At 43.2% G+C, this 243,793-nt stretch overlaps 2 protein-coding genes across 3 annotated transcripts; one reads left to right on the forward strand and one right to left on the reverse strand.

The window, feature by feature from the left end:
• The first annotated feature begins 45,937 nt into the window (after nt 1-45,937).
• Nucleotides 45,938-80,372, forward strand: SAMD3 (sterile alpha motif domain containing 3). The gene is made up of 10 exons (XM_039914936.1): nt 45,938-46,266; nt 46,934-47,123; nt 53,812-53,925; nt 70,785-70,970; nt 71,363-71,447; nt 73,588-73,755; nt 77,239-77,439; nt 78,237-78,408; nt 78,866-78,948; nt 79,387-80,372. Exons 1-10 carry the CDS (start codon nt 46,188-46,190, stop codon nt 79,675-79,677), a joined length of 1,569 nt encoding a protein of 522 aa, XP_039770870.1. The 5' UTR covers nt 45,938-46,187; the 3' UTR covers nt 79,678-80,372.
• A 2,722-nt stretch (nt 80,373-83,094) lies between these two features.
• Nucleotides 83,095-230,345, reverse strand: L3MBTL3 (L3MBTL histone methyl-lysine binding protein 3). Of its 2 annotated transcripts, none has more exons than XM_029057559.2 (21): nt 230,120-230,345; nt 195,455-195,566; nt 181,049-181,160; nt 176,003-176,162; nt 174,317-174,446; nt 171,113-171,197; nt 170,690-170,784; nt 167,837-167,941; nt 166,155-166,290; nt 159,855-159,946; nt 157,661-157,812; nt 140,208-140,284; nt 135,279-135,364; nt 133,017-133,127; nt 128,106-128,220; nt 121,641-121,743; nt 109,876-110,025; nt 98,650-98,738; nt 87,238-87,407; nt 86,906-86,968; nt 83,095-84,949 (listed from the first exon to the last, which is right to left on the reverse strand). In XM_029057559.2, exons 1-21 carry the CDS (start codon nt 230,284-230,286, stop codon nt 84,806-84,808), a joined length of 2,454 nt encoding a protein of 817 aa, XP_028913392.1. In that variant the 5' UTR covers nt 230,287-230,345; the 3' UTR covers nt 83,095-84,805. The 2 variants fall into 2 exon arrangements, with proteins under 2 accessions (XP_028913392.1, XP_028913394.1); XM_029057561.2 differs by lacking the exon at nt 230,120-230,345 and adding an exon at nt 207,018-207,125.
• Nucleotides 230,346-243,793: the final 13,448 nt, after the last annotated feature.

Genomic DNA, 243,793 nt, shown 5'->3' on the forward strand with positions numbered 1-243,793 from the left:
GATATGCTCCCTTTGCTCTTACCATTCTCTCCCAGCCCCAAAGCACTTATGTATATATCTATAATTTTATTTATTTGTATTGATGTCTGTTTATTTGTATTGATGTCTGTCTCCCCCAACTAGAATGCGAGCTTGTTGTGGGAAGGTATTGTCACTCTTTATTGTTGTATTGTACTTTCCCAAGTGGTTTGTACAGTGGTCTGCACATAGTAAGCACTTAATAAATATGATTGAACAAATGAAGTGACTTGTCCAAGGTCATGCAGCAGGCTGGTGACAGAGCCAAGATTAGAACCCAGGTTCTCGGACTCGCAACAGCACAGTTCCCAGACCTGTGCTCTTTCCACTGGGACATACTGCTTACTGTATGAAGAGCACTGTTCTAAGCACTTAGAAAAGTACAAAACAATAGAGTTAGTAGATATAGTTTCTGTGCACAAGGAGCTCGCAGTCTGGACAACCGTTAATCCATAGATCTGATCTCATTGTTATCAAATTTTTCCCATGTTTTTCTCAAGGAGTTTCAATTGCAATCAGAAGTACTAAACTGTTATCATCAAGAAATTTCTATATTTAATTATGGCTATGAACTATTTTTAAAGTAACAGCCTATAGTTAAGATATCATTTCCCTTGTATTAAACAAGCACTGAGTTTAGAACTATCAGACAAGTAGACTTTTTTTATTTGACACACTCCATATATTTTATCTCCTCATTGTCAAACATCATTCCATTGTCAAAGCTAAAATTATCGTTACCATCTAGAAATACTTTTCACTTAATGAAAATATTTAAATTCTTTTGGTTTAAGAAGCAGAGTAGAATAGATCACATCTCCAATTTTCAGTAAATTTTACATGCAGAGTGTTCTGGTTATGAGTTAGAGAGTGCAATTTCCGTGAACATTATAGCCTTCTTATTCTATTTTTATGCTCTGATTTTTCCTCTCAATAAATATGCTTCTATTGAATTGAGAAAGCAGAAAGCAAGTTTCATGTAGATAATGTAACACCTGTAAATTTCCAACTATGCAATAACAGATTGCATCTCTCATGGGTTTATGCTTCTGTATTATATTACAAAAGTAATGAGTTGAAGATTGATTACAATTGCATATTCATTCAAATTTTCATTAAGTTTTTTTTTTTCCACTGTCTAGAGTTTATGGGCCTTTGGGCCCAGAACTCTCGAGAAATAAAAATGTGCTCACCTTAACTGGAGCGGGAATAGTTATCTGTCAGTCTTTATGAAGAAAAGAAATTGGGCTTGAGACTCCTTTATGTTCTGGGAGGGTTGCAATATGAAGGCATTCTCAGCAGGAAAGACTAAACACCTTTCCTCTGCCCTCTCTCATCAACAGCACAGAGTAAGGATCTATTATGTGCACAGCCCTCTCCTGATCCATCTTTTCTACAGGAAGGAAGTTAAGTAAATGGAATCAGGGTCCTTTACTGCCCTATTTACATGGCATAGAAGACTGCATATGGAATGATGGTTGAGCTTGGAAAGCAGCTTGGCATAGTGGAAAGAACACGTGCCTGGCAGTCAGAAGGCCATGGGTTCTAATCCCAGCTCTACCACTTGTCGGCTGTGTGACCTTGGGCAAGTCACTTCACTTCTCTGTGCCTCAGTTACCTCATCTGTCAAATAGGGATTAAGATTGTGAGCCCATTGTGGGACAGGGAGTGTCTCCAATCTGATTTACTTGTATCCACCCCAGTGCTCAGTACAGAGCCTGACACATAGTAAGCTCTTAACATATCATCAAGTCATCTTTGACCCATAGCGATGCCATGAACACATCTCTCCCAGAACCCTACACTTCCATCTGCAATCATTCTGGTAGTGTATCCATAGAGTTTTCTTGGTAAAAACATGGAAGTGGTCTACCATTTGCCTCCTTCCACACAGTAAAGTTGAGGCTTTGCCCTGATTCTTTTCCATGCTGCTGTTGCCCAGCACAGGTGAGTAGTATTTATTAAGGGCTTCTGTGGGCCAAGCATTGTACTAACGATTTTGAAAGGAGTTGCACAGGTGGGATTTAGACATGGTCCCTGTTTCTCAGGGGACTCACAGTGTAAGAGTATAAGTGGGGAGAAGGGATTGGAGATAGATACATAATAATGATGGTATTTTTTTAAGCATGTACTATTTGTCAAGCACTATTCTAAGCAGTGGACATTAGAGGTCTTCACTCTTATTAGCCAGAGACAAGCAGAACCAGGAAGTGGTATAGCCTAGTGGAATAAGTATGGGTCTGGGAGTCAGAAGACCTAATCAGTGGCTCAATCAGTCAATCGTATTTATTGAGTGCTCACTGTGTGCAAAGCTCTTGGGGAAGAACGATATAGCGAGTTGGTAGACAAGTTCCCTCTTCACAATGAGCTGTCTAGAAGGGGAGACGAACGTTAATATAAATAAATAAATAAATCATGGATGTGTACATAGGTGCTATGGGGCTTAAGGAGGGGTGATTAAAGGGTGCACATCCAACTGCAAGGATGACTCGGAAGGGAGTGAGAGAAGAGGAAATGTGGGCCTAATTGGGGAAGGCCTCTTGGAGGAGATATACCTTCAGTAAAGTGGGGAAAATCTTTGAAGGTGGGTTCTAATCCAGGCTATGCCATTTGCCTTCTGTGTGACTGTGGGCAAAACATTTCACTCTCTGTGCCTCAGTTTCCTCATCTGTAAAATGGAGATTAAATCCTACTCCTTTATACTTAGTCCCTCTCCCACACGGGGTTCAGTCTGTGCCCAACCTAATTATCTAATATCTACTCCAGGACTTAATACAGGGCTTGGCACATAATAAGAGCTTAATAGATAAAACAACAATAATAATAAAAATTAATAAAAATTATTAGCTCCTAGGTCTCTTGATTTCCAGAGCAACACAACTCTCTATAAGTGAGTGAGCAATTAACAGACAGCTAATTCCATTTCTGCTATTCAGACTCATTGTTATTCATTTATTTATTAATATTAATACTTTAGTTCCAGTTGTATGCAGGGCTCTTGGAAGAATACATTCAAAATGAAAGTTATAGTCCCTGCCCTTGAGGATCATCTCACCCAGCATTGTATCTCCAGCAGTGGCAACAGGCCATTTCTAAGAACATTATGATGGCTGCCTCCTGACATCCATCTACCCTCATGACTGGGTTTGGAACACATATTATATCGAACTTTTCCTTTTCTGCCCCAGCTTGAAGGACCTCTTATCCATGAATTTGTCAAATTCCCTTGAAACCCACTGATATTTTCAGCTCCACAACTTCTAGTAACTAATTTCATATACTTATATTCCACTGGATCACCACTATTTTCATTTGTTTACTTCGAGCCACTCACCTTTATGATTAAATGGGGGCTTCTTGGTCCTGTTCTGTGGGATTTGGTTTACAACAATTCTGTATCCTCCTTCAGCATACTCTCCAGGTTAACCAGGGTAGGATTTTAGAGCAAAGCAAAGAGCCTGAGCTTCGGAGTCAGAGGTCATCAGTTTGACTCCCAGCTCTGCCACTTATCAGCTGTGTGACTGTGGGCAAGTCACTTAACTTCTCTGTGCCTCAGTTACCTCATCTCTAAAATGGGGATTAACTGTGAGCCTCACGTGGGACAACCTGATTACCCTGTATCTACCCCAGTGCTTAGAACAGTGCTCTGCACATGTTAAGAGTTAACAAATACCAACATTATTATTAATCAATAAATGGTATTTGAGTGCTTATTATGTTCAAGGCACTGTACTAAGTGCTTGGGAGAGTTCATTTAAAAACCCTGAAAGACATGTTTCCTGCCCACAGCGAGCTTATAGTCTAGAGAGAAAGATAACAGTCTAGAGAGGGAGACAAGCACCCAAGAACCAGTTGATAGATGAGTTCACGCTGTCTTGGAGTCCATTCTTAGAAACTTATTTTTTTTAAAAAAAAAGGGATTTTTTTTTCAAAAAAGAGAATAGCATATGAGACCCAATTTTGTCTGTTGAATTGCTCTTTTAAAGCTGCAAATTATATTTAAACTGATCACCTTTCTCTTTCTAACCTATTTTTTATCTAAACAGATTTGGAACAGAGGCACATTAAGCTCCCACCAATCTTCCCCTACAGTTATACTAATGGATTTGGGAAATGTTTATTATATAATCACTTATGTGGCAGAAGGAAAGCCCAGAGTTAATCAAGTAATGATGGAAACCCAATACCAATTCAAAATTGCCAAAAGCACCCGAGCATTAGCAAATAAGATCACATAGCTAGACGTTATTTTGAGTGATGTGGTTGTTTTAAGAACCTGGGAAATAAACTGTAAATTACATCCCACCCAGATCATCAAAAGCAAACAGCAATTAAAAAAAATAATTGCTTGGAATTAAGAATCTGTCAGTTAGATAATAACCAGAAAACAGTAGACAGTTGAGGCCTTTAATTATAGTATCTGTTAAGCATTTGCAATGTGCCAAGCACTGTGCTAAGTATTAAGGAAGATACATATATAATAGGTCAGACAGAGTCCTTATCTCACTCACAACTGCCTTTTAACTAATAATCTGGTTCCCAGCTAATTAGGTTACAAATTGACTTTATTTCTCTAAGAGTTAAACTTTCTCTCCTTTCTACCTGCTCCATTTTAACCCTTCTCTATCATTCAGTTGCCTTTGATATTGTAGACCACCCCCTTCTCAAGCAAATATGATCTCATCTGTGCATCACTGACACTGTTCTCTCCTGGTACTCGGATTTTTTTTTTAAATGGTATTTGTTAAGCACTCTCTATGTGCCAGTCACTGTATTATGCACTGGGGTAGATAGAAACTAATGAGGTTGGTCACAGTCCATGTCCCACGTGGGGCTCACAGTTTTAATACCCATTTTACAGATGAGGTAATGGAGGCTAAAAGAAGTTAAGTGACTTACCTAAGGTCACGCACAGCAAATGGCCGTTCCTTCTAAATGTCTTTTGCAGGATCCTCCCCTGCCTCCCACCCCATAACAGGGGTAGCCTCTCAAAGTTTATCTACATTCACTCCCCTGGAGAACTCATTCTCGCCCATGGGTTCAACAACCATCTCTACCTGGATGACTCCTTCTCCTTCTCTACAGTCTCACATTTCCTCCTGCCTTCCAGACGTCTCTTCTTGGATGTCCCACTCACACTTTAAATTTAATCCAACCCAAACCCTATCCTCCCACAGGCTTTCCCCTTTCCAGCAGACAATCACCCTCCTCCCTGTAGCACAAGTTCATTACTTTGCATTCATCCTTATCTCTCTCATTCAATCTGCAAATTCACTCTGTCACCAAATCCTGTAAGTTCTACGTTCACAAGATCTCTAACTCCTCCCCTTACTCTCCAACCAAACTGTTACCACAGTGATCCAAGTACTTATCCTATCTCACCTAGATCATTGCATTAGCCTCCTTATTGACCACCATGCCTCCTGTCTCTCCTTTCTTCAATTCATACTTTGCTGCCCGGATCATTCGTCTAAAAACCTGTCCTGGACCATATTTCCCCCTTCAAAAATCTCCAATGGTTGCCCATCCATATCTGTATTAAATTGAAACTCCTCACCATTATCTTTAAGGCCCTCAGGGTAAATTGGAAATCATCGGTGTAGGGTTGGTAGTTGAAGCCATGGGATTGAATGAGTTCTCCAAGGGAGTGAATGTTGATGGAGAATAGCAGGGGACTCAGCTTTGAAGGATTCTCACAGTTAGTAGTTTAGAGGCAAAGGAGGAGCCTGTGAAAGATAATGAGAATGAGTGGCCAGAGAGATGGGAGGAGAACCAAGAGAGAACAGTGTCAGTGAAACCAACGTTGGACAATGTTTCCAAGAGAAAGGATTTGTCATCAATGTCAAAAGCAGCTGAGAGGTCAAGGAGGATTAGGGATAGAGACCATTGGATTTGGCAAGGAGATCATTGGTGGCCTTAAAGAGGGCAGTTTCTGTGGCAGGAAGGAAGTGGAAGACAGACTGCAGGGGTTAAGGGAAGAATTAGAGGAGATGATGTGGAGACAATGGGTGTAAACAACTTTCTTAAAGAGTTTGGAGAAGAATGATAAGAGGGAGATGGGTAGATAACTGGAGGGAGCCTTGAGATCAAGGGAGGGTTGTTTTTAGGATAGAACATGCATGAGCATTTTCTAAAGCAGTGGGGAAGAAGCCACTGGAGAGTGAATACTTGAAGATGGTGATCGGGGAAGGAAGAAGAAGAAGGAAGGGTACAACTGAATTGATAAGATACAAAGGCTTAGAAAGGAAGGCAAAGGTGGAGGGGGTAGATTTTTAGATGAGGAGGGCAATCTCTTGATGTACATTTGAGAAAAATGAGAGAATCAAAGAAGGGAGAGGAGGATGGAAGAACTGGAGAGAAAGGGGAGATTTTAAGGATATAACACCTGATAGCTTCAATTTTATCAACAACGCGTGTGACGAGGTCATTAGGGGCAAGAGATGGGGTTGGGGGGCACAAGAAGAGGCAAGGGTTTGAGGAGGGAGTTAAACATATGAAACAAATGGGGAGGACAATGGACATGAAAGTTAATAAAGATGGAGAAATAGTGTTGGAGGAAGAGAAGGCAAATTTAAAACAGGAGGGGAAAAATTGAGATGGACAAGGTTGGCTCAATATCTGTACTTCCACCATCAGCCTGTGCCCAGTAACAAAGAATGCATACTGTGATCTGCCAGGGCCATATCTTAGTGGTTCAAGACTGATGAAGGGGCAGGCGAGGGAGTAAATTAACTTCAGTTGAGAGAGAGATGTGCTTAAAGCAACAATTTGTGCATCAAGGGAAGATAATTTGGATATGGAGACTAAAAGGGGCATGAGGACTTGAGAAAATCGATGTGGGTCAAAGAATCAGAGAATCCCTGGGAGAACAGCACAGTGATGGGGAGAGGATGTGTGGGAGGGAATGTAGGTGAGGACGTTGCCAAATAGAGGGATTTCAGAGCTTGTGAAGGTAGACTAGACTAGCGATGATGAGATTTCCAACTTGGTCAGAGAGTGAGGTGGGATGGAGCAGGAGGTCTGTGGAGTTGAGAAGTGAGAGGAAATAGGAAGCAGAAGAGTTGTCAGGAATAGCTACATGAATATATCAGTACCAAGGATCAATGTAGGAACATAGAAAGAGAGAAGGAATGTGAGAAAAGAATCAGAATGGTCCAGAAAGTAAGCAAATGGTAAACAAATCTTAAAGTGAAAGATCATCTGGCAAAGAGAAAGAGTAAGATGCGATTAGATACCTGTCTTGGGGTTCATTTTTTTTTAAATTTGGCACTACAAAGTATTGCTCAAGGCTACTTAAAATCAAATAAGTGGAAATAGGTTTGCTAGACGCATCAAAAAATGTCTTGGTTGTAGGGGTCATAAAACACTGGAATGGACTATCATGGATGTTACAGAAACTAGGCATTGCAGGTGAGGGGTTCTAAAGATGATTCTGGGGTATTCAAACTATATGTATGGGGGATACTGAAAGGACTGGAAGAATGGAGATGAGCAGGCAGTAGCACAAAAAAGCAGGAATCAGGACCCACACAATAGTAAATAGGACACAAAAGGATAATGGGATCACGACAATTCCAAGCACTATAGAGAAAGAATGATAGGGGCTATGACAAAGAATGGATCATCTTATTACCCCCAGAGACATTATTGATACTGGCAATATTGAAGGGGTAGGAAAATTTTCCCCAGAAAATTAGTCCAAGGTCATATTAGCTGATCTTACAATGACCCTTTTGCAAGAACAGACCAGACTCCTAAATAGGGGACACCCCAAAAAGTGTGGACATACCCTACAAAACACAGACTGATATCAGAGGTGAGGATGTCCTCTTCAGGGTGGAACTAGGGAAGGTCAAGGAGTGTTTGACGGTACAAGGGCCAAAGGGATAATGGTCTTGGCTCTGCAGGCTGGAGCTCATTGATCCCTAAACTGGTATAAAGGTGAGCCAGTAAACTGCATTGTTGTTGATCCCTTAATGTTTCATCTCATTCATGGACTAGCAGTTCATTCAGTTGTATTTAATGAGCACTTACTGTATGCAGAGCACTGTACTAAACTCTTGAGAAAGTACAAAATAGCAATAAGCAGATATATTCCCTGCTTACAGTTAGCTTAAGGATGATGGGAGGTCCTTTCCTTTTTGAGGGAGGTCCTCATAGGAACCCTGTCGGTGGCTGATGGGAGATGGTTTTCTGCAACAACAGGAAATGGCATCATCCCCATCCCTGCAGGTCTCAAAAAAAAAGGAGCAGCCACCTGTTCTAAATGGGCTCATCATTCTCCTGTCCAGTGGGAAGAGCCTGGACCAGGTGATTTCTTGAGGGTCCTTCCTGCTCTAGAATTCTGTGATTCTGCAATGTGGGAATCACCTTCAAACTAAAGAAGTATCACTGGAGGTACAAGGGACAGTTCTTTCCTTCAGAAAAAACAAATCAGCACATCTGGATTCTGTCATGATTTTCCATTCTTATAAGTAAAATCAAGCAAACCTCTACACTTACCTGTTGTCTGGCAGGTGTTTATCACTGTTCTCCTTCCAGGGGAAGAGAACTGCAACTCAACAAGATATTCTAAATTGAAAACAAAAGCCACTTCCTCTAAGACACTGAATTTAACTGTTGGACCTCTAGGAAACTACCATCTGACTTTCAAATGTTTTAGGGGGCTGCAAGTAAAGCCTGTGTCTCTGTGTCTCAGCAGCACTACAATGCCAACACTAATTATATATCACCAGTGATGCATAACTGATAGCATCATCATTTAAACCAAGGGGAAGATAGAAATTTGTCCAATGAAACCAGTGAGGGAGAACTTTTATTTTCCTCCTTCCAGCGAACCTTAACAAATCCTGCTGTGCTACATTACAAAGAGTACAACATTACTGAGATGAATAATTCCATCTCAATGTATTATTAATACGTGAGACCATAAACAGTATCATGATTATGTCAGATCAGTGGTCCACCCACACCAGCATTCTGTCTCCAACAGTGGCAATAGGATGTTTGGAAGAATGGTGTAATGATTGCCCTCCTGGACACACATCCTAATTACTATGAATGCATCAATCAGTGATATTTATTGAGTCCCTAAGATGTGCAAAGCAGTTATTATAAGTGCCTGGGAAAATATGCCAGCGGTAAAAACAAAGTTATGGTCTTGGCACTGAAGAGGCTTGGTATTATCCTGAACTCTGCTGTCTTTCAATTCCGACTTTCAACCTGCTACCAGATCTTGCTAGTTGAGATAATCTTCCAGGCAAACAAGTCCTCTAGGAACTTGCTGCTTTCCCATCACAGCTCCCAGGGTCACTGCTCCCAACCAGCCCTGTGCACTGCAGGCCATAAGCCCTTAGGACAGTGCTTTGCACACAGCAAGTGCTAAAGAGAAGCAGCGTGGCTCAGTGGAAAGAGCACGGGCTTTGGAGTCAGGGCTCATGAGTTTGAATCTCAGCTCTGCCACTTGTCGGCTGTGTGACTGTGGGCAAGTCACTTAACTTCTCTGTGCCTCAGTTCCCTCATCTGTAAAATGGGGATTAAGACTGTGAGCCCCACGTGGGACAACCTGATTCCCCTATGTCTACCCCAGCGCTTAGAACAGTGCTCGGCACATAGGAAGCACTTAACAAATACCAACATTATTATTATTATTATTAAATGAATACCATTATGAGGACTTAAGATGCTCCAGGGCACTCTCTTGGCCTATCTCTCGACCAGACATGAGAAGCAGCATGGCCTACTGGATAGAACCGGCCCTGGGAGTCAGAAAGACCTGAGGTCTAATCCCGGTTCTTCCACTTGACTTCTGTCGGACCTTGGGCAACTCACTTCACTTCTTTCTGTCTCAGTTACCTCATCTGTTAAATGGGGATAAAGACTGTGAGCTCTATGAGGGACAGAGATGTGTCCAACCTAATTTCCTCGTAACCACCTCAGCTCTTAGTACAGTGCTTGGCACATAGTAAGTGCTTAACCAATACCACACTTTATTATTATTGTTATTATTACTACAAGTGAGCAAATCTACTGTGGCCTCTGCCTTCCCACTGCAATGTCTAGGAGCCTGAGCAACCCCTCTACTGGATCTCCAACTTGTTACCCCAGTATCCTTCACTGGTTCTCCTCCACCTCACTGAGGAACCTCTAACTCAACCTGCCTTGCACCAGCCCAGCAGTAGGAGAAAAGCAGCTACAGCCTGACACTGCCTTCTCAAAACCTCTGGAAAGTTGGGGAGAGGGCTGCTGCTGTGGTGATCACTTTGACTGTGGTTGTGACGGTAGACCCGAAGGCTTGAGGAGTCTGAAATTCTGCTCCTCTAGCCATAGCGTCGTACTGAACTTAGTTATTTGTTTTTATGCTGTCTCGCTGTTTTGCTTCATGTCTCTTTATGTCTCCAAAGCCCGCTTCCTTCACTCCTGTGCACAAGCTGCAAAGTGCTGCTGGTGGAAACCCAGATAGCCCGTCAACCTCATCCATCTCAAGTTCATCCTTCTTTGCTTTAACTCTGCCCGGCAACATTATTTCTTCATTCTTATTGAGTCCCATTCCCATTGCCTCACCAGTTATTTCAGATGTTTAACTCCCTCCTCAAATGTTCCCCTTCCTCCCCCATTTCTTGCCCATAAATGACCTGGCCACATACTTTATTAAGAAAAATGAAACCATCAGGCACAATCTCCCTAAAATCTTCCCTTTCCTCTCCTGCTCCTTCTTCAACTTTTTCTGTGGAATTTGTTAAGCACTTACTTTGTGCCAGGCACTGTCCTAAGAGTTAGGGTAGACACAAGCTAATTGGGTTGGACCCAATCCATGTCCTACATGGGGCTCATAGTTTTAATCCTCATTTTACAGTTGAGGTACAGCAGACAAGTGGCAGAGCCAGAATTAGAACCCAGTCCTTCTCACTCCCAGGCCCATGCTTTATCCCCAGGCCATGATTCTTCTCAAATCTCTCATTTTTTCCCAGGAGTATCTCAAGAGAAAATCCCCTGCCTCCTTTTAAAATCCTCCCACTCCAGTCAGGCCTCTGATTCCATCCCTTCACATTCTATCACTTTATCAAAATGCTTGTCCCCTCTATTCTTCCCTCCCTGACTGCCAGATTCAACTATTCACTCCCCAGTGGCTTCCCCCCCTCCTGTTTTCAAACATGCTTTTGCCTTTCTTATCCTAAAAATCCTTCCCCTAACCACATTCTTTCATTCATTCAATAGTATTTATTGAGCGATTACTATGTGCAGAGCACTGTACTAAGTACTTGGAATGTACAATGGCTCCCTCTCATTATCACCCCATCACCCTCCTATCATTCTTCTCCAAACTCCTTATGCAAGTTGAATAAACCAGAGCATAAGTCATTGACCTCACTAAACTTGACTCCACATTGAAATACTAAAGTCTTCATTTGTGATGTGTAAGAGGAACCACTAAAAAAAGACTTGAAAAATTTGTGCAGCAATAGTTTAGAGGAGTTAGACACCAATCTGGCACAACCTCTATTAGGAGAGAGATTAACTCATTTGGCTGACAAAAATAATAAATCATTAGTATTTATTGAGCACTTACTGTGTGCAGAGCACTATACCAAACTCTTGGGAGAGTACAACAGATGGTAGACACATTCCCTGCACAGAATGAACTTACAGTCTAGAGGGGGAGACAGACTCTGATATAAATTAATGTAATATAATTATGAGAAAATGAGACAGTTATTCCCTGAGCCAGAGACAGTATAATTTGGGGAAACAGTCAATCTCCCAGCTTGGTCAGTCTGGTCCAGGTCTCTTGAGGGGCTGATATTCAATCTTCTTTGTTACCATCCTGTCTTGTGGTAGAGTTTGAAAGGCAGTGTGGATAATTTGGTCACATTGTCTTTGAAGAGCAAACAGCTTGTTAAAAAGTTTATTGAAATAGAATTAGTTGATGAAAAGCTCACATCTGAAAATTAAATCATGGAAGACATTAATTATGAATTTGGGGTCTCTGGCTGAAAAATAGTTGAAATCAAATACAATTAATGACTCTCAATTTCTCCTATGTTTGAATATGCTTGTGCACCTGTTCACATGATGTCATTAGTATGTCTTAGGTATTTCCCATGTGCCAATTTATTTATTTTATTTTATTTTATGGTATTTGTTAAGCACTTACACTTTTCAAGCACTGTTCTAAGTGCTGGGCTAGATATCAGGCATTTAACTCCCATTTTACAATTGAGGAAACTGAGGCACAGAGAAGTTAAGCAACTTGCCCAGGGTCACACAGCAGACAAGTAGCAGAACCAGGATTAGAAAACATCCTCTGACTTCCAGGCCCATGTTCTTTCCACTAGGTCACACTGCTTCTAAATACTGTACTTACCAAGCACTGGGTAGATACAAGATAATCAGATCAGACACAGATCCTGTCCCTCATGGGGCTCATGGTCTATAGGGGAAGGAAGGCAGATAATTACCATTTTTCAGATGAAGAAACTGAGGCACAGGGAAGCTAAGTGATTTGCCCAAGTTCATATAGCAAGCAAGTGGCAGTGCCAGGATTAGAACCCAAGTCCTCTGGCTCCCAAGCCTGTGATCTCTCCAATAGGCTATGCTGCTTCTCTCTTCACATGCATTCAAAAACAGAATGTTGGAGAATGAGGTTAAGCAGAATACATATCAGTAGTTCACCTGAATTTCCACAAAAAAAATCCAGTATGTGTAAATTAAGGGGTTGCATTGAAAAAAAATTCATGATGCAACATTGCTAATATAATTTGGGATAAAGAATGTGGGTGGCTGGAAAATGCTATATAAATGAAAACTAAAGAAGAGGTGCTCTTGTCAGAGCTTGATGCTTGAGACTTAGTGTTCATTTTCTAGGATCAAATGAAACCTGTTTCTGTTTTCTCCAGTGGTTGCCATATTTCTTTCCTAAACCCAAAGTCACTGAAATATGATGAACTAGAAACCAAGAGTCAGAAGGTGCCCTCGCTCCAGGAAAGACTGTATCTAAGCCACCTGAAGTAGAGTTATTTATTCTAAGAAAGTTCAAACAATCATGAGAAAAGACAATAAAAATCAGAACTTTGGTTCATGCAACTTTAGTACTGTGCCTGCCAGTGGGAACAGGGTGCTTAGAGAAAATGTTAGGTGGCTGTTCAGGAGGGCAACCATCTTTACTATATAGGTTGGACTAATATCCTTACTTTTCTCTTTAGTAACCTATTGTGGACTCATGAATTTATCCAACCCCCACTTGATGCTTCAGATAGGTCAAGAAGAGGAGATTCTGTCAACTCAATTATTCTCCTCTTTTATTATGTGATAGACCATATTATCAAGACATAACACCTTGTTTTCTTCAGGTGTTCATTATGAAGCAGTTGATAACTGAATATGTTAGACTGCTTTCCCAATGAAGCTGAGGCAAAGAGGAATTCTTCATTCATTCAATCATAATTCATTCAATCATATTTATTGAGCAATTATAGTGTGCAGAACATTGTACTAAGTACTAAGCACTTGGGAAAGTACAATACAACAAAAAACAGTGACATTCCCTATCCACAATGAGCTCACAGTCTACAGGGGGGAGACAGACATCTATACAAATAAATAAAATTACAGATATGTACATGAGTGCTCTGGGACTGGGAGCAGGGAAGAGCAAGAGGAGCAAGTCAGGGCAATAGAGAATGGATTGGGAGGTAAGGAAAAGTGGTAATTAGTCTGGGAAGGCCTCTTGGAGGAGATGTGCTTTCATCAAGATTTAGAAGCAGTGGGGGGAGAGTAATTGCAATTTCTTGTCTACTTCCAGAGGTCTTGATTGGAGAACTGGAACTCTTTCATCTGGAAATAAAACTGAGAAAGGTTACATATGCTTCTACAGTTGTTTTTCATATTCAAAGACACCACTGAAAATGAAGTTTATCCTTAAGCAGGGATGTGACTGAAAAGTCAAGGAGGGATCCACAGTCCCTGCTACACTGGACACACAAAAAGCCTGCTTTTGTTGTTGTTCATTCATTCATTCATTCAATATTATTTATTGAGTGCTTACTATGTGCAGAGCACTGTACTAAGTGCTTGGAATGTACAATTCGGCAACAGGTAGAGACAATCCCTGCCCAATGACGGGCTCACAGTCTAACCGGGGGAGACAGACGGCAGAGCAAAACAGAACGAAACAAAAACAAGACAACATTATCACGATAAATAGCTTACAATATACGTAGGGTTTGGAACTATTTTCTCTTTAACCTCTTTCTCCTCTTTCCATATGAAGCTTTTGATCAAAAAGAGCAACTCGCTTCTTGATGGTGGTGTGCCATGCAGGTCCATCCTCAGTAAGTGACTGCTAGTGCTCAGCTGAGATCCGGCATGATCTGAGGCTTTGCTTCATCACATCATTAGATTGAAGCTTATGAAAACCAGAGTCTGCACAAGGCAACATGGAATTGGTGTAAACCTAAGGGCCAAATCCATGAAAGCAGTAGAAACTATTACTTCAATGCCCTCTGTACTGTGGGAATGAAACCCTCATTTACAAAGCATCATTATTTATGAAGGTCATGCCTTCTAATACTAGCTCTGTCATTTGTCTGCTGTGCAACCTTGGGCAAGTCACTTCACTTATCTGGGCCTCAATTACCTCATCTGTAAAATGGGATTGAGACTGTGAGCCTCATGTGGGACAGGGACTGTGACCAAGCAGATATGCTTGTATCCACCCTAGTGCTTTGTACAGTGCCTGGTACATAGTAAATGCTTCACAAACACCATAATTATTTTAATTTGCATTCGTAGCTTTTTCTGTATGCAGAACTCCCAGTCACGCTCATTCCAAGTGCCTGACTAGATCCGAACAGGGTTCAAAGCAGGAAAAACACTGAAATCAAATCAATCAGTGGTATTTATTGAGCACTTACTGTGTTCAGTGCACTGTAGGAAGTGCTTGGGAGAGTAAAATATAGCAGAGTTCATAGACGTAATATGCTCACAAGGAACTTACAGTCTAGAGAGAGACAGACAAACATTAAAAGAAATTTTGAATATGTACATAGTTAATCAACTTTATTGAGCACTTAATGTTTGTAGACCACTGTACTAAGCACTTGGGAGAGTACAGTATAACAGATATGCTAGACATGGTTCCTCAACTTAAGGAGATTACAGTCCTGTGGGGAAGACAGACGTTAATATACACAAATTACAGATATGTACATACATGATATGGGGCTGAGGGTGGGGTGAATAAAAGGTGCAAAGGGAGGGGGAAACGAGCAGTGAGAAAATGAGGGTTTAGTTGAAGAAGGCCTCTCAGAAGAGATGCGATTTTAATAAGGTTTTGAAGGCGGAGAGATTGATCATATATTGGACATGAAGAGGGAGGGAATTCCATGCCATAGGCAAGACTAGGTCAAGGTGGTGAGACAGGTGAGATCTAGGTACGGAGAGTAGATTGGCATTAGAGGAATGAAGTTTGTGGTCTGGATTGTAATAAGAAATCAGAAAGGTAAGGTAGCAGGGGGAAAGGTGATGAAGTGCCTAAAAGTCAGTGGAGAGGAGTCTCTGATTTTGAGATGGATGGGCAACCACTGGGAGTTTGGGAGGAATGGGGAAACATTCATGGACTGATCTTTTTTTTTAGAAAATGATCTAGGCAGCATAGTGAGGACTGGACTGGAATGGAAAGAGACAGAAGGCAGGGTGGTCAGCAAGGAGACTGATGGAGGGATAGGATAAGTGCTTGGATCAATGTGATAGCAGTTTAGAAGGAAAGGAAAGGATGATTTTAATGATGTTGTTAAGGTAGAACTAATAGAATCCTTGTCTTGTCTTATGCTGTCATCTCCAAGCCATAGAGATGCCACGGACACATCTCTCCCAGAACACGCCGCTCTCCATCTGCAATCTTTCTGGTAGTGTATCCATAGAATTTTCTTGATAAAAATACGAAGTGGTTTACCATTGCCTCCTTCCATGCAGTAAACTTGAGTCTCCGTCCTCGACTCTCTCCCATGCTGCTGCTGCCCAGCACAGGTGAATTTTGACTTGTAGCAGATTAGTTTACACTTACGAGCCACTGCCCAAGGTAAGAATGGAATGGATATGTCTCTGCGTGACTCTCCCTCCTATAGTCGAGACTGGTCGAGTACTGGAAACTCTCCAGGTGCGACCTTGAGAAGGGAACAGAATCCTCCCTGTCTGTTATTTCAAGCCCCATCCCACAAACATTCTCATCCTTCCATATAAAATAAAGACAAAACGTTGGAATCCATAGTTGTAAACCAAATCTCACTCAACTAATAATAATGTAATAATGTTGGTATTTGTTAAGCGCTTACTATGTGCCAAGCACTGTTCTAAGCGCTGGGGTAGACATAGGGGAATCAGGTTGTCCCACGTGGGGCTCACAGTCTTAATCCCCATTTTACAGATGAGGGAACTGAGGCACAGAGAAGTTAAGTGACTTGCCCACAGTCACACAGCCAACAAGTGGCAGAGCTGGGATTCAAACTCATGAGCCCTGACTCCAAAGCCCGTGCTCTTTCCACTGAGCCACGCTGCTTCAACTAGGATAGGAGACTTCTCCTGAAGCTTTAAGGAAGTAGGTTCCAAACAAAGAGAAAGATTTCACAAAGCAGGTTTAGGTGATAAGACTCACTACTTTTCAGAACCGAGGTTCAACCGAAAGATGTCCTTGACCAATCCAGGAATTCATAGTCTGTGGAACCAAGACAGTGGAGCTGTTTATCTTGTATCTCAGTGTTTGGCAAATAGTAAGTTGCTTAATTCCATCACTACTAAAAGAATATAGGAGATGATAAATCTGGCCAGAATCTGAAAGAAAACTCTGCCTGAGCCCTTTGAAGAACTGTAAAGCTCTGAATACACGTGTCCGCTAATGCATAATATTTTAATCAGAGATACAATTGAAAAGAATGTCCAAAGGAAATTCAAATGGAGATTTAAAATTACAAACTAAGCTTTAAACCAGAAAAACCCCAAAATAGATGTCCTTGGTTCTCTGAGCTAACTTCCCCATCACCTTAATTAGGTGACCATTTTTTTATTATTATTATTGTACAGAGCCTGCTTATAAGAACTGGAGGAAAACAACCTCACTGAAAAAGAGCCAGGAAAAAGAAACAGATTTTGCCTCCCACAGTTTCCTTCCCCAAGAGGACTCTGGAGACATGGCTCCTTCCTGTGGCAAAAAAAGTAGTGAATCAGCCTCTTTGCTTCCTGGGAAATGCAATTTTTTTTTTCCTTCCCTCCTCTGCAATTCCCTTGTCAACTTTCAACAAGACCTCTGAGTGGATGAAATACAATGAAAAGACACGGCTCTGACCAAAGACTAATATTCCACAGTCTAACAAAGATGCATGTGATGTTCTTTATTATGAGCTTTGTTCAAGGAAACAATAAGGTATCTCAAGAAGGGCTTGGAGAAATCCATTGTTTAGAGGATGTAGAGGAAGCAGTACGTAGAGAAGCAGCATAGTGCAGTGGGATAGAGCATGGGCCTGGGAGTCAGAAGATCATAGGTTCTAATCCCTGCTCCTCCTCTTGTCTGCTTTGTGACCTTGGGCAAACCACTTCACTTCTCTGTCTTTCAGTTACCTCATCTGTAAAATGTGAGCCCTATGTGGGACGGGGACTATGTCCAACCCAATTAACTTGCATCCACCCCAACGGCTGGTACATCTTAAGTTTTTAACAAATGCTACAGTTGTTATTGTGTTGTAAAAGTTAGGGATATTAGATGGTAGGAAGTTAATTTTGAGACAAAAACGTCCGAGATGATCACTCTCCCTTCAGTTACCAATAATACTTATTGAGCGTGTACTCTGTGATCAACACTGTTTAAGTACTTGGGAGAGTACATATAGTTAATAGCTTAGATCCCTGCCCTCCAGGTGCTTTCGATCTAGCAAGGGAAATGGATCAATCATATTTATTTAGCACTGTACTAAGTGCTTGGGAAAGTATAACAGCTGCAAGAAACTCATCCTAAGATAAATATCAGGTAATAATAATAATAATGGCATTTCTTAAGTGCTTACTATGTGCCAAGCACTGTTCTAAGCACTGGGGGAGATATAAGGTAATCCGGTTGTCCCACATGGGCTCACAGTCTAAATCCCCATTTTATAGATGAGGTAACTGAGGCACAAAGAAGTTAACTGTCTTGCCTTAGGTCCACACAGCAAACAAGTGGCTGAGGTAGGATTAGAACCCACATCCTCTGACTCTCAAGCCAATGCTCTTTCCACTAAACCATGCCGCTTTTCTAGGCGGGAACAGTAGAATTTTAAGGGTGCTGTAAAGGGGAGTGGTGGGGAGAAGACTAAACAGTTTAGGGAGTGATGCCTGAAGTGCATAGGAAACACAGTATGAAGGGAAAACAGGTGGGGAAATGAAAGATTAGGAGATGTGATTTCAGGGAAGCAGCGTGGCTCAGTGAAAAGAGCACGGGCTTAGGAGTCAGAGGTCATGGGTTCTAATCCTGACTATGCCACTTGTCAGCTGTGTGACTTTGGGCAAGTCACTTAACTTCTCAGTGCCTCAGTTACCTCATCTGTAAAATGGGGATTAAGACTGTGAGCCTCATGTGGGACAACCTGATTGCTCTGTATCTACCCCAGCACTAGAACAGTCCTCAGCACATAGTAAGCGCTTAACAAATGCCAATATTATTATTATTAGTAGGGATTGGAAGATAGGGAGAGCGAAGGTCTGCTAAATGTAAAGGCAGCTCCAGGAAGGAGAGATGATGTGAGCAAGAGGATGACAGTGAATCAGGCAAAAGCAAGGCACAGTGAGTAGTTAGATTTAGAGAAGCACAGTGAGTAGGCTGGGTTGTAAACTGGAAAAGGGCGAGGATACCTCTGTGTGGGGGAGGGGGGAGAATAGCAGCCCATTGCCACTGTTGGGAGATGTTGAGCATATCATTTTTGTGACTTAATAATGGCTTTGCAGTGTTCTTGTGAGAAACATTAAAGTAACTTATTGTCATCAATTAAGGGACAGACAACATTGGCACATTAATTGCTAAATTTCCCCCCACACGCCTCTTGTTACCTCTAATTCTCTCCTACTCTCCACACCCTTTGAAACACACACACACACACACACACACACACAAGACAGGAAACCACAGTTACTAATGATTCAGAGTTTACCAACCAGAAAAATCTGTGTTTGGTTCTAATTTTATCTTATTTCTTAAGTTGGGAAGACCCATTTGAGAATAAACAACTTTTGGGGGTTTAAAATAAAGCAAATATTGAGGTAGGCATGTATCCAGAACACAAAAATTACATAAAGTCTCAATTTTATCACAACAATAATAATGTTGGTATTTGTTAAGTGCTTACTTAACAGAGCACTGTTCTAAGTGCTGGGGTAGATACAGGGTAATCAGGTTGTCCCATGTGAGGCTCACAGTTAATCCCCATTTCACAGATGAGGTAATTGAGGCACAGAGAAGTTAAGTGACCTACCCACAGTCACAAAGCTAACAAGTGGCAAAGCCAGAATTCGAACCCATGACCTCTGACTACCAAGCCAGGGCTCTGTCCACTGAGCTACGCGGTTTCTCTAATGCAGATCATACCTGTAACAAACAGAGCAATATTTCAGACAGAGAGTGTAACACACACAAATTATTTCCCTGAGTGATCAGGTCAGTTCTCAACAATTTTTGACAGTTTCTAGAGGTAAAGGATTTCCAAAGCAGAGATTAGATGTGAAATATTAAGTGGTATAAATAACATATGAAAAGTAAAGAATAAACTGAGCTCAGTAGAATCAAAATGTGTGAACATTTATTATGTTCACTTCCTCTGGCTCCATTAGGACCAAACCTCTTCTAAGTGGGGAGTTTAACAATTATATGTTTTTCCACCCTGATCATTATTGCAATAGCATACAATACCCATCTATTTAATCATTATAAAACTTAATTATTGCAGCATTCAGAACAATAGGTTTCCTTAGCAAATTGAAAACACCCATATAATTTTCCATAAAATTGGTCAACTGGCCCAAAATGGCACACAGTATTTTTCATTAGCTTTGCTCAAAATGAAAACGACCACAATATAAAATACAATAACAAAGGCTGGATAAGTTTTAACCACAGCTTTTCTAAGTTCCATCAGAAATCATTCAAGTTCTCGTAGGCAGGGAAAGTGTCTACCAAATCTGTAATATAGAACTCTCCCAAGCACTTAGTGTAATGCTCTGCATAGAGTAAGTGATCAGTAAGTACCACTGATTGATAGTTTTAAACCACCTCACAGCACTACTGGTAGTCACTGTCAGCCGTAGAGATTCTTGTAAATAATGCTCTCTCTTTTTTCAGTTTCGTCTTCATTTCCTTAATGACTCCTTAAGGGCCACCACAATGAGTCAACATGGTTGAAAATATATCCAACCTTAATGACAATCCACACTGGCATTTATTCAAGGACATAATGAAGCAGTGTGGCCTTGAAGAAACAGCATCCACCTGGAAGTTAGGGGACCTAAGTTCTCAATCTGGCTCCACCATATGCCTGATATGTACCTTTGGGCAAATTGTTTGATTTATATGACTCAGTTTCCTCATCTGTAAAATAGGGATAAAATCCCTGTTCTCCCTTCGCCTTAGACCGTGATACCTGTGTTGGACAGACACTGTCTGGCCTAATTATTTTGTAACTGCCCAAGTGCTGGGGATGTAGTGAGCACCTAATAATAATAATAATAATAATAGTATTTGTTAACCACTTACTATATGCCAGGCACTGTACCAAGTGCTGGGGTAGACACAAGGTAATTGGTTTGGACACAGTCCCCACCCCACATAGGACTCACACTCCTAATTCACATTTTACAGATAAGGTAACTGAGGCCCAGAGAAGTGGAGTGACTTGCCCAAGGACACACAACAGACAAGTGTTAGAGCAGGGCTTTAGAACCCAGGTCCTTCTGACTCCCAGGCCCATGCTTTATCCACTAGGCCATGACACAGTATTTTTTACATTTTTAAATTATTATTCCTATATTCATTATACAGAGAAAATGTGTCTAAGTTATTCAGGAAATAACTCTTTATGCTAAGGTAGTCTTAACTAAACTTTTGCCTTCGATATTTTTCAGTATAAGTGTTTCAAGTTTGCACTTGATTAGATTAAATCCACATGGTTAATTTAAACAGTGTACATGAGATGATCACCCATACCTCTGCCGCTGTATTGTTACACCATGTGGGATTCCCTTCTTCAAACCTCACATACCATATATAAGCTTTGTCATCGCCCCTAACCCCACTTGGACACACAAGCTTCAAGAAATGATCAACTTAAGCAAATAATGTATCTATACTATTCAGCTCCCCCAACTGAAATCTTGTATACAGGCTCCTTACACTGACTAAACTACCCAGATAATTATTAGATTCTTCCTTTTTGGTGATATCATAACTAGGAAAAAAATACAAATCACTATTTCCTACTTTGGAACCAGTTCAGTGTTTCTGACTGATTTTCAAGGTATTTTAGACACATGCTGAAACTCTGGTGTTCAGATTATTCACATCCTTTATAATGGCATATGAGAGAATTATTTATTTCGATTAATGCCTATTTGCCCCTAGACTGTAAGCTCATTGTGGGCAGGGTTGTGGCTCCCACCTTTGTTGTATTGTCTTCTCTCAAGTGCTTAAGACAATGCTCTGCTCAAACTGAGCACTCAGTAAATACCATTGTTGATGATGGTGGTGATGACTTTGGGCCTTGATGGAATAAGACTATTCTTCCAGAAGGTTCAGTTTAGGAATGTCTAGGGCTCACATTACAGTCCCAGAGGAACGAGCTAACCATAGAACCTTGAAATCCCTGTCGTACTTAGTGTGGTGAGTGGCAATGCTGTGGTGAGTGGCAATGCCCATATTTTGCTCTGAGAATGACTGTAGGCAGATAGTGCTACAGATTCACCATTCTACCTGTTTTTCTGCAGCAGTAGTCTCCACCTGGGTGTGAAAATAAGAATTAGAAGCTGCTAGTAAGGAAATGCTTCTTCACACAACAGGAAGTAAACAAAATTTTTATCACAGGAAGTTGTGCAGGTTGAAAACCATCAGTAGGCTCAAGAGAGGTCTGGATAAATTCAAGGAAGCGAAACACGTAATAGATTGCTAGAGGGAAAGTTAGGGATATGAAGGAAAGATAAGAGGTGATGGATGGTCCCACCCTAACCAAAAGATTGGCTATCAAAAGAGGACTAGTCCTTGAGGCACAACTTAAAGCCAAATGGACCACAGGTCTGACCTAGAGTCAACCAATGATTTACTGAATGCTTACTGTATGCAGAGCACTGTACTAAACTTGAGTACACTACAGTTAGCATTGAGGATGATTTAATCTGCTCCATTGTTTTCTATTTGCTTGCTCTATACATGTGGACCCCTTGGCCAAAAATCAACAGAATGTGCAGAGTACTCAGGCTTTAGAAAAGCTATTTTTATTATTTTATAGGACTTTAAGTGCTTACTTAAGTACTATGGCAAGTACTATGCTAAGTGCTGGAGGTAGGTTCAAAATAATCAGATTGGATTTAGTGCCTGTCCCACACGGGGCTCACAGTCTAAGGAGGGAGGAGGATTTACAGATTACAGATTTTACAGATGAGGAAACTGAGCCACCATGAAGGTAAGTGACTTTCCCAAGGTACCAAAGCAGACAGGTGCCTGAGCTGGGATTAGAACCTAAATCTCTCCAGGCCCATGCTGCTTCCTTATTCAGTGTCATACTCTACCAACTGAACTACCAGGGCCAGAATCAATCATATTTATTGAGCGCTCATTGTGTGCAGAGCACTATACTAAGCACTTGGGAGAGTACACTATAGCAGTTAGTAGACAAGTTCCTTGCCCACAGGGAGCATACAGTCCTGAAGCCTATCCACAAGTTTCAGAGACGTTGGGCTGGGCACATTATCACCACTATTTGAATTGCAAAATAGATACTAGGCACAATTGTTTCTTTGATGTTACAGACAGATGGCTAGTGATCTGAGGACAACTGAAGCAATAGTGTTCTAGCTGACAACTCCACACAGGGTAATTTTCTACCCATCAAACACTCAATTTTCCCTCTCATTGGAACCAAAATGAATTTCTCAAAGTCCCAATTAAGCCCATCAGGGTGGAACACAAACAACTTTTTAAGGGCATGGATAGACAGTAACTCATCTCCTTCTTTCTCTTCTGATGGAAAGACTACCTCATAAATTTTCCAAAGGCAACTTAAAAAAAAAATACCCTTTAGTACCTATACCTCAGTCTGTTTATAGCTCCTGGCCCAAATGACATGAATGGAGATATTACTGTGGCACTCAGGAAGAACCTTGTTTGTTGGTACTAGACTTCATGTTTCAAAATCATTTTTATCAGTTTCTCACTTCAAGGCACAGACTATAGTTAGAGTAGCAGTCTACGAATTGAAGTCAACCAAGTAATCATGGTGCCAGCCTAGGCCACAGAAATAGTCATCCCAGATATTTTTTATATTACAAAGTCATCGAAACAGGAATTAGAGAAACTAAATTCAAATTTTTCCAATTCTATAAATCAATGGATAATCTTCAATTTGAGAACTTACAAAGGAGTTATTTGGAGACAAAGGAACACACTGGAAGAAAAGATAGCAGAAGAGAAAACACCTTATCTCTGATTTAAAAGCTCTGCTTTATTTACTGATTAGTTGAGCCCTCTCAAGCTCACAAAGGCCTTTTCCCAGAATGGTCTCATGTGCAGAGTATTCTGGGAAGTGCAGTCCTTGAGTTCCTGCGAACCTCCTGCATCCCTTCAGGATTCTGGGAAATGCTGCACTACTCCCCAACCCCCGCCCCCCCCAAAAAAAAACAGAGAGGATTTTCAGGATCAGACTTCCAGTCCTGTCTTCTTTTGATCACAATTCTATCTGCACTGTGGGCTTGAATATTTATGCAACTTGTCAAACTCTACTAACAGTGAATCTACAATTCCACTCACCATAACAGTAATTCCCCCTACCTGAACAGAGGGCAAAAGAACTCTTAAGAAGGAGCTTCTCGTCTAGTCCATTTACACCCAGGATATTGTTATTAAAAAATGCATTATCAGCAGGGGAGATGAAGCATGTTGCAGTGTTTTTCAAATAAATACTAGTGCTTTCCTGGAAAATTGCCATGAAGCAATTAAGGTTAAAACTGTACTCTGACCTTCCTTAATTTGTGTAAATGTAAGATAGTACTGGGGCTAAGTTGGAAACACAGATGGGTCCTTAACTCCCCTGTAGTCCCAGCTATTAGTTATCTATATAGCAACCTAGAACTGAACACTAATCTCTTTTTGAAATGGAAGTCATGTGGTTCTAACTGCAGGAACAATTAGCTCATATTAGCTTACATTAGAGAGTAATGTTCCATAAAATTAATTTTGAAAATGAATTTGATTTTTACATTGCAAGCCCTAAAAATGATCTTGCTTTCTGGGGGCCGGCTTCTAAGGCTATAGAGGTAGAATAATGATCTGTTAGGGCTTTTTAGACAGGTTGGGGGAAAGAAACAGAAATCATTGTAATTTAAAGCTTTCTGCCTGGAAAGGAAGAATTATCATCCAAGGTTTTGGAGGTGCAAGGTGGCTTTCCACTGATTTTTATCTCTGCCTTGCTAAGTGACCCAAGATTGGATGTTGCTCAACTAATGAAGGTGGTGACTTTTTATGGTATTTACTAAAAGGTTATTATATGTCAAGCCCTGCCTTAAGTGCTTGTGTGGTGAGGAGAGGTGAGAGCCTCTCTACAAACCCCTCTTGGGAAGGGTCCCTTTAGTGCTCCATTTTGGATTATTTTCTAATGATATTTGTTAATTGATTACCATGTATCAGGCACTGTACTAAGCACTGAGGTAGATACAAGTTTTTCAGGTTGAACATAGTCCTTGTCCCACATAAGGCTTCCAGTCTTATTTCTATTTTACAAATGAGGTAACTGAGGCCCAGAGAAGTGAAGTGACTTGCCCAAGGTCATACAACAGACAGGTGGCAGAGCCAGGATTAGAACCCAGGTCCTTCTGACTTCCAGACCCGTGCTCCGTCCCCTAGACCACGCTCCTTCTCAATTTGTAGAAGGGGTGAAGAAAGGGAAGGTCTCTGGGTATCTGCCTTCCTTCCCAAGCTGTCTGAGCCTGAGCTAACTCAGCTTCAATTGTGCAGACTGGTGGTGTTTACTACTACTCCACCTTATGCATTTATTCAACAGTATTTATTGAAGACTTCTTGGCGTAGAAGACGGTATGAGGATAATCACTCAGATAAATTCTCTGGTCGCCAGGAGTGCTCAAAGTTTAAGATTATAGGAGGAGAGAGGTGGTGATGGACACCTGTCTAAAGGTGAAATGGGGTACCCACCATCTCAAGGTCAGACACTATCTCTTAATTGCCCGAGACAACAAAGTAGAACTAGAAAGCTTGGGAGGGACACTGCCACTGCAACTGAAACCACTAGATTGACATCCCAGGCCAGGAGTACAGAAGGTGTCCCTCTCTCCCACACCAATCAAATTAGGAAAGATGTCCTTCTCACACTGAGTCAATACAACTTTCATCATTCAAACACTGGTATTTATTGAGCGCTTGTGTGTGCAGGGAACATGTCTACCAACTCCACCTTCTTGTACCTCCCTAGAGTTTTGCACACAGTAAACTTCAATAAATACCACTGTTTGAATGACAAAAATTGTGTTGATTCAGTGTGAGAAGGACATGTTTCCTGAGGTGGGTGTGTGGCAAAGCTGTGTCGGGGAATTGGGGGAGAGCAAGACCTGAGCAGAAAAGGAGATGGTGACAGGGATCAAAGTGCTTCCTTAGGGATTGAGAAGCCAGGTACTATGGGGATGATGCATGTCAAAACAGGGGAGAAGGAGCAGACATCTGCACAAGAAGTGTTGGACGTAGAGTTGTAGAGGCTAATCCGAATTTTCCTGGATCACTACCTTTAGAGTTCACAGTCCTGATGCCCCTTCCAAAACCCAATCTGCCCTCGGATGTCCTGGAATCAACCCAGTTATCCTCAGGTGTCCCAGAACTGGTTTTTGTCCAGTCAAATAAGGTGTGAGTGTGGAGCTTCACCCTGTAGTGTTGATTAGCACTACATTTTTCTGAAACTGCCAGTTAGAACTCTCCCCTTCCTTCTTGAAAATGATACTGATAATAATTGTCGTATTTAAGTGAATACTATGTGCCAAGCTCTGTGCTAAGCACTTGGGTAGGTACAAAATAATCACAGGAGATGCAGGTCAGATGAGAAGCAGCGTGGCTCAGTGGAAATAGCACGGGCTTTGGAGTCAGAGGTCATGGGTTCGAATCCCGGATCAGCCACTTGTCAGCTGTGTGACTTTGGGCAAGTCACTTCACTTCTCGGTGCCTCAGTTCCCTCATCTGTAAAAATGGGGATTAAGATTGTGAGCCCCACGTGGGACAACCTGATTCCTCTGTGTCTACCCCAGCGCTTAGAACAGTGCTCGGCACATAGTAAGCGCTTAACAAATACCAACATTATTATTATGAGATATAGTACCTGTCCGACATGGAGTTTACAGTGTAAGGGGCAGGTTTGGGGCGGGGGAGGGATGGTGGGTGTGGAGAACAGGTATTTAGTCCCATTTCATAGAGGAGGAGAGAAGGCACAGAGAAGTTAAGTGACTTGCCCGAGGTCACAAAGCAGGCAAGGGGCAGAGCTGAGTTTAGAACCCAGGTCTTTTGACTTCTAACCCTGAACTGTTTTGAAAAGATGCCTAGCCTAATAGATAAAGTACAGGCCTGGGAGTCAGAAGGACCTGAGTTCTGATTCCGACTCTGCCACTTGTCTGCTGCGTGGCCTTGGACAAGTCACCTCACTTCTCTATAAAATGGAGGTTAAGACTATGAGTTCTATGTGGGAGAGGGTCCGTGTCCAACCCAATTTGCATCTATCCAAGGGCTTAGAACAGTGCCTGGCACATAGTAAGTGCTTAACAGAAACTACAATTGTCATTATCATTATTATTATTATTATTATTATTATTAATTGTCCACACTGCTTTGAACAAAAGCTCCAGAACAGATTTTTGGCCATGAATCAATCAATTAATCCATGGAACTTCTTGAGAATTCACTTTACAAAGTACTTGGGAGTGTGTAAAAGAGTTGTTAGACACAAGGCTACCTTCAAGGAGCTAACAGTCTAATGGATCACGAGGAAATGGGCTCTGTGATAGATTCTCTCTGGGTCAGAAAGAGCTGGGACAGTAATCTTTGCAGATTTTTCATGAGGAGCCTCTGGGTCCCTGTGGGCTCTCTGCAGTTCAAATGAAGAGATCATCTGAGCTTTTGAGCTAATTGGATGATGATGATAATGGTATTCATTAAGAGCTTACTATGTGCCCAGCACTATACTAAGCACTGGGGCAGACACAAGATACTCAGGTTGGACACAGGTCCTGTCCCACATAGAGCTCAAAATCTAAGTAGGAGGGAGAAGAGGATTTAAATTTCCATTTGACAGATGAGGAAATAATGGCACCTGAGAAGTTCAGTGACATTCCCAAGGTCACACAGAAGCCAAGTGGTGGAGCCGGGATTAGAACCCAGGTTTTCTGTCCCCCAGGTCCATGCTCTTTCCACTAAGCTATGCTGCCTCTCCACTGAAGGGAGAGTTGGGACAAGAACCCTTCCAAGAGGAGTGGCTAAAACTCCTCAACTTCATCCTTGATTTCAGCCCCGGCCAGCAATAAGAAGGGATGTTAGAGGCCTGTCTTTTGGGAGCTTCCAAAGTCCTGCCCTTAAGGCCAGCCCTTCCCAGACCTCCACTCCAGGGCAGGGACAGGAATCTTCCTGAAGACCACGTTCATTTGGAAGTCACAATTTTTCCACCCTCTTCCACACACACCTAGACACCTAAGCAGTGGAAGTTTCAGGAAGACTGATGAACTGTAGAGGGCCATCCCTGATGAACGAGAAACATAAAACCAACAAAATAAAATACTGCTCCCCAGAGCAGTCCCTTTCTTGGTTATTCAGTGGATTTTATTCTAGATAGATGGGCTGTCCAAATGCAGCATTTTTAAAGATACTGGAATACTGGCAAGAATCAGATGAATGTGATTTTCTGTATTAGGCAGAAGTGAGTGGCTGTGAAAATCCAAGGTAAGAATTAAAACAGCAAAGCAGCATGGCCTAGTGGAAAAAGTACCTGGGCCTGGAATCAGAAGACTCCTCCACCTTCCTGTTGTGTCACCTTGGGCAAGTCACTTAACTTCTCTGTGCCTCAGTTACCTCATTTGTAAAATGGGGATTAAGAGTGTGAGCTTCATGTGGGATAGGGACTATGTACAACCTGATTAACTTGTATTTACCCCAGTGTTTAAAATAGTCTTTGGCACAGGGCAAGTGCTTAATGAGTACCATAATTATTAATAAACAAAGGTTATTTATTGAGTGCTTAATGTGTGCAGACCCCTCTCAGGGTCACACCTAAAGAGTTTCCAGTACTCTAACACTCTCCAGTTTGGGAGAGAGAGTCAAGCAGAGGCATATCCATTCCATTCCTAGCTTGAGAGTGGAAGGCAATCTGCTACAAGTCAAAACTCACCCATGCTGGGCAACAGTGGCATGGGAAAGAAGTCGAGGGCAGAGACTCAAGTTTACTGCACAGAAAGAGGCAGTGGTAAACTACTTCCATATTTTTACCAAGAAAACTCTATGGATACACTTCCTGAATGATTGCAGATGGAGAGCGGGGCGTTCTGGGAGAGATGTGTCAGTGGTGTCTCTATGGGTCAGAAACAGCTCGACGGCATAAGACAAGACAATGTGCACAGAATGATTTACTAATCTCTTGGTGAATATATTAGATTTAGTAAACACGTTTTTTGCTCATTTAACTTCTCTGGGCCTCAGTTTCCTCATCTGTAAAATGGGGATTAAATCCTATGCCTCCTACTTAAACTGTGAGTCCTCTGGGTGGCCTGTGACCAACCTGAGTATCTTGTATCTGCCCCATTTCATAATACAGTGCTTGGCACATTGTAAGCGCTTAACCAATACCATACAAAAGTTGACATCCTTAACTTGGGGGATGATGTAGCATTTGAAATCCACTGAAAGCCTCCCCTCCAAGTCAGAGTTCCTAATTAGAGTGTCTCCTTCCTCTCTGTCATTACCAGAACAGGGAGGGCTGGGAGAGAGATGTGTTCTGCTTCATTCACTCCTGGGACTTGCAGTAAGCACTACTCAAGATCCCAAAGCCAATGTTCCAAACCCTGAAATGGTTGCAGTTATATCTCTGGGCCACTTCTTGGTAATTAAGATCACATTTGGTAGCTTTTGTCATTTCCAGTTTGATCTCTCTCCATTCTTCTTGAAAATGATGATGATGGTGGCATTTTAGATGTCTTATGGTACCTCCTAAGTGTCCCATATGTTGAAAAGACATTTGTGGAGACATCTAAGCAATAGATCCTCTCTCTGCTTTTAGATTTCGATTTCTTCATGAATGTCATCAGGTCTAGCTGCTTTGCTATTTTCATGGCTTTGATTGGTTTGGTTACTTCCTCAGAAGTTGAGGTTGTAACTCCACATTCAGCGAGTTTGCTCCAATTAGAAGAATCTGTTCTTTGATGAGGAATTCACAACTACGTTTATATCTGGGTAAGATTCCCTCTTTGTCCATAATAGGGGTATAAAAAAATTTACAGTTTTATCATCCCATGTATACAGCAAGAGAGCTTCTTTAATGATGAGTAAAAGTCCATCTGGCTCTCTTCAGTTTTTGGCATTATATGTTTTTTAGATTGAACTGCATATCCCACTGTAAGTTTTTGTAGGCTTCTGTTTAGTTACAGTTTTGGAGAACTGTAAGGTGTTGTTGATGTATTTACTGTTTTGCTGCAAATAGTTTTTTTATTTCTGAGTCATTTTCATCAAGCCATCTTTGGTCATGTCTCTGCTTTCTTGTTAGTGTCTCTGAGAAGCACCCATTCACCACTCACCTCTATACCTATACCTGAGATTCCTAGGTCTAGTGCTTTTTTTTTATTGTCACCAAGTACCATGTAGCTTTTTATTTTCCAGGAACATCGTATTTAGCCTTCTTGATGGTTTAGGCACTACTTTTGATGCTTTGATTGTTTGGCACAATGGATGGAGTGGGCCTGGGAGTCCCCAGAAGGATGTGGATTCTAATTCCACCTCTGCCACTTGTCTGTGTGACCTTGGGCAAGTCACTTCACTTCTCTGTGCCTCATTTACCTCATCTGTAAAATGGGTGTTAAAGCTATGATAGTCCAACCTATCTTGAATCTATCCCAGTGTTCAGTGCAGTGCCTGGCACATAGTAAGCATTTAACAAATGCCATTAATGAAAAAGGTTTTGCTCAGAAGAAAGGAGGCCTCTTCAGAAGAACGTGTGTCTAATACCTGTTTCTGTAATCAGTCCATCATCAGGAAGTCTAGTTTCTAACGATTGCTGACCCATGACAAAATGCCCTAGGACCCAATGGTTAATTTCTGTCTAGTCACTGTTTTTTTCACTGTTACAGCACTACAGAATAAATGTTTGTGAGGCATGATCCCCTGTCAATCACACTATCCTGAATAATCACAGCAAGCTTTCAGCTCCAGCAAATGGCAACCTTTTTTTCCTTCATAAAATTAGAGTTTTAGCTGCATAATTTGGATTTGAATTACATGGTCAGGCCCTTAGTTTTTCTTTGGCTTTCAGTCTGAATTTCTTGTTACATGTGTGGAAATTTTGCTCCTAGATCTTACTCCACTGCCAAGTTCTAGTTGTGTGAAACTAATCAGCTTTTAATGTCCAATTTATGTCTGTTACAATCTGGCTTGCTATAAAAATAGCCCATCATTTTTTGTAATTTGGAAGAAATGCAGATAGAAAATGTTAATTACGTCTCTTACACCTTAGCTGGTCTTCTTGATTGCAGTTCTCATTTATGTCTAGCTGGTGCATGCAGTGGCCTCTTGAACTGGGCTGAACCATTTTTAATTCCAATTGAATGTGGACCTGGCACTGCAAACACCTTAATTTTTAGATGCTCTATGAAGCTGTTTTATAACTGTAATAAACTTCGGATCATCCTCTAGACTGTAAACTCACTGCGGGAGGGAAAGTGTCCTGCATACAAGATCAAAATATATGATTGACTATTATATTGTACTTTCCCAACCATTTAGTCCAGTGTTCTGCACACAGTAAGCACTCAGTAAATATGGCTGACTGACTGACAGTCCACATAGATCAAATGACTATGATCCTTTTTAAAAAAAAAGTCAGAATTCATGATGACTTGTCTTATATATGTCTCTCTTTGGGGCCCATAAAATCAGCTCTGGAAGTATTCTTGTGAAACATCTTGTAATAGATCCAGGAGCTGAACTGAATGCTTTCTGCACAAACCAGGACCTAGTGATTTCCCACTCCATTCCCCCTCCATTGTTTCCAGCCTCCTGTTCCAATCTCCCAGGGGCAAACACTTTACAACCACATTTTCTCATTTTACAACTACATTGCTTTACCGATGTGGCTTTTAAGGCTCTCCCACATACAGTCTTCATCATGAATCTGTTACTCAAAAACACAGCCAATAACAAATTGTCCAGTGTTGTCTGTCTTTGCCTAGGTTGTTACTGTACCATAAACCGAGCATTACAGATGGTGAAAACATTCCTACCCAGGTTGCATCTGAAGCAAAAATGGACTTTATAATTAGGAAATGACATCTTTCATCTATTCAAGAATAAAAATCATCATTGTAAATGAAGTGGGAAAAATTTATGAAAATCAGCAGAGAGCTAGAACCCAGGCAAAGAATGTGGCATATGAGGGACAGATTTCTGACATTTGAAATGATGATGGTGAGCCAATCGTAGGATAAGCAGAAATGACAAATACACAGGATGTTCTGACAATGTGGAGGAATTGCATCAGAAATGATAAATGACAAATAAACGAAATAGTGATTTAATAATAATAGTGGCATTTGTTTAGCACTTACGATGTATTAAGCGCTGAACTAAGCAATGGAGTACATACAAGATAATCAGGTCCTACCTGGGGCCCGGATCTAAGTAGGAGGCTGAACAGGTATTGAGAGACGAAATGAGGAAACTGAAGCACAGAGAAGTAAAGTGACTTGTTCAGACATACACAAAGGGCAAGTCAGTCAGGATTAGAACCCAGATCCTCTGACTCCCAAGCCTGTGCTCTTTCAACTAGGCCACGCTGCTTCAAGGACAATGACTAGCAGGATGTGCTTTTACTTAACCCAAAATTCCTCCACCTCTTCAATGATAGGCATTTGCACTGAGTGACTTTTTTTCCTAATGAAAATCCCCATAAAATGCATTTTGACAGTATCTCAGAAGCCCTGACTTTTGTTGATACTTCCTCTCCTTGGTTTCTTTATTTCCGCACAACCCATTTTGAGAAAACTGCTTATGTTTATGTACCTGTAATTTCTATTCGCTTAAGACATTCAGTAGAAGGAGATAATTACCTGGAAACCTAATCAATTTTCTTGATTGATTGTTAAGTTTTGTATTGGGTAAGATGTCTTGATGTTTTCTCATCTTATAAATTTTTCTAGTTGTCATTTTCTTTTCACCTCCCACTTCACACACTTGATTCATTTGTGTTTTGACTGGGAACTTTTATTAAGACCTTTTGATTCTATTGTTTCATCATCGTTATCATCATCGGTATTTATAGAAAGCTCGCTCTGAGAATCAGCATGGTGTAGTGGAAAGAGCACGAGCTTGGGAATCAGAGGTTGTGAGTTCTAATCCACCTCCACCACTTGTCTAGTGTGTGATCCCTCCATTTCCCTTTGCTCCTCCTCCCCTCCCCATTCCCTCTTCTCCCGCCCCCTGCTCTTCCCCCTTCCCCTCCCCACAGCACTTGTGCATATTTGTATATATTATTTATTACTCCATTTATTTTGTTAATGATGTATATATAGCTATGATTCTATTTACCTTGATGATATTGACGTCAGACTATTGTTTTGTTCTGTTTTGTTTTGTTGTCTGTCTCCCCTGTTTAGACTGTGAGCCCATTGTTGGGCAGGGATTGTCTCTATCTGTTGCCGAATTGTACATTCCAAGCGCTTAGTACAGTGCTCTGCACATAGTGAGTGTTCAGTAAATATGATTGAATGAATGAATGATCTTGGGCAAATCACTTAACTTCTCTGTTAACTCATCTGTAAAATGGGGATTAAGACTGTGAGCCCCACATGGGACAACCTGGTTAACTTGTCTGCACCCAGTGCTTAGAACAGTGTTTGGCACATAGTAAGTGCTTAAGAAATACCATAATTATTATTATTATTATCTAACAGAAAACGTTTGACCACTGACTTCAAGGCACCTAATCAGCTCTCTCCCCACTACTTACCCTCGCCCCTTTCCCAATATGCTTCAGATTGCCGGCTTCATTCCTTTCTTGCCAAGCTGCTTTCTGGACCTCATTCTTGTCAATTTCACCACTGACCTCTTGCTCAGTCCACTCACCTCTCTCCTGCTTGGAACTCACTTCTCCGTCACAGTAAGCAAACCACTGCTCTCCCCATCTTCAAGCCCCTTCCAAAATCACATTTAAGAGGTCTTCTCTGATTAATCTCTCATCTCGCCACCCCATTTTCCCTTTATTGCCCCTCCAGTACTTCCATGTCACTTAAGCATTAAGACACTCACCTCCTCCCTTGTTTTAGCACCTATGTACATACTTTAAAGTCTTTTGCATTCCCCTATGTGTAATTTATGCTTTAGCATATATTTACCCCAGTAGATTGTAAACTCCTTGATAGCAGGATGATGTCTACTACCTCTATTGTATTCTTAGTACAGTGCTCTATGCAGATTGAGTACTCAATAAATGCCACTGATTGATTGATATTGCTGCTGTAGTTGGGCAATTTTTTTATATAACTGTCCCCATTTCAAGTTGTATCCTTCATTAATACACTAAAGTGAAACTTTTAAGAATACTCATCTTTTTAGAGGGGTGTGTGAGTGTATTTAGCCAACAATCCTAGAAAAATAGAAATGATGTCATACTACATGACACAATTGTTGTCCCTCATTATTTTAATTTATGGTCCTTGCTGTATATTTCTTCACTTTGGGGTCTGTTTCTTTTGATTAATTATTGTGAGGGAACTCCGACTGCTTTTTTTAGTTTGATTCTAACTCCTCCTGAGAACTCAGATCTGCTGGTATAAACTTCTGTTTTGTTGAGCATAGGCTGACATCTATCAGCCTATAGGCTGTTATATGACATAGAGAAGCACTATCGCTTAGTGGAAAGAGTATGGGCTTTTGGAATCAGAGGACGTAAATTCTAATCCAGTCTCTGCCACTTCTCTGCTGTATGACCCTGGGCAAAATGCTTAACTTCTCTGTGCCTCAGTTATCTCATCTGTAAAATGAGGTAATTCATGAGGCTGCTTCTATGAGAAGCAGCACGGCTTAATGGCAAGAGAACGGTCTTGGGAGTAAGAGATCGTGGGTTCTAATCCCACCTCTGCCACTTGTCAGCTGTGTGACTCTGGGCAAGTCACTTAACTTCTCTGTGCCTCAGTTACCTTATCTGTAAAATGGGGATTAAGACTGTAAGCCCCACATGGGACAATCTGATTACCTTGTATCCACCCCAGCGCTTAGAACAGTGTTTGGCACATAGTAAGCACTTAATAAATATTATGATTATTATTAAAATGGAGATTAAGACTTGTGAGCCCCACATGGGACAACCTGATTATTTTATATCTACCCCAGTGCTTAGAACAGTGCTTGGCACATAGTAAGTGCTTAACAAATATTATTATTATTATTCCCCAGTTTATCCAGGTCAGTTCTGGATTTCTGTAGGCAGTTTGGGCAATTTTTGAAAAATATGCATATTTACTAGACTTGAATTAGCCTGGTTAATTGATCATCCAACTTTGTATTAACCCTCAGCTACTCATGTTCTCTTCAAATATTTGTACTTCCACATCGTGCAGCATGCTCAGATAAGGCCCCACAGAATTGTGGAACTCATGGTACCCACATCTCTGACATTTAGGAGATACTAACTCTCCACCACTTCTCTTGGAAGTGAAGCCGAAATATTGAGAAAAATCACTTGGTCTAATGAATTGGCAGATTCAACAACAATGTCATATTTTTCTGAGTGTCATACCGTGTCACATTTTCCAAGCACTACCTGGGCATCACAAACACCCTTCATCACCTTCCAGATAAAAGAAAAACATGTTGGTTGCAGTCACGATCCAAATAGTAACATCTTAGTGATTACACCACAACGTGGCTCACTGTAGGCAGGGAACACAGATGAAGGAACTAAGGCCTGGAGAAGTTAAGTGACTTGCCCAAGGTCACACAGAAGACAAGTGGCAGAGATGGGATTAGAATTTTTGACCTTCTGACTCTCAGGCGCGTGCTCTAGCCACTATGCCATGTTGTTTCTTCATACCTCACCAGCTACACATGGAGCAGATAGTTGGACAGACTCATCTCATATCACCTCATGTTCCAAGCTCATACTGTCCTTAGAACTACTGCATCCAAAAGAGGGCTCCAACCCATGAGCAAGACTGAAATTAACCTCCTGGAGGTTGAAAACATCCTTAAGAAGCTCTGAAACAATACCACACCAGTTCTCTTAAGAACAGAAAATCTAAACTCAATCTCCAACATACAAAAAGAATGAAGGTTCCTTTATTTTTACGATATTTCATTCATTCATTCAATCATATTTATCGAGTGCTTACTCTTTGCAGAGCACAGTACTAGGTGCTTGGGAAGGTAAAGTGTAATAAAAGTGGTAGACAGGTAGCAAGCGTGTAACAAATACTGTTATTATTATATGCAAAAGATCAGATTATGGAAATTATCACGATATCCCATCTACCTCTATTACTGGCCAGATCCTAGTCAGAGTCCTCTTGGAATGTCTGAATCTCTATGGAAGAAAGATTAACCAGAACCCTTTTAGCTTACTCCACTGCTTCCTTCTTACCTCAACCTTGGGGTTCTATGATGATCATATTCTTTTGAGTAGGTTCTGGTCCCTATCTCAGAGGGAAAAAGATTGTATTGAGCGTAGATAGGGATTCCCAGCAACGTATTTACCAATACATTCTAGTGTAAAGTAGTGAATTTGGAAGTGGAAGGGGTAGGTAGGATGGTAACATTTTTAAAGAAAAAATGATAAATATCAAAAATTAGAAATATATTAATGCACTGCATCTATACATATTTCTAAAAGACACTCCCAAAACATACTACTACATTGCAAAAAAGCAAGAAATACATTGGGATTTCTTTGATAACCTCGCCAACTCAATACTAAGCTCACCTCAGGAGCAGTATGATGGCCACCGTGGATGGCACGACCATCCTTCCCGTCTCTCAGGCCTGCAATCTCGGTGTCATCCTTTACTCGTCTCTCTCGTTCACCCCACACATCCTATCCGTTACCAAGACCTGCCGGTTTCACCTCTACAATATCGCCAAGATCCGCCCTTTCCTCTCCACCCAAACGGCTACCTTACTGCTACGGGCTCTCGTTATATCCCGGCTAGACTACTGTGTCAGCCTTCTCTCTGACCTCCCTTCCTCCTCTCTCGCCCCGCTCCAGTCTATTCTTCACTCCGCTGCCCAGCTCATCTTCCTGCAGAAATGGTCTGGGCATGTCACTCCCCTTCTTAAACAACTCCAGTGGTTGCCTATCAACCTCCGCTCCAGACAAAAACTCCTCACTCTAGGCTTCGAGGCTCTACATCACCTTGCCCCTTCCTACCTCTCCTCCCTTCTCTCTTTCTACCGCCCACCTCGCACACTCCACTTCTCTGCCGCCCACCTCCTCACCGTCCCTCGGTCTCGCCTATCCCGCCGTCGACCCCTGGGCCACGTCCTCCCCCGGTCCTGGAACGCCCTCCCTCCTCACCTCCGCCAAACTGATTCTCTTCCCCTCTTCAAAACCCTACTTAAAACTCACCTCCTCCAAGAGGCCTTCCCAGACTGAGCTCCCCTTCTCCCTCTACTCCCTCCACCACCCCCCCTTCACCTCTCCGCAGCTAAACCCTCTTTTCCCCCTTTCCCTCTGCTCCTCCCCCTCTCCCTTCCCATCCCCTCAGCACTGTACGCATCCGCTCAACTGTATATATTTCCATTACCCTATTTATTTTGTTAATATATTGTACATCACCTTGATTCTATTTAGTTGCCATTGTTTTTACAAGATGTTCTTCCCCTTGACTCTATTTATTGCCATTGTTCTTGTCTGTCCGTCTCCCCCGATTAGTCTGTAAGCCCGTCAAACGGCAGGGACTGTCTCTATCTGTTGGCAACTTGTTCATTCCAAGCGCTTAGTACAGTGCTCTGCACATAGTAAACGCTCAATAAATACTATTGAATGAATGAATGAATGAATGAATGAATGAATGAATGAATGAATGAATATGATCACATAAGGCGAGACAGAACTCTTGGCTTTGTTAAATTAAGTGAAGGAAAAAAGTGTTGAATGGAACACCAGATGGAAAAAAACAGCTGGTGAAAAAAGTAATGGAATAAAAGATGTGCTGTGTTGGAATAATTGGCTTCTATAATGTGACACATTAAATACTTATTATGAGCAAAAGCAATGTGCTAAATGCTAGGAAGATACAAGAGAATCAGAGTAGATAAAACCTGTCTGACATGGAACTCATCAATTAAGATGTTGGAAGAGCAACCATCTCCTCCACATTTTACAGACAAGCCAACTAAAGCTCAGAAAGGTAAAGTGACTTACTCAAGGTCACACACCGCGGGCCATCAGTAAACCTGAAATAGCACTTGGGAAAATATAACAATAAACATTGTCAGTCCGTGCCCACAAAGAGCTCATAGTCTAGGTGGGGGGAAAGGAAAGGGAGCAAGTCAGATTGACACAAAAGGGAGGGGGAGATGAGGAAAAGTGGAGCTTAGTCTGGGAAGGCCTCTTGCTGGAGATGTGTCTTCAATAAAGCTTTGAAGGGGCATAAATGTGTCATTATGGCATCAAGCTTCAAGCCAATCTGAAATGATAGCACTCTGCAGAGAACAGAAGATTCCAGATCCACTTCAATAATTCCCCATTTATTGTGGACCACAGTCACTCCCAGGAATTGTAGTCCTCACTCTCCACACTTCCCTGGTGAGATAAATTAAAGAAACATTAAGGAAGCTATGTTGACAGTAGAATCAAAAGAGCATACACTTACCTTCATTCATTCAATAGTATTTATTGAGCGCATACTATGTGCAGAGCACTGTGTTAAGCACTTGGAATGTACAATTCAGCAACAGATAGAGACAATCCCTGCCCAATGACGGGCTCACAGTCTAATCTGGGGAGACAACAGAGCAAAACAGAACAAAACAAAAACAAGACAACATTATCAAGATAAATAGGGTAATAAAATACATACAAATGAGCCCAGTGCTGAGGGAAGGGGAAGGGAGAGAAGGAGGAGCAGAGGGAAAGGGGGCTCAGCTGAGGAGAGGTGAAGGGGGAAGGGGAGTAGCAGAGGGTGGAGGGGGAGCAGAGGGAAAGGGGGTAGCTCAGTCTGGGAAGGCCTCTTGGAGGGGGTGAGCTCTCAGTAGGGCTTTGAAGAGGGGAAGAAAGTTAGTTTGGCGGAGGTGAGAAGGGAGGGCATTCCAGGACAGCGGGAGAATGTGGGCCAGGGGTTGACGGTGGTTTAGGTGTGAATGGGGGACAGTGAGGAGGTGAGAGGCAGAGGAGTGGAGTGTACGGGGTGGGCAGTAGAAGGAGTGAAGGGAGGTGAGGTAAGAGGGGGGAAGGTGATTTAGAGCCTTGAAGCCAAGGGTGAGGAGTTTTTGTTTCGTGCAGAGGTTGATAGGCAACCACTGGAGGTTTTTAAGGAGGGGAGTGACATGCCCAGAGCGTTTCTGTAGGAAGATGATCCAGGCAGCGGAATGAAGAATAGACTGGAGTGGGGAGAGAAAGGAGGAAGGGAGATCAGAGAGAAGGCTGACATAATAATCCAGTCGGGATATCCAGCTGGGATAGGGAAGGACACATCCTTCTCTACCTCTGCTTACCTGTAAAGTCTCCAATTGGTACTAACTCCCACCTGAGGATGTTCTGAACAAGATGTTCAGTCTATCTTGCCACCGACCCCTCATCCACCTCCTGCCTATGGCCAGGAACTCCCTCTCCCTTCATATCTGTCAGACAATCACGCTCCCCACCTTCAAAGCCTTATTAAAAGCTTATCTTGTCCAAGAGGCTTTCCCTTACTAGGGCCTCATTTCCTCTTCTCCTACTCCCTTCTATATTACCCTTGCACTTGGATTTGCATCATTTATTCACTCTTCCCTCAGGCCCAAGGCACTTATGTAAATATCCATAATTTATTTACTTATATTAATGCCTGTCTTCCCCTCTAGACTGTAAACTCGTGAGCAGGGAACATGACTACCAACTCTGCTATGCTGAACTCTCCCAAGGGCTTAGTACAGTGCTTTCCACACAGTAAGTGCTCAATAAGTTTGACTCATTGATTAATAGATTGATGTTTTTGCTCTCTATACTGGAAATAAAATGCATTCCTTCCCCAGTCCTTCAATCCATTCTTTCTCACCTTAATCCAAATGGATGGATTTAAAACACACTCTTCTCCTCCTTCCCAGAAAACAGAAATCTGGTTCATTATTTTAGCCACATTGTCTTATATGCATCAAAGTAAACTTCCCAAGAGACTTAAGGAAAATCAATAAGCTTTTTAAATTGATTGAACTCATCAGTTCATTTCCACACAAGTTAAAACACATTAAAAAGATGCAGTTAGTTCTATATGGGTCAAATTAACAAAATGGATTTAATGGTGTTGGTATAAAATGGTTATACATCTCTGTCAAATAAGAGTGTATCATAGAGGTCTCCCAGTAGTAGAATTAACTTCTTTTTTCAGATTTCATGTTTAATTGGCTCTGATAGCAATATTAGGATTTATCACTTAGTCTGGGAAGGCCTCTTGGAGGAGATGTGGCTTCACTAAAGTTTTGAAGGAGGAGGACATGTGTCATTTTGGCATCAAGCTTCTAGCCAATATGAAATGACAGCACTCTCCAGAGAACAGAAGACTCCAGATCAGTTTAGCAATTCCCCATTTAATTTGGGCTACAGTCTCTCCCACAGTCATATTTATTATCTTACAGTCATATTTATTATTATTTAACACACAGTCATATTTATTATCTATTCTCATATTGATTTGGATTTGAATTATTTATAAGGCTTAGTAGCTAGAAACTTGGTAAGGATGGATTCAAAATGATCATGCATGTAGCCTTCAGAGAGTACATTATGTTTTACCCTCCTTTGGATACCTCCAAATTCCTTGAGGTCAGAGACTGTGTCTTAAGCTCTTATTGTATGTTCTGAAGTCAATCAATCATATTTACTGAGTGCCTACCATTTGTAGAGCACTGTACTAACCACTTGGGAGAGTACAACACAACAGAGTTGGTAGACACATCCCTGCCTACAACAAGCTCACAAGTCTAGTGGACATAAGTATCGGGCTCCTCACATAGTGCTCTGTCCAAATCAGTCAGTCAGTCAATCATTGGAATTTGTTGAGCACTTACTGTATGCAGAACACTATTCTAAGCACTTGGTAGTACAGTACAGTTGGTAAACACAGTCCCTCTAAGGATATGTACACAAGTGCTGGGAATGGGGTGAATATCAAGTGCTCAAGGGGTACAGATACAAGTTCATAGGCAACACAGAAGGGAGGATGAACTGGAGGAATGAGAGCTTAGTCATGGAAGGCCACTAGCTTTTAGTACACAGGATGACTGAGTGGTGTATTTCATTCCAGTTGCCTATGGACAGAAACATGCTCCATAATGCAATGAATGAGAAATATCTTGGATGAGAGAAAATGGAGAGTGTGGAGAGCTTACAGGAGAGAGGGGCAGATACACATTATTATAAATAAATAAATTATGGATATGTACATAAATGTTGTGGGGTTGAGGAGGGGGTAAATATCATGTACTTAGAGTACAATCCAAATGCGAGGGAAACACAAAATAGAGAGGCACAATTCCTTCAAGAAGGCTTCTCTGTGACTAAGTCCTCCTTTCTTCTTCTCCCACTCCTTTCTGCATCCCCTGACTTGCTCCCTTCATTCATTCCCCAATCCAGCCCCACAGCATTTATGTATCTATCTGTTATTTATTTATGTATCTATTTATTTATGTATATTAATGTCTTTCCCTCTAGACTGTGAGCTCACTGTGGGCAGGGAATGTGTCTGTTTATTGTTATATTGTACTCTCCCAAGCGCTTAATACACAGTGCTTTGCACACAGTAAATGTTCAATATATATGATTAAATGGATGCATGAAAGGGAAAAGATGGTTTATTCAGGGAAGGCTTCTTGATGGAAATGTAACCCTAATAATGCTTTGAAGGTGGAGAGAGTGGTGGTTTGATGACTATGGAGTCGGCAGGTGGTGGTGGTGGGGTGGACGGGGCAGTTCCAGGCCAGAGGGATGATGTAGGAAAATGTTTGGTGGTGAGATAGGTGAGATTGAGGCACAGTCAGCAAACTGGTGTTAAGAGAAGCAAAGTGTCCTGGTTGGACTGTAGTAGAAGATCAGTGAGGTAAAGTTGGAGGTAGGGCAAGGTAATAGAGTGCTTTAAAGCCAATGATAAGGAGTTTCAGTTAGATGTGGAAGTGGATGGGCAACAACTGGAGGCTCCCGAGGAATGGAGAGTGTTTTGGGGGTTGTTTTTTTAGAAAAATCATCTGGGCAGCAGAGTGAAGTATGGACTAGAGTGGTGAGAGACAGGAGGAAGGAAAGGGGCAGATGCAGTAGTCAAAGATAAGTGCCTGGATCAGCATAGTAGCAGTTTGTGTGGAAATAAAATATGGATTTTAATGGTTGTGAAGGCAGAATTGACAGGATTTGGTGATAAACTGAACATGTGCATATGAGAGATGAATCAAGGATAATGCCAAGGTTTTGGGCTTGTGAATTAGGGAGGAGAGTGGTTTAGTCTTCATTGAAGGGAAAGACAGTGGGAGATAGGATTTGGGTGGGAAGATAAGGATTTCTGTTTGTATTACTCTCCACACTCTAATAATAATAATAATAGTAATAATTAAATGGCATTTGTTAAGCCCTTACAATGTGTCAAAAACTATACTAAGCAATGTACTAAGGGGTAGATACAATATAATCAGGTTAGTCACAGTCCCTTGTTTCACATGCGGCTCACTGTAAGCACTCAATAAATATCATTGATTGATTAAGCCCACTGGCCTGGTGGTTGGGAGAAGATTCTGTAAATGTTTCTGCCAAGGGGATCCCAATTTCCCTGAGATTATGAAAACTTCTGCAGACCACAAAGCAGGAGCTGATTGTGGTTTCCACAAAGAACCAACTGAATCTTGTGGTGATTTGAGTGGGGAGCTCCAGCTTTTGACTTTCTATCTAAACTCTATCTTCTTTCTCCTGCCTTTGTGAACCTAGTTTTGGCCCCTTGGACTCTCAGCCTTGCACTTCTCTCCTCTCTCTATACTCCTTCCCTCTTGACCCTTTCCCACAATCTCTGGATCCCCTGTCCTCACTCACTAGGTCCTCTACTGTCAAATCAGTACCTCCCTTCCTGATATTCACCACTTCAGCGCCTCAGTGCCTCAGCACCTTGTACCACCCAAACACCAGTGTACTCAAATAATCAATCAACCAGTTATATTTACTGAGTACTTACTATGTGCAGAACACTATCCTAAAAGCTTTGGAGATTATGTCCCCACAAGGAGTTTACAATCTAGTGGGGGAGACAGACATTAAAATAATTATGGTTAAGTACGCAAGTGCTTTGGGGTTTAAGAGATTAAGTGGGATTAAGAGAGGGTGCAAATTCAAGTGGAAGGGTGCTGTAGAATAAATTAGTGATATATATGGAAATGCTGGTGGCTGAGGGGGAAATATCAAGTGCTTAAAGAGTACAGATCCAAGTGTCAGGGTGCGCAGAAGGGAGAGGGAGTATGAGAGATGAAATTCATTCATTCGTATTTATTGATTGCTTACTGTGTGCAGAGCGCTGTTCTAAGAGCTTGGGAGGGTATACTACAACAATAAACTGACACATTCCCTGCCCATAACAAGTTTACAATCTAGAGGAAGAGAGACAGACATAGGTACAAAGTGATTTCAGTAAGGCTTTGAAAGGGGGAGAGTGGTGGTTGGTCATATATTCATTCATTCATTCAATAGTATTTATTGAGCGCTTACTATGTGCAGAGCACTGTACTAAGCGTTTGGAATGTACAATTCGGCAACAGATAGAGACAATCCCTCCCCTTATGAAAGGGGAGGGAGTTCCAGGCTAGAGGGAAGATATGGGCAAGGAGTTAGCGGTGAGATGAGACAAGATCAAGGTCCAATGAGTAAGTATGGCACCCTGCCATTCCCTATTTGTAATTTATTTTAATGTCTATCTCCCCTTCTAGAATGTAAACTCCTTATGGGTAGGAGATGTCTACCAATTCTGATGTACTGCATTCTCCCCAGCCCTTAGTAAGTGCTCTGCACACCATAAGCACTTAATAAATACAGTCGACCAAATAAGACTGTCTTTTTCATAATTGGCACTCTCATCCAAGATCCAAGCTTCATAGAAGATTTGTGGAAGTGCTGGCAAGAAAGCATTTTGCCATCAGTACATCAAAGTGTTAATTGACATTTAGATCCTATTCAGGTGAGTCATTTTGTCTTCAATCAGATAAAGGTAATTTGTATTAAATATTAAATATTCTATAGGCATAAATGATACCTTCAGAACCTCTGAGATCTTAATCCCCAGAAATATTGCTTCCTCAAGCTTTAAAGCATACAGCAATAACATTCTTTCCTTTCACATATTTAAGCCTTATCCAATTCGCTTTCACAACTCAAAAGCAAAACTGTTGAAGGTTTTGCCTTCAGTCGATGTCTCCCCAAATGCATCAATCAACCAGTCAACACTTTTTAAGAGGAATTTGGAGTTAAAATTCCTAAGCTTTTCCAGAGGATTTTTTTTTCAAACTTTGCAGAAAATTTAACTATGGGGTGATAAAGACACTACTTCTGAATACATAATTGGAGAATTGAACTGACCATGCCTTTTTTTTAAAAAAAAAAAAGAAAATGGACTGCTATTTTACCCTAAAAGAACACAATCTTGAAGCTACCCAGGAATGATCTGAGTAATACAGAACACTACCAAATGCTCATTTAAAACATCTTACATCCAACTTGGTTTCCCTCCCTTTAAACCACTGTAGGGCTAAGAGGGAAGGATCATCTGCTTTGCATACCTTTTTATCTTTCAGCTTTAGAATTTTTTTTTTAGTTCTACTCCTCACAAGGAAGTAAGAAGTGTGACAGGAAGGTGTGATTTTTAATTTACACCAGACCTCTCAGCAAATAATGACTTTTCACACCCTGTTATTGCTGTTTAGCCTAGGGGGAGGCTGTCTGTAGCTACTGTTGTCATATCAAATTAAATCCACTGTTGTAATTCAGAAAGATATTCTTCTTGATTTAACCCTTGCCTTCAATCTCTCTCTTCTTTAATTTACCATTTGTGAAGTTAAAAGGACACACTCATTTGATAGAACATTATTTTCATGCATTTTTATTTATGGAGAGGAGGAGAGAGGAAATACTTTATTTTTAGTAATGTGTGAATTCCTTTCTAAAGAGCAATGCAAATCCGACTCACAAGCAAAAGAATAGACGACCATGTATTTCCAAATCTCTAACGGTGGGAGTTTCAGGGAATTTGAGGAGAACTTTTGCTTTTAGTTTCTTGCAGTGTTTTTCCTACCATAAGACACATTGGAAATGGCTGTAGTGTCAAAACGAACAATCAACAGTGTGATTTGAAATGGAAAATGTGGTTTTCTGATTAAAAAAAAATATAAAAGTGGAATTTTCAAAAACATAAATTCAATAAATTTCTAATCCCATCACACTTCCTTCTTCCATTAAATACTTTATGGAGAGAAATAGCAGACCAATAGCACAAATTACCTCAATGATACTGAGGGAAAGAAACATCACAATTGAACCTAAGACATCAGCATAAAATTTTAGTTTTCCTTGGTGCATTTACAAATTGTGGGGTTTTTTGAGGACCATGGTCTTTGTAAAAACCGATTTTTAAAATATAACTTTAAACTTCTAAGAAATTTTGATTTTCTGCCCTTTTCAAAGCAGGAGCCAAATGTAAAATAGGGACTGTGTTTAATCTGATTGCATTGTATTTCCCCCAGCGCTTAGTACAATGCTTGGCACATAGTAAGTGCTTAACAAATACCAAAGTTTTTTTTGTTTTTATTCATATTATTAATAATAGTGGTAACAATAATAATAAAAATCCCATTCTACATGATTTACATAGCAATAACTAATTAATAGAGGTAGAACAAAAAGGCAGAAAACTAAAATACTCAAACTCTCTTCCCTGAAAGTTGAGGGCTAAAACTGTCTTGGAGAGAAGAGAAAATCCTTCCTAACAAGCTGGGGAATGGGATGAGCAAGGGTTAACCATTCTGGGTTTACTATAAACATATCTTGGGCACTTTTATCTGATCCTTTCTTTCTCCCTTTTTCTGTAAATGTCAACCACTTCCTGATGAGACTGGTAGTGGTGAATTTCACACCTTTCTTTTCTTCGTGAAAAAACCTGGGTGTTAATGGTACAGAATCATGTAGTTGTATGTCTTTGGCTGTCTGTTAGAAGAGCTGAAGGATGCCAAGGGTGGAAGGCAGAGAAGGTGAAGAAGGAATAGAAGATTACTGCTTGAAATAGGTTGGGAAAAAGCTTCATTTTTTTTTGATAGTGTGATTTTTATTACTGATTCTCCTTAGAAATGGCTATCTAAAATTCAATCCGGACAGGAATTTGATTGCTGGTGGAGTTTGAAGGAATAAAGCACAGACAGAAGATGAGTTTGAGGCTTGGGACATTTTAAGCAACCAGCAAACTACTGGATCCTCTTCATTCTACAGGTGTACTGTTTGAATTCAGCTATGGAAACTTGGTCAGTGGAGCAGGTTTGCGACTGGCTTGTGCAGAAACATTTAGGAGAACTGGTTCCTAGATTTCGTGGTGAGTTACTTTTGTTCAAAAACACAAAACGTGTAACATCTTTATATGTGCCCTGGGCTGAATGGTGTGCTGTGTTTAAGCTGCTAAGAAATCATAAGTTGAATGATAAATAATTTGAAGAAGAAAAAAATTAGACCTATAAATGCCAAGAAGAATGAAGCATTTTAGAAGTCTGACGTCAGATCAGCTTCTACAATAAGCTACTGAATATCAGTTTGGATTGGATCACTTTTCTGTTGCTTATTTATTCAGCTGGTATAACGTGATAGACACACACAGGGAATTATAGTGCAAAGCAGGATTGGCACGATCTTAATTTCCCTGGTGTTTTCCTCAATGGCAAAGTGTCTTGTTGAATAAAGATCCAAGTATTTTAGAGGGAAATGGCACGAGTTGGGGGGTGAGGAGAGAGGGTTACAATCCATTTAATGGGACTCTGGCATGAACCTCACTATCAGCTCAAGTCAGGAAATGTTGTCTTAGTTGCCCTGGGCTACCATTTGGCAGGAAAAACTGAACTTCAAATTTCTTGGAAAATTTCACAAAGATGATATATGGAGTATATGCCTGTTGTTTTACAATTCTTGGCTGCACTTTCCACATCTCTTATTTAGAATTTGACCGGAAGTGATGATTTCTTTTCTTTCTTTCATCCCCCCACCCCCAGAGGAAGAGGTGAATGGAACTGCTCTCCTGGCTCTAAACGATCGGATGGTTCAGCAGCTGGTGAAGAAGATTGGCCATCAGGCTGTCCTCATGGATCTGATTAAGAAATACAAACAGATGGGCGAGGAACTTAAGTCACCTGGAAAGTTCAGAGAACCGAGTTTCCCAAAGGAGCCTGGAGCAGCTCAGGAGTAAGTGTACTCAGAAAACATTTCTGCTGTAAATAAATTTTGTTCTCCTGGTTCCATCTTTTTATGCAGAGGTTGGTCACTTTAGTTTGGAAAGTGATATTTGAAGAACCAGATTATTTTCAGCCTTTGGAATATTGCTGAATCTGACTTTAAAAACAACAAAAAATAAATGGGCTATTGTGAATAGGGGACTGACAACAGTGGTATATTGCTTATTGTCTTTGGCTGTGAAGTTTCAAGGCAGTGCAGCATTTCATCTTGCTCAATCAGAACTACACAGAAAATTCTAAATTATAGGGATCCCCTTTGTGTACTGAAACTCAGATACACTTTAATAGTTGGGACTTTGAAATGGGTAGTGTTCAAGGTTCTTTCTTTCTTTCTGAAGAGTTTCCAGTTTCTTCTGAAAACCTTCTTAATATAGACTTAGGTTTAGCTTGGAGGTCTCTGTTTCATTTTTGCTATGTAAGAAAGCTAGTAGGTTTGAAACTAACCTATGGATTCAAGTGCTCTATGAAAAACCAGAAATTTCATAGAAATACCTTCTATAAAAGTGGATGATTTACTTTTGAGTAACTTGATTTTTTTGCACACAAAATTATTCAATGAAAAAACATTTTGGACAGGAAAATTCATCTTTAAGATTGCCATAAGAAATGGCTTTCTAAACACAACATTGACAAGAATTTAGAAAAACTAAAACCCAAATGCTTTTGTTGGTTCTTCAAAATCTAGAATTGGTTTTTTGACCAAATATATGTTGTTTGTCTGATTTGAATCTGAACTGTGCTTCTTTTTATGGTTGGGTTTTTATTTTTCTTCTTCTCCCTGAACTAGAACAGTTGAGGTCTGTTTTACAGAATTTGGATATCCTCTTGGGAGAAAGCACATAAAAGTTTGGAGTCTTGGTTGTAACACACCACAGCTGTTAAACCACTAGGTATCATGTCTACCTATAGGAAGTTCATGTCCTGTCACCAGGATGGGATTTAAGCTATTAAAAAGAAGTCCAGCCTTTCATCCTCTTCTCCGCCCCTATCTCAGCCCCTAATTACCACGTTCTCTTCCTCTCCTTATGCCTCCCCCAGTCTCTGGTGTCACACATTTCTGTGAAGTACTTTCAGCCTTGGTAAGCTCCACCTGCCTCTCCCTCATCATGTATGTAACTTTATACTCCCCTTGCTGTGATTTCTTTTTGCTTATTTTATTTTTGTTTCCCTCTACCTGTAATTTATTTTAATGTCTGCCTACCTTACTAGATGGTAAGGTCCTTGAAGGCAGAGATCATGTCTACATACTCCACTGAACTCTTCCCAGTGTTCAGTAAATTAAGTACTAATAAATTTATTGTTCTGGGCATTCTGTCCCCTCCTGGTTGCCCCATAAAATATTGCCTGTATTTCACTGTGATGATATCAGAATAGTAGGAGTCTTGGGTAAGAGTCGTCTGTGGTTGCTTAGGTGCTTAGAATGGTTGCCTGTCAACGCTCGCATGAAACAAAAACTCCTCACTCTTGGCTTCCAAGCTCTCCATCACCTTGTCCTGTCCTACCTCACTTCCCTTCTCTCTTTCAACTGCCCACCCCCTACACTCCGCTCCTCTGCCACTCACCTCCTCACGGTCCCCCGTTCGCCCCGTCCCACTGTCGTTCCCTAGCCCATGTCTTACCACTGTCCTGGAATGCCCTCCCTCCTCACACCAGCCAAACTAACTCTCTTCCCTTCTTCAAAGCCCTACTGAGAGCTCACCTCCTTCAGGAGACCTTCCCAGACTGAGCCTCCCTTCTCCTCTGCTCTTCCCCCTTCCCTTTCCCTCAGCACTGTGCATATTTGTGTATATTATTTATTACCCTATTTATTTTGTTGATGATGTGTATATCTCTATGATTCTATTTATCTTGATTACGTTTAGTTTTGTTCTGTTTTGCTTTGCTGTCTCCCCCATTTAGACTGTGAGCCCATTATTGGGCAGGGATTGTCTCTAACCTGTTGCCGAATTGAACATTCCAAGAGCTTAGAACAGGGCTCTGCACATAGTAAGTGCTCAATAAATACTACTGAATGAATGAATATCATATAAACCAGTCATACACTTTGATTTGCCCTTGCAACATCATACTTGCTCCCTTTCTCCAACTCATTTGGAGAACACTATTCTTTTTTAAAACATTTTTAACACAGAGCAATATTCTAGATTTTTGCTAATAATTATTATTATGGTTTCTGTAAAGAACTTACTATGTGCCCAACACTCTTCTAAGCACTGGGATAGATACAAGGTAATCAAGTTGGACAAAGTCCGTGCCTCCATGGGGCTCAGAGTTTTAATCCCCATTTTTCAGGTGAAGTAACAAGGCACAGTAAAGTGAACCGCCAAAGGTCACACAGCAAAGTGGCAGAGCTGGGATTAGAACCCATGTCTTCTGACTCCCAAGCCTGTGCTCTTGCTACTAAGCAGGGGGGCTCTGGGCAAACCCTCCCCAGTTGCCCTTCCCAAAAACAGCTCAATCTGGTTAAAGAATGGCTTAGGGAAACACCTGCTTTGTGCAAAAGATTGATTCACGCCTTCTGTAAATAAAATAACTCTTTAGTGAAGGTGCTAGGCTACACCCAGACACCGTTTGTGATGAGCTCTGGAGTGGGACCTAAGACTTCTTAATAATGTTGGTATTTGTTAAGCGCTTACTATGTGCCAAGCACTGTTCTAAGCGCTGGGGTAGACACAGGGGAATCAGGTTGTCCCACGTGGGGCTCACAGTCTTCATCCCCATTTTACAGATGAGGTAACTGAGGCACCGAGAAGTTAAGTGACTTGCCCAAAGTCACACAGCTGACAAGTGGCCGAGCCGGGATTTGAACCCATGACCTCTGACTCCAAAGCCCGGGCTCTTTCCACTGAGCCACATGGAGTCTCCAACTGGGATTGTCGGTATCACAATGCAATTCAAACATCATTTCTGAAGAGTTGTTGTCCTTGCTAAAGGTATTGGGCATCTAAAAATGATACTGATTCTCTGCCACCACAAATGAGTTGGGACTGATCCTTGAAGAAATGAAAGCAGGACTCAAAGCCATGAGATCCAGATGTTACTTCCTGGCCCTGCCACTCACCTGCATGATTTGGGGAGCAGTTGTTGAATCTAGGCATCCCTGTCCCTTCACTTTTGGATGGGGAAATTAGCTCCTCTCTCTATTTTTTGTAAATGATATTTGTTAAGCACTTACTATATGCCAGGCACTGCATTAAAATCTGGGATAAACACAGTCCTTGTTCCACATGGAGCTCACAGTCTTATTCACTATTTTACAGATGATGTAACTGAGGCACAGAATAATAAATATATTTGTTAAACTCTTACTATGTGCCAAGCACTGTGTTAAGCACTGGATGGATGCAAGAAAATCGGGTTGCACACAGTCTCTTGTCCCACTTGGGGCTCACAGTCTCATATCCCATTTTACAGATGAGGTAACTGAGGCACAGAGAAGTTAAGTGACTTGTCCAAGCTCACAGCAGAAAAGTGGTGGAGTCAGGATTAGAACTCATGACCTCATGACTCCCAGGCCCTTGCTCTATCTACTTCGCTATGCTCCTTCTTTAAAAATTTACCCTGAGCCAGCAGGAGATCAACCTGAAAACTTCTGAAGTTAAGTGATTTGCCCAAGATCATACAGCAAACAAGTGTTAGAGCCAGGATTAGAACCTAGGCCCTTTGATTCCCAGACCCATGCTCTTTCCTCTAGGCCATGCTATTTCTTCCTTAACATATGTGTTATAATAATTGTGGTATTTGTTAAGTGCTTTACTGTGTGCCAGGCACTGTACTAAGCACTGTGGAGGAATACAAACAAATCGGGTTGGACACAATTACTGTCCCTCATCGGGCTCATAGTCTTAATCCCCATTTTATAGATGAGGTAACTAGGCCCACTGAAGTGAATTGCCCAACGTCACAGAGCAGACAAGTGGCAGAGCCGGGATCTAAACCATGTCCTCCTGACTCCCAGATTTGTGTTTTATTCCCTAGGACATGTTGGGGTTTCTCTTTGAGCCCATTTACTTGCATCCACCTAAAGCCAGTATGAGATATGGATATTATCATGTCAGAGGATTCTGACTGGTCTGTATATAGGTTAATTCAGTAGGCAATGAATTCCCTGCTTGGTATAGCTGTTTGAGGAATAGGGGATATGAGAGAATGCCTGCTGCTTATGTTTGATGTGCCACTGCATAGCTCCCCGCAGATTGTGAGGCAGCTCTATGCCTTTTTGTAGTTTACGAAGCTTAGGGTTGTAGTACTGCAGCTGTGGCTTTCGGTTCTTTATTTTGACTTTTTCAAAGTCCATTCTGGAACCAAGGAGAGTTGCTTCCTAAAGGCTGAATTAAAAAGGCATTTTATACTATATATTTAAACCTAAAAATTGGCCTAATGAATCAGATACTGTTTTTCCTGCTCTTTTAATTGTTCATTGTCAAATATGATGAGGTCCTATCTTGGTCAGGGCCAACCTGACAATAACCACTGGCCACAGGAGTTCAGTCAATCAGTCGTATTTATTAAGTGCTTCCTGTGTGCATGTGCAGAGCACTGTACCAAAGTGCTTGGGAGAGTACAGTATAACAGGGTTGGTAGACACATTCCCTCCAATGCTTCAAGCTACCCTTTAGGTGGCTTCTACGGTCATTAATGTGATATTGGAATTTCAGTTTCATCCATGAGTGTCTCCCCCACTCTGGACTGTAAATTCATCGTGGGCAGGGAATTTCACTGTTAATTGTTGTATTATAGTTTCCCAAGATCTTAGTAATAATATTAATACTGTTGGTATTCATTAAGTATTTACTCTGTGCCAAGCATTGCTCTGCACACAGTAAGCACTCAAATATGAATGAATGAATGCAGAGCAAAACCTTTTGATGAGTAATATGGTTGCAGTGGGTAAATTGGAGGCCATGATCCTAAACTGTGTAAGGTCATCCTTGTTCTAGGGATTGCTAAAATAGGGGGTATGGGGGCCATTACAGGGCAGTTGTGAGGGTCCTGTACTTCTGTACGGTTCACTGTTCATCTGCAGTCAAAGTTTCTGATGAATTAATAATGGTGCTTGTTAAGCACTTACTATGTTTAAGCACTGTTCTAAGTGCTGAGGTAGCTACAAGTTCAATTATTCAATCATTTATTGAGTGCTTAGTCTACAAAGTACTGTACTAACTGCTTGGGAGAGTATAATATAATAGACGGACACATTCCCTGCCCAGAATGAGTTTACAGTCTAGTTAATTTGGTTGGACACAGTCTCTGTCTCACACAGGGCTCACACTCTTAATCCCCATTTTACAGATGAGGTAACTGAGGCCCAGAGAAGTGAAGTGACTTGCCCAAGGTCATACAGCAGACATGTGGTGGAACTGGGATTAGAACCCAGTTCCTCCAGACTCCCAGGTCCATGCTCTATCCACTAAGCCACCCTGCCTCGCAGCTGTCCGCAACATCAGGCATTTTGTCTCACACTCCTCCAGTTTTGCCTCAAGGTCTTTATTCTTCTGCCACCTCTTCTCAGTATCATACAGTGGCCTGTAGTGCCATTACCAGGAGGCCAACAATGGCAGTGTTTCTCTGTCCCTTGTTTGTCGTGGGAGCTGCCTGACAATCTCAGAGCTCTCTAGTGTTGGTCTCCATAGAAGGCCAACAGCCTCCCCAGCTCTCCATCACCGGTCACCAATCCCATCCCCTCGCCAATTATGTCACCCATTACGAGGAGACAGGTTTGAGGATCGGTGTGGCAGCAGTGAGAGACCTGGGTCAGAAAGGCTGAACCATGTAAGATTTATTCCATGTGGTGAAGTGAACTTCCCTTTAGGGAGGAGTATACTTATTTGGTTTCACACATGTGGTGAAGCACCTTTTTACCGCCCCAAGAATGCTTCCCACTCAGGAGGAATACACTTATGTGGCCAGCAAGGTCTTGTCCTTCCCCTTTCCCTTTTTTCCTTGAGCTGCTATCCATCAGGGGGTGAACTGCTCCACCAAGCCAGCTAAGTCGCTCCAATGTCATTCGACCCAGTTGGTGTCCCACCCATGGTCCTCTGTGAAGGGAGTCAGGTAATCCATTCCCGTTGCCTCCAATCCCACTTCTGACACCAAATTTACATCACCAGGTGGAACCAGCCATCGGGTAACTCACAGATTGGAGGGTTGGAAATGGATTCAAGCCATGGGTAGTAGAAGCATGTTTATTAAGATTATAGTACAGGAAATTGCAAAGAGGTAATCTACAGAGGGCGAAGCTTATTCCTAGTCTATTTAGCCATGAGCACATTAGTCAGCATGGTACCCATCTTCTAGCAGCTGGTAACCTGGGAAGGAGACACCAGTTGTCTCCTTGGGCTACCTCTCATACCACTCCAAATGGGCTTCCTTTCAAGTAACCCTAAACGGGTACCACCCAAACTACCCCAACATGGGCTACCTTTCACAATCACTGGTTGGGAGGTCATTTTCCTAAGAGAGGTTGGGGGATGGCACTCACTTCTCCTAGTTCCAACGAGGAGGTCCGATCAGTCACTTGTCACTATACAGAGTCATACAGAGTGGGCATCCCCAACTCTGTATAGAGGTGACTCGCCACATCGGTGTGACAGATTTCCAACCTACTACCTCTTCAGCGAAAATGTTTCTTTTCTTAGCAGCAGGGATGAGCAGCTGTGTGTGCCTGTCAGTTCCGTGGTGAGGGAATCATCTCTTCTTCCTTCTGAAAGCCCAGATGGTGGACATATTGATCAAAGGGTCCTGAAGCAAAGGTGAGTTGATCAGTCACCTGTTAATTTTCCAACTTTGTTATTCAGAACTCAATGAGATTTATATTAAGATGTTTCTTTTCTGCTCTGAAAAATTTTGTGTTTGAAGGAAAAGATGTTCTTAGGATGAGAGAACTTTGATCGTTGAATATCTTTTCTGGCATTCATAAACCTCTCCTCTTCCCTCTGGAAAGAGGTTTGTAAGCAAGTCATTGCTGTTTTGTAACTGACTAAATACTCCCACCTCCTCTGTACCTTTATTGCTTTTCTACCCAGGCTGTATTTTTTTTCCAGTTTCTCTTTCTAATTTGAGGCATATGTGCAAGAGCAAGCCTCCCACACTCATTTCTCAACCTCTTATGCATATACTCTCTTCTGGTAATAAAGCTCATATAGTACATTTCCTCTCCTGAAATAGTTACCAGAACTCAAGCCCTTGAGTCATTTTTATAAATGGCATTTATTAAGCACTTACTATATGTCAAGCATTGTATTAAGTGCTGGGATGGAAACAAGATAATAAGGTTGGACACAGTCCATGTTCCACATGGCGCTCACAGTCTTAACCCCATTTACAGATGAGGTAACTGAGGCATAGAGAAATAAAGTGACTTGTCCAAGGTCACACACCCAACAAATAGCGGAGCTGGGATTAGAACTCAGGTCTTCTGACTCCTAGACCAGGCCTCTTTCCAACAGGCTATGCTGCTTCTAATGTGTAATATTATTAGAGGTGAGAGAGATCCCAAAAACCAATGGGATTTTTAGTTTCAAGGCATTACTGATTTCCATAGACAACTTCACACGAACAGATATGTTAGTGCAGCTATTCAAGACTAAACAAAAAAAAAGAGATACCGGTTTCTGGAATGCCATTCTATACTGATTCCAGATGTAAGGGAAACAATGATTAATTTAGTTCCTGGGGAAAGAGTTAGATGGGAATTGGGAGAGGTGAGATTGGGAGACTGGGGAGCTTTAAGGAGGAGCTGATGGAACACATGAACCGGAAATGAACAGGAGGATGTGAGGATATCCAAAGTGAATTAAAATAGAATGAATAGAATAAAACTCTTTTCTTCTGACCCTGGAACCTTTATATTGGGAACCACACAGGTACACTTTAATTTCACAAGTTTGGATGTAATGTAACGACGGAATGCAGGAGACGTATGGCAAGAGGTTTTTCCAATGGCCATACTGTTTGCTTTGCTTCAGCCTGTGTGGTACCTTTCTGCAGTGATTCATCTCCAATAGATTTCAGTGTTGAAACGCATCCACATTAGGGTAGAGATGACCCTAGTTATTGCCCTCTAATATCATCTAAGACATATGAAAATGCTTGTGGTTCTATAGCCTTCCATTTCCTGATATTAGGGTTAGGGTTCTGAAAACCCCTGTAGTGGTTGAAGGCAAATGTTCTTGGGACAAACGGAACATTCTCACATTTCTTATTGGTCTTCACAGCATACTCGGTTAAACATAAATGCTACCTCATAGGCACTAGACACTATATGTGCTACTAAATTTTTTTTCTAAGGATATCCCTTTCCTGGCTGATTTTACAAATGGCTTATTAGTTCCCTAGAGACAATGATTAAGGATGGAAAAATCAAGGGAAGAGGGACCAGAAGGGACAATGCGGCTGGATAGTGTGATGCCTGATGTTATGAGGGTAACTGGTGAGAAGGAGAGAGGACAGCTTGAAGTTTTGCATATGGAAACTTGTTAGCAAACCATGGTTGGAGAGGGAAACGTAACCTAACACTGAGGTCCCACATCAGTGATCCCATGGCGTAGCAGGGCCTCACAGTTCCTGTCCTTTAGAGGTTATCATTATTCTCTACTTAAAGGCCCATGTTGAACTACTGGGTTCCAATTTGTCAACTGCTAGTCCAAATGAGGCTGCATGGACTAGTGGATAGAGCAAGTCCTTGGGAGTCAGAAGGACCCTTGTTCTAATGCTAGCTCTGCAACGTGTCTGCTGTGTGACCTTGGGTAAGTCATTTCACTTCTCTATGCCTCAGTTACTTCATCTGTAAAATGGGAATTAAGACTGTGACCTCCATGTGGGACATGGACTGTGTCCAATCTGACAACCTTGTATCTACCCTAGTTTTTAGAACAGTATCTGGCATATCATAAGAACTTAACAAGTGGTATTAAAAAAAATCCAGGACTAATGGGACCAACTTCAGTTAATTTGTAATATGAAAACTTTTTCTCTCACCACAGTTGCTATAATGTGTGGTATTAAGTGCTTTCTATAAGCTAAGCACTGTACTAAGTGCTGGGGTAGATACAAAATAATCATATCGGGTGCAGTCCCTATCCCACATGGAGCTAACAGTTTAAGAGGAAAGAAAACAGGAATTTAATCTTCATTTTATATATGAGGAAAATGAGGAACAGCAGGCAAGTGGTAGAGCTGAGATTAATTAGAAACCAGGACTCTTGACTTTCAGGCCTGTTCTTTTTTCACTAGGCTACATGTAGGCCCTACTTGGGGTAGAGCATAAATTCAAGTCAACAGCAGAGATTTCCTTAAGAATTGAATATATAGATTTAAGATTAAAGATGTATGAATAACAAAATAATTGTGATATTTAGTAGTGCTTACTATGTGCCAGGCACTCTATTAATAATAATAATAGTGATGGTATTTAAGTGCTTACTATGTGCAAAGTACTGTTCTAAGTGCAGGGGGAGATACACGTAGGGCTCACAGTCTTAATCCCCATTTTACAGATGAGGTAACTGAGGCACAGAGAAGTTAGTGACTTGCCCAAAGTCTCACGGCTGACAAGTGGCAGAGCCGAGATTAGAACCCACGCCCTCTGACTCCCAAGCCCGTGCTCTTTCCACTGAGCAGCCTGCTTCTCTGTATCAAGCATTGTGGTAGGTAAAGAATAATCAGCTCAGAAACAGTCTCTGCCACTTTTGGGGCTCAGTTTAAGTAGGAGAGAGAGAAAATAGACTGCAAGCTCCTTATAGGCAGGGATTGCATCTGCCAACTGTTGTACTGTATTTTTACGAACACTCAGAATAGTGCTCTGAACACATTAAGCACTCAATAAATATCATTGATTGATTTAACAGATGAGGAAACTGAAGCACAGGAAGTGAAGTGACTTTCCCAAGGTCAAACAGTAGGTGAGTAGAGCTGGGATTATAACCCAGGTCCTCTGATTTCCAAGTCTATACTCCTTCCACTAAACCGTACTGCTTCCCAAAGAAGGAATGGGAAAAGATGGTTCCAGCTCTATAAATAAGCAGCATGGGCTAGTGGATAGAGCATAGACCTGGGAGTCAGAAAGACCTGGGTTCTAATATGGGCTCTGCACCTGTCTGCTGTGTGACCTCAGGCAAGTCACTTCACTTCTCTGTGCCTCAGTTCCCTCATCTGTAAAATGGGGGTTAAAACTGTGAGCCCCACATGGGATGGTGACTGTGTTTAATCCAATTTGCTTGTATTCACCCCAAGGCTTGGCACAGTGCCTGGGACATAGAAAGCACTTACAATTATACAATTATTATTATTTATTTAAATATACCCAGATGTTTGACTAAAGCTCAGTCATTCTGCATTCATAGCCATCATGTTTTTATTTTTTAAAACAGCTCTAGGTTTAATAATTGCTCCAGAAAATGAATTTAAGAAATAAGTCAAGACGCTTTAGATATCAGTACTTGGAAACTGTTAACCCAAGTGATATATAAGCTTTTAATGCACAGACAGGCATCCCTCTCTCCCCAGACCATAGGCTCTTTGTGGGCAAGGAACATGTCTACCAACTCAGTACAATGCTCTGCACATAGTAAACACTCAAAAATTACCATTGAATAATTGATTGATAGGCTTGTTCAAGGCTATGTTTATTAACCGTTCACCAGCATTTGCCAAAGGAAAGGCCAAAATATACTATCATGATTCCAGTGGCCAAGAATAAAATGGAGAAGCAGCAGAGCCTAGTTGAAACGAATGACCTGGGTTCTAATCCTGGTTTCACCACTCATCTGTTCTGTGAGGCTGGGCAAGTCACTTAATTTCTTTTTGCCTCAGTTTCTTCATCTGCAAAATGAGGAGACATATCTAGTCTCCCTCCTTAGATTGTGTGTTCCACTTGGGTTAGAGATAGAGAGATATGCCTGATCTATATCATAACTACCTCAACACTTCCCACAGTGCTTGGCACATACTAAGCACTTAGCAAATATTATCATCACTATTATGATTATGATTGTGATTATTATTATTCCTGGTAAAAAGTTCAGCTATTTAGATTGAGATGTGATTATTTCCTATTATGTCATACATGAATGCCTTGAGATGATCAAATTTCCTGCAGATCCTTTACAGTTTCAACTAGTTACTTTATCAAGAATTCTATCAATTGAACAGGATCAATCAATCACATTTATTAAGCACTTACTGTGTGCAGAGCACTGTACAAAACACTTGGGAGAGTACAATATAACAGACACATTCCCTTCCCACAACAAGTTTACAGTCTAGGGGGGAAACAGGGGAAAGGAGCTACCGAGATTATGAACTAATTAGAACATTTTAATCTTTCAGAGGTTTTGGTTCTGAATCAACAGTGGAAAGAACTACCTAACCTAACTCAACTCTAACCTGCCTTGCTTTGTCCTCTCCTATTTTCCCATGTTTTATATTCTCAACTGCCAGATTTTAGATCTATATAGAATCTGATCCTTTGACACAGCACTCCAAAGTAGTATGCGAGTCAAAGGCGGGTACCTGATGGTCCCCTGAGAAGGAAGAGGGGACCGTGTTGGTTATGATGAACTTCCCTGTTACGACTCCCTCACGCTATGGCTGCAGAAAGAAAGGTCAGGCCGTCACATCACCAGTATAGGAGAAGATAAAGTTCCTGAGGTTACCAATTAGATGGCTCATTAAGCCACCCAGGATTCCAGGATTGGGCTTGGCAGGGCTCCTACTGTAAGACCATTGATGATGGCGATGGTAATAATACCACTAATACTATTACTACTAATTATTATTATTATTATTATTATCATAGCAATAATATTTGTGAAGCACTTGCTGTGTGCCAAGTACTGAGCTCTGGGGTAGATAAAAATTATTTAGATCAGACACAATCACTGTCCCACATGGGGTTCAAAGACTACAAAGGAGGTACAACAGATATTGTATCCTCATTTTACAGAGGAGGACACTGAGGCACAGAGAATTTAAGTGACTTGCCCAAGGTGAGAGAGCAGATGAGTGACAAGCTGTGATTAGAACCCAGGTCCTCTGACTTCTAGGCTTGTGCTCTTTCTACTAGGCCACAGTCTTTCATTAATTGATGTGTTCATCTCTCCACTGAAGGTGCTGTTCAGGTCCCACTGAACTTGTCTGAAGAGCAGTTAGAAGGAAGAAGGGCAAACTCAAGTCTGACTAAGCATGTGACCTTTCAGACATCTGTGCTTCCAAATACGAAAAGTGATTAGTGACTTCCTCATTCCAAGGAACAATACCTGTTTAAAGAGGTTGACAGAGAGGGAAAACAGCTTTCAGTCCTTTGCTGGCTTTTCTGTACCACATCCAGAAAGATTCCCTACAGCAGCTGGGCTGCTGAGTAATTCCACTTTGTAATTTAGAAGCAAAACCTAGGGGTAGTAGGGTAGCAGAGAGGCTTCTGTTCGGTAGCCGTTAGCCATGTACCTGGTCTCTCTCTATTTGCCTGCCTCCTCTCCTGCTGCCCCCCTTATTCCCTATCCCTTCTGATCTCAGTTTAATGTCCAGGATATTTCAGTGTTTCAGTAGCCAAAGGCTACCAAATGGTAAATGACTGAGAACTATAAAGATTTTATTTTTCCACAAAAATGCATTTTATATTGACACAGTAAAGAGCTTCTACACCTCCAACTGTAAACCAGCTTTCCTTTCTCTGCTTCCCATTCATAAAATCAGTTAGTCAATCATATTAATTGAGCTCTTACTGTGTGCAGAGCACTGTACTAAGTGTTTGGGAGAGTACGATATAACAATGTGACAGACATATTCTTCTCGTTCAGAGAAGGTTGCCTCTGATTCACGTTTTAGACAGGATAAAGGATCACTGCCTGCAAATCTGTATCCTTAGTTTACAAATCTCAAACGGTGTGGACAGGGCAGATATAGAACTGTTGTTTACCAAATCCCACAACAATAGGGCTAGGGGCACTGACTAAAGCTTAAGGGTGTCATGTCCAGAGCAGACAAGATGAAATACTTCTTCACACAGCAGAGTGGCTAAGTGGAAAGAGCTGGGCTTGGGGAGTCAGAGGTCATGGGTTCGAATCCTAGCTCTGCCACTTGGCAGCTGTGTGACTGTGGGCAAGTCACTTAACTTCTCTGTGCCTCAGTTACCTCATCTGTAAAATGGGGATTAAGACTGTGAGCCTCATGTGGGACAACCTGATTACCCTGTATCTACCCCAGCGCTTAGAATAGTGCTCTACACATAATAAGCACTTAACAAATACCAACATTATTATTATTATAGTAAACATATTTGTTACCACAGAAAGTTATACCGACTAAACATTTAAGGAGTCTGAGAGGGTTTTGGATAAACAGGGTTGCTTAGTGGATAGAGCATGGCCCTGAGGGGTCAGGACCTGGCTTCTAATCCTCACTCTGTCACTTGCCTGCTTTGTATCCTTGGGCAAGTCACTTAACTTATCTGTGCTTCAGTTTCTTCATCTGGAAAATGGGGATTTAATATGGTATTTTAAGCACTTACTTTGTGTGAAGCACAGTTCTAAGCGCTGGGGTAGATAAAAGTTAATCAGGTCAGACACAATCTCTGTCCTAAATGGGACTCAGTGATTTGCCCAAGGTCACACAGCAGGCAAATGGCAGATCTGGGGTTAGAACTCAAGTCCTCTGACTACTAGGCCTGTGCTCTTTCCACTAGGCCATGTTCCTTCTCCTATCCTCCTTCCTACTCAGATTGTGAGCCCCATGTGGGACAGGGACTGTATGTTTGACCTGATTATCTTGAATCTAGCCCAGAACTTAACGCAGAGTTTGGCACACAGTAAGGGTTAACAAATCCCATAATAAAAAGCTCTTGATTATGGGATTGAAAGCTGTCCACCAGTTTTTCTTTCATATGTGTCACCTCTCTTAGAACACAACATTCAAGTTCACACTTTTCCTTCCACACTCACCTTCCAAGTTTACTCTCAACTTTTATCTCCACTATATTGCTTTTCTTTCTTTGGTCTGGAACTTCCTCCCTTTACAAGTCCCCCAGACCACAGTTCTACACATCCTCACAGCTCCTCTGAAATACCAACTTCTTCAAGAGTAATTCCACAATCTAATTTCTACCATCCCTGGTCTTGTCATTACAACAGCCACCATTAGCATGCATAAATCTATATATAGATATAGATATATATAGTCTTTCACTGATTGTTCTATATTTCCTCCTGATCCCACTGCAGGTATACAGTTTGTCTGCCTGTCTCCCTCATTATATTACGAGCTCCTTAAGGGCAGCAACTGTATCTTGTAATAATAATAATAACTGTGGTATTTGTTAAGCACTGTATTAAGTACTGGGGTAGATATAAGCAAACCAAGTTGGACAAAGTCCCTGTCCCATATGGGGCTCACAGTCTCAATCCCCTTTTAAAGATGAGGGAACTGAGGCATAGAGATGTGAAGTGACTAGCCCAAGGTCACATAGAAGATGTGGCAGAGCTGGGATTAGTACCCATGACCTTCTGACTCCCAGGCCTATGCTCTATTCATTACACCATGCTGCTTCTTGTATGCTCCCAAAAGCCTAGTACAAAATACCCAGTACACAATAGGTGTGCAATAAACTCATGAAAGAATGAATGAATGAATGAATGAATGAATGGAAAAACGGTGGTGACTCCTGGAAGAAACAGATGAGGATTTTGGATGATCCACTCTAACCATGAAGATGCATGTCAGGGAGAGCACTGCTGCTCTAAACTTACTGGTGGCATTGTTGGAAGCAGAATACCAAGTTGGATGGACTATTGGCATCATGACATTGGTGATAATGGCAAATAATGACATTGGTGATAGACAGCCAGTAGAGAGATTGGTAGAAGGGAAAGGTAGTTCAGGCAATACATGCGAAGAACTCCATAACCAGTTGCAGTCCCCAGTTCTTGAATTCAGCAAACAGTTGTAGAGATGGGTTTCAGTGAGGTTTATGTAAAAGGGGCTTGTGTTTCAGGAAGCTGCAGACTTCGCAGGTCAACTAGCTTCTACACGGCCACAGGTTCCCACACTCTCTCTCACACAGATACAAACACACACACACACACACAAAACACCTCCCCCTACCCCCCAGTGTTTACCCCCAATTTGCCCTTTATCATGATCAGTATTTTAGATGAGTACAAGGAACAGACTTTTTATGGTATCTGTTCAGCACTTTGTGTCAAGTGCTGTTCTAAGCACTGAGTAGATAAAAGTTAATTGAGCCGGATATAGTCCATGGGGCTCCCAGTCTAAGTAGGAAAGAAAACAGCTATTTTTTATGGGTTTTTTATGGTATTTGTTAAGCACTTACTATGTGCCAGGCACTGAACTAAATGCTGAGGTAGATACTAGATAATCTGATTGAACGCAGTCCCTTTACCACATAAGGCTCAGAGTCTTCATCCTCATTTTGCAGTTGAGAAACTGACACACAGAAAAGTTAAGCGACTTGCCCAAGGTTACACAGCAGGCAAAGTGGCAGGGCTGGGATAAGAATCCTGATCCCCTGGATGCCAGGACCATGCTTTATCCACCAGGCCATGCTGCTTCCCCATTTCTACCCCGAATCTCTTATTCCACACATATGGTTCTGAGGATTGGGTCTTGATAATCCACACCCCCTGGTATTCACATAACATGTCTTCACCCATCATGGGGAATCTTGGACCTTTCTTTTGGCAAGTGTAGTTTTAATGAACACAAAGTAAGCCCTTTTTTCCCCTTCTTACACTCTCTTCTGCCCTACTGCATCGCCCTGACTTGCTCCCTTTATTCATCCCCCCTCCAACCCCACAGCACTTAAGTATGTAACTGTAATTTATTTATTTATATTAATGTCTGTTTTCCCCTCTAGGTTCATTGTGGACAGGGAATGTGTCTGTTATATTGTTATATTGTTCTCTCCCAAGCACTTAGTACAGTGCTCTGCACACAGTAAATGGCTCAATAAATATGATTTATTGATTGATATTTCACACCTTGTATTTTATCTTAGGGCAGACTTTCCTGGGCCTTTCTCTGGGCTCCTAGGTCCTAAGGGGAGGGGACTTTCCTCTTTTTCTTCTTGCAATGCCTTTGAGAGATGATTGCATTATCAACCTATTGATGAGCCCCAGATCTTTCTCCATCTTGTTTTTTTATGACTTTCTGCTTCTCCTAGATTCTGAGCTGACCTTCTTTCAGCTTTCCCAAGTTTATCAGGGGCTTGTTTGTGTGGTTGGTGCTTGGTTTGAGAGTCCTTATGTAGCCATCAAAATTTATTTCTTCTGCTTTTTGATTGCTATGCACATACACACCCACACACACCCCCTCCATCCCCTGCCCCCACACATCCTCTATCATCAGCCTACAGCACACGTTATACTGACCTATTCTCCTGCTCCGCCTAAAGTGTCATCAGTTGTAATCCATGGGAAGCTTTATGGAAAGCAGCATGGCTTAGTGGAAAAAGCATGGCATTGGGAGTCCAAGGACCAGGGGTCTAATCCTGACTTCCCCACTTGCCTGCTGACCTTGGGCAAATCATTTGACTTCTCTGTACCTCAGTTTCTTCAATTGTAAAATGGGGATTCAATACTTGTTCTTCCTTCTAGACTGTGAGCCCCATGTGGGACAAGGACTGCATCTGATTAACTTATATCTACCCCAGTGCTTAGAACAGTGCTTGACATATAGTAAGTCCTTAATAAATACCATAATCATCATGATTTAGAGGTTCCTTTCAAAGATTAGAAATTCCCTGTAGATGTCAAAAGTCAACCCTTGGGCAGGTGCTGGTCTTAAAGCAGATTTCTGCTATTTTCCTCCTCTCCTCCACTTCTCTCTTAACCCAAAAGGTCTTAATCTGATAGGTGTTTCTATGGTTACACATCATCACAGTTATTCATGTAAGATTAGGAATCCATCCCATTATAGTTGGCTCAAGGATCCGGGTACTAGTCTGGTTACTGAGTCCGTGAGGGCAGAGGAGCAAGAGTGTGAAAAGTGTGATCTTGGAGAGGGGTTAGCAGAAAATGATACTTCATTGAATTTCTGGGGTGCGCTCTTTGTTTTGGAAGATGATGGGGGGGGGCAGGGATTGTCTATATCTGTTGCCAAATTGTACATTCCAAGTGCTTAGTACAGTGCTCTGCACATAGTAAGCGCTCAATAAATATGATTGAATGAATGAATCGAGGTAGCAGTGATAGAAGCAGTGGAGGTGGTGGCAGTGGTGGTAGTAGGTGTTTTCTTGTCCGCTGTTGGCTTACATTTTATGATGTTTTGAAAATGGAGACGACACTCTGCGGAGAGAGTGACTATTCCAATCCTGCCCTGCTTCCACAAAATGTCAGAGGACAGGGCCATGCCCTGGGGAACCTGCCTTGAGACTGAGAAAGGAATGTGATTCCCATAAAGAGGGAAATTTATTCCTTATGCCCATAAAGCGAGGCAGAGGGCAAGCCCGGGAGTTAGCTGGCTCTTACCCAAGCAGGGGTTCAACTGATGAGTGAATTATCTGCTCTTGACAGTGTAAAGAACCAAGAGAGGAAAACACAATCCACCCTTTCTTCTCCATCCAGATGGCCACCCTGCTAGTCTGGGCACTTTTCATGACTCCTTGTTGTTCATTAATTCATTCATTCAATTGTATTTATTGAGCGGATACTGTGTGCAGAGCACTGTATTAAACGCTTGGGAGAGTACAATACAACAATAAACAATCACATTCTCTGCCCACATTGAGCTCACAGTCTATAGGAGACAGACATTAAAATAAGTAAATTACAGATATAAATAAATAAATTACAGATATGGATTACAGGTTGTTCTCCCTATCCCCCGTCTTTCCCTTCTCCAGTCCTTAATAATAATAATAATAATAATGGTATTTAAGTGCTTACTATATGCAGAGCACTGTTCTAAGCGCTGGGGTAGATACGGGGTAAACCAATTGTACCACATGGGGCTCACATTTTTTAATCCCCATTTTTACAGATGAGGTAACTGAGGCACAGAGAAGTGAAGTGACTTGCCCAAGGTCACACAGCAGACAAGTGGCGGAGCAGGGATTAGAATCCAGGACCTCTGACTTCCAAACCCCTGCTCTTTCCACTAAGCCACTCTTACTTAACTCTGTTTCTGGATATTTTTCTAAAATGTCATACTGCACACATCTCCCCATACTTCATTGCCCATTTCACTCCACATCAAGTGGAAACTCCTGACCGTTGGCTTAAGACCCTCTGTCACCTCTTTGCTCCTACTTGTTCACTCTCTTCTCCCACTACAGTCTATGGTCTTCTCAATTTAACCTATTCACTGTGCCTCAGTCACATCTCTGCCCCCCTCACGCCTAACTCACTTCTTCTCTGCTGTTTGGAACATCCTCTCCCACAGTCAAATCTGCCAGACCATTGTTCTTAATAATAACAATAATAATAATTGTGTACTTGTTAAATGCTTACTATGTGCCAGGCACCGTTCTAAGTATTAGGTGGATACAAGCAAATTGGGTTGGACACAGTTCCTTTCCCACATGAGGCTCACAACCTTAATCCCATCTTTAAATCTTTAAAGCTCTTCCCATCTTTAAAGCCTTTCTAAAATCTTATCTCCTCAAAGGATTTTACTAGCCACTACCAACTCAACATTTCTGCACCAACTATGTGCCTGTTTGCGGTCTACCTGTAGCATCTGTATGCATCATCTTACATATCCTATTTAAGTGCTAAACCATAGTCATATCCACTTTTATTACTTCCTGCCTGTAAATTATTCCAGTGCCTATGTCCTTTGCTAAATTCTAAGCTCCTTGAGGGCAGAAAGTATGTCTACAGACTTTACCACACTCAAACACTTAATGCAGTCCTTTGAACACAGTAGGTGCTTAATAAATGCTAGTGGCTGTTCAGTTGATTGATTTCCCAGTGTGTCAGGCCTCCCTACTCTTTTCAGATTGTAATCACTCTTTAGGCTGGGACTATATCTGATTCAACATCCTTCAGCCTTTTCCCAGGACTTAGTACAGTGCTTGGCCCAGACAAAACCCTTATCAGTGTAATAAATAATAATTGTAATAGGAATTTTTTGCCAAGTTGATTATGTGGAAGGTAAACCCTTTAGTTATTTTTGAGGAAAATACAAATTATTGAAAATAAATGTATTTATCATAGTACATTTTCCTCTCATCAAATTCAGTTAAACAGAGAGTGAAGGAGAGAGGAGTAGAATTTTATAGAAGAAACTACTGACAGAGGTCAGGTGTAGGAACATCTGCTTATAACTTCCAATTCCTTTATTTCGGACACTGCTTCAGGTTTGTAAACTAAATTGAATTTGTGTTTCTCACATCAGATTGTAATCAAACCAAGAAAACTAGGAAACTGATAATGAGACTGAGAAATTGAATGACTAATCTTGGACTGGATTTCTTTCTTACCCTGCTGTTATCTATCTGGGCTCTAGAACCAGCTGAGCAAATACAGTAGTCATTTATTTGAAGCATGTGGAATTTAGGCTAGTTCTGATGATCAGTCACAGAGCTGGGTTTGGCAATCTCGGACCAGGCCCAAACTCAAGATGACATTTTAGGGCTAGATCTGCATAGGACCAATGTAAATCACAAGTAATGGTGATATATTTTAAGTGCTTCCTCCGTAGAGTATTGTACTAATCTCTGGGAGAAAACACACAGGAAGGAATTAGACAAGGTACCCGCGTCTCGGGGAACTGACAATCAGAGTTTAAGTGGGGAGAAAGGACTGGAGACAGAGACATCAGGAAAAAAGAAACATTAAAACACAACACAGAAAAATAAATAAATGAAAATCAAAAATCAGTAGGATACTGTCAATAGAGGAGCAGAATTTCAGGCTTCTGGTGGCTGAGTCCAAGGCGTACCCATAATCATAACAATTGTTACTGCAACCAACAAGAATTCCCGAGGTTCTGTGGCTGCCTAAGATGGAATTGGTAATAGACTTGATAATTGATAACAGATAAGAGAAGCTGTGTGACAGTGGAAAGAGTATGGGCTTGGGAGTCAGAGGATGTGAGTTCTAATCCCACCTCTGCCATTTGTCTGCTGGGTGACCTTGGGCAAACCATTTAACTTCTCTTTGCCTCATTTACCTCATTTATAAAATGGAGATTGAGACTGTGAGCCCCATGTCGGAGAAGCAGCGTGGCTCAGTGGAAAGAGCACGGGCTTAGGACTCAGAAGTTACGAGTTCTATTCCCAACTCTGCTGCTTGTCAACTCTTTGACTTTGGGCAAGTCACTTCACTTCTCTGGGCCTCAGTTACCTCATCTGTAAAATGGGGATGAAGACTGTGAGCCCCACGTGGGACAATGTGATTACCTTGTATTCCCCCCAGCGCTTAGAACAGTGCTTGGCACATAGTAAGCACTTAACAAATGCCATGATTATTATTATTATTATTACCTCAGTGCTTAGAACAGTGATTAGCATATAGTAAGCACTTAATTATCATAATTATTACTACTTATTAGCCAGCTGTTGGTGGGGAGATTTAATGAGCATCACAAGTCTAAAAAACATTTGAGTTGGGGAAAGGTGCCTTTGGGAATTGCCTAAAATCTGCTTGATTGACAGTTGCTGCCAGGTGGCTCTGCATTATTCCACACTCACCTCCGCCCTTTTCATCACTTAAACGAATGGCATATTGCTGGTGGTTCCACGATGGAAGATTGAAGTGTCTGAAGTCAGGCAGATGCCTTTACATCTTTAACGTCATGGTCTAACGGAAAGAGCACAGGCCTCAGTCAGAGAACCTGGGTTCTAATCCCAGTACTGCTAATTGATTGCTGTGTGACCTTGGGCACGTTATTCAACTTCTCTGTGCCTCAGTTACCTCTTCTGTAAAATGGGGATTAAATCCTCCTACTTCCAGCTACAAGTCCCATGTGGGACAGGAACTGTGTTCAACTTGATAAGCTTGTATCTACCCCCAGCTCTTAGAACAGTGCTTGACACAAACTAAGTACTTAACAAATACCATACAAAAACAGCATTCCCAGAATGAGCTCAGAGGTGGATTAGTGTTATATAATTCCCAAGTCTGTTGGTCTGTCTAGGGAAATCCCTTTTGAGTTATATTAAATTGGACCTTGAATTTGTAGAACCCTTTATTTTTTTCCAGATTAAGGCAGTGGTAAATGAGAAAGTGAGGGCTTAGTCAGGGAAGGCCTCTTGGAGGAGAGATGCTTTCAAAAAGGCTTTGAAGATGGGTAGAGTAATTTTCTGTCAGATATGAAGAGGGAGGGCATTCCATGCCAGAGGCAGGATGTGGGCGAGAGGTCTGCAGTGAGATAGATGAGATTGAGGTACAGTGAGTAGGTTGGCATTAGAGAAACTAAGTGTGTGGGATGGGTGGAAGTAGGAGAGCACCAAAGTGAGGTAGGAGGACAAAGGTGATTGAGTGCTTTAAAGCCAGTGGTAGGGAGATTCTGTTTGATGTGGAGGTGAATGAGCAACCACTGGAGGTTCTTGAGGAGTGTAAAAGCATGGACTGAATGTTTTTGTAGAAAAATGATCCGGTAACTATCCTCCCTGTCTCACTAACCTTTAACCTTGGCATTATCCAAGACTCATCTCACTCATTCAACTCACGTATTCAATCTGTCACTAAATCCTGTCAAATAAACCTTCATAACCACTAAAATCTGCCCATTTCTCTCCATCCAAACTGTTACCACATTAATCCAAGCACATATCCTATCCTGCTTTGATTCCTTGCCTACCTTCCTGTCTCCTCTCTCTCCCTACTCCTACCTCACTCTGCTGCCCAAATCATTTTCCTATAAAACTACTGACTCTATATTTCGCCACTCCTCAAGAACCTCCACTAGTTACCCATTCACCTTCACATCAAACAAAAACTCCTTACCCACCACTTAAAAACACTCAATCAGCTCTTCCCCCCCCCACTTAATCTCTCAGATTTCCTACTACAACCAGACCACATACTTTGCTCCTCTAATGCCAACATATTCACTATACCTTGATCTCATCTATCTCACCACTGACTTCTTGCCCACATCCTGCCTCTGGCCGGAACTCCCTCCTCCTTTGCATCCTCACTCTCCCACCTTCAAAGCATGTTTTAAATTTTGTTTTAAAAGGAATGTTTCCTCAAATGGCGTGGCCCAAGATAGGGGTGGAAGCGGCTTTGCATGCATATTTCTGGTTGGTGGGTTCCCCAGGGATTGTGGATACTGAGGGAGCTGTCCCAGGCTCTCCTTTTTAGTTCCATTCCTGGCTGAAGGTATCAAACGACCAATTACCTACTATGTTCAGAGCACTGTACTGGGAGCTGGAAGCACACCAGAGAAGTGTCTGCCCTTGAAGACCTTACTTTGGTTTGTTTCACAGTGAGAGGGTCTTCTAAGGTGGATTAGTTCCCTTAAGATTTGGGTTGCTATTCCACTACTTCAGTCTCTTTTGATTCTCACTGTTCATAAATTCAAACATGGCTTCACCTAGGTAGTCAAATGTCATACTAACCCAGAGCTGATCCCTGAATGTCAAAGCCTAAATTTAATTTTGTTTTAAAAGGAATCAGTTTCCTCAACAGGATTCCCAGACTTCACTGTATAGCTCCCTCAATTTGTCTGTCACTCTCTTACTTATTCAGTTCCCCTCGGTGAGTTACCCTTATCTTAAGCTGTTAGGGGCATGAGGCAGTCGGAGTATACCAGGGCATTCAAATGACACTGAAGTACAATGGCTTAGTGGGAAAAGAACAGGTCAGGCAATCAAGAAACCTGAGTTCTAGTCCCAACTTTGCCACTTGCCTGCTGCGTGACCTTGCACAAATCACTTCTCCTCTCTGTGCCTCAGTTTCCTCATCTGCAAAAATGGGGGTAAAAGACCTGTTTTACCTCCTCCTTACATGAGCCCCATGTGAGACAAGGCCTGGGTCCACTCTGCTTGTATTGTATCAATCAGTAGTATTCACTGAGCATTTAATGGCTGCAGAGCCTTGTATTAAGCGCTTGGAAGAGTACAATCAATATCCTCCTAGTGCTTAGCACAGTCCTTGGCACAAAGCAAGCACTTAACAAACACCACAGTTTTATTTTTAACTTGTGAATGAGATACTTACCTCTGTCAAATTTCCTGTAGAAATTTTGTCAGTTTTGAAGGTGCTGCTGTGTGTTCAAAGCTAGCAGCATGGCCTAGTGGAAAGAACACAGGGTTAGGGGTCTGTGGATTACAATACTAATTGTGGCTTGATCATTTGCCTGTTCTGTGACCTTGGGCAAGTTACTTGACTTCTTTATGCCTCAATTTCATCATCTGTAAATGAGTTTAATTGTCTGATTTTCCTCTCAGACTGTAAGTCCCATGTAGGACAGGGACTGGGTCCGACCTGATAATTTTGGAATTACCCAGTGTTTGACACATAGTAAGTACTTAACAAATACTATTATTATGGTGATATTATTATTACTGTTATTATTATTATTACTCTAACCATTATCCTAGGATTTCCAACTGTCCCCAACCCGGGAGAAGATTCAAATCTTATTTGGGTGGGCAAAGTCTATTTAATTAGGTAAGCATTTTGAATGAAAACTTTTTTTTTTATAGAAAAAATGCGAAGCACATTCTAGCAAGGAACAAGGCTTTACAGTGGACCAGATGCTATATTTTGCCTGAGTTTCCCTATGACGTCAAGTGCATGTTAATGGAGCAAAAGTGTCCAGATCACAGCATGAGGATTAGGATTATTGAATTTTTACAGGCAGATATGACAAAGTACCTAGAAGGATCCTTGTAAGTAAAATCCCTGGATTCACGGTTATAAAGGGAACAGCAGGGGGTCCTGGTTGATAAAGTATTTCAGGGAATCATATTAATTGGGAATTAGATTGCAAATGAGTCACATACTTTAATCACTAATGAAGGGTTTGTTCATTTCTTTATGGACTGGCTGAAAAATTCAGTTTTGAGTAGCAATTTGGGAGAATGTAGCATCCTAATGTTGAAGCGCAGGTGTAAGTTTGGATTCAATCACTAGTATTTATCATCTGTTTATTCATTGACTGGTGTGCAAAGAGCTTGGGGAGAGTTCCAACAGAATTAGTAGATCTGAATTATGCCCTAAAGGGGCTTACAGTCTAGCCATTCAGTGGGAACCATTTCAGCTGCCATCTCATTTGGAACAGGTACCCAACCACCCAACAGTACAATGATGTTGTCAATGCCCTGCTGCAGGCCTATCCATTCCTAGATGAAGAGGGGAATGGCTTTGTAAGTATGCAAACTGGCACAGCTCAAGGTATCCCATCTCCTCTTCTTCAACTAAACAGAAAAATGGAAATCTTTCCTTTACAGTAATTGCTCTTGACTATCAAACAGTAATCAATGAGTCAGATAAGTCTTACTAGTCAGATAAGCCAACAAATTCAGTTGATGATCTGGGGCTCCTAGAAGGGAACTGGCTTAATAGTTTTGTTGGCTGTGTACCTTTTTAAGCACTTTGACATTCACCCAATACTCTACTATTTCCCCTATGCCTAATATACTAGAATGGCTGTCTTCCCCTGTAGGTTATAAGCCACTTGTGGGCAGGGATTGCATTTACTTAACTGTTGTATTGTACTTTCCCGAGTGCTTAGTACAGTGCTCTGTACACAGTAAGTCCTTAAGAAATACCTTTGATTGCTTGATTGCTCAGTGCTATGTGTTTAGATTCATAATAATCAATGCCTCCATTTGTTTTTTCACTTCTGTGTGTTTTACCCAACGCTGCTGTTTTGAGCCTGAAAGAAATGTGCTCTGATGATGATGAAGAGGTACACTGGAGAGTAAGAATTGGTTATCAAACTAGGCCCAATTTATAAACTGGTTTAGAGCTAGCACTACCAAGAAGATGTTCACCAATCAATCAGTGATATTTTTACTGAGCTCTTATTGCATGCAAAGCACTTAACTAAGTGCTTTGGAGAATACAGTGCAATAGAGCTGGTAGACATGTTCCCTGCCCCCAAAGAGCTTGCAGTCTAGAAAATGCTATAGTCAGTAAAGTATTTTCTATTCAATCCCTGCAGCCAGGGGAATTGTACAGGGCCCTCTACAAGTGTTTTTAAGGTATTTATTAAGGTGCTTACTAGGTGTCAAACACTAAGTGCTGAGCAGATACAAATTAATCAGGTTGGACATTGTCCTTGTCCCACATGGGGCTCATTATCTAAATAGGAGGGAAACTGGCAAGGAGTCCCTATTTTACAGCTGAGCAAACTGTGACATAGAGAAGTTAAGTGAATTTCCCAAGGTCACACAGCAAGCAACTGGTAGAGACAAGATTAGAGCCCAGGTCTTCTGATTCCCGGTCCTGTACTCTTTTCACTAGGCCATGCTGCCTCTGGTGGTTATCACTGTGTTTTCGGGGAGACTTCTCTTCAGCCTGACAGGATAAGTTCAGTTTTCCCAAGCACTCTCTGACTACTCTGGGTTGAAGCTTTGGGAAATGTAGAAATGGTCAGTGGGTTGAGGCTTTGGTATGGGTCTTTTCTCCAATGACTTCCTTAGAAGCAGCGTGGCTTAGTGGTTAGAGCACAGGCCTGGGAGACAGAAGGATCTGAGTTCTAATCCCAGATCCACCACTTGCCTGCTGTATGAACTTGGGCAAGTCACACAATTTCTTAGTGCCTAAATTAGAAAAAGAAATGGAGTAATTGCTGGAAGATGACAATGTGAGGCTGGGAATAAGAAGAAAGGAAAGTAGGGGGCAATGAATGGAAAGGGCTAATTTGGGGGAGAAGAAGAGAACCCAAGGTCAAAAAAAGAAGAGAGGGACAGAGATAAAATGAGAAAATGCTAAAAGGGACATCAAGAAAGGGGAATAAAATTGGAAGAACAAGGACATAGCACCGAGTTTCCAAACTCTTGTTTTCTTCTCTAAACTACATCTCCCCTTAGAAGCAAGACAGAAAACATTTTCCCAGGTCGAGTGATAAGCCTGGGTAGCTTGGCAAAGTCATGGTTGTTTCCTGGATATAAATAGCATGTTAGTAATATGCCAATTGGGTAACCCAAAGGGTTTCTAACATTTTTGAGACATATTTTAGAGATCCCCCTCCACCAAGAGGCAAACCCAGAATCTGGTATCGCTCTTCCAGGCTGCAGCAGATGACTCAGTTGATCAATCAGTGGTATGGAGTGCTTTCTCTGTGCAGAGCACTGTACTAAGTGCTTGGGAAAGTTCAATACAATAGAGTTGATAAGCATGATCCCTGCCCTCAAGTAGTTTACAATGAGGGCAGTGCTTTGAATGGGGTGGAAATCTTTCAAAACTCAGAAATATCAATGCATAGAAATTCTTCTTGGTTTATGCAAGTTGCTTCCAAGCCTTTGAAGAATGTTCATTTCTGTTTGTTGTTTGATGTAGTTTCTATGGAAACGAGCCCTGAAAGATCGCTTCAAATATGTTCGGAGGCCGATAGAAGATGATGAACAGGTGATGAGAAACAAGTGTAAATTTGGCCACAGGAGGGGGCAGACAAGGAAGGTTTTGGCGGAAACAAGCTGTGATGAAATCCAGATTGTTCGGATAAAAGTAAGATTTCTGCAGCATGTTATGGTGGGGGTTTTTTCTCTTCATGGCAATTTTTAAGCCCTTACTCTGTGCCAGGCATTGTACTAAGCACTGGGATAGATACAAGCTAATCAGGTTGCACACAGTCCTTGTCCCTCATGGGGCTCACAGTATTAATTTCCATTTTACATATGAGGCAACTAATGCACAGAGAAGTGAAGTGACTTGTCCAAGGCCACACAGCAGACAAGTGGCAGAGCTGGGATTAGAACCCAGGTCCTTCTGACTCCCTGGCCCATGCTCTCTCCACTAAGCCATGCTGCTTGTGGGGAGGGAAGGTATCAGTATCAAATGAACAGTGCTTTCCTTAGTGTCCCTTTTGGAATTTATGCTTTAGAGAGAAGGGTCATTCAGAGATTCTTGCTGACTTTTTCATGCCTGTCAGGGTAAGGCACCCAAGGTATTCACTTATGTGTTGATGGGTGCAAAGGCTGGCTGGCATAAGCTCTGGATATCCTTTAGGCATTTTAGAAAATGATGTTTTACAAAATCAAATCCACACCCACCTTGCCTAGGAGACTTAGTCAATCACTGAGGATAAAATTTCTTAGGATTTTCTCATTTGAGTGTTTAATTGTGAGATAGAAAGCATGCTTGTAACAGCCTATAAGAAACTGGATTCTTCTGTTTTTGTCTTCTCAAACCATAGAGTAAGCCCACCGCCCCAAAACGTGACCCTGGGCCATTGAAGTGTGACCCTTCTTAGTGATGGAACAATCTAATAATAACTCTACAAGCCCCGGAACAGAATCCCAACTTTGAGGTTGACATCAGTAACCCTCCCTTGCCTTTAATTCTAACTGTAGGCTTGCACCATTGGCAGCTGGCTGGAATAATTTCACAGCTCACGCCCTCCACCCAAACGGAGAAGAGTTAAAGCTGCTTTTCATGTCCATGGAGTGACCTTTTTGAAAGGGTAGAACAGAGCAGAAGGCAATCTTCTGTTTGGTGGGCACAGGAGTGCCATTATCAGTGTGACTGACAAGGCATTTTCCTCATCTTTTGATGCATCGAAGACATCTAATCCTTGGTTCTTCAGTTGTCCACACAAGAGAGGGAAAAACAAGAGGCAGGTTTTGCCTGTAAGAAATGAAGATGCCAGGAGTGAAGGAAAAGAAAAAAGGGAATAGTTGAACAAGAGGTGTGAGGGGGAACCGTGAGCGAATGAAAAGAAAACAGCTGGTGAAAAGGCAGGAGAAGCACACCTTATCTATAGGTTAACAAAAACCTGTAGGGACTTATAAAAAAAGTATTTGATTTAGTAAGAAATTCAGTGACAATATTTTTGGCTGATGTGGATGGAAGATGGGTCTATCAGAGGAAGGTCTGGAATAGGAGACTAAAATAAATGGAGGAAAAAGGAAGTAAGCCCCACTTCCTGTTCCGATTAGAGCTTTGGAAAATAGGACAACTTAGCCCATTTAAGCCACTTCAGAAGAAGATTCACCAATGATTTTGTTGCATTTTTCAATCCTCGGCTCAATAGACAACAAGCAGTTGTTGTTTGACAGGCTTGTTTAGATTTGAAAATAAATGAGATGAGCTGTTAACTCCGCAGAAGGCAGTTTAGATCCCAACAAGCACTCAGGATGCCTCTCCTGCTAAAAACGAATTTGATTTTCAACATTCTCGTTCTCTTGCTGTTTTTGCTAATAAGATATCTCATTTGTTTCCCTTAGCACCAAAAGCATAATGATATATTTTGCAAATAGCGATCATTTTTCTGGCCATACTCTTACATATGTATGTTTCACAGGGTGGGGGTGGGGAGTTGAGTAAGATTGGAAGAGTTGGAGAGAATGTGATACACAGATTGTATTCTGTGTGTAAAGTAATTGCTCCAAGCAGCAGGGGGTGAATTTACTAATACTGAAAAGTGTTAAAAATCAGCTGTGCATTTGGAAATAGCTGAGTAAATAGTATGTAAATGAGGCCACACCTCCTGAAAGCATTGATTTGTCTTTGATAATAGACTAAAACACCTGGTAATACAGTCTGCCCAGAAACCACCACAAACAGGCATTGACTTCGAGACCAAATAGTTAAAGATTAAATAAACTAAATGAATTATATTGTCTGTCTCCCCGCCCCCAGATTGTAAACTATCTATGGGCAAGGAACGTGCCTACCAACTCTCCCAAGTGCTTAGTACAGTGCTCTCTGCATACAGTTAGCACTCAATAAATAGATTTCTGTCCTCTGGCTGCAACACTGAAAGCTGGAGTGACTGTAAGCTTGTCCTCTAAACACTTATTGTGAGCAGGGGATGTGTCTACCAGCTCTGTTGTATTGTACTCTCTCCAGCGCTTAGTACAGTGCTCTGTACACACTAAGTGCTTAATAAATATCATTGATGATGATGATGAAGTCACAGACAGGAATGGCTTCTAATAATAATAGCTGTGGTATTTATTAAGCATTTACTATGTGCCAGACACTGTATTAAGAGTTGAGGTGGATACAAAATGATTGAGTTGAACATAGCCTCTGTGCCACGTGGGGCTCTGTCTCAATCCCCATTTTACAGATGAGGTAACTGAGGCACAGAGAAGTGAAATGACTTGCCCACAGTCACACAGCTGACAAGTGGCAGAGCCGGGCTTTGAACCCATGACCCGACTCCCAAGCCCATTGTGTACTAAGCCCCCTTTCCTCTTCTCCCACTCCCATCTGCGCTGCCCTGACTTGCTCCCTTTTTACTCCCCCCAGCCCTGCTCCCGGCCCCCTTTTACACTTATGTATATATCTGTAATTTATTTATATTAATATTGGCCTCCCCCCACCCCCTCTCCTCTTTACACTTTAAGCTCATTGTGGGTGGGGATTTTGTGTTTATTGTGGTATTGAACTCTTCCAAGTGCTTGGTACAGTGCTCTGCACAATGCACTCACTAAATACAATTGAATGGATGGATGAACACCCAATTTGGGATACACTTTGGAAAGGCCTTTCCAGGTCTCTCATTTTGAGGAAAGTAAGGAGTGTTCTTGTAGCCATTCGGATTTGCCTTCTTGTTTGCCCAGAGGTTACAAGGTCTCTGAGATCTTCAGGGGCTTTAGAAGCTGCAGCCCTACTTTCTGTTCAGGTGATGCCTCCTCCACAAGCCGCCTGGCTACATCTTCTCTGGCCCATGAAAAGGAGAGGTTTCATCTGGGGATGCTGGATATGTAGAAATCCTGGGTGCCCCCAAGAGGGAGAGGGGAAGGGAAGCAGACTTGGCTTGGGTTAACTGAAGAGCCATACTAGATGCATGCACTGAGTACTTGTTTCCCCCCATCCAAAGCTGCTTGAGGGTAGGGACCACGTACTCTTCCTGTAGACTTGCAAGCACTTAGTATAGCACTCTGCATACATTAAATGCACAATTAATAGTAGTGATTGATGATGAAATGCCACTTTTGTGGGGGAATTTGAAACACCAGTAACTGAATACATACATTGCAGGAAGAAGAGGTTAATTTAGACCCTGAGGTGGATGACCACATTAACTGGTTTAAGCAAGAATTCGTGAAAACAGAAAGGAATTGGCAAGAAGTGGATGACAGAATGAGCAGGACCCTGGAAATACGAAGAAAGATGATTAACAACAAAACACCTTTGAAGGAAATTCTCAAAATGTTTCCTTTCTTAAAGTGCCCTTATCAGGTATGGGTAGGATGGTTTGTTAGAGACCTTTTCCTCTCCTTTAGGTGAACAATTGGCATGTTACCACACTTCATAAATCAAGAAATCTCTTCCTGATGGGCTCTAGATCAGGTTCAAAGATGGCAGTCCAAGGAGTTAATTGTGGAAGTTCAGTTTCCAGGAAGGGTGACAATAGTACAGTTCTGAGAAGATGCCGGTTTACTATGGTAACTGATATTGTGAAGAGCTGGGGCTCTTTGCATCTGGAATTCTTGAAGTCTCTTTACAGTTGTCCCTACTCTCTGCTGTCATACTTTACGCAGGTTGCATACATTCTCTCAACTGGAAATTGTGAAGAAAATCACTCTTCCACCATCTATTTAAAGGTTGTCCTGAAGCTGAATGTGCTAAAAATTTCCAAGCATTCTGAGATTAGGTGAAAGGTAGAAAGAAGAAACTGTGAATAAAACAAAGTAGTTTCCACATGTTTGAATAAACATTAGAGACTCATTTTTCAAATTATATTTTTAAAGCATTTTCTATGTGCCAGGCACTGTACTAAGTGCTTTGGTAGATACAAGCTAATCAGGTTGGACACAGCCCATGTGGGATACGGTGAGTTGAGATGAATACTGAGGTGGCTCAGGGGACAGCATGATGTACTGGGTGTGGAGAATAAATAAGAAATGCAGAACTTTAGAGTTTTCTATAATTCAGAACACTTTATAATTCAACCAAAAAAAGGTCTCAGTTTTTCAATGTTGGTCATCTGTCCTGTATGTGGCGCTAACATAAAATTCTGTTTTTCTCCTTGCCAGCTCTTCAGGGAGTTCCAGCTCCTCACACATACAGATATTTATAAGAAAACAGTAGAGATTTTGGAGGCCTATTCAGAAAATATATTGACTTTCTTTTCAGTGAGAGATAGTCCAATTAATGTTATGCTGCAGGAAAAACTGAAACAACACACGGATGAAGACATTCTAAAATGTTAGTAAAATCTTTTTGCCTGCTCTCTTGGAAGTTTTGACTTTAAGGTGCAGGAGTGTCGGAGAAATTGGAGCATCTTTTTAGATTGCAAAATTCCTTTCTACTACCATGAAAATGATTTTCATTCCCATAAAATGCATACCATTGAGCTTGGTTCTAATTAGTGCAGTGCCTGGCATACAGTAAGCACTTAACAAATATCGTAATTCTTATTATATGCATGATAGGGGTCCTAGAATTTACCACTGCTCAGTATCTCCTAAGGGCACTCAATGAGTATTTGCTGGGATTGATGATGGTTTAAAGGTCATCAATGTGACTGGATTAAAGGTGATTTGTTTTCTACTATAAAGTGACATGCAGTTGAACACAAATGAAGATAAGGGTTTGCCTATTCACTGTCAATTTTTGGAAAGTTGTTTATGTTCTGGGTCCTAAACACTTTTGCTTTTCTTAGACATGAAGATGACTGCTACATGTTTGCTTCTGCCAGATGTCTTTGGCGATAATCCCAGTCTGTTTGCTGCTGTGAACGAAGAGGTATGTAATGGCAACTCAGCACATTCTAGCATGCCAAGGGGATATGCTGAATGTCCTTTGAGAGGAAGGGATTTCATTTTAATTTCTAAATACAGGGTTGCCTACTAGACTATGTTCTAGAGTTTTGAACCCCGTTAGTGGAGGATTCAGGTACCATTGAATTCAGTATTATCACAAGGCTTTATTATCATGCAGAAAGGCCTGTTAAAAGGTAGCTTTATTTAATGCAGACTGCTTTTAAGTGGTCCAAACTAAAAAAAAAACCACCACAGAACTTTTAATCCCATAGTTTTCAAGGGTCGATGTATTTTCAGGCAAACTAAATTCTATTGGAGAAGAAAACACTCCTGCCCCCATCCAGGAGTGTCATAAATTGGTGCTTTCCCCTTACAGTATTTCTAAGACATCCCTTTAAGTATCTTTTTTGCTTGCTTTCAGGTGCAGGTGTTGACCCCTGTGTTAGCAGTTAAGCACCCCTTCAACATCCACGCCTGTGAATTTGCCTTGTACTTAGAAAAAGAAAAGCTGACCCAGTTGGATGACTGCATTATGGCCCTGGCTGCCTTGACAGCTGCGTTTCACGTGTTTGGGATCCAGTTTCCCAGAGGCTTGCACCATACACTCCACTTCCTGGAGACATTAATCTTCGATAGACGCAGTCCCAGGCCTCCCTCTCCAAAAGAAAAAACGTTCACAGTGTTAACGACTGAGCATTTATGCCCATTCTGAGTAGCCACAGAACAACCTTATTTTGATCAAGGAGGAGCCGCAATGTGGACTAGTGCTTAGAGTATGGGCCTCGAGTCAGAAGGACCTGAGTCCTTATGCCCGCTCTGCCATTTATCTGCTGTTTAACCTGGGGCAAGTCCGTTCACTTCTCTGTGCCTCAGTTACCTCATCTGTACAATGGGGATAGACTGCGCCCCATGTGAGACATGGACTGAGTCCAACCAAATTAGCTTGTATCTACCCCAGAGCCTAGCCTAGCATGGAATGAGCACTTAACAGGTACAATAAAAAAAGGAACTGCATTTAGTTTATAGGAGGGTGCTAGGAATGTTGATTGAGAATAGTTATGGTAAATGTGTTTGGTGTCTGATTCTTAGGTTTGTTTTTTTTCCCTGTTAGGTCCAGTTTTTTTATTCTTTTTCTACGGAAAGTTCAAAAAACCAAGATAAATTGCTCTTGCATTTCTGTGATTTTTTTGTCTTTTTAAAGAGCTTTTTCCTGCATTGTGTTCATGTTCTAACCAAGCCCCATGTCCGTTTTCAATTCAATCCAACGTAAACAAGGCACTTCTTCCTCATATTGCCAGTGTCCACCCCTTATTCTCATGTTTTGTCTGGTTGTTCTTGCTGGAGAGAATAGTCGTGCCAATGCTTTCTAAACATTTTGTATACTAAGATAAAGTCAGTTTCACTGTTTTCCAAGATCCCTGAATGCCACACTCCATGGATGATGCCGATGATTAAGACAAATCTGGCCTGCAACACTAGCTACGGGCTTGTATAAACAGGGGAGGCAGCATGGCCTTTGGAAGGGGCATAGGTCTGGGGGGGCAGAAGACCTGGGTTCTAATTATAGCTCTGCCTCTTGCCTGCTCTGTGACATTGGGCAAGTCACTTCACTTCTCTGCCCCTCAATTTCTAATCTGTTTAATGGAGATTCAATACCTATTCTCTCTCCCCTTCGAGCATGAGCCCCAAATGAACAGAGATTGCATCTACTCTGATTCAGCACTGCTTGGGATATAGTAAGTACTTAACACCTACCACAGTTAAGATAGGGAAGATGAGTTAGGCAGGAAGGGAAAATAATTTTCTGAGCTGAGAGGCTGTTAGTGCGGCTGACATTAAGCCCCTACTGTATGCCAAGCAGCGTGGAGAAGCAGCGTGGCTCAGTGGAAAGAGCACGGGCTTTGGAGTCAGAGGTCATGGGTTTGAATCCTGGCTCTGCCACTTGTCAGCTGTGTGACTGTGGGCAAGTCACTTAACTTCTCTGTGCCTCAGTTCCCTCATCTGTAAAATGGGGATTAAGACTGTGAGCCCCATGTGGGACAACCTGATTCCCCTGTGTCTACCCCAGTGCTTAGAACAGTGCTCTGCACATAGTAAGCGCTTAACAAATACCAACATTATTATGCCAAGCACTGCACATTGGGCTAGGGCAGATACAGTGGGGCTCACAGTCTAAGGGGATGAGAGAATGGGTATTTTATCCCCATTTTACAGATGAGAAAACTGACACTCAGAGAAGTTGAATGCTTTGCCCAAGGCCAAACAGCAGACAGTGGTGCAGAGCCAGGATTAGAACCCAGGTCACCTGACTCCCACCTTTGTGTTTTTTCCACTAGGCCATGCTTTTTCTCATTTTCGTAAAGATTTGATGACACTCTTCCTCACTGAGTCATTAACGGGGGCCTGGGGCTGAGACCATTCTGCAAAATTTGTTGCCAGCTGGTGCCCACTCCCAATCTCCAATTCATTCAAAGTCTGGGCTGCAGCACTTTGCAGCATTTTAAGTGCTTTTTCTGTGTCAACACTGTAATAAGTGCTGGAATAAATACTTACTACATCAGGTCAGACAAAGTCCCTGTCCCTCGAGGGCCTCACGGTGTAAATAGGAGGGAAAACAGATATCGTTCAGTCCATCAGTAGTATTTATTGAGTGCTTATTCTGGGAGAGCACTGTCCTAAGTGCCTGGGGGACACCAAAAGAGTTAGCGGAGTTAGCTGGCAGCCTGCCAGGCTCAGTGAGTCTGTCTTAGCTAGAGTCTCTTTGGGGGTTAACGATAATAACTGTGCTATTCATTACATGCTTATTCTGTGATAGGCATTGTACTAAGCGCTGGGGTAGATACAAGTTAATCAGGTTGGACACAGTCCATGTCCCACATGGGGCTCACAGTTTTAATCCTCACTTAAAGATAAGGTGCCTGAGGCGCGGAGAAGTTAAGTGACTTGCCCAAGGTCACAGAGCAGACAACTGGTGCAGTTGAGATTAGAACCCAGGTCATCTAACTTCTAGGCCTGTGCTCTTTTCACTAGGCCATACTACTGCCCTTCCAAGTTAGCAGCAGTTCCCTCTCTCCATCCCCAGCTCACAGCGACACTGAGAGGGACCATGTTTCCTCTCCCTTACCTCTGAGCACTGCATTCTTGTTTCACCCAAGCAAGCAACTCTAATTGGCATAAAGACTTGTCCTCTTTCAATTTGGTCTGCTGGGTGAGGCCTGTCAGTCCCCATCCTGTAAATAACAATAATAATAATAATAAAGATGTTTAAGTGTTTACTATGGGGCTGGTGCTGTACTAAGTGCTAGGGTAGATATAAGCTAATCAGATTGGACATAGTCCCTGCCCCACATATTCAGATGAGGTAACTGAGGCACAGAGAAGTGAAGTGACTTGCCCAAGGTCATACAGCAGACAAGCAGCAGAGCCAGTATTAGAACCCAAGTCCTTCTGACTCCCAGGCCTGAACTGAATCCACTAGACCACACTGCTTCCTACAGCAGTCGAAGACTGTGGTTCTTCTGTGTGATTTTCTATGGCGACTCATACAGCAACCATTTTAATGGCTGAGACTTTTACATAATCAGGCACCAGTGATAATAGTTTTATGTTAAAGGTGTCTGAGTGAATCACAATCCAAAATAACACACATTCTACTTGAAAATGCCAGTGGTCGTTATCACGTTTGTTGGTGTTAAGACCAAAATTAATGGGTGGCCACACTTGAGAATAACTGCAGCTTTTCATCAGGTAAGTAAAATTTTTAATGCAGTGCTAGGGAGAAAATCTGGCCTTTCATCATTCAATCACTCAATTATGAGTGATATTTACTGAGCACCTACTATGTGCAGAGCACTGTACAAAGTGCTTGGGAGAGTACAACAGAGTTGGTAGACACATTCCCTGACCACATTGAGCTTACACTCAAGAAAGGGAGACAGACATTAACAGAAATAAGGAAAGGAGGAGTTCAACTTCCATTTCCCCTCATGGAAAGGCACTGCTCCTTAGAAGGCAGGGAATGGACCGTGTCCTGAACCCAGCAAGTCATCCACATTCCCTGCCTCTTACTCACGCAGCTCCCTCCCTGCTCCTTTCACCGTCTTCCTTAATACAATCATACCACATGAAGGGCTTCTCCAATGCATCTTTTTATTTCATGTCATAGATACAAGTGCAACTTGAATGTACAAATTCTGAACAAAAAAGTAAAAAATTCATTTCGCATATTCATGCAAGGGGATGAATGGTGCACTGGGAACGGTTTCACTGACCCTGTTTTACCTCGTATTATGGCAGATACAGACCTCCATGGGACACAGCTTGAGAAAACCTGACACTAGAAAAACATGACACCAACCAAGGAGAGGTAGAGGTTGCCCAGAGTTAAGACGGCATGCTAAACTACTTCCTAGTCGAAAAAAGACAACACACCCAGAACCGTTTTTCATTCCCAGGAATGAGTCAGCCTGGAGGAAAAAAAGCTGTTCCTTCACCCGCCTCCTGTGAGGTACAATCTCCCCCAGTGAACACTAAACCAGCTATCAGATTATAGGTAGTTGAGTATTCTCGCTTAAAGTGCATCTGTTCTATACCCACACCTACGGAGTGCAATGTCTTAACACCTGGAAAATATTTCGGTTTAAAAAAAAGCAGTCCTTCCAAAACGAAGGGTGTTTTACCTGAATACCTGCTTTGGGAAAGCATCTTCCTGATGTGAGAAGATGGGAAAAATCTATTCTTCCACCAGTGTTGAGCCACCCGCCGTGCGTTTCCAACTGAAACAGTATACCCCCTCTCCCCAGTCATGGAGAGGGCCACTTACAGTCTTGGGCCTCCCTAGTGATTCCTCTCGCTCAGAGGATTTCTTCAATGATGGAAAAGCAAGGCCGCTGCCAGGGTAGAGAGCACCTGTAACTGCACTGGCTGTTCGAGAAGGGCTTGGAAGAGATTCGATAGGCTTAGGTTCTGGCAGCCGCTGCCCCACCTCAAAAACTAAGAACCCCGAGAGCGATCGGCTTCTCGCGGAACCCTGAAGCTCCACAGTGCAGTAGTAGATGGATGCTGTTTGAAAACACTAGATGAAGGTTTATTTCTTCAAATTCAGTCCTATATACTGGTCTTCTGGTAATTACAGTAAAGACGCTGGTGAGAAGGTAATTGATTGCTTAATATTTTGTAATAAACCGTGCAAAAGTAAAAACAGTTACTTAAAAAAGAAAAGAAAAAAAATATTCTCCCTTCCCCTCCCCACCTCACAACCTAAAGCTTCACAACTGTTCAGCCCTGACAAATCATTACAAGCAAGTAGGCAATTTAATGACTTGCAAAGTTATAGTCAGTGTAAATGTGGCATTTTCAAACTCTGGCACAAAATCAGCACTAGCCATAACAGTGTCACCTGGCCAACTGGAGAGCCAGAGTTCATAAATATTACATTGAATTCTCTTTGCGTGAATGATGAAAATGATGCAGCAGGGTTTATGAAATGTCCAGAATCCTTTCCCCCCTCCCTCTTCACATCATAAGTCATTCACGAACGGTTTGTGCGAAGCCTCAAAAAAAAAAAAGCTTTCAAAGGGAAATTTAGCTCAGTGAATAGAACTAAAAAAATGGCTGTTCTATGGTTCCTCAATAAAAGCCCAAGCACTTCCCACACGGGTTCAGGTGTGTAATGTCTCAATATAAATAATCCACGAGTGTTGACCTTTCGTCACCAGTGTTAACATTCTGTCTTTTGAGGAATATTTTTCTTGGCCATTTCAGAGAGTCCTTGTGCTTTGAGTAAAATGAGCTCTCGTCCAGGAAGCCAATGATGTGGGGGGGTTTCCATTCCGGGCTCCTCAAAGTTCATTGTGGGAGTTCTTCTCTGCAGCCTTGAACATCAGAATGGAATTGAAGATCTTTAGGGCTGGTCCCAGCTTTATGCTCATTATTTTCACGATGTCTGTTTGGGTCATCAGCAGAAATGCTTCTCCATCAATTTGCTAAGATGGCAGAAAAACACAAGAGTACAGATGGAACTGACAGGGGCAAAATTAATGGTGAAATATTCAGCTGTTTCCTCCTCGGGCACCAATAAGAACCTTACGCTTGTCCATTTGCTGTTTAAATAATGACATCTCTTCATGGCCTAAAAAGACCATTTCTTGGCAAATGGCTCCCTGCTGAATGTTCTGAGATAATCTAGGAATGGAATGGACCTCTCTTGGGACAATGAGCACAGATCTACAGGACAGTCCAAAACCTAGCTTGTTTGGGGATATGATGGGCGGTAGCTCCACAATTAAAATACTTACAATGTGATCAACACAACGCAAGAAATTGTATGGGCTAAACTGGTAAATGAAGCAGGAGGGGCCAAAAACATGTTTCATAGAAAGTCTTTAAACAAGGGAGTTCCAAGACTGAAGAACTATCATCCCAACTCCAGAAGCTTTGCCAAAACACCCTCCCCAACAAAAAAAAAAAAGGAAAAAAAAATTAAACTAAAAAAACCCCCTTTTGAACCAGCTACTTCCCTGTAAGAGATACCCAGAGAGAAAAACAGAGTGAGAAGCAGCATGGTCTAGTGGACAAAGCATGGGTTTGAGAGTCAGAAGGACATGGGCTCTAATCCCAGTTCCGCTTCCTGCCTGCTCTGTGATGTTGGGCAAGAGTCATTTAACTTCTCTGTGCCTCAGCTACCTCATCTGTTAGGTTGAGATTAGGACTGTGAGTCCCATGTGGGACACGGACTGTGCCCAATCTGATTAGCTTGTATCTACCCCAGTGCTTAGTACAAAGTGCTTAACAAATACCATTAAAAAATAAAATGTAATTGCCTCAGTCCTACAAGATGAAGCAACCTTGCCTGCCTCAAGCAAGAAGCTGTTCTAGAGGCTGATTTATTTGCTGAAAAAAAGTGTTGTGATGTAAATGTTTCTTGATGGTGAAAGCAGAGGGCTCAGTGTCAGGATGCTGGCTTTATATTCCACTGCAGTGGTGTGACCATTCAGTCAATCAGTGATATTTACTGAGCACTTACTGTATGCTGAGCACTGTACTTGGGAAAGGACAATACAACAAAGTTGGCACTAGGAGTTTACTAGAAGAATCTCCTCCTATGATAATGGAAAAACCATGAGTTTCTCCTTTTGGTGTTTACCACACCAGTGTTTTACAGTGTAGGTGCTAAATAAACACCACCAATTGTAAATAAACACCAATAATGCTTACAAAACCTCCAACCTCTAGAAGAAAGCCACCAAATAAACCCAATATTATTTCTCCATTTAAGCACCCTGAGTCTCAGGGGAGGAGTCTGCTCTGATTGGTTCGGTTCTCCCCTTTCCATCCTAGTGATATAGCCCTTCACTCTCCAGCCCTCTCTCCATTCTATTTGACTGGTTCAGCTCCTCAGTCCCTGGTTATTTGGGCCCCCTGAAACTAATTGGCACAGGGTTTTCCGCCTGGTACTGGGTCAAGAACAGACCACTGTTTTCCTGGGATAGTGTCGGTCTTCCCTCTAGCTCATGAGGAATTTGAAGATGGGGTTATGAAAGCATTATCCTTTAGGCAATGGGATGGACCAAGAATAGGAAGAATGTTGGAAATGAATATGCTTTCATATCTACAAACACCTTGTTAGAGAAAGGAGCTGCTCTCTTTTCCTTCCTGAGTGCTCTCACTGAATCCTACAACTAAAGCTGCACATATAAATTCTGTTAAGCTTCTTACATTACTACTGCTTCAGTTTAGGGGTTATGTCCTTTCCGATTGTATATATGATGCTTTAGGCACTGCATGCTTTATTTCATTACACTCAAATAAGTTAACTTCCTGCTCATCAGGAGACTTAAGCCTCATGCTAGCTTGGCTCTTAGAGGAAAACTGTCAATCGCTTTCCGTGCCTAGCCCAGCGAAGTGATGCTTTGTGATTTTTATTCAGGCTGAGCACTTACCTCATCTTTAAACACCTTTCCATGTTCCTCACACCCAGGCAGGCTCTGAATGAATTCTGACACCTGTTGAAAAATCAGATCCAGATTTCAAGTCAATCACAGGGCTTTCCAAACATCACAGGCTCCAAACATTCAACACAATAGATTAAGTTTCTGTCACTCTGCCCAAGACCAGTCCCTCTCTCTAAGAAAACTGCAGGCAGCTAAGAATCCCAGCCCTTTTCTCCTGAAGGAACAAACATTCTTTACCTCCTCCCCATCCTCTCCCCAACACTGTCTCTTATTCCCCTTTCCCCCTACCACTACCACAATCAGGAGGGGACACTGTTCACCTCATCTGTACTCCACTTGGAAACTTTACTGGCAGGTATTCCGGCAACACTTGGAAGCAGTTTGCTCTGCTGTTCCCAGCGTAGGGGCAAGCAAGGGATCGGAGACTTAAATGACAGAAAGACAGCAGATCGCCGCTGGGCTTGCTGGGAACTCGGTTCTTCTCTGGGACCTGCCAAATGAACAACATTACACTCAAATAACTGCACAGCATCCAAATCACGTTTCTTTTGGTGAGTGGCATCCTTTACACAGTCCTAACCTTCTGTTGGCCAAAAAAAGCCTGTTTTGAGATGGTTGCCAGTGTTTTCATAGCTTCTCATGGCTTTGAATTGGTTTGGATGCTTTTTTGCATGAGTACTCTATTTCTCATTCAATTTCTCAAATCCTTCTTGCCTCTCCATTGGGAAACAACCAACCTTCTTTTTGAGGGCCAGAACAACTTAGCTAAGGTCATCCAGGATGTTGCTTTATTAATAAAATATTTGAGCAACTGTGGATACTAAGTTGGGAGTTTTTAATCAATGTAAGTACCAGACCGAAAGAGGAGGTCCGAGAGATGACCAACTTGGGGTTCTAATGAACCATAACGAGTGGAAATTCTGAAGTAATGTCTCACCTTTCCTGTTTCTTAGTTTCCTCATCTAAAATAGGGGAAATAGAAGCTGACCTCTACTGTTTAATGGGCAGTGGGGTGGGGTGCAGATGAGCAGTCCTGAAATCAGTGAGTGTATTTATGTTGGTTATATTTTTATGGTTTTTGTTACACACTTAATATGTGACAGGCGCTCTGCTAAGCACTGGGGTAGATACAAGCTAATTATGTTGGACACAGTCCCTACCCCACATGGGGCTCACACTTTTCTCATTTTATAGTTGAGGTAACAGAGGCATAGAGAAGTTAACTGACTCACTCAAGGTCCCATAGCAATCAAGTGTCAGAGTTGGGATTAGAACCCAGGTCCAGGCCAATGCTCTTTCCCTTAGGCCAAGCCTTGCTTCACTTACTGTAGAGGTATCTTGAGGGAATGGATTCTGAACTCTAGGTATCTAATATGGTGCTCTGAGCTCTGGGGCAGAGTCAATTAATATTTGCTGTCTGGTTGAGTCTCTGAGAAGAAAGGAATTCCTTAAATACAACACAGTACACAATGAACTTCATGCATCATGTGATGAAAAGAACACATACTAGGATAAATAATTAACCTGATGTCAACAGGGGACCACTTCTGCCCCAGCCACAGAGTCAGGAATAGTTTTACAACAGTACCTCGATTTCAGAGGAGAGGATGTGGATGGGGAACAGGGGTGTATATTTGAACTCTCTGTGAACTAGCTAATGATCTAACTCAGCAAGATGCAAAACAGTAAGATTCTTACCCCACAGTCATGTCCACCTCCACTGACAATAAGCTAGTCCAAAATTCTCCAGGGTTTATACTCTGATCAACTGCCAGTTTCCAGCTTCCTTCTCCATGGCTACTCTGCTCAAAACTGTTGTGTTTTTTTCACACATGCACTCCAACCATCCTTGTAGTTGCATCCTAGTTTCACCTTTTCTTATTCAAAGTCATATTACTCACAATTCATCTTTATCTGGCCTATATTTTGCTTTCAGCAAGATCAGTTACACTATATGAGAAGACCGAGAATTTATGTTTCTAAGCTCCAACTGAGATGGAGGCATTCAGAGTACAATTTTTCCTTACCACTCTTCATGCAGCTCTAGTTCTGGGATGGAACCTAAAGAACTGCATGTGCTTCTAGGAGAAAATGAACCCCATGATTGTCATTTACGATTAAGCCACATTTTCGAGGTATAAGACCTAGCTGAATCGTGAGAAATGCATATGTGAAAAATGTTGACTTCTCATTTATATTCCTTAGATTAACTGTTCCAGATTTTCATTTGAATGTGGGAAGAGGATTACATGCTAAATTTCAATGAATTCTGAATCAAGTTGCAGGCAAAGTGCCAAGTCAAAATTTTCCTGCGGGTACCACAGAATATAGTGTGAATTACATTCCTTCTTAATTTGCCCTAAGACTTCATAATTACTTGGTTCATGGAACTTATGATCTAATCATCAAACAGAAACTAACAGAAACTCCACCACCCATTTATAAGCAATGAAGATGAAGAACAGGTGGAGAGTGTGCTTTTTTTCCTTGTCAGTACATGGGAAATATTTTGGGGTTTATCCTGCCTTTCGTCATCTGCCATCACAAGTGCCACATGGTACATTTTAGCTTTCCACTGAAAGATATTTATTCCTTTGTGATGACGTCTGTGGGCAAATTCCATTTCCAAATCATTTTTTTTTTCCTGGGAGCTATGCTTCTATAAGACATTAGCCACAGGTATCTACAAAGGCTATAAATTCAGGCTCGGGAGCGTGTGCCTTGTTAGTGTTGTACTTGCCCAAATGCTCTGTACAGTGGTCTGCAACCAGTTGATGCTCAATAAATAACTCTAACTTATTGGTCTGCAAAAATTATCAGCATTTTCTGCCCTTGAAAATTTTCCCAACAGCAGTGCATAAGGGATGGAGGGGGTACAGTGCTGATGCCATATTTACTATTCTCATTGAAAATTGTTATCCATTTGTCCCCTGATTCTTTAAGATCCCAGGTAAATTGAGCTCATATAGGCCAGGGTTCCTTTTTCTCAGCCAGAAATCACCATTTGAGAAGCAAAATATTTGAGTAAGCAAAATCTCTGGCAATGAAATTCAAAGGCTCACCACCAAAAAATTATTGAGGAATTCATGAAACTTAGAAAATAATCAACATAAACTGCATTGGTCTTCCCTCAAAGTTTTGATTTCGATGAGCTGTCACTGATCGGGTAGTCACAGTGGCAATCACAATACTATTTATTAATTCATTCATTCAATAGTATTTATTGAGTGCTTACTATGTGCAGAGCACTGTACTAAGCGCTTGGGATGAACAAGTCAGCAACAGATAGAGACAGTCCCTGCCGTTTGACGGGCTTACAGTCTAATCGGGGGAGACGGACAGACAAGAACAATGGCACTAAACAGCGTCAAGGGGAAGAACATCTCGTAAAAACAATGGCAACTAAATAGAATCAAGGCGATGTACAATTCATTAACAAAATAAATAGGGTAACGAAAATATATACAGTTGAGTGGACGAGTACAGTGCTGTGGGGATGGGAAGGGAGAGGTGGAGGAGCAGAGGGAAAAGGGGAAAATGAGGCTTTAGCTGCGGAGAGGTAAAGGGGGGATGGCAGAGGGAGTAGAGGGGGAAGAGGAGCTCAGTCTGGGAACGCCTCTTGGAAGAGGTGATTTTTAAGTAAGGTTTTGAAGAGGGAAAGAGAATCAGTTTGGCGGAGGTGAGGAGGGAGGGCGTTCCAGGACCGGGGGAGGACGTGACCCAGGGGTCGACGGCGGGATAGGCGAGACCGAGGGACGGCGAGGAGGTGGGCGGCAGAGGAGCGGAGCGTGCGGGGTGGGCGGTAGAAAGAGAGAAGGGAGGAGAGGTAGGAAGGGGCAAGGTGATGGAGAGCCTTGAAGCCTAGAGTGAGGAGTTTTTGTTTGGAGCGGAGGTCGATAGGCAACCACTGGAGTTGTTTAAGAAGGGGAGTGACATGCCCAGATCGTTTCTGCAGGAAGATGAGCCGGGCAGCGGAGTGAAGAATAGACCGGAGCGGGGCGAGAGAGGAGGAAGGGAGGTCAGAGAGAAGGCTGACACAGTAGTCTAGCCGGGATATAACGAGAGCCCGTAATAGTAAGGTAGCCGTTTGGGTGGAGAGGAAAGGGCGGATCTTGGTGATATTGTAGAGGTGAAACCGGCAGGTCTTGGTAACGGATAGGATGTGTGGGGTGAACGAGAGGGACGAGTCAAGGATGACACCGAGATTGCGGGCCTGCGGGACGGGAAGGATGGTCGTGCCATCCACGGTGACGGAGAAGTCTGGGAGCGGACCGGGCTTGGGAGGGAAGATGAGGAGCTCAGTCTTGCTCATGTTGAGTTTTAGGTGGCGGGCAGACATCCAGGTGGAGACGTCCCGGAGGCAGGAGGAGATGCGAGCCTGAAGGGAGGGGGAGAGGACAGGGGCGGAGATGTAGATCTGCGTGTCATCTGCGTAGAGATGGTAGTCAAAGCCGTGAGAGCGGATGAGTTCACCGAGGGAGTGAGTGTAAATGGAGAACAGAAGAGGGCCAAGAACTGACCCTTGAGGAACTCCAACAGTTAAAGGATGGGAGGGGGAGGAGGCTCCAGCGTAGGAGACCGAGAATGATCGGCCAGAGAGGTAAGAGGAGAACCGGGAGAGGACAGAGTCCGTGAAGCCAAGGTGAGATAAGGTATGGAGGAGGAGGGGATGGTCGACAGTGTCAAAGGCAGCAGAGAGGTCAAGGAGGATCAGAATGGAGTAGGAGCCATTGGATTTGGCAAGAAGGAGGTCATGGGTGACCTTAGAGAGAGCAGTCTCGGTAGAGTGGAGGGGACGGAAGCCAGATTGGAGGGGGTCTAGGAGAGAATGGGAGTTAAGGAATTCTAGGCATCGATTGTAGACGACTCGTTCTAAGATTTTGGAAAGGAAGGGTAGTAGGGAGATAGGACGATAACTGGAGGGGGAAGTGGGGTCAAGAGCGGGTTTTTTTAGGATGGGGGAGACGTGGGCATGTTTGAAGGCAGAGGGGAAGGAGCCCTTGGAGATTGAGTGGTTAAAAATAGAAGTTAAGGAAGGGAGGAGGGCAGGGGCGATGGTTTTAAGAAGGTGAGAGGGAATGGGGTCCGAGGCGCAGGTGGAGGGGGTGGCACTTGCGAGGAGGGAGGAGATCTCCTCTGAGGATACTGCAGGGAAGGATGGGAAAGTAGGGGAGGGGGTTGTTGGGGGGGAGAGGAGAGGCGGAGGGGTGACTTTGGGGAGCTCAGACCTGATCGTGTTGATTTTCGTGAGGAAATAGGTGGCCAGATCATTAGGGGTGAGAGATGGGGGAGGGGGAGGAACAGGGGGCCTAAGGAGAGAGTTAAAGGTCCGGAACAATCGGCGGGGGTGACGGGCATGGGTGTCGATGAGGGAGGAGAAGAAGCTTTGCCTGGCGGAGGAGAGGGCAGAGTTAAGGCAGGAAAGGATAAATTTGAAGTGTGTGAGGTCGGCTTGGTGCTTGGACTTTCGCCAGCAGCGCTCAGCAGCTCGAGCATAGGAGCGTAGGAGGCGGACGGAGGAGGTGATCCAGGGCTGTGGGTTAGTGGAGCGAGAGCGGCGGAGGGAAAGGGGGGCGAGAGAGTCGAGATGAGTAGAGAGGGTGGAGTTGAGAGCGGAGACCTGATCGTCGAGAGTGGGAAGAGAGGACAGGGCGGCAAGGTGAGGAGAGATGCTATTGGAAAGACGGATGGGATCGAGAGAGCGGAGGTCTCTGTGGGGCAGTAGCAAAGATTTGCAGGGGGAGGGAGTGTGAGAGATGAGGCAGGTGAGAAGGTTATGGTCAGAGAGAGGGATTTCAGAGTCGGTGAGTGAGGAGATAGTGCAGCGGTAGGAGATGACGAGATCGAGGGTGTGACCGAGTCGGTGAGTGGGCGCGGTATGGTGGAGGAGGAGGTCGGCAGAGTCGAGGAGGGATAGCAGGCGGGCGGCAGAGGAGTCGTCGGGTACATCCGTATGGATGTTGAAGTCTCCAAGGATCAGAGTGGGCAGAGAGAAGGAGAGAAGGAAGGTGAGAAAGGGGTCAAGGTGGTTGAAGAAGTCGGAGGTGGGACCGGGAGGGCGGTAGATGACGGCGACAAGTAACTGGAGTGGGTGGTAGAGGCGAATGATATGGGCTTCGAAGGAGGGGAAGGAGAGGGAGGGGGGAGGAGGGATAGTGCAGAAGCGGCATCGGGGCGAGAGGAGGAAGCCGACGCCTCCTCCCTTACCGGTGAGTCTGGGGGAGTGGGAGAAGGAGAGGCCTCCGCTGGAGAGAGCGGCGGCAGAGACCGTGTCTTCGGGAGAGAGCCACGTTTCCGAAAGGGCGAGGAGGAGGAGAGAGCGAAGCACCTACTGTGTGCATAGCACTGTACTAAGCACAGGAAGAGGACACAATTATGTATTGGAGATGGTCCCTGTCCCTGGGGAGGCTCCCAATTGAAGATCGTGATATCCCAAAATGAGCTGTATTTCTACAAAACCAAGAATAGGATCCACTCGCCCACTTTGCTTCTCATTTTTAGGTCTAACAAACCACGAACTAAGTGATTGCAGTTCGCTCTCAATGTAAATGGGGGGCGGGGAGGAGGGGAGGGAGCGCACCATGCAGTTAATCAAAAATCCCAAGAACCACTCAACTACCTTGGTTCTCAAGAGCTTTTGTACAACTTCTCTACCCGCTGTGAGCTTTCTGAGTGCTGGCGAAAAAGTGCCATGGATTTCCCTGGAAGCCAACTGGGAAACGGATTCAGTCTGACTGCTGGGGATATTCATTCTGTGTTTGACGGGCTGCCAAGGTATTCTAAGGGTTTTTAGATCTGACTTTGTCCTTTGACAGAGGAAAGAGCTTTTAGGGTCATTACAGCACTTCATCGCACCTAGCAGGCTTCCAAATCTATCAATTCCCACCAATTTTCAAATCCAGTCTAGTTCTTGATCAGGCCTGGTTACTGTAATCACTATTAAATGTCATACTTAATACAGTCTGCATTTAAGATCAATTTCACTGACTTGGATCTAAGATGCCTGGCTTGGTTTTCTGCAGTGCAGAAAAGTCCTATAAGAAATTATCACCTGGAACTCTAATTTAATTTCATATCTACCACAGCACTTAGTACAATGCTTGCCACAAAGTAAGCATTTTACAAATACCACAATTTTTATTATTTTTACTATGACCTAGGAGCTTCCCAAATTTTCCGACTACCATTTTTTATGTGATTTTTCCAGAAGATGCTACTCTATCTGCCTTTCCTTTGGCTCTACTGTCACCTTTCTGGCTTATAAAATACATAGATCATTCCCCGCATCTACCACTGAGTCTATACCCTGGCTTGGTCACTCTCAGGGACAACTGGATGCATTGTGCCTATCCCTGGGGAATTTTTTTATTTTTATTATAAGACCTTGAACAATATACAGGTTCATCAACCTGGAAAACTGATGGCAAATCTGCCACAGGCCACAGCAGGTTCAGGCCACCCCCTGGAGTACACAGCCTCTAAAATGGTCAACAATTCCAAATTCCTAATTTGTTTCCAAGGCTTGTGGATTATTGAACTTCTACTGCAGCGTAGCTCAGTGGAAAGAGCACGGGCTTTGGAGTCAGGGCTCATGAGTTCGAATCCCAGCTCTGCCACTTGTCGGCTGTGTGACTGTGGGCAAGTCACTTAACTTCTCTGTGCCTCAGTTCCCTCATCTGTAAAATGGGGATTAAGACTGTGAGCCCCACGTGGGACAACCTGATTCCCCTATGTCTACCCCAGCGCTTAGAACAGTGCTCGGCACATAGTAAGCGCTTAACAAAAGCAACATTATTATTATTATTACTGAATTTATACCTTCTTCTGCTGTAATTTTTGGGTTGAAGGCCAGCTAAGAACCCTACTCAATCAATCAAGAGTATTTAAGTATGTATTGTGGCCAGAGTTCAATAGAAGTAAATGAAATGTACTGTAAGCAAAACAATAGTATAAAAATGTGGCAAGGAAAAAAAGGTCCTTGTTAAGCACTTATTATGTGCTAAGCACTGTTCTAAGCACTGGGGTAGATACAAGTTAATCAGGTTGGACACAGTCCCTGTCCCAAATGGGGCTCACAGTCTTAATCCCCATTTTACAGATGAGGTAACTAGGCCCAGAGAAGTTGAGTGATTTAACCAAGGTCATACACACCGACAAGTGGCAGATTTGGGATTAGAACTCAGGTCCTATTGATTCCCAGGCCCATGCTCTATCCATTAGGCCACACTGCTTTTCTGATCAACACATTAACCCAAGGTCCTCAAGGAAATTCAACCAGCCTCACTACCGAACAGAAAACTGGCAATGGAGTACAGCGGGAAAGTCTAAAGATCCAAAAGCATCTGTTCAAATTAGCAACTCCAGATGCTTTGGCAAAAGACCTGAAACATTCTTCTGAAAGGATCTGTTGCCCCTAGAAAATATCTGCAGTGCATAATGGAGGAGCAGATAGGTGCGAAAACCAACCTGGCCATTAAGGGGTCCTCAGAGAGACTTCCAGTCCCCAACTTTTCACCTCTTAGGGGAACAAGCTGTAAATTCAAGCCTGTTAAGCACCTGAGTCCCAAACACAAGACCATCAGTCACACCTGGGTCAATCAGGCCCATGGTCTTTGCAGTCCCAGACCCTATCTCTAAGAGTGGCAGCCAGACACTTAGAGGAACTGTGTGCTTGCTGCCCTCCCGGTCAGCCATCGTGGTTACTGGTGGACCATTTTAGCATTCATAACTTCCCCGCCAGGAACCAACTGTGGACTGGTCACCCATGACATTTCTCCAAACGCTTCTTGAACCTGCCGACAATTTTGGTGAAAGTACAGCCATAGTAGGAGCCTGAAGTTCCCAGCCCTTAAAGCGTAAAGCAGTGTTCTACAGAAAATGATAATGAACAAGCCGAATCCTGCCTGAGTGAGTGGTTAAATTTCCACCTCTTCATTTTCTCCGCATCAGAACATTGCTCGAACAGTCTGAAATGCATTCAAGAGCTGTGCTTTCCCCCGGAATGAATAATTTACATTCTCCCTTCAAAAAGCATCTCTGCCAAAAGAACACGCAGAGCTAAAATGCAGCAAAGTTCAGAAAATGAGACATAATGTACAGTTCCTGTTTAGGTAAACCCCTCTCCCCACCCTAAATCCTTAGGGTGGTATTGATGCTGTTGGCACAATGGCCAGGACATTGGTTTCCTACTGAACTGAAAGGATTACTTCACTGTCCCAACTGTCTCCTTGGCTTCCTTACCTGGAATGTGGCTCACTGAGTCTTGTTTTATTTTCCAGCGCTTAGAACAGTGCTCGGCACATAGTAAGCGCTTAAAAAATACCAACGTTTTTATTATGCTGTCGAGTCGACTCCGACCCACAGCGACTCCATGGACCAATCTCTCCCAGAATGCCCCACCTCCATCTGCAATCATTCTGGTATTGGATGCAGAGTCAGCAGTCCTATTTGGAACCATTCTTGATTCTCATCAAATCGAAAAGTAAAAATATCCATGGTAAGTGAAAGAACTAAGAATCACCAGCATGGCCAGAAGAAGCTTGGCCTAGTGCATGGAGCATGGGCCTGGGAGTCAGAAAGTCATTGGTTCTAATCCTGGCTCCTCCACTTGTCTGATGTGTGACTTTGGGCAAGTCACTTCACTTCTCTGTGCCTCAATTACCTCATTTGTAAAATGGGGATTAAGATTGTGAGCCCAATGTGGGACCGGAACTGTGTCCATCCAGATTTGCTGTATTGCCCTGCCACAGTGCTTAATACAGTGTCAGGCACATAGTAAGCACTTAACAAATACCACCATTATTATAATTATTATTATTGTTATTGACACCAGAGTTCTGTTAGTTTCATAATTAAGTCAAACAACATGTGTTTTAATTATATAATAAATTGCAAGCTGTTTATTGAGCTTAATTTCAAAACCCAATTTTTGAGCTGAAGGATTTGTAAAAAATGCATCCCAAACGAACACACCCGGAGGGAGAGCGACACAGCGGCATGAAGCCGGAGTGCTTGGCCCCCACCCCTCAGCCCCAGCATCTAGTGATGGACAACAGTCAGGCCCTGACACACCCAGAGCTCCTGGCAGCCCATTCTGCAGCGCACTACAGGCAGGACAAGAGGCAGCAGAGTCTTTCCGACTTAGAGAACGTTGGGAAAACTTGGGCTAAACTGTAAACTCGGTGTAGGAAGGGACCGTGCCTGTTATATTGCTATAGTGTACTCTCCCAAGTGCTTAGTACAGTGCTCTGCCCACAGTAAACGCTCAATAAATACAAATGACTGACAAAGCTTATTGTGGACAGGGAATGTGACTGTTTATTGTTGTACTGTACTCTCCTGAGTGCTAATACACTGCTTTGTACATAGTAAGCACTCAATAAATACAACTGACTGACGGGCTGTGGTGGCTCCAGCTCCGGCTTCTGCTAGCATCACTGGACACCACGTCCCGGCAGACCTGCTTCTGTCTGGAATAAACTCCCCCAGCTCTGAGCTGCAGGACACTGAATCAGATGGGGTTCCAGCCCTCTTCAGCAAACCATAATATGCCAGGCTACCTATGTCACCTTTGGAACTGAGAGTCTCTGCAGATGGGAACTAAGGATGTCTACTGGTGGAGTGGGGCATCTAGGACTTTCACTTCCCAGAGACATTGTTTTATTGTCTTGAAGTTGTCCTCTTGGCTTGTTATTATAACCATTATCTCCACTACAGATGATAACCTTGACGTGGGCAAGGAATGTGTCTTTTATATTGTACTTTCCCAAGCACTTAGGACAGTACTTTGCACACAGTAAGTGCTCAATACATATGACTGACTGAATGAATATTTATCCATATAGTCTCGCCGAGATCTGTTAATCCCTCTTTAATTCCCCACCTCAGTGCTTAATATAGTACCTGGCGCATAGTAAGCACTTCACAAAAACCACAATTAATATTATTATCATTAACACTAGAGTACTGTTAGCTTCATAATTAAGCCACAGAACAGCATGTGTTTTAATTATATGACCAATTACAAACTGTGTATTAAACCATCTTGAGTCTAATTTCAAAACCCAGTTTATGAGCTGAAGGACTTGCAAAAAACGTATCCCAAATGAAAAAAGCCACAGGCAGTGCTTGGCACATAGTACATGCTGAACAAATACCAGAGCTAACTAACTTCCACTCTTATACCACACATCATTAGCTTACCAGATGCATTTTTAATTTAGTGGAATAAACGACTGTACTGCTAATCCTAAAAAAAAGACTTAGAATTGAGCTGTCAACAGACAAAGCATGCTGTAAATGATGAACTGATAACAAACTGTTACTGGCTGCTCCACCAAATTACAACACAAACCGATTCTGGCTGCTTCAGAATTAAAAAAAGCTGGGCTCTAAATTGAGGTCACCTCTTTTTATGTCCCCGAGTGGGACCGACCCAGAGCGTGATGGGAAAAATCACAATGGGACTGTGTGGGCTGCACTGGGCTCCACGGGGTTGGCTACCTAGTAGTTTCAGGGCATCAGGCTCTGCCCTTCTGGTTCTGATTGTCTCCTTTCTTACTCTTAATGAACTGCTAGCAGCCAGTTGGGAGAACAACAGAGTGGATGGAGGTAAAAGCATGTTCCCCCCCTCCAAATAAATGACCCCACACTTCTTCCCCGGGTTCTTCCAGGGATTTGCAATCTGTCCCAGGCTGTATATATGTCAGCAACTACTAAAAGAGTGTCATTACCTTTGGTTTCATTCAGCTTTGGCAGTCCACTCCCTCTCTCCTCTTTGCACTCTTCCTTTGGATGGAGGGCCTTCATTTGTTGTTCTCCTCTGGAGAAACAGATTTAATTTCAAGATTTAATAACATTTATGTGCACATTGACAATGGTATCTGACAACAAGCTAATTGATCAATGGTATTTATTGAACACTCACTGATTGTGAAGCACTACACTGAGCACTGGGGAGAGCAGAACATAAACAAGGCACAAGTTCCCTGCCCTCAGGAAATTCACAATCTGATAGAGGAGATGAACAAATGTTATGTCAGAAGAAAAAACAGGGACACTCTATGGAGTTGTTTGACTATCAGAAGCCACCTAGAAAACAAGTCAACCAACACACAAAAGCCACTGAAAAATGTCCTTAGTTGTGTCTCTGGAAGTTCACGATTTACTATATGGGGGCTTTAAGAATGGCATGGAGCTGTCTTTTCAGGTTTGTCTCTGAATGCTGGTTCCTGCATTGTTTTTCAGAATGAAGAGAAGGAATTTTTAAAAAGCAGGAGAAAGGTGCTCTCTCTACTGTCCTCAAAAACAAACCAAAAACCCCAAGGATTTTGATGCCCTCAAGGCACATCAAGTGAGACACTCCACCCTCCACTGGAGTGTCAACATTCTTTGCTGAGATGACAGAGAACAAGTTGCAGGAATACCAGCCTGTATTCACAGAGACTTGTTTCGTAGGATGCCAGAGGCTCAACCTGTCCTCCAACTTGACTCACTGCGTAACTGTGGGCAAGTCACTTAATCTCTCTGTACCTCAGACTCTTCATCTGCAAAACAGAGGTAAACACTACCTTCCAAGAAGCCTTCCCTGATTATACCATCTTTCTCCCTAATTCCCGGGTTGCCTATGCATTTGGATCTTATCCTTTAAGCACTTGATATTTACCTCTCCCTCAGCCCCACAGCTTCTTTTTTTTAATGGTATTTATTAAGTACTTACTCTGTGCCAGGGGTAGATACAAGCTAATCAAGTTGGATCCAGTCCATGTCACACATGGGGCTCACACTCTTAATCTCCATTTTGCAGTTAAGGAGACTGAAGCACAAAAAAGTTAAGTGACTGACTTACAGTCACAAAGCAGACATGAGGTGGAGCTGGGAATGAAAATCAGGTCCTCTGATTCCCAGGCCTCTGCTCTTTCTACTAGGCCATGCTTCTTCTCACTTAAGTACAGATCCATGATTTCTTTTTTAATGCTTGTCTCCCCTTCTAGGTTGTGAACTCCTGTGGGGAGGGATCATGCTGGCCAATTGTATAGTATTGTACTCTCCCTAGCACTTAATACAGAGCTTTGCACACAGAGACCAAGGGTTTGGGAGTCAGAGGTCGTGGGTACTAATCCTGACTTTTCCACTTATCAGCTGTGTGACTTTGGTCAATTCACTTAACTTCTCTGTGCCTCAGTTACCTCATCTGTAAAATGGGGACTACGATTTTGAGCCCCAGGTGGGACAATCTGATTACCTTGTTCATTCATTCATTCAATAGTATTTATTTAGCGCTTACTATGTGCAGAGCACTGTACTAAGCGCTTGGAATGAACAAGTCGGCAACAGATAGAGACAGTCCCTGCCGTTTGACGGGCTTACAGTCTAATTGGGGGAGACGGACAGACAAGAACAATGGCAATAAATAGAGTCAAGGGGAAGAACATCTCGTAAAAACAATGACATCTCGTAAAAACAATACCTTGTAGCTACCTCAGTGCTTAGAACAGTGCTTGGCACATAGTAATTGCTTAACAAATACCATCATTATTATTAATAAATACCACTGATTGATTGATAGCATATCTACCTATCTTCCAGGGTTGCTGCTAGGAAAAAAGCGAGATTAACTAAAGTGAGACTGCTTTGGAAATACAAGTGGTAAATAAAACTAAGGTATTATTAGAGATTTAGGCTTCACTAAATGCTGATTAAAGCTAAAGCTACTTTAGCATTTAAATGTTTGTATTTGTTAACAGTTATGTTATTTAATTGCTCTTTTGTTTTCACCAATTGTCTCTATGCACTTAATTCTTTGACATGCTGCATAGTTTACACTTCACTTCTCTTGTCTGTGTCTTCTGGATCAAGCTCTAAGAACCTCAGTACAGGGACCGTGAACTCGTCTTACTGTACCCTCCTGAGTGCCTAGCTCAACACTTTGTATACAGTACGAGTTCAATAAATACAAAGAGTGATTGTCGAACCAGAGTAGATCCTTTGCCCAACTCTAATTAGATCACCTCCTTATCAGTGGTATTCATTGAGTGCCTACTCTGTGCGTAGCAATCAATGGTATTTATTGAGCATTTACATGCGTGCAAAACACTGTACTGACTGGAAGAATACAGTATAACAGAGTTGGTAGGCATGTTCCCTGGCCACCCTGAGCTTACATCACTGTACTAAGCACTTGGGAGAGCACGGTACAATAGAATTAGTAGGCATGCTCCCTGCCCACAACAAGCTTACAGTCTAGAGGTGTGTAGTTCTCCTTTCATTCATTCAATAGTATTTATTGAGCGCTTACTATGTGCAGAGCACTGTACTAAGCAATTGGAATGAACAAGTCGGCAACAGATAGAAACAGTCCCTGCCGTTTGACAGGCTTACAGTCTCCTACCCCTAAGTTGTGGGAACAGCGCTGGGGGTGAGCAGGGGAAGGCTGGAAAGAAAATTACCTCCGGCCTCATCCTGGAGCTAAGAGAACACAGGCTCCACTTGGGCTGCATGATCTATCCATCAACATCAATACGGTCTTCTAGGTGAGGTGAAATGGGAGAGCGGGAAGAGACGGGAGGAAATGATCCCATCTCCTACTGGATAAAGATTATGGTTGGGACCCAGTGAAAAACAGTGTTCTCAGCGAGGATGGACTTCCGGATCTCTCAGGAACTGTGGCTAGTCCTGGGTGCTGTGGTGTTTTGTCAAGTTAAGATATGTGAGCTTTCATCCTACCCTGTGTCTTATTCAAAATCGAAATTTTCACTCTTTCAAAGCTGCTAAACCAGGCCCATGCTAAATTTTCAAAATACTTGCTAAATGCTCTGAAATGTAAAACACATACCTTCCATATTTCCATTTAACAGTTTCCCTGGTAAACAGGAGCTAAGAAACATTTCTTCCTCCCATTTGAGTTTGCTTAATCTTTGGGTAAGACACTTCGTATTTCTTCCAGAGGAAAAACAAGCATTCCAAAAAGACTTTCTATACAATATCCAAATATTACAACGTACAGCACCAAGGTACGTGTAGATTACTGAAACCGATGAAAATATGCTCCCCTGAGCTTCTGTTTCCTTTATCTGGGTAGGATTTTGTTTTTAATCAAAATTTCCAACACTCACGCTCCCAGAGTAGTGCTTTTCATTATGAAGAACTGCATTAGGAATGTGAAATTTCTTGCTTCTTGCTGGAACTAATGACATTTCCACTCAACTGTTCTAATAGTGTCTCCTGAACTTGGATTAATTCTCAATGGATTTGATAACCTTAACTAGACATTTCAGCTTCGTGTAGTCCCTGCTGGCCTCCTTCATTCAGGATCTCCTGTTCTTTCACCCCTTTTAAATGCCATTTCTTCAAAAGGAGCCAATTCATTTCACATCTCATCAGCTGGATCTGCTCCAGAGGCCACTCCAGAAAGCTCTCCTTGCTAATGAATATTATTTAGCATCTAATTAATAGGCAAGGAAATACAAGCAAGGAACTACAAATTTTCCTTAGTGAGCTAAGTGCTTTCAATGAACTATAATTTTTTTAGTTCTGCAATAACATGTCACGTTTTGGGATGCCTTGCTGCCCATCTGCAATTATGTTCTTGGGAGAATATCAGTAAAATGATCATTTCAGCAGAAGACAAATAGCAGTATTAACAGTATTTGATATGAGATCTTTAATGGGGATATAACTGCAAACCTCTGGCACCAATTATTGTTCATTTGACATCCTATTCTCAACATCCTGGTCTCATCGTGTACTTTATCAGAAATAAAAATACTTTGGAAGGAAGTTTATCTAAATATTAAATGATTTCAAAAAAACAATTCTTTTAGTGGAACCAGGTATATCCTTGTTCTTCCACTTAAGAAGTAGGGCCTACAAAAGAGCTTAGGCCTGGGAGGCAGAGGTCCTGGATTCTAATCCTGACTCCACCGCAGAGGTCCTGGATTCTAATCCTGGCTCCGCCTTCTGTCTGCTGTGTGACTTTGGGCCAGTCACTTATCTGTGCTGCAGTTACCTCATCTGCAAAATGGGGAGTAAGACTGTGGGCTCCATGTGGGACAGCACTTGGCAAATAATAAGCGCTTAACATATACCATAACTATTAATTATTATTATTATTATTACACTGCCTGGCATGAAGTAAACACTTATCAAGTATCCTAAAACAATAACAACATCAACAGCAAAAACTGTCCTCACTACTGAAAACAATTAGAGTATAATCTCTTTCCTGCATTCGACTCTATGATCCCTGAGTGTAAGGAACATATCTTTTCCTTCTTTTGTACTCTTCCAAGCACTTAGTTCATTGCTCTGCTCTTAGTAGGTACCTAATAAATACCACTGATTGTTAGATTTTTTTTAATTGCATTGTTAAGTGCTTACTATGTGCTAGGCACTGTATTAAGCAACGAGGAAGATACAAGTTAATCGGGTTGGACACAGTCCCTGTCCCTCTAGTCTTAATCCCCATTTTACACATGAGATAACTGAAGTACAGAGAAGTTAAGTCACTTGCCTAAGGTCATAGAGCAGACAAGAGGTAGGTCCGGGATCAGAACCCAGGCCCTCCTGACTCCTCAGCCCATGCTCTATCTACTAGAACACACTGCTTTTTTAAGTGATCAACTGGTGTTCTGAATCATACTGATTTTCCCCATCCTTTCAAATCTGTCATGGAAACAGATGCTTGCTTACTCCCAGGCAAATGCCTGTATGGTGGAGGTGGGTGGGGAGATAATCTCCTAACCGGATGGATGGACACACATGGAAAAATCTGCTAGGGTCAGGCGGAAAAAGTCCAAGGCCGAAACTGGCAGTCTACCACTCACTGGACCGGCATGTATGGTTGCCCCAAAACACGTCTCCCTGGGACCAAATCAGGAATGACTGAGACCCTCATGCCTCACTGAGCAGGACAAGGCTGCTTGAAATAATGCTAATCCAAACCCAAAATGGATGCACCACTCAGCTGAACTGTTTACTACACTGCTCCGCTACTGTACTCACCCAAGCACTTAATACATGGTCCGCAGACTGAAGGCACTCAATAAATAGTACTGATTGGGTGACCATCAGCAAAATCATTAACTAGGACAAACCAATGTTCATCCAGTTCACTATTCTAGCTCTGAAAGGAGCGTTAGGGTGGTTGGAGGAAGCACATGGTGGTTGTCCTCCTGCACCACTATCTTGATGGTTATCATTTTCTTGGAGCCTAGAGACCAGCTTTAGAGCCCTATAGATCAGAACTATTACCCTAACACTTAAGTGCTATCTGTGAATAATAATAATAATAATTATGGTTTTTGTAAAGCGCTTACTATATAGACATACTAAGGACTGGGCTGGATACAAGCAAACTGGGTTGGGCAGAGTCCCTGTTCTGGATGGGGCTCACAGTCTTAACCCCCATTTTACAGATGAGGTAACTGAGGTACAGAGAAGTAAAGTGACTTGCGCAAGGCCACATAGCAGGCAAGTGGCAGAGCTAGGATTGGAACCCATAACCTTCTGACTCGCAGGCCTGTGCTGTATCTACTAAACCACACTGCTGTGCCAATCACTGTACTAAACACTAGGGTAGATAAGATAATCAGGTTGGACACAATCCCTATCCCATATGAAGCTGACAATCTAAGTAAGAGGATGAACAGGAATTGAATTCCCATTTCACAGATAAGAAAACTGAAGCACAGATAACAAGTGATTTACCTAAGGTCACACAGCAGGCAAGTGGTAGAACCAGGATTAGAACCCAGATCCCCTGACTCCCATTCCTGTTTCCCTGTTCCTCCGAGACCATTCTCTCCCCTCTCTAGTTTGAACTGTACCGATTTGCTCTCTCCTTTATTTCCGAGAGGGAAACAATAAAGGTAGGGGAGTAGGAAGTGGGGTAAAAAAGTGGGTGTACTTGGAGGCTAAAATATGGGTTTTCAGTTTTATCTCCGTGATTATTCTCCCCAATTTATTAGTAGTGTTTACTGCAGAAAATGATCAGATTTGTATACATAGTACTCCTCGTAATTGGAAATGCTTCATTAATGGGCCATTTGGATGAAATTCATGTATTATCTTCTCTCTTGCGAGCCATCTATTACCTCTACTGCACTAATGTATCATTTTATATTCGTGAAGTTAGAGAATGTGATGAATAAGACTTTAGAGAGTATCAAAACATACAGAGACTCTTGGTGAAAATGCTAATTATTAATTATCACTTTTAATTAACTAAAAGGCTTTGCCATTGTGGTAGGATTTGGGGTCATGTCTCCAACAAGTACAAGAAGGCTAGAACACTGAACGCTTGTTTTGGAGAGATAACGACAGATGTTGTTGTTTTTCTAGTATTTAAAAAAGCCTCTTGAGTGCAGAACTAATGATTTTCAAGGAGATAAATTAGATCCTGCTCTAATATCATTCCAACAAATTTACAGACACCTGGCAGTAAAACAGTCATATCTCCTCTCAAGCTGCCCCAAGCCCCCGGCACCAGAATTGCCATGATTTACTTTCAACTGAGGATTCTGTTCTTGCATGTACCTAACAACTATAAGATTCTCTGCTGCTGAAACTGTAAAACATTTCTACTGCTGGTCACTTTAGACAGGAAAGTCAGTTTATGGTGCAGCAGAGAGCAGGCTGGGGTTTTTAAGGGCCTCATTGCTAAAGACAGCTTCTACAGCAAATCAAGTGTTCAGTACAGTGCTTTGCATAAACACTCAATAAATACCAATGATGGATCTTTAAGAATAAAATGCTTCCAGAAAGGAAAACATATAGACAGTGATCCTAGATATGGCCTCTAAACTGCTAATCATATCTCACCATTGGCTTTAAGGGACTTGAACTGCTCTCAACATAACCTTGCTCATCTCCCACTACAACCCAGCTCGTTCTCTTCACTCCTCTAATACCAACTTACTCACTTTACCTTGATCTCATCTATCTGCAACTGACCCCTTTCCTCACAGGACAACCTCCCTCTGGCCTGAAACTCCTTTCCCCTTCATAATTGGCAAAACAAGACTCTCCTCAACTTCAAACTCCTAAAAAAAAAGAAAAACACATCACTTCAAGAAGTCATCCCTGATTAACTTTTTATTTAATCCACCCCCACTCCCACAGCACTTAATGAACATATCTTTACATTCTGCAGTTTCCCTTATAAGTAATATATTTTAATATCTGTCTCTACTGGATTGCATGCTCCTTGAGGACAAGGAATGTGTCTGCCGACTCTCCTGACTGTACTCTCTCAAGCGCTTGGTACGGTGGGCACACAGTAAGAGCTCAATAGAAACCACTAATTAATTGACTGTAATGCTTCTTTTCAATTAAAGTTGACTGTATAAGAATCAATGAAGACTTTTAAAATAATTACCCTTACACATTTTGATACGCATTTGTACGTATACTCATATTAACGTCATGTATAAAAACTTCATAGTGAGAGAAAAATGTCACTACGGACTAATGGACTTTGTTCTTAGGCTGGTCTGATTATTTAGAGTGACTCTGGCTGCTCTCAGGAGATGCAGGGAGGGGAGGGCCGGACCCCTTCCTTTCTGTAATGGTTTGATGGATGGGAAATACGGTCTGCACCACAGTAATTTGTTTTCAGCCATCCACCGCGGCCACCCCACAACTGCAGCGGGGCATTCCCCTTAAATAGTGGGAGAGGGAGCAGGAGAGTGGGAGAGTCTCAGGTTCACCTACATCGACCACGTGGCTCAGTGGAAAGAGCATGGGCTTTGGAGTCAGGGCTCATGAGTTCGAATCCCAGCTCTGCCACTTGTCGGCTGTGTGACTGTGGGCAAGTCACTTAACTTCTTTGTGCCTCAGTTCCCTCATCTGTAAAATGGGGATTAAGACTGTGAGCCCCACGTGGGACAACCTGATTCCCCTATGTCTACCCCAGCGCTTAGAACAGTGCTCGGCACATAGTAAGCGCTTAACAAATACCAACATTATTATTATTATTACTACCCATACTGCTCCGAAGTTTAATTCTTTGGTTCTGAAACTTCTAGGAAAGAAAATTCTCTCTTTCTCTCTGTCTCAGCAAACCCTTAACTAATCGCTTTATCTACAGCTGCTTCAACAATACCGGCAAGTCAAAGGGAGTAATGCAAGCTTGCATTCTGCTGCCCAGATCATTTTTCTGTAAAACTATTCAGTCCATATCTCCCCACCCCTCAAAAACTTCCAATAGTTGCCCATCTACTCCCACACCAAACAGAAACTCCTTTCCATGTGTATTTTCGTCCCTGAAGATATTTAATTACTTTCTGATTAGTTCTCATTTTTCTTTCAGAATTTAATTAATGAATTAAATTACTGGCAACCTCAAAAATTCTTGGGAATTCATTATTTTTAATTAAGCAATATTCCTCAATAATGCCCATGCTGCCCGAAATTGAAACATAGTTCACCTTCCTTGGTAGAGAACTCAGTTTTCAAAGGGGTTTGGTATATTTGCTGCTTTTGTTCTTTGCATTTGAGAAAAGGGGCAGACATGCAGAACTCTGCCACTAGTAGCCATTTTCATAGTCAATTAATTGTCAATTTCAATTCAACAGAAGCCCCTGCTCCACCTCCATTCAAAAGAAGTATTGAGCCCCATATGGGACAGAGACTGTGCTCAATCTGATTACTCTGTATCTACCCCAGCACTTAGTACAGTACTTGGCATTTAGAAAATGGTTAACAAGAACCACTTTTAAAAAGTCTTAAGAAAATAAGTAAAATTCTATTTTTACATAGGTTAAAACACTGCAGATGTGAATTTGTTTTATTTCCCTTGTTGCCAATCTTCCACACACATTAACTTGTTGGCATTTACAACATAATCAAATGACTGTATAAAAATCAGTGAATGCTTTTAAAATGATTACCCTTAAGGCCTTGTTGCCTGGACCTGCTTTCTCTGAAGGTAACTTTCAGATTCTTGGAATGACTCCTGGTTGGCATTTCTCCTCTGAGGAATTTTGCAAATCCAACTCAACTCTGTGTTTTGAAGAGTGGATTTATGGGTTTGGTAGAGTCCCATTCCCCTTAGGAATTTCACATATGAATATTATGGATTGGTGAGGTTTATTTGTGAAATTCTCAGGTGCCATGGGGCCATGGGTCTTATGGGCAAATGTTGGTTTTATTCAAACCACTGATCTCGCCCCAAGTCTTTCTAAAGTAAATAGATTGCTTCTCCCACTGAGCATCATGAGCAGAGACTTCTTGCAGGAAGGTTTCCTTTCCACGTCATCCTCATTGCATTTTTCTGATCCAGGTTTTCCAGATGATGATTTTAGGATTCAAGATTTAGAGCCAGCAGATCAGTGTACAATACAGCTAGCTAAGGACATGGCCCTATAAATATTTTACACAAACGGGACAGGCCATAAACAGATGGACAATCCTCTGGGGGGACGACTCATCACTGTCACTGTGCCTAAAGATTCATTTTGGGATTTTTTTTTCTGACTCAAAGTTAAAATTATGTTTCCTCATGACGGTAATCACATGTGTGCAACACAGGCAACATAGGCATTATTGAGGAATACTGTGTTAATTAAAAATAATGAATTCCCAAGAATTTTTGAGATTGCCAGTAATTTAATTCATTAATTAAATTCTGAAAGAAAAATGAGAACTAATCAGTAAGTAATTAAATGTCTTCAGGGACAAAAATACACATGGAAAGGAGCTTCCCAGACTGAGCCCTTTTCCTCTGCTTCTCCTCCCCTCCCCATCGCCCCTACTCCCTCCCTCTGCTCTACCCCCTTCTCTGCCCCACAGCACTTGTGTATATTTGTATACATTTCTCTATTTTATTAATGAGATATATATATACGTATATCTGTATATACATATATATATATATATAATTCTATTTATTTTGATGCTATTGATGCCTGTCTACTTGTTATGTTTTGTTGTCTGTCACCCCCTTCTAGACTCTGAGCCTGTTGTGGGGTAGGGATTGTCTCTGTTGCCGATTTTTACTTTCCAAGTGCTTAATACAGTGGTCTGCACACAGTACTCGCTCAATAAATATGCTTGAATGCATTTGTTATTCCATACTTCAAAATACTATCAAATACTACAAAATGGCCAACATTTTAGATTTTTATTGAAGCAGTAACAGCAGGATGGTCTCAACTACCCCAAATCTCAGCATCATGAAAACTTGAATTACTTGCTCCTTTCTCTTCACCCAAAATAAATTTTTGAGCTTGTTTAGACTTGAAAACATTTTTTTTTTAATTTCCAAAAAAATTCAAACCTTCCTAATCCTTCATTTCTTGCAAATCCACTCTTACCTTGTTTATTCCTTTCAACTGATACACTGCTTTGGATCCACTGCTTAAGGATAACAAACATCAAACCTCTGCCTTTTATCTCCCACACTGGTGGGGATTTACAGCCAACTGAACTGAACTGAACTATCCATGCCTTTCCAGCCAAATCTAAAATTGCAATCAAACAAATCCACTAGCCATCGCCTGAACTTAAGTATTTATACCCACAAGCAGCATTTAATATATCTGCCTATTCAACTGTACAATCAATTACTGACTTTGCTTACTTTATTTTTAAATATTTTTAAGTCTCTCACCCTCATAAGCATGTTCCTTGCGGACAGGAACGCATACTTTGACTGTTCCTCCTTCCGAGGTGCTTAGTACGGTGCACTGAACCAAGTGTATGCTCAATAAATACCAACTCCAACAAATGTTCTTACAGGGGCGCTTCAGCCCCCTGAGGGAATACAGAGGCATTAGACTAACTCCTTCTTACAAAATCAAATCATCAACTTGCTTGGTCTGTTCTGCCGATATGTGTCATTTTTAGACAGAATAATCTAGAGCTAATCGTCCATGTGAATGCTTCATCTGAGAAAAAGAGAACTCCCCAATTTACCACGACTAACTTACTCTCACTGTTATTATCATAATCATTATTACTTGATTTCAGGGGACACGGAGCTTTCATTCGCTTCTATCTTCTTATTCCGAGGTAACGACGGACTGGCTGGAGGCATTTCACCACTTAAACGGTCTGGGAAGATGTGCTCTTTGTTCAAATTTATTTCTGAATATGGGCAGCTGACAGCACTGGAAAATTAAAAAGAGGAAAGAAAGATTTCTGTTAGGACAGATATGCTTTTCTCACTTGAAGTGACTTTCCAAACAGATGAAATTAATGCATACAAAAGGATAAGAGCAATTACCTTGAGAAATATTTTAACTCATTTTGCATATTGGTATCACCTAATTATAACAACATTCAGTGATTGGAATTTGGACTAGGCTCTTGAGCACATGGTGTAGTAGATAAAACACAGGCCAGGGAGTCAGAAGGTCATGGGTTCTAATCCTAGTTCCACCACTTGTCTAATGTGTGACCTTGGGCAAGTCATTTAACTTCTCTGGGCCTCAGTTACCTCATTTGTAAAATAAGGTTTGAGCCTGTGAGCCCCACATGGGACAGGGACTGTGTCCAACTCAATTTGCTTGTAACCACCCCAGTGCTTAGTACAATGCCTGGCACATAGTAAGCACTTAACAAATACCATTATTATTATTATTATTATTATCTCTAGCTGATACTCTTCAGACAATTCTCCAGAACCAGACTAATGGTACCCATGTAACAGGGAGGATGTTCCAAGAGGCAATGCTTTAACAAGGTTTGAAATGTCAGTTATGCAAATATCTATAGGTTATATATTATAAACTCTTTATATTACTGTCTGTACCCCATCCCAAACTGTAAACTTGTTGTGAGCAGGGAACATGTCTACCAACCCTGTGGTATTGAACTCTCCCAAGTGCTTAACTCACTGCAGTGCACACAGTAAGTGCTCAATATAAAAATATTAACAAGCTGTGTATTACTTGGCTAAATATTCCCCTTTGCACTGTTCTTTATAGTTTCCAAAAATATTTTCTACCATGGCCTCAAGCTCACGAACAGAATTCTTCTCCATATACAGAAAATTACTTGTTGGGTGAACAACAGATCTTGTACTTTAGTACTTCAGTACAATCTTGTACCTTATCTTGAATTACTGTTTGTATCTATTTCATATAGAGCCAGTTAGTTTTAATCACAGAAGCTTGTATCTATATAACATTTTCTCATGAGTGCTTTCACATTATCTCATTTTAGCCTCACAACACCCTTGTGAGACAGGAAGAGGAAGTTGTTATTATCTGCATTTTACAGATGAAGAAAGAGCAGCACAGAGAGGCTTTGTAACTTGCCCAATGTCACACAGCAATCCAGTGATAGGGCTGGGATTCCAAGCCTGGTAGAATTTCCAGGAGACCATAGTGCCGATGATGTCACAAAAACACGATTCTGGTTTTAGAGGTTGTTGCCATTGTATCAACTGTCTTCCACTTTTTTCTTGACCCCAAATCCCACCCCTGCACACCCCAGTAATCGAACAGGTGTGACTGAATGAAATCATCAGTTGCTGCCTTTTTCTTTCCAAGTTAATCTGGATGCTACCCTCTCCATAAATACTGTTTCTCAAATGAGTCATGAGAAGCAGCAGTGGCCTAGTGGATAAAGCATGGATCTGGGAGTCAGGAAACCTGGGTTCCAATCCCAGCTCCACTCCTTGCCTGCTGTGTGACCCTGGGCAAGTCACTTAGCTTCCCCATGTTGTTGTTGTTGTTAATGATATTTGTTAAGCACTCTGTGCCAGGCACTATACTAAGTGCTGGGGTAGAAACAAATTAATCAGGTTGGACACAATTCATATCTAACATGGAGCTCAGTCTTAATCCGCACTTTACAGATGAGGGAAATGAGGCAGAGAAGTGAAATGATCTGTCCAAGGTCACACAACAGGCAAGTGGTAGAGTGGGGATTAGAACCCAGGCCCTTATGACTTTCAGGCCCACACTCTTTATTCATTCAATTGTATTTTTACTTATTGTGTGCAGAGCACTGTACTAAGTGCTTAGAAAGTACAATTTGGCAACAGAGACAATTCCTTCCCAACAATGGGCTCAAATTCCAGTCTTTAGGCAACCCTGCTTCTCTGCTTCCCTTTGCCTCAGGTTTTTCATCTGTAAAATGGAAATTCAATGCCCATTTTCCCTCCCACTTAGACTATGAGCCCCAAATAAGACAGAAGCTGTGTCCAACCTATTTTGCTCTACTCGAGCTCCTAGTACAGTGCTTACAGCACATACTATTCATTCAATCGTATTTATTGAGCACTTATTGTGTGCAGAGCACTGTACTAAGCACTTGGAAAGTACAAGCCAGCAAAAAGGAGAGATAATCACTGTCCACACTGGTCTTAAATGCTTAACAAATAACACCATTATTATTATAAGCTAAAACCTCTGCTCCCTTTTTCTTTCCACTCTCTTCTATTCTTAGTTCCTCCTACACCCATCCACCATTCCACACTCTAAAATTTCCTGCCTCTCATCCACTGTTCATACCTTTCTCTCTGCCTGGAACATCCTCCCCGTTTAGTCTTCCAAATACCTTCCCTCCTCTCCTTCAAAGCCTATTCATTCATTCATTCATTCATTCATTCATTCATTCAATAGTATTTGCTGAGCACTTACCGTGTGCAGAGCACCATACTAAGTGCTTGGGAAGTACAATTCGGTAACAGATAGAGATAATCCCTACCCAACAATGGGCTCACAGTCTAAAAAAGAAGCAGAGTGGCTAAGTGGAAAGAGCCCGGGCTTGGGAGTCAGAGGTCATGGGTTCAAATCCCAGCTCTGCCACTTGTCGGCTGTGTGATTGTGGGCAAGTCACTTCACTTCTCAGCGTTTCAGTTATCTCATCTGTAAAATGGGGATTAAGACTGTGAGCCTCACGTGGGACAACCTGATTACCTGTATCTACCCCAGCGCTTAGAACAGTGTTCTGCACATAGAAAGCACTTAACAAATACCAACATTATTATTATTATTATTAAAAAGAGGAGACAGACAACAAAGCCAAACAAGTAGACAGGCATCACTATCAAAATAGGTAAACAGAATCATAGATAAATGCACATCATTAATAAGATACCTCAATCCTTATGAGTTCCTGTTTCTAACTTATAAAATTTCTCTCAATTATGGCATATCATAAGTTCCTTATAAGCTCCTTGAGGACAGGAACCATGGATTGGTCCCCGCCAAGCACCTCATAAGACACTATGCACATAGTCAACACTGAATATAACGTATGAAGATGGTGGCAGTGAGGTTTTTGAACTTGGTTCTAAGTGACATGTGCTAGTTCTTGAATGTACAACTCCTCTTTCAAGGCCGCAAATTGTTTTCCACGATAGATCAGCCTGGAAAGGTCAACAAAACTGTAGAGAAATCACTTGTTGGACTGAAATAACCACCTTGTTGGGTCAGTAGCTCAGGCACCAGTCTACATTTCTCCCTGTCTCAGGCTAGAAAAGAAAATTAAAGCACAGAGACCCTTTGGAGCCACACTCTCTGATGTTCATTAATCTTGCAATAACTTAACAACAAGTGCATACCCCTTATCTTACAGTACTACAAAGAAAATCATTCTTAAACCACTTCTGAAACCAACTAAATTTTTGGTGTCATGGATATGTTGAAAATAATCTGATGACTAGAAGTACTTTACCATTCTGTGTGGCAATGTCATTCTTACTTGCAATCCTTTGAATTTTTTCCCTAATATTTTTACAGCTACCCAAAGGAAAGAAATAAAGATAGATGGCCTCCTCTCCTCAATCAGTTACAGGATACCATCATCCTTAAAATCAATGGCATTTATTAGGCACCAACAAGTCAAAAGTGATCAAATTTGTGAGATTCATAAATAAGTGTTTTTCTAAGATCATCAAAAAAAGCCAAAAAGATCCAGGCATTTTTTAGATGTCTTCCAGACCTGTTTAAAGACTTCATAAACATGAGGTGATCATTCTCTTCAAATAAAGCACCTTTTATAAATGTGTACTTTTTCATTTATATTATGAAATTATCACTATCCATAGAATTGTTATAGTGTAACAACAATTTATAGTTATTTTGTGTACTTTCCTCCTTTTCTAAAGTAGCAATTACCTATTCTTGGAGAAGTCCAACATTCCATTTGTGTCATTTGTTAACTGAATACCTGGTTACTCAATTACTGAATCAATGTATCTATTCACCACCACTTCCCACCCCCCTGGCAGTTTATGGCTACCCAAAAATAATGAGCAAGTGAAACAAAAAAAATGAATCATCACTGTTTTGTCTCAAGAGTTACCATCCTCTATGAGAAACAAGATGTTTTGTCTCTTAAAATTCAACATTTCTGCTTCTCAAGTCTGACAAGTCAGAATAGAGGTTATTAGAGCATAGAGTGACCAGATATGTTTAATTAAAAAGCCCCCCTCACCTTCCAAAATGCAATTCTAATTTGGCTCTCTGAGCCTCCTGAATTCTGATTAAAACTAACCAAAAAGTACCAAATGCCTGCACTTCTTGTAGAATGGTGAATGAGATGAAAATACTCAACAACTGCATCACAAAGCTCATTACTGAGGGGCCGAGAAGATAAGCTCTATAGAGCAGAGCAGCATGGCTTAGTGACTAGGGCACAAGGCTGGGAGTCAGAAGGACCTAGGTTCTAATCCCGGCTCTGCCACGTGTGCTATATGACCTTGGACAAGTCATTTCATTTCTCTGAGCCTCAGTTCCCTCATTTGTAAAAAAAAAAAAAAAGGGGGGGGGGATTAAGAGTGTGAGCCCAATATAGGACAGGAACAGTGTCCAACCTGATTAATTTGTATCTACCCCATGGCTTGGAACAGTGCTTGGCACATAGTTCCCTACCTCTTTCCACATTCCCTAGGAGAATTTATCAAAGCAAATTTCCTACCCTTTCTTTACACCACCTAGTTCTCCCCTACCCACAGCATTAGGCAAAGAAGAACATAGGGGGGTATCATTTGCATCTGTAAAGACTCTCTTCTTTTTTTAAAAAAAAAACAAAGATTGCTCACACTTCAGAACATCTCACAGATGCATGCTCCCTCTTTCTGTGCATAGTGTCAGAAGGCATTTGGAGAATAATCCAGTTCCTGCACTACCAAGGATTTTTTTTTGCCATCCTATTTCTGGTACAGGACTTGGGAGCAGGAAGATGGAGGAGGGACAAGGGAGCCTGCTGCCCACTAAGAGCAGCCTCCTCAGTGGCTACGGTCTTTGTGGGGCATCTGCCACATTCCATACATCGCTGCCTCCGCTCCGGCCCTCATCCCCAATGCCTGTGCCTTTCTCTGGCCCAGGGTCCCTGCAGGCAGGGCAGGGACCCACTGATGGGGGAGACCTTGTAGGGTGGCACAGGATGGAAAATGGAACCCAGTGATGGCAGGGTCCAGGCAAAATGACCCAGAATGTTCGTTCTGGCATGACACGCAGGCTCTCAGGAGCTTCCTTCTCTTAACAAGCAAACAGATCTTGAACAGTTCACCTCAGGCTAATGTTACCGAAGAGGCAAATAAAGGGATAAGACTTGTTGCATTATGATTTCCTAGTTTAATTTTGTGATACTGAAAGCATGGGGTGATGTTCAAAGCCATCCAGCCTAAAAATCTGAGCAATGTAGTTCATAAGATAGGAGTAGCAATATGGGACATTTCAAGGCTGGAAACTGGGATCTCTACTCTGGGGTACCAGGTACAGAGTCATCTGGTTAAACAAATGCAAGTTATATTCTCCAGTTTTCAAAGTATTGTTAAAGCAATCCTGGAGCTAGCTCTCCAGTTCTGGCCTAATAATAATGATGATGGTGATAATACTAATAACAGTACTTGTTAAGTGTTTATTATGTGCCAAGCACTGTTCTAAGCTCTGGGGTAGAAACAGGCTAGTAGGGTTGGACATAGTCCCTGTCCCACATAGGGCTCAAAGTCTTAATCTCCATTTTACAGATGAGGTAACTGAGGCACAAAGAAGTGAAGTGACTTGCCCAAGGTTTTAGAACCCAGATCCTTCTGATTCCCAGGCCTGTGCTCTATCCATTACACCATGCTGCTTCTCTTCAGGGGTAGTAGTATAGTAGTCAGAGCATTTATTAAGGGCCTACTCTCACTCAATCGATCAATCAATTAATCATGATTCTCAATTACAGATGCAACGTGGTCTAGTGGAAAGGGCATGTGCCTGAGAGGCGGAGGACCTAGATTCTCATCCCTGCTCCACCAACTGTCTGCTGTGTGACCTTACGCAAGCCATTTAACTTCTCTGTGCCTCAGCAACCTCCTCAGTAATATGGGGATTTAGTCTGTGAGCCCCAGGTGGGACATGAACGATGTCCAACCTGATTAGCTTGTTTCTACCCAGAATTTAGTACACTGCCTGGCACATAGTATGCGCTTAACAAATACCATTAATAAAAATCAGCAGTGCTTATTGAGCACTGTACTAAGTACTTGGGAGACTACTGTACAGCAGAGTTGGTAGACACGATCACTGCCCTCAAGGAGCTTACAGTTTACAGGTGAGAGAGATATTAAAATACATTAGGAATAGGAGAAATAGAGTATAAGAATATTGACATAAGGATTGTGGGGCTGGGATGAATATGAAAGTGCTTAGGTTCATAGTCAATGCAGAGGGGAGGGTGGATAGAGGAAATAAAGGGCCTCTTTATTTAGGGCCTCTTAGTCTGGAAGGCCTCTTGGAGCAGAAGTAATTTTAGGAGGGCTTTGAAGGTGGGGAGAATGGTGCACAGTAAGATAAAAAGGAAGCAGAGAAGCAGCGTGGCTCAGTGGAAAGAGCCCGGGCTTTGGAGTCAGAGGTCATGAGTTCAAATCCCGGCTCTGCCACTTGCCAGCTGTGTGACTGTGGGCAAGTCGCTTCACTTCTCTGTGCCTCAGTTACCTCATCTGTAAAATGGGGATGAAGTCTGTGAGCCCCACGTGGGACAACCTCATTCCCCTGTGTCTACCCCAGCGCTTAGAACAGTGCTCTGCACATAGTAAGCGCTTAACAACTACCAAAAAGGAGGAGGGAGTTCCAGGCCCTAAGGAGAATGTATGTAAAGAATCCGTCGCAGGTTACACAAGAACGAGGTACAGAGAACAGGCTGGTGTTACAGGTACAGAGTGGGAAAGAATACCACTGTGGGAAAAAATACACAGGTGGGTTAGACACGATACCTGGCCCTCAAGGGCACTCAATCTAAGAATATCAAGCAATGGCATTTATTGAGCACTTACTCTGCGCAGGGTACTGGATTTCTTTTGGAAAATATTATACTCTAGAGTCAGTAGGCACATTCCATGCCCACACTGCAAGAATTGTACTTTCCAAGCAATTAATACAGTGCTCTGCACACAGTAAGCACTCAATAAATATGAATGAATGAATGAATGAATGAATGAAGCAGCAGCATGGCCTAGAGGAAAGAGCTCGGGACTGGGAGTCAGAGGGCTTGGGTTCTAATCCTAGCTCTGCCACTTGTTTGCCATGTCACCAAAGGCAAGTCGCTTAACATCTCTGTGCCTCAGTTATCACATCCATAAAATGGGGATTAAGATGGTGAGCACTATGTGGGACAGGGACTATGTCCAATCTGATTACCTAGTATGTATCTACATCAGTCCCTGACACAGAGTGAGTGCTTAACAAATGCAGTTGAATTTGCACCCCTTATTCGCCCCACTCTTAGCCCCACAGCACTTATGTACATAACCGTAATTTATTTATTTATATAAAATGTTTGTCTTCCCCTCTAGATTGTAAGCTCGTTGTGGGCAGGGAACATATGTCTACTAACTGTGCTATACTGTATTCTCCCAAGCACTTAGTACAGTGCTGTGAACATCGTAAGCGCTTAATAAATACAATTGACTGAAATACTATACAAAATAAAGGAGCTTACAGTCTAAAGGGGGTGACAGTCATTTAAATAAATCATATGTGTAAGGGCGAAGAGGAGAACTAGAGAAGACATACAAAGAGTTATATCACACAACATAAAACAATGAAAAACACAAGAAGTACACAAAATAAAAACTGAAATCAGCAGGGTACTGTGGATGGAAAAGTGTAATTTCAGGCTCCTCAGGATTCAGAGTCCAAGACACAACTGTGGCTATAGTAACTGCCAGAGCAGCCACTCATCTTTCCAAGGTTTTGTGGAGTCCTCAAGCTATGGGTGCTTTTCTTTTTCCAGGTTGGCTGGTGGAAAGTAAGATATGATGGAGTCTCCTTGATGGGGCAGAGAAGAACTGGTGCTGGTTTCTGGGGAAGCAGTTTGGGAGGCTGCCCTGTTGTTGGGGGGACATGGAGGTCCCCCAGCTACACTGTACATCCCTGTGACCCTGTATGCACAGAGCACATCGGGAGTAGGGACCCTGGGGGAGTGGGGGTTGGAAGGGAGGCTACTGGTTGTTTCATTCGGTCACAGCAGAGAGGGCTTTTTAAATCTTGGCAGCAGGTCATCTGCCACCTGGATGCCCTGCCATGAACTTACTCATCATTTTTCCTTTCATCTATCTCATTTTTCCTTTCATCTATCTTCCCCATCACTGCCCAAATTAACCCTGTCCTCAACCCCTATAACTCTGAAAACGTCATCTAGAACCCTTGCCCTCGCTAATTTCCTCCCCTGCCCCATCATCCTATCTACCACCTCCTGAATCGGCCTTAGTATTATTTCTCGAAGCCCTATGTCCATAGACCTTGTTCAGGCCTTAATCACCTTGTGCCTGGAGGAATAATGAGTGAACTGTGCCAACAGATTCTACTGCTGCTTGGTGAGATACTTGTTGGAGAAGCCAGAATGAATAAGCAGATGGCAGAGCCTGGAAATCAGTATATTCTCCCGACTTGCTCCTCTTTCAAAGCCCAAAGCTTTAACTAAACAAGCATTTCTTCTGACTTTGTTCTTAACAGAACCAAACACTTCTAATACTTCCTAGGAGAGCAAATCTGTAATTATAATAACCTTCAGAGCTACTCTAATAAACTGACAATCAGACATCTGAAAACCTTAGCTTAAAACATCAATAAGCCAAAAGTTGGCTACACCAATTAGTGGATGCAAACTCATCCCTAACCCTTAACCTTAATATTTAACAACTTGTCAAAAATGAAAAACTGAATGCCAAAGGTTGACAGGAGCATAACCTCAACAAGGCCAAGAAATGTTCAATTATCAACAAAATCAAACCTTGAAAAATACATTAGGTCTACAGTCACATTAGGAAAAGGGGCTAAATTTGGGAATCAAATCTAGAAGGCAGAAATAATTAATCAGCCATGGAAATCTGTTCTTAAAAAGCACAGTCTATAGAATATTCATGATAAATTTCAGCCATGGGCCAGATAATAATAATAATAATAATGTTGGTATTTGTTAAGCGCTTACTATGTGCCGAACACTGTTCTATGCGCTGGGGTAGACACAGGGGAATCAGGTTGTCCCACGTGGGGCTCACAGTCTTAATCCCCATTTTACAGATGAGGGAACTGAGGCACAGAGAAATTAAGTGACTTGCCCACAGTCACACAGCCGACAAGTGGCAGAGCTGGGATTCGAACTCATGAGCCCTGACTCCAAAGCCCATGCTCTTTCCACTGAGCCACGCTGCTACTGGATTTGGCAACTCGACCTCGTCAGTGAGCAGTTTTTGATGATGATATCCTTTCTGTTTATCATTTAGTACTTGCAAGGATCCTGGCAAATTTTTTAGTTCAAAAGACCCATCATCTTTAGGCCACAACATAAAAGCAATTTCATTCCTTTGCAGAGAATACCTTTTCTCATTCACCACTTGATGGCATGTCAGTCAGAATGTGATTTAACCCCAGCCTTCCCTGAGAACACCCCGCAAAAGACACTTCAAACTATTTTCCTGAGACTGGACAAATTTAATATACCCTCCAACCCCAGTCTCACAGCACTTATGTATATATCCAAACTCTAATTTATTTTAACGTCTGTCTCCCTCTCTAGGTCTAAGTTCCTTGTGGGCATGGACTGTGTTCTGAAGACTCCACTGTACTGTGTATCTCCCAAACGCTAGGCACAGTGCTCTGCACACAGTAAGCACTAAATATGTGGATTAATTGACTGATTTCAGCAACTCTAAAGGCCAGGGTGCGAACAGAACAAAAACAGAATTTCTCTCCTCCAAAGGGCAAGGGGCAGGATTGGTTTTAAAGACAACAGCATGATCTAGTGGATAGAGCATGGGCTTGCAAGTAGAAGGAGCTGGGTTCTAAGGTTTTCTGGCCCCGTCACTTGTCTCCTGTGTGATCTTGGATAAGTCACTTCACTCAGTAACCTCATCTACAAAGTGGGGATTAAGACGTTGAGACCCAAGTGGGAAATGGATGTGTCCAACTTGATTAAATTGTATGTACCCCAGCACTCAGTACAGTGCCTGGCACATAGTAAGCACTTAAATGCTCCAAATAAAAAAGGAAAAAAAAGAGATGGGGCACTAGTTGGTTGTTGGAAGATCGTCTGGGTTCACAAGTCCAGGCTCTGAAAGAGGCCCAGTCTGGGTTTGACTAAAGCAGTTTCTAATCTGCGATGAGTGTTTTTTGAAAAATGAATTTAGACTGTAATCCAATTACCAGTCATCAGCTCATGCTTCTGTCTGGTGCCAAAATGAGCTACTAAAATGAAATGACTTTCAGGGATAAACAACCCCTAAAGATAAAAAAGAGGTTTCAGAGAGGAAAACCTCAAAGAACTCTATGGACTGGTGAGGTTAATTATCCACATTTTGCAATGTCTTTGGTAATTCCTAGGAGAAAAAAAAGTAGTATAATCTTCAGAGTTTTAAAATGACCTGGATCTTAAAACCTGTAGGCTCCAGATAAACAAGAAATCTCATCATTTTTCTCGGAACTGTTCAGGCAGCAAGGACTCACTTTGCACAGGACACACCAATTAGTGAACTAGTCAGGATACTGACACTGTGAAATTTGCTATAGCAAAAACAGACTTTGCTTTTATGATTAAAACACCAAGAGGATTACTTTAAACCCACGGTGAAACTGAAAGGCTGTCTAACATTACACCAAATACAAGTTCTAATTTGGCTTCTATAAGGGTCTGAGTCATCTCAATAAACAATATTTCACATTTGCTACTAAAAGCCAATGTGTGCATCGATTTCAAAGGTGAATCACATTTAATTTCAGTGTATTAATGGAGGAAGGAAAAAACATTGATCTGTCTCCATTTTATCTGGCAATAAACACTTTTCTTTAATTAGTGTGCACTAGTTTTCACCACAATTTCTGCTTTAGCCCTCCTGGCTATATTGTGAGGTGCGCCACTAGCTATCAAACAGCACCCCTTTGTGCCGCCATCAAGCCCACTGACAGGGATAACTCCTTCCAATCCCAGAGAGGCAAAGCCCAAGATGGTTATTTGCTTATCCAAGCCGACTAAAAGACAGCCCTATCTCTAGGAAAGAGCCAGGTAGCTGAGCTCAATCTATTTCAGGCAGCACGTTCAGTTACTGTGAATGCATTGTCTGCCAGGATGTCTTGCAACTAGAGCGCTACCCCTCATTTTCACCCGCTCACCATGGCAACTGCATTTAGTATGGATCTGATTTCAAAATTGAACGGTGGGGTCTTTTTCCCCCCTCTGCACGCAAAATGTATTATTTTAGAAGTACATGCAGCACCCACTGAGTAAACTACACAGCTCTGCCGAGGCAGACAGCAAATACACATAGTGTTTCTGCAGCACGTACCTGTGGTTGCCCGACAGCCTGGCTCTTTTTATATGGCCGACACCTTTGCATCCGACTGTGGTGCAGCCTCCTGGTTCTGAGACTTCCACTAGTTCCTGAGGGCCTGGGAGTAAAAATTAAATATAGAGTTCATCGTTGGACCAGACAGGAGTTTGAATGGACGAAAAACTGACAGAGGACGCAGGTGGAGGGGGGACAGTCAAGCAATCCTATTTTACTATGTGTGTCCTGTGTACAGAGTGCTGTACTAAGTATTTGGAAAAGTGAAAAAGAAGTAGAAAACATAGTCTTTGCCTTAGAGGATCTTCCAATTTCATGGAAGAGACAGGCAGACAGACAAGCAGCATGGTGTAGTGGATAGAGCATGGGGCAGGAGTCAGAAGGTGATGTATTCTAATCCCAGCTCTACCAACTGTCTCCTGTGTGACCCTGGGCAAGTTACTTCGCTTCTCTGTGCCTCAGTTCCCTCATCTGTAAAATGGGGATTAATACTGTGGGCTCTATATGGGAAAGGGACTGTGTCCAACCCAACTATCTTGTTTCTACCCCAGCGCTTAGAACAGTGCCTGGCATACAGTAAGTGCTTAACAAATACCATAATTATTATTACTATGAAGAGTGGTGCAGGAGTAGACAAAGGTGCATCGGGGAGTGAGATTATGGAAAGACGCATAAATAAGTGAATAAATAAGTAGAGTTTGTAGACTGATGTATATGTGAGTGGTAAGGATGGTGTAAGGATGCGTGACTGAAATGTGTGACTGACATCTACAAAAAACCTGACACTTATGGACACGGTAAACAGTAATTGTTGTTTACCAAATCCCACAGCACTGGGATGAGGGTGACACACACTGACGCTTGAAAGCCATTCCAAACGAAAGGAAAAACATCTTTATCCAGTGGGTGGCAATTATATGGAATTTGCTACTGAAGAAAGTTTTCGGGCCAAACCTTATCAGGTGGTTTAAGAGGGATTTGGATAAGTGGTGAAACCCAGAATGGGCTCAGTGAGAGCAATTTTAGGAACTTTAGCAGATCCACGCAAAATCTATCTCTAGACTGTGAGCTTATTGGGGGCAGACAATGTATCCCCAAAAGCTTGGTGCAGTGCTTTGCACACAGTAAGCACTCAATAAAAACGATTGAATGAATAGGGCTCAATAAATAAAAAATAAATGTCTCAATAAATGATTGAATGAATGAATGAATAAGACTGCCATGACATCGTTCTTCCTAGCCTTCTGTGACCACTGTCGAAGACAGCATATACTAGACTGGGTAAGCCACTACTTGATTCAGTTTGATTCAAAGCCTGGTCTGGCTAGGAAGGTCATGGGAGGAAAAGTTCAGCATTTTCTGGGGAACACATTTTGGCAAGTTCTGTCTATTCAGAGTAAAAAAAAACTAGCAGTCTTGTTAATTAAGTCATTTCTCAGTTGAGTATATTGATGAACCCTCCAGGTGTTAGGTTGAAAGAGCAGAACATCAAACGGAGACTTCCCGCTGGGCCTTCAGGGAAGACATCTGTTTATCACAGTTATTGACTGGCTTCCTTGATTTCAACTTTCCGATAAAAGAAGAAGAAAAGAAAAACTATGTAGTCATTAATCAGGCTGTTCTTATTTTAATTTTGAGCATCTGGTGTTCTTTAGTAGAAACTGCTGCAAAGACCAGGCATGATCTGACAACCTCACAGATAATATAATGGAACAATAAGCTTATCCTAATGTAAAATTACCAAGTCTCCCAGTTTAGTGACTAACAAAAAACCAACAAACTTCACTCACAAAATGTAATTTTGTACAGACTTTCCTGTTGAGTAAACATTTGACTCTGTTTATTATAAAGCAAGTTCCAGGTCCCAGTAAGTGCCTGAAAATTGAAAGTATAAATCCACTAGTTCTCAGGCATAATTACAATGTGGGTGGAGGACAAGAAATCTGACTACACTTTATTTGGTGAAATCTTGCCCAAGGAAGACAAGGCTCAACCTCTTCACTAGTCTACCTGTCTTCAGCTTCTTCCCATCTCCAATCCATACTACATTCTGCTGCCTGGATCCTTTCTTTAAAATGTCGTTCTGACATCTTTACTCTTCAAAAATCTCCCACCTTCATTCTTCACTGCATCCAGCAGGAGTGCCTGACCATTAGCTTTAAGATACTCCTTCTGCTCCCTCTCCCTTATCCACTCTCTTATCCCTCTCCATCCCAGCTTGCACTTTGGATTCCTCTCCAGCTCACCATATCATTGTGCCTCACTCTCACCTCTTCTACCTCTGACCCCTTGGTTCTGCCCTTGCTTGAAACTCTTGCTCTTTTCCAATGTACCAGGTCATATTCTCCCCATTCTGAAATCCCACCCTCCTCCAGTAGGCTGTTCCCGATTTAATTTTCTTCTCCCCAGATTATTCTCTCTCAGTCATATCAGCATTTTGGCCACACCTCCATACTGTTCGTTTTTTTTAATGGTACTTGTTCAGCTCTTACTACGTACTATGCACTGGGGTAGATACGTAGATACACAGATACAATATAATCAGATAGGACACAGTTGCTGACCCACCTGGGGCTCACTTGGAATCATCTAAGCACATCCATTTTCCCTTTCTCTTTTTCCTGCTGTTTGTAATTATTTAGTGTCTCTCTAGCCCCACTAGATCTACTTATAATTATTCAGTTTCTGTATAGCCCCACTAGACTTTAAGCTCCTGGAGGCCAGGAAGCACATCTTCTAACTGTACTGTACTCTCTCAAGGGCATAGTACATTGGTCTGCACCCAATAGGTACTCTGACTGAGCTGAAAGAGCAAATATGGATTATTTAAATCAATATTTTTCCCATGTTGGGATTTTCTACCGTTTTTAGAAGTTATTCTTCACCCTCAGCATAATCTGCATATAGAAGAACATGCACTGGAACAGTCCCTCTAGACTGTAAGCTAGATTGTGGGCAAGGAACATGTCTACATGTCAACAGAACATGTCTGTTATATTGTACTCTCTCAAGTGCTTAGTACAGTGCTCTGCACACAGAAAGCGCTCATTGAAAGTCAGAAGCAGCATGGCCAAGTGGAAAAATCACAGGCCTGGGAATTGAAGGCCTGGATTCTAATCCTAACTCAGTCACTTGTCTGCTGTGTGACCTTGGGCAAATCACTTAACATCTCTGTGCCTCAGTTCCCTCATTTGCACAATGGGGATCCAATACTTGCTTTCCTCCTCCTTAGTGAGCCCCAAGTGAGACCTGATGATTTTGTATCTATCCCAGTGCTCAGTACAGTGCTTGGCACATAATAAGCACCTACAAATACCACAATTATCAATATTAGTAATGATAATAATGATGGTGATAATGATAATAATAACAAGACTGATTCATGTAATGGAACCAAGAGGACAGAGCAGTAATTCTCCTGGCCAGGGAGCAAAGAGCGCCTAAGCAACTGCTGCTGCCATGATTTTCATAGCCACTAAAGTCGTTTGAAGTACTCTGAGGGGTAGCTATACACTAGGTTGTAAACTCTTGTGGGCAGGAAAGGTATCTACCAGCTCTGATATATTGTATTCAACCAAGTGCTTAATACAGTGCCCTACACATAATAAGCACCCAATAAATAGGACCGATTGATTGACTGATTGATCGGTTGAAAATTTCCAAAACGGATGCTAAAGACCTCTTTTTTCTCACCTCTCCTGCTCACCTCTTCCTTGCCCTTCATGCCTGTGTCTTCATTTCTTACTGGAGGGTTTGGCAAGAGCCAGCTTCTCTGTGCTTGTTTCCTCACCTATAAAATGGGGATTAAATACCTGTTTTCCCTCCCCTTATACAGTGACAAGAACTGATTATCTTGTATGTACTCCAGTCCATACCTCACTCCGCAGCACAGGTTACTTTTCCTACAAAAATGCTCCACTTCTCAACAGTCTTCAATGTTTGCCCATCCACCGCCACATCAAACAGAAATTCCATAAGACCCTCAATTAGCTTTCCCCTTTCCACCTAACTTCACTTAATCTCCCACCCCAACCCAGTCTATACACTTCACTCCTCCAACACCGACTTGGTCACTGTACCTCAATCACATCTGTTTTGCGGACCTCCCCTTGCTTGTGCCCTCTGTCTAGCCTGGAACTCCCTCCTTCATATTCTCCGGACCACCACTCTCCCCAACTTTAAAGCTCCCCTAAAATCACATCTCCAAGAGGTCTTCTCTAATCCTTCATTTCCTCGTGTATTCATCCTGCCCCTGTCACCTATGTACTTGTTGTGTATGTACCTGTACCCCTTAGCAAGTATATTTTCTTCCCACCCCAGTCCCATAACAACCTTGATCACTTTGAATATTCATCTCCACCCCAGCCCCACAGGAATTATGTTCAGACCCTTATATTCTGCCATTTTGTCTATTAATTGACATTAATGTCTGTCTCCTCATTAGACTGTATCCTCCTAAATCTACAGTACAAATACAAATCTATTGTACCACACTCTCCTTAGACTTAATACAGTTCTCTGCACATAGAAAGTACTCAATAAATGCCACTGATTGATTAGTACAGTGCTTGGCATATAGTAAGTATTTAACAAATACCACTACTATTATTTTTTTGCCAACAATCATGGCAGCATTTTCTTCTAGCTGCCTTTTTTGCTTTTCTGCCTCTCCAAGCTTCTGTTTTCCACTCGTTTTCCTGGGAGACATGGGGTGCAGCTCTCCCCACTTGTGCATGGGCCTCTACATAGGCTCAGTCAGACAGAAGCAAGCCTCTGAAGTCCCAGAAGCCAAGTCAGTTCTACTTCTATCTACAAAAAGATTAGAGTATAAGATTGCACACAGTGTCACTCTACCACAATCATTTCTACATCTGTAGCCAAGAAATGACAGATTTTCGCAAAGAAAATAACTCAAGGGAAATTATAGGACTGCTCTTATAAATTTCAGGAGCCTTGTACTATGGTGACACCATATCATTTACTAACAAAAAACAGTTTCAGGAGATGAATAAAACTTTTAAAAACAGACAGGCAAAAATACTATCATTTTTTTTTTCAAAATTCAAAATACTTTGCTAGAAGTCTCCAGCTTAAACTTTGTTGCAGGAAACAGCATGGCCCAATGAAAGAACAAGGAATTGGAATCAGGAGACCTGGGATCTAATCCTAGCTTCACCACTTGCCTGTTGTAGGACCTAGGGCAAGTCACTTAACTTCTTTGTATCATAGTTATCTCATCTGTAAAATGGATATGAAATACCTGTTCTCCCTCCCACTTAAGACCAGGAGTCCCTTGTGGGACAGGGACTGTCAAGCTGATTGCCCTATATATACCCAGTGCAAGCTCAACACTAGGCAATAAGCTCAACTCTAGGTAATAAGCTCATCTCTAGACTGTAAGCTAGCTATGGGCCTGGAATGTTTCTGCTAATTCTGTTGTACTGTATTTTCCAGAGTAGTTAGTACAGTGCTCTTCACATAGTAAGTGCTCAATAAAAAGCATTGATTGATTGATCAACAAATACTTGCAAAATATCCAATGGTACACAACACAGCAAAAAAAGACAGTTCCAAGCTGTTTGCAGGATAAGTAAATGATTAAATAAGCACACAAAATAACAGACTACATAGATGGTTTGAAACTACTGATCGATATACAAACATATACACTATTGGATTGCCAATTACCCTCACTACTGCTCATTCACACTCCAATTTGGGTACTTGACTTCCAGGTTTTATTTTCTTGTGTCTACAGTTCAAATTATATTAACAGGAACCAACTTTGGTGATGATACCATGAAATCTGAATTCATTTCCCCTGCCCAAAAGAATGGTTTTCTATTTAGAGACTGATTTTTAAAATCTGGAGAGGCTCTTTCACCAATTAAAATTTACAATACACTATTAAAATTTGAAACTTTTCCTTAATTTCTAATAAATTCCTTAATTTCAAATTCAGGGTCAGGGGAGACAGAAGCAGAGAGAGGAAAGAGGTAGCTGTACCATTATCCTTCAACCAGCCCTGAAACCCCAAACCACTACTGCAAGATAATTTGATGAGTCTGACCACGTGCGCCCCTCCCACCCACCCACCCCCCAAGACTGTCCACAGCTGGAGACTGAAAGCCAAGGTGCGGTAACAGTCATCAGCTTCTCTATCTTGCGGCTCCTACTTTAGGAGACTAGCTATGGAACACAGCTGGAGAATAGGAAAGGAGGATTCTTCTTGCCTACCCAACACCAAAATGCTTTGAAACATTTAGTACACTGTTCCACACACAGTGAGCATTCAATGAACACCACTGATTTACTTTAGTCATCCATCGCTTCAAGTTGACTTCTGCGACCCACAGAGGGCTGAGACAGGATGATCTGAAATGGAGGAATGGAGTGATGACTGGGCAAAAGGAGGGAAAATCTTTAAATCATTACTGGGTGACCACAATGTCAAGTCTTCCTTACTAAGAGGAGGCTGCAGAGGGTGTCCTGTCTTGGCACACCAGCCCACGGGATGGAGATCCGGGCAATCGGCTTCAATCCAGTAATCGTAGCTATTACTCCAGCCATCAAAGTGGACCTAAGGGCACACAGAGGAAACTGAACAATGCATTTTGGCTTACAAATACGCCCGCCAAGGAAATTCCCCTCCATCCCCTGGCACGCTTCTCACTTTCCCTCTTTTCTGACTTGTTTGGGAGCTGCAGCTGGCCTAGTTAGAAGAAACACTGAAAAGACTTCATTCAAGGGGAATGGAAAAGTTGATCAAACAAGTATTAACTGGGCATTGAGTATCATGCTGTCAGACTACTCATATATAACTTCGATCAATCAGTCAATCGATGGTGTTTAATGGGCGCTTATGGTGAATGCTGTAATAATAATGTTGGTATTTAAGCGCTTACTATGTGCAGAGCACTGTTCTAAGCACTGGGGTAGATACAGGGCAATCAGATTGTCCCACGTGGGGCTCACAGTTAATCCCCATTTTACAGATGAGGTAACTGAGGCACAGAGAAGTGAAGTGACTTGCCCACAGTCACACAGCTGACAAGTAGCACTTCAGAGACTATAAAAGAATCATGATAAGAAAAACAAATGAAACTGACTCTGCCTTTTGTTGGATTGAATAAAGTACATGTTATGAGTTTAGGCCCAGCAGTGTGATATTTTACACCCAACCGGTAGGTGTTTTACACGGCTATTCCTGATAGCTCAAATCTGTGCAATGTGTAAAAAATCAAAAGACTGAGTTTTGTTATGGTTTCTTGGGGCCCACTCTTGGATTCAAACATCGTCTCAGCCAGCAGGTAATGTGCAGAAGGGAAAGACATCTGTGTTTCTCCTTCATAGAAGCTTACACTTTGCTTAGTGGAAGGGATGGGAGGGAGATGACATTCTGGCAGACAGCAGCTCACTGAAGATGAGTATCTAAATGCAAGGGAGGGACCCTAATAATAATAATAATAATAATATGGTATTAGTTAAGCACTTACTATGTACCAGGCACTGTACTATTTACTGGGGAGGATACAAGCAAATTGGATTGGACACAGTTCCTGTCCCACGTGGGGCTCACAATCTCAATCCCCATTTTCCAGATGAGGTAACTAAAGCCCAGAGCAGTGAAGTGACTTGCCCAGATCACACAACAGACAAGTGGTGAAGCTGGAATTAGAACCCTTGACCTTCTGACTCCCATGCCTGCGCTCTGTGGCATTCCAGGCAGTCTCATCTCTAGTCTTGCCCCAGTCATTTTCCCCTTACAGAGTGTATTCTGGGGCTGTGGGTGAGGGAAGGTGCTCCTGCTAGCGAAGGAATTAAGGAAGGGGTGTTGTCCAACACAAGTTTATACTGCCCATCTCCCCATCTCTGGGGTATTGACAAGTTCCTTGGGGGCAGAGATTCTGTCTTCCCCTTCTTCTAAATGTCCCCTAAGCACATACCCAGAACAATGCCCTGCAGAGTAGGTACGCAGTGCAGTGCTCTGCCAACAGCAAGCATCTAGTACATATTCATTCAGTCATAGTTACTGAGCGCTTACTGTTTACAGAGCACTGTACTAAGCACTTGGAAAGTAAAATACAGCAATAAAGAGAGACCATCCCTGCCCACACCAGGCTTACAGTCTAGAAGGGGGAAGACAGATATCAAAACAAGTAAACAGGCATCAATATAAATAGAATTAAATAGGGCTCGTGACGAGGATGATGAGAATGAGATATGTTTGGGGGAGGCAGAGGAAGAAAAAATTGTCCCCCAAAACTTGAGAACATCTACCTTAATCAATCAACCAATCAATCAATGTACTGACTGAGGACTTACTGGGTGCAGAACAATATACAAAGCACTTGGGCAAGTACAACAAGAGTTGGTAAACACGATCCCTGCCCTCAAGGAATTTACAATCTTGGGTTGGTGCGAAAAATATATTAAAATCAATTACACGTCAGGGAAACAACAGACTGTAAGGCTATGTGTATAAGTGGTGAGGGCATAGGGAGAAAAATGACAGTGCTTTAATCTAAAATATGTAGGATTTTAAACCCCTGTGGGAGAATACCTTCATTTTAATCTCAAGAAATGCTGTTCAGGTATTTAGGAATCATTGAGAAACCTCTTTTATTTGAATATGATTAGCTCAAGCTGTATAATATAAGTCAACAAAGTACACTGCTCAAGGATGGATTCCTAGACCATGATGCCAATGTACTCAGTAACTGGGGCAAAACCAAGATGATTCAGTGATCTTCTAGGAATTTATTTGCCAGTCACAAAAATGATTGCCAGAACCAAATCTAGCTCCAAAGGCCTAAACTTGAAAATAGAACCACCCACAAGTTGGAACTGTTTGAGTGAACATGTCCTCTTGGTCCCGAGTTTCTGCTTTGAAAATTCAAATATGTGTGTGTGTGTACATACTTACAAATAAATTGCAAGCTTGTTGTAGAGAGGGAATGTGCCTGTTTATTGTTGTGTTGTACTCTCCCAAGCACTTAGTAAAGTGCTTTGCACACAAAAAGCATTCAATAAATGTGGGTGAATGAATGAATGAACTATGAATACCCCTGCATGTATATATTTACAAAGGGGAAAGCTTAGAGATGGATTTGGATGAAGAGGACTCTGACGAGCTGGACAACAAGGACAATCGGGGGGACTGAGCAACCCTCTGCATATCTTGCATATCCTTAAGAGAACATATCAGAAACAGAGCATGTCCCAAAGGTACTCCCGAAGCTCTTAATTAGGGAGTAAAAGGCTTTGACTAGGGATGTAAGCTCGTTGTGAGCAGGGAACGTGTCTGTTTATTGTTCTGTTGTTCTCTCCCAAGTGCTTAGTACAATGCCCTGCACAAAACAAGCACTCAATAACTATGACTGACTTATGAGCTCCTTTAGAGAAGCACACAGTGTGACTCTAAGCCCCCCCCCCCCCCGGCACCTCACAATCTGTACATATCTCTAATTTGTTTAATATATTTATATTAACGTCTGTCTTCCCCTCTAGTCTGTGAGCCTGTTGTGGTCAGGAATATGACTGTTGTTATACTGTACTCTCTCAAGTGCTTAGTACAGTAATTTGCACAAAGTAAGTGCTCAATAAATTCGACTGAATGAATGAATACGATTGAATGAATGAATGAATGCAGTTGTCCTCAAAAGTATAAGGTAAGTCACATAATTCCCGCCCATACTGCGCACACAAAAATGCTGCCCCTTGTTGTGCTGCCAGGCTTCAGGTCTACAGCACCTGACCTTGCTTTTTTTCCCCTCCCTGTGTCTTTGAGAACCTTTTGTTCAAAAAGACCCTCTCCTTTCCTGATAGCAATAAGCCAGTCTAGTCTCTCCTCAGCAGCTGATTCCCAGTTTTCACCTAGGACGCAGCACTGTCTGAGACTTTGCTTTGCCATGTCCTTAAATTGTTTCTTCTGTCTTTCTTGCTTTCAGTTTCCCAATTTCACCTCTCCATCCAGCAGCTGTTTGGATACCCTGCTGTTGCTCAATCTCCTCATATGTCCCACCGAGCGAAGGAGTGTTTAGATGGCATGGTTTTGCCCAAGTTATGCTACTCTTCCTGCTTCCTATTTCCTTTGCTGAGAATACTTTTCACCTATTACATATTTGTTATTACAAACACCCCCAGCCCATGCCCACCATTTTGTTCCTAGTTCCTCTAGACTGTAAGCTCCGTGTAGGCAATGAACATGTCTACCAAAACTGTTATGCTATATCCTCCCAAGTGCTCATTATACTGCTTTGCATACAGGAAGTACTCAATAAATATGACTGACTGATTGATTCCTTCAGCTACCCAGATAGCAGTTTACACCTAGGCAGTGGGCCACTATACTATTCATTCTCACTTCACTCCCTCTTCTCTTCTCCCTTTTATCTGACCAGGTCTTTAGCGAAAACACTACCTAAAGCTTGGACTACTCTTTTAGATTCCCAACTATTCTGCTAAGAATGCCCATAGGCAACCAGTAAGTAGCCCTAAAGCAAACCAATAATTGAGCATACAAAGTTGCATAACGAACTTAGAGCAATCATTTGGCCAAATTTGGATGAAAACATGCATTTTTGTTCAAGTCACCCTGAAGTCTGTCACCAGTTTACAGAATTTACTGATGATTTACAGAACACTGTACTATGTGAGGCTAAATTGTGATTTTAAAATTAAAGTATTCTTCCATGTCTTAAGTAACATAAAGTTGATTCCATGGTACCAATCAAAAGGTGGAGACACAGGTAAACGTAGTTTTTACCCTTTCAACTTTGCTGTGTTTCTTCAGAGGGAGGGCTGAAAGTACTCAAAGCATTCTAGATGTTTTTATGGTTTAAGGTTTCAGTTAATCTAGGTTTAACAGTGCAACCTCTATGTTTTCACTATGTGTCATGAAGCCAGTTAAGATTAAGAGCAAAACTCAGCCTAACTGAAAAGTTAACATTTGGCACTTCAGGAGATAATCTTTTTCCATGACAAAGGTAGAAATTATTATTTCTGTTCTGCATGCATAAAAACCTGTATCCTAGTTAACTACATTTTTAAAAGAAATATATAAATATAAGCTTAATCCACAATGGACAGAAAGTTCTGATAATTGAAAATCAAGCAAATGGGGCGAGTGAATGCAAAAGAGAGAATAATCAGGATATTCTCCTTGAGAATTACCAATCTTTGGACTATACAGATGGGGAGCTGTTCTCCTGGCATTACGTGAAGGGTCCTTTCTAAAAGGGGACTGAACTCTCATTTTCATAAGGAGCATTTGCAGCTACTCAAACTCAGCTGCCTTACATCACCAGTTAACATGCCAACAGACTTTAAGTCACCCTGGGGCACTGACCAAAATTGCATTACACAGAAACTCACTTTTATTCGGTAGTCATCTGTATCTGCAACAGTAGCTACTCTAATAAATACCGGATTCCTTTTGTCTACAATCTCCAGCTTCATTTTTTTCTGAAAACCATGTGGAGGTTTCTGAAATGAAGGAGGGTGATTTTCAGTGAAACAGAAAAACACACACCACACTGACAAAAAACAGTAATACACTACTGAGTTCAACAACTGATTTCAAACTAGCCTATCTGCAGTTCTAAAGAGTTCCCTTTCATCACCTCCAGACAGAACATTCTGAAGTACATAGATGTTTTAACATCAAAATTTTCCAAAGACAGGGAGAGAGGGAGGGAAGAAGGGACTAAAGGATGGAGAGAGGGAGGCAGAGAGGGAGGAAGGAATAAGGTATTTGTTAAGCACTTACTATGTGCCAAGCACTGTATTAAGTATTGGGGTAACCAATTAAGATAATCAGGCTGGACACAGTCTCTGTCCCACAAGGGGCTCACAGTCTAAGCATCAGTGAGTAGGATCTAATTCCCATTTAACAGCTAAGAAAACAGAGGCCCAGAAAATCAATCAATGGTATTTACTGACCATTTACTGTGAGCAGTGCACTGTATTAAGCCCTTGGGAGAGCACAATATAATTGAGTTGGTAGACACGTTTCCTGCCCACACTCGTTCATGGTCATCCAACACCGCAAGTAGCACACTGGGAATTAGAACCCAGTTCGTCTGAATTCCATACGCATGAATTTACTTCTTGTTTTCCCGGTTTTCAGTGGTAGGTACTGATTAAGCTAAGGAGGAAGGATTGATGAAAAACTCAGACTTTCTGGGTTCTTGTAAGAGAATGGCTAAAGAAGCAGGAATGAACATGTGCAGCACAAGCTACTTCCTGACCTTTAGTTGGCATTGTAATTTCCAGGCACAGGTTGGTACAAATCAAGACTGCACTGAGAAAGACCAGTAGTGGCTGAGCCAGACAAATCCGGGGGCTCAGATCGTCTGAGTCCCAGCCATCTTATAGGTGCAGGATTTTATACATGCCTGTACATGGCAGGAATTTCCAAGATAAGGCTCCCCAAGCCTCTAACAACACTTTTTTATTTAAAATTTGCTAAATGTTTCGGTAATATTTTGGGTAAATGTTATGGTTTATCATACTAGTACATGTAAGTGAGCAGAAGATAAGTAAAAGGTCCCTTTTATCACCCATATACCAGCCAGTCATGTGAAAAGGAAAACAGCTTAAACATTCTTATAATCATCATTTAGGATTTTAGGAAGGAAATATTTTTTTCACAAACTCTATGCAGAAAAAAAATGGTGATATGTTTTCCATGCAAGTTCTGGCACAGAAAAAATCATCAGTTTGAAACATAACTGGAGGTGCAAATGTCTTGAAGTGGTCATACCCCTGGAATGTCATGAAAGATACTTAGAATCTTTAGTTTTAGATGCCACCTCCAAAGAGACGTCTTCCAGGATATTAAAACCAATAAGCCCATTGCTTTCACAGTATTAAATTAAAAAAAGGAGTGCGCCCTGTCTTAAGGTACTTCTGTCTTGGGTAAACTTCCAGAATGTCTACCTGAAGCTCTAAAATGGCAACCCAATTTATTCCACACTGTCTCTAGACCGTAAGCTCATTGTGAGCAGGGAATGTGTCTACCAACTCTGTTATATGTACTCTCCCAAGCGCTTAGTACAGTGCTCCAAAAATAGCCCTCAATAAATACGATTGATTGGTTGTTTCTAATGTCTTTAGGGAAAGCAGTCCAACTGACATTGAACTTTACTTGCACTTAAAACTTAGGTTGGGATAAACAATACTGTGTTGTAAACTGGAATGAAAGTAAAGCTTGAAAGTCATTAGCTGAAAAAGTATTCTTTAGATACCAATCACTGAAAACATCTTGTACGGATTTTCATTCTACTCTTAAGAAAGCAATTTTGCTTAGTCTCGTTTATAAATCTTTAGCTTGCATTTCCAACATTCTTTCAATGACAACCCTGTTTCTTCATTCCACAATTCAAATTTCCCTAAGCCTAAACCAATTATAGATACAGTAGTTTCCAAAATTCATTCCAGTCTGAAGATACTTCACTTAAGTGACTTCTTGTTATGATTAACATTTTTCTGCTAAAATTACTCCTTTGAACCAAAAGCATTCATTCATTCAACTGGGTCTAACAAATAAACTCTTCGTAATTGTCCAAAATAAAATCTGGAAAAATGTGAGAAATCTTCACTAATACAAATAAAGTTTAAAGTGTAGTAGCTCACCACTTTAAAAGCCCTTGCAGGAGCAGGTAGGGAACTAGTTTCTTCTAAATATTTGTCCCAGGAAAAATGCTTGGCATTTGGGTAATCTAAAAGACACAGAGAGAAAAATAAAACAATTAATAATGGTAACAACAATACAATTGGAAAGCAGCATGACACAGTGGAAAGAGCCCAGGTCTGGGAGTCAGAAGACTCTAATACTGGCTCCACCCCTTCTCTGCTGTGAGCCAGTACACTTCTCTATGCCTCACTTCACTCATCTGTAAAGTGGGGATTAATACTGTGAGCCCCATGTGGGACAGGGACTGTGTCCAACCCTATTTGCTTGAATCCACCCCAGCGCCTAGCTTGGCTCATATTAAGTGCTTAACAAATACCACAATTATTATTATTAATAATATTAATTGGTTTCTCCCTGAAATGCTACTGAGCCACTGATAGTGCTGCAGAGTGAGTTTTAGAGTCTGCTTGAACCAAGCCTCTAAAACAAACATTCCTATAAAATGAATCACGATATAACTCACCCATGGCTGTGTTAAGACACTGTCCCCCTTTCTTCCCATGTATTGTATCCATATCAGGCTCTAAAACAGTCATGTTCTGACAGAATATCTGCACTGGAAATTTGGACTCAACTACTTCACATTTCCACAGCCCTTGTGTATATATATATCCATTATTTATTTATATTAACATCTATCTCCCCTTCTAGACTGCAAGCTCCGTGTGGACGGGAAATGTGTCCACCAACTCAGTTGTACTGTATTCTCCCAAGCACTTAACACTGTGCTTTGCATACAGTAAGCACTCAATACATACCATCGATTGATTAATTGATTTCTTAAGCTCCCTGAGGTGGTACGGGAAAGGCAGGGTCACAGATTCCTTCTCTTTTAATGGCACAAACAACATATAGCTAGCTACTTGAGGAATTTGCAAATTTTTTGTTGTGTCAACTTTATCCTATTTTTTGTCATATCTCAGGCTAGGGGAGTTGGACTGGTGCAGTTTGGGGGTTTCACTAGAACTCTAGAGGCTGCTCTGAGCCACATTTAGCAAGCTGAAATGTAATCATCAGATTCCAGGGCAATCTGAGAGCAGAATGCCCAACCTAACACCCTAACTGGATTCCTCTAAAACTTGCTTATCCCTGACCCAATAATCCTGCACTACTCCAGGCCAGGAATTTCCTCCCCACTCAGCTCCACCACACCCTGTGCCTTAGTACTAACAGTATTTATAGAACATTCTACAATTGTGATGCACTATGTGCTTGATAAACAAGAGAAATAGCATATTCCCTGTCCTCAAGGCTCTTACAGCCCTAAAAGCCCAACTTCTCCATGCCTCAGTTCTCCTGTTCTCTCTGCTACTTAGACTGTGAGCCCCATGCAAGATAGGGACTATGTCCAACCTGATTCACTTGTATCTAGCCCAGCGCTTAGAACAGTTTTTGGCACATAGTAAGTGCTTAACAAGTACCACAATTATTATTGTGAATTATTATATGTTCTCAAATACCAAGAATGGTATGTGGCATATAATAGCTGTTCAAATCAATAGAGTTGAGGAAGGCGACGACAATGACCAGGCAAGGTGGCCTCAAAATACATATCTGGTACAACAATCCCCTGTAGCACATGACTGCACTCAGCACTGAGTAGGTCCCTTGCACAGAGTTGGCCCCATCCTGGATTCTTCCACTAAAGCATTTTCTTCAGAAAACACAATGGTCCTAGGCAGTCATGGCTAGTCAGTTAATCAATCGTATTTACTGAATGCTTACTGTGTGCAGAGCAGTGTATTAAGTGCATGGGAGAGTAAACTATAACAATAAACAGACACATTCCCTGCCCACAGGGAGCTTACAGTCCAAACATTACAATTTCAGTTTTGGTCCTAATAAGCCAACATACAGCATTTCCTAGTTTGACTAGCCGAGAAACGAATATTTTCTGATCATTATCATGAAGTGATTCAAGAAAGCTGCCAGTTCTTTCTAAATTTAGTCTGTACTTAAAATTATTATCATCACTGACAGGAAAAAAATATTATCCTACAGGCATCCGACCTTTAAAAAAATAACCTTACTTGGAAAAAGTAACCAGATTTTAGTGTTCGTGTTTCCGAAAGAAACACCACAACCCGGATCTTGAAAACTAAGTAGCAATAATTTAACAGTAAATTGCATCTATCTGATACTTTGTTATATTTGTCAAAAACATAGGCTTGTAATAACCTGCTGTAGATCATGTTTCTAGATAGACCTGTGCTCTATAATTTGGATGGATCCAACATACTCAACGCTTTTCTAGGTTTTCCATTTCTAGGTAACACAATGTGGGTGAATACATGTTTTCAGAACCTTTACTTTTCCATTTCTCAACCTGTGGGTTCAAATCACAGCCAGAACACAATTTTACATTTTATCTTCCTTTGGAATTTTAGTTTTTTTCATTAATGGAGGAGAGCAAAGCTACCAGATGGTCCTTTGGTTCTCTGCCAGTCCTGAATATACTGTTCCCAGGAGGTTGGATGCCATTTTTAACCTTTAAAACCCACTAAATTTTAAGCACCTTGAAGCAGGAACTATGCCTTTTACTTCTATTATATGGCTTCAAAAGCCTATTACAGTATTCTTCTTATAGCAGATGCTCAGTACAGAGTTGGCACCTAGCAGACATCCAATATAGTACAATACCCTACATAGAGTAGGACTCAATAATTTTGAAGAAAATGATGAAACGCTGCAGTACCAAGGGCATGGGTGAATAATCAGTGCAGTCAGCGGTCTTATAATGTGTGTTTACACTACCCATTTTATATTAATGTCTGTCTCCCCCTCTGGACTGTAAGCTGGTTGTGGGCAGGGAACATGTCTACCAACTCTGTTATACTGTACTCTCCCAAGCACTTATTACAGTGCTCTGCACACAGTAAACACTCAATACATATGATTGATTGACTCATGCAAAAGGCCTCTAATTCATGTGTAACTCACATTTTTGTTGACTTGGTACCAAGAATTAATCACATTTTGCCAAAAGATTAATTAGCTTCTCATCATCTATTTTTAGTTTGGATTTCAAAACCATGATAGATGGGTACCAGGAGGAGGACAGTTTAGTAGGATATTGCATTGTACTCTCCCAAGCGCTTAGTACTGTGCTCTGCACATAGTAAGTGCTCAATAAATAACACTGATTGGTGTGAATTTGTTGGCCCCACATGACAGAGGATACCATCTCCACCTAACTGCAATGGAGGGCTGCTCTAACAAGTGCCCAGGGTTTTGCTCTGTGGTCCTATTTGGCTCTTCTACCCGTAAATACTCAACCTTCCAATTTATCCACTCATTCTCCCAGTACATCCCAGTTTGCACACTTTGTTCCTCTCCACCTAGCCAACTCACTGTGCCTCATCATCCCCAGCACTGACCATTGCTCACGTTTTTCCTTATCTTTTAAAATCTGTCAGCTCTTAGTATCTTCAAAGCCCTTCTGAAATCATATCTCCTCCAGGAAGCCTTCCTTGATTAAATTTGTTTTTCTCCAGGTTATATTCCCCCAATTATCACTTCAACACCAACTTTTCACTTATATATTCACACCTCCCCACTGCATGTATTTACATATCTTTACACTCTGCTTCTTCCTCCATATGTAATTTAAGTGTTTATTTCCTCCTCCAGATTGAAAAGTTCTTGAGGGCTTGGACTCCCCCAAGCACTTACAGTGATCTGCATAAAGGTGGCACTCAATAAATGCTACTGACTGACTGAAAAGAAGGGGAACAGCAGTTAGAGGCCTGAGTAGCAGTGTGGTCGAGTGGAGAGAGCCTGAGCCCAGCAGCCAGATGACCTGGGTTCTAATCCCAGCTCTGACACCTGTCTGCTGTGTTACCTTGGGCAAGTCACCTAACTTCTCTGTGCCTCAGTTGCCTCATCTTTAAATTGGGGATTAAGACTGTGAACCCTATGTGGGACACGGACTGTATCCAATCCATTTTCAGGGGTCCACCTCAGCACTTAGTATAGAGCCTGGCATACAGTAAGCTCTTAATAAATACCATAAAAAAGAGTAAGAATAAAAGTCTATTCACTAGGCTTGACTTGATTTCCATTAATGTGACTCTCATTTCTCTCTTTATCCCTCCCAAGATTCCTCTTCTCACCTCTCTTAAATATTCTGCTCTATGGAAAAGATCAAATTTATGCAAATGATGAGAAACTTGTCTTGCTTTTGAGATTTTGTCAAATGTGTATGATTCACGGTATTTCAAAAGCTGTGCGACCCTGCCCCCCGATGATGACAATGATAATGAAGATAGCAATAACGGTATTTGTTAATTGCTTACTATAAGTCAGACACTGTACTGAGTGCTGGGGTACATGCATACATACATAATTAGGACCCACATGGGACTCACAGTTTGTCAGAGGGAGAACAGATACTGAATCCCCATTACTCAGATGAGGAAACTGAGGCACTGAGAAATTAAGTGTCTTGCCCAAAGTCACCCAGCAGACAAGTGGCAGAACTGGGATTAGAATCTAGGTCCTCTGACTCCCTGGGCCAAGCCCACTAGGCTGGACTCGCTTCATTGAAACTCACCATGTCTCAGGTGTCCAATTAAGGATTTGGATAACTCAGTTCTTCAGTCATTCAACCCATTAAAATAAACAGGAATAAGTTTCAGCTAGGATATATGAACAATCTTTGATGCCTATGATGTCAGAGTCTTCTAGACTGTAAACTCGTTGAAGACAGGAAATGTGTCTGTTTATTGCTATCCTATATTCTCCCACGTGCTCTGCACACAGTAAGCACTCAAAAAATATGACTGACTGACTAACCAACTCATCCCAAGGCCACATGGGTATTCCACTTTGAGCAACTCCAAAAGATCTCAAGCTCAAAGAGCACTCACCTGGTGGGGTGATGAGGGTTCTGCGGTGTTCTTTACACCATCCAACTGGGTGAATGTGTGGACTAGCAGCCTCACACCTGAGAAAGGAAAAAGAGATGCCCAATGATTAGGATGAATTTCCAGCCTCATGCAGATTTACAGAACAGTTCAGAGGTCAGTTAATTTATTGCCACAAACTGGGAGAACATTTTAACCTGAAAGACACTGGGTGGAATTTCTGGGTCTTTTAGTCTCCCAGGGGTTCTGACAAATCCTGAATGCCATTCCTCTTTGTGAAATGAATGATTGTTTTTGAATTTCAACATGGTTAAATATCAAGTAGACTTGTAACTACACCAACTCTTGCCCTATTCCTCCTTTCCCCAACCAGACACATTCTTTAGCTAATTCCATTCAAAATAACTGTGCCAGCAAGTAAGCGTATCCGTGAAATGAAATCTATTTCTGACTATCTCTAAGGTTATTTCTGCACCAGACATTCTGAGCAGCAGACTGAGCATATAAAGTAGAATTGAGGGGGGTAAAAAGCCCACTATTAAAAAAAAATTGTCAATACTTTGGGATGCTACACAGCAGGCATCCCTTGTTTCATGTCAATAAATCATGTGCCATCAATGACTCCAGTCCCAGCCCATCCTGTGGCTTCCTGATGAGGGAGAGGAAAGGTTCCCAGGAAATTTCAACTGGTCTCTTCCAGCGTCAACATGGCAAGCATCACCAAGACAGGGAGATGCGGTCCTGGGAGGAACCTACCTGATCATACCCTCCACAGCAGAGAAATGTATCAACACTGTAAAAAATTGTAGTAAGGGGAATTCCAAATTACTTTTCAAGAAATTGAGGGTTAGCAACTCTGGCCATGTTCATGTTGAGATTGGGTAAATCCGATTTTCCCTAAGAAATGAATCAAGTGAAAAATCCCCATTCTTTCCTTTATGCTATCCCTACCTTATTTCTCCAATCTTAGAGATGATGCGATTTTACCATAAGATAACCACAATAACTCAGATCTCATTATCTACCTATAGAAATACATATAGTAAAAATAAAAAGAAACATTTGCTAATCCCAACAACTGACTCTAAAGGACCTTTTCAAGTGACACTATTTTACTATAATAACAGTTCGCCTAGAACACCTGGTAAGCTTAATACTTAAAGACAGATACACACATACACATATCCATATATATACATACACGAGAGAGAGAAACTGCACACAAGAGTGAGCAAGTTCTTTCTCAGCATTTCTGATAGCTTTTTTTTTTTGTTGGTGGTATTTGTTAAGCACTATGTGCCAGGCATTGTATTAAGCCCTGAGGTAGATATAAGGTAATCAAGTTGGACAAAGTCCATGTTCCATGTGGGGCTCACAGTCTTAATTCCCTTTTTCAGATGAGGTAACCAAGGAAAAGAGAAGTTAAGTGACTTTCCCAAGGTCACCCAGAAGATAAGTGGCAGAGCCAGGACCAGAACCCAAGTCTTTCTGACTCCCAGGCCTATCTATCTATCCATTAGAACACGCTGCTTCTCTACCTTGAAATACAAATCAGCATTGTAAGAAAAAGGTCTTCTCTAGAAACATTACCTCTGAACAGATACCTTGAATTTCAAAATGTCAAATACATTGTTCCTACTGAAATGCAAAAAACATTCACTCTATGGAGCATATGACAATTGTCCTGTATGAATTTTTTTCTTCAATAAATAACACTGGAGTACTTTTCTGATAAACAACAACGATTACAAAGTAAAATGTGTTCTATCACAAAAGAATCTTAACCTCTCCTATATATCTGGTTATAAACAGCTTCCTTCCGAACTGTATGCATTTTTGGTGCTGTTTCACAACAAAAATTGGGTTGTTCTATTTTAATGACCCCTTAAGTGGTTCATTTCAGTTGTGTAATGTAATAATAATAATAATGTTGGTATTGTTAAGCACTTACTATATGCAGAGCACCGTTCTAAGTGCTGGGGTAGATACAGGGTAATCAGGTTGTCCCACATGGGGCTCACAGTCTTAATCCCCATTTTACAGATGAGGTTCTGTCTATTTCTTTTCCACACAGTCTAAATTTTAATTAATATGCACAAGTGGAGATTTCTAAATAAGACCTCTGGCTCACAATAACCAAACCCCCATTTGTGTGCCACGTAGTAAATTTACAGGATTTCACCGTGAGCCACCAAAGTGGGAAATGACCAGAGTCACCTAACGGGAATCCACTGCTGCTTTGGGCAGGTTTAAGGCTCCATTTAAACAATGCTGCCAGGCAAGGTGGATTCGGGAGTGCAACAAAAAGACTATGCTATCAGTAAGCTTTAGCAAAGGACCCTCAACTTCTGCCGGTGGAATCAACTCACAGAGCGAGAAAAGCTAAAGAAATTCTTTGAGCCCCATCTAGTGTCCAGGGATGGAAAATACATTAAAGAAATACATCCTATTGATTTCCCAATAGGTTCCCAAAATTGGCTTCCCAGAGTTGGAACTTTTACTAAAACTTTCTGTTACAGCTAGCAACATACCAAATGGGCAATAATGGACTCATAAACACCGGCACCTGTTGAACTCTGGACCTGTAGAGGAGACTATAGACTGAAATGAAGTTCGAGGTTGTTCAACCAATCAATTAATTATATTTACTGTGTGCAGAATACTGAACTAATCACTTTGGAGAGTTTAATATAATAGAGATGGTAGACATGTTCCCTGCCCATATGGGGTTTATAGTTTAGAGGGGGAGACAAACAGTAAAATAAATTACAGATATAATAATAACGTTGGCATTTAAGCGCTTACTATGTGCCGAGCACTGTTCTAAAAGCTGGAGTAGATACAGGGTGATCAGGTTGTCCCAGGTGGGGCTCAGAGTTTTAAGCCCCATTCTACAGATGAGGTAACTGAGGCACAGAGAAGTGACTTGCCCACAGTCACACAGCTGACAAGTGGCAGACCCGAGATTCAAACGCATGACCTCTGACTCCCAAGCCCGTGCTCTTTCCATTGAGCCACACACTTAGGTGATGTGAGGCTGAGAGGGGACTGAATATCAGGTGTTTAAATTGAACAGATCCAGAAATGTGGACAATGCAGAAGGAAGTGGAAGTAAAGGAAAAGAGGCCTTATCCAGGGAAGGCCTTTGGGAAGAGATGTGATTTTAATGAGGCTTTGAAGGTGGGGAGAGTGATGTCTGTTGGATATGAAAGACGAGGGAGTTCCAGGTCAATATGAGGACATGGGCAAGTGGTCAGAGGCGAGATATAAGAGATCGAGGTACAGTGAGTAGTTTGGCATTAGAGGAGCAAAGTGTGAGGGCTGGGTTGTAGTAGGAAATAATAATGTTGGTATTTGTTAAGCGCTTACTATGTGCAGAGCACTGTTCTAAGCGCTGGGGTAGATACAGGATCATCAGGTTGTCCTATGTGAGGCTCACAGTCTTAATCCCCATTTGACATTTGGAGTCACTGAGGCACAGAGAAGTGAAGTGACTTGCCCACAGTCACACAGCTGACAAGTGGCAGAGCCAGGATTCGAACCCAAGACCTTTGACTCCCAAGCCCATGCTCTTGCAACTGAGCCACACTGCTTCTCAACAAGTTAAGTAGGTAAGCAATTTCTGCTGGAAGCAAAGGTAGATGGGCAATTACTAGAGGTTCTTTTTTATGGTATTTTTATGGATTTTTTGAGAAGTACTTACTCTGCGCCAAGCACTAATTTGCTGGGATAGATACACGTCAATCTGGCCTTCGGGAGTTGGGAAACATGGTTTGCATATTCTTTTTTAGAAAAGTGAATCAGGCAGTAGAGTGAAGTAAGGAATGGAGTTGGGGCAGACAGAAGGCAGGGAGGTCAGTGAAGAGACAGATGCAATAGTCCAGAAAGGATATAAGTTTTTAGATCAGTGTAGCAGTAGAAGTAGCAGCAGAAGCAGTTTGGATGAAGAAGAAAGGACAGATGTTAGCGATGCTGTGAAGCCAACAGGATATGGTGGCAGACTGAAATACGGGTTGAATGATAGACATGAACAGTGGATAATACCAAGGGTACGGGCTTACGAATCAGGGAGTATACAGGTGTTGTCTACAGTGCTGGGAAAAATGGGGGAGGACAGGGTTTGGGTGGGAAGATGAGGAATTTTATTTTGCACATGTTAAATTTGAGGTGTCGGCTAAATTTGAGGTGCCGGCGGGATAACCAGGTAAAGATGCCCTTAAGGGAGGAAAACATGCAAGATTGCGGAGAAAGTGAAAGGTCAGGACTGGAAAGGTAGATTTGGGAATCACCCACACAAGAGATGGTAGCTAAAGCTATGGGAGTGGATGAGTTTTCCAAGGGAGGGGGTGTAGATGGAGGGAGCTCAGTTCTGAAGGACTCCCCACTGTTAGAAGGAGGGAGGCAGAGGAGGAGCCTGAAAAAGAGGAGGAGAGACAAGAGGGATAGGAGGAGAACCAGAGGAAGACTGCATCAGTGAAATCGGAGTCAGATAATGTTTCCAGGAGAAGGGGGTGGTCCATAATTTCGAAGATAGCATGAGAGGTTGAGGATGGAGTAGAGGCTGTGGATGCTACTGATGCCTGTTTACTTGTTTTGATGTCTGTCTGCCCCCTTCTAGACTGTGAGCCCATTGTGGGCAGGGATTATCTCTGTTGCTGAACTGTACTTCCCAAGCGCTTAGTACAGTTCTCTGCACAGAGTAAGTGCTCAATAAATATGACTGAATGAATGAATGAATGGATATGGCTAGCAGCAGGTCATTGGTGACCTAAGAGAAGGCAGTTTCCATGGAGTAAAGGGGGCCAGACTGGAGGGGGGTGGGGGTCAAAGGCAGAACCAGAGGAAAGGAAAGAGTGGCAGCAGGTGTAGAAAACTTAAAGAAGGCTTAAAGCAGAACTATGACCTAGTGGAAGGGGCACAGAACTGTGAGCTGGGAGACCTGGGTATTCATTCATTCATTCAATAGTATTTATTGAGCGCTTACTATGTGCAGAGCACTGTACTAAGCGCTTGGAATGTACAAGTCGGCAACAGATAGAGACAGTCCCTGCCCTTTGACAGGCTTACAATCTAATCGGGGGAGAAAGGCAGACAAGAACAATGGCAATAGAGTCAAGGGGAAGAACATCTCATAAAAACAATGGCAACTAAAGAGAATCAGGGTGATGTACATCTCAAACAAAATAAACAAAATAAATAGGGTGATAAAGATATATCACCCTATGGCTCAGTGGAAAGAGCCTGGGCTTCGGAGTCATAGGTCATGGGTTCGACTCCCAGCTCTGCCACTTGTCAGCTGTGTGACTGTGGGCAAGTCACTTCACTTCTCTGTGCCTCAGTTACCTCATCTGTAAAATGGGGATTAAGACCGTGAGCCTCACGTGGGGCAACCTGATTACCCTCTACCTACCCCAGCGCTTAGAACAGTGCTCTGCACATAGTAAGCGCTTAACAAATACCAACATTATTATTATTATTATTATTACCAACTTTATTGTAGTAGATTCTCCCAAACACTTTCTGAGTTCTCCACACAAAGTAAATACTTAATAAATACTATCGACTAACTTGGACTGTGAGTTCCACATGGGACAGGGACTGTGTCTGGTCTGATTGTATCACCTCAGAACTTAGCACACTCCTTGGCACATGATTGACAATTATCAAATGCTATGATTATCATAACTATCATCCTTATTATTTCTTCTCCATTTCTCTTCATCCTCCCCACCCACTCCTCTCCTCAACCCAGGGCTAGATTCACATGAGTGTCCCATTAATGTAACTTCTCACTGAGTTCTGTTGCTATGACTCTCTTGGGGCATTCCAAGGGGATAATTTTTGTTCACTTTCCTCCTTCCTTTCTCCTTTCTTACCTTTATTTCTCTGCCTCCTATACTCATGCATTCACCACTCCAACCATATCCCCTTGCTCCTCCAACCCCTTCCTTCTCTCTTTCCTCTTTACTGTCTTCTTGCTTTTCCTTAATCCAAAATGCCCATCCAATAAATATAGTAAAGTATTTAGGAGAAGCACAAAAGCAGAAAACTTTCAAAAGGCAATTTTCAAATAGTGCATTTGATATTTACTTTATGGGCATCAGTTTCTAGGAGTACCTCCTAGGATTGTACCACAGACTCTAGCAAACATTTTTGGATGATAAATTATAATGACGGAGAATGGCAAATGAGGGAGTAGACAGTGGGGCCTGATTTCCTGTACATTTAATCCACAACTAATATCAAAATAAAGATTTTTATCTATAATCAAATTCTGGAATAAATCATATTCTATTAGGCTGAGTGAAGTTGTGGAAAGACGCTGTAAGTTTTTGTGGGCAAAGACAATGCCTCCCAACTCTATTGTACTGTACTCTCCCAAGCACTTAATAAAATGTTCTGCATACAGTGAACACTCAATAAATAATAATAATAATGGTATTTGTTAAACGCATTCTATGTGTCAAGCACTGTTCTAAGCGCTGGGGTAGATACAGGATAAACAGGTTGTCCCATGTGGGGCTCACACTTTCAATCCCCATTTTAGAGATGAGGTAATGAGGTAACTGAGGAACAGAAGTTAAGTGACTTGCCCAAGGTCACACAGCCGACAAGTGGAGCAGCTGGGATTGGAACCCATGTTCTCTAACTCCCGAGTCTGCGCTCCTTCTAATAAGGAACACTGCTTCTATAAATAAACCAGTCTAAAAATACGACTGACTGATTGATTCTCAGAATGAAGATAAGCATGGAAAGTACCAAGGAGGCTATGTTTAGAAGACAGTGACCAGGAGTCACAAAACGACTGAGAAACCCACAGGTAATGTAGAACCAGATTTTAGGGCTGTCTTCAATACAAGTTCTTAACTAGGGACAGGCATTCATTCATTCATTAAATCATATTTATTAAGCACTTACTGTATGCAAAACACTGTACTAAGCACTTGGGAGAGTACAATACAACAACCAACAAACACATTCCTGCCCACAATAAGCTCATAGGCTAGAAGGGGAGAAAGATATTAATATAAATAGATAAATAAATTACAGGTATATACATGTGTGCTTTGGGGATGGGAGGGAGGATGAATGAAGGATCAAGTAAAAGTGGCACAGAAGGGAGTGGGAGAAGAGGAGAGGAGGGCTTAGTCAGGGAAGGCATTTGGATATTCCTTTACTTCAATATTATGGAAATGGAATAGGGGTTTTTTTAATCTGTCCTTAGAAATTACAAAATATTAAAGATACTGAAGACAGGTGTATATCTGAGGCAGTGGGCTAATAAATTAAAGAGGGGGAAAAAAGGGAAAATTTATGATGGGAAACTACTTCACACAGAGAAATGTTCTATTTCCATAGTTCTTTATTATAAAAGTGAAGGTACATGACGTTCATCTCGATGCCACGCTTGTATGCCAAATAATCTTTGAAGTCTTCTCCTATAAGAACCCAAAATGTCCACGTTTAATAAATACTCTCTTTGCTACTATTGTAGGGTGCACATCTGAATGAAGTGAGAGTGTTCACTTAAACAACTGTCTACTGAAGCAGAGCATCCCCCGGAGTGCAAAAAAGTCTGCTACCTTTTAAGGTTTGGCTTTTTCCCCCTCTAACATGCAATTAAGGTTCTCTGAAAGTAGCTTAAATGGACTGAGGTTTCTACAATCCTATTAGAATTTTCACCTTTGGTCTTCGAATTCTGGAAAGACAGCACTTATTTTTAGCACTGTAAACTTGCTCACTAGGTGTGTAATTGAGGTTACAAATTGGATTGCCTTATGTGACTGAAAGTGGCTTTGTAAACCAGAAGATTAGGCAGTGATCTTATCTCTGTGTTTTGATTTCATTGTGAGTTGCAAAATGCAAAGCAGAGAAGAAATTCACCTTTTATATGTTGAGAGATTATATGGTCCACTGTAGTTTGTGGTATAGAAGACAATTCTTACTGATGGAAAAATCCCTTTAAAATCCAGTGTCTATGTGCCAAGCACACAAAGTTTCAAAAGCTGATTCTCCAGAGTCTGAATGCTAACGAACATTGATCAAGCCATTCTAACAAGCCAAAAAAAAAGATGGGGGGGGGTAGAAAAGTGTGACAAGAAACAGATTAAACCTGCCCCCTTTTCCAAGCATTCATTCTCCTACTCTACCTATGACTGCCTTCCAAAATGATCTTTTTCCCTAGCCTAAAAAAGCTTTCTTGGAAGCCCATTATCTCTTCCAGCTATGGGCTCGTTTAACTCCTTTTTCTGTCGAAACACTTTAAAGAAAAATGGTTATAGGAACCCCTTGCCTTCAACTTCTCTACCAACTCTCCGCTGGACCCACAAGTGTTTTTCACCTCCTTCATTCTTCTGAGACTGTTCTCCCCAAGATCACCACTCATTCAGTCATTCATTCAATCAATTATTGAGCACTTACTGTGGGAAGAGCACTGTACTAAGCGCTTGGGAAAGTACAATACAGCAATAAAGTGAGACAATCCCTGCCCACAACGAACTCACAGTCTAGGGGGGGAAGACGGGCATCAAACAAGTAACAGACATCAATATAAATAAAATTACAGACCAACAACCTCCTCAAAGCCAAATCCAGGTCAAGTTTACTTTGACCTAATCCTCCTTGATCACTCTGCTGCCCTTTAACAATTGACCACCCTCTTCTCCTTCAAATGCTATCAGAGGTTGGTTTTGCTCACCTATTTTTCCTCCTACTTCTTGGTAGGACTTCAGCTATCATCTCTATGCAGATGACACCCAAATCTACATCTCCTCCCCTGTTCTCTCCCCCTCCCTCCAGGCTCGCATCTACTCTTCCTTCAGGACATCTCTACCTGGATGTCCGCCCACCACCTAAAACTCAATGCCCAAGACTGAGCTCCTTATCTTCCCTCCCAAACCCTGCCCCCTTCCTGATTCACTGTCACTGTGGACAGCACTTCCCGTCTCATAGGCCTGCAACCTTGGTGTCATTGGACGGCACTACCATCCTTCCCGTCTCACAGGTGTCTCACATCCTTCCTTCCCATCTCACGGGTGTCATCCTTGACTCTGCTCTCTCATTCACCCCACACATCCAATACATCACCAAAACCTGCCGGTCTCAACTTCATAACATCGCTAAGATCCGCACTTTCCTCTCCATCCAAACTGCTACCTTGCTGGTACAAGCTCTCTTAATACCCCGACTGGATTACTGCATCAGCCTCCTCTCTGAGGTCCCATCCTTCTGTTTCTCCCTGTCCAGTCTATTCTTCATTCTGCTGCCCGGATTATCTTTCTACAGAACCACTCTGGGCATGTCACTCCCATCCTCAAAAACCTCCAGTGGTTGCCTATCAACCTTCACATCAAAAAGAACTTCTCACTCTTGGCTTCAGAGCTCTCCATCACCTTGTCCCCTCCTACCTCACCTCCCTTCTGTCTACTGCCCACCCCATACACTCCGCCCTTCTGCCACTAACCTCCTCACGGTCCCTCATTCTCGCCTGTCCTGCTGCCGACCCCTGGCCCACCTCCTATCTCTGACCTGAAATGACCTCCCTCCTCACATCCGCCAAACTAACTCTCTTCTCCTCTTCAAAGCCCTATTGAGAGTTCACCTCCTCCAGGAAGCCTTCCCAGACTGAGGCCTCCCTTTCCCGCTGTCCATCTTCCCCTCCCCATAATGTTGGTATTTGTTAAGCGCTTACTATGTGCAGAGCACTGTTCTAAGCGCTGGGGTAGACAGAGGGGAATCGGGTTGTCCCACGTGGGGCTCACAGTCTTCATCCCCATTTTACAGATGAGGTAACTGAGGCCCAGAGAAGTGAAGTGACTTGCCCACAGTCACACAGCTGACAAGTGGCCGAGCCAGGATTCGAACCCATGACCTCTGACTCCAAAGCCCGTGCTCTTTCCACTGAGCCACGCTGCTTCTCCATTCCCCCCTCTCCCTCCCTCCCTCTGCTCTTCCCCCTTCCCTTCTCCACAGCACTTGTGCATATTTGTATATATTATTACTCTTTTATTAATGATGTGTATAAATCTATGATTCTATTTATCTTGATGGCACTGATGCCATTGATGCCTGACTACTTGTTTTGTTGTCTGTCTCCCCCATCTAGAGTGTGATCCCACTGTTGGGCAGAGATTGTCTCTGTTGCCAAACAGTACATTACAAGCATTTAGTACAGTACTCTGCACATACTAAGTGCTCTCAATAAATAAGACTGACTGACTGAATGAATGAATAAATGAATGACCCTTTATTTCTTTCACTAATTGTATTACCACCTCCCATCTTCTCCTAACCAAGGGAGATGTGCAAGACTGTTCTGGCTCTCCTTTTCTCCTTTTAAATTCACACTCTTGGGAAATTAGTCTCCTTGACTTCAACTACCACCTCTATGCAGAAAACTCCCAAATGGACCTCTTTAGTCCTGGCCTTTCTCCTCTACCTAATTGCAAGTCTTCTCTAGCCTCCAGGACATCTCCACTTGGGTAGCCCACCAGCACCCCCAACCCATCATTTGGAAAACTTAACGTCTCATCTTCCTTCTCAACTCTCTCATTTCCATGCATTAATACACTGATACATCACCACCCTCCTTGTGACTGCACCTTAATGTCACCCTCAACTTGTCACTGTCTATCAGATCTTGATTCCAATCAACTACTAAATTCTGCTGATTCTTCCAACAAAACATTCTGACGAGCCATCATTTTTAAAAAAATGATATTTGTTAAGCAATTACTATGTGCCAGGGACTGTACTAAGCATTGGAGTAGATACAATACAATCAGGTTGGACACAGCCCTCTCCCACATAGCACTCAGTCTTAATCCCCATTTTACAGATGAGGTACCTGAAGCCCAGAGAAGTTAAGTGACTTGCCCAAGATTATTCAGCAGACAAGTGACAGAGTCAGGATTAGAACCCAGGTCCTCCTACTACCAGGCCTGTGCTAATTCCACCAGGACATGCTGCTTCTTCTCCAAAAAGTCACACAGTACTTGTCATATCATGGCTAGACTATTAGTACAACTAGAGCAGAATAAGAGTTGATGGTACTTCCCTGGGCACTTAATAATAATAATAATAATAATAGTAATTGTGGTATTTGTAAGCACTTACTATGTGCCAGGTACTGTACTAAGCACTGGGGAGGATACAAGGCAAATTAGGTTGGACACAGTTTCGATCCCATGCAGGGCTTACAGTCTCAATCCCCATTTTATGGATGACGTCACTGAGGCCCAGAGAAGTGACCAAGGTCACACAGCAGATACGTGGCAGAGATTAAAACCTTGTGGCTCCTAGGCCCGTGCTTTATTCACTACGCCATGCCGCTTCTTACTGTGTCCAGAACATTACTAAGTGCTTGGGAGAGTATAGTACAACAGAGCTGGTGAACACATTCCCTCCCCACAACAAGCTTATAGACATTAATACACATAAATAATTCATAATATATAATTTACAGATTTGTACATATTTGCTGTGGGTCTGAGGATGGAGTGAATATCGAACGCCTAAAGATCTCAGATCCAAGTGCATAAACAACACAGAAGGGAGAGGGAGCTAGGGAAAAGAGGACTTAATCAGGGAAGGCCTCTTGGAGGAGATATGAAATTAATAAGGCTTTGAAAAGTGGGGAGAGTGATGTAGGCGAGGGAGGACCAGGTTAAGGGGAGGACATGGGAAAGGGATCTGCAGCAAGATAGATGAGATCAAGGCACAGTGAGTAAGCTGGTGGTAGAGAAACAGAGTGTGCAGGCCGGGCTGTAGTTGATCAGTCACGTAGGGGCAAGCTGAGTGACTGCTTTAAAGCTGATGGTAAGAGGTTTCTGTTTGATACATAGGTGGATGGGCAACTACTGGAGGTTCTTGAGGAAGGGAAGACATGGATTAATTTATTTTTTTTTAAATGATGAGCGGGGAGAGACAGGAAGTACAGAAATCAACAAGGAGGCAGATAAAGTAGTAAAGGTGGGTTAGGACAGGTGCTTGGATCAGCAGAATAGCAGTTTGATGGAGAGGAAAGGGCAGATTTTTGTGATATCATGTAGGTAGAAGACAGAACCAACAGGATTTGGTGACAGATTGAATACATGGGTTAAATGAAAAAGATGAGTTGATGAAAATGCCATGGTTATGAGCTTGTGAAATAGAGAGGAAAGTGATATTGTCTACAGTGATGGGAAAGTTGGGGAGGACAGGGTTTGAGTGGAAAAATAAGGACTTCTGTTTTGGACAGGTTTAGTTTGATGTGTCAGTGGGACATCCAGGTAGAGATGTCGTGAAGACCGGAGGAAAATTGAGACTTTTGCAGAAGGTCAGGACTTTTGATGTAGCTTTGGGAATCATCCAAAGAGATGGCAGTTGAAGCCATGGGAGCTAATGGGTTCTCCAAGAGACTGGGTGAAGATGAAGAATAGAAGGGGACTCAGAGCTGAGCCTTGAGGGGTCCCTACTGTCAGAGGGTGGGAGGTAGAAGAGGAGCCAGCAAAAGAGACTAAGGAGTGGTCACTGAGATCAGAGGAGAACCAAGAGAGGTCAGTGTCAGTGAAGCCTAGGCTAGATGAAGCTTCAAGGAGACGGGGTGATTCACAATACTGAAGACAGCTGAATTATAAGCCATCAGAATTGATGAGAAGAAGGTCTTCTGTTACCTTAGAGAGGGCTGTTTCCATGGAGTGAAGGGGATGGAAACCAGACTGAAGGGCATCAAGGAAAGACTTGGAGAGGAAGCACAGACAGTGGGTGTAGACAACTCTCTCATGGCGTTTGGCGAGGAATGGTAAGAGGAAGATGAATGATAACTGAAGGAAGTCATGGGGTCAATGGATTTTTTTTTAGAATAGGGAATAGGTAAACATGTTCAAAAGCAGTGGGGAAGAAGCCATAGGAAAGAGAACTGTTGAAAATGACAAGAGAAGAAGAGAGGGTACAAGTGTTTCAATAAGGTATAAAGTGATGAGAGTAGAAGCAGAGGTCGAGAGGATAGATTTTGAGGGCAGGCAGGAAATCTCTTCTTGAGATACTGCAGGGAATATTGGGAGAGTTGGTGAGGGTGGAGAAGGATTGGAAAGGAGCAGGGAAGACTTGAGGGAGCTCACACTTGACTCTTTCAATTTTGTTAACGAAGTGTGTGACCAGATCATTAGGGGAAAGAGATGGTGGGGGCAAGGGGGACAGGAGGTTTGAGGAGGGAGTTAAATGTCTCAAACTGCTGGAGGGGGAAATGATTAAAAGGGAATGAATTAGGAAGTAATGTTGTCAGGCAGAGGAGAGGGCAAAATTGAAACAGGTAATAATGAATTTAAAGGACAAAGTCAGACAGATGTCTAGATTTCCACAAACTGTACTCTGCAACTCAAGCACAGGAATGGAGAAAGAGTACTATAGGCAGATTAGTGGTACAAGTTTGACGAAGGGACAGGGGAGAGAGGGAGTTGAGTTCAGGGGTGAGGACAGTGTTGGAGGTCTCATTTCTGAGTTGAGAAAGTAGTTTTTGTTTGGTTTTTGAAATAATATTTGTTAAGAGAGGCAGCGTGGCTCAGTAGAAAAAGCACAGTCTTGGGAATCAGAGGTCATGGGTTCAAATCCCGGCTCTGCCACTTATCAGCTGTGTGACTGCGGGCAAGTCACTTCACTTCTCTGTGCCTCAGTTACCTCATCTGTAAAATGGGGATTAAGACTGTGAGCCCCACGTGGGACAACCTGATTATCCTGTATCTCCCCCAGCGCTTAGAACAGTGCTCTGCACATAGTAAGCGCTTAACAGATACCAACATTATTAAGTGCTTCTAGACTGTGAGCCCGCTGTTGGGTAGGGATTGTCTCTATTTGTTGCCGAACTGTACTTTCTAAGTGCTTAGCACAGTGCTCTGCACACAGTAAATGCTCAATAAATACAAATGAATCAATGCCAAGCACCTTTCTAAGCACTGGGCACTGTTCTAAGAGCTGGATTCCAAGTAGGACAAGATCACTTTAGAATGTAGGAGAGAATCAAAAGATTGGAGGTCTCTGTATAGGAAGAGGACAGATTTGCAGCCGGGTGAGTGTATGAGAAAGGCAGCAGGAATTTCCGAGATGGAGAGGGTAGAGATTTTACACCCAAGCTATTTCCACTACAAAGAGTCCCTAGCTGCCAGGGGCTAAAAGTGTTTCTTCTCATACACTTGAAAGATCCTACAATCAATCAGCACAGAAACCCCAGTCTAAAAAGCTGAAACCCTTCACACTTTCTAACCTAACCTTGTCTTCTCAAACCTCTCCTTCTAATCATTCCATCAATTTCCTCCTTTCCCATCACCTCTGAAATCCTTCTCCCTTTGCACCACACCCCTTCAGCTCACTCCCATCCACCTATCCATTCCCTACAGCCCTACACAAATGCAGCCTGTGGGATCTCTGTTCCATCCTGAAACAACTCCTTCATTCTTGACCTGTTCCTAACTAGTCACTCTCTCCTCCTGTCTCTCCCACCATTCTCTCCCAAAAATATCTCATTTTCTTCCACTCACTAACACTCAGTGGGACAGGGGGAAGAGTCAACCTGCATCTTGCCCCACCCACCCCATACCACTTTCACACAATCCCACCAGTTCTATTCCCTTTCATTCTTCTTCAGAGCCCATACTGTCCATTTCTATCATCCATTCTATGTTGAGAAGCCGCATGGCCCAGTGGAAAGAGCACAAGCCTGGGAGTTAGAGGATTCTAACTGATGCTCCACCACTTGCTATGTGACCTGAGCAAGTAACTTCTCTGTGGCTCAGTTCCTTGCAAAATGAGGGTTCAATACTGTTCTCCCTCTTCCAAAACTGTGAGCCCCATGTGGGACCTGATGATCTGGTATTTACCCCATTTATTATTATTGATGATAAAAATAATAATAACATTTGCTAAGCACATACTATGTGCCAGGCACTGTACTGAGTGCTAGGGTGAATACAAGCAAAACAAGTTGGACACATTATATTAATGTCTATCTCCCCTTCCAGACTGTGAGCTCACTGTGGGTAGGCATGTGTCTGTTGTTATACTGTACTCTCCCAAGTGCTTAGTATAGTGCTTTGCACACAGTAAGCACTCAATAAAGATGATTGAATGAACATAGTGCCTGCCCCATGTGGGGCTCACGGTCTCAATCATGACATTACAGATGAGGTAACTGAGGCCCACAGAAGTCAAGTGACTTGGCCCAGGTCACAGAGCAGACAAGTGGAGAAGTTAGGATTTGAACTCATGACCTTCTGACTCCCATGTCTGTGCTACATCCATTATTCCACTCTAGAACAGGGCTTGGCACAGAGTAAGTACTTAACAAATACCATAAGAAAATACAGTGCTCTGCACACTGTAAGCACTCCATAAATATCACTGATAGATTGACTGATTGATCAGCCTCTTTGCTAGCCTCCCTCTCCGTCAGTCCATTCTCCTTACAGCTGCCCAGATCACTGTCCCTAAACATTACTTAGCATTCTCCTTCTCTTTCCTCAAAACCTTCCATAGGTTGGCCATTTCCCTCTGCCTCAAACAAAAAACTTCTTACCCTTGGTTTCCAGGCTCTCAACCAGCTTTCCCCAGCTCTAAACTTCAATCTTCTTATGGGCAGGGATAATGTCTTCCAACTCGTGTTATAGTCTCCCAAAATTTTAGTACAGTGCTCTGCACACAGTAAATGCTCAATAAATGCATTGATGGTTTAATTGATTGACTGATAAATATCAGATCTCCTTTCCCCGCACCTCCCCAGCTCACATTCTTTGCTGCTTCCCAAAAAACCTCCTAACTTTACCCTGCTCTCATCTTGTCGGCCACTCATTCATGCTGTTCTATTGGCCTAGAACACTCCCCACTCCTCAAACCTGCCAGACATCAGGTCTTCCCATCTTCAAAGCCCTTCAGATTTAATGTTTAATTTATTTATCCAGCCAATTTTGGACATCTTTCTGCTCAAGTTAAGCTATCACTCAAGCACAGCCAAAGCCTTCCTTTACCACTTAATACTCCCCCTGGACACCAAAACCAACATTTGCAGGACTTTTCTACAGAGTCCTGTAGAAACCCCCATATCCAAACATCCATTAGCCTATACCCACCCCACAGCGTAGTATAGCACCTGGCACACAGAAAGTGTTTAACAAATACCATTTGAAAACCCCCACAAACATTTAAAAATATAATGGAAAATATGATTCGGATAGCCCTGCTACTTAATGAAACAGACTTTTATAAGAAGGAAAATTCACTTCAGTAAATTCTGAGAGACAAATGGAAATCTTAATATTCTCTAACCAGTTTAACTGGATTTTTGTAGGGTATACTACTTATTTTGGGGAAATTTATTAATAATCAGTTAATAAAAATAATAATGTGGTATTTATTAAGTGCTTACTATGTGCCAAGCACTGTACCAATTCGAGTAGATACCAAATAACCAGAGCCTTCAGAATCCATTCCACACAAGGCTCATAATTTAAATGGGAGGGAGACAAGTACTGCATCTCCCTTTTTCGGATGAGTTAACTAACACAAAGAGAAGTTAAGTGACTTGCCCAGGGTCACCCAGCAGGCAAGAAATGAAGCAGGATTAGAAACCAAGTCCTCTGACTCCCAAGCCTGCATTCTTTCCAGGAAGCCATGCTACTTCATTAATTCCAAAATTCAGGAAAACCTTGGGAAAATCCAACTAGGGTGTGAGGATGCTTGGGAAGAAATGATGGTTGGACAAAAGCAGGTTTTCAGGTAGAAGACTTTCATACTAAGCATGACCATGTTCATAGTATGTATGGGAAAATCAAATTGTAAGTGAAAGGCTCTTTATATATACACACTCCTAATTATAGGAGAGTGCTTTATTTCACATTTTAAACTAGGAAATGATTTCACTTAGGCCTCTTGCTGATGGGTTCTTAGAAGTATAATATGTGAAACCAGAGGGCTATTGAGGGGCCTGTTAAATTTTCAAATCTTTGAAATACTAAAAAAAAGAAACTGAAGCATGTTTTAGAAAACCCAATTCCAGTGTGATATAGTCATAACTTAAAGGTGCCAATACCATTTTCATGTAGTAAATCCATATGGCTTTTTTATTATAACATAAATCCAAATTTTTCACTTAAGAAACTCCCAGACTGGAGTTCAGTGTACACAGAAAATGGTAGAGAGAAATATAGATCTAAAAGGTTTAGAGTTCTCAACATGGAAGAATTTTACCACTGTAAAGAAGTAGACTGCCTTTAAACCAAGCAGTTTGCTTTCATCAAAGGGAAAGAAATTCCTCACCCTCTTTCCTTTAATTCAGCAACTCTTAGATTGAATAGGGAAATACAGACTACATTAAAAAAGAGATTGAGAGTGACTACCAAACACAAAATTATTGATGCTGCTGTGCGGTTCCCTCCCCAACAGAAGTTTTCTGAAAGCATTGGAAGAATGCTCACAAAGAAAGATCTTACCAATAGTCATAGCTCTCATCCCAGTTGTCAAAATGCACCAAGAACCGATTGTCTACCATATCTGTTACCGTAGCAACACAGATGAACGTAGGATTCTTTTTATCTACAGCTTCAAGCTTCATCCCCACTCGAAATCCCGATGGAATCACGGTCTACACAAACACAGAGATTTAATTAAAGATAAATACTCATCATAGAATGAAACCCTCCTCTGGCTCCCCAACTCCCACCTCCACCACCAAACCTCACGCTAGTGCATATGTATAATTTCAAAATGCTCTCCTGGTCCCTCTGCAAAGCAGCAGCCCCAAGAGGTGTTAAAGAAAGATGCCTTGTTGCAAAAATGAACTCAAATATCTAGGTCTCCAATATGAGAAAAGTGCAATACCACATAACTTAAATAATGCTTAATAATGTTTAAGCCATATTATTTGATCTATAACAGCAACACTATCTGGCCAGTCTGAAAAATGAATAGTATGACATTGGTTCTAATCCCAGTGAACTGAACAGGTTACCGAACTATACCCAACTGTGAAACACTTTGAATTGGTACAAAACTTGTATTTCTCCTTTGCAACAGTTATGTTTTACCCATAAATAGTTCTATGAGGTCAAGAGAGAAAGGCATTATCATCCCCATTTTACAGATAAGGAAATTGAGGACAGCAAGTCAAGTCAGTTGGTTTGGGCAATGGCCATCCAGTGGCAGTAACGGAACTAGAACGGAGGCCTCCTGAGTCCCTACCAATATTCTTTCCACTAAACTCACAGAACCTGGGACTTGGGCAGAAAAAAATATAATAGCAGGCAAGCACTTTTAAAGAGAAGTGAACACTTTCTTTCCCTTCAAATGGCATAACTTTCCTTTCAGTGGAGCACTTGCTTATTGCAAATGGCAATCAGGGATCCTATCTCACTTCAGTCAGGGGTACCATATTCCCTTGCAGAAGTAAGGATGTGAGTGGGGAGGCAGCAGAGGAACTAAAGCCCTTGGTGAGACGAGATACACAGTGTCTCGATCTAAGTTGTCCTGGTCAATTGAGGTGGAGGAAGGCAAGATGTTAATTAGGCAGGATGGATATTACCTGACAGAAAAGATCACAGGCTACAGCGGAGACCACTTCCACTGTTACCACTAGCACTTGTCCATGTGGACACCTGTCATTTAAGAGATTCTCTCAGTGAAAGTATCAATTCAGTTTTTCGCCCATGAAAAGACTGCAGGGCTATTTTGCCATTGAACACACTTCAGAGATCCTGGTTTTAAAGCTTGATGATGGCGAACACAAAACTAAAGGAAATATTTTTTCTTGTTGTGGGTAGCAAGTGAATGAAATGTGTTCTTCCCTCTAAATGTTGTGTCAGCTAGGATGACCCATTTATAAACACGTGGTCTTAGTAGAGGGAGTTAAGGATGCAGATGGAAAAGTTAAGAATGTTAAGTGGTACATTCCTAATCACTATGATGGCTATCAAGGAGGGCAAAAGAAAGACTATCAGCCATGCCACCCCAGGACATTCCTTGGAAAGAACTGTTCCTTCAAGCATTCCTTTGCTAGTATTCATTCATTCAATTGTATTTATTGAGCGCTTACTGTGTGCAAAGCACTGTACTAAGCCTACACGAGAGAACGATATAACAACAAACCCTGTCAGAATATGGACGGACCACCATTCTGACCCAATAATTGTACATTTTATGCTCTTATGGGAGTGATGCAAAAGGATAACAAGATATGGTAATGGACAGGTATCACACAGAGTACGGTAACTGCCTGGAAAAGGGAACAAACTGAGAAAGACAGGTAGCTTCCAGCTTTGAATGAGCCATATTGGTACTATTTTTCTGGATTGAAAAGTACTGGAAAGTATGCTTCCAGTAATGGCTGGAACAAATATAACTCACTGGCTCTACGGTGCTCTGTATGTGCCATACTGACAAATGAAAATACCCTTAACTTAGTGAGGAGGTCAAAAGACACTTGGGTGACGAACCAACAGAATATTTAACAAAGCCAACAATGATGCGCTAAATGGGGATTTCAAGTTCTTATTTCCAAGAAGGCAGACATTTAAGCAGTAAGAGTTTTCAGAATCCCCATCACCACTTAGGTTCAGTTCTTCCTACATACAACCCTGCTAGCCTTCTTCAGAAGCAATACATTACCAAGACTTAGGGAGAGGGACTTACTGTGTTTTGGTTTTCAAAGAGTGACTTGGGAGCAGCTTGAGCTTTGCACGTCTTCAGGTAGGCCTGCCAATTAAATTCCTCTTCTTTATAGCCTAAAAACACACATACATATGTACGCGCACACATACACATAAAGATTACACATATACCTTATCCGAATGGCGCTCAAGATGGTCTACAATTGACTACCAATAAAACATCTGCTCCACCTGCCACTTTGATGTTTTCAAATCACCTGACGGGGCGATGAGGAGGGGAATTTCTCTAATGGAGGTTTAAATATACAGCAATTTGATTGGCCAGGGCTTCATAAAAGGCAAGTGACGAGGAGCTACTTCAGCTGGAGGGCTTACTTAGTCACACACACGGAGCTGTCAAGCCTAGACTAACAAATTCCTCCTCCAGCTGTCACGGTGAAGAGCAGGACATTGAGAGAGGGGCTTAAGGCACAAAGTAGCTTAACTTCCTCATGTTAGAGCAGCAGCGTGGCTCAGTGGAAAGAGCACTGGCTTGGGAGTCAGAGGTCATGGGTTTGAATGCCGGCTCTGCCACTTGTCAGCTGTGTGAATGTGGGCAAGTCGCTTCACTTCTCTGTGCCTCAGTTACCTCGTCTGTAAAATGGGGATTAACTGTGAGCCTCATGTGGGACACCCTGATTACCCTGTATCAACCCCAGCGCTTAGAACAATGCTCTGCACATAGTAAGCACTTAACAAATATCAACATTATTATTATGTTCCCCAGTGTTTCCAGGCCTATCACAGGGGCATGCAGGGGGCTGCTGACTGCAACCACATCAGCCTTCAAAGACAATTAGGAGCCACAACAGTCAAAGGGACAGCCACTTCCACAAAATCAATGGAAGGCCTGTAGGCTGTATTTCACTCACTCCCACTGCCAGAAGGAGAGGAAGTGAGCAAACGGACATATATTTTACATGAATTTATTTTGTCTTCGAGACCAAGTCTTGATTAGGTCCCACGATAGGAATATCTTGGAAGGAGCTAGTGCTAGGTTGAATTCAAACAGAAGGATTGTGGGGTAAGAGGGGAAATAATAAAGACAACAGAGTAGGAGGGTGTGGAGAATGGGTAGCAGATCTGATTCAGCACAGGACTTGAACCAGAAAAAAATGTCTGAAGACTCAAGATAAACCTGATTTATGTTGATGAGGCTTTCTCCAGTGCTCTCTGTTTTTTCCTCTTTCTCTCTACCATAATTCTTTTCAAGATTGATCTTGTCCTTCTTTGCCTTCCTTACTTTGTACCTGGAGAGGGCTTAAAAGTTGTTCTCAGAGTTGGGCATTCCAGTAGCCATAGCCACATTTTGCTTGCAAGACAGAAGCAGTGCAGCCTATTGGCAAGAGCATGGACCTAGGATTCAGAGGACCTGGGTTCTAATCCTGATTCTGCCTGTCCTGTGACCTTGGACAAGTCACTCAACTTCTTTGAGCCTCAGTTCCTCATCTGTAAAATCGGGATTACATACCTGTACTCCCTTCTACTTAAACGGTGAGTCCCATGTAGAACAGGGACTGTGACTAATCTGATTAACTTGTATCTATCCTAGTGCTTAAAACAGTGCTTGATCCACAGTAAGCAGTTAATAAATACCATAATTAGTTAGACAGAAGTGATGGCAATTTCCCTTGCTTACTGCCTGCAATAAGAAAAACCAAAGGACCAGAGGGCCACAGTCCTTCGTTCACTGCTCTGCCCACTGTGGGTATTTAATAATTAATACTGATGGGCTTGTCTGACGAAAGTCTTTACCGCCTTCCTCTGGGGCCTTAAAAAAGATTCCTCTCCTCCATCCTGCCCTGGATCCTTTCAGTTAAACCCCATTTTGGGGAGCAGAAAAGATCAAAGCTGCTGCAGCACTTTCTCCACACTCTTCTTGTCTAGGTCCTTGTCGTAGTGACACTAAAGATCTCACTGTGGGCAGGGAATAGGTTTACCAAATCTGTTGTGTTGTATTCTCCAAAGTGTTTAGTACAGTGCTCTGTACACAGTGAACACTCGAATACCACTGATGATGATGAGGCAGATTCTGATCCCAAACTGGCAACGGCAATGCGATAAATCCTCCCCTTCATATCAAAGAAATTTTCTACAGCTAAACTAGCTTCACAGTTCCTGTTAGCCTGGGTGACCTACAGTCTTTAAAAGTGTACCATAAAGATGCAATTTATTCTTTGGAATAAAATCTGATAGTCACAGAGGAAAACCAACCCAGAAGAGTAGTCATGTATTTAGACTGTAAGCCCCTTGTCTTAGACTGTGAGTCTCTTCTGACACAGGGACTGTGTCCAACCTGATTAATTTGTATCTATCCTGGCACTCAGAACAGTGCTCAACAAGTAGTAGGTACTTAAATACCATGATCATTACTATTGCTATGTTTTAAGTCATTGCTTGCAGGTATTATCTTTAAATTTGGCCTTGTACTATAAGAGTTGGAGAACTCAAACCTCCAGAAATTCATCTTGGGTCCACATTTCCTGTGTTCTCCAGGAAAGAGTTCTTTGCTCATTGTAGGCAAGTCGCATGTCTATCAACTCTGTTGTACTGAACTCTTTTAAGAGCTCAGTACAGTGCTCTGCACAAAGAAGTGCTAAATAAATACCTTTGATTAATTAGACTGCTAAGGAGTAGTATTTCCTGAGAGAGGACTTCATCTATTTCCTGAGAGAGGACTTAATCTCTCGTTCATGTTTCAAAAGCTTTGCTGAAAGAAAAACTATATTCATTTCTATTTTTTTCAACATCTGGAAATTAATTTTATATAATGCTCAAACCTTTTCTCGTGATTTTTTATTTCATGCACCTATTTTGACCACTGCCCTTATTTCTCTCATCCTGCGAACTTTCTCTACCCTGCTCACATTGTTCTCAAAGGCTAGAACTTTTTCTTCCCATACCCACTAGACCTCTACCTCCCCTAAAATTCCACCTTCTCCAATAAGATTTTTTTATGGTATTTGTTAAGTGCTTACTATGGGTCAAGCATTGTTCTAAGCACTGGGGTAGTTTGTCGGTTTGGACTCAGTCCTTCTCCCATATGGGGATCACAGTCTAAATAGGAGGGAGTAAGATTTAATCTCCACTTTATGGTTGAGGAAACTGAGGCATAGAAAGTGAAATGACTTGCCCAAGGTCACACAGAAAACAATGGCAGGGCCAGGATTAGAACTCAGGTCCTTTGACTCAGAGGCCCATGTTCTTTCCACTAGGCTATGCTGCTTCCTGTGCATTGATCACATTATTAATCTTATCATCCCTTTAGCTGCCTCGTGTATTTATGTATTTATTTGTGCCCATCCTCAGAACCTTTGTGCATATGCCTATTCAACTGAACATTCAATTTTATTTATTTTGACTCCATTCTTTATAAACACCACGACTGTGTCTCTCTTCTGGGAAGGGTGAGAAAGACCAATAGCATGTGCCCTGGACCGGGCTCACCGATGCCCACCAAGCCTGCAGTCAATGAATCTGTCCACTCCTAATGCCATCGGGACTTCCCATCTGTCCCAGCTCCAGACAGAGAATGGCTAAACACCAAAGGCCTTCTCACCTTTTAGAGCACCAGGAAGGGTTTTTGCCATGGCTGTGGTCACATCTATGACTGTTGTGAATATTGGACTCTGATCTTCAATAGGCTTGAAACTCTGCTCTTTCCGCCGTAATACCCTCCACAGTTTGTTAGAGGAATTGGGATTTTAGACTGATTTGACTGTGCCTACAGCCGTTGTCTGTTTGATGTGAGGAGGATAGGGGTTGCAAGCTAAGAAAACAACCTGAAGAAGTGGAGGGAGGATGGAGGTTGAGAAAAGTACAACTAGGAAGCTGGCTTGGGAGGACTGATGTCAGTAAGCTGGGAAGTTGAGAGTGAACAGAGAGGACAGGTGAGATGGAGCCAGATGGTGGAGACCTACAAATATTTCCCTCATTAAGTGAGTAAGTATGTTGTGGCAAAGAAGGAGTCCTGTTCTTCTGCTGTACTTCCAAAGTGCACTGCGTTCAGTTTGGAGCTGAATATCATTGGAGGAAAATAAATATATTTTCCTCCAGGCTTGATTTTGTGTGTGTGAAGATGACGGGACAGCTAGCCAATAAACCACAGCCTTAGGACACTCTGAAATTGAATTGGTAGCTAGTTCTTTAGGAACCAAAATACAACTCAGTGAATTAAAAACTCTTGGAAACTGTACTGGGGTTACAAGGATAAGATGGTGATTCTAGAACATTTTTATATTGAAAAAATGTGAGATTGCACAATATTTTTCAAACACACATCTAGGTCTTACTCTATTTACAAGGAGAAAATCTAACAATTATGAAAAGGGGTAAAATATACATACAATGAACTTCTTAGTAAAGGATCTACTTAAAATGTCATTCCTTTAAGAGTAAAATTTCATTTGCAGTAGTAGGATTTTCTACCATCTGTTACACCACTCTGGAGAATGGCAAGCTTGAAACAGAAAGTGACAATGCACTCCTGTCATAAAATACTTGGAATAAGAGTACTGGAATTAAACATACAGTCCATTTCTCTCACTGACAGAAGCGGATGTTATGTTTTTGAACTTCTGGTATGTCTGAAGACAACTAACTTTAAGTAGGAGACAAAAAGAACTTCCCCAATCCAACCCTCACCAAAATGGGGCTGTAATAGTACTCAATGCCAAGTATAAGAATGATGGGAATTTTTAAAATATCTGATGGCAAGCAAAAAAAAGGAGAAAACAGTAGGCCACTGTCAGAACCACCCAGATGAGGCATAATTTAGATCTTAGAAAATCAGGTCCTCCTTAAGCAGGGGCTGGCAACTATTTTTTAGTAGGAGTCAAATAAAATGGTACCTTTGAACAAATTTTGGGCAAAGTCACATAATTTATGGCTCCCCCATGTGCCTCATGGGCTCTTTGGGCACATAGTATTCCTCCCACCCTCAGCCCCACAGCACTTATGTACATATGTGTAACCTATTTAACATCTGTTTCCCCCTCTAGACTGTAAACTCACTGGGGGTAGGGAACATTTCTACCAACTGCACTGTATTACAATCTCCCAAGAACTTACTACAGTGCTTTGCTTGCAGTAAATGCTTAAAAAAATACTACTGATTGATTAGGTCATGCTACTCATGGCACAATGTGATGGTGTCACTAGGCTATACACCAGCTTCACAGCAGCAGCAGCTAACAGCAACAACTGTTGCTTCCCAGACAACAGTAACATTGGACCACCTCTAAATCCTGGACCCACACATGGAACACCTTGAAAACTGCTCCCCACTAAATCTAGTACATTTCCATTCGCAGAACTAATACTGGTATAGAAGCCTTGGAGATGTGGAGAATAAGCAACCAGAAAAAAGAAGTTGTACTCAACCTTTAAAGACATGTATGTGTGAACCCAATTTCTTCCATATTTTGAAGAGGCACTAAATAAACTAACGTTGGACAGTGACTGGTAAAAGTGGTATTGTGTAGGCTACAGTGGCAATTTTCATATGTTTAAAATCCCACAGAGTGAGCATACACTTTTCAAATACAGAAGAATCGACTTACTATTGCTTGAAAAATTTAAGTCAGCACAAGTGTAAATAAAAGTCTAACACACTTTACCTGTCCTCTTCCTTCCAGCTATTTACCGGGTCAGCCCAAGTTTCTAGGCCCTTGGGGTTCATGTATTTAACAATTAGGGTGCTTGTCAAGTACTATGTGCCAAGCACTGTTCTAAACACTGGGATAGGTATAGGTTAATCAGATTGGGAACAGCCCCTGCCCCACATGGACTCACAGTCTAAGAAGGAGGGAATAGGATCTAATCCCCATTTTACAGATGAGGTAACTGAGGCATACATGTGGTAGATCTGGATTAGAACCCAAGTCCTCTGACTACCAGGCCCGTGCTCTTTCCACGAGGCCACGCTGCTTGTCTGTGCATCTGAAAGACAGTCTATCAGGGTGCTGGGCTCAGTTTGTAGAAAATAGCTATGTCAACCAGACTTCTGAACTCAGACATGAAATAGCAGACAGAACGCAGAATCAGAACCGGGAGAGACCTGGTACCTTGAAGTTTCTGGAAAGAAAGCAGGTAAATAATGAAGGACAGAGGGTTGTCTGCCTATGTGACAGGTGTTTTCAGTACAATTTACAAAGCAAAAATCGATCTCTTTAATTATCCCCCAAACCTAATCACAATTATCTTGAGAAAAAAAAAATTATTGGGCTTCTCAGGAGTAAAAATGTATTCAAAACCAAGTCTTTTTGCAAAATGGTGAAGATACCTTTTGGAGGATTAAGCTTGTGACCCGTTTTTTCACACCATCCAACTGGATGAATATCTACAGCGTCAGCATTCACCCAGAAGTCATAACACTCAGAATAGCCATCGAAGTGAAGTTTTATCCTGTAGCCACAAACCTGAAACATCAAAAAATTCCACTTGTATAAGATCCAAAATTTAACAGCCGCTCCCCACGCTAGCTAGACCTTACACTGCATATACCTTATATTCAAGTGTCACCTTAAAAAAAAACCAACATCGTTTTCACCCAGTAGGAGATAAGAGAAGTGACAAAAGTCAGTGATGGAGGAGCTGGTAAAACAGAATCCACTTTATGGAAGCCTCCCTAATCCCATAATACCTTTACATTAAGAAAGACAGCAGCTCAAAGTTCCCTGTCAGTTCTTCTTTAAGGTGAGAGTTATGTTTCCGGCACTCATGGTCATTCGCTGCACAGCAAGCATGTTGTGACTGACACCAAGTACTTGTTACAAAGCCATTTATTTCCAAAAATGCATCACCACATTGTATCTAGAGCAATGTGCACTGTGGAATGAATGCTGCCTAACTCTTCAATGTAGTTCTCTCCAAAGTGCAGAAGCCAGGGAGAATAGCACTGGTTCTTTTCCATCACCAATTATCAGAGTATTTATCCTTCCTCAATCTTCAAAGGCCTCACAATGGGAGGGGAGAAAAGGGGGGTGGTGACAAGGTTTGCAAGTCTGCATTGTCATTCAATCAGGTACAATGAGATCAACTGGTCAATGAGGTGGCAACCAGGACATTGAAGCTACTCTGGTTACCCAGACAATGTGACTTCATTGCCCCGTCAATAACTATTTGGATTGAAACCCATTCCAGAGGCAGCTGAAATTATTCAGGGAGCCCAGGACCCTAAAGATGCAGGCACAAAGTACAGTGAGTGAGTCAGCAGGCAGGGGTGCAACAATACTGTCTTCATCCAAGTTAGCCAACAACAGGCACAACCAGGACTAGAACCCAGGTCTCCCAACAGCCAATCAATTTATCATATTTATTGAGTGCTTCCTATCTGCAGAGAACTGCAGAGTTCAACATAAGAGGGTTGGTAGACATGTTTCCTGGCCACAATGAGCTTACAGTCTAGAGGGGAGACAGACATTAATATAAATACATTGTGGATATGTACAAAAGTGCTGTGGGGCTGAGGGAGGGATGAATAAAGGGAGCAAATCCAAGTGCAAGAGTGATGCAGAGGGGAGTGGGAGAAGAGGAAATGAGGGCTTAAAAATAAGGAAGGCTTCTTCTTGGAGGAGATGTGCCTTCAAGACGAGTTTGAAGGTGGGAAGAGTAACTCTGTCAGATATGAAGAGGGATGGCGTTGTTAGTGGTCACAGACAGGGCAGTGTTCTATCCACTGGACAAAACAGCAGGGCAAGAGCCTACAATTGAACTGTTTAAAACCAATTCAACCTTCAGAACCAAAATGATTCCACTTTTGTCAACTAACCAGATGGTGACCTAAGGCCAACACATTTAAAAGAAAGGATCACGCTTAAAGAGCCCCCAGCAGAAGGTGAAAAAAATTCCATCCAGATGCACTATTTCAAGCTTCTTCTGAAGAATCTGACAATTTATACACATTTTCCAGTTCTCTGTTCTAGCACAATATTTTTTTTTCCTTTTAAAGCTACATCAGCTTACCTCAGCCACAGTGAGTACACAGTACATTGACTGGTGTTCAGGGTCCACACCTTCTAATTTCATTCCTACTTTGAATCCGTTTTTATTATACGGGAAGGACTGGTACTAGAACAACAAGGGGACAAGAACTTTAGTAAACTAAAATGAATCCTGGGCTTCAGAAAAACTTTAGAGGATTAAAAGGAAGGGTTGCCTTCAATAGCTGCAAAAAAAGTTATTTGTAAACATTTCGGCACCCAAAATTCACAAACTATACAACTTCAAAAATCAAACAAAATTATCACACTAACTTTAAAAATCCAATCTGGGAGGCTTTTATGCAGAAGAGATGCAAAGGAGTACCCATAGAAATGCTCATTAAGCTCTTGGACAAACTCCAGTCAAAGGTGTTAGCTAAAAACTAATTAAGTGCGCTTCCAAGTTATAGAATTGTTTGTTTCCCTAGTTCACTCCTGTTTTGAAATCAATCAATCAGAAGTATTTATCGAGTATTTACTGTGTGCAGAGCACTGTACTAAGCATTTGGGAGAGTATGGTACAAAAGAGTTGGAAGACATGATCCCTGCCCTCAAGTACCTTCCAAAGTTGAAAGTTGATGTGAAGGATGTGAATATCCAATCCAGCTCTGCACAACGGCACGGGGCAAAGGAGTGAGAAGCACTCAGTAAAAGCACTCAGTAAACATGAAAGCACTAAATAAATATGCCTGACTGACCTGCCAATCACCATGACATCCTATTTAATGCCACTCTTGTCCCACACAACCCCATTCACCTTAACTACTGTAGGATTCCTTACGGGTGAGGGGGAACCCCCAGGGGTAAGAATGGGACACCCAGGTCCTCATTTGAGGGAATGTGGGTAACTGAGGCTGTGTGTACCTGACACCGTGGACAGCCGCCTCTGCACTGTCCATTTAGCAAGAGCATCCCTGAGATTCCTGAGAAGCCACGTGGGTGAATGTGACTGCGGGCGCTGACAGAGAGGACCGTGATCATATGCTCCAACCAGACACAATGACCCTGGTCCAAGCATCACAACACAAAAGAGAACAGTGGGAGAATTATTTCTCCCCCCCCTTCTCCCCATCACCTCTGCTGTGCCCTCTGAAGCTGACAGGGAGAATTCAACTCATTCTTTTTTACGGAAATTCCCATGAATGTCCCAGACACAAGAGTCTCACAGGGAGAGTGGTTTTTTTTGTGTGTGTGTGTGTGTTTGTGTGAGAGAGAGATGGAGAAACAGATGAAGAGAGTCAGTCAATAGTACTGAGCACTTACTGTGTGCAGAGCATTTTATTAAGCAATTAGAAAAGTACAAAATAACAGTAAATGGACACATTCCCTGCCTAAAATGAGCTTACAGCCTGTGTGTGTGTGTGTGTGTGTGTGTGTGTGTAATATAAATTTCCCAAGGGAAGAGTATTATTCCAAACATAGAGAATAACCTTATGACTTTATTCCCAAGTGCATTTTTCCAACTGTGAAGGACATCTTTAAAACTTTAATTAAGAGGCACGAACCATGGAATCCAGGAAGGTTATTTGAGGTTTGAGACAGGGAGAGAGGGCCATGCTATCTAACCTACTTTAGAAAGACTCTGAGGGAAATGGCCCTTCCACTGATATATTTCCCTACATTCATGCTAACAGAACACTATCCCAATGAGAGTTCCTTTTAAATAATAACTGAGAGAGTTAGATAATTAAACGGCACTCTTTTTTTTTGAAGAGCAAAAGAAAGCCAGTGGTGGTTATGAATTTTGCGACAAAAGACTAAGATACAACCTGAGCCAGGGCAAGATCCAGCTAGGAAAAGCAAAGGAGACATAGGAATGGGGAAAGAGAGGTTAGATGCCTCTAAAGGATTCTGGGACTCACAGTCCCAGAAATGCTGTCTGGCTTGTCTGGGAGGCCACTGTCACCAACTTGCACTCTCCAAAAATTCAGGACTCTGGACATTGTGGAGATTACCCTTAAGGAAGGGCACAAAATGATTTAGACAGTTTTCTGGGTCTCCAACACTACTTGGCACATTTTTTATGGTATTTGCTAAGTGCTTACTATGTGCCAGGCACTGTACTAAGTGCTGGGTAAATATATGGTGATCAGGTTGGACAAAGTTGCTGTCCCTCATGGGGCTCACAGCCTCAATCTCCATTTGATAGATGGGCTAACTGAGGCACAGAGAAGTTACTTGCCCAAGGTCACAATCACCATTTATGAAAGTTGGATACACCATCCTTTGGTACATACTATAACCTCTGGCATCCAGAAGATTCTTAAAGCAGGGCAGGTGGAAGACACTGATGGGGCATTCTCCTTCATCGGAGCCCAGTGTGGCCCCATCTGCCATCACCGAAGTGAAGGTCCTTCCCATGAGCTCCTAATGCTCGAAATGTGAAAAAGGATGGAATTGTTGAACTACATCCATCCCTGCTGGGAAACAGCAAAAACAACTCCTCCCTTTTTTTGTAATGTACTGCTGCTTTTGCTGTTACAGATTTATTACTTTTGCCGTATTTACTAAAATTCATTACATTGATTCTTTCCTGTGTCAGTTCCCGCACTTTTCATTTTGCGTGTCACCTGAAGGACAGGGCGCATGTCTGAAACACTAACAGTAAGCACTTAAAGAATGGAATCAATAATAATAATGGTAATAAATTTAAGAGGGTACATTTAGCAGCAATTTAAGTGAATAGAAAATTCAAGGAAACTGGGGAGTTATCAATTAAACAGCATTCAAAACCTGTCACTTTAACCAAGTGAGAAGTGTTGGTGAAGGGACAGAAATTTTAAAGGGTGGAAGGATTTCTTTCCCTTTAAAAACTTCACTCCAAAGGCCTGCTTACCTCTTTGAAAAGCTTAGTAGGCACTGCTATAGCTTTCTCTTCTTCCAAATATGAAGCCCAGCACCAGGCTTTCTTTCCCTTGGAAGGTAAACCAGCTAATTAAAAGAGAGAGGAGATACAATAAAAAAAAATATTTTAGGCAACTGAGGGCACTTGCCAATTCTCATTCTTCAATCCAGTAACTACATGAACTTACTGTGTTCAAGGTTCCCCATAACCTAGTGCTTTAACTTTTATTCTCATGCTAGAACATAATTTATCAATGTCACAGGAAAAAAAACACACAATTTTCTGCACATCAGCGTTAAAACTCATATTGATTGTGCATAGCATTCTGGTGTGTCTAGAATTATAAGTGATTGATATTCTTGCTCCTTTATCTAAAGGTCAAAGAATGAATCGTATCAACTACCATTAATTTACCTTGTTTAAATACAGTTGCATCATTCCGTCTTTTCCTTCGGGCTCTCTGAGATCCCCGCAGGATCCGCCCGTCATGCCTGTTCTCCTAGATTAACACACAGAGGTCATGGTTTTAAAGCATTTTATCAATACCAAGGTTCAAAAAGGTGCTTCTTGATTAGATTTTGGGAGCCTGCCCCTTTGTTTATTCTTAAAAATGCAATTCTACCCTCTGCAAAGGGGAATGGCCATGTGTGAATACAGCAGATGGGAAGCAGAGTGGCCTAGTGGAAAGAGCATGGGCCTGAGAGTCAGGAGACCTGAGTTCTAAACCCACTCCCCCTTCTGCCTGCTCTGTGACCTTGGGCAAGTCATTTAATATCTCTGTACCTCAGTTTCCTCATCCGTAAAATAGGGATTCAATACCTGTTCTCCCTCCCCCTTAGGCTGTGGGCACCTTTTGGGAGAGGGATTGTGTCTGACCTGAGTATTTACACTAGTACTAAGGGTACAGTACTTTGCCCCTAATAAGCACTTAAATACCACTATTATTATTCTCTCTCTCTACCATGCTCAAACATGGGCTGCTTCCCAGCAGGCCTCTCTCCCAGAGTAAGTTCCAGAACACAGCAACGCCTGGTAGCTTGGACTTTACCATGACCCGGTGTGTAAACTCATTATGGGCAGGGGATGTGTCAGCTAATTCTGTTTTGTTGTATTTTGCCAAATGCTTAGAACAGTGCTCTGCACATAGTAAGCAATCAATAAATACCACTGATTAACTGATTGCTCCAAGAATATGCTGAAAGCCCTTCTACAGTGTGACCTTGAAAGCACTTTGTTAACTCACTGAGCCTGGTTAGAAGAAGGGAGTTTCTCATGTTACCCTTAGGGCAACACAAACAAAATAATAATAGTAGCATTTACTTGCTTATTATGTATCAAGCACTGTACTAAACGCTAGGGTAGATGAAAAAAAATCAGGACCCACAATAGAACTCACAGTGTAAGCAGGAGGGAGAACAGGTATTGAATATCCATTTTGCAGACTGTGGGAACTGACTTGCCCAAGGTCACTTAGAAAAATGGCAGAGTCAAGAGTAGGACCCAGAGCTCAGTTTTATTTATTTATATTATTGTCTGTCTCCTCCTCTAGACTATAAGCTCACTGTGGACAGGGGCAGTGCTCTGCAAACAGAAAGTGCTCAATATATACAGCTGACTGACCGAATCTTTAACAAGGAATAAACTTAAACTTCCAGTTCTGAACAAGACCAATTCTAACCTTGTCCATATGACAAATACTGTTATTTTCCCTCACTAAATTCCATGTGAAAAACAGCTACTTTTGCTGGGGTCCTTTCAGGACAGGCTGAACTAGAGCTCAGTTCCATAAGACAAAAGAGTTTTTTGGTCCATAAGACAAAAAAGCTGTTGTTGTGATCATATGTAGCCTACTTACCCAAGAGGTTAGAATTACAGTTGTGCCATGAAATCTTCCATGGCTAAGAAGGGAAGTTGCTGGAATTTTAATTAGTAATTATTAGTAAGTAATATTATGACAAACTAAAGTTATGTAATTCCCACATTGCGAAGAGCCTGAGAATGGTGTAGAGAGGCTACATTTTTGGGGGTGCTCCAAAGGAGCCATACACCCAAAGGGAAGCCCCTTTCCCTTTCCAGTTTTGGGGGGTTTGGGGGTTAGACTGGTTGTCTATTGAGCATGTGCAATAGTCACACATGGAAGTTTATGTTCTAGACTCTAACTGCCAGCAATGGAAATGGCAATCCAGATGAGTTGAGCCCTCCAAATGTACGTAGGCACACATCTGTAATTTAATCCCTACTCCCAACCGGTCCAGATTGACAATCAAACTGGAACCAGAACTGGCCAGGCACTAGTTGAGTGGGCCAGGTCCCAGACTTTCAACCCGTGTAGGATTCTCTGATGCAATCAATAAATCTGTGGTATTATGGAGCACTTACTGTGTGCAGAGCACTATACTAAGCACTTGGGGGAGTACAATGCAATATAGTTGGCAGATACATTGCTTGCCCACAACAAACTTACAGTAAAGAGGGGGAGACAGACGTTAACATAAATAAATAACTTCTAGATAAATACATAAATGCGGGGGGGGCTATGAGTAGGGTGAATACCAGGTGCTGAAGGGGCAGCTGAGTGGCCCCTAAAATGAAAAGGTGAAATATTAGTCAGGGAAACCTTTCTGGAGATGTGATTTCAGAAAGACTGTGAGCAAGAGGGAAAAAACTGCAGGTAATGCAATGCCATTGCATTGAAGAAGGCAGACGGGAATGTTGGATAGTTTCCAGTATGGAGTTTTAGGGTGGCAGTGGTCCAATTGGCAAAGAAAGAGCAGGGAAACAGACAGAAAGTTTTCAGGATACATACAAGCTACATGGGGTGATGAATCTACCAGAGCTACTTACTCCAAATGCCTCAGGCTCTAAGTTGGATGGACGGGGTGGACGCGTGGGCTTACGGGGTTCCCCAGGTCAACTGAGCGACTCTGGATCAAAGGGGCTCCAGTCCCTGGCTGAGGAAATAGGGCTCCATGGATTTCCTTTCCACTGCTCCCTACACTAAAGCAGTCCCCAACACTAGAGATGGCAGGCAGGCATTCCCAGATGCTGCTTCTGCACATCCTATCCATGGGACCACTAAGTCCCTAATGACAACTTATCAGTTGGTTATAACAGTAACAGTAGATTTTTATTGAGTGCCTTACTAGATGCCAAGTACTGTACTATGAGCTTGGGAAGATTCCAGATAATTAGATTGGACACAGTCCCTGTTCCACTTGGGGCTTTACAGTCTAATTAAGAAGAAGATCAGGTACTGAATTCCCATTTCACAGATGAGGAAAGAAGGCAATGGGAAATGAGTGTCCCAAGATCGCACAGCAGGCAAGTGGCAGAGCTGGGATTAGAACCCAGGTCCTCTGACTCCCAGGCCTGGGCTTTTTCTTTTAGGCCACTGTGGATCGTCTGTGGCATCTGACTCATCACCTATGAAGTGGGACACTGTGTATTTAGTTAGGTATCTGCTTCTGGTTCCACATTCCCATTGTTTGTTTGATGAGTATTATTCAGCAATTTAATCTGAGTAGGCATTGTAGCCTTGTATGTGCTACAACAGAATAAACTCTTTCATTTCTTCCCACAAAATTGCCCACACTGTTCCACCACATCTAAGATACATACAGTTTCATCATCCTTCTCCTCTCCATCTTCCTTAGGATCTCCTTTCACTGGTAACTTTGCTTTTCTCTTCCGATTACATTTAGCATCATCTTCTTCATTGTAGTCTACATCTTTTTCCTCCTTCTGCTCTCTGTCAGGATCAAAAAAAAAAAATGAGGCATATAAGATACCCATTCCTTTGGTAAAGAAACACACAAGATAACCCTGTTTCATGTAAGGAAGAACTGGGAGGCAAATTGGAAATTAGATAAATCAATAATAGTATTTACTAAATGCCTACATACGCATCACTGTGATAAGCATTTGGGAGAGTACTATAGAATTAAGAGTACTCAGTGAGCTGACAATCTAACAGGGGAGACAGATGCTAAAATACATTGCATTTATTTTATTCCTCCTACAGATAAAAGGAAAAAAATTGAGTATTAAAGATATATACACCTATATCTGATATGAGGAGGTTAGGTGTCAAAGAAGTGCTGAAATGGCAGTTGGGGAATATAAGGTAGGGGGACTAGTGATCAGTCAGAGAAGTCCCCCTAGAGATGTGATTTCAGAAGGGCTTTGAAGGTAGGGAGTCCAGTGGTCTGTTTGATGTGAAGAAGGAGGGAGTTTCAATTAGGAGATAAGGTAAGAACATAAGGTCTGTGCCAGGAGAAATGAGATTGAGCCTGCAAAAGAGGTTAAGAAAGAGTGGCCAGAGAGATAGGAGGAGAACCAGGAGAGGACAGTGTCAGTGAGGCCAAGATTGGATAATGTTTCCAGAAGGGGGTGGTCGATGGTGTCAAAGGCAGCTCAGAGACCAAAGAGGATTAGGATGGAGCAGAGGACGTTCTGAAAAAATTAGTTTTACTCTCGTATGTGTGTATATATGCATATGTAGATAAAATATAGTCTATCAAAATGCGTATTTTTATCACTCACTTTGCATGTAATGCTTTTGTGCAATTGGGGGACATTCTTCTCAACACGGTCTGGATATAACACACCTAGGCAGAAATGGTTTTCTGCATACACTAGTGTTGGTCAAGGTGTGAGAATGTAAGTTTCTGTGACTGTGACTTTCTTTCCAAACACAAATCCCATAGCACAGAAGAATTGATTGTGTATATATAAAAATTATTCTAAGAAAATTTGTACCAAAAACTTAATGTCTCTTTAACAAATTAAACTACATCGGCTATTCCCAAAGTAAATTATCTTAGACCCTTGCCTGCCAATGTTTCCATCCGTGCTGTATGAATTGGGCAGATTAACCTTAACTCCTGGTTAGAGTCACACCATTTAGTTCAAAGTGTTCTTATTCCAGTGAATCCCTCACAGCCTTGTCCCAACGAGGTCCTCCACTCCAAATGATTTCTTATATCTGGGAGTTAAAAAGACCGCAAATGACTGGTGCCACCACTCCTGTGTTTCAAAAATAGGGAATGCCCCTCCCCCACCTGCCAAAGAGCTAATGAGTGAACTGGAATAGGTACAAAATTAGAAGATCAGACACAGTCCCTGTCCGACTCAAGGCTCACAATCTAGTGCAAAAAGGAGGTAGAAAGAGAATCCAGATAATGTAGAAAGCACACAGAAGTGAGAAATTACAGGACAAGAGAGGGATATTGTAGCAGTAATAGAGAATTAAGTTACTGTCAGAGACCACCAATGGGCATTAGCAGAATCTTTACCAAAACCTACTTGTCTTTGTGCTGGCGAGCACATTTTTGGCTGCAGAATTTCCCTCCCGAAATAAATTCATCCACAGACCCGTACTGATAACAATTCTCACAGAACAGAAGTCCATCCATTTTCACTGTTTCCTTTAACTTCAGGGGTAACGCCGTCTTCTCGGAAAATGCTAGAGAAAGAGAATAATAATTACGTGGAATAGTGAGAAACTACAAAGCAGGTCTTGTCAAAAAAATGAAAGCAAAAGCATTTTGAAGACAAAAGAGTAAAACTAAGGGGGGCTACCCTTTCAGACTGCCTACCAAGGTTCTTGGGTGACCCCGTCAGGATCATAATTCTGGAAAGGAAGGAGCTGAGCTCTGTTCCTGCCCAATACAGCATTTTTTACTTCCTGTAGGAGGTCAAAGATGGGTCAATTCTTTGCCAATAGTGATGAAGACAAAGGTATAGGGAGAAGCAATTTGGGGGGCTGCTGTAATTACTATGCAGTTCTACCAGGATAACACCCATACCCTCCCAAAGCTGTTCATGTATATCTATTCCTCATTTTTCCAAAGTGCTTTTACATCATTATCCTCACAAAACTCTAAGAAGGAGTGAGGGGAATGTATTATTATTCAGATTTTACAAATGAAGAGAATGAGGCTCAGTTAAAGTAAATGACTTGCCCAAGGACACACTCTAGACTGTGAGCTCAACGTGGGCAGGGAACATGTATACCAACTCTATCATACTGTACTCTCCCAAGTGCTTAGTACACCGGTCTGCACACAGTAAATGCTCAATGAATATAATTGGTTGATTGACACATAACAGGCCACTAGAGATCAATCATTCAATTACATTTATTGAGCACTTCCTGTGTGCAGAGCACTGTATTAAGTACTGGAGAGAGTTCGCACATGGGAAAGTTCAGTATAGCAGAATTGACAGATATGTTTCCCTCCTACAATGAGCTTAAAGTCTAGAGGGGGAGAGAGAGACAATATAAATAAATACATTTTGGATATATATGTAAGTGTTGTGGGGCTGAAGGAGGAGTGAATAGAGGGTGCAATTCCGAGTGCAAGGGTGACACAGAAGGGAGTGGGAGAAGAGGACATGAGGGCTTGCACAGGGATAGCCTCTCGTAAAAGATGTGCCTTTAAGGCTTGCAAGGTGGGGAGAGTGATCATCTGTAGGATATGAAGAGGGAAGGCAGAGGCAGAATGTGGGCAAGAGGTCAGTGGCGAATTAGACAAGATGGAGGTACAGTTAGTAGGTTGGCCTTTGAAGGGTTAAATGTGTGGGCTAGATCATAATAGAAAATTATGGAGGCAAGATAGAAGGGGGCAAGGTAAATGAGTGCTTTAAAGTCGATGGCAAGGTGTTTTTGTTGGATGTGGATGTAAATGGGCAACTATCAGAGGTTCTTAAGAAGTAGGGAAACATGGACTGAGTGGTTCTGTAGAAAAATGATCCGGGCAGCAGAGTGAAGTGTAGACTGAAGTGAGGAGAGACAGGTGGCAGGGAGGACAGCAAGGAGGCTGATACAGTAATCACAGTAGGACAGGATAAGTGATTGTAATAATAATAATAATAGTATTTGTTAAGTGCTTACTATGTGTCAAGCACTGTTCTAAGTACTGGGTTGGATTCAAGGTAATCAGGTTGCCCCACATGGGGCTCAGTCTTAATCCCCACTGTACAGATGAGGGAACTGAGGCACAGAAGTTAAGTGACATACCCAAGGTCACACAGCAGACAAGTGGTGGAGCCGGGATTAGAACCCAAGTCCTTCTGATTCCCAAGCCCGTGCTCTATCCACTAGGCCATACTAATTTTCTCCTGGCTTTTCTAAGTCTGCTGCAAAACCAAAGGCAAGTTACTTAACTCATTAGTGCCTCAGTTTTCTCATCTGTTCAATGGGGATAAAAAACTCCTGCCTCTCCCAATCTTACATGGCTGTTCTGGGAATTACTCTCGCTGTCTTCAAAGCCTTACTGAAGACACATTTCCTCCAGGAGGCCTTCCCAGGCTAAGCCTCACTTTTCCTTATCTCCCACTCCCTTCTCTGTCACTCTGACTTGCTCCCTTTGCTCTTACCCCCTCCAAGCCCCACAGGACTTATGTACATATCTATCATTTCATTTATTTGTATTGAGCTCTGTCTCCCCACTCTAGACTGTAAGCTCGATGTGGTAAGGGAATGTCACTGTTTATTACTTGGCTGTACTTTCCCAAGCACTTAGTATATTGTTCAGCACACCGTAAGTGCTCAGAAAATATGACTGAATGAATGAATGACCTGAAGTAATTGATGTGAAAGTGCTCTGGAAAGATAAAAGTGTTCTACATATACATGGCAGTATTATTTCTCAGGCCGGAACACACTAGGTTTAGTTAGGCTCCTTAGGATTCTGTAATTTGTGTAAACACTTTGACCCCAAATTTCTTCTCTCCTCAAACTCGTCACTCTCACAGTGTGAGAGAAGAGGGGAAGGTATGCAAGCGGGGAAGGGTGCCTTGACATCCTGTTTTTGTTGTCTTATGCTGTCGAGTCATGTCTGACCCTAGTGTCGCCATAGATACATCTCTCCCAGAACACCCCATTTCCATCTGCAATTGTTCTGGTAGTGTATCCATAGAGTTTTCTTGGAAAAATACAGAGCGGTTTACTATTGACACCTTCAGCACAATAAACCGGAGTCTCCACCTTCAACTCTCCCCCATGCCGCTGCTACCCAGCACAGGTGAGTTTTGACTTGAAGCATATTGCCTTCCACTCGCTAGTCACTGCCCAAGCTAGGAATGGAAAGGACAGGCCTGCTTGACTCTCCCTCCCTTTGGCGAGACTGGTAGAGTACTGGAAACTCTGCAGGTGTGACCCTGAGAGATGTCTCACATCCTAGTTTTCAGCAAAAATAATGTGATTAATCTGCCTAATTCATCTATTTCTTATTTATGACCTCTGCAAATTGGAAATAGTAACACTTCCATTCATTCAGTCATATTTATGAAGTGCTTACAGTGTGCAAAGCACTGTACTAAGTGCTTGGGAGTGTACAACATAACAACAAACTGACACATTCCTGCCCACAACGAGCTCACTTGCTCTTGAACACAGTGCCACTATGCTATCCTTGAATCAAGAAGCTGGAAAAGCAGCATGATGCAGTCAACAGAGCATGGGCCTGGGAGTCAGAAGGTCATAGATTCTAATACTGGTTCCATCACTTGTCTGCTGTGGGACCTTGGACAAATAACTTCACTTCTCTGTGCCTCAGTTACCTCATCTGTAAAACGGGGATAGGGACTGAGTCCCACTGTGTCCAATCCGATTTGCTTGTAACCACCCCGCTGCTTAGTAGAGAGTCTGGCACAAAGTAAGTGTTTAACAAATACTGCAATTATCATTATTATTCGTTCTACAATCTGAGGTTGGGGGCATTCAGATGGATTAGCAATTGTCTTACTAAGAGTGCATTTTGAAAGCTGCTGAAATACAGCCTGGCCTAGTGGAGAAAGTACAAGGCTGGGAATCAGAGGACCTGGATTCTAATTCCTGCTCTTCCAATTGCTTGCTGGGTGACCTTGAGGAAGTCACTTCACTTCTCTAGGCCTCAGTTTCCTCAACTATAAAACAGAAACACCTGTTTCCCCTCCGAATTAGAGAGTGAGTCTTATGTGGGACAGGAACTGTGTCTGACCTAATTAACGTGTACCTAGCCCAGTGTTTAGAATAGTGTTTGACACATAGAAAGTACTTAACAAATACCATTAAAAAAAAGTTTTGTCTGATTTATGCTAAGTGAATGTGCTGTACAACATAGGCACATTTTACAGAATTTGGTGGCCACTGTTTGCATTATTCTGGTTATGTTAGTTACAGTTCAATAGCACAGGCGCTTTCAATCCAACACAATGGGGTTCTTTGCCATTCAGTGCAACTCGCCTTGGTAAACCTAGGTTAGGCTTGGGGAGGTAAGGTGGCAGATGCTTGAGGAGTCTTTCCTGAAGCACTTCTCAAATGGCCCAGTTTATATCCAGGCCTCCCTGCCCTGCCCCAGTCAGTCTTACCTGACGGTGGCAGCCCTGTAGAGGAAGCGAGGATGGGGAGGTGGGAGAAGCGAGGATGGGGAGGTGGGAGTGGGAAAAAAATCTATAAAACTCAACATTACTAGGGACAATATGGTGACATCAAGTAATCCTGAGGCAGGACTGGGAGATGAGCATGACTAATGTACTACTCAGTCTTCATGACCAAAATATCTTGGGTTAAGGACAGACATGCCCTGAATGGTTGGTGGCTATAACCCAAGGTTTTAATGAAAAATTCAATGGGGAATAGGACCAGTTACTGTGGTAGAAGATGATCATAAAGGATACTTTCGGAGCTGAATTATCTCATTAATTTGCAAATTAACACGTAATCCCAATCAGATTTGAGGATGTTCTAAAAATACACAAATAACCTAAAGAATAACCTCTATTAGAGTAGGTCTAGGAGCAGTGGCATGGTGTCATTAGTCTGCTGTATAGCCCAACTTCACCAGAAAACTGCCATGCTGAGATCTGAAGGTTGGTTCTAAACAGCTGCAATTGGCCAAATATCTGACTCCAAACCTGCTTTTGCTTGAGTTATCTGGATACCAGACAGTCAGCTGTCCATCACAAAATTAGCTGGGTAATTGCATCCCTTCCACTTTCTCTTCTGCTAAGGAGTCCTGCCATTAGGAAAACAAGGCTACAGGGATCCTAAAACATCAGAACTAATTCCACTTCTTTTATTACTAAAGAAAACACATGAGCACTATGTGGGACAGGATATGTCCAACTTAATTAATTTGCATCTACTCCAGCACTTAGAACAGTGCTTGGCATGTAGTAAGTGCTTAACAAGTAGTAAGCACTTAACTAGTACCATCATAATCATCATTATATCAGGAATATCACCGAAAATTCCAACTTTTCTCAGCATCTTTCAAAACCAATGGCTGATTTTCTCAGTGGCTGACAATTTGACAACTTTCACATCAGAAAACTAAAATCAACCCCAGAGAAGCTCTTTCTGACCTTCTTGTGCAGTTGGTACCATCCATGTGGTAGTGGCTGTGGCTTTTTTAACACTTTCCATCTCCGTCTCATCAGTGATCACTTCCAGAGCTCCAAATTCATTCACCCTGAACTGTGGAGAAGACATCAGAATAAGGCAGGATGTAATGAAATACAACTGACATTTGTGACGATCACCAGTATTTGTTGAGTCCATTCAAAGACTTCTTCTGACGTGCAATCACCTTAAAAGCACTGTATCATCAAAAAGAAACCAGAACCAGGCTCTTCAGATTGGTCTACACAACTTTTCTCCCTAGCTTCAAAGTGTCACATCTTCACTACACTTTTGGAAAAAACACACAAAGCAGCAGGTTCTAAGCTGAAGCCCAGTATTCTTAAAGAAGAAGAAACAAAAAAACAAAACAACAGAGCCAATCAGGCACACTACAGCTCAGTTTAGACAAGACATATATATTAAAGCATAGTGTCTTTGCCTCCACAAGGCTCTTTCCCCTCTTCTTTGGATTTCCTAAATGACCTGCAATAAAACAGTGAGCAAGGAGATACTTGTTCAGCAGTGATTTACTTGTATTATCCATGAAGTATTCTGAACTACGTGGCTCCAAACACTGCCGTGCATAAATTATTATTATTATTGTGGTATTTACTAGGCACTTACTATGTGCCAAGCACTGTACTAAGCACTGGTGTAGAGACAAGATAACCAGCTCCCACATGAGGCTCACAGTCTAAGTATGGGGGAGAACGGGTATTGAATGCCCATTCTACCGATCAGGAGACTGAGGTACGTAGAAGTTAAGTAACTTGCCCAAAGTCACACAGGAAGTAAGTGGCAGATCTGGGATCGGAACCCAGGTCTTCTGACTCCCAGGCCCATGGTAAATCCATGGAGAAGCAGCGTGGCTCAGGGGAAAGAGCATGGGCTTTGGAGTCAGGGCTCATGAGTTTGAATCCCAGCTCTGCCACTTGTTGGCTGTGTGACTGTGGGCAAGTCACTTAACTTCTCTGTGCCTCAGTTCCCTCATCTGTAAAATGGGGATTAAGACTGTGAGCCCCACGTGGGACAACCTGATTCCCCTATGTCTACCCCAGCGCTTAGAACAGTGCTCGGCACATAGTAAGCGCTTAACAAATACCAACATTATTAATCCACTATGCCATGCTGTTTCTCACACAACCAGAAGGATCTTCTTGATAGAAGGAAGAGTGAGGAAGGATGGAAGGGAGAGCTGTGAAAGGATTCAGGCAGGACATCTGTTTCAGCAAAAGGATGGAATGGGATGGGGAGTGGGAGATGCAGGGGGGTGGGGGAGTGAAGGAAGGCCCATGCAAATGTGATTTCATGCTTGGTGCTGCTTTATCTGGTGTCCCCTGTTTCTGTAGTTATTCTTTTCTACCCTGCTAGATTCTTCACTTGCTCCTTCTTACATGGATAGGGGTTCATAATGAACTGCCAGAGGGAGAAAAGGTAGGGTATTAGATGCTTCCATCCCTTAATATTTCTAACCATAAGGATGGATGTCAAGGAAGGGACATAATAGCAGCAGTAAAAGCAGGGTTCACAGGATGCAATGCACTACATTAAATGCTCGAGAAGGAAAAAACAAAGAAATGACACACTCCCTGGCCCAATGGTGTTTATGAAGTAGCACTTAACGAATACCATTACAAAAATAATATCTGTGTGCCAGGCACTGAATTAAGTTCACAGGGAGATGTAAGGTTGGACACAGTCTTAATCCCCATTTTACAGATGTGGTAAATGATACACAGAGAAATTAAATGACTTGCCCAAGGTCACACAGCAGACAAGTGGCAGAACTGGGATTAGAAGCCAGTCCTCTGACTCCTAGGTCCCTGTCCTTTGCACTAAGCCAAGCTGCAAATATACAAAAGTGCCAAGGGTGAGTGGGAATAATTACATGAGAGCAAGAGATGGTTGATGGGTTTATACAGAGTGGAAACTAATTGGAGATTGTTGGAGAAGGTGGGATTCTGGCAGGGCTTTGTGTTGGGGGGAGATAGTAATCCAATGGATTTGAGATGGGAGGGAACTCCAAGCCAGGTAATAGCAGGGAGCAAGGAAATAGAGTCTGGATATTTGATGGCAAAGAACAGATGGAAGATTGGCATGGGAGGAGTAAAGATAGTCAAGGAGTGGTAGGGGTAGACAGATGATGGAGATCAATGATGCCAAATGTAAAGAGCCTCCTCTTGTTGTAGAAAGTCACGGAAAGGCAGTGGAAGATTTTGAGGAGTGGAGAGATATGGGCCCTGCTATTCTTCAAGAAGATGACATACTAGAGAAGAAAGGGGTTGGAGGCAGTGATAACAATCAATCCATGGTAATTAGTGAGTGCTTACTGTGTGCAAAGCACCATATTAAGTGTTTGGGAGAATAAAATATAACAGATTTGGTAGACACATTCCCTGCCCACTACGAGTTTACAGGCTAGAGGGACAGCAGTTGAGAGGCGGATGAAAAAATTAGTAGGAGATTGAATGTGAGCATCACAGTCAGCAAGGAGACGAATACAGGCCAAGATGGAAAAAAGTGAGGAGGAAGAGAAGCAGCGTGGTCTAGTGGATTGAGTATGGATCTGGGAGTCAGAAAAGACCTGGGTTCTAATCCTGACTCCACAAGTTGTCTGCTGTGTGATCTTGAGCAAGTCACTTAGCTTCTTTGCCTCAGTTCCCTCATCTGTAAAATGGGTATTAAGACTGTAAAGCCCCATGTAGGACAGGGACTGGTCCAACCTGATTATCTTGTATCTACCCCAGCGCTTAGAACAGTGCTTGGCACATGCTTAACAAATACAAACATTATTACTAACAAATTCCATAAAAATAAATGTAAAATAATAAAAAGAGTGGGTTTAGGGTTTCCGTTGATTAGTTCTTTTTAGACACACTGAATTTTAGAACCAGGTGGAGCATCCCTTTCCCCTCTAGACTGTAGCTTTTTCTGTGGTGTTCGTTAAGCACCAGACACTATACTAAGCACTGGGATAGCTACAAGTTGATCAGGTTGGACATAGCCCAGGGCTCACAGTCTTAATCCCCATTTTACAGAAGAGGGAGCTGATGCACAAAGAAGTTAAGTGACTTGCTCAAGGTCACAAGGCAAACAAGTGATGAAGCCGGGATTAGAGCCCCGGTCCTTCTGACTCCCATGCCCATGATTTATCCATATCCACTGGGCCACACTGCTGCTTTTTGTGGGCAGGGAACATGTCTAGCAACTTTAGTTTACTCTCAATCATATATATTGAGCACTTACTATATGCAAAGCAGTGTACTAAGCCCTTGAGGGAGTATTACAGAGTTGGTAGACATGTGCCCTGTTCGGAGAGAGTTCTTTCAAGCACTTAGTACAGTGTCCTGCACCCAATAAGCCCTCAATAATACCACAGATTAATTGATTGAATTAAAAGGGAGATGTCCTGGAGGCAAGAGATTTATGACTGCAGATTAGATGAGAGGTCAGGGCTAGAGAGGTAAATTTGGAAGCTGTCCACCAAAAAGTGGGAAGTGAAACTTGTGAGTTTCTGAGAGAATGAGAAAAGTGACACGGTCCAGAGAAAGGATTGTGGGCCCAGGAGTCAGGGGACCTTGGTTCCCTCTAGCCTGTAAGCTCTATGTGGACAGGGAATGTGTCTGTTTACTGCTGTATTGTACTCTCCCAAGCGCTCAGTACAGTGCTCTGCACACAGCAAGCTCTCAATAAATATGATTGAATGAATAATACTGATTCTGCCATATGTCTGCTGCGTGACCTTGTATGAGTCACTTAACCTTTCTGTGCCTCAGTTTCCTCATCTGTACAATGGGAATTAAATACCTGTTCTCTTTCCTGCTTAGACTGTGAGCCCCAAGTGGGACAGGGACTCTGCCTAACCTATCATGGATTTATCCTATGCTTTGTATATTTCATGGCACATGCGCATGTTTAACAAATATCACAATTACTATTATTAGCTTTACAGAATGTCTGCAATAAGGAAATGAACGGCATCACAGGAATCAGCTAGAAACAGAAGCCACAATCACAATGTTCTCAAAGTATCCTGTGCCAGTGTCGGACACAGACTACTGGTCGTAGCCCTGCTAATGGCCTTATGGTTTCTTGTTTTGTTTTTTTAATGATATTTGCTAAGCATTTATTATGTGCCAGGCACTGTTCTAAGTGCTGGGGTAGATACAAGGTAATCAGGTAAGACACAGTCCATGACCCAAACAGGGCTCACAGTATTAACCCCATTTCACAGATGAGATAACAGGCACAGAGAATTGCAGTCACTGCCCAATATCACAAAGCAGACAAGGGGGGAGCTCAGATCTGAACCCAGGTCCTTATGACTCACAGGCCTGTGCTCTAACCACTAGGAATGCTGCTTCTCAACTTCCTCTCCTTACCCCTACAAAGAGAATTGAAATTCACAACTTGAAAATTCTTAGTTCATGACACACTTTTTCTTGCAGGTCCAAACCCATTTGCAATTCTGCTTAAATAAGGTGCTATCAATGCCTGGGGATAGGAGCAAAGTTACCAGCAAATGATCATCTGATAGAACTGACAAGAACAGACCAAAGAGTTTGATATCCTGGAACATGTGGCCCCAGCAGTGGCCTGACAAGTACACCCTCCTTGATGGATCTATTTGTGTCTGAACTCAAATCGGCTAAACTAGTAAGGTATTAATTAGACTGCTAGCTCGTTTGGGGCAAGACACATGCCTACCAAATAGGTTGTTTTTTGCTCTCCCAAGTGCTTAGTACAGTGCTGTGCGCTAAATAAATACCATCAGTGATGAAGATTAACATTGTTTCCTGGGCTTATTTTATGTCATGGCCACTAGAAAGCACAGTCATTTTACAGTTAAAAAAATACACCTTTTAAAAAGTCACTGCAATTCAAATTCCAAAGGATGATTAAACTTTTCTCAGATTTTTCCACTCAGGTAGGTGGTGTGAAACCACATCACCTAAAAAAAAAAAAAACACACTGCAAATGCAGTGCAAATACACACATTTTTGAGTTAATATATGTCCAGGATGCCCAAATGTTATGGTAAGAAAAATATCAAGAAAGCAATTTTAATTATGGCTTTGTTTTCCATTATAGTGTTTAAAATTTTAAAAGGGTTTTTCATTTCCTGTAAAGTTACAGATTCTCCCAGGATCCTTTTCTTTAATGCTTAAAGAATTCCAATTACTACACAAGCCACTGAATATAGGTGAAACCAAATATGAATGATTTATTTCAAAACAGGAAACAAAACATCTCTAAAGCAGTTTGTTAAGGACCGTTTCTCACCTTATGAAACTAAACGGAGAAATATTTCACTATAAAAGGTAAGGAAGTCAGAATTCAATCTTTCAGAAAGTTAAATCAATCCAAACTATATAAATAGATAACGTCCCCTGGGCTGAAAGAAGGTACTACTGATGGTAAAATTTTATGAGTGGTTGAGCAATGACTGATGAATGACCCACAATCTCATCCACAGCAAAGAGATCTAAAAATCGCCCCTTATTGAACTGTTGCATTTCCTAGTTGGAAGAGCACAGGCCTAAAATCAGAGGACATGGTTTCTGAATGTGGCTTTGAGCAAGTCACTTACCTTTCTGTGACTCCGTTTTCTCATATGCAAAATGGGGATTCAATACTTGTTTTCCTTCCCATTTATACTGAGCCCTGAATGGGAAAAGGCCTGTGTCCAACCTGATTATCTTGTGCCTACCCCAGCGTTTTGTACAGTGCTTGGCAGAAAGATAGCACTTAATATAACAAATAATTATTATTAATTATCAATATTAATAATAATTAACACAGTGCCCAGCACCATTTTTCTCACCTTTTTCTGGTGACAAGATCTTCTCAAACTTTTTATTCTAAGAGTATCATCCTACATCTAAGTACAACACAGAGTCAATCAATCGATCATATATATTCAGGGCTTAATGTGTGCAGAGCACTGTACTAAGCACTTGGGAGTGGACAGTATAAGAGAGTCGGTAGACATGTTCCCTGCCCACAAAGGTACACATGTCTCCTGCTGCTTTTGCCCAAAATGCACAGGCTAGGCCAGGCGGTCCTAAGGTTTATTTCAGCATATCCTCCTCTTCTGTTCTCCTTGCTTACAGCTGGCCCACTCTGGCTCACTACAAGACGGCGGTTTGGCTAATCCTGCTATCATCTTTTATCCTTTATGTCCAATGAAGATGGGAGGGGACCATGATGCTCCGATGCTACTGACCTGATTGCTCCTTTGCCTCACTGTCGGCGAGCCCATACTGCATTTTGGCATTAAAAACTGCTGGAAAACTGTATCTGTAATTTATTTATTCAGAGAGAATAACGTCTGTCTCCCCCTCTAGATTGTAAGCTTGTTGTGGGCAGGAAATGTCTATTTATTGTTATACTGTACTCTCCCAAGTGCTTAGTATGGTGCTTTGCACACAGGAAGCGCTCAAAAAATACAACTGAATGAATGAATGAGAACTGCAGTTGGTGGAACTGCTCTTCAGGTAGGATGTGGCATCAGTGCCAGGTCCAGCTGGCACAGCTACAAAATAGGTTGGCTACCAATTTCTTGATTTTTTAATAAATGAGGGAAATTGGAATAAAAATCAAATGATTACAGAAAAATCCTTTCAAAAGAAAGCTACAATATAGCATCACTCCCTCCCTCTGTGGAGTGAAAATAAATGGACGTTTTTACGTGTGTGTTTTTAAAAAAGGTATTCATGTATATGGTAGAAACCAAACAATAATCAGATTAAAACCTTGATCAATCAGTGGCATTCATTGAGTATTTGTGTGCAAAGCACTGTGCTAAGCACTTAGGAGAGTACAATACAACAGGGTTGGTTGACATGTTCCCTACCCATGATGGGCTTACAGTCTAGAGGAATACAACATTATGAAATTACGGGACAGAATGATGGGTCAGAGATTGATAAAATGAGAATGGAGGTGAGCGCACATTTTTTTTTTCTGAATCAACACAATATGATAAATGAAAACATTCAATTTTACGAACAAAAAAGCACAAAAGCAGCAAGTTCCAAAATAAGGCTGACAGTTCCATCTGCTGGGCAAGTGTAGGAGGATCAGCTCTCCTAATAGTTGTTAATAATTAGTACTGTGGATTGGAGATCATTTAGAAAAATAATGCCAGTGAGATTCTACTTAAAGAAGAGAAACTCAGTCCCCTGACCCCTCTCCCCTTTCTCTAAACCCTCTACACTGGAAAAAGCCAAGCCACCATTTAGCTTCTATTCTTCAGAACGCTCTTGTAAAGTATCAGGAAGGATCTAAGACACCTATTTCTGAGGGAGAAAAATCAAGCAGGGTGAGGTGAGACTAAATTCCCACACTGTGGCTGAGTCCGGAGCCACCGCTTGCCCGAAGCCAGAGAATAACATCTGCATTTTTATCATAAAATGAATCACTTGCTGAACCAAACATTCAATGTAACCCACAGAGCATTTTTACACTTCACAGTCCTACTTGTTTCTTTCCCCCAGACAAGCAAACTCCGGAAGTTGGTAACGCCACTGGTCAGGATACCAAAGCCGACCCATTCACCCCTGAAAACCCAATCAATTCCTCTAAGTAAGCATTTGTTTTTCTTCACAAAAATCAGAGGACTAAAAATCATTGTTTCTACATTTCCTTTTTTCCCAAGCTTGCTTTCCTGTTGTACCAAAAAGACTTGGATTATCATGGGAGTGATTTTTTGAGCTCCTAAACTCCACGTGTTATATTCTTCTTCATTCTCATTTCCTAGTTACAGCTGAAATATCATGATTTGGTTTTGTTTTTAATGGTATTTGTTTAGCACTTACTATGTGCCAGGCACTGTACTAATCACTGGGGTAGATAATCTGGTTGGACACAGTCCAAGTCCCATAAGGGGTTTACAGTCTTAATCCCCATTTTACAGATAAGGGAACTGAGGCCCAGAGAAGTGAAGTGACTTGCCCAAGGTCACCCAGCAGACAAGTGCCTGAGGCAGGATTAAAAACCCAGGTCCTTCTGCCTCCTAGGACCTGAACTATCCACTAAGGTCATGCTGCTTCCCTCTATTGTTTGCAAATAGAGAAAGACCAACATAATCCATAACTGTGAGTCTCATGACTGAGAAGCAATTTAAAATTCATACAGCTCTTCCATTCTCATACAAATGCTAAAAATCCTAGGGTGATGGTGTTTCCAGGTGGGAACTGAGGCCAATGAGAAGAATGGTCCATTTTTATAGGCACCCTTCACTTTGGAATTTTCCTGCCCTTTGGGTTTAAACAGTTCAGGATACTTTTTATAAATTTTCTTGCCAGCCCCTAGAAGAAAAACAAGTAATGTTTCAAACCATGCTGCATTATCCATGTGAAGAAGGGCACAGTTTCCACTATTTTGCCCTAAATTTCTTATAAGATGACCAATCACTGTAAGGGTGATGCTCAAAATTTATAAAGTCTTCTTTAAAAAAATAAATAAATCTTGACACGCTAGAGCAATTTTTTACTCCACTGCACTTTTGTAATTACAGTCACATCTGGAAACACAATGAGTGATTAAAAAGTTGACTCAACTCTCACTGTGGATGATTGCTTTTGAGGCTGGGTCAACCCCTGAATTTCAGGTGTTATTTTTTTTTTAATAGTGTTTGTTATGCACTTACTAGGTTCCAGGCACTGTACTAAGCCCTGGGGTAGATACAAACCAACCAGATTGAACACAGTCCATGCCCCACATGGGGGATTACAGTCTTAATCCCCATTTTACAGATGAGGGAACTGAAGAACAAAAAAATTAAGTGACTTGCTCAAGGTTCCACAGCAGACAAGTGATAGAGCAGGGATCAGAACACAGGTCCTTCTGACTCCCAGACACGTGCTTTTTATCTATTTATATTAATGTATACTTCCTCCTCTAGACTGTAAGGCTCCCTGTGGGAAGGAAACATGTCTACCAAGTAGTATGAAGTAGTATAGCATACTCTCCCGAGTTCCCAGAACACTGCTCTGCACATAGTAAGCACTCAAAAAATGTGATTGATTGATTACCACTAGGCCACACAGCTTCTCAATTACAGGCAAAGAGTATTTTGGGCCTCTGACTTATCCAGATTACTTAGTCATACTAAGTGTACTTTGAAAATATTGAAGTGTCAAGACTTTAAAATAAGGCTTCAGTTCAAGCAGTGCAAAGAGGTTCACTTTGGTGATGTTGGAAAATTACGAGTCAACATTGTTAATCATAAGGCTCTGGAGTGGGTTTCCAACCACGGCCACACATTGAATCTGAATGTACATTTCTAAAAGAAAGAAAATATCACATTCCTAAGTGGGGACAAAGTGGCAGTTAGAGTCACCAGGAATCAGACTTCTTTCCAGGCAGACTCCTTTTCAGCTGGCCTCTCCCCTCCCCTCATTTAGCATACAATTTCTCATTGTGGGAGCCATTCAAAGGGTCTGGAGCAAGTGGGAGGTAGGGGAAGGTCGAGAGTTTGACCCCCAATCCAGAAAAAGGCATGAGGATCAAGTAAAATTTGCCTGCTCCGAGAAAATGTTGACTCTTACATCATCACTTACTCTGTGTAACGGGAGTAACATCTATCATGCCATCGTCATCACCACCACTGGGATTTAATGCTTACTATGTGCAGTGCACTGTACTAGGCACTTGAGAGAAAACAAAGCAACAGAGTTGGTGAGTTGGTAAACACATTCCCTGCCCACAACAAGCTTTTGGTCTCAAGCACAATTCCTCATCTGTCATAAGGAGGGCCACCAGTGGCCATTCTGAAGACAATCCATTCACTACAGAAGCTAATTATACGTGAGATAAATAAGAAGAAAACACAAGACCATGCTCTGGAGGATCACTTCGAGAGTATGTTAATACATTTAATCGATCAAGGTTCTCTCTGCCAGCTTAACTTTCGGGCAAAGGCAAATTCTCTCCTAGACCAATTGTGCAACTCACAGGTTTCAGTCTATGAATAGAATTTACATTAGCAGATGTAAGGAAAACAGTACCCCCTCACTATTTGTGGGCTTTTCTAAATAGATTTGGGTTTACACTTTATGCCCCAAACTCGCAGTGCAAGGTGGTTGAGGGATTCAAGATCTGAGTCTTAGTTTCAGTAGTGCCAAGACTCCTTCAAATCTGGGCACTGCTGACTCCTTGTACGCCATCAACAAATCCTTGAAGGGGGGGAGGGGTTCCATATTTTAATTAGGGACTATGGTCTTGTGATGGGGATTCCCCTTCCCTGGTGTTTACCATTATCCCTCATCTGTGCAGAAAAGGAGTTTCCTCTCTTTACCCCACCTTCTTTCCATTCCTTCCGGCTTTATATTTGAAAAACCATATGCTATTCTTGTGGCTTGAAGGGTTTGAGAACTTTCCTTCCTCTGATTTCTCTATTTGAAAACTCAGTGAGTAAATTGTTCATTCATTCATTCATTCAATAGTATTTATTGAGCGCTTACTATGTGCAGAGCACTGTACTAAGCGCTTGGGATGAACAAGTCGGCAACAGATAGAGACGGTCCCTGCCGTTTGACGGGCTTACAGTCTAATCGGGGGAGACGGACAGACAAGAACAATGGCAATAAACAGCGTCAAGGGGAAGAACATCTCGTAAAAACCGATGGCAACTAAATAGAATCAAGGCGATGTACAATTCATTAACAAAATAAATAGGGTAACGAAAATATATACAGTTGAGCGGACGAGTACAGTGCTGTGGGGATGGGAAGGGAGAGGTGGAGGAGCAGAGGGAAAAGGAGAAAATGAGGCTTTAGCTGCGGAGAGGTAAAGGGGGGATGGCAGAGGGAGTAGAGGGGGAAGAGGAGCTCAGTCTGGGAATGCCTCTTGGAGGAGGTGATTTTTAAGTAGGGTTTTGAAGAGGGAAAGAGAATCAGTTTGGCGGAGGTGAGGAGGGAGGGCGTTTCAGGACCGCGGGAGGACGTGACCCGGGGGTCGACGGCGGGATAGGCGAGACCGAGGGACGGTGAGGAGGTGGGCGGCAGAGGAGCGGAGCGTGCGGGGTGGGCGGTAGAAAGAGAGAAGGGAGGAGAGGTAGGAAGGGGCAAGGTGATGGAGAGCCTCGAAGCCTAGAGTGAGGAGTTTTTGTTTGGAGTGGAGGTCGATAGGCAACCACTGGAGTTGTTTAAGAAGGGGAGTGACATGCCCAGATCGTTTCTGCAGGAAGATGAGCCGGGCAGCGGAGTGAAGAATAGACCGGAGCGGGGCGAGAGAGGAGGAAGGGAGGTCAGAGAGAAGGCTGACACGGTAGTCTAGCCGGGATATAACGAGAGCCCGTAACAGTAAGGTAGCCGTTTGGGTGGAGAGGAAAGGGCACTGTTTTCCTCAGATGGGATACCTCAGAACAGTCTAAGTAATCAACAGTCAGCACCTCACCCCAACTGCTGCTGTAAACCAGTTAATGAAAAGGGATTTATTCAAACTATTAGGTAGGGATCGTGTGAACAAACTCTGTTGGACTATACCCTGCAATCAATCAATAAATCACTCATCCTTGTCCTGGGGAGGAGAGGAGTAGGCAGTTCAGGGGATGATGTGTGTGCAAACAAGGCATCAAAAGAGGTTAAATTACTTCTACAAGATTATAGTTACTGTTGGCTCAAGAGCCAAAAAGAGCCAGAGGATCTTAAATCATTATCATCATCATCAATGATTTTTACTGAGTGCTTACTAGGTGCAAAGCACTGTACTAAGTGTTTGATTTTCTGTTTATCTCTGATTCTGGCACTTAAGAAGGCCTCAAGGCCCAAACTTTCCCCTCTAATCAATCAATCAATGGTATTTACTTAGTGCTTACTTTGTGCAGAGCACTGTACTAAATACTTGAGAAAGTACAATACTGAGAAGTGGTGTGGTGTAGTGGATAGAGGGCGGGCCTGGGAGTCAGAAGGTCATGGGTTCTACTCCCAGCTCCTCCATTTGTCTGCTGTGTAGCCTTAGGCAGGTCACTTCACTTCTCTGGGCTTCAGTTACCTCATCTGTAAAATGGGGATTAAGTCTGTGAGCCCCAAATGGGACAGGTACTGCGCCCAACATGATTCGCTTGTATCCACCCTAGTCTTTACTAGAGTGCCTGGCACACAGTAAGCACCTAACAAACACCACAATTATTACTATTATTATTATTACAATACAACCGACTTAGCAGATATATTCCCCACCCACAATGAGTTTACAGTCTACAGGAGGAGACAGACATTAATATAATTTATAATATATAAAGATATGTACATAAGTGGGGTTGAGTGTGGGGCAGATATCAGATGACCAAAGGTCATAGAGCCAAGTGCACTGACAATCCAGAATAAGAATAATAATGATGGTATTCTCTAAGCACTTACTATGTGGTAGACACTGTACTAAGCGCTGAGATGGATAAAGGAAATTGCGTCGGACACAGTCCTTGTCCCATGTGGGGTTCACTGTCTTAATCCCCATTTTACAGATGAGGTAACTGAGGCCCAAAGAAATGAATGGACTTAACCTAGGTCATACAGAAGACAAGTGGTGAAGCTGGGATTAGAACCCATGACATTTTGACTCCCAGGCCCAGCTATGCCACTATGCCATGCTGCTTGGGAGAGTGAGCCAGGAAAAAGAGGCCTTAATGGGGAAGACTTCTTGGAGGAGATGTGACTATAATAATGCTTCGAAGGTGGAGAAAATGGTAGTCTGGTTTATATGGAGAGGGAGGGGGTTCCAACTCAACACGGGTTTATTAAATATGACTGCATCCAAATCCTTCTTGAACTCTCAAGTAATCCCAATTTTTCCCCTTTCATAGCCATTAAGGCCTTCTCACTAACAAATTATTCCAGACAGTTCTGTTAGCTAAGATTTACAATCCAAAGATTAGCAGAAGACATATTGGCCAGTTCTTCATGTACAATGTACAATTAATTGAGTTAATTTGATCCCTGTGGATAGCCAAGCCAGATTATTCATTCCCTAATGTAGATTCCTTGTGGCTGTCTACAGTGATAATGATCAAAACTCCAATTCACTTTGTGCTACATTGGCATGGTCTTAGAAGTAGAAAGACCCCTTACCCGTGTCTTTCAGCAGTCCATCCAAAAAATGTAGAATGCTGGGGGGTTTTCATGAGGAAACTGAAATTTCATTAGCTCGTCATCTAGACTGTAACCACATGTTGGGAAGGGAGAGTGACTACCAACTCTGTTATAATGTCCTCTCCCACGTGCTTAGTTCAGTTCTCTGGACACAGTAACTGTTCAATAAATACTATCGTTTGAAGTAAATCTGCGGAATCTTGTAGTTCTTTGGCCATATTTGTGGATTTTAGATTTGTGTTCAAGGCTTAGCAGAAATGTCTTTCAGTTCGAAGATGTTGTTAAGATGTGCCGATGTTAAGTTTGCATCAAGGAGTGTGAGTGTCTTGAAAGAGAAATGCTTGCATCTTTGCACACGCTATCCATGAAAATCTAGTAGTCCTCTTTTTCTGGCCCCTTTCCCTTTGGCATGTGTACTTCCCAGACACCAGTGATTTAAAGGGGAAAGGTGTGTCAGGCTCCAAGCACAATACACCCTTGTTTTTGGAGTAGTGATGATGGTTTGCCCTGTGTCATCCCCACTCTCACCTGTCCCCCTGAGCCAGAGGCACACATTTTGAAACAACTGGTAGGGAGGACAGATGCAGTCTGTGGGAAAGGAACAGAATCATTTCAAGACCTCTTGGGACACTACTGGTCCTTTGCTCTTGCCCTGTCCCACATCCCGGAACTCCCTCCCACTTCATATCCAGCAGACCACGACTCTCCCCATCTTCAAAGTCCAACTAAAATCACATCACCTCCAGGAAGCCTTCCCTGGCTATTTGTTCACCTCCCTCCCATTTTCCCTCCCTAGTGCATCAGCTGTTAAGCACTGAGGTACTCGCCAACCCCACAGCATTTGGATATATATTCTTATACGGAGTTGTTCCCCCCTATAATTTATTTTAATGCCTGTCTCCCCACTAGATTGTAGGGTCCTGGAGAGCACAGATTGTGTCTACCAACTCTATTGTACTCTACTTTCCTAAACACTTAGTACAGAGCTCTGCATATAGGAAATGCTCAATAAATCCCACTGATTGATCGATTTGGTAAGCCACTGTTGAGTATCAGGCTTAGAGGGGTCGGGGGTTGGGAATAACTTTTTCACTTTCCTGAAAAAAGCAGAGGGCAAAAAAAAAGCAAGGAAAAACAATCACAAAAAAAGTTAAGGATGTTCAGGTCTAAGTCAATTTGTGCCTAGGGACAACTTATTAACTATGAATATAGATACCAACAGTTACTTAGAAAACTGAACTAGTAATAGAAAGCTCCATGTAGACAGTTTACCTTTAAATCACTTCCTGGCAAAGTACCAACTCCATCCTTCCAGTCCATGACACTGAATACATCAAACTCTTGGACACTTGCACTAGAAGCAGATTCATTCATGATGTGAGCCCTGTAGAATGAAACAAAAATATGTGCATCTGAAAACACCACACTTTCATTTTGTGCTCGGCCTCCAACAGAGCTGAGCAACGTTGCTCCACTTGAGCTATGTAATGTTTCCCCTGCAATCACATAGTCCAGGGAGCTCAATGTCCTAAACAGGGCTATCACATGGATTTGACTGCAAGCAAAACTTGCATTTGGAATCTTTAAGGAAAAAATAAAGCAAATAGAAATTAAGTTCGTCCTCTACACTGTATGCTCACTGTGGGCAGGGAATGTGTCTGTTTGTGGTTATACTGTACTCTCCCAAGCAGTTAGTACAGTACTCTGCACACTGTAAGTACTCAAAACAATTGAATGAATGAATGAATGTTGGAAAAGGAGAAAAAAGTGAAGGAAACACCTGGAAGAATAACTTTAGAAGACTTGGACTCGTTTTCCCATTCCAGAAAAACAATGGGAAATATCTGTTTGGTTTTATATTACAGTAGTGCCTGCCAGGAAGAAAGAAGGTTGTTTAGAATCTGTGTTCTTCTAAGAGCACAAACGAATGGGATAGGACACCTAGACAGACCTATGCTTCCTTCTGGAATTGGGACATAATTAGGTGAGGAATATTTTAGTCCCTAGAGAAGCTTTTGTCTCTTCAGGGATCAAAAGAATAAATTTAGGGGCTGCCCCTGGACAGAGGCAAAGCCTGCTTCTACCTCAGATTGGCACCTTGTGCTTTCTAGTATGCAGGACTTCGATCTTTGGGTCCTGGAGATATCAGGGAGCAGATCCCAGAAATCATCTCCTGGAGGCAGACACGAAAATAGGCTGGAACTGCTCAGAATGCTGCACTGGTAAAAAAAAAATGCCAGTGCAGGTATTCCAGTGTAGATTATTTTACTGGGGATGCTATTTTACTCCAGTGTCAAGCCTCCCAAAGCTGTGGACTTAGAAAGGGGACTGGTCTATCCGGATGGGGACTCTGGAACTGGGGGCTCTACAGTGCCCAGAGCATAGCATCACCTTAACTGGTTTGGGTCTCAGTGTTTGTCATTCTCATTTCTACCACCGCCAATCTCTTGTATATCCCCCACTCCTATCTGGAACTCCCTCTCTATTCACATCTAATAGACCACTGCTCTCCCTATCTTCAAAGTCCTACTAAAATTGCATCTCCTCAGGAGGTCTTCCCTGCTTCATCTCTAATCTCCCCCGACCTTGGATCGCCTGATTGCCATTTCAGCCTTTCCTTACCACTTACAACAAAACTCCCGAAACCATTATGCACATATCTATTTTACACTGGAACATTCCCCAGCTGCCATGTGAATACAGACTAGGGGTCAGAAGGACCTGGGTTCTAATCCCAGCTCCGCCACTTGTCTGCTGTGGGACCTTGGGCAAGTCACTTCACTTCTCTGGGCCTCAGTTCCCTCACCTGTAAAATGGGAATGAAGACTGTGAGCCTCATGTGAGACAGCGACTGTGTCCAACCTGCTTACCTTGTATCTATCACAGCACTTAAAACAGTGCCTGGCACACAGTAAACTCTTAACAAATACCATTAAAATATATATATGTATATTACTGCCGGTCTCCCCCACTAAACTGTGGGCTCCCTGAAGGGTATCTGTCAATTCTATTGTACTTTTTCAAGTGCTTAGTATAGTGGTATGCAGCCAGCAGGTGCTTAATATCATTTGGTTATAGTGGGAAGGAGCAGACAAAACCTGGACACAGCACTGACCCCTCCAGAGCCACAGTGCGGGCTGCAGTCCACTGCAGTGCTTGGGACAGCCAGATGGCCACAAGTGGTAGCACCACCTGCTCCCACATTCATTCATTCGAGTGCTTACTGTGTGCACAGCACTGTACCAATCTGGTAAGAAAAAATTACCTGGTTGTTCGGTCCACCTCTCCCCATTCCTCAAAAACCTCTAATTGTTGCACATTCATCTCTGCCTCAGACAGAAATTCCTTATAATCAGCTTTAAAGCTCTCAAATTAGCTCTCTCCCTCCTACCTTACCTTGCTGATTTACTCTGCAATCCAACTCACACGCTTTGTATTTTTATCATATTTGCTAAGCACTTACTGTGTGCCAGGCTAAGCACTAAGCACTGGGGTAGAGAAAAGTTAATCAGGTTGGACATGATGCATATCCCGCAGGGGGTTCACAGTTTCAATTCCCATTTTACAGATGAGGTAACTGAGGTGCAAAATCTTTACTCTAGAATCAATTTACTCACCATGCCTCAATCTCAACTGTCTTATCGCTGACAACTTGTCCACGTCCTTCCTCTGACCTGCTACTCTCCACCCCTTCATAGACTGTAAGCCCGTTAAAGGGCAGGGACTGTCTCTATCTGTGACCGATTTGTACATTCCAAGCGCTTAGTACAGTGCTCTGCACATAGTAAGCACTCAATAAATACTATTGAATAAATACTATTGAATGAATCTGGTAAGAAAAATGCTTGAGTTTCACTCCTGCTTCCGTCCCCATGCTCACATTGTTCCCCAGCCTTGAAACTCCCTCCCTCTCCACATCAAGACAAACCACAGCTCTCTCCTCATTCATTTCTCCCCTAAAATCCTATTTCCTCTAACAAGCTTTCCTGGATTAACTTCCCAGCACTCTGAGCCATATCATTCAGCCATCTCTGGCACTTATGAAGTCATGTCTTTCTTCCTTAGTACTTGTGAATGTACATCTGCTCAATTTACTTTTTCCATCCTAATTATAACCATTTTTATGTTTGTCTCCCACAATAGAGTATAAGATGCTTGTGGGCAGGAAACATGCCCTTTTGTTAATCTGTACTTCCTAAGGCCAAATTCAGTGCACTGCACTAAGAAGATGTTCAATAAATGCTATTACTGCTGCTGCAGTTTGGAGGGTGCTTTCCTCCGCTCAGGAAAATACTATTTTAAAGTCTCCACACAAGCAATAATAATGGCACTGGCCCCCAACACTATAAATATAAAAATCAGGGCAGAAGAATGTGGCCACAGGTCCTTAGGCGAAACTTTAATCCAAAATTCCACCACAAATGTGGATGGGGGAAGGGATCTGAGAGGCAAGAAAAATAATGTAAGGCTGATGCTGGTAGCCCTGGGACTTGGAGTATATGCATTGCAAGGTGCCCTCATTTCCAAAGCACATGCTCTGAATTATTACTCCAGAAGTACAAGCACTGTTTGGCGGCACCGTGAACCACATGCAAATCTAAATATTCCCAGATTTCCATGGTTAGATTTATGGTAGAGAGACAACAGCCACCTAAGTCCTCAAATGGGCCCATTACAGCCCAGTAGCTGTGGCAGAGGGTGGGAAGCTATTGCCTTATGATAGTGGAATAGTAGCACTTCTGTACAAAAGCATTGTACAGAACATTATTTCAGGGGAAGGACGGTTATTGTATCCTTTAGGAGCAGGGTTTCATGGAAGGAATAGGGGTTTAGAAGTCAGAGGGTCTGAGCTTAACCCCAGTTCTGCCTTTTTCCTGTTGAGTGACTTTGGGCAATCATTTATGCTCAAAACATACTACACTGATTCATTGGTTTCTTCATTTGTAAAATGGGGACAATAATATCTACATTCCCTGCTTTACAAAAATATTGAGAAATCAGCGCTTAGAGCAGTGCTTGGCACATAGTAAGTGCTTAACAAATGCTAAAAAAAATAATAAAATGGGATATTCAATGTGGAAGCTCTTGGATAAATAACAGTGTTTTAGACATTCAGTGTATTATTATTTTAACCTGGAAGAATAAATCTAATGTTGGCCATAGGCAGAAGCCCATTTGGGATCAATCAATGGCATTTATTGAGCACTTACTTTGCGCAGAACACGGTGCTAAGCACTTGGGAGACTGCAGTACAATACAGTAGGTACACTCTTAAATATAAGCTGTGCAGACTTGAAAAGCAGTCTGGTCTCACAGAACGAGGATGAGCCTGAGCATCCGAAAACCAAGGTTCTATTCTCACCTGTGCTCCTAGCCTGCTGCGGGACCACAGGCAACTCTGTGCTTTAATTTCCTCATCCGTAAAATGGGGTTGAGACACCTGCTCTCCCTTCCTCTAAGCCTGGGAAGCTCAGGTGGTATCAGGGTCTGAGTCAGATCCTATTGAACCTACCCTAGGATTGTGCCCAGTTTGTAAGCAATGTTGTCATGGAAGGGGCATGGGCCTGGGAGTCAGAAGGTCAAGGGTTTTAATCCTGGCTCCTCCACTTCTATGCTGTGTGGCCTTGCGCAAATCACTTGACTTCTCTGGGCCTCAGTTACCTCATTGTAAAATGGGGATTGAGACTGGAAGATGTAGGGACTGTGTCCATCCCTATTTGTTTGTATCCACTCCAGTGTTTAGTGCAATGCATGCCACATAGTAAGTGCTTAGTTAATACCATAATGATTATTACTTAATGTCATAACCAGGGTTGTCGAAAGGGGGAGGAGAGAGCGTTGAAATAAAACAAGTCTGGAGACAAGGATCAAACATATATGTACAGTCTACCAAATAATACTGGCCTCTTCTTTATCCAATATGGTGGTAAATAAAGGTTCACTGATGGATCTTTCCTGACAGCCATTCTGTTAGAGTGAAGATAAACTCAATGTATTCTCTCATAGGAAAAATGCCCCTTTCTTTCCTAGTAAATCTCTAAGCCAAAATTATCAACAGCTTCAAAAAGGGTTTGGATAAATCCATAATAATAATAATCATCATAATTGTGGTATTTGTTAAATGCTTACTACGTGCTAGGCACAGTAGTACACACTGGGGTAAATACAAGCAAATTGGGTTGAATACAGTCCCCATCCTGCATGGGACTCACAATCTTAAACACCATTTTACAGTTGAGGGAACCAAGGCCCTGAGAAGTGAAGTGACTTTCCCAAGGCCACACAGCAGACAAGTGGAGGCAGGATTAAAGCCCATGATCTTTCTGACTCCCAGGTCCATGCTCTAACCACTACCCCAGGCTGCTTCAATGGACAAGAGGCCCATAGCAGGTTACAAGTGGAAAAGTTAGAGATGTACTGGAAAAAGTTAGAGATGATAATGACATCTAGGAGAGCAGTCATCACGTAATTATAATAATTGTGGTATTTTGTAAGCATTTACAATGTGCCAAACACTGTCCTAAGCACTGGGACAGATGCAAGATAATCAGGTTGAACACAGTTCTTGTCCACATGGTGCTGACAGTCTAAAGGGGAGGGAGAACAGCCCCAATTTAAAGATGACATAACCGAGGCATAAAAAAGTTAAGTGACTTGCCTATGGTCACAAAGCAGGCAAGTGGCAGAGCCATCATTAGAACCCATGGTTTCTCCAAGCATCCTATTCCCTCTTTTGGTGCCATAACCTGGGCTGGGAAGACTATGGATCTGAAACAATAATGGGAATGCATATAGTCCCATGGTTTTTAAAGGAAAAAGTTCACCAATCAGTAAATCATATTTCTTGAGCACTTAGTGTGTGCAGAGTACCATACTAAGCGCTTGGGTGAGTACACTATAATAGTATAACAGAATTGTGCTGACCTTCTCTGTTAGTCACTAGGAAGTAGTATTTACTTCTGAATTGTTTCCTTTTCCATTTAACATTAAATATGCCTCTGAAAATCAGAAACAATACTTTTTCCACACAAAAGGAAAAAAAACAAAACATCTAAGGAAAAACTCCTAAGTAACATGAATTATATCCTGTAGGCATTTTGTATAAATTCTACCTGAGTATTTTGTTTTTTACTATCATCTACTCTCACAAGAAGCCATAACTCTCACTTTATCAATTTGCAACAAGGCCTAGGGCAGTGTCACTGAATTTGGCATAATGACTACAAAGCAAAAACCACAATTAAAAAAAAATCAATGTCCCCAGGTCCCTGTTTTATTAGATTATTTAAAATGTTGAAATTGTGACAAATAGAATTCAACAGCATGAAAAATATACTCCTTCATGTCCTCTTCCTACTCAGACCCAATTTCTGAAGTCCAGTGACTCCTTTGCATTTAGGTAAAACATCACAGCTGAGTCTGAGGAAAAGTGGCCCAAATTAATGTGCCAGTAGAGAAAAGCCAGCATCTAGTAGTTTTTTGGGGGGGCAGATTCTTCTTCTGGGACATGAAAAGTCTCTATTCTCCAATTTCGATTGTCTCTCCTTTAGGAAAGGAACAATAATACCCCCTCATTTCAGTAAAAAGTACTTCTGAGACAAGCAGTTTAAACTTGAAACTTTTCTCTGACTCATTCAGAAAATAGCACTTAGGACTGTGCACTGAGAAAATTCTAGATAAAGGTCAACTGATGAGGATGATGATGATGATGGAAAAGAAAATGGAGGGTGAAGAAGAAATAAATGCATAACATGTTTGCTCAAAAATTGCCAAAGTAGTGTAGTATTTGCCATAAGAAAACAAAGGTGAATATTTTTCATAAAGTGGTGGTAAAAGATACGGAATTCATAAGCTTGTCCTCTAGACTATAAGATCGTCCTCTAGACTGTAAGGCCATTAAGGACAGGGAATATTTCTGTTAATTCTGCTGTACTGTACACTTTCAAGCACATAGTACAGTGCTCTGCCCAGTTAGTGCTCATTAAATACCACTGAATGATTGACTCCTGCAAGAAGTTGGGTAAGCTAGAAGCGTCAGAGGGTTCTCTAGAGGTTTTAATTCAATTAATGGAAGAAAAGTTCACAACCTTCCAGAGGGGTGCTTGGGAAAAGTTATGGATGCTGCACAGTTCAGTGTTAACCATTAAGATGACACCTAGACTGTAAGCTCCTTGTGGGCAGGGAGCATGTCTACCAACTGTGTTAAACTGTATTCTCCCAAGTGCTTAGTACATTGCTCTGCACACAGTAATCACTCTGTAAATACGATTAATTGACATCTAGATGGCTAACCATCACACTACTCCAAGAATCATGTGGTCACCATCAGAGAGAGACCACAGGGAGGGATGGAACATTGTCTGACCCAGTTAATGGCATTTTTCATGTTGTTAAACCAGGATTTACTCAGTGGGCTTCTTGCACTCACTCAAGTGCTTAGTACAGTGCTCTGCCCACAGTAAGTACTCAATAACTAACATTGATTTGCTCAATAAATAGCATTGATTTACTCAATAATTCCCATGACAAGTGTCCCAGTTTTAAAACAGAAATTACTGCAAAACCTCAAAAACATAATGCACCCTCTTCCTCTAATTAAACCCTGCTTGATTCCAAAAAAATAAGTATCAAAAGCAAACCATTATTAACCCTCTTAGTAGAAAATACTCAGCTTGCTGACAAGTAATTCACTATCGTCAATAAGGACTTTTGAGTGTCCATAAGGTGCCTAAGGATGATGTTTAATACTGTATTTGAGAACGATAGAAATATATTTTGACTACAAAGACAAATCTAAAAAACAGCAAAACAAATTAACCAGAGGTATTTACCAAGTGCCTACTGAATACTCTACTAAGTTTTGAGGTGAGGATATTAAGCAAGACATATGTTCCCAAGTCTCAAAAGACTTTTAATCTTACAGGAGACACTATTTTTTTTTAACTGGTGTTTGTGCCAAGCACTGTACTAAGCGCAGGGATAGATACAAGCTAATCAAGTTGGACACAGTCCAAGTCCCACATGAGGCTCACAGTCTTAATCCCCATGTTTTACAGATGAAGGAACTGAGGCTCAAAGAAATGAAGTGACTTACCCCTGGTCACAGAGCAGCCTACCCCCTTCTAGATTCTGTGCCCGCTGTAGGGTAGGGTTTGTCTCTATCTGCTGCCGAATTGTACTTTCCAAGAGCTTTGTACAGTGCTCTGCACACAGCACTCAATAAATACGACTGAATGAATGAATGAACATGTGGCAGAGCCGACATTAGAACCCAGGTCCTCTGAATCCCAGGCCCAGGCTCTTTCCACTACGTCAGTCTGCTTTTCTAAGTTATATTACTTATAAGTACAGGGGACAATAAGAAGAATAAGGTTGTAACAGGTAAGAGGAGTATGTTAGGATAAAAGAGAAGAAATAAAATACCTAAATACCCACGGAATGTACCCATAGAGAATGGATATAAATTCTTATGCATTAAGGACAGCTGTTGGGTTGATGCTGGGAATTAGCAGGGAAAGGCTTCCTGAAGGAATAAACTCAGCCATCTCACAGCAGTGACAGAGAAGTGAAGTCCCTGGTCACAGTGCTCTGAGTTAAAACAGCCAAGAAAATTAGCTCATAAGTGCCTCTCTCCTGTACTCCCACCTTATCCTCACCTAAGAGAAATCAGGATAAGTGTCAAGGAAATCAGGCAGTGAGCCCAAATCCTGAATCTGTTCCATTTCAGCCATTAATATGGCCAGCAGAGTGGCACTGCTTTCTTCTGAGCCCAAATACAAGTCTGCATTAATGCACCTCTCCAAAAGCAATTGGTTCAACTTAGTAGTTCTTAAGAATGATGCTGTCCTGTTTCCTAGTCTTATAGGTTTTTTTTCCCAAGCTATGATCTGGGCCAAAATAGGAAATACAAAAGAAATTAGCAGTTAAAAGCCCTAAACACCATCACATTGATTCAACTTCTTCAGAAGCTGCTTGCAGATGCAGTATTCCCCAAAACCTAGCAGAAATTAGTTCAAGCTTTTTGCAGACTTCAGTTAATGTAATCTACTCATTCCTTCTTTAATGGTTTTCAGAACCTATTAATCTGTGGGAAGGCAGTCTGAACAGTCGAAAAAGAAGAATATTTTTTTTACCAGGTAATTTGACTTTTCAAATTTGAAGCCAGTAGCCCAGAACACATTTCACTCTTCATTCTAATGGCTTTTCACAAAATAAATGCTTGTTGAAAAAAGATGAAGACTCAAACATGATTAATTTTGTGGTGTTCACTTAGAACACTGCGATACTCTTTGATGAAAGACTGAAAAAGCTCTCTGGAGGAAAAGGACAGCACTTGAAATATCAAAATGTCAAAAATACCAAAGTTTTCCATTCTAGGGAGCTGAAATTGCTAAGCACTTCAACAGAAAATCCATTTGTTGGAACACTGAAGTTATTGGTTTTTTAGTTTTGTTTTGAAAGAGAAAAAAGCGTGGAGTTGTAGTTTACTAAAGCATGCACTCTTTAATACACAAACACAACCCATTGTGCTATGACCCTAAAAAAAGACTCATTAAATGTTTGCAGATTGATAGAGACTCTCTACTGCCTGAAATAACAGGTCCAACAATACAAACTCGCTAGCTTTTCTTTATTTTTTGCTTTATATGCATATAAGGTATACATACTGGTATGTTGGTGTTTACTTCTGACAACAACAATGCGGTAAGTGCATATGCATCCTTCTTTTAAAGGTTGGTCTGGACAATGAAATGTCATCAAGACAGCAAACCCAAATAGTAAATTCCAAAGCTACAACGATTTTACATCATATATATACCTCAAAGGCCCACTCTAGTAGTGCCACAAATTTGTTTCTTTTATCTGTGACCTTCTTCCCAGTTATACTACCATCCAAGACCTTCCTGAACCAAACCCCATACCAAAACCCCAGCAAACTTCTAGTTCTGTCCCGAGTGCTCCAAATAACTAGGCTGGGAACAGGGTTTGGGGAGGGAAGGGCATGGAAAGAGGTCTTGATAAAGATTACAACATTCTGCAAATGGCTTTGATGAGAGATTCACTGAGCCTAAAAGTCCACAAATATATGTGAGGCAACTGAAAATGTCTCGAGCAGCAGTAGTTGCAGTTGGGGCTACAACTCCCAGGTACACGTCTAAGAGGCTTATCCCCCTTCCCCAAGACAATTTGTTTACCTCAAAGTTCTGACCTCCTGTAGCCTCAACTGGCATCCTCTCGCTGGCCCTCTCCTTTGGGGTTGATAATGCTAATTCATTCTTTTGTCAGCTAGCGTGACTCCCAAACCTGAGAAGCAGCGTGGCCTCGTGCTCAGAGCGCGGGCCTGGGAGCCAGAAGGACCTCGGTTCTAATTCCAGCTCTGCCACTGTGGACCTTTGTGGCCACAGAGTGACCACAGGCAAGTCACTTCACTTCTCTGTGCCTCAGTTACCTCATCAGCAAAATGAGGATGAAGACTGTGAGTCCCATGTGGAATATGGACCGTGTTCAACCTGATTAGCTTGTATCTAGCCTAGGACTTAGTATGTCTGGCACACAGTAAGCACTTAACTAATACCATTAAAAAAAACTCCAAGGGGGCTCTTTAGATGATTGAGCTTCAGCCCGCCTACCCTGACCACACCCACAGAGCATGCTGAGAAAGCACCTTCCATCATCTGACCTGAAGAGGATGCACCTGCAGCTCCAATGCCCTCCTCCATCCCTGGCTATGATCCATATGTATTCCCCCAACCCCCCATTCCTGGGGCCACACCTGGCCCCAATCCTTCCAGGAGAGCCAACTCACTTAGGCCACGGTTCGGGTGTGTGGTCAGTACTGACACTCCTGGGAAGATCTCTGTGTTTTCATCAGGCTGGGCAGTCAATTAAGAAACATTTTTGACAGTGAGTGGGAATCATGTAGAACCTGTTACCATAGGCAGTCATGCAGACCAAAAATATCAGCAGACTCAAGGAGGGTTTGTCTAAATTAATGGATGAGAGATTCGTCACAAGATGCTAAAGGGGCAGTCAGGGGAGTTAAAGACTACAGATCTCGTATGGGAGATGCTAGGAAGGAAAAGCACTACTTGACTCCCTCATTCATTCAATAGTATTTATTGAGCGCTTGCTATATGCAGAGCACTGTACTAAGTGTTTGGAATGTACAATTCAGCAACAGAGACAATCTCTGCCCAATAACAGGCTCTCGCAACCAGAGGCACAATACTGGGCAGGATGGACCGATGGTCTGACCCAGAGATGGTGCAGATTCCCTGGTTTTAGGGAAGCCACATGGCCCAGAATAAAGAACACAGGTCAAGGAGTCACAGGGCCTGGGTTCTAATCTCAGCTCCTTGGGGGAGCCACTTAAGTGCTTTGTGCCTCAGTTTCCTCATTTGATAAATAGGGATTAAATCCTACTTCCTCCTACTTTGGCTGTGAGCCCTTTGTGGGCCAGGGAAGGTGTCCAGGCTGATTATCTTGTATCCGCCCCAGCTCTAGTACAGTGCTTGATACATAGTAAGTGCTTAACACCACGTCTGTCATTGTGTGACTGTCTTGTCAACTCACATGTCTGGAGCTAGTTTAGATAATCAAAAAATACCGGGAAATCTAAGAAATAAATGTATTAGAGCTTATCTAGTTATTCGAATTCCCCTCTGCCAGCACCTAAATTATCTATAAAGAGGATAAGTCATTGTCCATTCACATAATCAACTTTGAAGAGTGTTTGATTTCTCAGCAGTTGCTGCAATGCCTGTATGCATCCCTTATATGTCAACCCCAACCCACACGGAGTAGAAATATTCCTACCAGCACACTGTTCACTCACATTTATGAAAAAGCAGCTCCATCCTCAAATGAGAGTTGCCAGCAATGTGGAAATAATTCAGCACTCCATCATGAGCTTTTCATTATTCAAAAATAATTGAGTTTACATGGGCCCTTCAGAAAGAGATAAAAATCAATGCTTCCTCAGTATAGAATGTCTGTTGAAGAGCTCAAAAGTAGCCTGTAAATAACCCTTAGGGACCCTTGAAGATAGATCAAGGCTCATTATTTTCCCATTATTTTAGAGGTGGGGGCTCTCAGGCACAGAGTGGACCAATTCAGCTTTTATCACCTAGTTGTAAGGGCACAGTCCTGGGAGTCAGATGACCTGGGTTCTAATCCTGTCTCTGTCACTTGTCTGATGTGACTCTGGACAAGTCACTTAACTTCTCTGTGGTTTGGTTTCCTTGTCTCTAAAATGGGGATTAAATTCTACTCCCTCCTACTTAAGACTGTGAATCCCATACAGAACAAGGAACCTGATTATCTGGTATCTATCCCAATGCTTAGTACAGTGTTTGGCCCATAGTAAGCACTTAACAAGTACTGTAATAATTACAATTATATTGATATCACCTGAATTAATCCAGCAGAGATAGTGGCCTGGAAATCTCCAACCGACCATGTATTCTTAGGATCAGAACAGCCAGAATGCCTGCTGGGTAAGCCTAAAGTTCCCCAGATGGGGACATAAACATATTAGGATGCTAAGGGGCTGCCAAAGGGAACCAAGAAGTGAACCCCAACCCCTGTGATTCATTGTGGATTGTGTCCTACCTGATTATCTTTTAGCTACCCCAGCCCTTGGTACATAGTAAGCACTTAATAGATTCCACCATTATGATGATGACACTAATTACTGGATGCAGTATCCCATCAAGAACCCCAGACACTAAGGATTCATCTCTAGTCCTGGGATGCCCCTACCTGCAGCGAGTTCTACTATGGCCATGTAGAGAGTGCTCAGGTCCTGCCAGTCAAGTATGGTTCTCTCCAATCTTCTGCTAATTCCTGCTTGCCTAAGGCCAGTCCAACCTTCTGTTTATTGAAGATCTTGTTTTGCCTGCCACTTGCATGGATAGATCCACCTGTTACAGCAAGCTGTTTGACCTTTGCCTGCCAATTAATCAATCAATGGTATTTATTGAGTGCTTACTATGTGCAGAGCACAGTACTAAGCCCCTGAATAAGCACCTGACGGCCTGGGCTGAACACTCTCCCTCCTCAAATCCGACAAATACTCTTCCCCCGTCTTCAAAGCCTTACTGAAAGGCACATCTCTTCCAAGAGGGCTTCCCAGACTCGGACCCCCTTTTCCTCATCTCCCACACCCTTCTGCATCTCTCTGACTTGCTCTCTCCCTCCCTCCGCCACCACCGCTTTCAGCTCCACAGCACTTGAATATACATCTGTAATTTTATTTATTTGTATTGATGTCTGTCTCCCCCACTTTAAACTGTGAGCTCATTGTGGGGCAGGGAATGCCACTGTTCATTGTTGTATTGTACCTTCCCAAGCATTGAACACAGTTAAGTGCTTAATAAATACGATTGAATGAATGAATGCAACAAAATTAGCAGACACGTTTCCTGCCAGCAATGAGCAATTACATACATATCTGTAATTTATTTATATTAATGTCTGTCTCCCCCTCTACACTGTAAGTCTGTTGTGGGTAGGGAATGTGTTTGTTTCCTCTTATATTTTACTCTTCCAAGCACTTAGTACAGTGCTCGGCACGCAGCAAATGCTCAATAAATACAATAAATAATAATAATAATAATGTTGGTATTTGTTAAGCGCTTACTATGTGCACAGCACTGTTCTAAGCGCTGGGGGAGACATGGGGGAATCAGGTTGTCCCACATGGGGCTCACAGTCTTAATCCCCATTTTACAGATGGGGTAACTGAGGCCCAGGGAAGTTAAGTGACTTGCCCACAGTCACACAGCTGACAAATGGCAGAGCTGGGATTCGAACTCATGACCTCTGACTCCAAAGCCCATGCTCTTTTCACTGAGCCACGCTGAATAAAATGAATGAGCTTACAGTCTAGAGGGGGAGACAGACAGACAGACAGAAAGACAGACGTATCGGCCCTCATTGGGACTTTCAGGTCTCTGCCAGGGCTGACTCTTCTTCCTCAAAAGCCTCATCATCCTGGGTTCTGACACACCCCTGATACCAGTTGGTCAGAAGAACAGAGAGTCACCCTCCAGCCTCTGGTCTGCAAGTACTCAAGGAGCTTTTGCTAGGAGCAAGTTGTTGGATAAACTTGAGGGGTAACATGGCCTAATGGAAAGGATACGGGCCTGGGAGTCAGAGGACCTGGATTCTAATCCCAGCTCTGTCAGTTGCCTGCTGTTTGAACTGGGACAAGTCACTTACTTTCCTGGGCCTCAGTTTCCTCATCTGTAAAATGGACATGAAATACCAGTTCTCCCTCCTAATTCTCCCTCCTACTTACACTGCAAGCCCATGTGGGATGGGGTCTGTATATCCATCCCATACAAGGGAACTGAGGGATTTCTCCCAAGTGGCAGCCTGAAGTCACTGAAGAAACTGTGGGAGTGACCATTAGCAAGTGCCACCCAGGGTCAGGATGTGAATTACGGTAACAGCAGTCAGCCAGTACAATCCTCTTTCTGCTCTTGAGGATACAGGGAGATGAGGATACTACTGAGGCCAGGGACAAAAACCCCAGAGAGCAAACCTGTCGCCTCACAATCTGCTCTCATTCCTTTTGGACTCAGAATTGCTAGAACAAACAAGCTACTGAGCAGGAAAGTGTCTTTTTCAGAGAGGGATTGAAATCACTGGTTTGTGGCAGGGCTTGAATAAGACTAGGGGAACAAATGAGAGTGTGAAGGAGAAAGGGGAAGGTGAAGAAAAAATAGAGTGTGAGAAAAGACAAGGGAATGCATTTACTTGTGAACTTCCTGAAATCAAGGGACAGGTCTTCTGCTTATATGGTATGATCCCAAATACTCAATGCACTGCTCTGCACTTAATAAATACCCCTGCTTGGTTGAAGGGAAGAGGAAGAAAGAGAGGAAAGTGGGGAGGAAGAACAGAAGGAGATGGGGAAAGGAGGTGGGGAGAAAGAGACAAAAGAAGAAAAGGAAAAAGGAAGAAATGGTAACTGGAAAAGAGGGTGGGAAAAAACAAAGTTCAGAATAAGGGACTGAAAGCTCTCCTTTTGGAAATTCTGAAACAGATTATACAACTCCTAATTAAACACAACTCCACCCCAAACCCACAGTGCTTCCTGTCAAATATGCAACTGTCTTCAAGACACTTACTTTCCCGCTTAAGTAGCACAGCCCTTTTCAGGTCATGGTTCCTAATAGTGTGTCAGAAGGGGGAGAAAGCAATTAAAAAAAAAAATTCAAGTCTAAACCCCTTATTCAAACCTACACAACAGACAAGAAAGATACCAGCTTTAACTCCCAGTGTGATGAGACCTCTTCTGTTGTGCACATACTGACAGTGAGATCTGTTGGGTGCAGATGTCAGATTTTGCCTTCAGTTCTCTACCCAAATCACCTGAGGCAGGCACAACTCCAGAAGATTTCAACATGGGCTTTGTCTTCAACAGGATCAGGATCCTTCCAGTAAACCTCCAAACAGTTCCTTGTTCTTGACTCTTCTGCTTCCAACCCAATGCTCACCCTTCCTCCCTACCTGGAACATCCTCTCCACTTAGTTTTGCCAAATGTCATCCTTCCCCTTCAAAGCTCTTCAATTCCACTCTGAGGACATGGAACTTGGGAGAAGGGGGGAGGGGGGAAAGGGGTTGGGCCACTTCCTCGCTTACCCCGACGTAGATGCTGCTAAGTTCCATACATTCAACTTTGTTATACCGTACTCTCCCAAGTGCTTGGTTCAGTGCTCTGCACACAGCAAGTGTTCAATAAGTATGACTGTCTGAATCTGAAAAGCCACCTCCTCCAGGAAGCGTTCCCTAACTCCTTCACTCTCCTAGTCAGTCCAACCCCACAGTCCCCTCTACTCTTACACTTTTTTTTTAAATCGCACTTATTAAGAAATAAGATAAGCAGGTTGGAAACAGTCCCTGTCCCACAGGGGGCTCACAGGCTGATTAAGAAGCAGAATAGATACTGGTCCACTATAAGCAAAGATGACAAAACTGAAGTCCAGAGAAGGGTTTTAGGTTTTGTTGTTGTTGTTGTTTATGGTATTTGTTAAGTGCTAATGCTAAGCACTGTACTAAGCACTGGGATTGGGTTGGACACAGTCCATGTCCCACATGGGACTCACAGTATTAATCCCCAAGATAAGTGACTTGTCCAAGGACACACAGCAGGTAATTGGCAGAGCCAGAAGTGGAATTCAGGTTCTGTGGATTAAACAAATGCTTATTTGATCATTATTTATCCACTCTGCTGATCACAGCTACAGCACTCAACTATCTTATATTTGTTAATTCATGTCTACTTTGAGATCCCTTGAGGGCAGAGCCCCTATTTTACACTTTTTAGGGTCTCAAATGTTGACTGGGAGATCCCATTGATGAAACTGCTACTAATAACGGCCCTTTACTGAAAGGTTCATTTCTGTCACTGAACCACTGCCTACCCTGGAAAAGCAGTTAGCTGTGCTACTTTTTAATGCACTCTTTGTTTGGAAGACCAAACTAGAAACTGCAGAAAAATGAGACCTTCATAAATATCCCTATTTATTCCTGCTTACATATAAATTCTAAATGACTTCCCTTCACCTGTTTCTCATAGTGAAGCTGCAGATATCGTCCAATACAGCAAGAGTATGTGTGGATGTGTGACTGATTCTACTGTAATGACTATGCAAAAAAAAAAAGTTCCAAGACCCAGAAGTATTTCATAAAAATCTCAACTTCCTGCCCTTTGGTGAGTGTAACTATGAGAATTAATTATTTGCCACTTCCTCTACATGAGTACTGTTAAGAAGGTGATTGAGAGAGTGAGAGAGAACGTGTGTTTGAGAGAGAGAAAGAAACAGACAAAAAGGGTGCATTACTGGCTTAAGGAAAAGAAAAGTGAAATTGCAAACTAGTGGTATAAGCTATATAAATGGGAACATGTCCTATTTAATGCTTTCTTTTCTCCAGAGCTTTTACCCGGTTTTTAGTTTAGGTGTCTGCTCAAGAAGAGAATGATGTGTGGGGGAAAATGCTCTACAAAAGTAGCAAACAAGAAAGCGTATCAACATGTTAGAAGACTCTGGCACTAAAATTACAGTTACCTATTTGAAGACAAGTGTTTCCTTGTCCCTTTTCAATGTTAAACATACATTAACTCAATAAAGAAAAACTATACAAGCCAAAGATACATTTGCTCTTTTTTTTTTTCTGGCCCACACTCACTTCCTTTCACTAAGAAAGCAAATTAAAAGACATTGAAATGGGAATTTGTTCTTGAACACTTCAAGTGGAAATTTGGATTTGGCTAGATTTAGTCCGCTTTGTTTTATAAAGCATCTTCTGATAATTTACTTTTCATATAGTAATTGTGAAACTCCCAAACCAGCTGTTAGGGAAGGAGCATGCCTAAAATCAAGAGTACAGGCCTGGAAATCATAGGTTCTGACACTTGCCTGCTCTGTGACCTCGGGTAAGTCACTTCACTTCTCTGTGCCTCAATTTCCCCACCCATAAAACAGAGATTCAATACCTGGTCTTCCTCCCACTAATACTGTGAGCTCTGTGTAGGACATGGATTGTGTCTACAACCTGATTATCTTGCAACTACCCCAGTTTTAGTATACTGCTTGGCACACAGTAAGTGCTTAAAGATGCCATTATCATTATTATTATTGACAGTCAAGTGGCTGCAGCATGGGTAGCCCCAGCAGCTAAGAACACCCCAATCATTCCTCTTATTTTGGAGATATGGAAATGACTGTAAGCTTGTTGTGGGAAGTGAATGTGTCTGTTTATTGCTATAGTGTACTCTCCCAAGCCCTTAGTACAATGTTCTGCACACAGTAAGTGCTCGATGAATACAACTGAATGAAATAGGAAAATACAGAATCAAGACCTCACCTCTCCCCAACTGCCACCCTTGCACCGCCCCAGCTTTTATGTCCCATCCTTATACTCTGTCGCTCCCCCTACCAGTATTTTACTGTCTCCCCGGCTTGATTGTAAACTGATTGAGGGCAGGGATCTGGTTTAATAACTCTGCTGTACTCTCTCCCAAGCTCTTAGTACAGATCTCTGCCCACGCTAACTGCTAAACTGATCCCACTGATTGACTGCCTGATTGGTCTATGCCTCCTTCTCACTTAGAGGTCACAGTCGATCTGACAATTCTATTTATTGAGAGCTTACTGTGTGCAGGGCACTGAATTAAGCACTGGGGAGAGTACAATATAACAGTAAAGAAGACATATTCCCTGCCCACAACAAGTTTACAGTCTAGACAGGAAGGCAGACATTAATGTAAATAGATAAAATTATAGACATAGACCTAAGTCCTGCAGGGCTGAGGGGGGCGAGCGGCCTGAATGAAGGGAGCAAGCCAAGACAGAGCAGAAGGGGAGTGGGAGAAGAGGAAATAAGGGCTTAGCCAAGGACGGCCTCTTGGAGGAGGTGTGCCTCCAATAAGGCTTTAAAGCTGGGGAGCGTAATTGTGTGTCGGATATGAAGAGGTAGGGCGTTCCCAGCCAGAGGCAGGACGTGGGTGAAAGGTTGGCGGTGAGATCGACAAGATCGAGGATCAGTGAGTAGGTTGGCATTAGAGAAGTGAAGTATGCAGCTTGGGCTGTAATAGAATAGCAAAGTGAGGCAGGAGGAGACAAGATGATCGAGTGCTTTAAAGCCACTGCTAAGGAGTTTCTGTTTGATGCAGAGGTGGATGGGCAACCACTGAAGCTTCTTGTGGAGTGGGAAAACATCACTTGAACTTTAGTTGTAGAAAAATAATCTGAGACGCAGAGTGAAGTATGGATTGGAGTGGGGAAGTGACAGGAAGGAGGGAGGTCAGCAAGGAGACTGATATCATAAACAAGACAGGATAGGATAAGTGTTTGGATTAATGTGACAGCAGTTTGGGTGGAGAGGAAAGGGTGGATTTTAACAACATTGTGAAGGTCGAACCGACTGGATTTAGTGACGGGTTGAATGAGGGAGAGGAATCAAGGATAACACCAAAGTTACAGACTTGTGGGGTAGGAAGGCTGGAGGTGCTGTCTACAGTGACGGGTAAAGTCCGGAGAAGGAGGAGGCTTGAGTGTGAAGATAAGAAGTTCTGTTTTAGACATGTTAAGTATGAGGTGACAGCAGGACATCCACGTAGAGATGTCTTGAAGGCAGGAGGAAATTCAGGACTGCAGAGAGGGAGAGAGATCAGGGTTGGAGATGTCTATTTGGGAATCATTCGCATAGAGGTGGCAGTTTAAATCATGTGAGCAAATGAGTTCTCCAAGGAAGTGGGTATAGACGGAGACTTAGAAGGGGAGCCAGAACTGAATCTCGAGGGACCCCCCCCCTCCACAGTTGGGAGGTGGGAGGCAGAGGAGGAGCTTGCAAAGGAGACTGAGAATGAGCAGCCAGAGAGATAGGAAGAGAACCAGGAGAGGACAGGGTCTCTGAAGGCGCTGTTTCCAGGAGAAGGGGATGATCGGCAGTGTCAAAAGCAGCTGAAAGGTCCAGGGAGAAGTGATTCCATCACAGTGGAGAAGCCCAGTCAGCCCAGTAGCGTGGCTCTCAGGAACGCTGTCCGGGCCAGGATCCCTCACAGCTCCCCTGCATGAAGGACAAAATGGACTTGCAGCCTATGTGCCCCTCCTCATGCACAGGAGGTCTCAGTCGTGCAGGCTGCAACAAGAGACGCAGGCCAGGAGTGACCTGTTCTGAAACCACTAGAAGGCCAAGGTGACTTTTCAATACAAAAGTCTATATAACTTGGGCTTAAAAACTTACTCGTAATTTAGCATCGGAGCTTGCCAAAAACTAAGCTCCCATTTCATCCAGGCACTCCAGCAAACAGAACTGAGGAGGTTTCCAGCTCTCATGGAATCCCACTGAGCAGGTAATCTCCCTTCTGGGCCAAGGTGAGCGAACCTTTTCATCTTCCCCAGGAAGTCCTGCCGGCCTAAGTCAGGTTCAGCTTTTCAAATTTCTCTCCTTTCTTATCACAGAAGAAACATGTCTCAAATCATCTTCAGTTCACTGTTTTCTGAGGCTTTTAAAGTCACAGCCACAGAGGTTTTCCCTTCTGCTACACCCCTGATCCTCTGCTGAATATTATTTCCTCTCTCTCTTTTTTTTTTTTGCCCTTTGCTTATTTTAGCTATTTCTTCCTTCCTCTTTACTGACTTTCTACATAAACTCCTCCACGTGCACACTCTCTCAGACCATTACTGTAAACTCTCTTCTCTCTCCCGTCTCCCCATTTTTGAATCTACCTCCACTGTCACACAGACTCTCTTCCATTCTTAGCAGTTAAAAGTACCTTCCTTACTAAGCCCAAAACTTGAATTTCTATTTCGCTATAATCAAACAAGTTAGTTTCCTAACTGGCTACTCTCTACTCAGTCCTGTTTATCATCCTAAGTGGAAGGGCAGTTTTCAAAAGCACTATCATAGCTTTTATTTTTCAGGATGACTGCACAAAGAACTTCCATAACAAAGTCCCAGAAACTCGTCCCATCAGTTTAATCACACAAAGGTTTTTAATAAACAATAATAATAATACTGGTGGTTTTTATGAAATGCTTATTATGGGCCAGGCACTGTACTAAGTGCTGGGGTGGAGACAGGCATATCGGGTTGGTCACGGTCCCTGTCCCACACGGGGCTCGCAGTCTCAATCCCCATTTTACAGATGAGGCAACATGAGGCACAGAGAAATGAAGTGACTTGCCCAAGGCCACACAGCAGACAAGTGGCAGAGTTGGGATTAGAATCTATGACCTTCTGACTCCTAGGCCCGAGCTCTATCCACTACACCATGTTGCTTAGTAAGAAAGTAAAGGGAGTGAACTGAACGAGTTTAATGTGCAGAGTAGGAGCTGGCAAAATGATCATCAAAGTGCTGGGCAATCACTCAATGGTATTAATTGAGCGGTTACTATGTACAGAGCACTGTACTAAGCTCTTGGGAGAGTACAATTCAAGGGGCTTGGTAGACACTACCTCTACCCACCAGGACTTTACAAGGTAGAGGGAGGGATGGGCATTAAAGTCGGGAATGGCAGAGTGTAAGGATATATACATAATAATAATAGCGTGGCTCAGTGGAAAGAGCACGGGCTTTGGAGTCAGGGCTCATGAGTTCGAATCCCAGCTCTGCCACTTGTCGGCTGTGTGACTGTGGGCAAGTCACTTAACTTCTCTGTGCCTCAGTTACCCCATCTGTAAAATGGGGATTAAGACTGTGAGCCCCACGTGGGACAACCTGATTCCCCTGTGTCTACCCCAGCGCTTAGAACAGTGCTCGGCACATAGTAAGCGCTTAACAAATACCAACATTATTATTATTATTATTATTATTATAAGTGCTGTGAAGCTGGAGTCTCTTTCCCAAGTGCTTAGTCCAGTGCTCTGCACAAAAGAAGTGCTCAATAAATACGACTGAATGATTGAGAGGTGGGATGTACATCAAAGTGCTTAAGGGGTGCAGACAGGCAAGGCAGAAGGGAAGGCGAAGAGGGAAAGCGAAGGCTTAGTCAGGGAGGAGTTATGATTTTAGTAGGGCTTTGAAGGTGGGAAGAGTGGTGGTCTGTCATATATGAAGGGGTAGAGAGTAGCAGGTCAGAGGAAGGACGTGGACAAGTTGTCAGCGATAAGACAGTTGAGATTGAGGCATGGTGAGTAAGTTGATTCTAGAGTAAAGAGTCTGCACCTGTTACCCCATCTGTAAAATGGGGATTGAAACTGTGAACCCCCTGCGGGATATGCATCCAACCTGATTAGCTTTTCTCTACCCCAGTGCTTAGTGCTTAGCCTGGCACACAATAAGTGCTTAGCAAATATGATAAAAATACAAAGAGTGTGAGTTGGGTTGCAGAGTAAATCAGCAAGGTAAGGTAGGAGGGAGAGAGCTAATTTGAGAGCTTTAAAGCTGATTATAAGGAATTTCTGTCTGAGGCAGAGATGAATGTGCAACAATTAGAGGTTTTTGAGGAATGGGGAGAGGTGGACCGAACAATTTTTCAGAAAAATGATCCAGGCAGCATGATGAACAGACTAGAGGAGAGAGAGACAGGGGGCAGGGAGGTCAGCAAAGAGGCTGATGCAACAGTTAAGGCAGGTTACGATAAATGTTTGGATCACGTAGCAGTTTGGATGGAGAAGGAAAGGTGGATTCTAGAGATGTTGTGACAATACAACTGACAAGAAATGATGACAGACTGAATATGTGGTGTGAATGAGAGATACGAGTCAAGGATAATGCCAAAGCTACAGCCTTGTGAGACAGAGGATGGTGGCACTGTCTACGGTGACAGAAAAGTCTCGGGGAGGCCAGGGTTTGAGTGGGAAGATGAAGAGTTTTGTTTTGGAGTTGTTTAGTTTGAGGGGCCAGCAAGACATCCAAATGGAGATGTCCTGAAAGCAGGAGGACAGGCAAGAGTGAGGAGAAAGTGATCAGGGCTTGGAGATGTACATTTGGGAACGAATTTGAGATGGTAGTTGAAGCCATGGGAAAGAATGAGTTCTCCAAGCGCGTAGGTGTAGATGGAGAATAGAAGAGGACCTAGAATTAAGCCTTGAGCGGCTTTCACAGTTAGAGGGTGGGAGGCAGAAGAGGAGGCAGCAAAAAGAGACTGAGGAGGAGTGACCAAAGTGCGAGGAGAAGAACCAGAAGAGGACAGTGTCACTCAAGGTTAGGCAGTGTTTCCAGAAGCGCGTGGTCAACAGTGTCAAGGGCAGCCGAGGGATCGAAGTGGATTAGGACAGAGTACAGGTCAGGCATGAAGGAGATCAATGGTCACCTTAGAAAGTGCAGTTTCCAAGGAGTGAAAGGGTTGGAAGCAAGTTGCAAGGGATCAAGGGGAGAATGGGAAACGAGGAACTGGAGGCAGCAAGTGCAAATGACACACCAGAGGAGACTGGAATGGAATGGTGGGGGGGGATGGGATGATAACTGGAAGGTGCCACGGGGTCAAGAGAGGGCATCATCAGGAAAGACACAGAAAACAAAGGCTGAGTTGTGACTCTAGCACAGTACAAAATCATGGGACACCTGCTCCTGGTATACCGTGGGCTGTTCTGCTCAGTGCCTTCTGGGAAGGACATATTAATACTGGGGGAAAGTAGGTAGAAGTAGAGGAAGGGCTGAGAGTCAGAGAAACTTCCATGATGAGAGGGTGAAAAGATTGGGGCTCTTCAGTCTGAAAAGACATTGGCTGAAGGGGGAAACATGACTGAAATTTACAAAACCATAAAGGATACAGAAGGGGTAAACATAGTATTATCGCTCAGCAGAACAACAGGCAAATAGGGAAAATCTATGGAAGGTGAGACTGGAATGTTGCTAAACATGAGGATGTCTGTCAGAGGGGGCAGGCAGCCATCACACAGTTCAGCCAATGGTGCTGTGGCCCCAGCTGGAAACGAAACCCGGGGCTGGATGGACCAGTGGTCTGACTCAGGAACGGTTTCATTTATGTTCTCATGGTCTTAAGTTCACTGAGCACCTAACCTTCCACTGGGAAATGGCTTAGTCACAAGGGAGAAGTGAGCTAATGAGCCAGTTAGTTCCAACATTCATATGATCTCTAGGAGTGCAAATTAAGCATTTTGGTGCCTAGGTTAAAACTCTTAAACCCTTTTGTTAGGGTTTGATAAGGTACGACCAACACATTAAGAGCAGCAGCGTGACTCAATGAAAAGAGCACGGGCTTGGGAGTCAGAGGTCACGGGTTGTAATCTTGACTCTGCCACTTGTCAGCTGTGTGACTTTGGGCAGGTCACTTAACTTCTCTGTGCCTCAGTTCCCTCATCTGTAAAATGGGGATTAAGAATGTGAGCCCCACGTGGGACAACTTGATTACCTTGTATCTCCCCCCTAGCTCTTAGAACAGTGCCCGATACATAGTAAGCACTTAAATACCATCATCATCATTATTATCATTATTAAGGATACTGAGGGCCCTTTACACAGAATTGGGAGTCTGCCCCCTATGGCTGGGGCATCGTGAGGCCACACACCTCCTTTGGACAAGAGTCCAGCTCTACTTTTGTCAGTGAAGCTAGCTTCCTCATCCGTAAAATGGGGATCAATACTTGTTCTCCCTTCCCCTTAGACTGAACCCCTTGTGGGACAGAGGCTGTCTAATTATACAGCCTAATTATCTTACAACGCTAGACTGTGAGCTCCTTGTAGGCAGGAAATGTGTCTACCAAGTCTGTTGTATTCTGCACTTAGTACAAATGCTCTGAACACAGTAAATGCTCAGTAAATACCATTGATTGATTGTCTGTCTGATCCACCACAGTGCTTGGCCCACACTTAACCAATTCCACAATCATCAGACTTTCCAAATGTGCCAGAGGGTGTTTCCCTGAGAGACTCTAGCTCTCCTGGACTCAAATCCAGTTGGCAAGAAATAGAATGGAACACTTACTCTGCCATCACTGGATGGCGATGGATGATTAATCAAAATATATCTAGAGTTGTCTCCTCACGACCCTTATTCAACAGATGGGGCTCTAAGACCATAAAGCCCCTCGTGGGCAGGGACCCCATCTACTGATCCTACTGTAGTGTACCTTCCCAAGCGCCTGGGACAGGGCTCTGTACAAAGTAAGTGCTCAATAGATACCACTGATTGACTTACGAGGATCTTACTAAGCCCAGAAAGATTGACGTCTATGGATTAATCTTCCAAAGTACAATCAATTCTCTCATATCACAGGGACTGCATTCCTGAAGAATCCTACATTAAGCAGAAAGCATGTTGTGGCACTCAAGCAGTGCCTGATGCCGCATGCTAGTGCAAAACTGTTTCTTCCGACCACCAGCTGTGCTGCAGTAGACAAGACTCGTGTGTCGGAAGACCATTCCCTAATTCCACAACTGAGTTCCAAGCCAAAACAGATAAAGGAAATAGATGCTGTGGCAGAGTGACTGCAGTGAATGAAAGCTTTATCCTTTGAGAGAGAGACAACTTTCATTTTTCACCGGTTCATTACCAAGTGTCACCACTGAAATAGGTGCCTTCAGGAATTGAAATATTATGTCACTCTAGAGCACTTTGGAACAGAACAAAAACAAAATTGCACTTTTTCAGTAGTTTACAGTATAAGATAAAAGCTCAGCAGGAATGAAGTGGACCTCTCACCCACACAAAATTAAATGCATAAACACAGAATTCACCAATACATTTACCTAATCACAGAGTGGGCTCCCAGCAGAAACCACAAAAAAGCTCAGCTTCACTGGGTTTGCGGGGGGGACGGACCATCATATTCCAGCCTCACACTTCATAGCCAGTTTTACCCCTGGGAAATCCATTCAAAAGACCTTCGAGGCCTGCCCTGACAGAAGATCAGTCCTACCATCTCATCAGCTCCTCCCTACCCTTGAAGCTTTCTTTCGTTGATTACCGATCCCACACAAGTTTTTAGGGATAGATCCATTTCCCGTCTGGAGGGACCCTCCTCCTCAAGAAGGCAGGATCACATTCGGAAGACAGTTCATGAGAAGAGTCTGCATTCCACCAGAGGCAATTTCCAAGTCGACCGCTCATATTTCATTTCCCAAAAAGTTCTCTGGAGTGCGGTCGTCATTTGACTTTCCACAATTTTTTTTTTTTTTTCCCCCAAATAGGGTCTGCCCAGCTGTAAAACTCACCAGCCCTCTGCGGCTGGGCTGGAGCAGGTGACACGAAACAGATGTGAATCAGTGTGCCACTAACCGGAAAACGCCAACCCAACCCTCGCAGATGAGTCACCTCTACCTACTGATCTCAAAGCACCTGAGCTGCCTTCTTCCCCCTACCCAGCTGGGTCCCTCCTTGTTCCAAAACTCACTGTGGTTCCCCCCAAAGCCATCCAGGAAGCGGTGCTGCCTAGTGAATAGAGCACGGGTCTGGGAGTCAGAGGACTTGAGTTCTAATGCGGGCTCTGCCGCTCGTCTGCCGTGGGACCTTGTGCAAGTCGTTTCACTTTTCTGTGCCTCAGTTCCCTCATCTGTAAAATGGGGATGAAGACTGTTAACCCCCAAGTGGGACAGGGACTATGTCCAACCTACCTCGTACTGACCCCAGCACCTTGCACAGTACCAGGTACATAGTAAGCTCTTAATACCATTAAAAAAAAACACCCAAAAACAAAGTTCCCCATAGCAGGATAAAATGAAGGTTCCCTTCTTTCTAGGCCCCTTATAGGGGAGAGGCAAGAAGAGGCAGGAGTCCCTCTTCTTTTTCATTCTATTTTCACAGATGGGGAAGCAACACGGTGTAGTGGATAGAGTACAGGCCTGCGAGTCAGGAGGTCATGAGTTCTAATCCTGCCTCAGCCACTTGTCTGCTGTGTGACGCTGGGCAAGTCACTTCACTTCTCTGTGCCTCAGTTTCCTCATCTGAAAACTAGGGATTGTGTCAACCTCACAGGGAACTGGTATTTTGTCCAACCCGATTTGCTCATATCCATCCCTGCGCTCCGTAGAGCGCCTGGCACATAGTAAGTGCTTTACAACCACAACTAGTATTGTTATTCATTCAATCATATTTACTGAGTGCTTACTGTGTGCAGAGCACTGTACTAGGCGCTTGGGAGAGTGCCACACAACTGAGGAGCAGCGTGGCTTAGTGGAAAGAGGGCTTGGGTGTCAGAGGTCATGGGTTCTAATCCCAGCTCTGCCACTCGTCAGCTGCGTGACTTTGGGCAGGTCAACCCGGTGTGGGCAGGGACTGTCTCTCTTTATCGCCAGACTACTTGTTTCGCTGTTGTGTTCTGTTGTCTATCTCCTCCGTTGAGACTGTGAGCCCGTTGTTGGGCGGGGATTATCTCTATCTGTTGCCCAATAGTACAGTCCAAGCGCTTAGTACAGTGTTCTGCACATAGTAAGTGCTCAATAAATACAACTGAATAAATGAATGCTGCACTCTTTATGGCTGAATTGTACTTTCCAAGCGCTTAGGACAGTGCTCTGCACACAGTACACGCTCAATAAATACGACTGAATGAATGAGCTTCAGTTCTCTGTGCCTCAGTGGCCTCATCTGTAAAATGGGGATTAAGGCGGTGAGCCCCACGTGGGACAAACTAATAATGATAATAATGGTGGTATTTGTTAAGGACTTACTCTGGGTCAAGCACTGTTCTAAGCACTGCAGGGGGAACCAAGGTGATCAGCTTGTCCCACTTGGGGTTCACCGTTTTTAATCCCCATTTTTCCAGGTTAGGTAACTGAGGCCCAGAGAAGTGAAGTGACTTGACCAAAGTCACACAGCTGGCAAGCGGCGGAGCCGAGATTAGAACCCATTAGAACCCATGACCTCTGTCTCCCAAACCCGGGCTCTTCCCACTTAGCTGCACTGCTTCCCTTATCAACCCAGCACTTAGAACAGCGCTGGGCACATAGCGCTTGACAATTGCCATCACTATTATTATGCGTGCCTGGCACATAGTAAGCGCTTAACAAATATCACCATTATTATGATGAGGACTTGGCACATAGTAAGCGCTTAACAAATACCATCATCATTATTATTATTATTAAGACAAAAGAGACACAGCCCCTGCCCATGGGGAGCTGACAGGGAGGAAGGAGCGGTGGGGCAATGCACTGCCCCCTCAGGTCTCACTCCAGGTCCAAGCATGTGGTTCAGTGGAAAGAGCCCAGGCTTGGGAGTCAGAGGTCATAGGTTCGAATCCCCGCTCTGCCACTTGTCAGCTGTGTGACTGTGCGCAAGTCACTTCACTTCTCTGGGCCTCAGTTCCCTCATCTGTCCAATGGGGATGAAGACTGTGAGCCTCACGAGGGACAACCTGATGACCCTGCATCTCCCCCAGTGCTTAGAACAGTGCCCTGCACATAGTAGGCGCTTAACAAATACCAACATTAATTAGAAGAGTGCTCTGCCACTTGTCAGCTGTGGGACTGTGGGCAACTCACTTCACTTCTCTGGGCCTCAGTTCCCTCATCTGTCCAATGGGGATGAAGCCTGTGAGCCTCACGTGGGACAACCTGACGACCCTGCATCTCCCCCAGTGCTTAGAACAGTGCCCTGCACATAGTAGGCGCTTAACAAATACCAACATTAATTAGAAGAGTGCTCTGCCACTTGTCAGCTGTGGGACTGTGGGCAACTCACTTCACTTCTCTGGGCCTCAGTTCCCTCATCTGTCCAATGGGGATGAAGCCTGTGAGCCTCACGTGGGACAACCTGACGACCCTGCATCTCCCCCAGCGCCTAGAACAGTGCCCTGCACATAGTAGGCGCTTAACAAATACCAACATTAATTAGAAGAGTGCTCTGCCACTTGTCAGCTGTGGGACTGTGGGCAACTCACTTCACTTCTCTGGGCCTCAGTTCCCTCATCTGTCCAATGGGGATGAAGCCTGTGAGCCTCACGTGGGACAACCTGACGACCCTGCATCTCCCCCAGCGCCTAGAACAGTGCCCTGCACATAGTAGGCGCTTAACAAATACCAACATTAATTAGAAGAGTGCTCTGCCACTTGTCAGCTGTGGGACTGTGGGCAACTCACTTCACTTCTCTGGGCCTCAGTTCCCTCATCTGTCCAATGGGGATGAAGCCTGTGAGCCTCACGAGGGACAACCTGACGACCCTGCATCACCCCCAACGCTTAGAACAGTGCCCTGCACATAGTAGTCGCTTAACAAATACCAACATTAATTAGAAGAGTGCTCTGCCACTTGTCAGCTGTGGGACTGTGGGCAACTCACTTCACTTCTCTGGGCCTCAGTTCCCTCATCTGTCCAATGGGGATGAAGCCTGTGAGCCTCACGTGGGACAACCTGACGACCCTGCATCACCCCCAACGCTTAGAACAGTGCCCTGCACATAGTAGTCGCTTAACAAATACCAACATTAATTAGAAGAGTGCTCTGCCACTTGTCAGCTGTGGGACTGTGGGCAACTCACTTCACTTCTCTGGGCTTCAGTTCCCTCATCTGTCCAATGGGGATGAAGCCTGTGAGCCTCACGAGGGACAACCTGACGACCCTGCATCTCCCCCAACGCTTAGAACAGTGCCCTGCACATAGTAGGTGCTTAACAAATACCAACATTAATTAGAAGAGTGCTCAGCACATAGTAAACGATTAACAAGCATCACTATTGTCACAGTGCTGCGCACCCAGCAAGCGCTCAAGAGAGGCCATGGGGCGGAGCCACCGCTAGAGGGCGCCCCGCCGCCAGGTTTGGGCCGGCGCGGTCGCCGCTGCAACTTCAAATTTTCTTTTCTTCCCCCCCGGGGAAAGACAAGCACACTCTCCCTCCTGCAGTCGGTGTTTCCTTTTTTCGAAAAACCTGGGGGTGGGAAAAACAAAAAGAGGAGGGCAAAACCAACCCCGCACCCCCCCCCAAAAAAAAAATCAAAAAAAACCCAGCAGACCTCCTCCCCACCCCAGGTCCTCCAACCTGGAGCCTGCACACTTTCTGCAAGAAGGGGAAGGGGGAATAAAGGGCAAAGCCACACTCCAAAAAAGAAAAGAAATCAAAAAACCCAAGCAGACCCCTTCCCCACCCCAGGCCCTCCAACCTAGAGAGGCTCGAGCCGGCAAACTTTCTGCAAGAAGGGGAGGGGGGAATAAAGGGCAAATCCACACTCCAAAAAATAAAATTAAAAAAAAAACCCAAGCAGACCCCCTCCCCACCCCAGGTCCTCCAACCTAGAGAGGCTCGAGCCTGCAAACTTTCTGCAAGAAGAGGAAGGGGGGAAAAAAGGGCAAAGCCACACTCCAAAAAAATAAAATAAATTAAAAAACCCAAGCAGACCCGCTCCCCACCCCAGGTCTTCCAACCTAGAGCGGCTGGAGCCTGCACACTTTCTGCAAGAAGGGGAAGGGGGAATAAAGGGCAAAGCCACACTCCAAAAAAGAAAATGAATCAAAAAACCCAAGCAGACCCCCTCCCCACCCCAGGTCCTCCAACCTAGAGCGGCTGGAGCCTGCAAACTTTCTGCAAGAAGGGGTGGGGGGAATAAAGGGCAAAGTCACACTCCAAAAAATAAAAGAAAATGAATCAAAAAACCCAAGCAGACCCCCTCCCCACCCCAGGTCCTCCAACCTAGAGAGGCTCGAGCCTGCAAACTTGCTACAAGAAGGGGAGGGGGGAGGGGAGGGGGAAAGGGCAAAGCCACACTCCAAAAATTAAAATGAATCAAAAAACCCAAGCAGACCCCTTCCCCACCCCAGGTCCTCCAACCTAGAAAGGCTCGAGCCTGCAAACTTCCTACAAGGGGGGGGAGGGCAAAGCCACACTCCAAAAAAGAAAAGGAATCAAAAAACCCAAGCAGACCCCTCCCCACCCCAAGCCCTCCAACCTAGGGCGGCTGGAGGCTGCAAACTTTCTAGCAGAGGGGGAGGGAAAAGGGCAAAACCAAGCCCCCCCCCAAAATGAAATAAATTAAAAACCCAAGCAGACCCCTTCCCCACCCCAGGCCCTCCAACCTAGTGAGGCTGGAGCCTGCAAACTTTCTAACAGAGGGGGAGGGAAAAAAAAACTCCAAAACACAAAATACATCAAAAAACCCAAACAGACCCCTCCCTACCCAAGACCCTCCAACCTAGAGCGGCTGGAGCCTGCAAACTTTTTACAAGAAGGAGTGGGGAAAAAGGAGAACCAAACCAAACCCCCAAAATAAAATAAAAAACGCAAGCAGACCCTTTCCCCACCCCAAACTCTCCAACCTAGAGCGGCTCAAGCCTGCAAACTTTCTACAAGATGGGCGGGGGGGGGGGGAACCCCAAACCCCAAAGAAATCAAATAAATTAAAAAACCCAAGGAGACCCCTCCCCACCCAAGACCCTCCAACCTAGCGCGGTTCAAGCCTGCAAACTTTCTACAAGAGAGGGAGGGGGAAAAAAAAAGGGGGGGAGGGGCAAAGCCAAACTCTGAAACATAAAATAAAGCAACAAACGCAAGCAGACCTCTTCCCCACCCCAGGCCCTCCAACCTAGAGCGGCTCAAACCTGCAAACTTTCTAGAAGAAGAGGAAAAAAGGGGCAAAACCAAACCCCCAAAATAAAACAAGTCAAAAAACCCAAGCCGGTCCCTCGTCCCACCCCAGGCCTTCCAACCCAGAGCGGCTCGGGCCTGCAAACTTTCTAGCAGAAGGGGAGGGAAAAAAAAACCCAACAAAACTCTCAAGTTGGTGGAGCGTTATTTCCCTGCTTGGTTATTTCGCCTTTCTCCACCCCTTCCCCCGGTGCCTTTTCCATCAAAAGATCTTTTTCCTCTCCGCTTTGGGGACATTCCCCCATTTCTCCTGGATCCTTTTTTTAAAAAATTTTTAATTTTTCCTGGCCGGACAGGGGATGGGGATGCGGGGGAAAGGTGGAGGGTGTTGGAGGAGGAGAGTTTGGGGGGTGCCAAGGGGTGGGGGGCAAAGGGGCCCCGGGCCCGGGAGAAAAAAGGGAGGGAAGGGTGTGGCCGGTCCTGCCCTCCGCAGGATTGTGCTGGAGGAGACGGATTCGAACCCAGCCCCCGCGGGTGGGAAGGGGGAACGGGGGAGCGGGACCCCCTCTCTCCCAACTTTCTCTCCCGCTCCGGCTGCGGGAGAGGGCGGCGTGGGTTGTGCGCTCACTCTGCGCCCAGCCCTCTTCCTCCGAGGCCGGGGAGGCCGAGGTGGTGGGTTCAAATCCCGCCCCCCCCAAGGAACTGGGTGGCTTTGGGGCCGGTCGCTTCCCTTCTCAGGGGATTTCGGCTGGAAAATGGGGAGGAAGGAAGACCGGGAGCCCCGCCTGGGATCCCCTCCCCTCCCCTGGCTGGAGACCCCACGCTTCCAACAGCGCTTGGCCCCAAATGCCACTTCTGTGATTCTCCGGGACGATCTGCTTTTCTCTTTCGGATCGTAAGACGTCCGAGCTTGGAATCGCCGCCCTCATAATAAAAAGTTTCGGTTCTCCGTTCTTTTCCGGGAGGGCGAGGGAGCCCGGTGCGAATCCCGCGCTTCCCACCCGCTCGCCTCCCGGCCGCCGCTCCGAGCCCCCGCACCCTCTGCCCACCCCCGGGGGCGTGTACACCAGTGTCCGCAGCCCCCTCGGGCCCCGGCCCGTGCACACGGGCGCGGACACGCGTGCACACGCGCGCGCACCTACACGAGCGCGCCCAGACTCCCACGCGTGCACCGGCACCCTCCTCCGCCTGCACGCGCGCGCGCGCGCCCATGCACACGCACCCGGGCCCGCGCGCGTGGAGACGCACGAGCGCGCGCGGACTCCCACGCGTGCACAGGCACCCTCCTCCGCCTGCGCGCGCGCGCGCACACACACGCGTACACACACGCACCCGCGCGGGTACACATGTACCCGCGCGCGCGCGCACAGATGCACCCGTGTACCCATGCACCCGCGCGCGCGCACACACACGAGCGCGCACAGACTCTCGCGCGGGCCCAGGCACGCTCATCCGCCTGCACACGCGCGTGCACGCGCTTCGCAAGCTGGGCGACTCTGGGCGAGTCCGTGGGGGCCCCGGCCCGCGCCCGACCTCCTCCTCCTCCTCCTCCTCCTCCTCGACGTTCAGCTCACTGGTCGTCCCAACGCCCTCCTCGCCAGCAGCAGCAGCAGCAGCATCACAAACACCCGCACCGTCAGGCCCCGGGGCGCGTGCACGCGCGCGCGCACGGGGGAACACGCGCGCTCGAGCGCGCACGGTAGCGCAGCCTCGCGCGCTCCCATACGCGCGGGGGGGGGGGACCCGGCACATGCGCGGGCGCACACAAGGACACGCGCGCGCACACAAGCGCGCACATCCGCGCGGGCACAGACAAACGCGCGCACCCGCGCGGGGGGGGGGGGACCCGGCACATGCGCGGGCGCACACAAGGACGCGCGCGCACACAAGGACGCGCGCACACACAAGCTCGCGCACCCGCACGCGCAGGGGGGCGCACATGCGCGTGCGCACACAAGCGCGCGCGGAGGCACAAGCGCGCGCAGAGGTACACGCACGCGTCCACACGGGGCCACGCACGCGCGCACAGGGGGCGCGCGCGCGTCCACACGGGACGACGCACGCGCGCACAAACGCCCGCGGGCGCCCGCAGCCGCCCCCCCCCCCCCCCCGGGCACACGGGCGCGTACACGCGGGCACACGGGGGGGGGCGGCGCGTCCACCCGGGGCCACGCGCTGAGGGGCACACGCGCTCACGGGCACCCGGGCGCGTCCACCGAGGTACACGGGCGCGTGCATCCGGGCACGCGCGCGCGCAGCGGCAGAGGCCTTGGTCCGGTGGAGGGCGGGGGGGGGGGAGGGGGGGTGCGGAGCGCCGACCCGGGGCTTCTCCCGGCGGCAGGTCCTTCTGCCCGCACACTTGGCGGCTGCGGGGGGGGTTGGGTGCGGGGCTTTTTCCCCGCAACTTTCCCAAAATGGCGGAAATTGGAGCGGCTCGATCTTAAATTCTCACCGGCGGCCGACGGGGGAGAAGAACATGCGGGGCGCCCCCCCCCCCCCAGCCCCCCTCCCTCCCCCGCGTGTACACGCGCGCCCACGGAGCCGGACGGGTGCGGGGTGTCGCGGAGCCGCCTCCCCCCGCCTCACCGTAGCGCTCCGCACAAAGGCCCCGGAGAAGCCCCCCCCCCCCGCCGCCGGAGCGCTTAGGTGCGGGTCCCGCACGCAGCCTTGCGACTCCCCCCCCCTCCCCAAAAGGGGAAAAAGCCGCCCCTACCCCCGGGCAGAGAGACCAAATAAAATGCAACACGGACGCATCCTGGCAACTCCCCCCTTCCCCCCCCCCCCGTCCCCAAAAGGGGAAAAAGCTGCCCCCTTTTTGCCCGTGCAAAGGGACTAAAGGAGATCCAAAACGGACGCATCCTGGCAACTCCCCCCTTTCCTCCCCCCAAAAGGGGAAAAGACAGCCCCCCTCCCCCGTGCAAAGAGACAAAATACAAAAAAAGGACGCATCCTCGCAACTCCCCCCCTCCCCCCCAAAAGGGGGAAAAAGCAGCCCCCCCCTTCCCCGTGCAAAAGAGACTAAATGAAAGGCAAAAAGGACGCATCCCGGCAACTCCCTCCCCCCCAAAAGGGGGGGAAAGCAGCCCCCCTCCCCCGCCCAAAGAGACAAAATACAAAAAGGACGCATCTTTGCAACTCCCCCCTCCCCCCCCCCAGGGAAAAAGCAGCCTCCCTCCCCCGTGCGAAGAGACAAAACACCCAAAGGACGCATCCTCGCAACTCCTCCCTCCCCCCAAAAGAGGAAAAAAGCAGCCCCCCGCGCAAAGAGACGAAATAAAATACAAAAAAAAAGACGCATCCTCGCAACTCCCCCCCTCTCCCCCCAAAGGGGAAAGCAGCCTCCTCCCCCGTGCAGAGAGACAAAATACAAAAAGGACGCATCCTCGCAACTCCCCCCTGCCCCCCCAAAGGGGGGAAAAGCAGCCCCCCGTGCAAAGAGACGAACTAAAATGCAAAAAGGACGCATCCTGGCAACTCCCCCCTCCCCCCAAGGGGGGAAAAAGCAGCCCTCCCCCTTGCAAAGGGAGAAAATAAAATACAAAAGCCTCCCCGCCGCCCCCCTCTCGCTGCCTTTTGTTCCGCTTTTGCACACCCACACACCCTGCCCAGGAGGGAGATGCCCACAGACCCCCTCCCCCCACCAGCCACTTTTGGAGTCCCACTAGCCCACCCCACCCCCCCACCCCAATTTTCTTTTCGCTCCCACCTCCAGGCCGGGGGGGAAGTTTCCCGGTCGCTCCCAAGGCCGGGAGAAGTGAGGCCGGAGCTTTCCCCCTCCTCCTCCTCCTCCTCCTTTTTCCCCGCTGCAGAGCTGGGTGCGCTTCTTCTTCTTCTTCTTTTCTTTTTTTCTTTTTCCACCCCCCTCTCTAGAGCTCGAAGATTTTTAACTTTCAGCTGCAGAGGCGAAACCAAAACAACGCCTAAAAAAAAGAAAACAACCCCCCCAAAAAAGCCAGTCCTTCCCCCCTCCACCCCCCATAATGCAGGGGTTGGGCACCTACGGATCTCCGGGCGAAGGTGCGGGTGGACCAGAGGAGCCGCTTCTCGGCCCCAAATTGTGTCTCTCTCTTTTTTTCTTCTTCTTCTTCTTCTTCTTCTTCTTCTTCTTCTTCTTCGTCTCACGAGTAAGTCCTGACAAATGGTCCAGGGCTGCCGGTGCACTGCGCATGTGCGCGGCCGGGCTGGGCTGGGGAGAGGGGGAAACTGCGCTGCTGCTCTTGCTCCTTCTCCTACTCCTCCTGCTCCTTCTCTTACTCCTGCTCCTACTCCTCTTTCTCCTTTTCCTCCTGCTGCTGCCCCTACTCCTCCTGCTGCTGCTCCTACTCCTGCTGCTCCTGCTCCTTCTCCTACTTCTCCTGCTGCTGCTTCTTCTCCTGCTCCACCTGCTGCTGTTCCTGCTGCTCCTTCTCCTGCCCCTGCTCCTCCTGCTCCTTCTCCTCCTTCTCCTCCTGCTGCTGCCCCTACTTCTCCTGCTGCTGCTTCTTCTCCTGCTCCACCTGCTGCTGTTCCTGCTGCTCCTTCTCCTGCCCCTGCTCCTCCTGCTCCTTCTCCTCCTTCTCCTCCTGCTGCTGCTGCCCCTACTCCTCCTGCTGCTCCTGCTCCTCCTGCTGCCCCTACTTCTCCTGCTCCTACTGCTGCTCCTGCTCCTGCTGCTGCCCCTGCTCCTTCTCCTACTTCTCCTACTCCTCCTGCTGCTGCTTCTTCTCCTGCTCTTGCTCCTCCTGCTGCTCCTACTCCTGCTCCTCCTCCTCCTGCTCCTCCTCCTCCTGCTGCTTCTCCTGCTCCTCCTGCTGCTGCCCCTGCTCCTTCTCCTACTTCTCCTACTCCTCCTGCTGCTGCTGCTTCTCCTGCTCTTGCTCCTCCTGCTGCTCCTACTCCTGCTCCTCCTCCTCCTGCTCCTCCTCCTGCTCCTCCTCCTCCTGCTCCTCCTGCTGCTGCCCCTGCTCCTGCTCCTACTTCTCCTACTCCTCCTGCTGCTGCTGCTTCTCCTGCTCTTGCTCCTCCTGCTGCTCCTACTCCTGCTCCTCCTCCTCCTGCTCCTACTCCTGCTGCTCCTGCTCCTCCTGCTGCTGCCCCTGCTCCTTCTCCTACTTCTCCTACTCCTCCTGCTGCTGCTTCTTCTCCTGCTCTTGCTCCTCCTGCTGCTCCTACTCCTGCTCCTCCTCCTCCTGCTCCTGCTCCTCCTGCTGCTTCTCCTGCTCCTCCTGCTGCTGCCCCTGCTCCTTCTCCTACTTCTCCTACTCCTCCTGCTGCTGCTGCTTCTCCTGCTCTTGCTCCTCCTGCTGCTCCTACTCCTGCTCCTACTCCTGCCGCTTCTCCTGCGCCTCCTCCTGCTGCTCCTGCTCCTCCTGCTGCTGCCCCTGCTCCTTCTCCTACTTCTCCTACTCCTCCTGCTGCTGCTTCTTCTCCTGCTCTTGCTTCTCCTGCTGCTCCTACTCCTGCTCCTACTCCTCCTGCTCCTACGCCTCCTGCTGCTTCTCCTGCGCCTCCTCCTGCTGCTCCTCCTGCTCCTCCTGCTCCTACTCCTCCTCCTCCACTGAATACTCCTCCTGCTACTCCTGCTCCTTCTCCTACTCCTCCTGCTTCTCCTACTCCTCCTGCTGCTGCTGCTTCTCCTGCTGCTCCTCCTCCTCCTGCTCCACCTGCTGCTGTTCCAGCTGCACCTTCTCCTGCTCCTCCTGCTGCTACTCCTGCAACCCCCCACCACCACTGTTACCCCTGCTGGCGGCCTCTCTCCTCCTTCCCCCTCACTCTCGCTACAGCGCCTTCACCCCTGGAAAGAATCAGTGTCGAGCCCCAGTTGCCCGCAATTATTCCTTCAGGTGCACTGGCCCAAGTCCTACCTCTGGCCTGGAATGGCCTCCCGCCTCACATCTGCCAAACTAGCTCTCTTCCCCCACCTTCAAAGCCCTACTAAGAGCTCACCTTCTCCTGGAGGCCTTCCCAGGCTGAGCCCCCCTTTTTCTCTGCTCCTGTTCCTCCTCTCCCCATCGTCCCTGCTCCCTCCCTCTGCTTTACCCCCTTCCCCGCCCCACAGAACTTGTATATATTTGTCCACATCCATTATTCTATTTGATTAATGATGTGGATATAGCTAGAATTCTACATCTATTTTGATGCTATGGATCATAGTTATGGTGTTTAAGTGCTTACTGTGTGCCAGGCACTGAGGTAGATACAAGCAAATCGAGTTGGACACAGCCCCTGTCTCGTGGGGCTCACAGTGTCAATCCCCATTTTGCAGAAGAGATAACTGAGGCCCAGAGAAGTAAAGCGACTTGCCCAAGGTCACACAGCAGACAAGCGGAGGATCTGGGACTAGAACCCATGACCGTCCAACTCCCAGGCCTGTGCTCTATCCACACCTCGCTGTTTCTCATAAGTCTGTCTGCTTGTTTTGTTGTCTGCCTCCCCCTTCTAGACTGTGAGCCCGTTGTTGGGTAGGGCCTGTCTCTATCTGTTGCCGAATTGCACTTTCCAAACAGTTTTAGTACAGTAAGTGCTCCATAAATATGATTGAATGCTCTGCACACAGTAAGCGCTCAGTAAATATGATTGACTGAATGAATGAATTAATCTTTTCCTCCCACTCTAATTTCTGCCTTTGGCTCCATCCGCCCAGTCTAAGGGACCAGTGAAAACCAAAGAGGAGTGCTCAGGCTGTAGCTTCCTTTATATGCTGCTTTTTTTTTTTTTAACTTCACCGGTCAAATAAATATTCTTGGGATGGATCCACCGTGGACGGTTATGAAACATAAGCATCGATCTTTAAGAGTGTTGGTACGTATGTGTGGATAATCTTGTGCCCGCCCTACGGAGGAACTGTCAGTCCAAGGTGCAGCGGATGAGAGGATGACGGAAAAGAAAGTTTTGAGTTATTAGGTTCTTCGGTCTGAATAGGTGTGGGTTAAAATGTGAACCTGCCACTCGCGGGTTCTTAGGTTGGGTCTTTTTATTGAAATGTGAATCATTTCAGGAGTCGCTACTTCCAAAGTGCTTTCGAGGTTCAGAGAACACAACTTAGAAATCAATATTTTAAGGGGCTGAGAGACAATAAACGGCATGAAAGTGAGCATTGTATTGAAAGTGTTTATTCCTGGACCCAAAGATAACTGGCTATAAAATCCTAAAGCTAGAAATGCTGAACACCCTAAAGACATCAAAACTGGATCGAGACCGAACTGAATTTCGTATTAAGAGCTTATCCCTCTTAGGGAGCGTGTCTTCTTTTAGGCAGGTCAGTTACTCTCTCTCTATAAAACTACAGGCCCATTTGAAAATGAATAAAAAAAAATTTCTATTGCTGTTAAATATTTGCTTGCTAACAACGCACCACATTTTTACTATAGTATCCCGAGATGGTGAGGAAGCATGATTTCCAGCATAAAGTACTACCAACCTTGTCCCCCACTGTACTAGAACTATTCTTGGTCATCACCTGTCAAGATACATTCATGCAATCGTATGTATTGAGCGCTTACTATGTGCAGAGCACTGTACTAAGAGCTTGGAATGTACAATTCGGCAACAGAGACCCTCCCTGCCCAACAACGGGCTCAGAGTCTATCTGTCTTGAATCAGGGCAGGAAATGAAAATTGCATACTTTCTTTAAAGTCATAAAACGAACCTCAAGTATGCTGAACCCTGTTTTAAACCCTGTTTTAAGATGCGAGATAACCAGGTTGGAACAGTCCCTGGCCCCCATGGGGCTCAAAATCCAAAGGGAAGAGAGAGCTGGTGTTGAATCCCCATGTTATAGATGCAAAAAACTGAGGCACAGAGAAAATAAGTGTCCAACGTCACACGATGGGAGAGTGGCAGTATCATGATTAGAACTCAAGGCCACAGACTCCCAGGCCTGTGCTCTTTCCACTGGGGCACGAGGCTTCATTTCCTTAGTGAAGTCGATGCTTAAGGTGGAGAGGGGAGAAGAGCGTTGGCATCCCTATTGACTAGAGGATAGATTGCCTTCAGTGGTCAGCCATCAAGCACACATATAATAATAATAATGTTGGTATGTGTTAAGCGCTTACTATTTGCAGAGCACTGTTCTAAGCGCTGGGGGAGATACAGGCTCATCAGGTGGTCCCACGTGAGGCTCACAGTTAATCCCCATTTTACAGATGAGGTAAATGAGGCACAGTGAAGTGAAGTGACTTGCCCACAGTCACACAGCTGACAAGTGGCAGAGCTGGGAGTCAAACCCATGACCTCTGACTCCGAAGCCCAGGCTCTTTCCACTGAGCCATGCTGCTTCCCTATAATTATGGTATTTGTTAGGCACTTAACTCTGTGCCAAGCACTGTACTAAGCTGTGGGGGAGATACAAGATTCAGATTGGACACAGGCCCTGTCCCACATGGGGCTTACAATCTCAGGAGAGGGAGTAGAATCGAATCCCCATTTTACAGATGAGGAAACTGGGGCACAGAGAAGCTGAGCGACTTGCCCAACGTCACACAGCAGACAACTGGCGGAGCAGGATTTAGAAGCCGGGTCGTCTGACTCCCAGGCGTGTGCTCATTCCACTACACCACACTGCTTCCCCATGCTGAACATGCTTCTGTATATCTGGCCAGCAAATACATTGAAATAATTCCCATAAGATTGAGAAGGGAGAGAGGGTCCAAGACACCCATTGCATCAGTCCCTTCCACCACACCTCGTCCTCTAAGTTTTGCCCCTGCCCGTGGGTCCTCAAAGGGCCAGGGAGAGGGACAAATCAGAGTTGGCTGGAGATGCCAAGATGTTTAGAGATGGCCTCTGTCATTGACGGCAGCAGATCGTTAGTGGTTGTTGGGGGCTGAGGGCAGGGTGGCGTGGGAAGGACTCTGCATGGGCTCAGATTGACTTTCAGCTCAGCCCCGCCAAAAAAAGTTCAGCTCAATCGTACTTGACTGGCCTGCTTTAACCAGTGCTCCCCATTTCAGGTTGGGGACCATTGTGGGAAGGGAATGTGTCCATTTATTGTTATATTGTGCTTTCCCAAGCGCTGAATACTGTGCTCGGCACACAGTAAGCGCTCATAAATACGACAGAATGAATGGCTGAATGAGTGAGTGAATGAATGAATGAATGAATGAATGAATGAATGAATGAATGAATGAGCTCACTGTGGGCAGGGAATGTGCCTGTTGCATTGTTACATTGTACTCTCCCTAGCGCTTAGTACAGTGCTCTTCACCTAGTAAGCGTTCAATAAATGCAATTGACTGACTGGAGCGGAGATACTGGGAACAACCATGTTGTCCATTGCTCATGGGATTGAGAGTCCCACCAGCCAACAGGGATAGTGTGTAGTCAACAGCAACACCAGGCCTGAATCACAACCCTGATCTCTCTCCCCACCCTCACCTGCAGAAAGAGGGAGTTCAGTGCTCCTCTGGACCTCGGCTGAGGCTCAGCTGAGCACAAGGCCCAGCTGGGGCATATCAGGCTGGACCGGGCCAAATTTACTTGGTCTGTAAGGGAAGATAGCAAGGATACATGAAAACTATAAATAATCTGTTTAATAGGCTTCTATCATTCCTTCTCTCCGTTCCCTCCCCCAAGAGCCTCAACTAAAAGGCCTAATGTTCTAATCTGAATTTTTCTCTCTATGAAAAATGAGCTGTAAGCAAGCCAGAAGGGGAGAGCGAGAGATTCTCTCAAAATCTACCCCTTCCACCTGTAGCTCTGTCTCCTCCCCTTCGCACCTGAGCAAAACTACAGCCCCCTCGTCTCTTCTTTCTCAAACTGCCATCTAAAGCCATTCAGTGTCCAGTGGCATTTTCCCCACTGTTTCAACCCTACTCGGGTATCCCCTATCCTAAAAAAAAGTTGCCTTGACCACACAGCTCCCTCCAGTTATCACCCCATCTCCCTGCTACCATTACTCTCCAAACTCCTTGTATACACCCACTGCCTCCATTTCTCCCCTGCAAGTCTCTCCTCGATCCCTTCCAATCTGGCTTTCGCCCCCTTTCCTCCACCGAAACTGCCCTCTCTAAAGTCACCCGAGATCGCCTTCTTGGCAAATTCCCAGGTCCTCTACCCCACCCTAATCCTCCTAAACCTCTCAGCTGCCTTCGACACTGTGGAGCATCCCTTTCTCCTGGAAGTATTACACAAACTTGGCTTCATTGACACTGTTCTCTGCTGGCTTTCCTATCTCTCTGACTTCTCATCCCCAGTCTCTTTCGCAGGCTCCTCCTCTGCCTCTCTCGCTCTAATAGTGGCAGTCCCCCAGAGCTCTGTTCTGGGTCCCCTTCTCCATCTTCACCCATTCCCTAGGAGAACTCCTGCATTCCATCAGTTTCCACTTCCATCTCCACATAGATGATTCCCAAATCTTCCTCTCCAGCCCTGACCTCTCTCCTTTTCTGCAGTCTCACATTTCTTCCTGACTTCAGGACATCTCTATTCAGGTGTCCCACCAACACCTCAAACTTAGCATGTCCAAAACACAACTCTTCACCTTCCCGTCCAATGCCTGTCCTTCCCCCGATTTTCTGATCACTGTAGACAACATCACTATCTTCCATGTCCCATAAATCCTTAATCCTGGCATTATCCTCCACTCATTTCTCATTCAACGCACATAGGCAATCTGTCTCCAAATCCCATCCATTCTACCTTCACAGCATTGCTAAAATCTTCCCTTTCCTCTCCATCCAAACTGCTGCCACGCTGATCCAAGCACTTATTCATTCATTCATTCATTCAATAGTATTTATTGAGCGCTTACTATGTGCAGAGCACTGGACTAAGCACTTGGAATGTACAAATCGGTAACAGATAGAGACAGTCCCTGCCCTTTGACGGGCTTACAGTCTAATCGGGGGAGACAGAAAGAAACAATAGCAAATAATTAGAATCAAGGGGATGGACATCTCATTAAAACAATAGCAAATAAATAGAATCAAGATGATGTACATCTCATTAACAAAATAAATAGGGTAATGAAAATATATACAGTGGAGCAGACAAGTACAGTGCTGAGGGGAAGGGAGAGGGGCAGGAGCAGAGGGAAAAGGGGGAAAAGAGGGCTTAGCTGAGGAGAGGTGAATGTGGGGGGGTAGAGGGGGAGCAGAGGGAGCAGAGAGAAAAGGGGGAGCTCAGCCTGGGAAGACCTCTTGGAGGAGGTGAGCTTCAAGTAGGGTTTTGAAGAGGGGAAGAGAATTAGTTCGGCGGAGGTGAGGAGCGAGGGCGCTCCAGGACCGGGGGAGGACGTGGCCCACTTAGCCTGTCCCACCTTGACTACTGCATCTGCCTCCTCGCTGACCTCCCGGCCTCCATCCCTCCTCTCTCCAGTCCATATTTCACTAAGGCTACCTAGATCATTTTTCTGGAAAAAAAAAACAACATTCTGTTCACATCTCCCCACTCCTCACAAACCTCCAACGGTTTCCCATCCACCTCCGCATCAAACAGAAACTCCTTACTGTAGACTTTTAAAGTGTTTAATCAGCTCGCCCCCTCCTATTTTACCACGCTGATTTTCTGCTACTCCCCAGCCTGCACACTCTGCTCCTCCAATGCTAACCTACTCACTGTGCCTCATTCTCATCTATCTCACCGCTGAGTCCTTGCCCACGTCCTCCCTCTGGCCTGGAATTCCCTTCTCCACTCTCCCCAGCTTCAGAGCTTTATTACATCTCCAGAGGCCTTCCCGCAACTAAATCTTCATTTCCTCTACCCCATCTTCCTTTCTGGTCCATCTGGGCATTTGGATCGGTCCCCAACTTTGTTGTATTGAACTCTCCAAGCACTTGATACCGCACACAATAAGTGCTCAATAAATACCGTTGATTGATCAATTAATTGATGAGTTAGCTGCAAAGTTACTAATCCCTGGATAATCCAAAACTTGATTTCATATCACTTTCACAATCTGATTTTGAATTTCAGCTCTTAGAACGGTGCTGGGAACACAATAAGCATCTAACGAATGCCACAATTATGATCACCCTCTCTAGGCAGTACACTTAAGGTAACAGATTGCCCCAAAATATAATTTGTATCGTCTCAGAGCAATGCTTTCTGAGCTTCTCTATTCAAAATCTGAACATGCTGAGCTCCTCTACACATGTAAGAGAAGTCCATTGTACTTTTTCTTTCTTAACCAGTGAACAGCTGTTACATTTCTAAATTTCTCTCTCTACTTTCTAAATTCATTTTCCATAAAAATCTGCACCTTGTCCCTCAAGCCTACTCTTACATGTTTGTTATGGAGCATAATGAACAATGACATTTAAAATTAGAAGTGAAAGAGGCCTCGTTTTTCCCATTCTCTCTTTCCCTGTAACATCGTATTAGATACAGACTAACTTTCATGAATTCTGATTTTATTGGGTGTGTGCATTTTAGAAAATCAATCGTTTTGTGCAAAAGGAGAATTTAATGAGATATTCATGTGTTCATCGTATCAGCCTCCTTTAGGAATTCATGACCATTAATCTTGGGCCTGCTACATGCCATTTCCTTGAGGTTTCCAAATATCCTTCCTCACTTTTTGCTTCTTCTCCCTTCTCTGTTGTCACTTTCTCCCATTTTGGTGTTGGCAGTCCATTTTCAAGGCCTGGGACGTGACATCTCTAATTATATAATTCTAAACCAAACTAGTGTTAGTGCCCCCTTTTAAGCAGTGAGTTTTACATGTTTAAATAAATGTTGACTCTTGACTACTGCAGCGTGGCTCAGTGGAAAGAGCACGGGCTTTGGAGTCAGGGCTCATGAGTTTGAATCCCAGCTCTGCCACTTGTCGGCTGTGTGACTGAGGGCAAGTCACTTAACTTCTCTGTGCCTCAGTTCCCTCATCTGTAAAATGGGGATTAAGACTGTGAGCCCCACGTGGGACAACCTGATTCCCCTATGTCTACCCCAGCGCTTAGAACAGTGCTCGGCACATAGTAAGCGCTTAACAAATACCAACATTATTATTATTATTATTATTATTTTTCATTCAAATTCTTTTCCTTCATTTCCTGTTGCCCAAGGTGTAAATCCCAAATTTACATTAATTTGGCCCAGATTCTCATTGTTGATATTTATAACTGTTGAATGTCATCTTCCAGATAATATTCCAGCATCACTGAAGTAACGTTCTCAAGCAGAATGCTTCTTAGAATGCTGATCATCTTCCCTTACAAAAATTCTGAGGAAGAATAACGTATTCACCAAATAAGGAAAATGATGGGTACGTACGTTAGAGGTGAAAACAAAGATCATTCTTCTGATTCCATGGTAATCCTTTGCATCCCATTTAGAAAGAACTTTCCCATTACAGCCAATAACATTGCATGTTGAGTCGTATCTCCAGTTTAAAGATGGAAAAAACTAAGGTTCAGAGAAGTTATAGGCATCCGCAAAGAGAAGAGATACAGAAACAGTAGTCTTCAAAGGAAAGTGGGGATGTTGCCAAAGAGAAAGACACTGCAGGACAATGGACCAAATTCTAGATGGAGAAATGAAAGGAAAGTTCATCATTTTCTTTTTGCCCACATGTTTCCACCTAACCCAGTCTTCCCCTGACTAAATAACTGGAAGCCCCTTAGCACGGGCTGCTGTACAGAGGCAGAGAGAAGTGTAGATTTGGATAATGATCGAGCCAATGTGATTAATAGAAAATGCAAGTCATTTAATTAATTAATCAATCATATTTATTGAGTGCTCACTGTGAGCAGAGCACTGTACTAAGTGCCTGGGAGAGTACAGCATACAACAGAGTTGGTAGACATGTTCCCTGTCCACAACAAACTTATTTAATGCCAGAGAACCTCCCTGAAGAGTTCTAGGGACAACTGGACAGAAATCTTAGCAAACGAATATGAATTTTGTATCCAAAATTTGGAATTTCTACATCAGGGATGCACAACATGTGTGGCAGAGGAACCAAACACAGTGAAAATTTTTTGTAGGTTTTGTGCCAAACATTTAATTTCAAAACACATTAACATAGTTCACTTTATTGGGAATCTAATGTTTTAGAGTAGCCACGTCTGCTATCTCTGTACAGTGTCCACCTGGTGGTTGCTGGAGCAGATGGGCATACAGAATTCGTGGGACCAGGACTTACTAGTTTTACAGGGTCTTCAAGTGAAATGTGATGTGTGCGGTGCACAGTAAAATGTTAGAGAAGCAGCGTGGCTTAGCGGCAAGAGCAGACTTGGGAGTCAGAGGATCTGGGTTTTAACCCTGGCTCTGCCACTTGTTTGCTGTGTGACTTTGGGCAAACCACTCAACTTCCCTGTGCCTTAGTTACCTCATCTGTAAAATGGGGATTAAGACTATGAACTCCACGTGGGGCAACCTGATTACCTTTTTCTACCACAGCACTTAGAACAGTGCTTGGTACATAGTAAGTGCTTAACAAATACCATAATTATCATTATTATTATTATTATTATTATCATCACTGAGTCACATGGCTGATTAACAGCAACAGCCATTGCTGCTAGTAGGGAGAATGAGAGGAAAAGGATCAGGGAGTTGGGGAGAATGGGGTTGAGTGATGAGGAGAAGGAAGGAAAGGGAGGGGAAAGGAAGGAAAGGGAAAGGAAAAGGGAGGGGAAGGTGAGAGGAAGGGAAGAAAAGGAGAAGGGAAGGAAAGGAAAAGGGAAGGGGAAAGGGAAGGGAAGGGGAAGGAGAAAAGGAAGGGAAAAGAACAGGGGAACTCCTGGCACTGTCAGAGTTTAGTCATCTCCTCCTTCCCTCCCCTCTCTGACTCTCCCCTTTCCTCCCGTTTCCTCAGTCCAAGAATGTGAAACAACTGCACCCACAGAGTAGGCTGTTTTTGTCTGTCTGTCTACCCCGATTAGACTGTGAGCCCATCCGTCATTGGGCAGGGATTGTCTCTATCTGTTGCCGAATTGTACATTCCAAGCACTTAGTACAGTGCTCTGCACATAGTTAGCGCTCAATAAATACTAATGAATGAATGAATAGGCATGAACAGCAGTGGTCAGCTCTTGACTCAGGAACTGAGCCCCTCCCCCAGGGAGCCTGCTGTAAGTTCTCAGGGGACAGGGGCCCTCTAGTCTTCCCACCACAGAGCATAACACCATCCCTTCATCATCCATAGCCAGGGAAAAGTTTGGGTTGGGCTGCTCAACTATGGGGATGGGGATGGGGGGCTTTTCTGAGACCTGCTTCAGCCCCACTCCCACCAAACTCCTGGCCTCAAGCCTCCTCCTCCTCCCAAATGAGTATCCAGGAACTTCCAAGGTGGGTGGGTATTCCCCTTGGCAAATAGGCAGAGACTCCTTGCCCTAGTTCTCCAGGCACTGACCTTGGGCCGCTGTCCGGCTCCTGTGTCTCTTCTGTCTTGGGCCCCAGATTCCCACCATCTGCTTCTAGACTGTAAGCTCACTGTGGGCAGGGAATGTGTCTGTTTATTGTTATATTGTACTCTCTCAAACAGTACAGCGCTCTGCACACAGTAAGCGCTTAATAAATACGATTGAATGAATGAATGAATGAATGAATGAATGAATGAATGAATGAGCAGCTGTAACTGGGCAAGAATTCCCTGGTCCGAACACTACAAAGTAGACGGACAGAGCAGCATGGGTCCAGCCCCACCTGGGACTTCCTGACAGGTGCCGGAGTCCCTCGGGGACTCGGAGGCAGGAGCCCAGGTCCATGAGCTTGAGTGTCAATGCACAGCTGCCCCGCCCACCGGGGACTTCTGGTGAACTGCCTGGTTCCTCAGACATTCGGAGGATGCCTATTTCTAATTCCCCATATGCTCTATCCCCTGCCTGCGCTGTGGATGGGTCAGATAGAGCCCAGCAGCCTCGAGCCATCCTCTTTGGGTTTTAGGGAAGTCACAGCAGTGGTGCTGTGCACAGCAATAGCCAACCCCATCTTCTAGTCAGTCAACCATGTTCATTGAGCGCTTACTGTGTACAAAGCACTGTAGTAAGCACTTGGTAGAGTACAACACAGCAATTAACAGACACATTCCCTGCCTACAATGAGCTTACAGTCTAGAAGGGGAGACAGACATTAATCTAAATACTTAAATGACAGATATGTACATAAGAGCTAAGGGACTGTGGGGGGATGGATAAGGGTGATGCAGAAGGGAGACGGAGAAGAAAGGAGGGCTTAGTCAGCGAAGGCCTCTTGGAAGAGACGTGCCTTCAATAAGGCTTTGAAGCTAGGGAGAGTAATTGTATGGTGGATATGAGGATGGAGGGCGTTCCAGGCCAGAGGCAGGACGTAGGCAAGATTGTTGACAAGATAGATGAGATTGAGGTACAGTGGGAACGTTAGCGTTAGAGGAGTGAAGTATGCGGACTGCACTGCAATAGATGAGTAGTGAGGTTAGGTAGAAGGGAGCAAGGTGATTGAGTGCTTTAAAGCCAACGGGTGAGGAGTTTCTATCTGAAGGGTGTTTAGCAGGCTCCCCCCACTAGCCTGAAGGCCAGATGGTAGCTTTAAATGTCTCACTTCCACCCCCATGATTAGAGAATCACATTTGGTTCCAAGAAGAGCCAGGTATGACTCCCAAGCCACAGGACATAGACTCCTGGCCTACATTATCAGCGTGGCTCAGTGGAAAGAGCACGGGTTTTGGAGTCAGAGGTCATGAGTTTGAATCCCAGCTCTGCCACTTGTCAGCTGTGTGACTGTGGGCAAGTCACTTCACTTCTCTGTGCCTCAGTTCCCTCATCTGTAAAATGGGGATTAAGACTGTGAGCCCCATGTGGGACAACCTGATTCCCCTGTGGCTACCCCAGCACTTAGAACGGTGCTCTGCACATAGTAAGCGCTTAACAAATACCAACATCATTATTATTATTATTATTATTATCACTGTTCCAAAAAGCCACATGACAGCATATGCATAGATTCATTCATTCTTTCCATAGTATTTATTGAGCGCATAGTATGTGCAGAGCACTGTACTAAATGCTTGGAATGTACAATTCGGCAACAGATAGAGGCAATCTCTGCCCCGATAACACCCAACATATCTATGCAGCATGTGGATACACAAAATCAAAATCAAATTCTCACCTTCAAATCCTAATTTTCTCAGAAATCAACAACACAAATAATGGAATTATTAGGTTATATTAATGGCCCACCCAATCTGGGACTCAATCATCAAAAATGGGATGCTTGACTAATTATTATAATGGTATTTGTTAAGTGTTTAATATGTGTCAAGTCGTGTTCTAAGATCTGGTTAGGTAGAAGATAATCAGGTCAGACACAGTCCCTCTTCCACATGGGGCTTAAAATTTAAGTAGGAAAAAAATAGTATTTAATCCCCATTTTACTGTTGAGGTAAATGAGGCACAGAGAATTTTAGTGACTTGCCCAAGGTCACATAGCAGGCAAGTGGCAGAGCCGTGATGAGAACCCTGGTCCTCTAGCTGTCAAGCCCACACTCTTTCCACTAAGCCACGATGCTTCTCATGAACTTTCTTGAAGCAACAGTGTGGTTTAGTGGATAGAGCCCAGGTTTGGGAGTCAGAAGGACCCGGTTTCTAAACCCAGGTCTGTTATTTGTCTGCTGGATGATCTTGGGCAAATCACTTAACTTCTCTGTGACTTAGTTCCCTCATCTGTGAAAATGGGAATTAAGACTGTGAGCCCCTTATGGGACCTGGACTGTGCCCACTCAATTATCTTGTATCTACCCTAGCACTTAGAACAATGCCTGCCACTTAGTAAGCACTAA

The sequence above is a fragment of the Ornithorhynchus anatinus genome, chromosome 2 (genome assembly GCF_004115215.2).
Source record: "Ornithorhynchus anatinus isolate Pmale09 chromosome 2, mOrnAna1.pri.v4, whole genome shotgun sequence".
In the NCBI taxonomy this organism is placed as follows: domain Eukaryota; kingdom Metazoa; phylum Chordata; class Mammalia; order Monotremata; family Ornithorhynchidae; genus Ornithorhynchus; species Ornithorhynchus anatinus.

Bases quoted from the DNA above. Each gene is read 5' to 3' on its own strand.
- L3MBTL3 (XM_029057559.2), bottom strand. From the start codon at position 230,286: ATGCGCAGTGCACCGGCAGCCCTGGACCATTTGTCAGGACTTACTCGT. The intron at 159,947-166,154 runs GTATCTTCACCA...GTGTGTTTTTAG, and splicing joins CAAGCTTAATCCTCCAAAAG to GCTATAAAGAAGAGGAATTT. The intron at 98,739-109,875 runs GTAATAATGATT...CTGTTTCTCCAG, and splicing joins TCCGTGTCCCCTGAAATCAA to AGGAGAACAACAAATGAAGG.
- SAMD3 (XM_039914936.1), top strand. From the start codon at position 46,188: ATGGAAACTTGGTCAGTGGAGCAGGTTTGCGACTGGCTTGTGCAGAAA. The intron at 77,440-78,236 runs GTATGGGTAGGA...TCTCCTTGCCAG, and splicing joins TCTTAAAGTGCCCTTATCAG to CTCTTCAGGGAGTTCCAGCT. The intron at 78,949-79,386 runs GTATGTAATGGC...GCTTGCTTTCAG, and splicing joins TTGCTGCTGTGAACGAAGAG to GTGCAGGTGTTGACCCCTGT.